Here is a 240,537-nt window from a genome sequence, read left to right on the forward strand (position 1 = left end):
CCACCCTATGGCGGCATATGGTTCTACATGGTTGTACTGGGTGTGGTAGCTTTGGCAAAATTAGGTATTTGATAGGGTTTCAGGTAAAACCAGTAACAGGTAAGTAGTTCAAATAAGATAAATATATACATGTTTCATCTGAATGTAGTTTTCTTTAAAAAATATCAAGTCTATGAAACAGCACTCAAATTTATTGACTGAACTAGTTATAGACACACACGGTATGCCTTTACTGTGTAATAAATTATTGGTGTCATATAAAGATGAATCCAAAGTTGTAATTAAACTATCAATTGGTAGTAATAAATTACAAAATTAAAACCTGAAAACCTTTGGCTGTCGTATTTATCCATTTGAAGATTCGAATGACAGAGTGAGAATGCCTACCGATAGAGTTAACTGCTGGGTTATATGGGAGTACAGTGTTAACTGCTGTGTTATATGGGAGTACAGTGTTAACTGCTGCGTTATATGGGAGTACAATGTTAACTGCTGGGTTATATGGGAGTACAGTGTTAACTGCTGTGTTATATGGGAGTACAGTGTTAACTGCTGCGTTATATGGGAGTACAATGTTAACTGCTGGGTTATATGGGAGTACAGTGTTAACTGCTGCGTTATATGGGAGTACAGTGTTAACTGCTGGGTTATATGGGAGTACAATGTTAACTGCTGGGTTATATGGGAGTACAGTGTTAACTGCTGCGTTATATGGGAGTACAGTGTTAACTGCTGCGTTATATGGGAGTAGTGTTAACTGCTGGGTTATATGGGAGTACAGTGTTAACTGCTGGGTTATATGGGAGTACAGTGTTAACTGCTGGGTTATATGGGAGTACAGTGTTAACTGCTGCGTTATATGGGAGTACAGTGTTAACTGCTGCGTTATATGGGAGTACAGTGTTAACTGCTGGGTTATATGGGAGTACAGTGTTAACTGCTGGGTTATATGGGAGTACAGTGTTAACTGCTGCGTTATATGGGAGTACAGTGTTAACTGCTGCGTTATATGGGAGTACAGTGTTAACTGCTGGGTTATATGGGAGTACAGTGTTAACTGCTGGGTTATATGGGAGTACAGTGTTAACTGCTGCGTTATATGGGAGTACAGTGTTAACTGCTGCGTTATATGGGAGTACAGTGTTAACTGCTGCGTTATATGGGAGTACAGTGTTAACTGCTGGGTTATATGGGAGTACAGTGTTAACTGCTGCGTTATATGGGAGTACAGTGTTAACTGCTGGGTTATATGGGAGTACAGTGTTAACTGCTGCGTTATATGGGAGTACAGTGTTAACTGCTGGGTTATATGGGAGTACAGTGTTAACTGCTGGGTTATATGGGAGTACAGTGTTAACTGCTGCGTTATATGGGAGTACAGTGTTAACTGCTGCGTTATATGGGAGTACAGTGTTAACTGCTGCGTTATATGGGAGTACAGTGTTAACTGCTGCGTTATATGGGAGTACAGTGTTAACTGCTGGGTTATATGGGAGTACAGTGTTAACTGCTGGGTTATATGGGAGTACAGTGTTAACTGCTGCGTTATATGGGAGTACGGTGTTAACTGCTGCGTTATATGGGAGTACAGTGTTAACTGCTGGGTTATATGGGAGTACAGTGTTAACTGCTGCGTTATATGGGAGTACAGTGTTAACTGCTGCGTTATATGGGAGTACAGTGTTAACTGCTGGGTTATATGGGAGTACAGTGTTAACTGCTGCGTTATATGGGAGTACGGTGTTAACTGCTGCGTTATATGGGAGTACAGTGTTAACTGCTGGGTTATATGGGAGTACAGTGTTAACTGCTGCGTTATATGGGAGTACAGTGTTAACTGCTGCGTTATATGGGAGTACAGTGTTAACTGCTGCGTTATATGGGAGTACAGTGTTAACTGCTGCGTTATATGGGAGTACAGTGATGATGTATCATGTCATTACCCTTTCCCTTCATTCATACCCTGGAAGTTAATATTTGCTAAAGAGTGCAGTGACCTTTTACCCTGGTAAGGGCACGCAAAGAACACGCTGGATTTCTTTGGCAAGGGTTAAAGGGTTTCTTGGCATGCAAAATGATTTTGAATGATTTATTTTCGTTTTCTCCGCATATAATTGCATTATACATATAATGTATAATGTCCCTGCACATTCTCTCCCTCGCATGCCTTGTCTCTAGGCAACCACTCATATAGAGAATCTAACTAAATAGGAACGAAACGTTTTCTCGATGAAGTGAGATGGAATTGAAATCACAGTTTTCTGTAGATCGTTTCACAGATTGTTATTTTTTTAATTGCATACTCGAATTCTATCATTAGATTTTTAGAGCGCCATGGTCGCAGGCATGACTTTCGAGCAGAATTCAAAGCAAAAACATCTAGTGCTCTCCAGCTCGTTTTTTAAACACGCCGTGGAATGAATTTTATTACTATGTTGAAAAATGCCAGTTACCTAAAGCGGAGACATGCACGTAGTTCCAGATATTGACCAGTAGGTGTCACTGCCACGGCGGGTAAAAGCATTCACACGTCTGGGCACTGTGAAGAAATTGGAGAAATTGGAGAAATAGAGGGAGGGTCAGGCCGCTTGTTCGCACTTTTAAACACGGACTGTTTCGAAGTGTTTCGCCGCTTTGCCTGTTTATGCATGGGCACAGTATACATTTTGGTTAGAGTTTTGGTTGCTTGTGGACCTTCCCCGTGGTGAGCGGGTCATGCTGTCCTGGCGAAGGTAATGAGCCGCAAAGCCCTCGGGTCTCGGCTTAGCAGCGCCCATAAACTGCACCGGAACTGGAATGATTGGCAGACCAGGTTGGTATCGCTCCGTCGTTGAGTGTTTCTACCACAGCCCGCGGTTTCAGCAGGCCTAACCTTCGCCACTTTATTTAGCTAGGCTGTTAGCATTCCCTCCACGTGAGGAAGAACAGGTGCTTATCTTAGATTATACCTTTACATTATACATCTATAATTATTTACGTCTAAAGAGCCTTAGTGTATCATTTGCAAAAATCCTATCGCGGCTGAAGCAGTAGCGCTTGCTGTAGGACTTTATAGCCCTACATTTCCCCCTATGCTAGTTAGCTAGCCAGCTTCGTTAGCTGGCAAGCTAACGCTGAAAACAACAAACGTTATTTTTGCTTCTGGGGAAAAGCTGCCGCTTCTGATGCTATAACAACAGATCATACTCCTCGGTGTTTCAGCGTGATCCGTTCAATTGTCCTTTCGTCGTAGTCGGAGAAACAAACGACGGCGATCTAGCGACGGTTAGCTGGGCTGGCTAGCATGCTATTTAAGATCGCTAACCTGGCTAGCTTGCCTGAATACCTTGGCTGTAACACAACTGGCCCACGCACTGACGAGCAGCTTTAGCTTGTGCCCAGCTATTTCAACTGTTGTTTATTTTCTGGAGGTCGACGTTTCGGACAAAATCTGACCAGCTCAGTTTTCTTTGGCGTGCTATGTTTTGTAAAGCCAGCCAGCTACAAGCTTCTCCGGACGATAACTGGTTAGCAATGCTAGCTTAGCTGTCATTTTTTCAAACGTCCTGTACTGGATTTCATGGCTTATTGGTGTAAATTCGTCAACGAGTCGTTTCTCTCTGCATTTCTAAATGCTGTTGTTTTTTTTTACACTAGCATACTAGCTAGGTATCTTAAGTCCGTTTAGTTTGTTGTTCGTATTGCTCACCGTTGCTTATACCAGCCCGTTAGCTGCATAGCCAGTAGCGCTAACGAGAGCTAGCAAGCTAGGAGAACTAAGCGTCGATGTTTAAAACTAGACAGCAGGACAGCTGACAATTGTTTGAAATGGTAGATTAGATAAATGGAAGAAGTTCCAACAAGGAGTAGATGGCTAGCTCATACACCCCTTTTGGTGGGTAGGTTAGTTAGCCTGCAAGCTAACATGTACCTGAAATCTTGTGAACGATAATGTTTACTCGTTTCTCATGAAACGTGCGCCATAGGCTGTAATGTTGTGAAACAGTATGCTTTAACAATCAGCTAGAGATGGTAACTAGATTAATGTGACATGTATGCCATGTTATTTATTACTCTAGCTACCATCTCTAGGCAGTAAGTGTCAGTCTAGTAATAGACCACTTTGTAATTACTGTGAGTCGTGAAACTGTGTCAATGTATGAGCCACCTGGTTGGCAAGTTATTTGAACTCTCAAGTTGTGCAGTCACTGGCTCTCATGCTTGGTCCTGTTTCATACAGATCACCATCTGTAGTTTTTTTTTTTTTCATATGCTTTGCAAGAGAAACCTTTCTTTATGCAGAACAAGATGCTTTGTCTTTTCATGCCTTAAAGATCCAGATTCCCATCTTAATGCAGTCAGTCCTAAATTTGTTGCTTCAGTGTTTTTAGCATAGTTGTAGGTGTCTATGAAATGTATACAAAAAAGGAAAAATCTGTCATCTTGCCCTTATTTGACTTGTAAATTATTGCGAAACTGTAAGCAAGCAATGAATGATGTCAGTAAAGCCACACTCCTTTAGAAGATTTATTGTATACCGCCTACCTGCTGGTTTCTGCTGATAGTCGTTCATTAAATGGACCAATATTAGAAGACAAAACACGAGCTGTGTGTAAACCAACTATTTTGAGCGTTGAAGTATTGTCCTTTATTGCCAAAACGTCTTTTTTTTTTTTTTTTTATCTTTGAGTAAACCATGTGCTTTGACTTGTGAGTCAATATCATAGCCTGACCCGACACATCTGAGCAGTGTGTGGGATGTTTCTGTATTTGCCTTCGTGAGACGCCCTCTCGTTGATTGGCTGCATGTCGTGTGCGTTTCAGAGGCGACAGCGTGCCAGCCAGCCAGGAAGGTGTGAAGTGTAGTGTCTCCAGAGACCACGGTTTAGCAGCTCTCTACGCCACTCCACCCTCTGATCAGCCTGCCACCGCACCACTGCACAATGCTGTCTTCACTCCCTCCACTGTGCTGGAAGAAGGAGGTGTGTTCCGCATCCCCCAGCTTGCATGGAGCCCAGCTCCTGAAATGCCTGCTCTGCGTGCGGCTCTGAAGCGGTGCCGTGGTGCCCGGCTGGCACGGCCTGATCGGGATTGCTTGATAATTGCCTTTATGTGCCCTATTGAAAGATTGCTGAGAAGAAAACGAAACTGAAAGAAAGCCCAGGAGGGTTTGTGTATATTTGGAAAGTACCGTGTTTTCATGTAGGAGCATTGAACTGTGCACCTGTGTGCAGAACCCTTGCGCTGGTTCATACTCTCCATCCTTGTTGTAGGTGGATATGATGCTGACGGAGGCCTCGGGGAAAATACTTTTGGTTGGAAGTCGTTGGGGCAAGAGTTGAGGATCAATAATGTGACCACTGATTTGACCAGTTTTCAGCATGGAAACCGTGCTTTAGCTACAAAGGACATGAGGAAATCACAGGGTAGGTGTGCTGGACACACACTTATCTTGCGCTCTGTTCACTTTTATTGCTTCATTTTAAGGTGGCATGTATGTAGAGACATGGTACACTAGTTCTGAACAAACAAATGCTAATTTCACCAGCTATGTGTGTGACGCAGGCAGTGTTTAACCTTTGAGTAAATATAAGCAGGAAGTGTGAGAGCAGCTCAGTTGGTTAAATAGCAGTGTTATTAGTGCAGACATGAGCTCGGAGAGTTGGGACTGTGGTTGGAATGCCAGTCATGCCAGCGCCATTTGTCAGGGCTGTTAATCCTCGCCTTCCAAATTTGGTAGCTATCGTGTGACGGCAGAGACCTAACATGGGTCAGAATCGCTGTCACTAAGAAAACTGTGGGTTGGATTGAGTTGGGGTTTTTTAAATTATTATTTCTGGTCCTCTCTCAGACCGACCGCAGGCTCATTCTGATGAGTCTCGGCTCGCCAATCTTCTGCGGAGGGTGTCTCGGGAGGATGACCGGGACCGTAGGTTGACCACCATGAAACAAATGAGGGAACTTATTGTGCACTCAGAAAACAAGGTGGTAAGTTCAGATGCACTGTACGCAAATCAGTACCTCAACCCTCTGAAAATGCTGAAGATGCTGTTCACGCCCGCACACACCATGAAAACTTCAAGCTTCCGGCTTCATCACGATATTATACGATTCTTTTTATGTTGGAAACACAACAATTTTGTATTCAGCCATATTTATAATTAACAATACAATATGAATCTCCAGTGACACACAGTGAAAAGCCAAATTTTACATGTCTATTTCATTGCACAATAAAGTTCTTTAACATGAGGCTGACCATTAATTAAGGTTTGCTTGATAGGAAATTCTGTGGAGGTTACTGGGCTCTTTCAGCTTTGACCACAAATCAATAGATGAAATGCATTTTACTGAAGGCATCCGTCGTATTAGATGTGATGTTGCACCTCCTAAGATTTCGTTCGTTTTATGCACACTAGCGGTGTTTTTGAATCCGGAAGTGGTTCGTTCAATGGATTTTTTTTTTGTTTTGTTTTGTTTTTTGTTGTTCTTTGACTCAGGTCCTGGTGAAACAGTTGGATACCATTTTGAGCACCCTGAATGACATTTTAAACGAAAGGTACAGTTGCAAACGTGTTCATTTTGAGCAGTGTAAGTTGCGCCCGCTCAGACGGGTGTTTTTAACCTCGCCAGTAGATTCAGGTGGTTGGGCCTCCCTGCTGAGTGTGTGGGCCACCCTGTCCTTACAGCAGTAAACTCCTCCTGGAGCTCCGGCAGGAAGCCGCGTGCTCCCTGGGTCTGCTGTGCGTTGCCCTCAGCTACGAGGCCGAGAAGATCTTCAAGTGGATGTTTGGCAAGTTCAGTGCCTGCGCCAAGGACGAGGTGAAGCTGCTCTACCTTGTGGCAGTGTACAAGGCGCTGGAGACGGCCGGGGAGAAGAAGGCCTTCTCGCCCGTTATGCAGGTACGTGTGTGATGCACTCAGAAATGCAGCAGGAAAGGGCTTGGCAGGCGCTGTCCACAGGCCAGCGGGTTAGTGAGAATGTCCGGTCACGGCCAGAAATGCCAGCATCTCTGGACTTCTCCAAGAAGGTTGTTGCCATTTACAGATTCTTTGGTGTTCGGATGTCTGTTTCTTTTGTTTACATCGGAGCAACACAAAAAGCTTGGAGGGGGGTCATGTGATATCACTCAACACAGAAGTCCAGAAATGATTGTATGCCCTTATTACCAACACAAGTGGTGCTTGATTTCAGTGATAGATATTTTTTTTAATCCCCCTGCCCAATGCACTCCATTCAATTCAGGTTTATTGTTCTGGGACATGTTTGAAGTCAGGATTTGGGGTGGGGGGTGTGGAATGACTGAGGCTCTTCAAGGACCAGCGTGAAAACCTCTGCTCTGATGGACATCGACATGTTGGAGGTCCTGAAAAGTGCCTGTGTGCTTAACAACCCCTTTCTGGACGTTGAGATGGGAGCCTTTAGATCAGAGGGCCGTACGGCACGTCCCCGTTACACCTGCACGCCACCACCAGAGCCCTTGATCCCTGTTCCACAACCACCCCATGCGTCCTGGGCTCGCAGGGCGCCTCGGTGCCGGGAGATGCAGCTCCGGCGTGTGGCTGTTGTGGGGGCCCGTCACCGAGCTCTGTGTGTCTGGTTGTTTCTGTGCAGCTGGTGATGAGCAGCCTGCAGTCCATCCTGGAGAATCTGGACACCCCGGAGCTGCTGTGTCAGAGTGTGAAGTGCATTCTGCTGGTGGCTCACTGCTACCCACACATCTTCAGCACCAACTTCAGAGTAAATATCCTCTCTCTCTCTCTCTCTCTCTCTCTCTCTCTCTCTCTCTCTCTCTCTCTCTCTCTCTCTCTCTCTCCATCCCTCTCTCTCTGTGAAGGACAGGTGCTCATGTCATGATTCGCCCTTTGTTTCAGGACACTGTGGACATTCTTGTGGGTTGGCATATAGATCACACTCAGAAGCAGTCTCTGACTCTACAGGTGTCTGGTAAGAGTGTGGGGTGTGTGTGGGGGGTGGGGGGGGGGTGTTCCAGCTGCTGAAGGGATGAAGGTAGTTTGCGTGTTTCCACCCAGGTTGGCTGCAGAGCCTGGAGCAGTTTTGGGTGGCGGACTTGGCTTTCTCTACCACTCTTCTGGGGCAGTTTCTGGAAGACATGGAAGCCTATGCAGAGGTAAAAAACCAAACAAACAAAAATCCACAACTGTTGAAAAACGGTCTTTGTATGTGTGTTTTGACGGTTCCTCTGAGCCCATGGGCTGTCCTTGTCCTCAGGACCTGAGTCAGGTGGTATCGGGGGAGGTGGTGGACGAGGATGTGCCGCCGCCCACCGTGTCTCTACCCAAGCTGGCGGCGCTCCTGAGGGTCTTCAGCACGGTGGTGCGAAGCATTGGGGAACGCTTCAATCCCATCCGCGGCCCTCCCATCACGGAGGCCTACGTCACCGATGTGAGGCTCCCACGCACACGGCTTTGGGCATGATGGTGTCACAGTTCAGTTGGCAGAATGAAGCTACTGGGCAAATTGCAATTGTTTGGCTTTTTGTGTTATGCTTTAGGCTGTAGATCAGTGACACAAAACAGCCTCAGAGGTGTCCGTGTAGGCTGTAGAACAGAGCTCGTTACATCACAGCCTGCAAGGTGCAGGTTTACGTCAGTCAGGCGTGATGACAGTGGCCAACCAGTTACATCAATCATTTAATCAACTACAAAGGTTCAGATATGAGTACTACTGCACTAGAGTAACCATCACAGGACACGTAATGATGTAATCCCTTCAGAATAAGCTCTTGATGTAGGTCATAATGCAGTAATTCTGAGTACAAGTATGTGACTACATTTATCAAATATGTTTGTGTAGTTGTGGTCAACGGGGTGTGACGAACACAAGCTGATCTCAGATGAGTGCTACCGTGCTAGTCTCTGAAGAGGCTTTTGTCCTGCAGAGGGGTGTTCCCACCCTAATCTCATACCCCATTCAGTTAAGCAAAGCTGTAACATCTGAATATTAGGGCCTGGTGTGTTAGCTGGGTAGGGAAAAAAACTACACGGAGTGAGTCCAGGAACCAGTGTCGTAGGAGTATTGTAAGGCGTAATTATACGTGTGCTATCTAAAGGGGGCGGGGTTAACGAGTTTAAATCGAAGCGCTTTTTATACTTGTCCAAATTTATTGTTGCGTTTCTGCAGCTGTGAATTAAAAAATGGTAAAATTGCGCTCGCTGTCCCGCAACAGGTCTTGAACCGCGTGTTGGCGTGCGTCAAGGCGGCCAAGCAGGTGTTCTTCTCGGAGGCCGTGCTGACAGCGGGGAACGAGTGCGTGTGCGTACTGCTGATGAGCGTGGACCCCAACAGTCTGCTGGCTGGCGCGGTGATCTCCTACGGCTTGGACCAGCTGGACAGCTGCCGATCCTGCAGCCCGGAGTATAGCGTGGCAGTCCTCAACCTGCTCACGCTGGTGAGACTCGAACCCGGGCGGGGTTATGGGGGGAGCAGAGGGACCCGGGACCCTCCTGTCACTAAAGAAGCAGGGAGACCTGCTTGTATGAGCTCATATAAGTAATGTTGGCTTACCTGCGGACAAGGGTTACGTCCCAAACTGGGTACTGTGCACTACGTACTTAATTGTACTTACTACTTTCAAACGAGCGTGGAACATTTTTGGTTACCAATACAGAGGGATGCTCCCTGACCATTGAACTTCATGGCAAAAGCCTTTGACTCGCCACATTGGTCTCATGTTAAGCACTGTACTTACACTTAAACCAATCAGTTGCATTTTTTTTCATTCTCTAAAATGGCTTTTCTGTAAAGCAGGTTACAGTGTTAGAGTTCCTCCTCCGTCTTTTGTCCCTGTAGATTGTTGAGCAGATAAACACCAAGCTCCCTGCTACGTTTGTGGAAAAGCTCCTGGCCCCGACGTCCCAGCTTCTGGAGCTGCGCTTCCACCGGGAGCGAGAGGTACGGCGTAAATGTTCCCACCTTCTTCCAAGACCTCACCATGCACGCATCTCCTTCTGTCTTGCTCTCCCCTCCATGTCCAAGCTCACGTCTTGCGGTCTTGTGGCTTGCAGGTGATGGTGGCGGCCCACGCCGTGTATCAGGCCCTGCTGAGTCTGAAGAACATCCCCATCCTGGAGGCGGCGTATAAGCTGGTTCTGGGCGAGATGGGTTGTGCCCTCAACAGCCTGCGGGACCTTCTGGGCCTGCCAGCCGTCTGTCCTCACATCCAGCACCCGGCCTTCGCCTCCCTGAGCCTCAGCCCCGAGAGAGCCGAGTTCACCCTCATCTTCAACCTCAGCGCCCTCACGACCATCGGCAACACCAAGAACTCCCTCATCGGGGTAACGACCCCATGCCTGGCGCTCTGTTTGATGTCTGCGTTTTGTTTGCTTGTTTGATTGATGTAGTTTTCGTTGAACTGACTGGGTGTGTGTTTGTGCTTGTGTGCAGATGTGGGCTCTGTCTCCCACCGTGTTTGCTCTGCTCAGTCAGAACCTGCTGGTGGTTCACAATGAGCTGGCCGTTCACCACCCTGCCATCCAGTATGCTGTTCTCTACACCCTCTACTCCCACTGTACCAGGTACTCCCACCACCTACCAGGCTTCTCACACTCACTGCTCACCTCTTGCTTGTTATCAGGATGTAATATATTGCTGTTTTTGTTGCCTTATTGTCATTCTCTCTCTCTGCCTCCACCACACATCCCACCACCAGACACGACCACTTCATCTCCAGCAGCTTGAGCTCCTCATCGCCCTCTCTGTTCGACGGGGCTGTCATCAGCACGGTTACCACAGCAACCAAGAAGCATTTCGGCACGCTGCTCAGTCTGCTGGGAATGCTGCTGAGTAAAGATCACCTGAACTCGGAGGCCAGGTATACCCAATACCACCCCCCCCCCACCCCCCCGTGGCGCTTAACGAGGCTTAACGAAGCCCAATGAGCTCTCATTCAGCACATCTCTCAATTAAAGCGCTGTGATGTCGCTCTCGCTCGGGTTGCTGTCATGTTGAATTTCCTGGAGGAGGAAGATATCAGGATGGTGAAAGTGACCCCCCCCCCCCCCCGTATCAATGTCCCTTGGTTTAATTAAAGCGTCTGTTCTTTGTACAGGAGGCTGCTGCTCACCTGGTCTCTGGAGGTCTCTCTGCTGCTGTTGAAGTCTGAAACATACTCTCCACTTCTCTCCTTGTCCTCCTTTCACAGGTTCTGTAAAGGACTTCTGGCAAATGGTGAGTGGGGGGGGGACATTTTTCAACCACTCCAGTTGCTGAAAACTATATCACAGTATACACCGTACAGCCAAAAGTGCCACCTGACGTTACACTTGCATGAGCCTGTGGGGGGGACCATGGGTGCTAATATGGATTCCCCCCCCCCCCCCCCCCCCCCCCCCCCCCCCCCCCCCCCCACTGCTCAGTTTCCACTCTTCTGAGAAGGCTTGCTACAAGTCTTTGGAGTGCATCTGTGGGAGTCTCTTTACTTTAAAAGAGCGTTTGTGAGATTAGGCCCTGATGTTGGACCGGAAGACCTGGCTCGCAATCACCATTCCATTCCACCCCAGAGGTGTTCAGTGGGATTGAGGTCAGCACAGAGCAGGCCACTGGAGTTCCTCCACACTAAAGTTGTCCAACCGTGTCATTATGGACCTTGCTTTGTGCACGAGGCCACAGCCCTGCTGGAACAGCTAAGGGCCTTCCTCAAACTTGCCATAAATTCGGAGGCATATGATTATCTAGAATGTCTTTGGGTGCTGTAGCATTAACCTTACCCTCCACTAGAGTGAAGAGGCCCAGTCAAATCCACCAGACTACCGGACACTGAAGCTTGAGCCATCAGTCCCGAGCAGGCGCATGCCTCTCACCTGTAGCTCACCCAGTTGAGCGGGTAGACCATGCTGCTAGGAAGTCCATGGTCATGCGTGCTGTCTTACTGATAGATATGCATGTAGGCCTGCCAAATGCCGTATGTGTTTACATCGCTCCAGTCAACAGAGTGACCTAGAATGTACATGGTGACTGTAAGCTAGTCTGAAGCTCCTTACACAAGTTGTTTGTGCTGATGTTGATTCCAGAAGCTGTTCCTTTTAAAAAAAATTGTTTATTTCTTTTATTATTATTATAATAAATAATAATATTATTATTATTATTATTATTATTATTATTATTATTATTTAACACTTAAGGTTGACTGGGCCAGATCTAGCAGGGTAGCAATTTCACAGACTGACTCGTGGCAAAGATGGTGTCCTGTGATGGTGCATATTTAAAGTCACTGAGTACAGCCTGTTCTACTGCAAGGGTGGTGAGGCTGTTCACATACCTTTTGGAGGTAGTTTAGTTGATGTACTGACACATTACTGTTGAATCTCCAGTGAAGGTCACCCTTTTTCTGGCAGCCACACAGAGATGAGTGTCGAGTTGGCCTTGGGGATTTTTGGTATTGACATCACTCTGCTTTTTTTCTTTTTGGTGAAGCATTAAATGAAGAACCCAGCGTGTGCCTACACACTTGCAGCAGCCTGCAAGTTCTCTGCTCTTCCCTGCCAACGGACCTGCTGCAAAGGTCAGGACATGTACACGCACGCACGCACACACACACACACAACTTTCAATACCTGAACTATACAGTACCAGTCCAAGGTTGGGTCACTCCTGGTGTTGAGTTTTCCGTTTTACAGTTTGACCTAAAAACTTCTGCTTCTGTAAGTTCCCTGCCCTGAATGTCCATTGAGCCTTTTGAGCCTGGTCCCTGACGGGAGGTCTGAGCCTGCTTCCTGTTTCCTGTGAAGGTGTGTGGACGTGTGCAGAGTTCAGCTGGTTCACTCGGCTCTTCGAGTCCGGCAGGCCTTTGGCAGGCTGCTGAGGTCCGTCCCGCTGCACGTGGCTCTGAGGTGAGTTCCCCTTCACGTCCCTCCGCCTGGAGCTGTGTACGTAAACACACTTTTGCAGGACCTTTCTGCCTCTTCCGCGGAAAGTAACTGTGTGTGTGTGTTTTTCCCCAGCACGAACTGCAGTCCCACTGAGATCCACCAGATCTCTCTGGCTATCCATCGCCACATGAGCAAAGCGCCCAGCAACACCTTCCACCCCCAGGACTTCTCTGACCTCATCAGCTTCATCCTGTACGGGACGGTTCATCGCAGCGGGTGAGAAGCGCGGGACAGCAGCTTACATTCCATCATAACAGAAACAAACTTGCTGGTCTTCCTTTGGAAAGTGTTTGTGTTTTTGTTTTGCCGATCTAGGAACAGTTACCTCTCATCACCTTTATATTGCCTGCAGTGTTTTAATTAGGCCCAAAAACTGATCTCAGATTAGGATTTTTCTTTTCATAAATGTAATTAAATGCAGTCCATTGATTTGTTTAGGTTTAATGCAAAATGTATCTTTTGTCAATCTTTAGAACAACATTTTCAGAAAGCTGTAATGTACTATTAAGCCTTCAACAACTCAGATTCATTGTGCTGTGAACAGTGTCATTCCACATAAATGCACTCTGGCTATTTTTCTTTACATGATCAAATCGGAAAAAAAATGTGTTAAATGATGCAGGTCACTCTTGAAGCAGCTAACATCAAGGGTTCCTAACTGATTTTAAACACGGATTTTTAAAAACGCGTGTGTGTGGCAGGAAGGAGCCATGGCTGGAGAGGCTGTACCACAGCTGTCAGCGGCTGGAGAAGCGCGAGGGCGGGGCTGTGTCTCGCGCCCTGGAGAAGCGTGAGGGCGGGGCGGTGTCCCACGCCCTGCTGAAGACGGAGGCCGTACTCTGGCAGTGGGCGGTGTGGGAGGCAGCCCAGTTCACTGTGCTCTCCAAACTGCGCACTCCTCTGGGACGAGCACAAGACACCTTTCAGACCATCGAAGGTCTGTGCAGGGGGCCTCTTCTCTGTGGTTTATTTGGTCACTCGTGTCAGGGGCCTCTTCTCTAGGTTTATATGGTTACACTTACAGCATCAGCGTTTTCCAGGCAGTTAGTGTAACCACTGTCTAACCACACAGAACAGAGTAGGTGGATAAGGCCTGGGAAGCCCTAGTCTGCATTAGCATTACAGAAAAGGTCAGAGACAGGACTGATTTAGGATTTGTCATGTGTAGATTAAACATAACAAATGTGGAGAATCTGAAATCAACATAAACAAACACTCAGAACTGTGCATATCTCCCCTGTGCTCACCCGCCCACCACACACATTTTGTTTTATGTTTGTTTAATCTGATTTTGAATTGGATATGGGATAAAGAGTCTTCTCTACAACTGATGAGTCCCTCATGGATTTTCTGCTGTCATCACTGAGACGTGGCAATTGGCTGCTGGGCCTTCAGTGAGACTTGGTGCGTCTCACCCCCGTGCAGGCATGATCCGCAGCCTGGCGGCCCACGGGCTGAACAGCGAGCAGGAGCTGGGCCAGTGGAGTGGGGGCGAGAGTGACGAGGGCCACCACACCAACCAGCTGCGCCTGGCCCTACTGCTGCAGTTCCTGGAGGACCTGGAGAAGCTCATGTACAACGCCTACGAAGGCTGCGCCAATGCGCTCACTGCGCCACCCAAGGTAATGCCTGGCACCTGAACACACACTGCACCAGTCTCGGTGGTGGTGGTGGTGGTTTGTTTATTAAAATGTTTATTTTACTAAAACATGGTTTTCACAGTGAAACTTGAAATTCAGTCCAGTCAGTAAGATTGGCCACTTCTAAATGAGTATTTAATGTATTGGGGGCATGTTAAAAATTAATTAATGAAAATCAGCATTTTTCTTAAACTCTGAGGTAACGTTTACAGGTTTAACATGCGGACTAACCAGCCTCCAGCTCTTCCTGAGTGACACTGACGTGTTTGTCCGTCTTCCCCACCATGTTTCACTGCTCAGGGCATCAGGACGTTTTTCTACACCAATCGTCAAACATGCCAGGACTGGCTGACCAGGATCCGTATGGCGCTGATGAGGGTGGGGCTTCTGTCCGGCCAGCCGGCTGTCACGGTCCGCCATGGCTTCGATCTGCTGGCAGAGATCAAGAACAGCAATGCGCAGGTCAGGCCCTGCCCACCGTCCCGCCCCTGCATTGTGATGCTCCGCCTCCTGCCCCAGCCATCATGCTCTGCCCCCAACCTTTTTTAAAAAATCCATTTCCTTCTGACTACTTCACGGATAACATTTTGAGAGAAATTTTTAGCTAATAAAAAAGTTCATTAAAATCTTGCAGTCGTTTTTAAACGCCTAAACCCAGAAACAGAAGTTTGGGGGTTTTGGTGGAACAAAAGACCAGGCGAATGCATTCTGTTGAAGGTTAATCAAGACTTGGTTTCTAGATTCGAAAGCGAGAAGTAAAGTGTTCATCTCAGTACCCATGCACTAATGCAGACTCTCAGCAGGGCCAGACTAGACCTGGACTCCACTCCCGCCAAATTTCTAAAAATGCTCTTCTGAAATCAGGAGAGCTGAATGCATTATGCTTGTGGCGTTGCTGGTTTAATGCCGGTTGTGCTGCTCCTGCAGGGTCCTGAGCTGGAGGTCCCTGTCACCATGCTGGTGGAGGCTCTGTGTGAGCTGCGCTGTCCCGAGGCCATCCAGGGCCTGGCTGCCTGGAGCCTGGCTAATATGGGCAAGAGTCTGGCCTGGGTGGGCTCCGTGGGACTCCAGGCAGAGGGCCGGTGAGTTAAGCAGTGCTGCTTTCACCACCTTTGAGCCATACGGGGTTGTCTCTTCTGGCCTGTGGCGGCAGGTGTGCTGGGAGCCGTCCTCAGCTCACTAATGAAGAGTTCTCCAGTGCTTTTATTGCTCAGTTGGTGCACCTGGTCCATCAGATGAAGAAGGTACTGATATTTAAAGTTCATGTGTTGAGTGAGGGTAGACCACACCGATCTCTGCGGTGCTGGTGGACTGAGATACTCCAGCTTTAAGGTTTCCCGGAACCCAACGCGCTCTGCTCAAACATGAGCTAATTACGAAGCCCTCTGTAAGGTGTGTGGGAGCGCCGGGCCGCCGGGAATAATCCAGTGGTTCACAGCTTAGATGTGGGAGGAGACGTGGCACACTGCTCTTTGCCCAGCTGTGTGTGTGGGTGTGGGTGTGTGTGGTCACAGGTTTGAGAAGGCTGCGCTGGAGTATCAGGAGCAGTTGTGTGCTGTCACAGGGGTGGACTGCTCCATCAAAGGCTTTGATGGGTCTTTACTGAAGCTCACCAACCCCAGCCCAGGAAACGGCACCAGCCCCAAGCACACATGCAGTGGTGTGTCCTCAGGAACAAAACACACACACACACACACACACACGTGTGCGCACACAAACACACGCGCCCAAACATTAAATATCTCCTCTCCCCATCTCCACATATTACTGTGTCTAGGAGACGGCAGGAAGACTGTGCTGCTGAAGTCAAGTGAGTGTTCACCGGAGGTACTCAACTTCCTGGCCAACAAGGCATGCGATTGCTATGTGGCCCTGGGCGACTGGTCCTCCGTGCAGGAGTGGCAGGCCAGTATGCAGACCCTCAAAAAGAACAGCAGCACCTCCTCCGCCCTCAGCCTCAAGACAGACTTCAACTACATCAAGTGAGCGGCGCTGGGACTGGTTTGACAGCTAGAGTTTCAGGCCAAGCCCTAGTAAAGGGGTTAAATGTGTAATTTAATCCTAAAAGGATCATAGCTAGGATTCATTTACAAAACATCACGCGTTAATCTTTAAGGTTGCAGCAAATACAATGGGCAAAAATCACTTTTTATAAAAATGGTTCTGTCGTGAAGCAGTGTTGGATTAGTTGAAACATTTGGTTGTTGAATGTCGTACCTAAGAGATGCTATTATGTAATTCTGGTGTGTGTGTGTGTGTGTGTGTGTGTGTGTGTGTGTGTGTGTGTGTGTGTGTGTGTGTGTGTGTGTGTGTGTGTGTGTGTGTGTGTGTGTGTGTGTGTGTGTGTGTGTGTGTGTGTGTGTGTGTGTGTGTGTGTGTGTGTGTGCGCGCGCGTGTGGTCTACAGGGCTCTGAGCAGGTTTGAGGATGGCGATTTCCCCGAATGCCGTGCTCAGCTGGAGCTTCTACCTGGAGAAGACTACGGCCTCCGCAACTCCACCACAAAGGACAAGCTAGGTACGTTATAGCCGCTACGTACGCCTAAGTTACAATCACTACGTTACGACTACTATGTACGTTTACGTTGAGATGTTGTGTATCAGCCTCCCTGGTATGCAAATATCGGCATTGAAAACCACTCATGTTGGCCGAGTACTAATAATAGCGTGCGTGTGTGTCTGTGTAGACCTGAAGAGACTCTTACCTGCTGTCCTGAGCCCTGATCCATCGGAACTGCAGAAGGCCATTGAGGTGCAGCTGCTGAGGGGGGCCGTGGGAGCCATCATGTCCGCCAGCCACGAGCCGGACCAGAAAGCCCAGCCTTCATCGGAGTACGTGTGCCCCGCCCGTCGCTCTGTGGAGTTTCGCCACTGAATGTGGGACTGAGGGGAAACACATTACGTAGCAGGGCATGGCTGTTTGTTTCCTGGCTGTCCGCCAATCTCCTGGCATCCACGTAAAACGGAGCCCTGCTTGTGGAATCAGCCCTTTTGTTGGGGTGAACTGGAGCCCGTCGGATGGTTTTCTTCTTTTTACCAAATCATGCTGCCATAGAGTCTTGCCAAGGCTGGAATTCACCACCTTTTCTTCAGCCAGTCTGCATTTAGCCATCTTCAACCCTGCAAAGCCTGTACTGCGTGCGTATGTCCGTGACTGTGACATTCACGGATCTTTTTCCCTCCACCCCTGGCTCAGGACTCTGATGAAGTACCTGAAGCAGACAGGACGTATTGCCCTGGGCCCTCTGCGCCTGTCCACGCTGACGCTGGCTGACACGTTGCCCACCCTCAACACCTTGCAGCTCTACTGTGCCAGCGCCCTGGAGACCTCGGTCTGCGGCCAGCAGCCCCCGGAGGTCAGCCCGCACCCACACACTGGCCGGCGGGCCCAAGCTCCGCCTGTCACCTCCTGCTCCTCCTCCTCTGCCACTCTGTGCCTAGGAGCTTTGCAGACCAGTTCAAACAGCAGGATTTTGCTCATTTACATAAAGCCAAAACAAATTGACAGACATTCTCTTAAACATCCTGCCCCAATTCGGAACTCTGCTCTTGTGGTGCAACCTGAGTACCGCTGTTGGGAGCATTAAAAAACATTTGACCACCCAAAGAGGTGGACTTGTTTAAGATTCTAAGCTTCTCAGGTTCCAGCTGAAGTTTAGAAACGTGTGTAACACATTCATTCAAACCAAACTAACTCACCATACATTCTGTCTCCCTCTCTTAGAGTTCCTAATGTTCTGTGGTATTTCTTACACATCACCCCCTCTCTGTGTCTGTCTCTGTCTAGGACTGCCTGATACCTCTCTTCAGTGAAGCTTTGACCACCTGTAAACAGCAGGACGTCCAGCCCTGGCTGCATGCTCTCCGCTACACCATCTTCCAGAGGGAGCTCTTCAAGCTCAGAGGTAGCTGGCAGATGTTCTACAGACGCACATACTCCCCAACAGGGGTCGCCTGCGTGGAGAGATGCAGTAGCTCAGCGGGGCCGAGCTTCACACCAGGACCTGTAACCAGGATGCCTGTCATTCTTGGTTCGATGCCCTGTTGGGGAGGTGTACTGGAAGGGCAGTATGTTGGCCAACAGCTGCCTTGTGCTCATAAACTGTTGCTTGTGTAGGTTCCTCAGGCACTGTGGACTCCCACTTGATGGAGCTATGTCTGACAGCGGTCAAGTTTGCCCGTAAGCAGGGCAACATCGCCCTGGCATCCCGACTGCTGGCCCAGTGCAGCAAACCCACAGTCGACGACTTGGAGACTTCTGACCTGGCACACAGCTTCAGGCAGCTGTCGCTAGAGGGCGCTGTGGGCGAGGAATGGGGACCAGAGTTGAAGATGGAGAGGGCTAAAGTTCTGTTCGCTGCAGGTGAGTCTGCTCGGCCTGGCCGTTTGTGCGGGGGGCGTGGCTTCCCCTCCCTGTCCTACGGACCCCGTGACGTGCGTGTTTTTACACCCCACTGAACTCCTCAGGTCATTCTTAAGCACCTCCCGTGTGCTTTTAAAACAAGCGTGCTGCTCTGTGATATTCCCCTCCCCGCTGTCACCAGGGCAATCGATGGCCGCCATGGAGACGCTGAGCTCGTGTGCGCTGGCGTACTGCCGCTCAGGGAAGTGCGAGCGGGCCGCGTCCCGCTCCGTGCTCACGCTCTGCAAGTGGCTGCTCGCTGACTGGAAAGAGCTCACGCCGCAGCTGAAGCAGGCGGTGAAGAAGAACACAGGCTCCGCCCCTGCCCCTGGCTCCGCCCTCTCCGCTCTCAGCAAGAACGTCGCCGGCCTGCTGGAGCTGCCGGTGGAGGAGCAGGGTCTGCCTCCCATCACCACAGAGACCACAGGTATTGGCACTGAATTACTGGAGTGTTTCACATGGCATGAATGTTTTATTTCAGACATGTAATGGTTTTATGTCCTGGCACTGGCACTTCTTTGCTGATGTTGGTGTGTTTAACTGGTACAATCCATAGTCTGTTTACATACGAGAATTCAGATATGGATTTCGGAGCATAGCCATATCCCGTCTCCTTGAGCCTATGAAATTCCATGGGGCAGTGGTAGCTCAGTGGTTAAGGTACTTGACTTGTAATTGGAAGGTTGCTGGTTCAATCTCCACCACTACCAAGTTGCCACTGTTGGGCCCCTGAGCAAGACCCTTAACCCTCAATTGCTCAAGTTGTACTCATATGTCATAATTGTAAGTCACTTTGGATAAAAGCGTCAGCTAGATGCCGTAAATGTAAATCAGATCAGCAGTGTTTTCATCGTCAGACCAGCACTGTGTGTCTATAATTTCCATTTCTTTCTTTTTGCTAGTAAGTGTAGGTGTTGGGGAGGCGGACTTTGTCCTGGGCCAGCTGTACCAGCTGTCTGCTAGCCAGGCCCCTGAGGTAGCCAAAGCCTGGGCTGCGCTAGCCAGCTGGACCTATAGATGGGGTCGGAAGGTTGTGGACAACGCCAGGTGTGTGTGTGTGTGTGTGTGTGTGTGTGTGTGTGTGTGTGTGTGTGTGTGTGTGTGTGTGTGTGTGTGTGTGTGTGTGTGTGTGTGTGTGTGTGTGTGTGTGTGTGTGTGTGTGTGTTGAAGTCCGTTATATATTGTAACATGTGATTTGGAGCATTAATGTTTTTGAACCTTCCAGTCAAGGTGAAGGGGTTCCTCTGCTCCTGGGGGAGAAGAAGGAGGTCGAGGAGTTGCTTCCATCTGGCACCAGTGAGGAGGAGAAGGAGACCATCTTCAGCATTCTGGGCCAGGCCATGTGTCGCCCAGCTGGGATCCAGGTGAGCGCTGGGGGTCGGGTGCCCAGGGAACCAGAACACTGAGGAGCTTGTTGGCACAAAATGTGGGCTATGAAACAGACGTCAGTACACGTTGGATAGGCCAGTTTCTGTTCAGTGTGTGTTTGTGACCACCTGCCCCCCAGGACGAGGACATGGCCTTGCAGAACGAAGAGGACGAGGAAGACGACATGGTGGACGTGATCTGGAGGCAGCTGCTGGGCTCGTGTGCATGGCTGGCGGAGGCCGAGGACGGCGTGATGGAGGGGCTGATCAGGGTGTGGAGGCGGGTGGTGGACCGCGTCTTCAGCCTCTACCGCGTCTCCTGCAGGGCCTACTTTACCTTCCTCAAGCTCAACGCTGGGCAGGTCAGCAGTGTTCGGCAGCGCTGAGGTACGCCTCGCTGTGTCTCGAGTGTCACTGATGTGCGTGTGCCGCGCAGGTGCCCGTCAACGAGGACGACCCCAAGCTGCTGCTTAACAGCCAGGGCCGCAAGCAGAGCAGCGATGACGTGATCGTCATGGCGACGCTGCGCCTCCTGCGCCTGCTGGTGAAGCATGCCGGCGAACTGAGGGAGGGGCTGGAGCTCGGCCTGGCGGCCACGCCCACTGCCCCCTGGAGAGGTGAGCTCTGCCCCCTCGTCTCGCATTGATCAAGTTTTTAGCTGCAAAGCCCTCAAGGGGGTGCTGTTCGCACCCTGGTAGCGTTTGCCTCCGTCCCTGAGAGAGCGTAAATGGTGAGGTGTGTGTGTGTGTGTGTGTGTGTGTGTGTGTGTGTGTGTGGCCTCTTAAGGCATCATCCCCCAGCTGTTCTCCAGGCTCAACCACCCGGAGGGATACATCCGCCAGAGTATCTGCAGCCTGCTGTGCCGTGTGGCCCAGGACTCGCCCCACCTCATCCTCTACCCTGCTATTGTAGGCTCCATCTCCCTCGGGGGAGAAGCCCAGGCTGCAGGTGCGCTACACCCGTCCCCCTCACAGAAGCTGTTCAGCATGACAACGCTGACGGTGATGATTCGGTGACTCTGATTGTTCTGATGTGGTGATTCGGTTCATTTGTCACACAATCCTTGTGCTCAGCTGGTCTGGGTCTCTGAGGACGCCGTGTGAGTTCTGCGGATAGGCTTGACCACCTTAAGTGGGCATTTTGAGCATTTGAAAAGCATTTCTGCAATATATTTTCTCCATCTGCGATGTCCGTGTGTGTGTGTTTGTGTGTGTGGAGCAGGCAGCAAGCTGCCGTCAGCTCTGCCCACCCTGCTGGGTACCATGCAAGATGAGGCGCTCTGTGGGACTGGCAGCCAGCCAGGCAGCGCGCCTGCCTCCCAGGAGAGTGGCCGTGCAGAGGAACTGGGTCCCTGCTCCAGCGAGGATCAGGCCATGATGCAGGACTGCTACAGCAAGATCGTGGACACGCTGTCCTCCGGCAACCCCACCATGGTGCTGCAGGTGGGTTCTGTGGCCGGCTGGCCGTCTGAGCACGGGGCAGAAGGCGGGGGGGTTGGGCAGGGTGGGATTGCTGCCTGTCTGATGATACTGGGGTGTGTGTGTGTGTGTGTGTGTGTGCGCGCAGGTGCAGGTACTGGTGGGGGAGCTGCGGCGCGTCACTCTCCTGTGGGACGAGCTCTGGCTGGGGGTCTTGCAGCAACAGCACATGCACGTCCTGCGCAGGATCCAACAGCTCGAGGACGAAGTCAAAAGGGTGCAGAACAACAACACACTGCGCAAGTACGACCTCCACCCGTGTAGTCACTCCATCTGTACTACACACCTCCGCAGCCTCCACCCGTGTAGTCACTCCATCTCGACTATACAACACTTTCGGGGGGGTTTTTTTGGCCATCCAGGGCCATTTTACAACTGAGCGAGAAACGTTTGTTTGTTTGTTGACTCCACACAACAGTTTTGCGCAGACTTTTTCAGCCTGTAGAAAATCAAGCCTTCCAGGCGTGGCTACGGTCTGACTGCTGTCACTCGGCTGTCCTACGTGCTGGGCCGCTCCCGAGCGGCCTCTCGTCTGACTGCGTCTCTCTGCCACCGGGTGGTGCTGTCCTAGGGAGGAGAAGGTTGCCATCATGCGGGAGAAGCATTCCGCCCTCATGCGGCCGGTGGTGTTCGCCCTGGACCACGTGCGCACAATCACGGCCGCCGCTGCGGAAACGCCACACGAGACCTGGTTCCAGGAGACATATGGGGAGGCCATCCGTAGCGCGCTGGAGAGGCTGAGGAGTCCGCTCAACCCGGCCAACCCTGCCAGCAGCTGGGTGCCTTTCAAACAGGTCGGGGCTCGTGTGTGTGTGTGTGTGTGTGTGTGTGTAGTACAGTACTGGTGGATATATTCAGACTGCCCACAGAACCTGCCCTCATTCAGTATTCATGCCCCCGGTCCCATCCTAGATCATGTTGAGTCTGCAGCAGCGAGCGCAGAAGCGTGCCAGCTACCTCCTGCGGCTGGACGAGATCAGCCCACGTCTGGCCTCCATGAGCAGCACAGAGATGGCACTCCCGGGGGAGGTGTCAGTCACCGATGCCATCACCATCCAGAACGTGGGCAACACAATCACCATCCTACCCACCAAGACCAAGCCCAAAAAGCTCTATTTCCTTGGGTCTGATGGCCGGAACTACCCTTACCTGTTCAAAGGTGAGGAGAGATGTCTGATGGTTTCAGAAATCGCCCTGGTCATTAGTTCGTCTGTAATTGGATTCTCTCTCTCTTTCTCTCTACCCCAACCCCCCCCCACCCCGCCAGGCTTGGAGGACCTACACTTGGACGAGAGAATCATGCAGTTTCTCTCCATTGTCAACACCATGTTCACCAAGGTGAACCAGCAGGAGAGTCCGCGCTTCCACGCGCGCCACTACTCCGTGACGCCACTGGGCACGCGCTCCGGCCTCATCCAGTGGGTGGATGGTGCCACGCCCCTGTTTGGCCTCTACAAGCGTTGGCAGCAGCGTGAGGCTGCGCTGCAGACGCAGAAGGTCTGTGACACGCCTGGAGATCTAAAATGCTGAATGTAGAATGTGCTGGAAAGTTTTGGCACGTCCTCCGCAACATTTGTCTCGGGCTGACAGCGTGCTGGGACGCAGCCTCTTATCTTTATAGATCTACTTCTCTTTTTCAGGCCCAGGACTCCTTTCAGCAGCCCCAGAACCTGCCTGTGGTGCCCCGCCCCAGCGAGCTCTACTACAGCAAGATTGGCCCGGCGCTGAAAGGGGTGGGGCTCAGCCTGGACGTGTCTCGCCGCGACTGGCCGCTCAGCGTCATGAGAGATGTGCTGCGTGAGCTGATGGAGGCCACGCCCCCCAACCTGCTGGCAAAGGAGCTTTGGTGCTCGTGCACAACACCCAGCGAGTGGTGGAGGGTCACTCAGGTAAGCACAGGCCTCGCACGAGTAGCACCTTGGGTGACGTGGGCGTGTGTTACACGTTTTTAGCTCACGTCTACTGATCTGGCCTGTCTGGCGGGGTCTCGGATGTTGCACACGGTACCAGTAGATTGTGTGTATCGAGAGCAAACATCCGATAGTCAGAGTAGTTTCCTCTTCTGTTATCTGCAGGGTTTTAACTTACAAAATGAAAATAATTGACTAGCACAGAGCAGCACTGCTGTCTTTTCACAAAATGTTTGACCGTAGTGGGAGGAGAAGCACTGAGGAACTGTTGGAACAGTGCCGTCCCCTGGTTCAGTTGGGCTACTTTAAAATATCCTTTTTAATTTTTAAATCTTTTTGGACAGTCGTACGCGAGGTCGACAGCTGTGATGTCAATGGTGGGCTACATCATCGGATTAGGCGATCGTCACCTGGACAACGTGCTGATCGACATGACGACAGGCGAAGTGGTGCACATAGACTACAATGTCTGCTTCGAAAAAGGTTGGTCCGAGTAGTTCCCCTTTTGAAGGCCTTGCAGTATCTCGTGTTGGTGTTTGGACAGATATATGATGCATTGTGTTGGGATTTGCAGGGAAAAGCCTCAGGGTTCCAGAGAAGGTTCCCTTCCGTATGACACACAACATCGAGACAGCTTTAGGAGTCACAGGAGTGGAGGGAATCTTCAGACTGTCCTGCGAACAGGTCAGAAAACAGCTCTGGAAAAAGTCATACAGCGATATTAACAGGATGATGAGTACTTTAAAAAATAATAATAATAATACAGTTGGTTGCTTGACCACGCAAGGTGGCGCGAACCTTCTGGGCAACGAATCCCAGAAGGTTCTGGAACAGGTATTCACTAGATACAGGAGTATAGGACTAATCTGGCCATTTAGCTATGAAGTCAGTGCATTGTCACCATAATGACAGAATTCAGTTGTTCGTGACCGCCCTGTCGAACGGCGCGGTGTGGAGAACAGCTGTGTGAACACGGGGTCTCTGTGCAGGTGGTCCAGATGATGCGCCGTGGCCGGGAGACCCTGCTCACCCTGCTGGAGGCCTTCGTGTACGACCCCCTGGTGGACTGGACGGCCGGGGGCGAGGTGGGCTTTGCCGGGGCCGTGTACGGAGGGGGTGGCCAGCAGGCGGAGAGCAAGCAGAGCAAGCGGGAGATGGAGCGGGACATCACGCGCAGCCTCTTCTCCTCCCGCGTGGCCGAGATCAAGGTGAGACTGCGCTCTGCTGGGTTTCCTCTGGGCCTGTCGGCTTGCGCTAACTGTCCGTTACACGCGTGTCGTGCCCGCAGGTGAACTGGTTTAAGAACCGCGATGAGATGCTGGCGGTTGTGCCACAGCTGGAGCTGGCTGTGGAGGAGTACCTGACTCTGCAGGAGCAGCTCAGCCAGGTGGAGAAGGCGCAAGGCAAGCTGACAGAGGAGATGGAGTTCCTGGAGGGTGCGGAAGGCCGGGCCGACCACCCCGTCCACACGCTGGAGCACAGGTCGGCACAGGCATTGGGAGTAACTCCACTGTGGTGTGATCAGAAAAGCCAATAAAGCAGTGATTTTCATCTGTATTACGACCCATTTTATAAAGAGGCAAACTACACACACACCCGCGCGCATTCTCCGTAATACTGTCTCAAAGTTTTACATTTGTCCTGAAGGCTTCCTTATTTTTAGTTAGCATTCACCCCCTTCATCTCCCTCCCCCAGGTACTCGGAGCACACCCAGCTGCAGTCGAGGCAGAGGACCGTCCAGGACGCCATCCAGAGCAAGCTGTCTGACCTGGACCAGTGGATCTCTCAATACCAAGCTGCCTTCACCAGCCTGGAGGCTACCCAGCTTGCCAGCCTGCTACAGGAGATCAGCAGTCCCATAGATTTAGGTATTATTGTCTCTAGCCATGTCCACCAAGTGAGAAATTATTATTTAACTTGATCTCTGTAAAATCTGATTTCAGGTCTTACCCATCATGGGTAGGGCACCTGCATACAGGCATCATGTGTGTACGTGCTGAATTTATTTATTTTTTGGTCCCCCCCCGGGTGTGCAGGGCCGCCCAGCTACGTCCCGGCGACGGCCTTCCTCCAGAACGCGGGCCAGTCACACCTGATCAGCCAGTGTGAGGCGCTGGAGGCGGAGGTGAGCGGTCTGCTACAGCAGCGGCGCTCGCTGCTCCGCGGCTGCCTGGAGCACCTGCACAGCTACGCCACGGTGGCTCTGCTGTACCCGCGCGCCGTGCTCCACCGACACCGCACGTACGCCTGGAAGCAGTGGATGGAGGAGCTGGTGCGCGACATGACGGCCGAGCGATGCCAGGCTGTCTATCACCAGTGAGTGGGCTCGCGCCACCCACCCCACCCCCCAAACCACACACATTCTAATACCCTCCAGGGTTTTTTGTTTGTTTGTTTGTTTGTTTGTTTGTTTAAAAGCTTTTTACAACAGTAAACAGACTCCAGAGCAATTTCTGGAGGATGGTCCAGCAGGAGAGCCAGTCAATCAATCAGATAATCAGCCTCTGCAGCGAGCGTCTGGATTAGGTCAGTATGTTGATATGAGGCTCTTCCGCACCGTGTCCAGCTACGAGATGCAGTTCGCCCCCCAGCCGCCGGCCGCCAGCGTGCAGTTCCTGTCCAGCGTGGAGATGGCCCTGCAACACCACGTGGCCGAGACCAACACGCGCCTCCTGCGGCAGGCGGAGCGGCTGAAGGCAGAGGGCGCCAGCGTGCCCGTGTGCGAGGAGCAGCTACAGGAGATCGAGCGCTGCATCAAGGTCTTCCTGCACGAGGACGTCGAACTCGCCTCCTTCAGCCTGGCTGGGATCATCGTCTCCGCACTCTGCGCCCTGACCAGGTGTGTGTGTGTGTGTGTGTGTGTGTGTGTGTGGGCACCTTTTTCCTTCTCTCGCATTCTTTCCGAGTGTGTATGAAATTATTTTATGACCTGTTTGTGACCCAGGTAGTTTAAAAAAAAAAAAAAGTCTGTCAGGGCAGTCTGGACTCTTGATGTCCTGCTGGCCGAGTTTTTGACCTGGATTTTCCGCGCCATTCTAGGCGGAACCTGGTGATGGAGGGCGCGGCGGCGAGTGCGGGCGAGCAGCTGGTGGAGCTGACGTCGCGCGACGGCTCCTGGTTCCTGGAGGAGCTGTGCAGCATGAGCGGCAACGTCACGTGCCTGGTGCAGCTGCTGAAGGAATGCCGGCTCCAGTCCTGCGACCTGGACGTGTTGGGCCCCGCCCACACCTCGCAGGCCGTCTACCTGGCCAACGGCGTCTACACCTGTCTGCAGGTGAGGGGGCAGGCGGCTTCAGGATTATGATCTGTGATGATCCTAATTTGGATCCTAATCACATTTATTTAGATTGTGTCTTTCTGAAATCTAATACCACTGCGCACAAAGCGAGAGACCCCTCATCGTCTTTTGCAGGAGCTCAACACCAACTTTCGTCAGATCATCTTCCCGGAGGCTCTGCGCTGCATGCTGAAAGGCGAGAGCACTCTGGAGACCATGCTAGCCGAGTTGGACTCCCTCATCGAGCAGTGCGCCGACGGGGTTTCCCTGCAGGGGCTGGGCGAGGCCCTGCAGACTCACCTCCGGAACGCAGCCATGGGGCTGGACGAAGACACAGACGCACACTACTTGGAGGTCACCAGGTAACGGCTGTGTTGTTCATTTCACTTGTGAAAGCCAGTCCACCAGAGCCCATCTTTTTGTTTAGAGAGGTGTGTGTGTGTGTGTGTGTGTGTGTGTGTGCGTGCGCACGCGTTTCAGGGTGTTGCGTGTCCAGTACTCTGAGCTGATCCAGCCACGGACCCTGGAGGGCGCAGTACAGGACACTCCGAAAATGAGTGCAGGCCAGATGCTGCTGGTGGCATTTGACGGGATGTTCGCCCAGCTGGAGACTGCATTCGGGCTGCTGGTTGAGAAGGTGATTCCTGCATGCACAGCAGGGCAGGAGGAAGGAAAGGAACGATAGCTTTGCTCATGTTGGATAACTGCACGTCCGCCCCCCCCCCCCCCCCCCCCGCAGCTGAACTCCATGGATGTGCCAGCCGCCTGGAGGAAGGTGGACGTTATCCGCGAGGCGCGGGCCACGCAGGTCCACTTCTTCGACCGTGTGCAGACCCGGCAGGTCCTGGAGGAGATCTTCTTCCTGAAGAGGCTCCAGACCATCCGCGACTTCTTCCGCCTGTGCGCCTCCTTCGCGCAGACGCTGTCTGGTAGGTCTGCCCCCTCTGCCTTCCCACACCCTCGCTGAGCTCCGTTTGCCTTGGCAGTCGGAAGGGAACGAGTTGAAAACGGAGTAGCGTGAGGAACACGTGATCATCTGATCTCCAGGGCGTGTTACTGAAGGTCCTGGCGTGAGGGATGCGTGCGACAGTATGCCTGACCCCGTTTGTCTTCCCCAGGCTCATGTCCCGCTCCCGCCGACGACCCGCCGCCGTCCAACGGCCCCGTCCCCCTAGCCAAGGCCGGGTATCGCGGCTCGACCGTGGTCAGCGAGGACCAGATGACGCGGCCGATCAAGGCCTTCACGGCGGACTTCGTGAGGCAGATGCTGATGGGGCTGCCCACGCAGGCCCTGGGCCTGGCCCTGTGCAGCGCCCTCAGCGCCCTCGGAGCCGACCTCGTCGCCCAGGTCGAGGCCAAGGACTTCGGCGCCGAGGGCAAAGTCTCGCTGGACGACCTGTGCAAGAAGGCGGTGGAGCAGGGAGTCCAGGCAGGCCGCCTGTCCCAGCTGCTGCTGAACAGGGCCACCGTGCTGGCCAGCTCCTACGACACGGCCTGGAAGAAGCTGGACCTTGTGCGCCGCCTAGAGGTCAGCGTAGATGCCTGCAAGGTCAGCCTGCAGAGGGCCCAGCTGCACATCGCCATGTTCCAGGTAAGAAAGAGGCCTGCAGAAGTGTTTTTAAAAGAAATGCACAAGAACAGACAGGACTCTACCCTGATACTGATTGGTTTAGTAATTGAATTTGGTAATTATGTATTAATAAATTGATGTTTAACCAAACTGTTCAAAGGAAAAAAAAAAAAAGCAAAGGAAAAAGATTTGTTTCGGCGGCATGCTGTGTTTTAATAATTAAAGTTTAGTTAAGTTTCCTCATTGGCAAATGCTACTCCGTCCTGGTGGGTTCTTGGTAGTGTGGGATCAGCTGTGAGCGCTGTAACCCTGATCTGCTGTTCCAGTGGCAACATGAGGACATCCTGGGCTCGCGGCCGCAGCCCATGACCGTCAGCCCTCCTCCCCGCTCCGTGATCCTCAGCAACATGAAGAAGAAGCTCTACAAGCTGAGCCAGGACGAAGCGGCCATCGCCGGCGTTCAGGTTCGACGCCTCGCCCCGCCCCGCCCTTCTGTTTGCGCTCCCCGGCTCACCCGCTAACGTCTTCCTGTTGCTCTGCTGTGTGGGCCTGCAGGAGAAGCTGGCGTCACTAGAGGGCAGCATAGAGCAGAGGCTCAAGTGGGCAGGCGGCGCCAACCCGGCGCTGGCGCCCGTGCTGCAAGACTTCGAGGGCACCATCACCGAGCGCCGCGCCCTGGTGGCGAAGGAGAGCCAGCGCACCAGCCAGGTCACGCTCCTCTGCAGCACGGTGCTGAACTTCGAGGGGCTCCGCACACGCACGACCGAGGCTCTGAACATGGACTCCGCCCTCTTCGACTTGGTGAAGCGCTGCCAGGCCACCTGCTCCTACGCCGCCCAGTTTAGCACCTCCGTCTCCCCACTGGAGCTGCAGCTGCTTCACAGGCTGGTCCGTCAGACCCATCCCCCCCCCCCCCCCCCCCCCCCCCGGTCTCTGTCTCTGGTCTAAGTATGTGGCTGGTGTGGTGGTGGTGTGATTTGGTGTCTGTCTCCCCAGAACCCAGCGATGGAGCTGTCTGTGGGTGGCCCCGAGTGGCTGGGTTGTGCTCAGAAGCACCTGTCTCAGGAGATGGCCAGTCAGCACAGCCTGCAGGAGGACCGCGAGCAGCAGCTGGATAGCGTGATGGAGACCCTGCAGCTCCTGGTGGACACCATCAAGGGCATCCTGTCCAATCACAACCGCCAGCTGGCTGACGTCAAGCACCTGCTCCGCGCCATGGCTAAGGTGAGTGGCGCGTGACTAACCGGGTGAAGAGAGAACGTGTGTGTTCAGTTGGATCTGTTTGTGTTTTTCCGTTTTAAGCTTTAAATGAGTTTCAAAAATCTTGAACTGCAGACATGACTGATGAGGCACTTTAGTCATTTCTGTAACGTTGAACTAAGCCCTACTTTCATGTCTGGCAGGACGAGGAGAACGCCCTCGCCGAAGGAGAGGAAGTGACCTACCAAGGGAGCGTGCGCCAGTTCCTGTCTGAGTACAAGGAGTGGCAGGACAACGTGCAGATTGTGCTGTTCACTGTTGTGCAGGCCACTGGCCAGGCCCGCGGCTTGGAGCAGGTGGAGATCCTGCAGGAGATCCCAGCCACGCTCACGGAGCTCAAAGCCCAGAGCCAGAGGTGAGGGAAACGGGCGCAGGCAGCTGACCGTGCTGGGCGTCCTGTCCTGTACTTTTGACGCGTTTGTTCTCTCTGGCCCAAGACTGATGGTGTCCTATGGACTCAAGTGGTGAAGTAGGATCGAGTTGTTCTCTTAAATCAGGGGTTCTCAGCCCAGTGACTCCCCCGGGGAAGTCTAGATTCATGTCTGTTCCAATTTCTCATCCGCATGAACCGGGTCATCAGGACTTCAGAGCTCTTGATGACGCTGGTAAGTGTTGGGAGCTGGGAACTTGAAATGAGTACAAACCTGATCTGGCTGTGAGAAAATCACAGGCTCTTGATGCATTCAGCAGTAACTGATGGACAGATGATGACGACAGTGAGTCAGACAGCAGCGAGTGACCATGGTTATCAACTTGTACTGAGCATTGGTTATGGCCGGTCCTGTTTGACCTCCCAGAGTTCTCTGCTCATGTCTCGTTCCTGTGTTCACTGCAGCATCTACAACGGGTTGGTGGCTTTTGCTTCACCGCTCGTTACCGAAAGAGGAAGTGATGGCGCGAGTCCCACGTCAACGGTGCAGACGAGCTTCGCGGCAGGTAGGGCTGGTGGTGATTTTAAAGTAGTGTTTTACTGTTTTTCAATGACTTCTGTTTGTGGTCTCATGGGTTTGGTTTGCTGTCGCTCCTCGGTGGTTGCCCGCACAGCGGTGCGTTGCGGTGCCGTGAAGACCCAGCCCGACAGTATGTCTCAGAACGCCCGCAAAGCCCTTCCTCGGAACTTTGGGACCCCTGCGGACACGCCGCCCAGCACCCTGCTTCCTGCCACCAAAGGCCTGGCCCCAAGCCCCAAAAGAGCCGTCAGGGACCCGAAAACTGGCAGGGGTTCGTCACTCTCCAGTCACCGCTAAACACAGCCTGAAAATGTATCCAAGGGGGAATTTGGATGCAGAAATATTTACAATTTTATATAGTCAGAAGTTCTATACTCAGAACTTCTTTTTTTTTTTTTTTTTTTCCCCCAAATCAAATTTTAGGGCTTCTTCAAACTTAAAAATTCATTATACTGTATATTCCACTACTGTATAAAGTTGTTTGTGTATTTATTTAAAATAATAATAGTAATGGTAACCAAAGAACAGGGTCTTGGAGTTTATGGTCCTCATTGTGTTTTAAGAGCTAACTGGTTTCAGTGCAGCAAATTTGTTTCCAGCCAGACTGCGACGGAGCTGTCTGCCTAGTCTGGTGTAGATTCTTTTGAACGAGCCCAGTAACGACAGGTTTCAGGCTGTGATTTTGTGAATGGTGTGAATGACAGCAGTTTTAGATTTAAACGTTTCTCTCCGTTCAGCTGTACAAGAGAGAAACTCTTACGCTGTGAGTGTTTGGAAGAGAGTGAAGGCGAAACTGGAAGGGAGAGATGTGGACCCTAACCGGAGGATGAGCGTCACTGAGCAGGCATTTCTCTTCTCTTTGACCGTTCCAGTTTTTATTATTATAATCTCTACCAGATTTAGACTGATGCCTTTTAAGGAGTTCTCACATCTGTCTCTCTTCAGGTGGATTATGTCATCAAGGAGGCCATGAACCTGGACAACCTGGCTCAGCTCTACGAAGGCTGGACAGCGTGGGTGTGAAAGGGATCCGTGCAGATCACTTCGGTCCAGCGAGGGTAGAAATCCACCAGAATCCACTGGGTCTGGGGCGATGGAGTCACAGAGCTCCACGCGGGAAAGGGAGGGGTGTAGAGGCCCCCCCCGCACGCCCACACGGGATCTCCGTAGCCCGGCTGCACCCGGCGATCCAGCAACCACCACCGATATGGGTCTGCATCTGTCTCCCTGAGACGTGTGGGGAGCGTACCAAGATGGGGAGGGGGGTGGGGGTTGGCGGGGGGGGACGAAGCTCCCAGCTTGACCTGCCCCCTCCAACCAACCCCTGCATAAACAACGACGATGACGACAATAAAATGTCTGTTAACTATCAACAAGGGGCTCGCTGCAGGGGAACTCTTTGCAGGAAAGTGATTTGGTCCCAGTGTTGCTCTGTTTAGAGCGGAGAGGAGCGGTGTGCCTCTGAACTTCACACAAGAGCAGCAGCAGCAGGAGGGAGACGGGAGTGTCTGGTCCTCTGCTTTTGGATGGCTTGGGGATGGCGCCCTCGTAACAGCTCAGGCTGACGTGGTTCTGGGCAGGTACGGGAGGCTGAGGGCGGAACTCCATTCAAAGCCAGATGGCCGTTGGCAGACCCAAGAGCTCTTAAATCTCTGGACACGTTTGTAATCAAGACTTTTTTTCCTCTCCCCTTTCAGACATTTATTCTAAAGTTATTTTACACGCCTCTAATGTATGTTGCGGATTTCACAGTTCAATGGAAAAAATTGTAAAATGGCAACGGCTTTACAGGGGGAGAGATCGTTTGAGTGTCTGGCAGGAATGAATGATTGCTTCAAGGTGGTAAACGCACTCTTGTGTTTCTCTGATTTGGTGGAAGTATTGAAGGACTAAATGAGGCCTAGTCATAAATCTGAATAGATGTGTTAATCCCCCTCCACCCCTGTTAGTATGCATCTTTACAATTTGTTGTGTGTTGGTATTTTTCTCCCTTTATTAGCGGTTTAGATTGCACCATTTTGACTTGTGTGGAAGTGTATCGTTTGATGCATACTCCCCCACTAAGCTTGTGTTTTACTGCTCTCTTGATCTAGTTTTACATTTTTAGTGGGAGAAATAAACAATGGAGTAATGCAGTGGTGATGGTAAAATAGCATCTTAAAGATTTTACTCTTTTGTTTGGCAAATAAACCTGGACTGAAAAATGTCATTTGTCATCTTCTTCCAAACTGTCTTAACTGGTAATCCTACACCAATATACCATTATGTATTAAACTGTTTTTGTTTTTTTCCTGATGTTTATCAAGAATGAAGCTTAGATTTAACATCCGATGTGTTGGAAAGGCTGTGTGCCTTTCTATACTAAGGGATCGCTGTCGTTTTTCCTATGATTTACCTTATGAAACACACCTATTAACCTGCCTGTTTGCGATTCTGTACCAAGACTCTTAAACACGGCTGAAAAGCCACTCTATGGAGCATCAACTGGTTCAATTGAAGACTATAAAGCAGTTTGTTTAGTCTCGTATGAGCTGCACTTCATAGAACTTGGGTAAAAATAATTTTCACAAATTTTGCTACTTTTTGATGGTTAAAGAAGCAATAAGTAACTTTTAATCCGGTTCTATTTCAGACCATGTAGACTAATGTCAGATAACTAGCTTTAAATCTTTTCAAGATGTCTTTTGACATGTACAATAATAGAATTTTTACATTGCAACTCTGTTCTTTACCTTCACACATTGAAATAGCGTTTCAAAGCATTGTAAAGGCCTTAAACACTGTTTCAGGGCAAGAGATTGTGTTTTAGACTAAATTGATAAAGAATCAGAAAATTATTTTAAGTGAAAACAATCTGTTGTATCATTTGCAATAAGTACATTGCAAGTCTGTTCTTTAACTGTCACACATTGAATCTCCACGTTAAATCTGTAGCTAAATAGTCTATGTAAGGATACGAGCGTTCCATCGCGTAAGTAAGCGGGTTTTCACAGAACGTGTCTACCGCCGTGTGAACTACAGTTCCCAGCAAGCATTGCGCACGGCCAAGTTTCACATGATAACGTCCCGCATCTAACGGTTAACGTCTTTGCATTCAGAGGCGTGTTCGGGGACTGGACCTTTCAAAAACGAAGGAAGCTGCACTTCCGACTTCTGAAAGTTCAACGACAAATTAAGATAATCAATGGCAGAGGGCGATAATAAAAGCGCAAATCTTTTGGTAAGTTTCTTGGAGCAATATTTACCAATAGTGGAGCAATCTGTTTTATGAAGCTATATACTTGAGGGAATTGGCTAATTAGCGTTAGCTATCATACGTTGCTTGAATTCTCTGCACTCACACACTAGGATGGCTAGCTACCAGACCAGAATATGCCGTTAATAATAGAAGTGTTTTTTTCATAACGTGAAATACCATCATAATGACAGGTTAACGGAGGTCGTGCTGGAATTTCAAGCTTAGAAATCTAGCTAGCTAAAGATGAGCGTTCTCATTGGCGCACTAAGCATGTATTAACTAGGCTGGCTAACCTACTATATACCGTTAACGCTATCCTATGCGTTACACCGAAGATGGCCACCTGGTTTGCTAAAATCGTACACCATTTAATGCAGCTTCGTGTCAAATTTCTGTTCGTTGCTCAGTTTCAGTCATGAGCTCGCTGAAGCTAGCATTTCTCTTGGCTAGCTAGATAACATGACAAGTTCGCTGCCTTTAGGAATTGATAACATACAACGCTAGCGTTAGCTTGCTAGATATATAGATACTGTATTGAAACGGTCTAACTTTCCCTTAGCTAACTAGCCTAGCCTAACTAACGTAGCTAAAAGGGCGTCACAGTCCAACGGTCGGTGTGTCTCAAGGCCCGTCAGCGCTATGACCAGCGCAGGTTTGTAATGGTTAGTAATGGTCTCTGTGTTTGAAGTATAACCTGATGCGTTTTATTTCTTAGCTAGGTTACAACAGCTGGCTGTAACACTGGGCATAGCTTGTTAGGTAGCAGTGGTAGCTCAGTGGTTAAGGTACCTGTAATCGAAAGGTTGCTGGTTCAAGCCCCACCACTGCCGGGCCTGAGCCTCAATTGCTCAAGTTGTACTCGTATGTCATAATTGTAAGGCGCTTTGGGTAAAGGCGTCAGCTAAATGCCATAAATATAAACGTGTGCACCCTTTTCCGTAACGCTAACATGCCCTTCCGTGTCGTTTAACGATAGCTGTGGGGCAAACGTTTCTTAACTCCAAACTGTCTGATAGGCTCAGGAAACGGCTCAACTCGAGGAGCAGCTTCAAGGATGGGGGGAGGTCATTTTAGCTGGGGACCAGTTCCTGAGGTGGGAAAAACCATGGTTCCCTGGGGCCTTGATGGGTATCACCACAGTCGTTTTCCTGTGAGTATATGGAGATGCACTCTAACCCCCCTCCTCCATCAGCTCCAGGTTGTTTTAAAATATTTAAAAATCTAAGTTCTGTTGTCAGGATTATTGCATTTTTAAATATTAGGTCTTGTTTTGCTGTTTTAAGATTTGTTACAGGAATTAAGAAGCCTGGCACTGTTATGATTATAGGATCACAGGTCATGTGATGCTGGCCATAGTTGACTCAATATAGTTCGGACACCACAGTATAAGGATGTGAAGTATTGTTTTAATTACATTAGTGACTATCGGCAACAGCCGTTTGTTCAAGTTATAGGAACAATATGCGCTTCTTTCCCACTTCACAGCCCACATGCACACTAGTCCTGTTCTCTAAGGTATTGTTTCAGTGGCTTGCCTTGATCCTTGTCATTTGGCTTTCAACCAGTTCAAATGGCATGTATTTGGATTGTTTTTCCCTTTGGCAGGCTTGTCTACTACTTGGACCCGTCTGTGCTGACTGGGCTGTCCTGTACCGTCATGATTCTGTGCCTGGCTGACTATCTGGTGCCCACCCTCGCCCCACGCATCTTTGGCTCCAATAAGTGGTGCGTGCGTTACATGGACACACTGAATGTAGAACACAACCCCCAGATCAGTTCTGCACACTGCCTGTTCCTGCCAACAGATTGGCTCCTACGTGACATGTTGGTTTACCTGTAATGCGAGCAGCATTTTGCTGTCCAGCATGATAACCAAAGTCCAAATGATCACTGGTTTTACTGTAGCCCTTTTCCCTCACGATGGGATATTTAAATATAATATTTGCGCGTGACTCTTGGATCTGTTCGGCAGAAGAGTGGCACCTTCTTGTCCTGAAGTTCTTTGTCCAACCCCCATCTCTTGTTAGTAGAGGCACCTCCCCTTTCCTCCCTTGTGGTTCCATCTACTCCAGGGCTGCGCTTTGCTGACGAGCAAAGGCTCCATTTGTGGCTGGGTGTTGAGTGTCTTGATGCAGTGCCGGACTGACTCAGCATTAGTTCTTTCTGTCTCTGTGGGCTGTGCTGTCCCACAAACGCTGCATTAGGCAGAAACCTTCCCCTGCTGTGTAGGGGCTCCAGATCACTGCACAGCAGTTTATTTTAGACCCTGGCAATGTCCTTGTGCCTCAGCCTCTTGTATATGGTCATGTTTTTATGTCCAGAAATAAAAAAACTGCACCTAAGCACATAGGCAAGCAGGTCTCCCATTGCATTTTAAGATTATCTAAGATTACGGCATCTGATTTCCAGTTTGCATTTAGAAGGGCAGGGTTGTGTGATGAGTATAGAAATAAATTGTCTGTCATTTTTATCCCTTATTTACAGTCAAAATGGTCTAAAGCTTAGATGTGGCTTGTGTAAGCAGTCCTGTAAGGCACTTAAAACAGCCATATAAATATATATCCTAGAAATACATAATACCCTACAAGAAATATTCCACTATATTAAATTCTACTACTGTTATCCTATGTTATATTACATTATTTTACTACGTATACTCTAACATGCCCATATAGTGCTCCATAGTTTTACAGAAATGCTGTTTTCATGTGAGTAGTGGAACTAGGGTTTTCTTTTTCTTTTTTGAGTATTATCCTGATCTTTCTTCCTTCCATGGCTCAGGACCACAGAGCAGCAGCAGCGTTTTCACCAAATCTGTGGGAGCCTGGTGAAAACCCAGCGCCGCGTGATTGGCTGGTGGCGACGCCTCTTCGCCCTGAAGGAGGAGAAACCCAAGATGGTAAACAGGCTTTTCATCTCCGATGCTTAGCGACTGTTGGCCACTACTTTGGAAGCGAGCGTGTGTGCACAGTATTGAATTTCTTAGTTTTTAATTTGCTTCCCAGGTTTGCAGTACACGACCATGTTAATTTTGTTTGGGTGTAACCGATAGGAAGGCCAGTGTTCATTCCAATCAGCACCACTGTACTAAATGCAGCTTAACTGTGGTCACTTTGGTCCGTCACACAATACTCCGGTTTAATTTCCCAACAGTACGTCCTGTCAGTGATCAGCAGTCTCGTGGTTGTGGCCTGGATTGGACAGCAGGTCCATAACCTCTTCCTCACCTACCTGATTGGTACGTACGCAGTGCGCATCTGTTGTGTGGGGTCAGGTTTCGCTGGGCGAAGCAGCTGTCTAAAGTCAATGGTGTCCTTTTTGTGCTTAGAATCCTTCACGGCAGGGCGTCAGCAGTGCGTTACCACCATTGCTACTGTTGAACAGCAGAAGGCATGACAGTGAAAATGTTTTCACCGACGTAGGCTTCGCAATTCCTTTAGCGCTAACTGTAACATGTCCTTCATTTAACAGCTGTGCGTGAGTAAGCACCAGTCATCTGTGTGCAAAGTCTTGAGCCACAGCCACTTGAGGGCAGAAAGGCCGGCTCACATGCAGTGTGGCAGTACTAGCAAACAGTGGGCCTATTGTAGGCTGTGAAAATGGGTCACAGTTCCAAAAATATGCTTCTGCAGCTGCAAAGGCACTGAAGAGGCTGTCGAGGTGTTTTTCCAGACACTTTGTTTTGTGATTAGTTTAAATATTTTCATTACAAACTCAGATCTCCCTGCTACTAGTAAACATTCCCGTTTTCCTTCTTTCGGCGACATTCCATTCGTTCACATGCACCTCTTCTCCATGTAGCGCATGTTTTGACAGGCATATGTGACTCACCCTGGGTTCGCCTGCGCACTTTTTCCCCTCTGCGTTTGCAGTGAGTTTCCTGCTGCTCCTGCCCGGCCTCAGTCAGCACGGCATCATCAACAAATACTGCGGCATGGCCAAGAGAGAGATCAACAAGCTCCTGAAGCAGAAGGAGAAGAAGAGCGAGTAAACGCCCTTCGGGTAACACCACAGGTGGATTCTGTAGTGTTGGGAAGTCCAAAGGAACGGCAAAGAGTGCGCTGGTGTGTGAGAGTCAGTCATGGCCACAGTCACCCCCCTACCCACCCCCCACCCCATATCTTAAATAATGGCACAGACCCATGAGCTTCTGCCTTTCTGCTTGAATAACTGGTGGAGAAAAAGCAAATATATAGGCTTGAATCACTTGTAGGCTTCAGTTCACCACTCAAGAGTTTCACCACCATGATGGGCAGAGTTTGGATAGTATTCTTTCGTGTCATTATATGCATCACATCTAAGTGTTTTGCGTGTAACGGCGCTTAATGCATTAACTATGTAAAATCATGACATCGCTTTTAAGAGCCGTTTGCTTTTATAAGCCAGTGAGGCAACTACTGAAATATATTTACTCAGTCCTTCACGACTCTTGCTCTTAAAATAGGGTGTGTTGTGTGGTTTGTGGGTTGTTGTTTTTTTTTTTGTTTTTTTTTAAATCTTTTCTAGTTGGCTTTAGAAAGTGATCATTAATCATACTTGGAGTGTCATGTATTATAAGGCATTTAGCGTTGTTTTTAAAACTGCACTGGAATCTTGAGAAACTGGAGTGTTAAGAAGCTGTGTTATTGCCCTGTGTATGCTTGCATGGGGGGGTCTTGACCCATATACTGCTGTTTATTGAGTTTCTCATCAGCACTAGCCCCTCACGCCTGCTCCTGGGTTACCCCTGTAAATATACCTCTGATGTGTGTGTGTGTGTGTGTGTGTGTGTGTGTGTGTGTGTGTGTGTGTGTGTGTGTGTGTGTGTGTGTGTGTGTCATTTTCCCTCTGGCTGGTCTAAATGTCTTTACCTATGTCTTTTCATTTCCTGTTGCTGACACCTTAATAAAGGCTGGTTTAAATGCATTTCTGCACCAAGGAGTTATTTTGGGACCTGCATGTGGTGGTTGATGATGTATATTTTTGTTTTCCCCCTTGTGATAACACGCAGTTGTATACAGTTCACATCCTGACCATGTAAAGAACACCCCTAAATTCAGTAGTCCTAACTGGATTTCATAGTATTTGAAGAGTTCTGGACGTACTGGGGGGAAAATCATTCTCATATCTCTTTATTAAGTGAATGAAGACGTGTCTGGTTCAAGATCACTACTGTACACAACACATCTGATCTCTTGCCGAAGTCCTTCAGTAGAGGCGGAAGGCAGTGCAGTCAGTCTCCCAGCAACGAGCAGCCCACTGCAACCTCTGTGTGGCTTCCTCGGGTTCACAGGACCTGAAGGGCCTCGCTGCTTTCCTGCGGGAACATTGGGATGGCATCAGATTTCAAACATATGGACGACATCGGTAGCGTATCGGTGCTCGAGCGTGTGTGGTGCGCTAAAGACTAAAGGGTTTCCGTTTGTGTTCCATCACACATTATGACCTGTCGGTTATTCATCTCTGGTGTCTGTTGGGAGTTGAGGAAGAACAAACGTTTTGGCTGGCCCAGGTCAGCCCGATGAGGCTCTGGAGCACCTGTGAGGATGTCGTGGTGGTACCAGTGTATTGGCTGGCCAGAGGCTGCCGCGGGCCGGCTGGCGGGAGCGGAGCTGCAGTGGTCTAGGAAGTAGGTGCTCTCGTATGGTGTGGTCTCGGGGGGGTTGGTGACTTCTTTCACAGCCACACCCTCTTGATTTCGAGCCCAGTTGCTGGTTCTGAGGCTACGCAGAACATTATGCTGTGCACATTGTAGTGTTTAAGGTCATAAAACGGTACAGCAGAACTGATTATGGTACGCATACGATATGCAGTCAGTTGGTGTACTTAGAAAACAATATTTAAAACAGTTTCTAAGATGCTTTATAAGCATGCTTTTACATTTTCTGCCAAATGCTGAAAATGTAACTGTGGAGAACAGACCTTGCAACATGGGTAACATGAGGCTCTGTACCGGTACTATATCTTTAGGGCTGTGGACATCCCGTGAATGTGTTGAAGTATATGAGATGGACCGCCCGGCTCACTCATCAGAAATGTCAATGGCTGCCCGTCTTCACTTCTCCCTGAGAAACTCTTTAAGAAGTAGAAAAGGGAACTAAAACGACAAACTTGGTAAAAGGAGATGGAAAGACGTCGTGTTGGGACATTCCTACTCACTTCTGCATGTGTGGTGGAGTAAACAGGTTTGGCTTCGTTGCCAAGAGAAAGCGTACTCTGATGTAATGATGGTCCGCCGGTGCGGGGAGGTTTGCTGAGCATAATAACAAACATAATCATGCATAAATGAGTCATCCTCTCCATCCTCCCATGACTTTTTGCCAACATTGCTCACGACTAACCAGTGCTTGAAGGAATTAAATTAATAAAAAATGTAGTTTAGGAAAGTTCCAATTGCTGGTGGAGGGTAATTAATCCTACCTTGGAGTCATGCTTACTCGTCTCCGTGTTCTCATGGTAACATACCAAACATACAAAACCTTAACTAACCTACAACAACACTAATGCTAAGCAACAGAGCACAGACAAAGTGTAGAGAAAAGGGGACGTAAGTGTGAAGCAATATGGTCTTTTGACAATAGAAACAATGCAATCGCTAATCCGAAACACTTTGTTAATCTCCGATCTTAATTTTGGAACACCAGTAAAAGAAAACCCTTTTCATTTGCTAACATTTTCTACAGTATCTGTAAAGACTAACAAACTGTCCCAATTCTGTTCAGTCCTAAAGTCCTCCGTGTCAGGACGTTGTTGAAGATATAATTTTAATTTAATCTCTAATAAAGCATCGCAGATCTGACGCGGGAATGAATGATGACCCAAACCATCGAAGACTGTTTCTACATTGTAAGGTCATCTGGTAGCCCGTGTCCTTATAGTGGCATAAGACAACACACATTAAAGTGAAATGAGACTGATTCTCATTTCTCATGAGATCTCTGTTATTCTGTTTAGCATTAACCAAAAACATCATAATTCTATTATTATTAATACCAAAACATTATGTACAGTCGTCCAAATGTTTTGAGACTGACACAAATTTTGGTTTTCACAGTTTCCTACCTGTTTTTAGAACCTTTTGTCAGAGGTATGGTATCGTGAAGTACAATTATTACAAGTATTTCATGAGTTTTTAAAAGCTTTAGTGACAAATACATCCAGTTTAAGTAAAGACTTTAAAAAAGTCAACACTGTTAATATTAAGACTTCTGCAATTTGCCTTTGCATGCTGGATATCAGCTTTTCAGCAAAATCTTGAGTGATGGCAACCCATTCTTGCCTGATCAATGCTTGGAGTTGATCACAGTTTCTGTGTTTTTGTTTGTCCACCCTCTTTTTGAGGTCTGACCACAGGTTGTCAATGGGATTGAGATCCTGGGAGTTTCCTGGCCTCGGACCCAACATTTCAGTGTTTTGTTCATCGAGCCACTTGGTTATCACTTTGGCCTTGTGACATGGTGCTCCATCATGCTGAATAAAGCATTGTTCATTCACCAAACGTCTCCTGGATCGTTGGGGGAAGATATGTTTTGATATCAGTCCTTATTCATGGTGGTGGTGTTAGGCAAAATTTTGAGCACTATACCATATAAACATCTGACAAAATGATCTAAAAAAACTGAGGCAGTAAACTTTGTGAAAACCAAAATTTGTCCATCTCAAAACTTTTGGCCAGGACTATAGTAAAGCTGGCAATATACATGATCAAATATAGCCGTGAACAGATGACCTAGGACTATTAGATTCCCATTTCTACAGTACCGTTCCACATTTGTCCTTTTCTTGTAGAGTATGTATTGAAATTTTATTACATTTGATAAAATTTACGTAACAGCACAATAAAATGTCCTATTCACTGAGGCTTTCATCCTTGCAGTATTCTCCCAGAAGTCTCTAAATATCGACTAGGTTACAACATTTGAGAGGTGCACGACCACACAATGAAGAGCCACAAGTCTATCATTCTTGGCGTGCGCACCTGCCATAATGAAGGCACGCCGACAACACCACACCTTCCCGACAATGTTTTGGTCCTCTTTGCTGCCATCTAGTGGGTTGTAGTGCACAGCAACATAGTTCTTAACTACTGGTTGAAATTAATGTGAAAATGTGAAACCCTACAGCCTTGCACATCTGAACCGGCCGTCTGCAGGTGCAGTTATTTGGACAGGGCCATTATTGAGACACGCCTACCCGAACATTTTGAGTCCTCATTACTGCCATCTAGTGGCTGTCAATTTCTCGTGCATATTTTATTCACTGAGCAGAGGACGATTTAAGAACATCTTTCTGTAGGCAGAGGGTGTTTAAACTCTAGAGATTATTTATGCTTATGGGCAAACTGGACACTAACGTGACAGTTGGTTTTTCTATACAAATAAAATGCAGTAACTTATATTCACTATGTAATCATCTAAAACATGATCTTTTGCTTAACAAGGATGTTTTGGAATAGATCCTAAACTGGTCAAATACTTTTTCACTGCTGCATAAAATAGGAGTTAGACTTCTCCACACCTGACAATTTTATTGAATTATAAATAGTGCAATTAAATTCAGGTAATTGTTTTAAAACACTGTGGTGCCAAGTTAAGTATTTTACACCTTTGTCAAATTTAAAATTAAAAAATGTTAGAACCATTGTGGTTTCACATATAAATTTAGTAGGTCTCAGATTCTAATGTTACATGTTATTCTAATCTGAACATTAACTATTCCTTTTAGCCCACTGTAAATCAACTGTGTGCAATTATTCCAATGGTAACATGAAATTGCATAAACGGGATTACCGTGTTCATTCCAGCCTGTTTGATTCAGTACGGTTGCGGGAAGCTCCTGCCAATGCAGTATCACTGAGCAGAGGCAGAGATCCTCAAGAAGTCGCTATACTTATAATAAAATATGTTTTCATGCGATATGGCAAGAATGCACCTCTGGCCACAGCAGTGAAGCAATGATGTGACCTCTCTGACCCATGGTCTTCCCACTCCCAGTCACGTGGTGGTTCCACATACACATCACCTTCATAACAATGTCTGTTCCTGCTGGGGAGCCTGTGGAATAAGACCAGTGTCACCCTTCAATACACACATCTGCATGAGCTCACCTGGTAGCTAGCAACACCAAGGTTTTGGTTCCCACTTTTCTTTCATATTAATGAGAGAGCTTTATGAGAGCGCATCGCTTTCATACACCAATATGTCATCCTTAAAGAAAAGGATATATCGTAAGCTACTTTTTATAAATGTAATTTGAGTCCCATGCCGTAGAGCGTGTCTGTTCTCTGTTCATTGTTAGTCTACCGTTCAGTTGTGTAACTTACTGAGTAGTGACACTCTGTGATCATCTTTAGAGATTTCAACAACCCTCTCACTTGACAGGTTGTAGTGAAACATAAAAAAAATATTTTAAAATGTAACGGGGGAAACGTTGACGTATATAACAAAGTGAAAGTACATTTTTGACTATGTACTCGAATAAGAGTAAAGTAGTTTCTTTTAAAACAACTATTAAAAGTACAAATTATTCAAAAAGGTCCTTTTTGTAATGGAGTAAATGTTATTAACCACCTCTGCCTAAAACCAAAATGATGTGAGCAAAGGTATGGAAACCGTCTGGAAACAGGGAGCACTGGAATACGGCACAAAGGTGAAGGTCCCTACGGCCCAAGGTACACGGAATAACGGAAAAACGGCAGAAAACTGGCTACTGGCTGGTTGCCTTCAGTGCTAAAGTTGACTACATTCTTAAAAGTTTTTGATGGTTTAACGGTCTACGTGGCGCTGCGATAAATTAAATGCGTGTGCGCGTGCGCGTGCGTGCGGGGCCCACGCAGTGGCATCTGGGATTGTGGAGGACCAGCACAAAGGCAGAGCGGTGTTCGCAGTGCAGGGTGGGATAGAGGAAGAGAGGAGTTCACAGAGCAATGGTGAGGGGAAAATAACCCAAAACACAGAATCTGTTTGTTTGTTTACCACTAACACACGTTTATTGGCTTATGTTTTCAAAAGTGGAGTAACTTAAGTTTACTGTGTTTTTGTATGGTGGTGTAAATGTTTAGCCCGTGAAATGTTGAGAAGCATCTTTGTTTCGTAATATTTTTAGCAAGCTAGCTAACGTCAGTGAACATGAGCTAGCTGACACTAAACTATACCTCACCTTTTCTTAAACCGATGTTTGTGGTGAGCTATATATCTATATATGTATGTCGCAAGCAGCTTTAGGGTTAGGTATCCCCCAAATATTTGTTTTTTATCTTAGCTCTGTAGCGCTAGCTAGCTGGCTAGGTTATCTAGCTTGCTAAAAGTAACCTTACACTCCACGTACGGGTACCGTTAGTGACACTTTAGTTTGGATGTCTTATTTATCGCTACAAGGCTTGACATGAATAGCCAGCTAGCTAGAAGTGGCCCTACACCACGGTGTCCATCAGTGAAAATACAGCCCGGGCCAGGAAAGCAGATGGCAAGCTAGCTTTGAAGTCGGCTATTAAATAACATTAACCAGCTAGGCTCCGCGACAGGCGGTATCTTGGCCATTTTTATCATTGGGATTGTCAAATTACAGACCTACTGAGATTGCTTTTGGCAGCCCACATGTTGTGCGTTGTGTAGCACGCAGGTGTATGTTGCTACCTACAAGCTTCGGTCAGTTTTGGAAGTAAACATTAATATGACGATGTACACTAGTCCAAAAACATTCAGTACACCTAACTTGTCAGTCAGCGACCTGCAGAGATTATGGATGGTGTAGGAAAGTGTTACCATCTCCACTGCGGGAAGTTATAGCTATGCGACTATAATTATAGATGTATTGCTGTCCTGTAGAGGTGAAATGCCCTCTCTGTACATGTCCACAGATACCAGCATTTCTACTTTCATATCTTTGTATCCAAGTTCACGACAGCCAGTTTACACAATCATGTTTGTAAAGCCAGTAATTGCAATAGATGGCTAAACTGATAATTCTGTGCAAACTACAGGAATAGCTTTAATTCTAACCTGTCATTAAATATGTGCAAGTTTGCAGTTTCCTATAAATGAGACAAACTGTGCTTCATAGTGCTCCTGTGTGTGTAACCGCTGAAGATTGTCATGGCACACGAGAAGTCATGTTTCAGTAGTTCCCACTCACGTTCCCCCTCCTCTCCCAGGACGTGTTTTTGATGATCCGACGTCACAAGACGACCATCTTCACAGATGCCAAGGAGTCGACCACAGTGTATGAGCTGAAGCGCATCGTGGAGGGCATTTTAAAGCGGCCCCCGGAGGATCAGAGACTCTACAAGGTCAGCTGAGGGGAGCCGAAGTGTGACTGTATTCTCAAGTCACTGCCTTCATTTTGGTTTATGTGAAACGTTTTGTTTTGTGGCTTTTGTGGGAAGAGCAGTGGCTCCAGCCCATCCTCATTTGAGGAATTTAAAACTATTTGTCTTTAAATGTGTCTTTTGATTTGTCACAGTGATGCAACCTCTTTGCAAGGTTTCCACTGAGTCTAAATGGGTGTCATCACTTATGAAAATGGGCTTAATGAAGCTTTACACTGTAACATTGTTTTGTTTAACACTTACCGTCATATTTCGATGTTTGTATCAAAACACACTTTTGAGCACTTCATTTGCAAAACCCTACAATGGTGGAGATTGCTAGTGTCAGTTCAGCTCTCCATTAAAAAAAAAAAAGAAAATTGGCCCTCATCCTCTGTTGGTCAATGGGTGTATTCGCATGCATCACCCGCTCTGTGTCTCCTGTGTAGGATGACATGTTGCTAGAAGACAGCAAGACCCTTGGAGATTGTGGATTCACAAACCAGACAGCAAGACCTCAGGCTCCAGCCACAGTAGGCCTGGCCTTTCGCATCAGTGGTGAGGACATGCTCTTGTTTGTCCGTCTCACATCTTTGATACCATCTTGGACCAAGGTTGCACAATATGGGGAAACTGCTATTGAGTCTTGTATTGTAGATTCATATTGCTGCAATTTGCAATTGTGGTGTGCCATTGAATAAGGGTGAAAAATGCATAACAAACTTGATAACAACTAGTTTATCAAATTTATATACTTGTTGCATCTTGTGATTTGTTTATTTCAAGAGAAAACCACCAGAACACTGATCTGGAGTGTCATTTGTGTATTGGGGCAGTGGTAGCTCAGTGGTTAAGGTACTTGACCTGTAATCAGAAGGCTGGTTCAATCACCACTGCTGCCAAGTTTCCCCTGAGCAAGGCCCTTACCCCTAAATTGCTCAAGTTGTACTCAGTCATAATTGTAAGTCACTTTGGATAAAGGTGTCAGGTAAATGTAATAAATGTCTATTGCAGTCTTCTGCACTTGAGAATGCAAAGGCCAATATTGTGGTAATGATTACCAAATGATGTATTGCCCAGTCCTGTTTTGGACTTTGGAATGCTGGATGCAAAGTCTTATTTTCATATCCATGTGACCTCAACCAATCGGACTGGCTGTTTCCTCAGATGATGCTTTTGAGCCGTTGCGAGTGGAACCTTTCTCAAGTCCTCCTGAGCTCCCTGATGTCATGAAGCCCCAGGACTCTGGCAGCACTGCCAGCGAACAGGCTGTGCAGTGAAGCTTGTGAGGACAGACAACAGAGGGTAGGGTGGGTGGGGGTGCTTAAAGCAAGGAGGGTTATGGAGTTGGGGCAACATCAGGAATGTAGAGAATATATTTGTGTGTTAAAATTACAAAGGGGAAGACTGGGGTAAGGGAGGGGGTACGGGGTGCATGAGGTAGAGTGGTTGTTTGATGGTGTGAATTTTGCTGAAAATTAGATCCATTTTCCTTGCAGTCCTTCTCTAGCTGTGCAGCTTTCTGACCATGATTTTGTCTCTTCATGTGCCGAGTCCCATCCCCAATATTCCTCCCAGCCCCCTGCATATGCTCAGGCACATTTGATTTGCTCTTGTGGGCCTGTGCACTTGGATAAATTGTTCATTGGTCAGGCTGCTGTCAGTCATCTGGAAGGCGATTAACAGACTATTTAAAAATCACACCTTTTTTTTTAATTTAATTCACGTGTTTACGTTTGGAAATTGAAGCTTTGTGGGGGTTTTTTTTTTTTTTTTTTTTTTGGTTTTTTTAATGCTTCGTGTACTTGGCGAAGGGTTGTTGTGGTGCTGGAGGGGCTGAAAGATTTCACTGTTCCCATTTGATGAAATTGTTACTAGCATATTTCATTGTTTAATAATATTGTTATTGTTTAGATCCCTCAGTTTGTGGCTTTGGGGTTGAGAGCTACTAATCTGCCATAAAATGCAGATGAGTGATTTAGAAGTCGTAATGAACATCGAGTTTATATCCCTGAAGGTTACAAAATGCAAAATTCTGTACATCTTGACAAATTTGCGAAGTGGTTGTTTATTTGTAAAAACTTGTGCTTGCTTGTTTGTTTGTTGTTGTTTTTTTCCCCTCTTTCTTAAAACTACCACAGTGTAGCTTGTTTCTGTACCTTTTTAGTGTGCATTTCATTTGAAAGATGTCCTTTTTAGTATGTTTGTTTAAACCAAAGGAGACATGATTTTTGTGTGTGTGTGTGTGTGTGTGTGTGTGTGTGTGTGTGTGTGTGTGTGTGTGTGTGTGTGTGTGTGTGTGTGTGTGTGTGTGTGTGTGTGTGTGTGTAGTGGGGGAGCGAGAGAGAATGGTATAGGTTTCATTTTGCAGTAAGTCAAGTCATCCCTTTTGGGCATAATTTCATAAACCAGTATTTTGTTTAGTTTTAACGAATGCTGACCTGGTGTTCATTCGCAAAAACAGAACTAGAGTTTTGTTTTTGAGAATTCCTGTGCTGAAACCTGTTCCTCACAATGCTCCTTCAGAAAATAAAAAGAAATCCAGATGAACAAAGCGACGCATCAGTATCTGTAAGTTTAAATTAAAACCAACCCTTTTCAGAATTTGAAATATCTAATGGTTTTTCTTCCTCGTTAATTTAAAGATTTAATCAGTAGTATATTTACTACTGTTCCTGACGTCAGATTATGAAGTAACTTTTCGCGTGTGAGAACTGACCTAATAACTGAAGTACGCATGCGCAGTAAGCAAAATTTGCACAAATTTCACCCAGCCAGCTAGCAAGTTCTCCGTGCAGGAAAGATCACACTTATGGCGAGAGTATAAGTTAAGATCTGAGTCGAAGTTCGCCAGCAGCACCACCTTAGGAGCTAGATTATAGTGCTTGGTGGCTAAAATTAAACATTGGGCCGATTAGCTAGCAAGCAATGTTGGGGGGGGGTAGGTCTATGCAGTGCTAGCCAAAGCTAGTTGCTTTGACCAGTACAAGTTAATTTGGGTTTAGATGACTATGCACTTGTGGGGACCCGGTGGCTTTAGATATTCAGTGGGTGTTGGAGTGTGCTACGTAGCTAACCCACGTTAACGTGTATAGTCGTGTAGAGATGGAGCGTTTAAAGTGCTCGCTGGAAGCCGCGGGCCGGTTAATGGTGGAGCTCGTGCAGATAGACTGGGAGCCTCTCTCACGCTGGGAGCTGGACCAGCGTTTGGACCAAGCGGTGGAAGAGCTGATGGAAGCGGACCTGGTGGCGCGTGTCCAGGCACGGTGCGGTCCCGTGCTGCTGCAGGTCTCTCGGCCGCACGAGACGGGACCCGCTGCGACCACGCACGTGTCGGACCCGCGTGCCTCCGCCGTGCACCGCGAGAGCACCGGCGATATAGAGGGAAACCCCGCCGTGCAGGTACGGTTCACGCACCTGCGGCATTTAGCGCGTGTTCAGATGAAACGGACACTTGTTGGACAATTTATTCTTTGTATTAATAGGCAACGCATTTTCTCTAAATGTTTGGCAGCCAAACTGTTTCATTAACATCGTCCATGTTTAAAATTAGACATAAAATAAAGTAGTTTTAAAACAATCAAGTTAGTTTAAAACATGATTCAGTAAGGAATCATTGTTAATGGATATAAATTGCTAAAATGACAAATGGGTGACTGGAGTTTACGTTTGGTTCTTTTAACATGACGTGGCAGCTGTGTAATTGGCACCAGGACTGTATTATGAAAGTAATTTGTAATAGAACACACAGGATCTCTAAACCTGTTTGTGACCTTAACCAGTCATGCCACATATCCTCCCCTACACCTGACCTTAACTAGTCAGGTTTTTTTTTTTTAATGCTATATATCACAATACATTGACCTCAAAATTCTTTGCATGTGACATTTTATACTTTACTGCATAACAGATTTGTGAAGGTTAAATAAAAATATATAGCATACATTTGAGTTATACAGTAATTAAACTTTGGAAGAAAGATCGCACCTGAAAAACCTTGTCTCCTAATTAATTCATTCTCTAGATGACTGAGGTAGTCTTGAGATTTCTCTCCCTGTCTCCTGGTGCTCAACAGTAACGCATGTTTATTCCTGTTTGTGCATGTCAGTACGTCGCAGCCCTTCTACAGAGCTCGCACTCGGGCCGCAGGCAGGCACGCATGGCAGGCAGGGCACGCCTGGCCCTGTCCCATACGGTCTTCCTCTCCCTCACCCTCCTGTCCAAACGGCTCAGTTACCGCACGGTCTCGTCCACCTTCCGTCTGGAGAAAGGCAACATTCACAGAATCTTCTTCTCCTTCTGTGAGAGGGTGAACGCGCTGGAAGAGCAGATGATTCAATGGCCCACTGGTACGAATGTTGGCGCACTTGTTTAATGTTGTACATGCTCAGTTTGTACCATAGTATGGCATGGTCATGTACCTGTGTACATGAGTAGATTTGATTTACTTTTAAAGCAAACATATCCACATTAGAAATATGTATGCACAATGCCCCCATCAGACAGTAATATACCGTCTGTACTGCATATAACAGGAGCGTATGCAAATTTTATTTTTTATTTTTTTTAACTTAAAATGGCATTAAAAAAAATAAAAAGGAAAGGTTTTGGATGACAAATCTCACTAATACGTTATTAAACTTGTTGTAAATGACACATTAAGAGAACAATTTTATTTATCGAGTCTAGTTCATTACCTGTTCTGTGCACTTATAGTCTAGAGATCAGTCTGTGTGGTATGTTACAACCACCAAGACAAATTTCTCATGCGTTTAACAACCTTGTGTTAAAGGAAGCCGCAGAAAAAGGAAAGGAAAATGGTTTCTGATCCTACGAGCTCCTCTGTCTGTAGGTCCAGAGGCCCTGGAGCACCTGCTTCCCTTTTCCAGCTGGCTGGGCTGGGATGAGAGACTGGAGGAGAAAGGCCTCCCGCGAGTGCTGGGAGTCTTGGGACACACCCGCATCCCCATCCGCCTTCCAATCAGCAAACAGGACTCCGAGAGCGACGTCCCAGATGTGAAGAGGCTGAAGAAGGAGCCCCACCCAGATTCCTGGCTGAACCTGGAGCTGGTGTGCAGCAGTGAAGGCCGGTTCATCCACTGTCGCATCACCAGGGGCTCTGAGAAGGATAGGGGACGTGGCCTGAGCGAGAAGCTCCGCCTGCACCCTGAGCTCATGCCTCCCCGGACCTGCCTGCTGGCCGGAGCAGGATACCCGCTCACGGCACACATACTCACCCCGTTCTTGCCAGGGCGAAGCCCACAGGAAAACCTCTACAACAGATCGGTGGAGGCCCATCTGGCTCGCTTCGACCAGGCTGTAGCAGACCTGAAAGAACGGTTCCAAAAGCTGAGGTACCTAGACATGGGGAACTTTGAGAGAGCAAGAGCTGCAGTGTTGACATCCTGCATACTGCACAACGCACTTCTGGATATGGGGTCTGTGAGCAAGGGCCAAGCAGAGAAGGAGGAGGAGGAGGAGGAGGAGGGAGGGGGAGAGGAAGGTGGCGTGAAGCTAAGAGATGCGGTTGTAAGTCTTTTGTACAGCTCCCTGGAGGCGGGGACTAATTGAAACATGGGCACAGCCTCGGTTAGCTTCACGCGTTTTCCAAACCAGTCTACTGTTTCCAAATCGCTCTGCAAAACTTACTGTTTCCATTTATTCTTTAGTCAAAGTGTTAAACTAATGCATATTTGTCACTGGTTGATGTTTTGTAGATCTATAATAACTTTCATGACAGTCTGTTTTGATCCCTTCTTGCACCAGGGCAAGTGTACTTAACATCATATGAGCCCTGCTCACAGACATGATGGTGGAACTGGGGGGATAAAGATGGTCGCACCAGCTATGCTTTAAATGCAGTGGTTTTGTTTACATAACCATGAACATTTGGAATCTCTCAATACCTGTTTCTCATAGCGCATCGTTTTGCCTGTGTGCATAACACTGTAGGAACAACTGGGATCAATAACATGCACTGGGTTTAAACTGAAAATTCAAATTCTCAGTTGAAGTAGCATTTTCTTTTCATCCAGTTAGTAAATAATTTAAATAGATCAGTTACCTGTGTATATATATTTTTTAATATAAAAACTAGCCATTTACAGCTTCTTATAACTAGTTAAATCACTCAAACCAAACAAAATAAACACCAGCTGATATCCAGTTTAACTAGTAACAAACTGGATTCCAACATGACCAGTTGTTATATTAACAAATGTTAACATTAAATAATTATCATACATAGCGGTATATTGCAGCAAAATGGAGTGAAGGCACAGAAAATTCCGCTACTTATTTCCGTGACCTATCCGAATACAAGACACGAGCGTTTTGTCTAAGGCAGAGTTATCCAGTTTCAGCCTCAAGTCTCATCAATGCAGAAGTTAGTGTTTCCTCCCACAACTCACACGCACATACTGGACCTCGCAAGACCCAGAGATGGAAACACCTGCTCTAGAAAACAAACAGGCAAACAACGTCTAGTCTGATGGGTTGGGCTAGGGCTCTAAGGGTGGTCTGCAGCCTGCCCAGTGCTGCCCTGAGCCAGACTGCTGATGGCACTGGCCAGGTTATTGATGGCCTCGATCTTCCTCTCCTCCAGCGCCTTCTGCTGCGCCCACATGTTCAGCTTCCTCTCCTGAAGCTCCAGGTACAGCTGCAGCACGTCCTGTGGGGGTCTGGCCGTCGGCGTGGGCAATATCGGCGTGTAACGCTTGCTTGCCACGGCCTTGCCCACTTTGGTGCTGCTCACCTTGGCCTTGCGCCGAGCCTCGAGCTCCTCGCAGCTGCGGCCGAGCACCTCGTGCATGGCTTTGAAGAACTCCCAGTGCACGCTCTGCACACCCAGTCGCGTGGCGCGCTCCGCGTTCTTCCTGTAGGTGGCCAGCATGTTCCTCCACTTAAGGTCGCACTCAAAGGCTTTGACCGAGACCTCGTGGTAGCCCTCTGCGCGGAGCTTGGCCGTCACTCTCCGGGCCACGGCCTCCCACAGCTGCTTCTTTTTGCATACCGGCTGGTCAAACTCTTGGTCCATGTCCAGCCGAACGCGAACCAGATGCCACGTGGCTTGCAAAGTCCATACAAACTCTTTTTGGGGGAAAGAGTAAATAAATTTTAAAAAGTTTAATTTACATTAGTGTCTATAATAAAAACGACGTAAAATGCACTGTGGTCCCGATACCTACGCATCTAACATGAGTTACGCATTTTTCAAAACTAAAACAATTATCTTTTTTAATGCACTATGATGCACATTCACAGTCGTAGACCCAAGGAGGACTATGGAGGAAAGCTCCTCTGAAAGTCCTCTGGTGTGGAGTCCACCCCGAATGACTACCTTTTCAAATGGGAAAGTTCTCAGACTACCACGTGTGCTTAAATGAACGTGAACTTGTCGCATTCGTAAGTCATTGCTGTTTTAACTTCCCAGTTAAAAACACTTCCCTCTGGATTAATGACTGAGAGTCGACAAGAACCGCGTGTGGGATATTGACGGATTTTAAAGTTGTCATATTCCGAGGACACGCGGGCGAGGGACGCTGGAAGTCCATCGGTATAACCAAGTTGTTCACCGGCACTCCTCGCATGAGGGCCGTGTAAAGCTCACACGCACTAGCACGAAAACACACTTACCTGCTTTCGCTCTTTCAGAATCCAGCGCCGAAACCGTGGAAGATGACTCCTCCACCTCAATACTGTCCGTGACTATAGAATCAATCACTTCCATCCTTTCAATTATGTTTTATGCGAAAGGATGTCAGTTTAATCGTGGATTTTAACAACGGCAAATTGGTAGCGATGACTTTTTTTTTCGAGCATCAACAACAGCGATGAATATAACAACGGCCTAACTTCACAGACGCATGTATATCTACCCCCGAAGCCCGGAATTCCTCTAGAGGATGCTGGGAAATGTAGTCATCAAAGAAATACGAATTAGCTAGTTCTTCATGAGAAAAGGCGCTGATATTTAGTTTTTATCTCAGTTGAGCAAACACTTATATTTACAATTAGGTAAAACGCTAAGAGAGTTTATTTGATGTAGTCTCATTTGAGACCTATGATAATTGTTGATTAAAACTACAACACCCAGAAACGATTGATAAAATCAAGCTGCCCAAACGCACCCCCCTTTCTCTTCGTCGTTCTGCTAAAGATGGCGTCAGTGCAAAACCGAGACGATTGCGTTTGTTTGAACATACGAAATTGGGCGTGAGGAAGGTAGAATATTGAAAAATCATTCTCATTCTTCGATCAACTATTAAGAAACACCCAGACAGAGAATTATTATTAATCGCCATTCATGTTTTTTTATGTATGTGGCCTACTTTCATGCCTGGTGTTATTTAGGGAGCTGGCAAAAGGGTTAAAAACTCCAATTCCCAACAGCCTTGTCGAGAGGTTAAGGCAGAGTTGTGTGGTTGTTCTGGTAATTGTAGTTTTTAAACCATTTCCTGCTTTCCTGTTGAGTTTTAGGGCTCATAGCATGGAGAACGTATGTAACGAAATTTTCAGAGGCATTTGTTTTGTGTTTTGTTTGATTTAAAGCTTGGAAAAATCACTGCCTGTTTTTTTTTGTTTGTTTTGTTTTTTTTAAATTACAAGCCCACCATCATGTACAGTTATTATCCATGCTGTTTATTTCAAAACAGTTCATAAAAGGTTGCTCTTAAAAAGAAACATTACAAGTGGATATTGCAGTTTGGCTTGAAACATCTGAAAGGAAAGGGTGGTGGGTGGGTCAGGAGCTTTAGGCTCACCATGGCAACACAGACAGAGGAAGGAAAAAAGCACCCAAAAGATAGCAGCAGTCCTAAAGAGACCTCCCCAGGCTCTCTGGAAATGTCGCTGTCTTGGTGCCTGGCCCAGCTGACCAAATCAAGCCCTTCACCTGGCAGCCCCAGCAGTGGGCTGACCGGGGCCGACGTTAAGGCAGTCACTGGAAGGGAGGCATATAAGAGACTGAGAGCGGGGCAGTGGAAGGCTCTGGTGGCCATCCGCACCCAGCACATCAAAGGGGGAAGCAGCAGGCTAGTGCGTTTCCGGACCCAGGGGGGGCTGCATCCCTTGCTGGATATCCTGCGCAGGCCTGAAAGCTCCAGGAAGATCCTGGACCTGGCGCTCAGCATCCTGGCCAACTGCTGCACGGAAAAACACACGCGGGCCGAGGTGAGGGGCGGCAAACCGTGGCGTCGTTGAGGAGATAAACGGTGTTTCTCTGTTTCATTCGCTTTAACATCATGGATGCTTAGCTCACTGTTCATGAAACGATATGATATTTATTTTTCCTTGCAAATAAGAATTCTTTCTTAATTGGCCAACTTGAACAGATACATCTATGTCTGACAGCATTTCTAATGCTTAACTTTGTCACATTTGCTGTGGCCCTTTTTCATTTGACAAGTACCCATGCTTCATGTTTTGAAGTGCTTCTTCTAAAACCCCTTTTAGGTGAGGAAGTTGGATGGTGTTTCTATTGTGGGTGAGTTTTACAAGTACTTTTCAAATCTTCTGTACTGATACAGTTTTAAATATTACTAAACTAAAACTACTTTGTGTTCTGTGATTGCTATGGTTCACCTTGTGCGGTTGGTTATTGCTACTGTGGTGTTTTAACGGTGATGCCATTCCCATATTCACAGTGGAGGTCCTTAAGAGACAAGTGTCTGTGGAGACGGTGGAGAACCGAGCCGCTCGTACCTTGGGGAACCTCGCCGTGGACCCCGAGGGTTCTTCCCAGGTCCACTCTGCAGGTCTGCTTTGGGCCTTTGGTACTTACTATAGCTGGTAATTTGTAATGTGCAGCTTTATTGTTTTGTAGGGTTTTTTCCCAGCCATGGCAGAATTGTTTTATTCTAACTTAAGAATCATATAGACTTAAATTCAGAAATGTTTACTCTCTTCGTGTGCTGTCACTCTGTCTGTGTTTAAAGTCTTGTGGCCTAACAGAACCTCACGTTCTATCTCTCATGCAGGTGGTGTTCCTCCGCTGCTCCTCTGCCTGTCCCTCTCGTGCTCTTCCTCACCATCCTCTCCCTCAGCCCTGGTGCCAGCCCAGGCACCCTCCTCTGCCAAACTGGAACGCGCGCAGTCAGCCGCTCGCGCCCTCTTCTACCTGTCTGACACACCTGCCAACCGCCTGGCGCTGCTCTCCCAGGGAACTCTGCCTGCTCTCACCCCCTTCCTCAGCCCCGAGTACCCACCGGGCCTGAGGCGGGCAGCCCTGCGCGCCGTCCACGAGCTGACCAGGGGCTGTGGCGCCGAGTGTGCCAGAGAGGTGTCCGCATCTGGGGCGCTGGCTCAACTCGGGGTACTGGCTTCTGGAGAGGGCGGCAGGCCTCTGGAGGAGCTAGCGTTGAAGACTCTGGCGAACCTTTGCTCTCAAGGTTGCTTGCGCCCTCTGGTGGGCTCACTTGGCGTCATCCAGAAGTTTACAGGGGAAGTTAAAAGGGATCCCTTAAGGTCAGGAGTCTTTTTCAAGGCTTTATGCCTGTGCTGCAAAGAGGCCGTGAACCGGGCCAAAGTAAAAGAGAGCGGAGGGCTTGAAGTGCTGATTGGTTTCCTGGCTGCCCATCACAATCACCCTCTCACCCGATTGGCTATTTTGGCGTGCGTTGACTTTGTCTATGACGAGTCTGCCCTGGAGCAGCTGCAGGAGCTGGGCCTGGTGCCACTCCTGGTCGCACGCCTGGTTGAACTCGCCAAAGGGGAGGAGCTCAGCGCAGGCAAGATGGACGCTAGCCTGACGTCTGGCCCCCAGTGCTCCGAGCTGATGGCTTCCTGTTTTGACTCCTTCGACTTTCCTCCTCCTGAGGGGAGCAGGAGGGAGGAGGTGGGAAAGGAGCAGGGTCCTGGCTCCTCCAGCTTCCTCAGCCTCAGGTGAGTTCCCAGAATCCCACTCTCTTCCCTCTCAGTAGAACAACTCACCAACACGGCTACAAATCTTATTTAGTGGTATCTTCTGTTCTGGCCGCTTTTCTAGAGGACAAAAACTATGACAGCTTGAATTTATGCATTTGTTTGTTTATTTATTTGTTCTTTGCCAGCGAGTTTCCCACAATAATTGTTTATACACTTTTTACACAGTTCCCCGTCCCCAACACACATTCTAACTGTAAAGTTGGATGTCTGTTGTGTTGTCTGTTTTAGGTCCTGGCTGGTGTCCGAGGGTCTGATCTCCTCAGAAGGGGAGCTGATGGATTCTCCCTGTGTGTTGGATGGAGATGGGAGCAACCCTTACTCCTTCTGCTCTCGCTCCTCCTCTTCCTCGTCGCCCTGTCCGACCCCTGTCTCTGACGCGCAGAAGCCCCTCTCCTGGCCCAAGCCCAGCTGCCTGTCCTCCTCTGCTGCTCCAGGGGCGCCTCCTCCCCCCATCCCCCCCCCTCTCTTACTCCCCTCTTGCTCTTCGACTCCCCAGCCCAAACCTCCTCCCCCCTCCCCCTCCCACCTCAAAGTGCCCTCCCCTCCCAGAAAGCGACTCCGCACATCTTCATCCTCCTCTTCCTCCTCCTCCTCCTCCTCCTCTTCCTCCGCCCCTTGCCACACGAGCCTCGTGTCCCTGCGCACCCCCCTGGCCACAGCCAAGCCCCCAGTCTACCTGCACCCGTACCACCCTGAGCCGTGGGCGCCCGAATCGCCCATCCTCCTCCTGCTGTCCCGCTTCTCGCATGCGGCCGACCCCAGCGCTGCGCTGCTTGGCGCCACCATCTTCTCGGGCCTGCTCTACTACCTCACGCACCACCCAGACCCCAGCGGGCGCTGCTTCCGCCTGCTGGCCCGGCTCAGCTGCAACCCCAACTGCCTGCAGGCGCTGGTCCGTTCCGGGGCTGTCTCGCTCCTCCGGTACCGCCTCTGCCTCGGAGACAAGCAGAGAGGCAGGACGGCCGGGACCAGGGACAGGCAGTCGGACCGCGTGAAGGCCAAGGTCCGACAGCTGGGTGCGTCCTCGCTCGGGGGAATGCGTCGTGTTGACATACGCGGGTGCTGTCTCAGCTAAAGCTTAGTTTATAGTTAATGCTGAGATTCTCAGTCTGGACGATGTGCTAGCAAATCTAATTGGGTGCATGGGAGATCTCTGTGTCTCTGTGATGCACAGCCTCTAAGACATTACGTCCAAGTCGCATTTGAACCCTCCTCCTGTCCCCGCAGGTCAGGGACTCCTGAGCAACGTGCGTGTTCAGAGCGAGACGGCCTTCGGGACGGGAGTTCTCACCCATACCATCCTGTCGGGTTCGGAAGCCGACAAGCTGTTCTGTGTCCTCTCTCTGCCTTTGATAACCAGGTATGTCCAGCTGCTTGTACTGTATTAGCCAGACCCCAACAAAAACATAGACGTTTTGGGTTTAGTTTTAACCCCAACTTTGGTCATTGCACCCACGCAATTCAACAAACTGTTGGCTTGTTTGCCTTTTTTTTTGAGCAGGCAGAATAGTAAATTAGTCTGACTTCTGAGACTGGGATTGAGAACCTCTGAGTTAATCCAACTCCTGCCCTGTCTCACTTTTGCAGTAATAGGATTCTTTTGAAGAAACTGCTGCTGGATAGTGGAGCTTTGGCCTTCGCCCTTGAACCTCTCAGCTGCCTGGAGGACAGCGAGAAGGAAATGGAGCGCGCCGATAAACGCACTACAGTCCTCTCAGCCTGGATCTGTCCACCTAAACAGGTGTCTGCCAGCCGACTGCGTTCCCTATATGTCTCCCTCCTGATTGGCTGCCTGTCCAGTCTCGTGGCGTGTTCCAAGGTCGGATTGGACAGAAGCAAGTGTGTCTCGGATATCGCAGTGGAGGCACCGTTCAATCCAGTGAGGAGTCCCCAGCTTCTTCGAGGTCCACAGATCTCCGAACCCTGCCCTTACCAAGCCTCATCCTACGACCTCAGCTTCCTACTGGACGACGGGACCTTGCTTCCGGCCAATCGGGTAGCGGTTGCTGGGGAGGAGGGCATGGAAGAGGTGGGGTCTGAGTACTTCCGTGCCCTGCTGAGGGGCGGGTTCGGTGAGGCCCGCCGGTCGTCGGGGGAGGCCGTTCCCATCGGAGACGTGAGCAGCGGGGTGCTGTTTCCCGTGCTCCATTACCTTCACGGCTGCCGGATGTCCAGCACGACCCACGTCTGTCCGCTTTTGTCCTCCTTGGTCTCGGGAGGTCTGGCAGGTCATGTGGCATTTCAGAAGAGCCCCTTGGCTGAGGTGATGATAGGGGCCAGTCGCTTTCTGGTGTCTGGATTACAGCAGGCAGCCGAGGATCATTGCAGGTCCCTGATCTCCAGTGTGGCTTTGCCTGACGACCGAGCGGGAAGCACCAGCAGGCCCGAGGCAGGGCTTGTTTCCCGAGGCCCCGCCCAGCCAGGGGCTGTGACGCCAGCCCTGGTGACTAAGAGCAGAACATCTGCGGGGCCAGGGGGCCAGAGCGCTGTGCCAAAGTGTTGTGCCCAGGGACCCGAGCGCGGCCCCGACGCTGTCTCATGGACCTCACCCTCTGCGGGGGAGGCTGCCGAGGGCGGCGGCCTGCGGGCCCTCCTGCCCCAGGTGTACTGGTTCTCCCAGCGCTACGCCTACCCCCAGCTGGGCCGCACCTGTCTCTCCGTGCTGTTGCGGCCGCAGGAGGTGCAGTACGCCCCGCTGCCCCCGTCCGTCTCCGCCGACTGCCTCCTCTGTTTGGCCAGAGGCGTGGACAGCTCGGAGAACCTGCGCCTGGACCTCCTGAGCCTGGCCTCCGCCGCTCTGAGCTAGCACCGCCGGCACGCCCCTGCAGTTATCTGGAACGTTCCACTTGAGACATAACTTGCAAACAAAGTCCAGAAAAGCGGAGTTTTCTAATGACCACATACGGCATTATGACCGACTGCCATGTCTTCATCCTAGAGATATGCCAATTAAACAAATGCGATGTTCTGTTGTTTTTTTTCCTTTCCTCAGCATGTCGTTTCATAATTCACTGTGCTAAAGACTTGGGCAGTTCAGTATGAGCTAGTGCAGAAACTGCGTTTGAGATGTCAAGACCACAAACCTTGCTTGGTCTTCAGAGAGCAGAGCAGAGCAGAGCCCGTGGTGATGTGACTAGAGGATTGTGGAGTTTCCCAGTCCAGAGTTTTCAGGAACCATCAGCCAGTGCAAGTTTTTGTTCTATTCTGGTTTTGTTTTCTTGTTTTTTTAATTCGTTCTTCGTAGGCATGACCTATTGACTACTTGAATTGTTGATTATGTGAACTATTGATTATCCGGCTTAGCAGTGCCGGGAGCTGAAGAGGGTAAACCTGTGGACCCTCTGGATGTCCCCAGGAGCCCAGACTGAGGACTCTGTAGGCGTTCAGTTTAAATTGAACCTGAATCAAAGTGGAGGCCCAAAGGGGAGCCAGGAGAGAACTGTGTCTGGAAATGATGGGAAGAGGTCAGTTTGAATTTTGGATTTGCAGTTTGGACCATGTTAGCTTTGGTCTTTATTCGTGCAGTAGTTATGAGGTGGCAGACGTTGTCAGTAGTTTTACTTTGTCATTTTTCTTCATTATTAGTACCGTTTTGGTTTTGTATATCATCATTTGTAAAATAAGACTCGTTATTTCTTCTTCTTTTTTAAGGACTTTCTGCACACTAGTATTCCTAAATTAATTTTCCATGTGGTCCAGAAGGGTACGTTATTGATGCTGCGTTCAGACGCTACTTCAGATGCTTTGCAACATAAGTGAAGTAGTTTATGACTGTACAGGTGTATTATTATGTGAATTATGAATAAGACGAGGAGAGAGTAATGTTTACGTTCAATTTTCATTTCTTAATTTTGTAAAAAAGGACAAAAGCCCAATGTATTAGGTATCAAAAGTAGATGTAAATGAGTTGGTTTATGTTTGGCTACCATGTGCTGTAAATGGAAATGATATTAAAGGCCAGAGTCAGAGGGGTTTCACCTCTTCATGAAACATCGGAATATGAAGCCTGTGTGTGTGCATGCGCGCAATGTGTGCTGGGTATGGATGGTTATGACTGTTTGAATATGTTGATCTTTCATTCATCTTGTATCTGTATTGTTTGTGTTTAGTTTGAGGTCTCTTTCCACTGCCATGTTGTAGCCTTGTATACGTTGTATACAGAAATGACAAGAACTCTCATCTAAATAGTTCCAGGTAGGAAATGACGATTTATTCATATAGTCAAACAAAAATTCAGTTTTTACTTCTGTTGCTTTTATTCAGATGCTGGAACAGGCACTGGGGCAACAGATTGGAAGGTTTAGGGTGTGCAGTTATACTTGGACACCAGGGGGCGCTGCATTCAGTGGTGTGAGTCCTCATAACCGGTGGGAAGAGGGTTGGTGTGAGGGTTGTGGAAAAGAGAATGGTTCCCATCCCCCCATGGCCAGGGCTGCAGTGGACGGGGAAATTGCACACAGTCTAAACGTTAAAAAGCTCTAACGTGCAAAGCTGCGCCTTTTAAGCAATGAGATGCTTCATTCAGCTCTGCTTTGTGAGACTGGCACACACAACCCATTTAAGAGGGCAAGCAAATGCAAATATGTTGTCTGCTGTGTGCTAACTTTAAAACGTTTGCTCTTTAGCACTCCAGGGAGGCGCGACTCACCTTGGTGCGGATGCGCAGGTGTGGGTAGGGCACGAACTCCGTGGGCACGTAGGGGTGGGACGTTTGCTTCAGGTAAGCGTTGACCATGCACACAGCCACCCCAGGCAAGGCCACGAGGAACGATAGCATCTTCCAGGTTTTCACTGTGCCTTCATCATTGACGCGGTACAGAAAACATTACAACCGTGTTAGCGGTCGCCGTCAGCCCCGCTAACGCAGCGCAGCGTGTGCCTGCTCCTCCGGGCTCCAGCGTGACGCTGGCTGCCAGGATGCGCGGCCCTCGGAAGCCCTGGTGCGGATCCACCCCCTGCCGCTCACCGTGCTCTGGCTCAGGACTGCTGCACACTGATGGGGGACACTTAATGACCCGTAAACTTCAGCTCAAGGGATTGAAAGCGCCAGGGTCAGGTGCGTTTAATGCCCTAGGGGGCCACTGACCTTGTTATAAGCTGGCACCGTGTGAAATATGTCTCCAGTGAGGTAGGAGCAGGATAAGGAGGAGCTGCACCCCCCCCCCCCCCCCCCCACACACACACACATGCATGAGTAAAGGTATAAAACTTCACACCTCCTCCCTCGTGGGATCCGTGCGCAGCAGCGGCAAGGACCCTCTGTGTCGCCCGTGCCGAGGCAGACGCTGCCATCTCACCTGCGGGGTCAGAAAGCAGCAGCACCTCCGTCCATTACCACTGCCATGTTTACAGAGCAGACAGGCGTCTCCGCAAACCAGATTGCAAGGGGACGTTTGAGAATAGTGACAACGTTTCTTTTTTTATGTTAATTTAACATTAGGTTCTGTGGTAACTGGCCTTACAATACACTTCCATATCAGATGAGGTTGATGCTGGTAAAACATCCATTTTGTGGTGGTTTGTGCATTTATTATTTAAAAAAAAAAATACAAGGAATGACTCCGAGATAAATATTTACCTTGAACTTAAAAATACTTTAGTGAAAGAACTATGGAAATGAGTTTGACTTTTCAATCATTACTTTAGTAAATAATGTCCATGATTTTGCATTAAAACTACAAGATTGAAATGTTCTTTCTTAGGCTGGGGCCTACTCCTAGACTTCTGTGTCCTTCAAAACATAACCTTAGACTTTGCCAATGTTAAACCAACGATTAGAACCATCTTTCACACGTTAATGAACCCATTGATGTGGAATTGTGACTTTGAAATATTTACCTGTCCCATGAGAGTAAACAACCACTTCTGCATGAGTAAAGTGTCATGTTGTTTCAGAAAGGACATGGTGTATACCTTAAGCTTCTGTCCAACTTTGGAAAGTAGCACAATAAACCTCCACTTAGAGTAGACGTATAAAATGCACTTACACGCGTGTCCGACAGACGATCGCTTGTCTGTTCTTTTCTTTAGTGATCGACTCCTAGTCTCCTTCCCCTTTCACTGCCTGTTTGTCCTTCAGTCTGTCCTGCTCTTTTCCGATAGACTCCTCCCCACTGAAGTCTGTCCGTCTGCCCACCCTGAAGTTTATATTTGGTCCGTTGCTTGCACAGGCGGGTAGTGCTATAATGGGAGAGCCAAGTTTCTGTAGGAGCTAGGAGCTAGTGTGTGCCCTTAACCTGACTTGTATAATGAACCAACATTGTCTCTGACCACTACGTGATCACACGTGTGTGTTGGGGGTGGGGGCGTGCGCGCGTGGTGCTTTTGTATGTGGTGTGTTGTTGTTGTTGTTGTTGTTTCTTTCTTTTCTGGCGCGTGGTAGCAAAAACATACGGATAATGCATCGCAGGAGGTGTAAGTAGCCTACATAGCGGTCTTAGTATTTAGTATACGCGTCGATTACGCATGCAGTCCAACCACATAAATGATGACGTGTGTAAGTCATAGCTGTAAAAGTATTTAAAGCGTTTACCCCTATCAGAATGAGTAGGGGAATAGGCATATATTAACTCATATTATTTATTTATTTATTTACTTCTGTAGTTTTTCAGGCCGAGGTTCACAATTATTCCAACTGTCACTCATGTTCGTGGATCAGTCCTGCACGTACGCACCCTTTGGAAGCAGTTCAGGAGGTTGTGCGTAAGATTATATTTTGTCACAAGGTGGAGCAGTGAGCTAATCATACGATGTTAGGAGTCAGTTTAATTGAGCCAGACTCCAGATGAGGTTACAGGGTAATTATTAAAGATATATACTGTATATTATTAGCTGTCACATATGAATTTTATATTATATAATTCTATACACAGTACAGTTCACTCCGGGTGAGTTGCTGAGTAGCTTTCTGAAAAAGAAAAAAGTCAAGATCATCTTGAATTTAAATAATGCCATGAATGTTATAAAATGAAGGAATGTAAGTAGGTCTACTTTATGTAACTACAGAAGCTACACAAGTACTGTCAAGTTTTGATTGTGCAACATGTGGTTCCATGTGTTCTTATGAGAGAACAAATATTATTTATTTAGTTTCTGGTCATCTGCAGTCATTCATTCAATTATTTTTCGCATATGTCAATATTAGACAACAAAATATGTTCCTGAATGTTTTGAATGGCTAGGACTCATCTCTGTACCCTTTGCAGCTCTGCTTGTGTAAAGCAGTATGCCAATGTTTACCATGACAGTACTGCAGCAAAATGTGTTTTCTATAGGAAATTCATGTCCCTGTTTTGGGCTCTTTCCCATAATACAAACCACCTCGAGCACTGCCTAGGGATGTGTACCAACCACAGGAGGTAGAACAAGGCTCAGTACAGGTTAGTGTCACGTCTTCATGAAGCTCCAACCTTAACTGTCCATTACCACGCCCACGCCGGACAGCCTGAATGCTGATCCTCTTCCTCCTCCTGTGGGCCTGAATATGGGGATGGTTCTGCTCTGCTCCTCCACAACTGGAACCAATAAATTTTGTTTGTCTTGTCTTTGACTTGATGTTATAGCACCCCAAGATACTCTGCCCCATAGTGCCCCTCTTTATGTGGGTGTATTTCTGCTCTCTCTGGCGTTCTCCTGCCCCATGGCCTGTTATGTGGGTGTATTTCTCCTTTGGCTAGAATACAAATGCATTTTCCCTACAGGGGGCGAACTTTTCATTTGGGAATTTCTTGTATTGTCTGTCCCAAGGTCATTAAAGCCGTGAAAATCCATCTAAAATTTCAGCTTCTTATTCACTTAACTTCATTACTGCACAATGTGCTGCCTTGCTAGTTTCACATTTGTCTGGGCCAAGGCCATTAAGACATTGAACATTTTCTGGAAATTCAGCTTCCTTTTCTTTAAGCTGTGACCCCATGTTTTATGCGAATCCATATACCTTCTCCTAAAATCCATACTCGTTTAAAAAGCAAACGTCTTGTTTGAACTGACAGATTTATTACAATGGCTGCGAATTTACAAAAAGTAATTTCCTATTTCCGATCTACACGATTAATGTGCCGTTTTGGAATAGTGGACTAAATATTGCATTTTAGATTTTTATTTTGACAGGTCATGCATTATGACCCGGAAGTCCTGGTGGTCCATGTACGAACAGAAGAGTGATCGGTTTGGTAGAAATGTCGAATCATGCACATAAAGAATCCAGCACTTTCGCCAAATATAAAATACGAATATTAATCAATGGATGCGTTAATACATTATATTTACTTGTTAAAATAAAGCAGAGTATATGAAAGCAAGTCGTTTTAGTTAGAAGTTAAAATACCGTAGCGGTTAGATATCTAACCTAATTTCCATTAGCGCGTCAATAAATACCCATTTACTAGCGTTCAGCCTATTAATATCACATGTTCTCCCATGACTGGTGCTCCTACCCACTAATACACAGACTGTATGTATTGTTAAAATCTTTTAGGCTATTAGGGCTGTTTTGTTTTTGTTTTCAAATATTTATCTCCCCCTGCTGGTGACCTTTTAAAATAGTTTATCATTTTATTTTCATTAAGCCATTTTGGTTTAGCATTTTTTTTTAATAACAAAACATACACAATCTAAATGAATTTATCACAAATGCTACAACATTTTTTGAAACTAACTTTTAATCATAATTTTAAAATCACAATTTATTCACAATATGCGTAGAGCGAGAAACGGTATCAATGCTTTTACTTAATAATTACATATGAATTATTAATGTTTAGGAATGCATAACTCAGCAAATTGGCGAAGGTGAACACACCCTACTGTCACTGTCGTTCGCGTAATGACAAAATACGATCTAGCAAATGTAGCTATAGCGACTAAAAAGCTCTGCGAGCCAACCACATCAAAGCTAACTTCAGCTTCGTGCAGAGTGCATAACAACCACAAAAAAATAATTCATAACAAAACGTTGTTTTACTCAACTAGAAGATAGCAGAAGGAAAATGTCAGGGAAGAGGTATGGCAGGAACCTCCCGCCCTTGCTCACGCCTGACTAGCGGCTCCCGCGGCTTCCCCTGCCTGCTGTAAGTCCCGTTTGGGTCGAGTGCACGCGTAACCGGTGACTGTCCTTCCGCGCTTTGATGGGCGCATGACGTGACGGCTTAACGCACGTGCACTGTAGCCGCGCCGCGAGCTGAGCATACCAAACTTGAGACGCAGCGAAGACAGAAAGTCCACGTGACGTCAGCAGGGCGCTGGCAAGATTCAGAATTTGTCTGATGGGCGACCGGGCAGCATAAAAAAAAAAGTGTGTGTCAGGTTTGCAGTGGGGTTATTTAAGTACTGCGTGGAGATGCATGCCTTATTAATGGAGTGGTGCTGTCTGCTCCTCACAGACAGGGCATAGTCTACAGACCTAGTCCTCTGCGCTCGATGGAAGTTTTATCTCGTATTAGACTGTGACGGATGACTTCTGCACCTTAAATATTCTACCGTCCTCTTTCTGATGGATACAATGTCCTATCTGAACCCAGCAAGTGAACTCGAACATTTTGATGGACTTTCGCTCATCTACTGGTAAGAGGAATCTTAATATAACCTAGACTACTGCATAAAGTCAGTGTGGTGTAAAAGTTGTTAGTGTTGTGTTATGGTGGGATCATTTTTAATAATAAAAATAATGAATGTTGGTCAGTGATGCCGCTGGATCTAGTTGTTACGGGGATTTCAGGTGAGGATGGAGCGTGCGGTAGGCTACTTGCTGTTCCCTGCGAGAGTCGCGTGACAGACCCGACACCTTACTGCATTACGGAAACGCAGCGTGCACCGCAATGAGCACCGGCACGTGATGTTTGTAAAATGCTGCATGAAGTAAACACAACTCAAAGACAAATGTGGCCTTTGTTCCAACTATTAGTGATGCGAAAGAGAATCGCTTTTAATGGACTTAAGCGAGTTGCTGTCATGGGTTTAAGTTTTCCTAAGGCTGCGTGCGTAAAGTTCGTGCTATATGTGCATAGTTCACTTTTTGCATTCGCATAAAGGTGTAATGAAAAGCTTACATTTATGAAATTGTCATGTTTGTTTAACAAAAGCCAAATTCTAAATGCTCTAAAGTTCGATGTAAATATGTTGCATCATTTTTTTTTAAAATCAAAGGTGATTAATACTGTTGTACTCACATGTTATAAATTCAGAGAATGATTTCTCTTCAGATCACCTCCTTTATCACCGTCAAACTGAGCTTTTCCCTTTATTACAACAGCATTATTTTAAGCTTAATATTTGTAACCGAGTTAGCAAATCTGCCCCCCCCCCCTCCAAATGGTGTGATGCTGAAACAATGCTCACAAGACCCTGCTAAAATAATATCATGTGAAGTAATAGCTGCTCTCTGTCAGAGAGGTGTTAGCAAAAAGGTGTGTGAACCTGTCAACAAGCCTAACAATTCTAACGCTTGTTGCCCAGTTTCAGCAACAATGACCAAAGCTATGGAATCAAACAGCAGCCAGATTGAGCCACATCAGGGCAAACTAAACAAAGGCGCTTAGGATCAAACATAGGAAACAAAGGGAAGGAAACACCTACATCTGCATAGTACAGCATTGCACAGAGAACAAAGACGAGCAGAGACACGACACTCGTAAGCAATACAAGAATGAGCAGGAGTGAACGCTGAGTAAAGGGAGACGTTCCACACTACAGCAGGAAAACGGGCCGTTTGGATCTGAGGAGAGCCTGTATGATGGCAATGGGGAACTACAACATGGTCTCTTGAGCAAAAAAAATGGAGCCAAAACACTTACAATACTGTAATATATATATAATCAGTCCATATTAAGGTTCCACATGTATAGCGTCAGAATTCCTGCCAATAGGAATTTTTGTCTACCAAATATTATGTATAAAAACCAGGAATATGGTGCTATTTTGAACATCAGCCAAGCATACTGTTGGGAACACATTCAGAGATGTGACTGCATATTGCTTCAGTGGTCTGAAACTGATATAAGCTGAATGGGCAGTGTTGTTACTGCAGACATCTGTAGAACTGTTTGGACCAGAAGATGTAGAGGAAAGCCAGTAAATGCACTCCATTGTCAGGAAGAATCTCTGCATGCATAGCTGCTCTATACTGCATACATCAGCATGCATAGCTGCTTTATACTGCATACATTCTCCAACTGTGTGTAGGATGATTTTATAAATTCAAATGAATGGACTTTGAATATGGAGAGTTGCGGGCCTGGTGTGTAGGGTAATATGGTGAAACGTCATCATTATTTAGTGTGCGTTGGTGTTGCTATTTCAGTGTGCCCAATCAAAACAGCTGTGCAATCGCTGCACAAATGTCACCACAACGGCTGTGCCGATGCATTCCAAGCAGAGATTTCGATACACGCCACGCGTTGACTGAAAACCTCTCTGTAGTGCATCAATAATAAGTAGAGTAGTCTATCACAGTGGTAGATATGGCCAGCATTTAGAATTCACATATTCCCTGAATCATCAGTGCCTATGTTTAAAAGTGTATGCTAAGCACACTCATTTAGGCCTGTATGTTAAAAGAAAAAACACCCCACTGCTTATGACATCAATATATAGTGATATTTAATACAGAGACATTGTAAATCGCTTCATAGATAAGCATAATGATGATAGCAGAAAAAAACACCTCTAAAGTGCAGTACAAGACCGAAGTCCTGCTCTCCCACCGTGAAATATATTATAAGGAACTACAGAGTCACTGCAGTTTTACATGTGGTGTTTCAGTTAATGTTAGGTAATGAGGGTATAAGTGCGCTATCAGGACTGATCTGCCTGTGTCCATTGACTGCATTTGGTGCAAAACTCAGCTATGTTTCTACACGTTTGGCCATGTAAACCTTTCTCCTATCTGCGCTTTTTGTTCTTGCCCAGATTACCTGACCCTGGTATTAAGTGTCCTAATTTCCTGACAGTTAGCCTCATGGAAGCCGACACTGCTCTCTTTTGTAAAGCATCTCGTCTTCTGCGCTTCTGTTTTACTCGGATGATCTCAGACACCTTAACCCCTGGTGGAGGGTTGAATGCTGATCCTGTCCTGGTCTGCTGGAGTCTCTGGCTTAGCCAGGGGCTCTTCCTTGAGGAACGTCCCTCTACACTTTTGCATTCTAGGATTAATAACTTTAGGGCAGCATAATTAGATTAATAACGTTTAGGGCAGGTTTTTAGTCTGAATTCTTTACAAAATACAAAGGAATATAATAATGTACATGCACTGCTTGTTTAGGAGTCTCATTTGTCCCGTAGAATTAAGGCTTTACTGTTCTCGCCTGTAGAGGACAGTCACGGGCATAGAAACAGCTCATGTTGGTGTCGCGGACTGGACAGAGTCAGATTAACCCACTTCCCTGGAGTGGAAACTCTGCCTGATGCTAAAGTTGTAGCGCTATGCTTTGCCACTCTGGAGTCCTCCGTTCTGAAGGCGTCCTCTGTTCTGAAGCAGTCCCAGCTCCATGGAGCAGAGGGGACACACAGAAGACAAAGCACACACTCCATGCGGCAGCTGCGTGATTTCTCATTTTGGGCTGCATCATCCCATAGTCTGATACCAACCCACGGCGCAGATTTGGTGGTCAGGGCTCTGATGCCATTGCTAGTTGAAGTGGTTATTGGAGGAGAAAAGATGGATCTCCATCAGCACTTTGCTTGCACAGTTGATGAAGGACCTTTCACCAAACTGTGTGCACTTTGTGCACTACACTGAAAAATTTGCTAACTCAATATATATGGAATTTTCTAAAAAAAAAAAAAAAATAGCCTTCTGGTGACATGATATAAGAGTAACATACATATTTATCAGTAAGGCATTGCATTCCCTCTGGAAAGCGACATCATGACCGTAGTGTTGCTAGCAACTTTCAGCTACCTGTAGGTGAGGAACACAATCATAAAGCTATTTCACTGCTATATCACAAAATCCAACTGCTCATCTTATGTTCACAGTTCATTTCTTGCACCTTGATCACAGTAACTCGCTGTGGCTTTTTTGTGTTCGTCAGCAGCAGGAAACTAATGTTTAATGTTCAGATGCATTAAGCCTTCCGTATGCAGTATGAATATTGTGCCGATGTGGCTATGTCCCCACAAAGCACTCCAGAGTACAACGTTCTTTTCCATTTAACGCTGGCTCACAAGACACGCTACCCTGATCATGCCAGTCACTACCAGTTCTGCAGTGATGTCTGGATTAGATGGAATTTCACTTGGGGAATTAAGGTGCATGCATGTCTGTTTTGATGTGCATGTCACATATGAGATTAACAAGAAGACATGACTCACCACACAAGCTCCAGCCCTTTCCATGTCTCTATAGTTGTTTGCTTCGCTAGCAGAAAATGATTGACAGGTATTTGAAATCGGTCACTCCCCCTTTCTCCAAAGCAGAAGGCTTTGTGCTGGTACTAACCCATCAGGCAAGGCTGAAGAACTGGGAACTGAAGCTTGAAAACGAGTGACTGACAGCCTGTAGATAAAAAAATGTTTTCTTGATTTAGAAACATTTAAATCACACATGCCAAATTAACCCCTAAATGGAGGACAGTATCTGATGCCACAACAGAAACTCGAATTTGTTGTAAGTTTTGCCGTTGCCTGGCCCCCAGCGTTATTAGAATGCTGTATAATGCTAAATGATGCATGCTTGATAGAGGTCAGATTTTCAATCCAGAGAAGGTTCACATGGCACTGCTGCAGCAATAAATAAAGAAGCACATATGTGATGTTACCTGGTTTACCTGCAATTGCCATCGCAGTTTTAAGATTTACAGAAATGACTATAGTAATATGAATGACATGAAGCTAATATGAATAACTATAATAATAATGTACAACGTGTAACATGTCAGGGGCAACTCTAGTGAGTCAGGGCAAACAAACAGGCCCCTCCCAATTCCCCTGTGGATTAGCCCCTCCCACTTGCCTGTGGATTACATATGAACCTCTGATTCGGTGTAAATCTAATGGCTAAAAGAATCCATGGCTGCTGACTGAGTACAGCACCGAAACACTGGCTCTGAGCCCTGAGGACGTGTGTCCACCTAAATGACTGCAAGGAGTCATTCATGCAAGGAGTTCCACAGTGACAACGTAGTTACGGCATTGTGACGCTCCGGCTCTCTCTAGGCTAGTAGTATGCAAAGAGAGTAATATCTCCTAACAGGTCGTGTCATTATGTAACATTATGCAGGTTGAATCCAAAGACAGAGTGTGATCTGTCTCTCTGCTTCTCCCTTGCATAGAAACGTTCTGAAGTCCCTTTAAACAGTCGTGTATATTTCACCTCTAGTACTGTGTGCTGTGAAGTATCCTACTTAGAACAGAAGCATTATATATGTAACGATTCCTCTACTAGTTTACAGCAACTAAATGAAGCTTACAAATATTCCACAGTGGTTAATGAGGGTGGCAGGGGTTTAGATGGATTATGCACAGACAGTATGACTAACAACAAACAAAAAAACTGCAAAAGGCTCCAGTGACTAAATTTACCTCAACAATTATCATAATTGTAATATACTTCAATATGGGTTGGCAAGGATTTTTGGACTTCTGCTTTTGTACAAAGCCCCATCTGTTGATGGTGTTACGTTGCAAAAAGCTAGCAAGTGTGGTGGTGGACTGCACTACTGGACGGGCTTCTGCCCACATTCAATGAGGGCCAGTGCCACACTGGAAACTGGCAGTTTTGAATTTTAATCTGTCTTGCGAATGCCTAATATATTGTAAATACTCTACCATTTAAAATGACGGGAGAAAAGTGTACAACAGTGTATACCTTTTCAAGAATTGTCCAATTCTGTGTGAATTTCTGCATATAATTATTGAATTGACATCAGTTGCTCGTACCTGTGTACGTTGTCTACACGTGCACCTGATCCATTGGGTTTTAAATGAAAAACAGTCCCCCATCCTCCTATAAAACGGGTATTCAATAAGGAAATGGCGCAAAAGTTCTCCCATTCAAAAACAAACTATCAAGCAAAAACCGAATCCATGTTTTTTTTATGCAGTATTGCATAATATTTAATCTGCGGTCAAAGTTAGGTGGAATTAGGGGGGTGTAGCAGTGGATCATTCGCGAGGAACGAGACGAGAACGCCAGTCGCACAGGGCTTCATTCAAGATGCCAACGTTTTCTGTTATGTTTAAAGGAGCTGTCATGATTAGCAGGTAAAATATATTTCTACTACTCTCACTGAAATCGGAACACAGAGAAGAGTGCGCATATGCCTTAATGGTGGGTTGCGGTTAATGTGACGCTCCAGCCACGGTCAGAATACACGTATTCAAATGTGGTCTATTGAGCCTCACCATTAACTCGCGTAACCTCCAAAATGGTTGGGGGTTACGCATATTTGTGGTACATTCAGTGGCTGCAGTTGTTGCAAGGAGTCACAGTAGTGCCGTTTATGTCCGTAGGATATACTTTGCAGAAAGTCTCAACCTTGTAACAACTCTCCCCAATTAAACCGAATTCTTATTTTTAAACTGTGCATTTGAGTTCCAAACCTCTCCTGTGCCAATGTGTCCCCTAACTGTTTCAGTGGCCTACATTTCCCCCACTTCTGAATTTGGGAAAACGTCAGTAACACCTGATGATGTTGTTTATTCAGAGATTCTAACTCATATGTGAGCAACATGGCAGACTATGTTTATTTCGTTTGTGGGTTTAAGTAGTTTGCAGGGGGCATTAGAAAGTTCCCCCATATTTGTGGTGTTACTGAAATCAATTGCTATGTGTGGTCCTTTTTTGGAGCAAATTTCTGCTCGTACATTCAGTGTCATTGTGTAAATTGATGAGACGTCTGATCTAATCTAGACCTGCTCTGGATCTGTTCTGGATCTATTCTGGCTCTGCTCTGGATCTGTTCTGGATCAGTTCTGGATCTCTAGCTTGACCTGGGCTGTCTCTGTGTCGCTTCATTAACTGACGTGATGCACACTCAATCTGCAGGAAGATAAATGTTTGTTTTTCTCTGTGAATAAAGTGAACTGCAGTCAACTGAGTGTTTTATGTACACCTGCTCTCTGTCTCTGTCTCATGCAGGACTCTTATGGGCCCCTATGGAATTGACCGAGCAGTCCATTCTATGGAATTTACAGACTGTGAAAATGGGTTAGGTAAGAGTGTAAGTGTGTGAGTGTGTGTGTGTGTGTGTGTGTGTGTGTGTGTTTCACTGTTTGTCAGCTAGTTTGTCTGCTTGTTAGTCAGGATTAGGGCTGACACACACACGGTGGCATTCATTACTTTTGTTCTAAAACACCATAACTATCAAAACACCATGTAGTGAGCAATTTGAAGTTAGCTCAAAGCATTCATGTCTGCTGTGCCTGGAGTGGGGGAGGGGTCCCAGTGCTGTGGCTCTAATTATGACACACGGCACGATTAATCTTACAGTACAGATCCACTCAGCACCACACACGCACACACACACACACACATACACAGATCCATAGACACACACACACACGCACATACACAGATCCATAGACACACACACACACGCACACACACAGATCCATAGACACACACACACACAGATCCATAGACATACACACACACACACACACGCACATACACAGATCCATAGACACACACACACACACACACATCCATAGATATGCACCCCCTCATACAGACACAGATCTATAAACATGCGCACACACACACACACACACATACACAGATCCATAGACACACACACACACGCACATACACAGATCCATAGACACACACACACACACACGCACATACACAGATCCATAGACACACACACACACACACGCACATACACAGCTCCATAGACACACACACACGCACACACAGATCCATAGATATGCACCCCCTCATACAGACACAGATCTATAAACATGCACACCCACACACATACACAGGTCCATTAACATGCGCGCACACACACACACACACACACAGATTAATAGATATGCGTCCCCCCCAGACACATATACAGATCCATAGTCATGCACACTCCCCACACAGACACACTTGCACTACTTTGTTGTGTTTATACCCCCGCCAGCCACCCTCCTGTGCAATACATCAAAACTTGGTTGCTAATCTTCTTAGCTCTCCTCACAGCCACACTCATGCCATCCACAGCCTACAGACAGCAGAACTCCATACGTGACAACAGAATACGTAGTGGAACTTAATCCTTTTAGTCAAGGTTTGTGTCTGCAGTTTAAATGAGCTTGAAGGTTAAATTGCAAAATCAGGACCAAAAACTGCTTATTATTATTATTATTACAGGTGAGTGAGTGCACCTTGAGAGTGCACCATCTTTATGGTAATTCAGAAATTGGAAAATACTGGAATATTTCTGGATAGTAGGTTAAAAACTGTATCAGGGTGTTTGGAGTTGTGCAAGTTTCTACAAGAGACATGCTGATGAAATAATTATTTTTCAAACGCCAGTAAGTCCCATTGTCTTGTCTGCCTAGTAACAAAACAGCAAAATGATTTCATACTTCCTGACCAGGGTTCTGATGGCAGGAGAGGAGTTCTTGAAGTACTGAAATCAGGAAGTAATGAATATTTGTTTCTAGATTTCATTCCCAGTGCCGCACCAACAGAAGCCATCCGTGATGAGGAGAGTTATCATCTCATTAACAGCAAGACTGGTGTCCCTGCACATCAGCAATCAGGAATCTTCACTAGGGCCATTTACAGCTGCTGGGAGCTGACTGCCCTGCCGCTGGTTGAGTGAACTGCATCACTGGCAGGCTCCTTTCTGCTGCTGAGCACATAAGCTCATTATGTTTTTAATTATGGTGCTTAGCGATCAGCTGCAAGCAACACTGTGTGCACGCTGCAGACATTAGGAGGCTGGGAATCGGACCACACTCCACTACAGTTAGTTAGAATTTCTTCCAGTTTCTTATGCCAAGTTTTGGAGTTCATTCTCTAGGGGTCCTCCAGTGAAGACCAACAGTCGCTGGAGATTGTATTCCCGCAACAGGAGTCTGTGCTTTGATTCTGTTTGGTTGGACTATATCTCAGTGCACATGTTAATTGGTAGCTCCTTCCATGTCATCAGCGATCCCATGCCCCCAGAACATCCAAGCAAAAAATGTAATTTCATTAAAGAAAAATTTATTTTAAAATGTAACCACTTACAAATGAGTACAGCATATTTAAAATATGATGTGGTTAGTTTTTCCCATGGCAAGTAAATATACAACAAATTATCGTGTAAATGATCATGTATGTTAGTTTAAGTGGGAGGCATTTGTATTGTGGCAAAATTAGTCATTTCTTGCTTGCAAAAAGTATGCTTCAGAGAGAACAATCTGGTATGACCACAGTGTGAAAACAGATCTGGGGACAGAACTCAGGGTCTTTATGTAAGATCTGAGGAGACCATTTTTTCAGTGCTTTACTGTACACACTCAGCATTGCACAGTCAGTGTGCCATCTAACTGAGCTTTAATGTGTAGTGGTCGAGAGCTGAAATTCTTTACTGAATTTCAGTATCCGTTACTGAAATTGTATGACACTGCGTATTTTAGATCTCCTAGGTCAGGTTCGTGTGCACTGTGTCTGTCTTTTCTGTACTTATGTGCTCAACATTTTGGTCCCCAGCTGTTATACGTTTGTCTCTGTGTCTTTCCTTTAGGCGTAAAGGTAATGGGTGGTGTGAAAGAACTAACAGGAGAGGAGTTTGGAGTTTATGTCAAAAGAATCTTACCAGGTGGCCTTGCCTCCATTGACGGTGAGCTACATTTGCTGCTTGTATACAGCCATGCAAATGCACCCCGTGTTTTTCAACACACAGATGAGATGGGTAAAAGTGATGTATTGTCACAAATATCATGCAGCACTTACATTTTGTACACTTTAAACAAACAGAAATGTAAAGACTCTGTGTGGAAAATGTGAGGTGGAATGCAGATCAGTTGTTCAGGCAGCAACCATGCCAGGCTCTTGCAACGTCGGAGCATCCTCCTTGCTTCAACTCCAAAACAACCCGCAGTGTGGAATGCTTAGTCACATCACTTTTGATCGTTCTAAAAAGCACAGAGCTACAGGGCCGGGTCGCCGTGACCCACATGCAGAGAGGAGCGTTCCTGCAGCAGGGAAGCCCCCCCGAACACCTCATCGTGGCAGGCCAACACTCGCTCATAAGCATGACTCTAGAGTGCGTGCTGGTCGTTCAATTTCAATGTCCCAGCTCAGCCCGTACTAGAATCGTCTGAGTTGTGAACCGGGTGCTCTGGCTGCCGTGTCAGAGAGCTGCCTCTCAGGTCCGGGGTTCGGAGGGCATGTTTGTCGTCTGCAAGCCCTGGGTTTGAGACCAGGTGTAGCTGCTGCCCTCAGCGTTTGTCACAGTAATATCCAAATATGTTCTATTTCTGTACTAAATTTACAGTTCCAGTTATAGTAATTGGAACTCTAAAAGTGCACTCAACTGTTTTACCTGCAGAAATGATTTAAATCCAGACGCTTTAGAAAAATAAGATGCCAGTAAACTGAGCACATTGATTTAGCTACCACACAGAGAAGCACAATGAAATCTGTTTACCTTTAAGATATTTGATCTCTATCAGAAATGCCATGACCTAACATATGACAGCAGTTATTTTATGCAATTTTTTAAACAGTTGGGGCACTAATGTTGAAGTTGAACACTGAGACCTGTAACTATCAGCTGCAATGCGTAGTTTTGGTGAGCATGACGGATGGTCTTGATTGATTCCTGGGCTATCTAAGGTCACTTCAATTTGTGAGCAAATTTAACTAGATATTCAATTGTACATTAATTCACAGATGGAGGTGGTTTCACATCTTTAGTTCCGGGCCAACTAATGTGGGTGCACACACAAGCAGTTAATGGACCTTCTGGATAAGGCCATTATGTTACATTTTCTAATAATTTGTATATGATCACTATAGAAATTGTGGAATTGTGGCGCAGGAGTCAAAATAACTGGCATATACTCTTTTCCAAAGAATTTTTCCAAGGTCTTAGCCTTTTTTTTTTTTTTAAGATGTGTGAAAAAAACTTTAAATGTGGTATTGTTTTGTTACAAACTTGTCAAATACAGAGGCCCAAACATGAGAAGGTAAAATGTTCACTTGAGTACATGGTGGAGGGTTTCTGCCATTACATCCCCTGTGTTTTTGCCTCTAAATGTTTGTGTAGGAAACCTCCAAGCAGGGGACCAGATCTTAGAGGTCAATGGAGAAAGCCTGACTGGTGTCACAAATGAAAGGTAACAGACGTATGCAGTGTTATTGTCTTTTAGGGGCTTGTTCACCATACAGCGGCTCTCACAGCGGTGTCCTGCCTGTCAGTGTTATAGTGGACTTTTAGACGGCACGTTCCCACCTGCATCAGGCAGAATGTTGTAATGCATTCCGGAGCAGAGTCTTCTTGAAGACGCGGGTTGAAACAGAACACACATCAGCTTCCCTGCTGTGTGACTGTGGCATGAATGCATAGGCCTTCCGTACCTCATACTGGACCAGCATTACGTTTTGTTTTTTTTTTGCTATCCTTCTTGTTTGTTCCCAGAGCGGTGGACATCCTGAGGGCAGCCTCCTCGACCAACCACATGCGTCTTCTGGTGGCCAGGGATGAGCAGGCAAGGTAAGTGAGTCAAAGGGGCCAGCCTCCAGAGAGAGGCGGAGAGCCGGATATGAATGGAACCTGACAGACAAATCTCCCACTTCCAGTAAAGTCAGCAGCTTCTCACACCCACAGGCTATTTTAAAAGGATCCGATGGACTCTGTTTCCCATTCCGTGCCTTCCTCTGCGACCTTGATCCGTGTGTTGCCGGAACTTCACACACCACCAGCCGTGACTCCACATTAGTGGCATAGTGTAACTCTATGTCCTTACATGGAACAGTATAGTAGTGAATTCTGCTGTTCCACGTTTGTCTCAGTAAGCAGCTAGCATCAGACTAGTGAGAGCAATTACAAATAAAAGATTAAAGCAAAAAATAAGACTTGTGTTTAAACCCTTAAGCCCTGTCTGTCTGGGTGATGGAGAACAACAACCAACTCAGGACCACGCGTTAGCGTCAGAGTGCGCGGTGTGGGCAAACACACCATCGTCTCCGTCCAGACGTTACGGGCTGATGTAGCAGTGAGTGTTTAGAGCACGGCACTCGGCGCCTCCTCCTGACCTCCTCTCCCAGATTACAGCTATTGATCTGTGGCTTCCTGACCTGCCTCTCATATGCTCTACATATCTCCCTTTTTAGCAGATCTCGTGAATAATTTAAAGAAAGGAGAATACATTTCACTTGTAAAGTAAACCCCACTGCTCCTGTACCCTCTTCACCCCGCTGCCTCTACAGTCCACCTCCTCCACACCTCACTGACTCTACACCTTACGGCTCTACACCTCACTACCTCTACATCTACCTCTACACCCCACTGCCTTTGCACCCTCTACACCTCACTGACTCTTCACCCCTCTGCCTCTAAATGTCACTGAATACAATCCACTACCTCTAAAACCCCACTGCCTCTAAATGTTACTGACTACATCTCACTGACTCTACACCTCACTATGTCTACATTCCACTACTGCTACACATCACTGACTCTACACCCCTCTGGCTCCAAACATCACTACACCCTTCCTCCTCTACACCTCACTGACTCTACACCCCTCTGGCTCCAAACATCACTACACCCCACCTCCTCTACACCTCACTGACTCTGGTGCTGAAAGTCTGGGTGATTTCCACTTCCACAAGGCCACCAGCACAGCCCTGCAGGGAGCGCTGTCACATGGCTGTTAAAGGGACCAAACGTCTGAACAGAGTTTTCTCTGTTCTGTGGACACTGTGTAAGGAAAGAAAAAAAGTGAGGGAGGAGGAGGGGGGTTAAGCTGGGATGAGATGAGTCCCTATAGGCTTTAATCTGTGTAGATTTATTCAGAGGATTAGGCTCTCTGTGTCTCTCCACACACAACCACCTGGATCCCCTCAGGGACTGGTGCTGAACACCTCTGGGCTGTGCCTGTATTTGCACACATGTGTGTAGATGCATCAGGCTGTACATAAATGTAGGTGTGTGTGTGTATAGGGGTATAGGTATATGCAGGTGTGTGTGTGTGTATAGGGGTATGGGTATATGCAGGTGTGTGTGTGTGTATAGGGGTATGGGTATATGTAGGTGTGTGTGTATGTATAGGGGTATGGGTATATGCAGGTGTGTGTGTGTATAGGGGTATGGTTATATGTAGGTGTGTGTGTATGTATAGGGGTATAGGTATATGTAGCTGTGTGTGTATAGGGGTATGGGTATATGTAGGTGTGTGTGTGTGTATAGGGGTATAGGTATATGTAGGTGTGTGTGTGTATAGGGGTATAGGTATATGTAGGTGTGTGTGTGTGTATAGGGGTATGGTATATGTAGCTGTGTGTATAGGGGTATGGTATATGTAGCTGTGTGTGTATAGGGGTATAGGTATATGTAGGTGTGTGTGTGTGTGTGTGTGTATAGGGGTATGTTATATGTAGCTGTGTGTATATAGGGGTATGGGTATATGTAGGTGTGTGTGTATATAGGGGTATGGGTATATGTAGGTGTGTGTGTATGTATAGGGGTATGGTATATGTAGGTGTGTGTGTGTATAGGGGTATGGTATATGTAGCTGTGTGTGTATAGGGGTATAGGTATATGTAGGTGTGTGTGTGTGTGTGTGTGTGTGTATAGGGGTATGGGTATATGTAGGTGTGTGTGTATGTATAGGGGTATAGGTATATGTAGCTGTGTGTGTATAGGGGTATAGGTATATGTAGGTGTGTGTGTGTGTGTGTGTGTGTGTGTGTGTGTGCGCGTGCGTGCATGTGAATGTGTGCACAATGCCGTTACTCTTATGTCATCATTACTCTAGTGAAGTTTCAAAGTAGAGACTACTCACCTAGCCAGCTCTGATTTGCCCCTTACACACACCATATCACTGAATCTGCCCCTTACACACACCATATCACTGAATCTGCCCCTTACACACACCATATCACTGAATCTGTCCTTTACACACACCATATCACTGAATCTGTCCTTTACACACACCATCTCACTGCATCTGCCCATTACGCACACACTAGCGCTGTATCTGTACCTCACACACACACCATATCTCTCTAATCTGTACTGATAATACTCCCTGTAGAGGCCCAGAGGGAGACATTTTTGATGTGTTTTGGTCTGAATAATGGAGCCTGTCTGTGTTCACACCTCGGCTCGGAACACACTGCTGTGACTTTCTCGCTGGACATCTGGGGTTTAGCTGGTGAGAACCAGGAACTGCAGTGCTGGTCCAGGCTGGTCTACGGCAGCCGCATATCCATGACAAGGAGCCTGAATCACACGGAGACGCCAGCGCATGCCGCAGTTGGCACTTCTCCGCTGAAGAGGACTCGAGGTGGAGTCCTTCAGCAAGACCTGCAGAGACACATGTTTAAAATGCAACTCCAGTGTCTCCCACTGATATTGATCCGCTCTCCCAGCAGTGTCTCACAGTCGTTCCCACTCCCATTCTGAGGATCCTGGGAATGTTTGTTTCCCTGTTGAGCAGAATGCTGGTCTAGATTACAATTCCCCCAAAAATTACTTTTAGTAAATTAAAATAATAATAATAATGTTCCTCATTTAGCCCATGCTTAATAGCTTTTTAACACTAAAATCCTGAAGGAATTTTGCCTTTTGAAAAGCCCACATAGTTTTTTCATAAATCTGACCTGGCCTTCAGATCTTAAAAGAGTTCAGTTTTAGGATGTCATTCTACAGAGCCATGTGAGCCTCTCTAAGGTCATCTGTAAGGTTTTTGAAGGTTTCTTGGATTTGGGTTGTAATGATGTCTTTTTAACACTATTTTCATTTTTTTTCCATTTTCTTTCGGAGGAGAGAATTTGCGGAACTTCTAGAAAAGTACGGGTCCCACAGCAGTACGGACTCCACGAGGAACTCCCCCATCCAGCACGGTAACAGTCCTGCTTCTCTGTCTTGCCGGCATCTGGTGTCGGCCGCGTGTGTTTGTAGAATTTCAGTTATGACTGGCTTCTGCTTCACGCCGTGACGTCAATCCTGGGACACACAGAAAGTTGTCCAAGGTGTCTGGCCTGGTGGGGACTGATGTTTGTAGGATGGTGTGTTCTGGTGTCCTTCTTTCCCGGTGCTGGGTTCTCTGATGCGGTGAAGCGTTTGTTGATCGCCTAATGAGAGGCGTGTTAAGAGCATTATTTCAAAATAAAGAAAAAAGTCAAATTAATAGGTGTTTATCTTGGTACGTGATGTAACATGAACGGTCTTCAGGGACATCAGGAGAGACTGAAAACCATTAGTAAAGGGGCTGTCGGTCTTGTCCAAAAAGACCTGGTCTGGCTGAAAGTTCATAATTCCAAGCCAGCAGCAGCAAAACCCAAAACATCTGATCAAGCAAAGAGAGAGTAGGCGTGGCCCCTGCCTGTCTGGAGCCACGTCTGCACACACAGTGGCCCCCAGGCAGAGAGGATGGCTTGCGCCTCTGGTCTGAATATAATATATAATAAAAATGGGTTCTATCAGATCCTGGTTTCAGGCTTGTTTTTATTGAGTGTGTGAGCAGTGAACAGCTTGTTGTGAATGCCCTACGATCAAACTCCCTCACGTCACCATGTGATTATTAGATATTCAGAAGAATCAGCTCACACTGTTGCTGCCCTCTGGTGGATCTCGTAGGGATACATTGCTTGTGATGAGCACTGGGTAGTTTATTTTGTGTGATTTGAAGTGTAGTGTGCGTGTAGTACTTTTAAAATTCTGATTTTACTGAATTTTTGTGCTCTCTGCAAAGTAGGCAGATACTTGGACAGCACGTCCTCGGAGTCGTCGTCCAGATCCCAGAGTCCTCTGCTGCTCAGTCCGCCAGGGTCCCAAAGCACATGCAATAACTCAGGACAATTACAGCGCTCTCTCAGGTAGCTCCATACACGCACACACACACATGCACTCACACACACACGTGCGCGCGCACACACACACACACACACATACATACACACACAAAAAATAGAATGGAAATCAGTGGAAATGCCATAAAAAGGCAGTAACTCCTGTGTGTGTGTGGTTTCAGTCACCTGGGGGAGGGTGTGATCCAGATGGTCTCTGTAGCTCACTCCTGCAGCCTGGGCGTCATCATTAGCGGAGGGTCCAACAGGCCCGATGGGCCCGCCATCATCATCCAGGACTTGCTGTCTGGAGGAGACTGTCATCGGGTGAGAAACACACCCCGTCACATGACTCTGGCAATGCAGTCACAGGGCAAGCGAACATGCACATGACAGGGCTTAGTCTTTTGTTTGTTTTTTGTTTCATTTATTTAGCGTGATAAAGAAAACACGTATGTGAGGGGGAATTAGATGATTGGATGGTGCACCTCCCCTCAATAATTCTCCCTAATTTATTCATACTCTAATCCCACCCAGCAGTTAAGTTTCCCCATAACACAACAGTGGCAAACCAGAGAGGGCGGGGCTGTGATATGATTCCTCTGTGGCACATGCAGCCAATCACTGTATCTTGTTGAGCTGTAGCTCATGCAGTGTCGTGGAGTGGAATAACACGCTCGGAGGATAGTGCTATCCACCCCTGTCTGATGCATGAGCTCACATTTACACTTATGGCATTTAGCTGACGCTTTTATCCAAAGTGACTTACAATTATGACTGAGTACAACTTGAGCAATTGAGGGTTAAGGGTCTTGCTCAGGGCCCAGCAGTGGCAACTTGGCAGTGGAGGAGCTTGAACCAGCAACCTTTCGAATACAACTACCTTAACCACTGAGCTACCACTATCAAAGAGGCCCGTGATTGGCCAGGGTCGCTGTGACAGGGGAGAAGGAGAAGGAGTGCGCCAGCCCTCCCTCCCTGACAGCCACGTCTGTCTCTCGGGCTCCTGACCACACACGGCTGCAGTATCATTGAAGATCAAACTCACGATCTGATGACGGGGCAAAAACCTTTTATGGCACCATCTGGGAGCAGCTGAATCTGAAAGCCTGTCTGAATTTATACTGTCCTCACATATTCAACCAGAGCAGTTTCAGGTGACATGTCACGTTCTGACAATAGATAACAGAGATTATGTGTCAATTTATACTAATAATAAGTGACTGATAATGTTTTTCGACATGCTTTGTTAATCCAGTGATGTGTACGGGACAGAGTTTGCCTCTGGGAGGTTTGATAACCACAGCTGTGCCTTTTTGGTGTGTTTGCTCATGGTGGAGCTGGGGCTGCCAAAGTGAGCCGTGAGTTGAGAGAGGCACCTCCCCCCCAAGGTGTGCTGCTGAGGGGGGCGGGGCCTGAAAGAGGCACATGGCTCAGACTCCGCCCACCTCCTGCTTCGCAGGATGGGCGGCTCAGACCGGGGGATCAGCTCATCGCCATCGGCAGGGAGTCCCTGGTGGGGGTGACGTTCGAGGAGGCCAAGACCACCATCAACAAAGTCAAGTTCAGGTATGTGCTGTCGCACTCTGCTCTGTGGGACTTGATTTATGGGGACATTTCTCGTGAGGATCTGGAACCCAAAGTGGCTGAAGTGAGTGTCTGGGGTAGAGTTCAAATTTATTTGGTCACTGTGGCCAGTACTGACCCTTAGGGTGACTGGTTACAGTAAGTAGTTCTGGTCCCTGGGGGTGTGACAATACCAGTGGTAATATGATACATCAGCACTGCGTTGAAAAGAGAGACGTGCTTGACACGTGTTGTGTCTTTACGTCATTAATGCTCCACAGGTGACGTCTATGCTGTGATGACTGTCTCACTGTCGCTAAGACAAACACGCCCTCCTGACTGTCTCACTGTCGCCAAGACAAACACGCCCTCCTGACTGTCGCCAAGACAAACACGCCCTCCTGACTGTCTCACTGTTGCCAAGACAAACACGCCCTCCTGACTGTCTCACTGTCGCCAAGACAAACACGCCCTCCTGACCGTCTCACTGTCACCAAGACAAACACGCCCTCCTGACCGTCTCACTGTCGCCAAGACAAACACGCCCTCCTGACCGTCTCACTGTCGCAAAGACAAACACGCCCTCCTGACCGTCTCATTGTCGCCAAGACAAACACGCCCTCCTGACTTCGTTGTTTGCCCCTGAAGCCAGGACCCGCTGGTGGAGGTCGCTTTTATCCGAGGGAAAGGCCCCACCCCCTACTGTGCATCCAGCAGAGATGGGGGGCAGCGTGCCGTCGGCAACGGCTACCCCGCCAGCCGCCCAAGAGCACAACCCCGACTTCCCGAGGTGAGCAGCGCCTCTCTGGGGGCCTCTGGGAAAACGAAGACTCCACTCAGAATCCACTGTTGCTGGTTTTCTGGGTAAGGAGAAGTAGGGGCACAGGGTTGGGGGTCATTTTCAAGACTTGAACTTGTTTGTGGTTTTGTTCTGCTGGCAGATCAAGGCAGAGGAGCCTGTGTTGGTGCGTTCATCCTCCCCTGACATCTGTCCGCCAGACGTGCACTTCTCAGGTACTGCAGTGTGTACCATTGCAACGGCAAACTAAACCTAAACACTCACCCAGAGTAGTCGAGCTCGCCACAAGGTTCTGACCTGTTCTAGGTTGTAACGAGAAACCAGAAGGCTTGGAATCTCAGGGAAACACCCTTTTGCAGCACAACTTTTGACGTTTGAAGTCATACCGAGATTTCAGAATTGTCTGGTGTCGTCTGTTTACATATCGTAGTGTAATCAGATGGAACTAAAAGACATAGGTCCTAAGAGTGCAGGATCTGGAGAGTTCTGTCAGAGCAAACCTCAACCCTGCTCTGGTTCTCCTTCTTTAACAAATTACTAGCGGTTCAGCTTTTATTTCTGGGTAAGTGCCTCAGTGTCCCACCGTGCGCCTGAGCATGTCCTTATCCTGTTACGTTACTGGACACCAGTGTGGCGGGGACGCACCACTGCCAGAGCTGCAGTGTCATACTGAAGCTGGACACCAAGCAGCCAGGTGTGGCGGGAATCGAGTCAAATACTCTATAGTTTTAAAATCTAGTGTGTAAACACCAGAATGCACACACACACACACACACACACACATACACACACACATTGTGCTTCAGTGTAAGTGAAATACATTATTTTAAATAATGAGCAGTAATACTAGGAAATTCATTAATTTTGATAGTAACAGATAGAGGAAGAGAGAGACAGAATGAATGAGAGGACGTGAGGGAGAGACAGCAACATAGCAAGAAATAAAAAAGAAGGATTGACTTGGTTGCAGTGCAGTGGTGTGTATGTGTCATGGCTCGGTGTGTACGTATCATTGTTTAGCTTATACATGGCCCCTGACACGGGTCTAACAAGGATCCAGTGTGATGGGCAGTAGTGCGTTAAACTAAATAAGTGCAATAAACTATATAAGTGCAAGCAACACCAAGGTCGTAGAACCTGAGGCTTCCCAAGGTGCACAAATTATCCGATCAAATTATTTAAGTCACTTCTGCCAAATTCTGTAAATATAAATAGGTTTCAGGAGGTGTTTGGCTCACATGGGGGTTCATTGTGGTGATCTGCAGTAAGGGTTAAGTGTTTCAGTGTTTGGCTCATGTGGGGGTTCAGTGTGCTGACCTGTTATTCTGTTCTCACTGCGTCATGCGTGAGGTCGAAGGGGTAGGGCACATGGAGCTTAAATCCCAGAGATGTCACGCATCAGCGTCAAACGATGGCACTCCTCTTCTAACGCAGAGTCCTGTTGGGAAGACCGGTGATCTGTCCGGGTGCTTTCTGAGGTGGTTGCGGTTTTGCGATGTATTCTGCGGGATGAAGGACAGGCGTGCTCTCCGCACTGTGATTCAGCACCTTACGCCTGTCCTCCAGTAGGGCGTGTTCTCATGCTGGAATGTGCTAACTATGGAATAATTCCCTGCAGTTGTAATCCTGGCTTCCACAGATGACAGGCAGGCCGTAAGAAGCAGCATTCACGGCCCGCCCTCCGGTGTCAGGACTCTCGGTTTTTAGCTTGGCTGTTAAAATGCTTTTGGCCAAAGATGATGCTGTGTCTGTCATCTGACTGCAAGCACAAAGCACTGACGTTATCGTTTCGCGCGGTGGGCCTCCACTGCAGCTGGTCTTATCTGGAGAGGAACTCCAAAAGACCTTGTGTTGCTCACACAAAATCACTCACAGGCAGGAAGGACCACTTTGCTTTAGAGACATTTCCTGAATGGTTCTTACAACCAGACTTGCCTGAAATTTAAATGACCATGACAGTAACAAACACCTCGTTCTCAGAGCAACCTTTAAAATGTTAGCTCAGGATGTCGAGATGTTTCTCCTGAACTGTTCTTAGACAAATTAGCTTGAATCAGCTTTAGGTGCATAAGTGAAGCTAACTCTCACTACTCAACTGAATTATTGTTGTGTTTTCTGTATATGAGTGTGTGTGTGTGTGTGTGTGTGTGTGTGTGTGTGTGTGTGTGTGTGTGTGTGTGTGTGTGTGTGTGTGTGTGTATTCCCTCAGTTGCCTCAGTCTCACAGAGGACTGCCAAACCGAAGGTCTCCCTGGATCCCCACATACGACTCAGATCCGAGAAGCTTGAGCTGGTGTGTCTTCTCCACTTTCAGCACACTTAACACAAACACACTGGCCCAGTGCATCCCAGAGACACCACCTATAGTGCGTGTGTGCTGTGACCAATGGTGTGTAGGTGAGATGCAGCACATAGCAAAATATCTGCTTGCTGTTCTGAATTTACAGACACAGCGTTCATTTGTACCCAGCCGGAGTCCTACACTCACCGCATCCCTTATTAGGGACTTTTCCTCATAAACGAGTGACCACTTTAATGAGCACAACTTATAGGTGAATATAATTGGTATGTAAATACTGTTCATCACTGGCCAATGTCTGAGCAGAGGACCATTATTTGCAACCTGGACAGGGGGATGGTGGTGGGTGTTTAGGTGACGTACTGTTCTCAGTCCAGAAGTTCCACAGCCTTGACAGGGGGATGGTGGTGGGTGTTGCTCTGAGTAACACACCAGTGTTTATCCCTGTGGGCGTCACTGCTGGGTTCAGTGTGGGGTCTGCCATCAGCAGTCCTGTGCTCACAAACTGACCAGCAATAAAAGGTTGGTAGTGGCATAATACCTGATTGTGTAGTTAAAATTATAGATCAAAGTTTTAATAAGGTGAGTGTATAATTACTGTAGGCAGGTGTTCAGTCACCACTTATATAGATGGTTAATCATCACTAGTGTAGGTGTTTACTCAGCACTAGTGTAGGTGTTTAATCAGCACTAGTGCTGGTGATTACTCAGAACTAGTATAAGTGTTTAATCAGTACTGATGTAGGTAGTTCCTCAGCACTGGTGTAAGTGTTTAATCAGTACTGATGTAGGTAGTTCCTCAGCACTGGTGTAAGTGTTTAATCAGAACTGATGTAGGTGGTTACTCAGCATTGGTGTTAGTGTTTAATCAGAACTGATGTAGGTGGTTACTCAGCATTGGTGTTAGTGTTTAATCAGTACTGATGTAGGTGGTTACTCAGCACTAGTGTAAATGTTAATCAGTACTGATGTAGGTGGTTACTCAGCATTGGTGTTAGTGTTTAATCAGTACTGATGTAGGTGGTTACTCAGCATCGGTGTTAGTGTTTAATCAGTACTGATGTAGGTGGTTACTCAGCACTAGTGTAAATGTTAATCAGTACTGATGTTGTGTTGATTGGTACCCTTAACATCCCTTATTGAGCTTATTTGCCATCTACGATGGTTTGTTATGATTACCAATGATCACGAGTGGCATGTGACACCATGGTGACGGGCCACTGTTGCTAACATGGCAGGCACTGGGATACCTGGGGCTGGACGTCACCGAGGAAAAGAGGCAGCGACTCAGAGAGAGTCTGTCCACAGACCCTCAGGGGACGGTGGCGTACGGAGGTGAGTGGAGCTCTTCGTCCACACCCACCTTAAAAGGAGGTGAAGAGACTTTAGAAACCATATTGAGATTATTTTAAACCGCTTAGGCACTGGCACTGGTTTGGACAGTTGTGTGCATATTTGACACGAGACCAGTCCACCTGCCTGGTCAGTCGCTGCTATCTGTGCTCGTAACACACAGCTGTCGTGTAGACAGTGGAGTCCCCTTATCTGAGCAAATGCTGTGTGAAATTTTGAAGTTTCCAAATTCAAAAATAAATTTACAAGCTTCATGCACCTATAGAGTTTAAAGGTTGTGATTTTTTTGGCTGCTACTAGCAAACGCGTGGTCAAAGGTCACGAGCAGAGGGTTTACAGTATGTCATCATGAATAAAGATGAGTTTATTAAATGATCTTATTTTGCCGACATTTATGACCTGTAATGCTCTCAGTTTAGGTGCCTGGAGCCTCGAGATAAGAATGATGTGAATCATTTAGACTGATATCTTAAGGCTTTAATAAAAAATAAACCAAAAAAGAATACGTAGATTACAGTATTAAGTTATTGAGTTTTGATACAGTTGTCATTATAAATAAAGGTATTTATTATACATTTATAAATAAATGTATTTATTATCAGTGCTGATGTATTTGTATTTGTATTTGTATTAGTATGCTGATATAACTGTGCTGATGTATTTTCCTGTTTATAACTACTTATAACTGGTCTCCCACCCTTTTATTAATTAGATTTCATAGAGGCCACGTGCAAAGTGTACCATGATAAGCTGGAGGAGGCGGGGCTGGCACAGAGACCCTTCCTGTTCTCCTATCACCAAGCAGCGAGTTTGCTGGACACGTCTGCCTTCCACTCTCCTGTGAGTTCACTGTGTAGGGAATGAGCTTTCTGGAATCCCGAACTCATCCGCTGACCCTAAAGCGCTCATTTTCCGTTGTAGAAGGGGCGGAGAGACCTGCAGTGTTTTCACTGCAGTGAGGTCAGTCTGACATAGTGTAACCTGTACTGCGCTTCTCAGCTCTCCTGAGCTCAGGAGGCGAGACGTGCGGGTCATTAGCATGCTGCGTGTCTGCATGCGCTGAGCTCTGCAGTGTGGCCCTTCCTTTCAGACATGCGATTCGGAGTACAGCTGCAGCAGTGAGGAGGTGGAGCAGTGGCAGGCCATGGTGAAGCAGCTCCACCTGCAGGTGAAACACTTGAAGGTGAGAAGCAGTAGTGAACACCAGCAGCAGTGAACACTGGCTGCCTTTTGCCCCACTCCCAGTCTGTCTCTGTTACCAGTCAACATGCTACAACAAGGGCAGCTGCTGCGCAGAGGTCCTTTGGAGAGGTTTACTCTAGAATTTTTCATATTGAAGAGGCTATTAATAGACCTCTTCAGTATGAAATGTTTGCTCTAGAATTTTCATATTGAAGAGGCTATTAATAGACCTCTTCAGTATGAAATGTTTGCTCTAGAATTTTTCATATTGAAGAGGTTTTTGTAGAATTTTCATGTTGAATAGTTTTGCTGTAGAATTTTCACATTACCCACAGGATTTACTGGAGAATGCAGAGAAGAGTAAAAAATCTCTTGAAGAGCAACTTCAGAAGACCACAGAGGTGAGCAAAATGTTTTGTTGACTTTCTGTTGCATTTCTAGACATTATACATCACGCTGTGACACACGGACTCATCTGTTAAACCTCGTCTGAGCTCACGCACGTGAATGTGGCTTTCAGAAAGTCACTTCCACCATGGAGCACAACAAGACTCTGAGGAGCTGTCTGCAGGTAGCCGAGGTCGTGCCGAGGAAGACCAGCACTGCTGAGCGGGACAATGAGGAGGCCATCTGGCTCCTGAAGGCCGAGATCAAAGACCTGAAGGACCAGCTCGCTGACAGGAAGCGAACGAACCTGGAGGGCACTAAGGTGAGTGTCTCCTGTCCCCGAGACTGCCCAAAAGGCCATCAGTCCGTTAAAGGACACAGGGAATCTTCCATCTGTCAGTTCTTGACATAGCCACCAAAGAAATGTTCCATCTTGGAATGAGATTTACTTTTAGATTAGAGTGTTTTATTTCTGCTTAAAGCATGTTCAGTGTGTCAGAGCACACACAGTCTCATTCTTAAGAGCATTACTGCCCCTGGGTGTTAAAGTCCTGCTTGTAATCATAGGAAGACATGGTGGAGCTGAAACAGAAGCTTTCTGACATCAACAGCCAGTTGAGAAAGTCTGAAACAACCAGGAAACAACTGGAAACCTCCAATAAGAAGCTGCTCAGTTTTACTCAGGTAAACTTAACACACCTGTATGCGATGGTGGACAAACATATACATTTGTGGGGGTTTTATTTTAAAGTCCTGTCGTACCAGGTGTAAGTCCTTGGTGTTTGTTGGTGGGTAAATCTGAGCACTTTCAGTCTCTAACTCACCTTTTGCTAATAGAAGGTACACCAATATCTCACCAGTGGAGGTTTCATCACAAAGGACAAAAACTGGTGAGTGACCCGAAAAAGAAAACTCCTCAGAACACTCCAGTTCATAAGCCCAGCTGATAACCAAAGTCAGACCCATTCGACGCTCCATCTCCCTCTCCACAGGACAGCCAAGTCTCCACCCTCAAAGGAGCCTCCAGACACACCCTCCCTCCGTCCAGACTCCACCTACCAGCGTCCAGACACGCCCTCCCTCCGTCCAGACTCCACCTACCAGCGTCCAGACACGCCCTCCCTCCGTCCAGACTCCACCTACCAGCTGGTAGTTGAGGCTAAGGAGCTGGTAGACACGGTCTGCTCTCTCCGAATAGACGATCACAGTGAGTAGGGAGCCATTCACCATATATAACACACACACCATCAGACCAGAGAAAAACTGAACACATTCCAGTTTTAACCCATATAGTACACATTTATAATAAAGCAGCTTATTTACTGTTTATAAATGATTGTTTATTGTTCAATTATTTATTTTTTGTTCTCCTCTGCAGCGTTACCACAGACCAGCGTCGCCGAGCCTGAGTCTGAGAGCGTGAGAGCGTGAGTTCCTCAGAGTGGGTGGTGGTGGCAGGTTGGAGCAGGGGTGGGAAAGCGCCGGGGCATTCAGAGGACTACGTGGTTGGACGTCAACCTATCTGCCTTTTACCTCAGTAGAGGACGCAGCCTTTCAGTCACTGTTACTGCCATTATACTTTAACGAGGGGTCTGCCACCACAGTTATTAGTGTCATGACTTATTTGCGTAAATGTAAGTAAACAGGATTGAAACGCACATTTCTGAATCATTCCTCTCTAATCACAGGGTATATGATTTTAGTGGGACAATAACGTTGCCTTTACCAGTTTGCTAATGTGTGTGTATCTGTGTCTTACAGAGCGAGTCATAGGCCCGAAGCCCCTCCCCCTTCCGGTCCGCCAAGAGAGAAGGAATATGTCTAGAGGATCCACATCGCTCCACTAGAGGGAGGCACTGAGTAAATGTCACACACTTTCGCTTCTTTCAGAGATAGAAATACTTGTAGAGCTGGGAACATTGGGAAATTGTTGAGGCTGGATAGGGCTTCACTGATTAAGCCCCTTGTTAGGTGTTTGTAATAAAAAGATTGCACATATATATATATATATATATAATGATCTACAGTGTAACATGATCAGTGTCCAGATGCGGAGTCAGAATGCAGAGACATGAGACACTGAGAGGCGTAAACTCTGGTCTTTGGACCAGGGCAAAACCCAGAGATTAAAACTTTACCGTTCTCCAAAACGTCATCCACCACCAAGCAAAATTTAATTAGAATGGAAAACTGGGTAACTGAAAAAGAAAAGTTCTCAAAATACTCCAATTCAAAAGCTTGGCTGAAAACCAAAGCCAGACTAATTTGAAGCAAATTAATGCTAATTCCTACATTAAATTAATCCTATGATGTGTTGGCACATAACAGTGAGGAGAACAGGGACGTGATCAAGCATTCTGACTTTGTATGTAAAGGGCAATGTTGTAGTCTAGCCTAGTCGCAGTTATCCATACAGTGCCAGTCCACTGTACATCACTATATAGAGGGTCTTACACTATGCCATAATGCAGTCGCTATGCAGAGGGTGTTACCCTACTCTACGAAGACCTTGCATGTCTCTCCATGGCTGAGCACTTCTGCTTTCATAGCTAAATGATGGTCTCAAGTATTTACCTACATCAAACGTACCCCTCAGAACACACATTTCATCATTTCATCATATATTCATTGTGATAAGTGCTGTCACCTTTTGGAGATTTTCTAGTTCCAGTCTGTTATTATTCATTGCGCCCATTTGCAGTTGTTCTTTTAAACTTTTGAGATCTTGCAGTCATCTCTCATCATTCTTTCCTGAAGATACCATCCTGTTCCTACCTTCTGCCCTGCTAGAAGTTCTGTTAGGACGCTTCCGGTCCTTAGAGGGGACTAAGACCTGTTAAGTTCTCTGACCAGTGTTCTTTAGCGCAGTGGGTTTTGGCGCCCCCTTGTGGGCACTGTGCATCCTGTGCCACTGTTTGCGCTTATGGGATTTGGGTCGTGGCGGTTCAGGAGGGTCCCGAAAGGCCATTGTGCTCCGTTCGGCAACAGCGCTACCACACACGAGCATCACGTTCTAATCCCACCCCAGAACCCATTGTGCAGTTACCGTGTTCTGCATTTCAACACACTGCTCCCCTCTGAGAGTAGAATGGTGGGAGTGTGTACAACATTGTTTCAGGTTTGTGCTGTTACTAATCTCAGCTGTACATGCTTTGAAAATGCTCATGTGTAGACCTGTAACGTTATTAGTTTGCATCATGTGTGTGGCCTAAATCCTTTCCGTTCAGTTGTTTTTAATAAAGGACAGAGAAGAACATGAGGTGTGTTGAATGCTTCCTGACCCTCCTCTGTCCTCTGGGTCCAGGAGAGAAGACACGAGCTGGACATGGAAGGGAGACACTTAGGGTATATCTGAGACAGGAGACTTATTATTATTATTATTAATAACATTTATATAGAGTCTCTCTCAAACCTAAAGATGCTTTACAGACAGAAATCAGCTTTTACACTCACTTCACACCCCACTGCTGCGATGACGCATCAGGGTGTCTGAGGGGTGATGCAGTGCCGCTAGGAGGGAGAAGTTAATCATTAAGTGATAGTTCATCAATTAGTAATTACAAGCTTATTTTATAGACTGAGAGAGACCATCAATTGAATGATAAATGCTATTATTTAAATGATTTAATCAGTTGAAATGCTATCAATTTACTTTGGAAACATCACCTGGAGCTCGTATCAAAACTAGTTATGCAAATGTTAATGACATATTCAAACTAAAGGTGGAGCACTAAGCTTGCATGGCAAGCGTGGAGTGTTTAAATGGGCAGGTTTAGAGAGGGTGTAAAGGTTCTTTACTGGCTTACTGTCTATGTTCTGTTGGCTACTGCATGACATTGAGAAGGTATACAAGTAAATGTTTAAATATTGAAATTGTAGAATTTACTCATATGTATAAAACACCATTGTTAACAAATAAACAATTGGATAATGGGGAAGTTGTCACTTAATAAGACTGTAGTTATAAATTGTCCAAATAAGTGGTCTGTACAGTTCCCACTGAGACTGGTCCATCTGTGACTGTGCAGGGGTGTGTACGGGTCACACTGAGACTGGTCCATCTGTGACTGTGCAGGGGTGTGTACGGGTCACACTGAGACTGGTCCATCTGTGACTGTGCAGGGGTGTGTACGGGTCACACTGAGACTGGTCCATCTGTGACTGTGCAGGGGTGTGTACGGGTCACACTGAGACTGGTCCATCTGTGTGCCTGTGCAGGGATGTGCGGCTTCACGCTAAAGGAAACCTCACCCATCACCACAACACCAGTCTTCCTGATTCACAAACCTGGGTTAAATTTAAAGTGAAATTTTATTCCACAGCAGCTGGAAAGGTAGTTTCCTGGAGTGGTTTAAAGAGCAGAAACCTTCCTGATAAGGACAGGGACTTGAACCAAAGACCCAATAATATTTAAGAATCGTTGTTTAGCACAATGAGCACATGTCCTGTCTGTAATAAAAAATGTTTATACAAAATGACTGACCTGGATTCATAAGTCACAGTTCATCTTTTATTTTCAAATTATTTTAATATGGAGTCTGCTTCTTGGAATTTGACAAGGAAAAGAAAAAAAATATATATATATAAGGGGGAATAAAATCTAAAAGGAAGAGAATTTATTCCAACAGCCTTTAAACTGAGTAACACTATTAGAAGCTGAGGACTAACCCGGGAACTCTCTCGGGCAATCACATATCTCCAACCATAATAAATAGAAAATATAATACAAAGATTAGCAACTCTACTCGGCTCTGAGTAGAATGCTACATTAAACACAACTCTGTCCATTTGTTTGCCTTTTTAGGGAAAGTTCGGGGCCTCTGAAAAAATGTCCCTTGCACATGGCCGAGCTTCTCCTACCTTTGTGAACTTGTTAAAATGCACAAAACCGAGCCTCCCAAAGTCTGTCTCAAATCTGTCACTTCACCTGACATTACTGTGGCTTGTGTGTAAAGTGGGAAAGCACTACATTGCCTGGTGTCTTTGAGGACACAGGACTGCCTCTGTGGAAACCCAAGGAAAGCAAATCTGCTCAGCCTGTGAGCGCCCACTGGTGGTGCTGAGATACAGTTTGTTGGTCTGGTGGATTGTGTGTGTGTGTGTTGGGGTATCAGAAACGCCGCTGGAGGAAGGCGATGGGTGGAGACCCCATGCTGCTGGGGCTTGCCAGGTGTGCCTCGTAGGAACCAGGTGTCCCGCCCATCACCATGTCCCCCTGAGGGGTTTGGCCGTGCAGGAAATCGTCCTCGTCCTCTGCAGGAGCCTGGGACAGGAGCAGAATGCGTCAGTGGGCTGGGATTCCTCCAGCGCGGCTCGGCGGACCAGGCTGGAAGGCGCCCTGGTCTCGCTGGAGCAGCAGACAACTGAGCTGTTCTGTGCTGAGGCTCTCGCCCCGTGTCCCACACCCCACACGCACCACCACACACTTCAGGTACAGAAGATGCTAAGATGTTTACCTTTCTGACGTCTTTGCTCCGTACGTCCAACGCACAGTCGGATGGCTCTTCCCACACTTGATAAATGGATTCAAAAAGCTTTCTAGACCTGAGTGGAAATGAATAAAATAGTTTGTAAAAACTTGACATAATAGAAAACAATGAAGCTGATTCTGCCACTGTCTCATCAGGAGCAGGGCGTAGACACAAGGGCTGAGCCTTACCTCTTAAGCAGGTAGGGGTCAAAGGGGAAGAAAGTGTCCAGAGGGTTGGTGTTGGTGGATAAGGAGTCTCCCCCCACGGAGCTCCTCACCACAGGTAAAACGCAGCGGTTGTTGCGCTCCATGATGGTGTAGCAGAACACCAGCTGGTACTTCCTAGCGAGAAGGGCGGTACAAGACCCGTTTAGGCTTCCGCCAGGCCCGCAAGCGCATTTACGGTGTTCGCTGAGAGACCGAGTGGTCGGGTTTACCTGGTGATGGCGGCGAACATATTGGTGACGGCGGGCAGACACACCTTCAGCGGGTTCAGCCGACACATTACTATCCGCTCTAGGTTCAGCCTCTGCAGGTAGTCCAAACCTGACACACAGCACAATGTCCTGGGACCACGGCTACGGAGCCATTCCAGTGGCAGAAAATATGCTTGCCCATAAATACTTGCACGCACGAGGAAAATTACTCGTGGAAAATTATTTTCGTGCAAGCACAAATTCCACTCTGGCCAACAAAACTCGTGCGTGAGAGAAATAAACGCAACAGTAGATGGTTATTTCTGTTACTTTGGTTAGTAGCATTCTCTGGAAGTGATTGCTAGTCTGTCAGTGATTCTCAGACCACCATGATTTACTTTTGTCTAATGCATTTAGTTTCCTGATGTACAGTTTAATACAACTCTAAACCAACTTTGTGAACATTAGTTTTATCCCATTACATCATAAAAACAAAATCAGTTTAGTCTTTTAAGGAAAAGTAAAGTTCACCCATAGTTATATTCATTTAAAATGATTGAATAACTAAAATAAAAACTAAAAACCATTTGCACTTGCTCTTTTAACATGGGTAGTTGAGCGCTCTTGTGCATGCAAATGAGTGTAGCTTGATATGCAAATAACTGCAAACGAACATGCAGATGAACGTTATGAACAGTATCTCAAGTATCTCATCCCAGGCAAGCATACAATTCGTGCACACAGGCTTAATTTAAATCCTGATTATCTTGTGTGTCTGAAAACTGTAAACTGGTCACTTGTCTGCAAAGATGTGGAACCTTTTCTATGCAGTGTAGATAAACAAGGGCCCTGGAGACAGACCTGCTTTCATGCTGCCCTCCAGGATGGCCTTGTGTCTGAAGATGAGGGTGTAGAACACAGCCTGACAGGCAGCGTAGAACGGCCCATGCAGGGAGACGTCACAGAAGGCTTTGAGGCCCGAGTCCTGGCTGTCTATGTAGAGGTGGAGCCAAGACACTAGCAAATCCAGGCAGGCCTTCACCGTGCTACACACACGTGAAAAAAGAGAATGACAGAGAAAATTGAAGATGTAATGCACTTTAGTTGATGCGATTTTGAAATAAATCACTTGTATCAGCTTTAAAAAGGCAGCGTCTGACACAAAACATTGAACTCTGCATTCTTAGGTCAAAGCATATGAAGTACAATCAATGATGTCATTTGTGAAACGTGCGACACTGTGAACGTGTTATGTGCACAACATATCCAGCGATGGCTTGTGGCACAGGCTGAGGAAATGACTCGTAAAAGCCAATTATGCACTAGAAATGTTTACGGATTGCGTTTTACGGATTGTGGTGGATGCGGTTTGTGAGCGATGCGGGCGTACGCTACGGGGAGGAACTTGGCTCTGGCCAGGAAGCTGCCCATGTAGCTGGCGGAGGCCTGTCTGGTGATGGGCGGCTGAGAGGGGTTCTGCAGAAGCTTCCACAGGTGGTCCAAGAAGGCCTCGGCCAAACCCTGGAACACGGGAGACACATGGTGACACTTCCGGCGAGCAGGTACCAAGCACGGCCTAGCGCGACGTTTTAGGATGCGCGTGCGTGGGACTCACCAGACGGAAGCTGCACAGGTAGAACATGTAGTACTGCACGTGGCAGGAGGCATGGGTCGGCAACACCAGCCGGTCAAACACGCCCACCAGGTCCCTGTACAGAGCCTTGGCCTTCTCCGTGTCCAGCGAACCTGTCGGCGACAGCAGCTCCAGTTGGCTACCAGCGCTTTGCACGACCTCTCACTTTTAACACGGCACGTGACCCGCCCCTCACCGTTAACATGGCACATGTCTTTAACGAAGGCCAGCAGCACTCCCATCAGGGTGTCCAGCCGTTCTGCCACCGGGTGCAGCATTGCTGAGCTGTGCAGGCCTGTTGGGCTGGTCACCGCGGAGTCTTCATCCTCATCCTCGGGGAGAGAGGGAGGGAGGGAGTGAAAGGAGAGAAAGGGTGAACATTGCTGCTAAAGATGGCAGAAGTGGGAAACACAGAACTAAGTGAGGCCAAGACGCACAGAGGAGGTGAAATGCCCAGCGGATACACAACACTGTCAAAGACGTATAAGATGCGTTTATGAGGAAAGAAACTTTCCTAAAGGCACAGCTGTGTTTATTCTGCTCATTCATGATGGTTCAGGTGCTTTCCTACGTACTGCTAAGGCTCGACAGCTCACCATGTCAAACAGGAAGTCATCGTGTGCCTTTCCGCCCTGGTCCTGCTCTCCCGAACTCTCCACTTCCTCAATCTCACTCCGGGGGGCGCTCACCTGCAAGCCAACGACAGTGGGATAACACCTTTCCGCTGAACCAGCCTTCCTAAAAAATGTATAACAGCCGCCTAAAGTCTCGATTAAGAAAGGGCGTGGTGGGAGCAGAGGCGATGGCCGCGAGCGGCGCGTCGTACGTCCAAAGCCAGCATCTTGCTGACGATGAGCTCAAGCACGTCCTTCCTCAGGGCAGGCACGTAGACCGTGATTCTCAGCAGGTTGTGGACGTAGCACTCCTGCACACACACACACACACACACACACACACACACACACACACACACACACACACACACACACAGCAGCCTCCATGAACACCGCACAAGAGCAATGGGAAGTGTTGAAAAGGGGGGGGGGGGGGGTTCACAAACCCCTGAGCTTACCAGCGTTCTGGGCGATTTCTGCACAAAAGGAAAGTTTTCGGTGAGGATGGGCATAAGAAAACGGCTGGTACTGCATACAGGAGGGAAAAAAGGTTCAGCTTTCAGTATGGAGCAAAGAAAGTGAACAAAAGGTGTGTGCTCCCGTGCAAACTTACGAAGGTACATATCTTGCAATCATCTGCAGGGCCTGATGACAGTGTTCAAATATCCTGGGCAGGTCTACATACATTTGAAAGGGACAAACAGTTGGAAACTGTGAAGTAGATCCAAGCTTATGGTACAACCTTGTTAAAACCAACGTACAGACATATGGATCGGCAGGCAACAGAATTATCTGTTACAAGTTCCAAACAGGACATGTGAACACACTGCGACCAGAGCACACGGTCATTACAGAGACACAAACGGGCCCAGCACGCAGGCCACGCTCGAGCGCACTGCAGACATTCAAAAGAACTTGTACGCACTCTCATCATCATCATCGTCCGAATCCGAAATATCCACGTCTCCTTCCTGTATTTTTATTCTTTCTGAAAGAAATTATGAAAAAAAAAAAAACTCTACTATTCAATATATATTACAAAAACAATAACATGGTAGCAAGCAATTAGTATGATGATACTCACTTGGTGTAAAATTGGAGACAACCATTTTGAGACATGGTCTAAGGTGAACAGTCTGGGCAGAAACAAGATTACTGAGAAAAGCCAAGTACTCGTCCACCACAGCCTGAGTCCGACCGAGCCATGGTAGCCTCTGCTCAGAGGAGAACCACAAACGTGTCGATATAATTTCCAGCGGCCGAAGTAACCGCACAAATAAACGGTGGTAGTACTTACCAAAACCACATAGATTAACTGTTCGTGATCTTTGCCAAGTTGAGTAACGCAGGTCCTGAATTCCTGCAACCAGTTAATAATCTGGGCATCCTAGAATGGGAAGGGTGAGGTAAACATCGGGTCATTAGCTAGATTATTTAGTTACGCACTTCACGTTGGTCCAATATTGCTCTACTAACCTTAATGTCCGGATCTGAGAGTTGATGTTTTATCATTTCATAATCACTCGTGTCTCCCTTGAGAAATAATCAGACATGTAGGCGAGTTCAATGACATATTAGCTCATTACAGATGTTACAGTCATGTTAGTAATCCACTACTGGGATGCTTTTTCTAGACTTTGGCATCCTATCTCACCTGTTTCAGCTTAGCCAATGTGTTGACAACGGTGTCACCAAAACGCACCGTTTTCACAGGAGGAGTATTGATGAAATCTCTTCCTACTTCCATGTCGTATCTCTGACAGCTTTCTAGCTAGCTACCTTAGCTAAGCCTGTCGGTTAACTGTAAAACAAATGCCGCAATCAGGAGAATGAATAGCAACAACCGAGCACCGATGAATTGTATCACTAGTATTCCTCGACGTGTGCGCCATGTACATGGCTTTGAGCATATCGAACCAAAAAGAACATTTTTATAAAGGTTATGAAGGTAGCAGGAGGTGTGTGTGTAGCAGGAATTTTAAATGTCGTTGATAACGGAACGTTGTCGGTTTGGTTGGATCTAGCTGGATAATGTAACGTTATAACGTTAGAATATTGTCTCGGACAAGTCTCGACATGTTCCCCTCACTACGAGCGACTGAAAAGTGTAAAGGCTGCGGTCTTCATGTTTTAATCTTATAACAGAAAGGTATCGCTACGTACCAGAGATTACAAAAACGTACATTTGAAGCTGTAATTAATCCTTTAGGTGGAAAACAAGTGCATGCGAGACCCATGCCGAACATTTCGCAACAGGAAGCACTGGCTACATATGTTTGCGTGTCGAGAAACGACGCCGTTGGACTTCGTCTTAGACAGCGCCACCTACCGTCGTGGAGTGGAAGCCTGCTTGGAATGGACGAGTATTACGGGAATCCAGTCATTTGACTCGCCTCTAGATGTAGGCGTGCATTTTCCAGTGGGCTGTATTGTGTGTTTAATCACAGAGGAAGGCATTGTTAACTATTGTTTAGGTATTGTTTACTACTATTGTTGACAGAAAAAGTGATGTTCGAGGTACACCTGCCATCGCCATGCTTCTCTCTGACCTATTCTCTGTGGTTTATTATGTGAAAACACAAGGCTAAAGTGTGCAGACCACACTATAGGTTTATAGCAGTTCTTTAAATCATGGTTGTCATCTTGAATTATCCATTTAGTTTTTTGGTTGTAATCAATAGCATAATCTACATCCTACTAAGTAATCTAAACTGTGGTTGAAATGGCCAAAGTTTGTTTTTTTTCCTCGGTGAAAATCTGAAAAGCATGCGACTAGACTACTACCTACAATTCTGGACGACTTCTGAGGTTCAAAATTTATATGAGCAAATAAAGATAAGAGCGAGTACGCTTTAAAATACCCTCTACTGTTCAAAGGTTGTGAAATGTGACTGCCACGTATCTTAGAGAAAAAATCATACAAGCAGCAGTTTCAACAGCAAGAGAAACCCCACAAATCCCCACAGTATGTCTATGAAAATACAGCTCTCTTTATTAACCAGTAGATTTTACCAAGCTTCAAGGTGTTCATTGCAGTTCTCACAATTTTGTGCAGCATCTGGAAATAAGCACATGTAGTAGGATTTTGCAGGCTGGGTTATGTCTATAAACATGAGGCTACATAAAAAAGAAACAATCAAACAAAAAAACCTGCAATTGTTTGAATTTTAAAAACAGAAACATAGCAATTAAGTATCATGTTTTGGGCACATGTAAACAATGAGACAAATAAGGCATGTGACATAGGATGAAAACTGTCCTCAACTCTCTTACAACCTGACTGTGTATCTATAACTCTAAAGGCAGCACCTGAAAAACAGTTATAGCCTACATTTTCACTAAAAAATAATTTAAAATTTAAATTGAATGAAATTTATGCAAAACATCGACATGTCCATTAGTGTAGTCCATTATGGTAATGACTGTAGTTTAAAGCTGCTCTTTGGTAGTTTGTAATACCTTCCAAGGCACAAAACAAAAATAAGAATCAAATTAGATTAAAGATCAGATTAAAGCAGGCAATTTTGAGAAAATTTACATGACATTGTAAACAAATTAATAACATGAACTACAAAAAGCATAAAGCACACAGCTTTAAACCGGCTTTTAACATTTAACTCCTCCTGAACGTTTCCTCTTCTGTTGAGTGCTGTCAAATAGAAAAAAGAAAACTGAAATGATTTTAGTGAAAATCTACACAGCTGTCAAATTCTTTTTGGACGTTTTCTTGACTATAAAACAAGTTTAGGTTTCCCTATTTTAAGTCTGTTTAGGTGAATAGTTATTTTGTATCATGTACAGGTAGAACAAATAATGAATGCCTATGTGTTTGATTAACCCTTTGAGGTCTTACTTATCACTGGCATGTCATAATATAGTAATTAAAATGCTGTGTGTACCATATGCTATATAGAACTATATAAACTATATATATATATATATATAATAACTGTAGAGGGTTAAGTTAACATCACTTCCACTTCAGGTGCAGCAGTCTGCACCTGACGTTTCAGGTAAGTGATTTTACATGCCAGACTTTGGTGATGGCGTTAATGGTTAACAGAATGATAAGTAGACTATTCCTGTTCTCATTTCTTTGTTAACCTTTCCAAATAAAATGGAAAAAAAGATAGACAATAAAGTGTAAATCTATTAAAAACTAGGTAACCTTTACAAGTTTAGCCAAACTATACTTATATATTTCTACAATTCATAATAATTCCATGGTGCCACTAAGAATAGAAGCTATTAGATAATTAACCTTAACAAATCTGTTTATGATGTAGTATTAAAGACAAAAAACAGCAGCGATCAGCTAAGGCATATTTGGACACGTGGATGCGGTAATAACCTGTAAGTGGTCATATGGCTGAGGTCTCTGCGACGCGGCTGTCTGGTACTGGGCTTTCTCCTACCACTGTGGCAGACACGGTCTTCACGTCCTCTTGAGGAGTCATTGGGAGAGTCACCGGTACCTGGCGAGCGCCATGTCGTCTATGAGCAGAGTGCCCGGGCATCGTTCCCTGACCACCTGTGGTCCCGTTTCTCCTTATAGAATTCCTAATTCCGTTGGAAAGGCGGCTGGACATTCTCCGCAAAACACCAACAAAACCTCGGTCCTTTTTCAACAAACCGACGTCGTCCTCGAGGTCTTCGGGGGGCACCGAAATGTTACCGGTGTACCAAAAAACCCACCATATAAGACTCAAGAAAATGATTATGGCGCCTGCATATATAAGAAAGTCATAGAAGAAAAGGTCTGCAAAAACACCTACTAATAGAATTATTAGGCCAAATACGTCAAACGCCACGGCCAGCCAAAATGCACAAGAACATCGCCCAAGGCTACCGAAAACTTCCTCCATAACTACTACGTGTTTTGGAACCTTTCCCTGACTATTGGCTTGTTTTCTCAAACAGTCATTGTCTTGATGGAGTGAGCATTTTTTTAAAGTTTGGAAATATCCGCGTTTCCAGGTAAAGGTGGCCAGGTGAAGCACACGCCGCTGCCTTCTACCTGTGGCTGTATGAGGGAGTGGCGATGCAGGGCGTGGGCGCCCCGTAACCAGCAGGAAGAGAAGGAAGCAGCGCTGTCTCTTAAATACACTCGGGTATTCTCACAGCGCGCCGACCATGGCATCAATAGCTCCAGTACTGTTTGGAAATCGTGCGTTATTAATTATTTATTAGTATGGAGTATTATTTTTTTATGATCTAACGTGCAATCATGTTTGAAAAAGATCCCAGGTATCATTTTACATATCAAATACACCACATTTTAATTTATATATATAAAACAAAAACAAAACAGACAAATGAGGACGCACAGTATTTCACCACCACTGCAACAATCGCAGGAACACATCTACAAACCCAATATCTGTTTAATTTTGTTTCACTGACCACGACAAACACATTATATCAAAAAGAAAGCTAAGGGGAAGGCATTTTACCTGTAATTTATTCAATTTGAAAATACAAATAAAATCAAAAGTATGAGTAGTTACATGTAGGATAAAGAGGTGAAGGATAAATTATGTAGGTCTACTTTTTAAATCATTGTCCTGGGTGTCAGAGAGCTAAAAAAAAACATGCATACATTTAAGAGATTCTTCCTTATCACATTGCAGGAAATGTTTCATTTACACTGTTGTGTTTGGTGTGTTCATGCGAGACCTTGGACCTAAAGCTTTGTTACAGTATCTAGTGTGAAACATGTTATATAAAAAACTGAAAATGTTTTCTGTCAACTTCAGTTAGGAGCAGGGAAAACACTCCAATCTGCAAAGCAGGGGTAGGCTTGTGCTATGTCCAGGACTAGGATAAAGCCAGGTGCAGCCACACACACAGCAGAACAGAATACCACTGCTGACTGCCACACCAGCAACAGGTGTGGGCCAGGATATTCCCAGGCAGCCAAAACAAGAGGCCTCGCTCAGGGGCCCAACAGCAGCAACTCAGCAGCAGCAGGGCTCCCACCAGCAACCTCCCAACCACAAGCCAAGCACCATAACCACTGAGCCCCTACTGCCCACAGAGCCAAGTGCATCCAGGACTAGGAGAGAGCTGAGTGCATCCCGAACCACATTAAAGTAGTAGTCCAAAACCAAAATGAACTCTTTAAAATAAAAAAAACAAAAAAACACTTCTAACATTCTAACATAAGGAAAGGTGTGAAATGCACTATAAAGCTATAAAAGGTAGTAATTGCCATAAGCTATTGTTTATTCTCAATGCCCGTCTGTGTTATATATATATATATATATATATATATATATATATATATATATATATATATATATATATATATATATATATATATACAGACATTGAGGATAAAACGTCTGACGCAGTAATGTCTAAATAAGGAAGTTATTTTAATATGGTATCCAGGTTCAGTAGCTGTCTAATGTAATTAAAGACATTTCAAGTGAAGAAACAGCTTTTCCTCTGTGAAATATTAACACATTAAATAAACACACGATATACACAAGGCACAAAATAGAGCTGTGAATCCCTAGGCCCACTGAAGGACAGAGATGTCGTCCTGTAACAGCACGTTGTTCATTTGCACTGTCCCGTTTTCACTTCTCGTTGGCCAAGAGCCTCATCTGGGGGGCGGGCCATTATCCTCTCCAGAGCGACAGCTACCGTGCCGTCGCCGCTCTGCTGCGTGAGGCATAAAAACGTGGCCCAGATGAACGCGGAGCAGCCCATGAACACCGCGCGCAAATACGGCGGCATCAGCATGAAATTCCAAAACTGAGAAAACAGAAATGGGCCTGTTTTAATAACGCAGTGCTAACAATACATGATTAGTTTTAAAAGAAAACACGAACAGGACAGGTGTGTGATAACATGTTTACAAAACAAAGGAGCAGGGTGTTTTACCCCGTGTATATATATCTACAGAGTGAGTAATATATTCCACATACCTGCATGAATGGCCAGTACATAAGTCCAGTCTGGAATACAGAAATATACTCCCAGTCAAACAACAGTTCATAAACACACCATTTCTAAAGAGCTCATTATGAATTAAAATATGACTTTAACTATATTTGTGATATAATACACACCGGTTTATGTCTGAACCGTTACTGTTTGCGTTCCACGTGGAGGTGGTGCAGCCTGTGCCGCAGGGGTCTGATAATGTGTAATCTAATTGTTGAAGTATGACTTCTTCCTTAATCCACTCATCCATACAGCCTACCTTGTATGTGTTAAAAAACTTTTCCCTCCAATCCTCAAATACGTCTTCTTTGCCCTCCAAAAAACTTACTCCTGTAAAAAGAACGGACATCGTACGTTAAGCAGCCTAAATCGACTTCTCTCCAATTTATACATTTCTTATTTTAACGGTGATGTGGTCTAATTAAAATGGAGAGGAAAATTCACCTGCATCCAAGACTGAATCACAATTACTTTATATATATATATATATAAATTGAAGTATGGTAGGACACTGAATTTGTTAGCCTACCTGTGTAGAAGACACTTGTCGCTAGTGGTGATGCAAAACTCTGGTCCAAGAGCAACTTGCGGGAGATCATACCAAGCGACCTTCCCGGGAATCGTCGTTCCAAAGCCCGCAACCAGAAGTAATTAAAGTTCCCCTGGAAGCTACTGGCCACAAGCGCCACATTTCTCGTGTGTCTCCAGTCAATCTCATCCCTGTGCGCGATGTACTGATGAACAAAATCTCCACCAGCGAACAAGCATCCGTACAACGTAACGTTGGTTATCCAAGGAAACACTTTTGCTGTTTTGAAAAGTGATTTTCTCATTTTAATGAGGCAGTTTCTAATTTTTAATTTATTTTGTTTTTAATGTTTTCGTTGGAGACTTGTAGCCTCCGGTAGCCTATCTTTAAACAGAGAGCCTAAAGACAGTCTACAGTCTTTGACCACTGCTTAAAAACAAGTTACACTAGAACGAGTCCTGCCGATGTTCCTTCCCTGCTACTCTGCCGGTTTAGCCGACTGTGGCTATGATTAGTGTGGTTAATTAACTGCATGACACCACGAAACTTGAAGAATGCACTAGAGAATAAAATATCCAATGCACAGCCGCTAATGGCTAAATTGGATTATACACTAACGCTTAGTGGACAGTTCATACGAACATATTACTTTTTAAAAAGACGTTGCAAGATGAAACTGTAACAGACGATTGATCCATTTAGCAATTAGATCGAAAGGTTACGCTTTTGGGTCCGGACATACAGAAGCATTTTCCTGTTGCTTCGCCCGTTGCTCGCCGGATCCCCGCTAATCTGCGCGTTTGCGCACGGCAGTGGTCGCAGATATGTGCTCCAGGTGCGCGCCGGGCCTGCGCCACGGTCCATGCGGACCTCATGGTAAAGTGACCGGGCTATGCGTGGGCTAGAGCCGCCGCACAGTCCGGGTTTAACAAGCAGGACATGATAACTGCGTTAAGCATTAAGACAGACCGATATATCCATATATAATATAGCACTACACCGGTTAGTGCAGTCATTTGTAATTTCGTAAGGCTATTGTGATGACCAGTGTTTTAGCTGGACAAACACAGGAAATGTTTGTAAAATGATTTTCAGTTGTTGTTGTTTTTTCTTCCAAATTCTAGCAAGCGGTCCACAGGAGGAGTGATTAAAGATGATATTTTATAGCGCCTGTCCCGAGCGCGGTCGGGTCACGGGGATGTATGAATATACTACGTCAGCGCTGCCAGCACACCAGGAAGTGGCGTTACCACGGACGGCACAAGTAGCTGACTGCTAAAGGTACGGAAGACGGAATATTGTCCTTTTTCACTTTACGATTTTTAAAAACAAAAAAACATTTCGACTGAGCATCCGCACGGGGATCTGGAGACTTCTTTCTTTTTAGTTATATATATTTAGAGGAGCAGCTAATTGAAAGGTATGAATGCAGAAGAACGTGACATTACATTCACCACAGGACTTACAAGGACTAGCTAGGATAGCTGATTTGGTTAAATAGCACGCAGCTAGGCGCACTTTTGCCATAGGGAGCTCTTTTAGTTTTTATTTCAAAAGTCTTGATTTGCACACAGTGAACTCGGTGATTTGCCCGAACAAGTTTCATTCTGTGCTACGTTTTTGTTACGAGCTATTAGCAGGTCCTGCAAGCTCAGTGCATTAACGCTGAAGTTTACAAACCAGATTTTGTGCCGATATGACACGTTAAATGCAACTTAATTGTTAAGGGGTTTTGCTCTGCGAAGTCAAATCGAGTGACTCGGTGACATTTCAAAGAATAAAATTCAGCTATCTCATACCTGCGCTATAATGGTGACGTTTTTTGTTATTATTCTGTCAAACGTTGGCCAACAGCGTATAACGAGGATCCGGTTTGATGGGATTTGTAGTACCGGGCCTAAGCCACGCCCACACCGTAGAACCTCGTTACACGCGCGTTTCTGGAAGGGCGCCTTTCGCTCAGCGTTAGGCTGTCGTGTCGTCATGCAAGTCAAATCAAGTCAGAGTAAAAATGGCAGTTCTACAAACATTTACGTTCAGCAAGCAGGATATTAGAGCATAGTACCGCATATAGAAGATATTAGTCAGAAAAACATGTCTGAACACCCTGTTCACATTGTCACTGAAGACTTTCTTAATACAGTGCCTAAAAGTACATTTTGTCCCTTTTCTTTATACTGTACTCGCAAAGTTTACAATCAGAATGAGGCATTGTAGACACAGTGCTTTAATAATCCTTATAATAACAGTTATGACAGTTATATTCACTAGCATTTTTTAATCCATGCATAGTCATGTACACACAGGGTTAATGTAAAGTAGATTTTTAAATATTTATTGGTATTTCCCTGTGTTAATTAACTACTAAATAAATAAGTAGTAATAAGGCAATACCAAAAACAATGCCCCAGACCAAATGACAGTCCTGTGTTGTAGCTGGTGAGTAAAATGCTTAGAATGTGTGCCTATAGATGGATCCAGTGCTTGCTGAGATGGGGGATCACCTCGCCGATGCCATGAAGATTCTGGAGAGTGACCGGACGTAAGATTTCTTCACTCTTGTGACTTCGTCTAAGTAAATTCACTGAAACAAATCTCAGCGGCGAGAACACACTTCATGCAGCCGTGACTGAAAACTGTACGCCAAGGCATGTTCAGTCATGATGGTTTGTTTCAGGTGAGGGTTTTGTGACGATGATATGCATCTTGTTTACAGTTGGACGGCACAGAACCAAGAGCAGCAGAGGTTTAGCTGGAGGGATATTCCAGGACCCTTACAGGGAAAGTAAGCTCACTGTTACCGAATATCCGGAGATTTAATTATCGTCAGTTCCTTTGCTTGATGAATATCGCTGGAGTTTATGGTTTGATGTTGCTTTCAAATATGTTGTTGTGTTCCAGCGGTCAGGACATGGTGACCATTCTCCAGCTAGTTCAGAACCTCATGCATGATGAAGAGGACAAACTAGTTCATCGGTAGGCCCAATCGTTAATTTATTTTTTCTTTCATCACTTTCACAGTGTTAGATCAGGAATAGTTAGTTAGCTGTTGAAGAGTTATTCAGCTATCAGCTCAGTTTCACTTCGCGTCCCACGGCAGGTGTGGCATTTACTGTGAGCAGTTTAATAGCACAGCCTGTCAGTAAGTTAATATTTCCGAACACCGCAAACAAGTCCTGATGCAGGAAATGCTGGCTTTGCATACTGGGAGTAAGCTGTGTTTGGAGTTATACAGTCAGTTGTAGATTCTTTATTAAGTTTGTTTTATTTAGTTCATTTTAGATACTGACACAGACAATATATTCTGGGACAATATATTCAGCTCCACAGTCAGGACAATACAGTTAAAATGGCAATGATCTAGAAAAGAATGTGTGTATGTGTGTGGGTGTGTTCCTCTTTGCCTGTTTCCTCAGCAGGATGCAGTGTGTGGGAGAGCAGGGACACATGGCTTTACTGGGACACAGTCTGGCCGCCTACATCTCGGTGCTGGACAAGGACAGACTGAGGAAGGTCACGACACGCATCCTGTCAGACACCACCCTCTGGCTCTGCCGGCTCTTCAGGTGCGTCTGCAGGCAGTCTCACAAGAGGCCTTGAAATGAGCGCTGGGAGTCTATGAAGCAGGTGGAAATAAGCGCTGCGTTAAACGCTGTTGCAGTGCTCGCTGTCCAAACCGAACCGTAACGAGCCCGCGAGCGCGTGAGCACTAAGATGTGGTGTGTTCTGCTTTAAGGTACGAAAGCGGCTCTGTGTATTTCCACGACGACGACCGCGAGGGGCTGCTCAAGGTGTGCCGTCTCATCATCAACGCTCGCTACGAGGACTACGCCACGGAGGGCTTCACCATGCTCAGCTTCAGACATCCTGTGATCTACCACAGCGCTGCCTGCAGGCCAGGCCTAGGACAGCACCTGTGCAGCCAGGTACACCTGTCAGAGCCTTTTAAATAAAGCTCAGCACAGCTCTTGTGGAATTCCAGGCTGGGCAGGTGTATGCTTTTGTTCTAAACCAACCTGAGGCAGGTAAATAAAGGCTGTAGAATGCTGATGGTTTGGTTCACATGTTTTAGCAGTCAGAGCAGAACAGAATAAAAATGCATTGGCTACAGAAGCAAATGTTCCATTATAATACTCACAAACCCACATTTACCCGACACTTTTATCCAAAGCCACTTACAAAAATGACTGAAAGCAACTTTAATCAATTGAGGGTTAAGGGCCTTGCTCAGGGGTCTAACAGTGGCAACTTGGCAGTGGTGGGACTTGAACTGGCAACCTTCCATTACAAGTCAAGTGCCTTAATAACTGAACCACCACTGCCCAGCCTTGGAATGAGATCCTTTTATTCTCTTTTTGGTGGTGGTGGTGTTTCCATGTTAGCTGATATACACTTGAGTAATTTTGAGTGTACATTTTTTTTCTTTTCAGCTTGGTCTTCCTTTGTCAACCCTTTGCTGTGTGCCATGCAACACCATGTTTGGATCTCAGCACCAAATGGTTGGAGTTAATTTTTCCTCTTTTGTATTTGAGGTGTTGCGTTACACTGTGATTTCTGTCTGTAATGTGTCCTTGAGTTCGAGAAAGGCACTATATAAATGTAAATAATAATAATAACAATAATAATAATGTGCTTTTGTTTTTGAGATGTTGCGACGTTTCGTATACGAGGTGTTGCGATGCACTGTGCCTTCAGCAGTGTCTTGTCCTCACAGGATGTCGCCTTACTAGACAAGCTGATGAGGGAGGACTTGGAGAGTGGCAAGCTTCCTTTGCTATTGATAGCAAATGCAGGTCTGCTTGCTACATCACTTCACCATGTATACAGAACCAGCCTGATTCAGTACTTTTAGGAATGTGAAAAATAATAATGCAAAAGTCAAAATGTTCTGTCGTTCCTTCAGGAACTCCCGGTGCGGGTCATACAGACAAATTAGGCCGCCTGAAAGAACTGTGTGTCCAGTATAACGTGTGGCTTCACGTGGAGGGGTGTGTATCAGTACGAACACATAGATACATACACTTCTTTCTTTTCCCATTTCAGATGTTAAAGGTTATATGTTTTTTTGTGCTCCTTATCTATAGGAAGTGCTTGTAATTCATAAAAGTTGCTAATATGATAAAATGCTAGTATGATCTTGAATGCTTCTTCTTCAGTGCTAGCGAGGTCTTGTTGAGGAAGTGTTTCTTTAAACGTGCTACTGATGTGTATTTGTTCCATAACTCATAGATTCAACTTGGCAACCCTGGCCCTCAGTCCGGTTTCCTCAATGATCATGGTATGAGTGTTATTTATTCCCACCATTATATTCACCACTTCCACACTGACCAAACAAACGGCCATCGCACACATTGGGTATGTGGATTCTCCTTTTTATAGGACCTTCTCAAGCCACCTCTGGATCTTTGGTGGGGTTTGTTAGTGGAGTTTGTCTGGTTTGTGTAGAAGAGCATTAAAAAGTGCTCAGTTCCGTGGTCCAGACTGTGCTGGAATGACTGTGTGTTTTTTCAGGCAGCCACTAAGAGTGACAGCATGACATTAACCCCAGGGCCCTGGCTGGGTCTGCCTGCAGTGCCCGCTGCTACGCTCTACAGACACGAGGATCCTGCTCTGGTCAGTGAACGTTTAAACCAGGCAAATTACAAACAAAATTGGACAAATGTGCATTCACAATCTTCCCTCAGACTGGCTATTTTCAGAGGAGACTGTATGTGTTGATGTGGAGAATGAAACGAATGATACAAAACCTCTGTACAGCATTTTGCATTAAGTCTAGTGATATCTTAGGGCCTTACCTCTTATGTGAAGTCATTGTGCTGTTTGTCCTCCTTGCCTCTGGAGGGCGCTCTCCCTTTTCATCAGTCTCTAGCAGCGGGCCTCACTTCCAGCCACCCAGTGGAGAAGCTGCGCGCCCTTCCCCTCTGGCTGTCCCTGCAGTACCTGGGACACGATGGGATCGTGGAGCGGATTAGGCACGCCTCGCAGCTGGTGAGAACGGCTCTGCGGCGCGTAAGGTGCTGGGAACGCGCTCGCCCGCACCCCTCCCCCCGCTCACCTCTGTGTGACCTGTGTCTCCCCACAGAGTCAGCAGCTCCTCCAGCAGCTGAAGACGTTGACCTCCATTAAGACCTCGGTAGGTGAACTCACGTTGACGCCGCTGAGAGTGACAGAATAACACGCGCAAAGGAGAGAGCTTCCTGTTTTCCCACACCCTCCAGGATCGCAGTTTAAGGGCAGTGGTAGTTCAGTGATTAAAGTAGTTTTCTAATAATCAGAAGGTTGCCAGTTCAAGCCTCACCACTGCCAAATTACCACTGTTGGCCCCTGAGCAAGACCCTTAACCCTCAATTGCTCAAACTATATTCACTCATAATTGTAAGTTGCTTTGGATGAAAGCGTCAGCTAAATGCTATAAATGTAAGAGAAAAGTGTTTGGGTTGTTTGTGGTCTTAGCATTTGACAGTTTAAACTTTAGTCCAGAGCCACAACACTAGCACATTTAGAGCCATGTTGCAGAACAGCATGTCTGAGTGGCTTTTTAAGCGCTCAGTATATCAGACCTTAAAAACAAGCCCTTTCTTCCTGTGTCACCGTCATCAGGATGTCCTTGACCGTGAGGTCTCTCTTCTCGAGGCATTGAGCATGGTAACGAGCAATCAGTACTGTGTGCGTGTGTGTGCGCATGCGTGCGTGTCAGTACTGTGCGGATCTACACTAGCGTGCTAGTGAGAATGGGTGCCTTGGTTTCAGGGTGTGGTGTCTCACTCCCGGGTCCCGCCCATCTCCGGTGGTTCGCTGCGGGACGTGCTGGGCTCTCTTATTCTCTCTATTGTAGGTGGGACCCACCCCTCTGTGTGCACCCCCTCGCCCCGCCCCTCGCCTGCCCTCGCCCCGCCCCTCGCCTGCTCTCACCCCGCCCTCTTCCTCACCCTGCGTCTCGTTCCGTTTCACCACCGCTACACCCCCCCTGCACCATGTCCACCTGCAGCGCTGATGCTCACGTTGAGGGCTCTCCCGCGGGCACAGACCCATCAGCAAGTGCAGCATGCGTGCAAACATTCCGGGAGAGACGTCACGTCATGAGCCATCAGCTCCGGGACTTTGGCAAACTGATGTCTCACAGTGTGGATTCATATAAGACACAGACTGATAACCCAGAACACACAGCCTGGACTTTTTTTTTGTAGGACACAAAGGCCCGTTGTAGTTTTGTCATCCAAAATTCATTTTCTGCGTGGTGCATTATTAAGAGAACCTGAATTTTCTCTTTATAATGAACTCAAAGCACAAGAGGCACCGATCTTGTTTCAAAAAAACATAAATAACACTAAGCTGTGTTTTAGAGGTCATGCCCCTTGGTCAGGGTGGGTCAGATCTATGTTTAAAAAAAAAAAAAAACGTATTGAAGCAGCTTATATGATACACAGCTGACTGATTAGCATCTGTTCTTGCCAACCTGGGTGCTGCACTGTAAAGAGCGGTACAGATATCGTATCTTCCCTCCGCCCCTGCTATTCAAGAGAGGGTTCTGGGTCGTGACCCTTTGTCACCACTGAGTCCGTTTGTCCAGGTCTGTAATTGACGTGAGAACAAGGACAAGCTTGTTGTGTTTCACTACAGTCCATAGACGCTCTTTGCTTGTTCACTCGAGCGCTCCTTTAGCACCGAGGATTGCATGGATCCAGCATCACAGACGTCCCAGCACCAGTTCCCTCCTGATCGGTGCCTCACAAGCTAAATGTCTCCATGGCATTACATTGAATGTTTGAGAGCTGAGCCTCTGTGTTCACACACGACTCACTTGGTGCTGCTTATCTGCATGACATAAAGACTTCAGGCTGCGTCTCATGGTCATATTTACATGTCCCAAGGTATGGGAGATGCTGTCTCTCCCTTCTCTCTCTCCTTCTCCCTCTGACACATTCCTGCTCCTTCGCTCTCTCTCCTCTCTTTCCAGGTGGAGGATGACTTGAGCTCTCCTGTGGTAGTGTTTAGATTCTCCCCAGACAGCAGTTCAGGTAACTTTTTTCCTTGTTATACTCTGTTAAATACTCTGTTAATGGCAGAAAAGGAATTTTAGGGTGTGTGTGTGTGTGTGTGTGTGTGTGTGTGTGTGTGTGTGTGTGTGTGTGTGTGTGTGTGTGTGTGTGTGTGTGTGTGTGTGTGTGTTCATAATAAATGAGCAATTCACTTGCATTGCTTGCGACTGTCCTTATCATTTCTTTCATTGCCATAAAGTTGAAGGGAGAAGTTGGAGACTTAAATTCCCAGACATAGTTCAGCATATGAGTTCAGTTACCTCATACAAGAGGCTTCAGTGCCTTTATTCAGATTTTATCCAAACTCATCAGTGCATTGCCGGGTTCAGTTGTTCTGTTTGAGTAGGGAAGTCACTAATCTGTGCTGTCATGTGGTCTACGGACTCCAGATGCTATGTATACTGTCATAGTTACAGTGGAATCGGGATTCAAGCTAATATGTTACAAAGTGATTTGTCACTGGACAAATTTGCCTCAAAACCTGAAGCTTTATTGTTTTGTTTTGTTTTTTCCCCACTTTTCACAGCCTCAAGCGGGGGATCTGTGGAGGGCTACTCGACAGGAGAGAGAGAGATCCAGGATGCCCTCAACCGATGGGTGAGTGTCTGTGGGGCGGGAGGATGCTGGAAAGCCTGATTTCAGTTTGGACTAAACAAGACCACAAAGGTTTTGTTCAACTGTACATCCAAAATTGTTTTAGTAGTGGAAGGACCTTTTGTTAAAAAACCTGACATAGTACATTTAATACTTCATGTTGTGCACAATAAACAGCAAATTGGACAGAATGTGTTGTACAGCTGCAGTAGAGGTGTGTGTGTGTGTGTTTGCTGTCAGCTTGGTGAGCGGCTGGCACGGCTGGTGCCCGCCAGTGGCGTGGACGTGGTGGAGCTGGAGGATGAAGGCGTGTGCGTTCGCTTCAACCCCATCATGACAGCCGCAGGTGAGACTTTCCATGGGGGCGTTGCCCTGTTCCACCACCTGTGTGTTCACGGAGCGCCTCAAACATTTGCATATGTGCCTCAACTTTACTGCATTCACTTTATAGCACACGTGTCAAAACTTTGTTCACACCAGAAAAATCAACTTTGTGCATGTATGTGCGTGCACCTCTGCGTGCACACCTGCATGTGCGCTTGTGTATGTGTGGGTGTGGGCGTGGGCGCCTGTATCTACACACCCGCGTGTGCGTGCGTTTTGTAGTGCTGGGTACTCAGGAGGCAGATGTGATGGCGCTGTCGGAGAGGCTGATGGAGCTGCTTCCCTCTCTGAGCTGCACGCTGCGCTCCAGGCAGGACTTCAGGGAGGAGGTGTTCCAGCACGCCGTCCTGTCCTACGTGGAGGACCTGAACTGGGCCGGTCTGGGTGCCCTGAGGTCAGGGAGCACCTCCCGTTCCAGCTGGAAAAAACCCAAAAGATTCTTAACATACTTGTGTTAAGCTGTTATGATGCTCTGAACATTTTGACAAAGTGTGACTGTTTAGTTTTCAGGTTTACATGTAAAATATATTTTTAGTGGTGGCAGGTCACTTTTTCTTTTGGGTTTTGAATCTTCTGGCCATGTTCTTAAATCTTAGAAGTGCTCCCCCTACTGGGCCGGAAGTGATAAAGTGACCTTTGTATTTTGTGCCTTCCAAAGTCTCACACACCTGGTGTGTATCTAGATGCATTTAATGCTCTTCTTGGGCTGGGTCAGGTGTTCATGAGCAGGGAAACGTCTAGACGTGCAGTGTGTTTAGAATATGCTCTATGGGGTGAGCTCTAAAATGACCTCTACAATATCAGACCCAACGCTCTAAAATGACCTCTACAGTATTGGACCCAACTCTCTAAAATGACCTCTACAGTATCAGACTCAGCGATCTAAAATGACCTCTACAGTATCGGACCCAGTGCTCTAAAATGACCTCTACACTATCGGACCCAGCGCTCTAAAATGACCTCTACACTATCGGACCCAGCGCTCTAAAATGACCTCTACACTATCGGACCCAGCGCTCTAAAATGACCTCTACAGTATCGGACCCAGCGCTCTAAAATGACCTCTACAGTATCGGACCCAGCGCTCTAAAATGACCTCTACAGTATCGGACCCAGCGCTCTAAAATGACCTCTACAGTATCGGACCCAGCGCTTTAAAATGACCTCTACAGTATCGGACCCAGCGCTCTAAAATGACATATAGGTTGTGAGACCCAAAGATGTTGAATGTGCTTTGTAATGGGAAACGCTTTTGAGAACTGACACTGACTAACCACAGGTACGAGCCCAGGAGGACAGACCTGGATGAAGGCAGAAGGCATCAACAGATGGAGAAGATCAACAGCGACCTGCTGAAAAAACTGAAAGAGCTCGACACAGACTTGGATTTCTCAACAGGTCTGAGTCCCTTCACCTAAATTACTGCCTCCAATTTAACCCATGTTCAATATTGTTCTGGTGTAATAAAATGTTTGTTTCTGTATGTACAGTATGTATACACAGTAAATTATTTGTATTCAGGGCCTGAGTTTGGTGAAGAGAGGAACTGTGTATTTATCGGGATGGTACCAGAGGACATAGATGTGGCAGTGTTGGTGGAAACCATCGCCTCTATTGGGAGAGAACTTGAGGAGAGTGGGAAGGTATATGGTCAGCCCTGCCACAGGCACAAAGGCATCGTTTTCCTGTAGCTCACTTGGTAGCGCAGGAAGAGTGTGGTGCTAGCAACACAAAGTTCGGTTCCCAGTGAGAACATGTAGTCTCATACTGAAATGCACGCCTGCCTCTCTGAATAAAAACACCTACCAAATGCTGAAAATGTAAATAAAATTGTCATATAGGTATTGAGATGTTTAATCATCATGCAGTTATGTAAATAAACATTTAAGAATGAAATAAAGAATGGTGAGAAGAGGCATGCTGTTATGTTAACGTACAGTGTTTCTTTCTTCCTAGTTGTTGGAGAACATGACAGAGGTGGTCAGGAAGGGAATCCTGGAGGCTGAGGAGCAGCTTCGCAGAGCTAATGAGGAAAAACTCATCGAGGAGGTGTGTGGGTGTATGTAGGGTGGGATAGGAGTGTGTGGGTGTATGTAGGGTGGGATAGGAGTGTGTGGGGTAGTAGTGTGTGGCGTGAGTATGTAGAGTCGGGTAGGTGTATGTAGGGTGGGGTTGGCGTGTGTAGGGTGGGGTAGGCATGTGTATGGAGGGTGGGGTAAGTGTGTGCAGGTTGGGTGTATGTAGGGTGGAGTAAGTGTGTGTGTGGGGTGGGTGTATGTAGGGTAGGGTTGATGTATGTAGGGTGGAGTAAGTGTGCGGGTGGGGGGTAGGCATGTGTGGGGTGGGTGTATGTGTTGAGGTGTGGGAGGTGGGTAATGGGTTCAGGTATGTATGTATGTGTGTGTCTGAAAATACACTGGACTAGAACTTGTTTTTAAATGTGGCTTGGCCTTGCACTCCTTTCTAACTACCTGCAGGGGGTGCTGCGACAGATCCCTCTTGTTGGCTCTGTGGTCAACTGGTTCTCTCCGTTCCAAAGCTCTGTGAAGGGCAGAACCTTCGACCTGGCTGCAGGTACCCAGTTTACCTAGACTACCTTCCACATGCTCTGAGCTCCACAGGCACCTTAGTGGAAGCCAATATAGCAGCTTTGACTGGTTCGCAAAAGTTGCCTGTTCTCAGCAGAAAGCCCTGCTGAACCGTTTATGATCGTGACCAAACAGACACAACTCCCTGTCTAAATCCACTCCTGATATTTTTATTACTCCTTAGTGTTTGTGGTTGACTGTGGGGGGAAAAAATGAGAGAAGCTTGAGGGATCATTTCTAAGGATTGATATCTTTGTTCTGTTAGGTTCTGTTTGCACATGCTTTATTGTGTCTTCTGGAAATTAGGCAGAACCTTCACCAGACCCTTACCGAAGCCCAGGATGATTGTAGAGCTCTCAGATGGTGCTGATATAAGACGGGTATATACTACCATTATTTTAGTGACTGGGGTTGAAAGTATTTGTTCTCTGCAGGTTCTCTGGACACTACAGAGCCCATATACTCCCTGAAGGCCCAGACAAACCGAGAGGCTTTCTCTGAATCCCCAGCTTCTACAGGCAAACGGCTGCTAGGTATCTTCCTGCACCCTGCTTAAATAATATTACAGTAAATTACAAAAGAATAAAATAAGCAGAAACCTGTCCAGGTGGCAACGGCCGGACAGTATTGAACCAAGAAGCTGCGTGTGCCTCATCCCGTTGCTCGCCGCGTGTTTCGTTCACAGGGCAGAAGGCGTTCCGGCGCCCTGCGATGTCCACAGATTCGTACAGCGAGACCAGCTCTGTCTGCCACCTAGATGAGTCTTACAGAGACACTGTACCTCAGCCTCCCGGGGAGAGGGTGGAGGGGGACGTGGCGGAGGTCCCACAGATGTCGCCACCTCCCAAGCTCGAGTTGGAGGTCTCGGAGGAAGAGGCGTCAGCCTGGACTGTCCAGCGCGTTCCGGAAGGCGAGGAGGGGGAGAGCCCAGCCTCCATCAGATAGGAGCATCCCGCCCCAAAGTGGCAGCACCCTGGGAAGGGCAGAGTGGGCTCCAGGATCGCTCCCTGCTCCTGGATCCATGACCTCAATGCCTTGACAAAGTCACTTTAGGAATTAGGGTTTATGAAGCAGCTTTAAGTGCAAGTAACGGAATGTCATCCGAGCCACATCGCATCACGTAGACCCATCCATACTAACCAACCGTACATTACTCTCACCTGATCCATGGTTCTGACTGTGGGTCCCTGTGTCACTCCTTCAGTTCATGCACTTTCCTCACTCTGTTTAGTTGACATTGTGTTTTACACTTCACAGTGCTGGCTAGCATCAAGGGCTATCACTGATCTTTACCTTTGTCACTAATAACATTTTAAACATCTTTTAACTGTTTTTGATGGCTTGTTTGCCTAAAAAAGGCAGTTTGGCTTGTATGTTCAGCTGTGGCTGACACTCGTGCAGCTCCTTCTAATGCCTTGGTGCAGTTCTTTGCACTGTCTCATAATGTAATCAGAGAAATGTTTATTTATTCTACAGGTTTTTCCCGGAAAGACAACAGACTCAATAGGGGTTTCCGATGGCTGTAACACTGTACTCGTGTACTTGTAACTGTGAAATCAAAGAAAACTATAACCTGATAGTGTCTGTCCCCCAGTTCTGTCTGTTCTGATGTTCTTGAGATGGCAGTTGTTACTTTGCGGTGGTTATAGTTGCGTTCACTAAGATTAAAGGAATGGGGTGGGGGTTGCAGCATGTGTTTTAATGTTTACTGAGGATTGCCATCGTCTGTCCAGACTGTTTATGGTAGCTGATATTGTTTACACTGTTGATTTTGGTTCTCTGCACTAAATTCACTGGTAAGGTTTCTTGTGGGATGGGGTATGTCTGGGCTGTTAGTGTGGCAGGGGCAGGCCTGTGGGTTTCTGGGATATGATGTCATGTGCAGCCAGCTCAGCGAGCTCCAGGTGACATTTACTGTATGATTTCTGCTTTGTTGTGTCCATGTGTGACATTCATGCTCATAGTCACCAATAAGGGCATCTGAACATTGTAGGAAGTATGACTGTCATATGAAGTATGGCTCTCCTTCCATGAATACATATTTGACTCATCTTGGTCACACCTTAAATATCCGTTGATTTTTAACATTAAGTGCATTTATCTTTGTTCTTCCTTGATAATTAATATTAATACTGGCTTATGTTGCACAGCGGCATCTCTGTCTTTTTGGTGCAATAAATGATTGGGATTTTTCTTATGGCAGACATTGACTGACTTAAAATATGAAATATTGCATAGTAGATTAGTTTTTATAATCACATGGGCTTTTCCAAAAAGCAAGAAGGAAAATTCTAATAAAGATGAAGTGAAAGTCTGTGGGGTGCTCTTTCTTCTCCCGTCAAATGTGCTGGTAACCAAATCATTACAGGTCAGTCACCCAGATGTGTATTAAGACTAGGACTAAATTGCAGTGCAAGTGGTACTCCAAAATTAGGTCTAATTCAGATCTGGAAAAGTAGATAGGAATGAATTAGTTTTAGACGTCCATGTAACTAGGCCCCCACCCTGGACTCTGAGTGTGTAGAGTCCAGAACCATTCCAGAAGCCCTGTCTGAAAGCTGGGGAGCCACATCCTGCCTAAGACCTGTGAATGTACATTCAAACCAGGTGACAGAATAGCACTCAGGGCAGCCAGGAACCAGCATGAGGGAGAGTCGCTTCATCTGTGCCAATCATGCTGCCCTCCTAAATGCTCTGAACACCACCCATGCCTGTTTTGAAGGTCTGTCCACAAACTTGGACAGAGCACTTCACTCAGCAACTGGGTTCTTGACTACTAGAGAAGTAGTCTTAGAACAGGTAATCCCATTCCACTACCCTGAACACTGGGTCCCTCAGGGCTGTGTGCTGAGTCCTTTACCTTAAACTCTGCCCACCCATAACTGGAGCCAGACATCTCCTCACATCATTAAGCCATCGCATCATTAAGTTTGCTGATGGGACTCATTACCAACATTAATGAGACTGCATACATAGAGGAGGTGATGCAGCTGGACTAAGTAGTGAGAAGATTACTTTAGAGAAGACTGTGGACTTAAAAAGGATGCAAGTGCTTCGGCCAGTCCTGCACATCCGTGGTACTACAGCGGCGCTCTTGGGAGTGCACATCACGAAACAGCTTCTTATGGTCCCTGATCACTCCTCAGTAATGAGACTTCCTCTATTTTCTAAGGACAGCCCACAAACCTGGCACATGCACGCCCATTCCCAACTGCATCTATGGAAGGATTCTAGAGAACACCCAGACCTTCAGAATCACTGTCTGTTACAGGAACTGCTCTGTCTCAGACAGGAAATCACTGCAGTGTTGGGGAAACTTGGCCAGCGTATTAGGGGGTTAATTTTAACTGCCATCAAGGACATTTACACCAAGTGGCACATGAGGACCGCCTGTAACATCAGAAAATATCCCTCTCAACCATCACACTGTTTACAACCCTCCCATCTGGACAAAGGCCATGTAAGATCTGAGCCAAGTCCCCTACATGTGTGAATAGTTTCTTCCCACACGGTTAGACTGTTCAACAGATCTACCAAACAGACTCTTACATATTCAAACTGAATGGCTACCTCAGATGTAGTCACTTTACACTTGAGATTACACTTTTCCATCAATATGCAAAATACCTGCAAAATAGTACACCATAGACAACCCGTTGATTAATCAAGTGTGTAGTTTATTGTATAGTTTATTATATAGTAGAACAGCTGTGCTATTTTTTATTTATTTATTTGGTGTTGTTGCTACTGTCTCAGGTCTGGGGTGAGTTCAGTTTGACAAACAGAATAGCCATAATATTGTCTGTATTTAATTAAGCAAGATAACTTTGGAACAAGTTTATGCTGTCTGACTAAACTCTATTTTAAATTAGACGACTTTTATTGTAAATAGGAACGACAAATTGCCATTTCGAGTTTAACAGTTAGTGTATTTTTTTCGTTCACGTCTACGTCACGGTCAGTTCTGCTCCACATCGTTACCCAATGAGATCCATCCTGTATCGAGCAGCGCTAAGTCACCTCCATCGAAATTTGGAAATGTAGTTTTATAACGAGAACTACTGACGCATGTGTACGGGACGTGGTTGGCAAATGTACTACAATTCCCATAATGCTCCTTGGTGTTTCTCCCCTCCGGCTGCGAGATTCGTCAGCACGCACGAGGGTTCGTTCGGAGTGCTGAGTCGCGTCTCCCTTTCTGTCGCCCCTCGCCGAGCGAGACCGGTTGTTTAATTCAGGAAAGCGGGGGAAAGGCCACACATTAGGAAGAGAAAGTTTCATCGATTTCAAGGGGAGTGACCTTAACAGCGGCTGGCGGCCGGACTAACAAAACCGAGTGCGTTGCCAAACTAACGTGTGTCTTCATCATAGTTGTGTAAATCTCTCCCCGCGATGGACCCAGCGAGAGACACTGCCCCCGATTCCTGGGAGCAAGAGGACGATGGCGAGGCCCCAGTCGACGTGCAACTTCAAGATGCTTTCACCGGCCTGAACGTGAACGCCAAGCCGTTTATCCCGAATGTGAACGCCGCCGAGTTTGTCCCAGGCTATCTCCAGAAAGGCCCCACGGAAAGCATTACCTCCACCTGTAAGTTCCCGGTCACGTTTACGTTTTGTCCGTTGCTCACTCTTACCTCCGTCGACTATCTTAGCTTAGCTTAGTTTAGCGAGCTGTCTCGCTAGCCGGCCAAGTTTTCTCACGTTAAAGCTTAGCTTGCTAATCAGCTAACCACACATTGTTAGCATCGATGCTAACCTTACTTTCGCTTGGCGCAGCTAAGCGGAAACGTGACGTTTTGTGTTAAGTCTATGCCGCTATCTAGACAGTACCTTCGAAGTAAAACAACTTTTAAATATTCTTCATTTTGCCTGCTAAAGGCTAACAGCGGTTAAAACCCCAATCACACGTGTTGATGTCAGCTACGGTTGGTTTTCGCAGTACAAGTGTGGACCACTTGCAGAAAACGATTGCCCAAAGCAACGTAATACATGTTTCGTTTTGTACACACACATTTTGGTTCCTGGTGGATACATTAAAAATAGAAACGTAAAAGTTATAGGTGTTTGTTTGCTCATGTTATCTTAGAAGCACCAAGTAGCGACGGCTGGCTAACTAGCTAATTCCAATATATGAGTGTAACGTACTTTTTGTCAGTGCATGTGGGGTTAGTACAATACGTATTCCAGCTTTATTCGCCATTAACAGGTTAAAGGGCCAAAACTGGTCAGGAGCTTTTGCTTTGCTTGCCAGTTGTGTTCAGAGGCCTCGTAACCCTGTTACCAAGTAGATAAGGGTGCTGTGTGGCTGAAAAAACAGCCATCTTCTGCTATTCCAGTTGAAACGTACAGCGCGGGTGTCGGCCCGTCAGTGAGTCTTTCAGCCCGGCCAATTGCTGCATGTGTGCACGTGCCGGAGGGTCGCGTTCACTGCCCGTGTTGTCGCGGTGGTGTGGCATGCGCGCGCGGCCTGTCCCCAGCGTTGGTCATGCAGTGGCCATGCTGGCTCCGAAGTGTTGTAGCCCAGGTCAGTCTCCTTCATTTACCCAGCCTCTTCTCGGCAAGCCAAGCCGTGAAATTGAGTCTCATGAATTTAAAGTCTGTTGTGGGTAGGCAGTTATTTTTGTTTCGGAAGGACATCTGCTAAGTTTGGATGATAAACAGCAGGGTTTTTTTTAAAACTGGTTTTACCTTTTGCTTGGGGAAGCTGAGGGCTTGTCGTCATGGCTGTGTATTTCTGAGGGGTCCAAGTTGCTTATTCCTCTACTCTGCTGTTTAAGGAAAGTCAAGATTTTGAATAGGTTGCATGTTTACAGATACTATTACATATAGAATAAACCTGTAAAGACTGTACATATTTTGCCTGAGACCAGAGGGAATTCATGCTCATTTTATTTTCATTAATGTACGCTTACATTTTTGTGTGCCCACCGAGATCCAAGCAGCGAACTCTTAATCTGCATGTTTGTCTAGTAAGTGATTTATACTTGTTGTGATGGCCTGTTTTTGTCTTTATTCACAGCTCCTGAAAAAGACGCCCGTATAGAGGTGTCAGAACCCGTTGGTAAGTCGAAGTCTTATTCAGAGAGGTTAGGTACACATCTCTGCTTGATATAAGTTGCAAAATGAAATTGCAGGTAATAATAATTGTCATTATACATACTGTTGATCCACAAGCTGATCTTACCAAAGACATATAGTTATGTGTTTACATATCAGCATCTCGAGGTAAGGTGTTTTCCAAATTACTGTTTGGGAGCACATTTAAAATAACTGTTGATGTTGTCATAGAGGTACTATTGTATTGATGGGGTAAACTCTCTTTTAAAATGTCTTTTTGAGAAAACACTTCAAAATCTCTGGTCTTCGTTATATTGTTGATCTTTCTACTTATGGTCCTCCTTAAATTTTCAAGATGGCTGATCTTTAGTTTATCTCAATCTCTCAGCCCTCTCCTTGATGCCCATTAGTTGGTCCATAATACATCTAAACTAAGCTATTAAGAATACATGGTCCAGGTATACTGGGAGCTGGGTTGGAGCGAGAAAGGACGATGTGCTTGGGTGGGTGCAGACACCTGGGTTGGCAATGCTTCATCTCGAAGCATAATCTCCCACCTGCTCTGGTTAATGGTCTTCCACCCATCGCTGTTGAGTGGAGTTTAGCCAAAAAGCTTTTCTAGAAAGACCTACTCTCGCACACACGACAGCAACAGGCTCCGGTGGATTAGGGATCAACAGCCAGGTTGTGGTTGGGCGGGTCACAAAGACAGGTGCTGTTTGTTGCCACAGCAGCTCCACCCATGGAGAATGGAGACACGGAGCTGTCGGCAGAGGACAACTGGGAGCGGAAAGGTTGTGAGGTTAGCGAGGCGGAGCCAGGAGGCGGGACTGCGGGCGACGGAGGTCCTGCCGAGGAGGACTCGCCACAGGAAGAAGGCACAGAGGAAGACGAGGAAGTGCCAACGCCGAAAATGGTACCCGCCAAGCCAGATGCTCCCAAGAAGGAGCATGTCAATGTAGTGTTCATCGGCCATGTCGGTGAGTAATGGTGAGCGGTGGACATTGTAGTGGGGCGCTGTTGGATGGTGAAGCTGCGCTGAAAGAGGGGGTCGGGAGTTTTTTGTTTTAATGCAGACACTTATTTCAGTGGCTCAGTTTGTACTGACTAGTATAATTGAATGTAACACCAGGTCTCGTCAGAAGCTTGTACACAGACCAAGATTTCACACACAGACAAAAGCCTTAAAATACATTATATGCCTGTTTCTGATTGTAGTGGTACTAGTTTAGAGATGTTTTAAACGAAAGCTTATACAAACCTGTAAAAAATACATTTCCATTTCTGGGAGGAAACAGACATGGAGAGTGCAATGGGAAGGCGTGTAGGCTAATGATAGGGTTTCCACGGTCCTTGGAAAAGTTTTAGTCTTTTTGTAATTTGGAAAAATGCAAATATGGAAGTTTGGTGTCAGAGCTGAGCATGAAATGAATGTTTGTGTTGAATCTATCTGTTTCATGGCTTATTTAAAAAAATGAAAAGAAAAAAAAAGTATCCCTCACACTTGTGTATGGTGCGTACTGTTTGTTAGCCACTGAGTTTGTAGATTTTGACTTGGTTTATATTTTCATGGTGTATTATAAGATCAGTGTTCTCCTGTGCTTGGTTTATGTGCAACATATGGAGGCATGTTATGTTTATTGAATCAAAACCATCTGCCTGCAACACCCAAAATCCTTGAAGTGGAGTGTGAATCCCATAATAAGGGCAGAACAGTGATATTTGAGAGGAGTTGTCGCCATTATCTCATGCTTGGAACTAGCGTGGTGCACAGAAGGAGACAATGACACTTGGACAGACTTCTTTCCATACTGAAACGACAGTGAAGTAACCTTGACAGGTGACGATTAACCCTATAAACCAACATAACCCATATTCAGCTGAAATCCCTTGGCATCTGTGTTGAGAGTGTTTGATTTGTTTGTTTACATACCAGCCCTGTTTGTGGTGTCTTTAGTGCGGAGAGGAGGCACGCTGTTGTCACAGATATTCAAATGCAGTCTTTGTAACGTGTGACTTGGTCAAGGGAGAGCAGGCTATAGAGGTGCTAATGAGGAGATTGGCTTGAGAATTTGGCTTGACTACAGGCCAGGAGCCATATAAGACACTGGTAGTGTACTGTGTGAAAATGGGCAGTTATTTTAGGCATCCCCTCCCAGCACCAAAAGCCCAAATTAGTGTGACGCAATTATAAGCAGTTACAGCAAAATGTCTTTATTCAACATGTTGGGGTATGATGGGATTTTTAAATGGGTTCTAAAAACATTTTTTGGCCATGATTTGCACAAGTTAAATGACGCAAGATGAGCAGTTTGTGTTTGTGTCTCTGTAGAAGCTTGTGAACCTCTTCATTAAGCTGTTTTTGCTTGACTGGCATGTTGTGTAACTAGTGTATTAAATATCATTCTGGGCCCATGACTGCACTTTCATATCTTGGTCTCCAGGCAAAAGCCCTCTTAAAGCAACACTGAGCTGTCAATCCAGCCTGGTTTATCTCGCCACACTCACTCCTTATCTCCTGTCCTTCCAGATGCTGGCAAATCAACCATAGGGGGCCAGATCATGTGAGTAGCTGTCTTTTTACTAATGCTGTGTTTCTTCTGTGACGAGGCTGTGCTCTCGTACTGGCCCCTGGCTGGGAGTTTTCTCATGACCCTGCTGTGTGCCGCTCCCTACCAGGTATTTGACAGGCATGGTGGACAAGCGCACTCTGGAAAAATACGAGCGGGAGGCCAAGGAGAAGAACAGGGAAACCTGGTAACCTCGCTGTTTGCTGCCTGGTCTCTATTAGATAGCTGCTCCACCCAGAAAAGGAGAACATGGTGTATCCTTACGGGCTAACTGGAAAATGTTAGAGATTTGAATATTGCAATACCATGAGAAAGGTAAATGGCTCAAACATATCACTATTTTAGGAGCGTTGCGTGCGGGGACGTGCCCTTGCTTGGGGGCGATGACGACGATGATGACACTTGTCTCTAAATTGCTGTGTCTTGCCCAGGTATCTCTCATGGGCCCTGGACACTAACCAGGAGGAGCGGGACAAGGGGAAGACGGTGGAGGTGGGGAGGGCGTACTTTGAGACGGAGAAGAAGCACTTCACCATCCTGGATGCCCCGGGCCACAAGAGCTTCGTGCCCAACATGATTGGTGGGGCATCGCAGGCAGACCTGGCCGTGCTGGTGAGTCAAGGGTGTGGGCAGTGGCCGACGGACATCTGGGAACTAACGTCAGCGATCACTGTGCCCTCCAACCAAAGCCCTGTTCCGCCAACCAGGAACGGGTTCCGTTCAGGGTCGCGCTTCTGAGAGCTTTAGTTCTGTTCTGAGACCCGGCCCACGTTTGCACTGGTTCTTATTGGACCCAAGGATGTGTCGTCGACGAAGGGCACAGCACAAAGGAAGTAAATACCAATAACACGGTGACTGGGTGCAGCATTTGTGCTGTTGTTATAGATGCTTGTTTTAATCCAGAAAGCAAGCACGGATCAACTATTGGTGCTAAAAAGACGGACGATAATAACAATGAAATAATAACAGATAATGAACAATGGTAGTGTAACAAATATTAGTCATGGAAATATATTAACACTACATGAAGGCTAAGTTGGATGTCATAAACCTCATGTCAGGGTCTAGATGCAGGGTCAGCTTCCAGTGTGGCTGCAGCTGAATTCAGCGCCACAGTCACCTGGTTTGCTGGTCTGTTAGCACGGCATGACACCATCCAGCTCCGTGGCGTAATGACTTCCCTCTACAGCATGACCATTCTCGCTGAGGAACCTGCTATTCTTTGTTTCCAGCTGGGAACGAACATTTCGTATTCTGGAACCTGTTTATTTTTGTGGAAAAGCACCTAACAATTCAAAATTAGTTGCGCGAACTGGAACGGAACTATCGGGGCTCTCAACTTTCTCAACTTTCTATCGGGTCTTCCCCCCAGCCCCCCTCACTTCTCATGTTGGTTTAATTGTATACCGGCCATTAGAGGGCGCTGTTTGAGCACAGATCTGTCGTTACTTTACAAGGGAGGAATGATTAAACTTTTAATAGCACTCTTTGCCACTGCAGGTGGGTGTGACTACGCTGGGTGTGGTGACACTGGATGACTGGGTGAACCTTTTCTCTTCCCCGTCCTGCACAGGTGATCTCAGCGCGGAAGGGCGAGTTCGAGACGGGCTTTGAGAAAGGAGGGCAGACGCGAGAGCACGCCATGCTGGCCAAGACCGCGGGGGTCAAACACCTCATCGTTCTGGTTAACAAGATGGATGACCCCACTGTGAACTGGAGCCTGGAGAGGTGAGGGAGGGCGGAGCTTCACCTGCCATTTGCTTTAGCCTTTATCGTGCAGAATTGGCACAAGTTGTCGTTGCTTCAAAATTTTGATCCCTGCTGGCTGTCCCGCAGATATGAGGAATGCAAAGAGAAGCTGGTGCCATTTCTGAAGAAGGTCGGCTTCAACCCCAGGAAAGACATTCACTTCATGCCTTGCTCGGGGCTCACCGGGGCCAACCTGAAGGAACCAGCAGAGCACTGCTCTTGGTACACGTAAGTGGGGTGTTTGTTCTTTAAATAGGCATGGGCACACTCGGGTTCCCAGGGTGTGGAGAGGGGTGGGGTGTCTACCTATGGTCGCACTGCCTGTGGAAGAGCCACAGGTGTTCTTCAGTTTGAATGTGTGGATTAGGGCTTCAATTTTTTAAAGCCTGAGATGTCTGCTAAGAATTTAAATCCCTCTTCCTTTATGTACAGAGGGTTACCATTCATTCCACATCTGGACAGTTTGCCAAATTTCACCAGATCCAGTGATGGCCCAGTGAGGTTACCGATTGTAGATAAATATAAGGTAAGGTTTATCTGCCCGGCGTGTACGTCTTTCACATATGGGCCTTCTTTTAATATGGTGGCTTCATGTAAATATACTGTAGCAAGTGCAGCTGATCACACGGTGACTTGTTTGATGAGGTTGGTTCTATTGGTTCACTGTTTCCAGGACATGGGAACTGTAGTTCTTGGGAAGTTGGAGTCCGGGTCCATCAGCAAAGCCCAACAGCTTGTAATGATGCCCAACAGGGTGAGATCATCTACACCTGACCACACCAACACTGCAGACACCCACTATAGAACCGCTGTGTTTAGCTGTGATGTGCTACAATCTGCTCTGCTTATTGAAGCTGTTCTATGTAATAACTGAATGTGTGTGAACCTTTCCCTTCTGTCTGTGGGTGGGACTGTGCAGCACACTGTGGAGGTGCTAAGTCTGCTTTCGGATGATGTGGAGACGGACGATGCCGGGCCTGGCGAGAACCTGAAGCTTCGGCTCAAGGGCATCGAGGAAGAGGAGATTCTGCCCGGCTTTATCCTCTGCACCCCCGAGAGTCTCTGCCACTCTGGACGCACCTTTGACGCCCAGGTGAGACTTCACTGTGTGTGTGCGCGCGTGCGTGTGTTCTATTTTTAAATGCATCTCTTTTAAGCACTTTTTTCTGTTCACTTGGTTGACTTTTCAGATAGTCATTATCGAACACAAGTCCATCATCTGCCCAGGCTACAACGCAGTTCTGCATATTCATACGTGCATCGAGGAGGTGCAGATCACGGTAAGGTTACCGTCTATCTCAGAGGCCCATGTTTCTGTTTCACGTTTATATGGTTTCCTGAAATTGATCTGTCACTCTAACATATGAAGGAAAATCCATCCAAAGATCAACTTTAGGAAGCTAATGCATCCATATTTTGAGAGCGCTGACACATTTATATCTTTGATGACATGTGTATGCTTATTTTTGAGTGGCAACATCTGTGTGTGCGCAGTCAGGTGTGGCGCAATATATTGCGAGCAGTAGTTGTAGTGATGCTGAGGCCGTGTGTGTGCGTTTCCTGCAGGCCTTAATCTGTCTGGTAGACAAGAAGACGGGTGAGAAGAGCAAGACGCGACCACGCTTTGTCAAACAAGACCAGGTGTGCATCGCTCGCCTGCGCACTGCTGGGACCATCTGCCTCGAGACCTTCAAAGATTTCCCCCAGATGGGTCGTTTCACCCTGCGGGATGAAGGTTGGTTCTCTCTGCCTCTACAGGTGCTGGGACACCACAGTATCACAAGAGGTCTCCATGTTTCAAAGTTTCATTAGCCAGCATTTTGTGAGGTCAGTTAAATTGCTGGGTGTGGAGACGTAGAACAGACAGAAGATTCAGTTCCACGCGGTAGTGGTTGATCGCGAGAGCTCTGTTCCAGAGAGCTCTGTTCTGTTGTGGCCTCTCCAAAGTATACCATGTTAGAAAGGTTCTCCTCTTGTCTCCTTTAGGGAAGACCATCGCCATTGGCAAAGTGTTGAAGCTTGTTGCTGAGAAGGACTGAAATCACTGCATGGGTGTTGTGGATCAGCTGAGCAAAGCAGGGGGAAGGGTGTTGCTGCCATAGCGACACGACCCGTGGCCTTCCTACCGTCTCTCCAACCTGCCTCCCGAAGACCAGCTCAAAAGAAAACAACAAAAAAACCTTCTTCTATAAAAAACAAACAAACAAAAAACACCCAACAAATCCGTTTTTAAGCAGATGATAGTCAAGTCCACACGTGTCGGCTTTCTCATATTGAGAGCTCAGTGAAACCATTCCCTTTAGGTTCCCCTCCTTTTCCACCAGCGTCTGACACGCACGACGGCAAGAGATGCAGCTCTTTTCTACCTTTTCTTTTCCCTTTTTAATTTTTTTTTTGTTTGTTTGTTGTTTGTCAGAGAAATATAGTGGCAGCAGATTCCATTAAAAGTGGACCAGAGTTTGCTTGTATAATGAGTATAATGAGTTGGGAACAGTAAAGTTTGAGATGATTAACCGGTTGAAACCAAACTGTTAATGTCCTGGTTCTGTGTCCCTTTGCCTCCTCTCATTCGTTTCATTTTCTCATAGCGTTCCTGCAGAGTACACGGGCGTGCTCACGTGTTATTAAAGCAACTTCTATGACAATAAAATATTGAATTGGGGAAATTATGCGATTACTGTTGAATGGACTGATATTCATTTACTGAGGATGTATAACTGCATTACTTGGTGGAGATGTTTGCTGTACATCCATTGTCAGTTGTGTTGCGATCAGGAATTTGTCAGAAATTGTATGGAAGAACGAATTCACCTTTCTGCTAAGGCATCTTAAGTGTGATGGCAAATGACCAATATGTTGATTATTGGTTATCAGCATGTCAAATATACTTGGATCAATTTGTTGTTGGAATGAGGTTGTCTAATACAGATCAGGTTTAATGCAAACCATTTCATCCCACTTTAGTGCTGGCTGTTTTTTATTCATTCAGTGACCCCAGTTGTGTTTAAAGAGGGACCTGCTGGCATTTAAACTTCAGTAAAGAAATAAAAGCATCCGCTGAATTTCAGGCCATTCCAATGCTCAGTAAAGCACGAGTGGCACATGTTGTAACCCTCTTAGGAAATAGTGTACCTGTGTCCAGCCCTGGAGAACGAGTCGTGCACCAAACCCACTCTACCCCTTAAACGCATCGGCTACATGTGACCAATCCACATTCAACAGTGTTTCTTATGTAGTAATGACAATGCAGTGCAACAATCCTTTAAAAATCCCAAAGCCTTCTAGAGCAGTGTAATCAATAATGAAAACTGCACAAGCCTTTAAAGGATGTTCAAGAAAATGCTTATCTAGGAACTGTACAACCATTCAACTGCCCTACACCTTTAATGCTTATGTATTCCAGGTATGTGGTGAAATGTACTTACCAACTCGTGTTACATGTAGAGGAATGATGTCAATCTGATCCCAACACTGAGCTATACAGCTTGATGATAAACAGGAAAAGCCAGGTTTAACACTCAGTCCACCTCCCTGAGCTCAGATGTCAGCATGGGTGTCGCAAGAGAGGAAAACGATGATCAGCACATCCCTTCTGCGGTCGAGTGGTTTTCCTGCTCCGACGTCCGACCAGATGAGTGGAGCGTTTCAGAGCAGGAGAAACATGGATCGGCAGTGCTGGTGGATGGAAGACTTGAGTTTGAGCAGCCTGCTTTGTCTGCCTGGGTGCGCCTTACCAAGCAGCATAATTGTTGCTGTTCTATTCCACATAAAGATGAGGTGAGCAGGCATCCACTGTAGCTTAAACCCACACACCCAGTGGGTGTGACTTACCCTGATGTGTTTATTAAGCAGGAAGACGTAGAAAGGCTTGAACCTAGGGCAACCCTCAATATCATCTGATGAACTACCGACATTCAAGAAGGTATGTTTCACACTTGTGTAGCTGTGAATGCAGAAATAGATTTATGATTCAACATTATAACATATAACATTAATGAATTATCAAAACACTTTAATTTTTAGCAATAAGGAATGATGATTTGTTTTAAATATGAAGAAAACAGGGGCACTAAAGAATCGCTGGAGCTACTTAGATAAGCCTCTGTTTGCTGTTGTGGTTGGTGCGCTTGTGTTTGTCACAGGTACATCAACGTGTCTGCCATACAGGTGGGCGTTGTCTCAGACTGCTGATCTTAGCTGGGGGACTGATGTTTCCGGTCACTGGGCTTGTGTGGATTAATCGAACAGATGCTGCACGCCACCATCAGCCAAACTGGCTGTGACGGACTGCTGTTTCCAGGATGAGGACGTTCTGTCCTGTGCCACCATCTCTTAAGGAACCACCCTGGGCCATGAGGAATGCCACAGGTGTTTCCATGTACACGGTTTCTCCTGGCTCTCTTGTTATTGTTGATATGCTCCAGTAAATCCTCTAAAAGCAGGATTAACTTGGCTTCAGATTCTTACTACAGTTGTCTGAATGCTGAATTATTCCAGAGATGACATCTCTCCTTCAGACCGAAAACTATCAAATAACAAAAACCTCTTGGTATCTGAGTAATTTAACCAATGCATTTTGAAGGAGAAGCAGAATACTGGCTCTACTAATTAGACCAGGTGGTTCTTGGCTAAAGTAGAATCTGTACAGTTTCAACGGCGGCCGTCTAAATTAAATATATGAAGTATTCAAAAATAATTACAACATTTTATGTTTTTATAAAACGAGCAGTCAAACGTCAAATCCCTGTCTTCAGAATGACCACACCCCCTTTTGGGTGGAAAAACGGTCTAAAAATACCAGCTCTAAATTGGACAAAAACAATAAAACAATTTTTAAAAGTTTATCGTTGTCTTCACGTCCCTAAAAAGCGAAAGACTGTGAACGAAAAGATCTACAGCTAGATATTATTTTAACTTTTGACACCACCCAACCTAACTCAGATGCGTGGTATGAACAGGAATTTATTTTTGGTGAGGGGATTTAATTTTTCTACGTAATGACAAACATTTTTTGACTGAGTGGCTGTATGATTTGGGTAGCTAACAGCCAAAATGAGCACGGTATTGCAAAGAATTCGTATTTGCCGCTAGACAAACCAAACTGGACAGCGGTATCAAGTCAAGGCAAAAATAAAGACTGCTCATGACACCGCCTACTGGGCAACTTGGACATTACATATGAAACGTCTGACCCCGATTGGCCAATAAACTGCTTTCAAGAATGATGTGTCATTACAAACTGTCCAATAGCAAGCGCTTTTGAATAATTCAGGAACGAATAAGGCGCTGTTGAGTGAAGAAAATATGCACAGATTCGCAGATCTCCAAATAATGTCTCCGTGCTGGCTGTCATTGTGCATGATTTGTATATCACGACATCACGAGGGTTCTGTTAGTTAAACGCAGTCACAGTTTTGTGAGCGAAGAGGATTTCTATTGTCTTAGCAAGGTCTTTCGCTGGCGAACATATTTCATCTTTTTCCTCAATCCGGTCAGTTCACCATCATCAAGCCCCAAAAAATTGGATCAGTAGGAGAAAGCGCTGAGGCGTGTAAGTCGGGCTTTGTTAACCGAGCTCGAGGAACAACAGAATTCTCAAAGTGAAGTTAAACTTTCGGTAAGTTGTGCGCGAGCTAACGTAGCCTACCGGCTCTCTGGCCTGACGAATAACGTCAGCTCGCGCGAGCGAGATCGCTTCAGTTATAACTGCCTTGTTATTCGGATCGTTGTGTCTTCGATTAGCCGTTGGGTTTTAACGTCGCCCCGTTGTTTGAACTAAGCGGTCCTCTGGTAAATGTGAGGTAAAAGTTTCCCCGTCTCGTTCCTCTGGGGAGCTACACCCACCGTGTCGGGGTGGTTAGCTCGCCTCGCTAACGACAACGACAACGACGCCCCTCTCAACAGAGCGAAACTTCAGGCTTCCCTCTGGTGAAGATAAAACGGAGGAGATTTTGGAACTAGACTAAACTTTGAAGTGCTATAGCCAGCTGGCTAGATTTATAAGAATTAATTTAAAGAATGTTATTCACGTTGATCACCTGCTATTACTCGACAGTGAACGAAAATGGTTACCCCAACATTCATTCTGTACCTCGATTTGTTAAGATAGTTGGATGTCTGATTGTTTGATTGCCCTTTTAAACCCTTAGAAAAAAAGACACCATTAAAGCTAGCCAGCTTGGCTAGTTAATACCAGCAACTTGACTATATTTTATGAAAGGAATCGGTTTTCATTTGCTAACCCAGGTTTTGTACAGCTGAGGTCATCCTTCGACCCGTATCTGGTCCCGGACAGCAATGAGTGACTCGGAACCACCTACGTTTTCAACAGTGGAAGAAGAGAGGGATTACTGGAAGAAACAAGCTGCCGAGCACCAGCAGAGGTACGGCAGGCGCCTGTGCCCGTGAACGCGTGCGTGTTTGTGGCCGTGGTTGTAAGGCTGGGCTCTGCGTTCCGGTACATCCAGGGCTGATGTGGCTCAGGACGATCTGCAGGAGTTCCAGCAGATGAGTCGCGACTACGAGGTGGAGCTGGAGACCGAGCTGAAGCAGTGCGAGACGCGCAACCGCGACCTGCTTACGGCCAACAACCGGCTTCGGATGGAGCTCGAGGGCTATAAGGTACCAAGACTAATCCTTTAGTCGCGTGAGTGAGTTGCAGCGCTTTACATCCAGACACGCTGTCGTTACAGTTCGGTTTGCAGTTGATTGCCTTGCTCATGCCGTGGATCCGGTCTCGTCTCCTCGTGTCTGTGTGACTCTGATTTTGATTTGAGTAAGGATCGCATAAAGGCTCGAGCATGTGGGTGTTCCCTGGTAGTCCTCTTAGATCCTCGCGTGCGTTATAGTACGGCGTGATCTCGTTGTACTGGGGCACAGCCACACACACACATTCACAGCAAGACAGCCCTGATTCAGGGACCGGGAAACAGCTGATGCCCACGTCTGCATCAGTGTTTGAAGGGAAAGCGGACTTGTACTCTGTATGTCTAGGGTTAGAATAAAAACATGACACAGGATTTTTTTAAAAACACATCTGTAGAAAGGAGCCAAATCAGAATATCAGTCTGTAGCGTGTTCTCACGTGTCTGAATCATAACATCTGTGACTAATGTTGGATAGGTCATACATTGTACTTAAAAATGTGATGCAACACAGACAGCATGAAGCAAGTTTGAGATGACAGCTGGACTGTTCGGACTTCTGAAAACACGTTCCAAGTGAAGTGAGGTACAGAGCCCCCTGCTGGCCAGTTGACCAGTTGTGTTGACTGTTGTTTAGTCCAATCACAATTGTTGACAGTATTCATTTAAAAGCAGTAGCGAGGTATGCGGCTTTTTTTTTTTTTTTTTAGTGCTATGATGAGAGTTGCTGGAGTTCTCTACATTGTATAGTGAATTATAACTTTTCCGATCCAATTTGTGGTGTCATCGTCGCAATCTTTGGTACAAAACTGCACACTATATAGGCTACTGCGTGGTGCAAATGACTATTGAGTATGTACTGTTAGCGTGAGTGCGTAGCCTGGCATGTTTCAGAAATGCTGCTGAATCAATATGTTGCACCTTTTCTGGAGTAAGCGGGGTAAGTTGACAGTCTATCGGTTACAGCAGTATGAGCTTTGGGACACAGCCTTTGTCCTCTGGTCCTCCAGGAGAAGTACGAGATGCAGCACTCTGAAGCCTGCAGACAGATTGCCTCTCTGGAGGGAGAACTGGCAGAGACCACTGCCATCAAAGACCAGCTGCAGAAGTACATCCGGGAGCTAGAGCAGGCCAATGATGACCTGGAGAGAGCCAAGAGGTGAGCGCTGACCGCAGTTCCCTGTGCGCTGTGGCTTCATGGAGATGCTCTCCTGTATCTCTGTGACGTTAATTGTCTTCAGTACGTCAGTGGTTTTGTGATTTGTGTTTTGGAGTCAGGGTTCGGGGAGCCCAGATTAGTGTCTTCAGTGGGCCAGTGCATCTGATAAAACCCATAAGCTAGTTGTCGAGCTATTCGGCAACTGGGTGAAGTATGGTGGTGTGTAGGGAAGGAGAAGCCTTGTTTAAGCGTCTGGTGTTACCAATGTGGGCTCCTTCTTGTTCCCATAGGGCCACCATTATGTCTCTTGAGGACTTTGAGCAGAGGATGAATCATGTGATCGAGAGAAATGCTTTCTTGGAGAGCGAGCTGGACGAAAAGGAAAACCTGCTGGAGTCCGTTCAGAGGCTCAAGGACGAAGCTCGGGGTGAGGCTGCCTAGGGCTGACCAATATATCGCTCTTAAATCATCATCACAATACACAGTTTGTAATACTGATGTAAGAACGGGCAACAGAACACAAATGAGCCATTTAGCAAATCGCAGCAGGTTTTGTGTGCCGTGAGCATCACGACTAATTGCACATGTTCCGAATTATCAGTCTGGGCATGTTTTGATGTGTATTGGTCAATCATGCAGTGACTTTCTTCAGCAACTTGGTGCAAAGCAGTGCCGGCCAGTCTTTATCCAGGCCCCATCAATGGCTCGCCCCTGTGTTGTTAAGACATTGCGAAGCCTGTTGTACTATATAGCAGTATAATTGCACTGTGGTATTTTGTCCAGATCATGCAAATGTTTTGAAAGCAATTTTTAGTCTTCTGCCAGTACTAGAACAGGATAAATGCATTTGGCCACTGGCTCTGTCACTAGTGCCTTTGCTTCATGTTTTTGCTTTTTTTTTTTTTTTTTTTTTTTTTTTTCCCCCCCCCCCTTTTCTTAGGAATGAAAAGGTTTTGTTGTGCAGACAGTGTGACCGTGCGCATTTGTGCTGGTATAGACATGTCTGTTTTTTCATCTAGGAGCTCGGGGTGCCATGTTTCTGCTTTTAGCAGAGCTGCTGTGTAACTGTGCCCTTCTGTCTGCCTTTTTGTTCATTGTGTGTGGGTTTGGTGGTGCGGTGTGTTCTTCTGCAGATCTGAGGCAAGAGCTGGCTGTCAAACAGAAGCAGGAGCGGAAGCCATCTCTCAGCCTCTCTGTGGATGGAGAGAAGGCAGAGACGACACCTGCACGCACCCTGCCTCCCTATCTCACTACGCCCAAAAGACCACCAGGCTCTGGGAGTGCTTTCAACACACCCCCTTCATCCTACAGCAGGAGTGAGTACACGTATGTGTGCATGCACGCACACGCGCGCACACACACACACACACACACACACACACACACACACACACACACTTTCTATCACACTGCAGTACATGGGTTTGCAACTGTGTTTCTTAGTTCCAGTCCTGTACAGTTCAGTGCGTTACTGCGCCAGCACACCTGATTAACATCACAAACGAGTTGATAGCTTAAGTGTTCACTGAGGTATGTTGGCGTACAGGAACACAGTGCTATGAATTTTTAAAATAATTTTACTTGGAGCAAATGCATACACTCATTATAATTGCACTTATTACTAATTGTAGGTAATTATTAACGTGTGCTGGTGTTTTTCCTGTTTTGGTGCGTAGTTGATGGTCTTACTGGGACTCCACTGACCACCTCTGCTCGGATATCTGCCCTCAACATTGTGGGGGAGTTGTTGAGGAAAGTGGGGGTGAGTCCAGTAACGCATGATGTAATAATTTACTTCATAAATGATCACAGTGGATTCCAAAGCGATTACCTCTAACCGTCTGGCTAATGGCACTCTGTGAATGAAGCTTTGCTAGAACTCTGCTTTCAGTAATCCTCTGTTTGATATACCCTCTAGAATAGGTGTGTGTATATATACACTTAAATGAATAGTGCAATTACGTCGACCTGGAATGCCAAATTGCGATTTGATCTCAAAACACCTTAATGATTGGATCTCTGCACCATATATCATTTTGAGGTGTGTTTTCTAAAAACAGTAGAAGCAAGCTTTTTTTTCCACCCAATGTTAACATTTTAAAGGTCTCACTTTCAGCATTAATGTGGACCCCAAAAACTCTCAAGTCATCTCTCTTCACTTTTGGGTTTGCTCATATATACCTGTTAAATTTAATTTGTTTTTGATACCATGATAAACTGGTGGAAGTGCCAGTAACTCGGCTTAGTTACGTTATTCTTATTGTCTTATTCTTGTTGCTCCTTCTCACACATGGCAATGCATGGTACAGAACTTGGAATCAAAGCTGGCATCCTGCCGGGAGCTGCACATACAGCAGAGGACACCAGGCCGTCTGATGAGTGCACAGACCACACCTAGAGAGGTGCTGGACAGCCCGTCGGCCAACACCAACGGCCTGTATGACACAGGGTGAGCTGGGGCAGAGGTGGGGCGGGCGGAGCACCAACACAGACACGGATACACATACAGTCATATCATTCCCATCTTGGAGCCAACACGTGCTTGCATGTAACCTCCAGGGTTGGTAGGTGTGGTCTGACGGGGGAAGGTTAGCTAGCTGATGGGCGGGAGTTGGCATAATGACCAAAACTGTGAAAAGGGGGGCTTGTCTCCTAAGACCTCTCTGCTGCTGTATTTCCCAGGATGGTGAAGCGCTTGGACTTTGGAAAGGGATCCAAGATGGTGGTGTGAATGGAGGTGTCTCACTTAGAGCCTGCGCTTAGCCTGGCTGTTCCCCCAGTGATCCCCCACCCCCTCCGGTTCCACAGCCTGGCCGGACTCCTGCACACAGTATTGCCGTGAATGTCTCTTAATGCACAAAAACAGGCTTTGTTTATTTTCCTTTTCTGTAACGGACTGAAGTGTGATGTGTCCGCTGTCTCTTGTCCCCTGGCGGCAGGACCAGCAGAACATCAGGTTCCGTCTGTGGACCATGTAATCCTGTGTTTGCTTTATTACAGCTGTCAGACAGCTGGACCCTTTATGTTGTGTGTGTGTGTGTGTGTGTGTGTGTGTGTGTGTGTGTGTGTGTGTGTGTGTGTGTGTGTGCTGCATCTGACTGCTACACTGGTTTCAAACGTCATGTCTTTTTAGTATGTTGGGCTGGTTTCCAGGACATGGATTAAGACCTTGATCAAGTCTTAAGACTGCCGTATAGTGCCAATGATGAATCACCACTGCAGTTTATTTCTAGTCTAAAGTTTTAGGCTTAAATTGGGTTTGGGAAACTGGCCCAGTTAGTCCAGCAGCACCCCCCCCCCTTTTGTTTTTTTTTTTGCGTATGTGCGTGTGCATCCCTGCAGGAATTTCTTCATTCTGTAAATTGACACCTTTTAATGTGTCTCCAGAGAGACAAAACTGTTGTCAAAGAACTTACCACTAAACCTCCATGAAGAATGTGCAAGAGCAGCTGACCGGCAGCTGTTTGACCAGAGCTGCTCTCCTTACAGCTGCATCAGGGTGCTTACCACAGAGATCACCTGTGTTAGAGTGCAGGGTGTAGACCTGCTCCCTGCACCACAGAAGAACTTCCCAGGCTCCACCACGCCAGCACCAGACGGAAAAGGGTAGACTGTTAGCGACCGTTTATGAACAAGCACAGTATTGTTACTAACCATTGGTGTGTTGTGTGAGCAGGGATGATGATTGTTAAAAAATGTTACAAATTTGTTGAGGCTTTGGAAAGTTAAGCGCGCGCGTGTGTGTGTGTGTGTGTACGTACGTACACTTTAAATTGGCTTTGTTGTATACTCGTAGGCTGGTCTGAGTAACCTTGTTCCATGTCTGTGACGAAGCTGACTTTGCAGGGCTGCTGGAAATGTCCTGGGTTACTGTACTGTAGGGCTGTGTGCTACATCCATTAGTAGTCATTATCGCAAATACTAGTCTCTGTACCATAACACTCTAACACATCGCAACGCTATTACTGTGGGCTTTCTGATGTCATACTCTCCTGATGAGTATTCTGTGGATTATTGATAAGTCACAGCACTTGCATAACCCGATAAACAGTAATAATTTAGGTAAAAATAATGGCAGTGTGTCATTAACATGCATCGGGGGTCCAGCAGTGTGCTTTATTACATAGCTCAGTAAAATCACACTATATAGCTGTATAAGTGTAGTAAGATTTTTATTTATTTATTTTTTTGGTCCATAAATTACAGCCCTTCTGCACAGTAATGGCACCAGAATTTCTGACCTGAGGACCGAAGTGTATGTTTTTGTTAGTTTGTTTTTCACTTCTCCATCTTATGTCATGAATGGGAACTTGTGCCTTAATTTCTGTATTCCAAACCGGTTTAGCCTGAGGCACAGTGACATGCATGTGGGGCACCTACCAGACCCGAGGAAGCGTTCGGCTACCTCTCCTACCGTTCACATGCCACCTCTCTGCTTTGACGGGGCCGTCATCGTGAGAGGAGCCAAATGATCAAATTAGAAACGGCACTTAATCAGATGCCTGCCTGTATTATCGCTGTCAAGATAGTCAAGTATTAAAAAAAATTTAAATACTTCAGTGAAGGGTACAAGTGTTTTATGTTAAAATTAGACATGTAAAGTGGAGCTAATGGTATTTTGTACTTTCCTTAGAGGTACTAATGTAGGAGTTATATTAGAGAGGTCAAGCACATAGACTAAAGTGTCTCGGTCATCTCAGGGGCTCATGAAAGCAGTAGTTTCACTAAAGACATCTGTACAGTCCGGAATGGTTTGGGGTATTTGCACGTAGATCAGGTCTGTGGAGGCGCACTGCCCTACAGGCCCTGTGTGCGCCACGGTAAATGCTGTACATGCTTCCCTACGTCCCTGCTGAACGGCAGATGTTCCATATGCAAATATGCAGAATAAACGCACCAGGAGAGATAACCGATTGTGGTCTGTTTCTTGTAGAAATATTGTGAACAGTTAAATAACAGCTTGGAGCTCTTTATTTTTGAAAATTTTAAAATCATTTTTAATTCATTGTAGTTGAAATATGATGGATTAAGTAGTATCACCTTTAACAACAACAAAAAAGTGATTGTAATAAGTATTATCATTTCTATTTAAAATGCTTACTTATGGTAAAGACAATTTACTTAAAAAGCATTAAAACACCACACCAGAAAAGCATCCCAACCCTCAGAAAATATTGTCTGGTATAAGACAGGAATGACTGATTATTTAGATTGGTGTTTTCAAACATTAAACTACCATGGCTAAGCGAACTCGAAGCATCCCTGCAGAAGAATACCGGCGTGTTGGGACTGGGATTTGTGGGAGGGCCGACTACTGCAGCTCGCCCTGGCTGCTGCGGGTTGGTTCTCCCTGCGCCTCCTCAGGTCCAGGTACTTTTCTAGTTGCAAGTCTCTCCTCCTCTGGAGCCCCCAAGCTACCAATCAGGGTCTGAAGTGCCCTGCTTCTTGCTCGTGGGAGGGAGGAGCCAAATGCGGGGTCATTCTCACGCCTGTGGACCGCAGAAACGGTAATCCGGAACAAATTGCTGAATGTTGCATCTCGACAGGCTAAACTGGTTGTGTTATTCAGAAGCACACATGCAAAAAGCTGAATAACAATTCAGGAAAAACAAATGCAATAACGTTTCACTGGAAGGTCATTTGATTCCAGTTTAGGGTTTAGTGTGGTGAATGTGGGTGTTGCATACGTCACAGAAAGGGATCACCGCAGAACAACCTGAGTTTGCTCCTGAGAAAGGACAGCTCTCTGCTCAGGGCGTCGTGGGCCTCCATGGCCTCACCCAGGTCCCGCTGCAGCTTCCTCTGTCCCACCGCGGCCCACTGGGACTCCTCGTCACTCTCCTCCACCTGCCTCTTCAGCTGCTTCACCCGCACGTTTGCCTTCTCCGCCTGCAGCGGGGAGTGGCATAGCATCAAAGAGCAGGACTCCGGAAGAGGGTTGGACCAAGAGCTTGCTAACTGGCTTCCACTAAATATTACAAACATTCTTATATCATGTTGCATTAAAACCACAAACGACACTGACGGTATTGAGCTAATTGAGCTAATGAGCACTTGACATTTTAGCAGCTTTTTTTTGGGGGGGGGGGGGGGGGGGGGTGATTCCTGATCTCACTACTCACATGTGTTAGGCTGGGTGGTGTTTCCCACCCCAAAGTGTAAGTTAAACCAACGTCATTTTAGATCTGGGTTCCCAGACGGTGGCTGTTGTTTTTTAAAATATATAAATATAAAATTCTTAGTGTAAACATTTTAGATGTTTTAGAGTTGAATCTTCGCCAGCGGCAGACTCTAGCCCTGTTAGCGAAGCCCACCCTAAACATGCACCTCCAGGTGAGGTCAAAGGCCGTGGTGAGGTTACCTGGTCCTTGTATTGCTCAGCCTGTTTTCGGTCATCCTCCATCTGAATGGTCAGGTCCTTCAGCTTCTTGTCCTTCTGACGTAGGGCTTTGGCTGCACCCTGCCTCTCCCTGCCCCAATGCACCCCCGAGGTCACAACACATTCCACGGTCATGCACATAAAATGTTGAGAATCCAAAAATTCTTTGATCCTCAAATCCAGGGGAATGCCAAATCAGAATATACCTTTTATACAGGTACAGTGGTGCTTGAACCTTTGTGAACCCTTTAGAAGTTTATTTCTGCATAAATTTGACCTAAAACTTCATCCGATTGTCACACAAGTCCTAAAAATAGATAAACCAAATCAAACAAATGAGACAAAAATATGAAACTCATTTATTTAAATGAGAAATGATCCAATATTGCATATCTGCGAATGGCAAATGTATGTGAACCTTTAGGCTTGAGTCAGGTGTCAATCAGTGGGATGACAATCAGGTGTGAGTGGGCACCCTGTTTTATGTACAGAACCTAGCAAAGTCTGGTCTTCACAATACATTTGAGGAAGTAAGAGGAGCTTTCTGAGGATCTCAGAAGAGTTGTTGATGGTCATGAGACTGGAAAAGGTTACAAAACTATCTCCACCAATCCACAGTCAGGCAGATTGTTACAAATGGAGGAAATTCAAGACCATTATTACCCTGCCCAGGGGGGGTCAACCAGCAAAGGTCACGCCAAAAACAAGGCGTATAAAACTCTGCAAGGTCATAAAGGAACCCAAGGTAACTTCTAAGTAACTAAAAGCCCCTCTCACATTGGCTAAGGTTAATGGTCATGAGTTCTGCATCAGGAGAACACCGAACAACAATGGTGTGCATGTCAGGGTTGGAAGCAGAAAGGTGCTGCTCTGCAAAAAGAACATTGCTGTCTGTCTGCAGTTTGCTAAAGATCTCATGGACAAGCCAAAAGGCTATTGGAACAATGTTTTGTGCATGCATGAGACCAAAATTGATCTTTTTGGTTTAAATGAAAAGTGTTATGGCTGGAGAAAGGAAAACACTTGTGGTAGTAGTATCAAAGTTTGGGCCTGTTCTGGTATCACAGTTTGGGTATCAGGGCCAGGATGACCATAATTGATAGAATTTGTAATTGCTCCATCAGCAAACTCTAAAGGAACATGTCAGGCCATCTGTTTTGTGAGCTGAATCTCAAGAAAACATGCAGCAAGACCCCTAAGCACACAAGTTGTTCTATCAAAGTACGGTTAAAAAATAATAAAGTTAAGGTTTTGGAATGGCCAAGTCAAAGTCCTGACCTTAATCCAGTAGATATGTCGTGGAAGGACCTGAAGCAAGCTGTTCATGGGAGGAGACTCACCTACATAACTGAGTTGAAACTGTTTGTACTGAGGAATGGGCTAAAATACCTCCAAGCTGATCTGCTGGACTAACCAACAATTACCGTAAACGTTTAATTGCCGTTATTGCTGCATAAGGGGGTCACACCAGATACCGAAAGCAAAGGTTCACATGCTTTTGCCACTGACGGATATGTAATATTGGATCATTTTCCTCAATAAATAAATGACTGAGTCTAATATTTTGTCTCATTTGTTTGATTTGATTCTGCTTATCTACTTTTAGGACATTTAGGACAATCTGTTGAAGCTTTAGCACAAATTTATTCAGAAATATAGAAACTTGGAAAGGGTTCCAAGTTTCAAGCAGTACTGTATCACAGTATGAGAAGGACATGGTGAGGTGTCATAATGGAGAAAGCGTTAATGGTGTAACATTGCCACCATTTCTCAGCCAACCCGTCTGCGGGATCTCTGCCCAGAGAGCCAAGGGACTTCCCCACCTGATCTCCTGCTCCAGCTGGTCCTCAACATGGTGCAGTTTGACCTCTAGGGTGGTGATAGAGGCCCTCAGTTTTGATTTGGCTTGTCCTTCCACCTCCTGCAACTTGGTCTTCAGGTCCTTGTTCTGCCTCTCCAGCTGTTGCCGGGCACCCTCACTCCTCTGTGACATGGCCCGCTCCACCTGCAGCTCCACACTCAGCTGGTCCACCTGCACACAGAGAAAGGAATGCTGGGATTGACTGATCAATCAGCTTGTTTGGTTGGAAGTGTATGTACATATTTCATTGATGGAGACTTGGGGCTTTTTTCTTTCTTTTTGTTTTACCAGTCCCAGAATTACCCAAGATTGTCCACAGTTCTTGGAGTTCCTTTCTCCGTGGTATTTGATTTTAAGAGTCCACACTATTGAAACATACATGAGGGGAGACCCTCAGAATACACTCTAAATACTATGGATTCTATAAAAACTATCATTTCATATACTAAACAAGAGAATTATTACATAATATTACTGCATCATGGTCATTTTTAGTTATTGTTAGTTTCTGCGTGTCAAAGCCTGATGTCTATGCTTGTGCGGCGCAGAAGTGGACGTCTGCCCTCAGGACACTGGCTTGCTTTAAGCTGTGCGCCCCACGTGAATTGTGACATGGGCCCTGACACCGCTGGCACCTGCTGGATGCTCCTCCTCAGCTTGTCGTTCAGGGACTCCACGTTGCCCTGCTCCTCCTCTAGCTCCTCCTCCAGGTGGGTGACCCGTCCCTCCTGGCGGTGCTTCTCTTCTGACAATATTGACCTGTGCGATCAAAAGCCACAACATGCACGTGGTCACTTATCAATCATATATCTGAAGAAGATTCCATGGATTAACTCCATTGTACCCTAGTCAGAGACATAGAGAAATTTGCTGTGACGTTCACAAGGTTTCCAGAGAAACAGGATGTTTTGGACAGAAGTCCATCAGCCGAGCAAACAAAGCGCTTCTTAAAGTCTAGGAGGTGAAACCATTTTGTTGCTTTTTCTAAACTGAAAGCTGAAACTTTGTGAACTTCAGTCTATACATGTTCTTCATTAATGAATTACACCAGGTGCTGTCGCAGGGAGTTACTGCTTGGGTATTAAGCACAGCATTTGACCAGTGTCAGCAGTTATGCTCTTTGGGGCGCGAACCTGAAAGAGGAGACGTTTAGGAAGTGGCTTCTTACTTCCCAGGGCTGCCAGCCAGCTCTTTTACCAGCTCATCCCTCTCCATTTCTGCTTGCTTTCGAGCTCTTTCCGCCCCTGCTAGCTCCTTCAGAAACAATCACCGGAACGTTTTGTAAAACAGACAATCTTCTGGTTTTGTGGAGTTGTGTCTGTCTTTTTTTTGGTAAGCCTATACCTCTTGTAAATGCATAATATTAGCCTCCAGGGTTTTGGTCCTCCTTTCAGTTTCTTTTGCGCTCGACAGCGCCTCCTTGTGGGCTGTGCAGAAATCCTCCAGCTCCCTCTGGGTGTCTCTAACCTGGGCCTGCAAGGCGGGAAAGCTGATCCATTAGACGCAGTCATGGAAGGAGACTAAACCCACAAGCGAGAGGTTGTGCACCTCCTGCTGGCCAACCTGAGCTTTGCGCTGCTGTTTGACCGCGTCGTCCCTGCTCCTGCTCAGAACCTCCACCTGCTCCTCCACATCCTTCACCTCACTCTCCAGCCTCTTCTTGGTAGTGAATTTCTCTGCTTGCGCTCATCTTCCAGCTGCGTCTCCATCTCGCATAACTGAGCACGGATATAACAAAACTGCTCAGTAAACTGAAATGGTTATTATGCATCATGCAGCTGAAACGTGTGGTGTACGATGCACTGTAGCTAGCATCACTCAGATGTTAAAAATGAACGTCCTATTTCTTGTTGATGGAGAATCAGACCTGCACGTGTTGTGATGCACTCACACATGGCCAAGACTTTTATGGTGATCGAGCTTTGACACACCGGCGAACAGAAAATGGCTGCCTTTAGGTGGAAAGCCGCCACGCTTTTACCTGCTTGACCAGCTGTCTCCGCTTCTCGTCTTCCTGCTCATCCCTGTCCTGGAGCTCCCTCTCAAACTGGGTCTTCAGGACCTGCACGTTCACCTCCAGCCGGAGCTTGGCGTCCTCCGCCATCTGGAGCTCATCCTCCAGCTCCTCCACCTGGGTCTTCACCTCAAGGATGTGAGTCTCCAGCAAGCGCTTGGCCTTCTCTAGCTCATGGACCTTCTCAAACCGTATGTCACACATGGAGGAAGGACGGCTGTTACATATACTGTGATGGAAAGTGAAGGGACGCAAGACACAAGTGCCTGAAGGCATTAAATACCTGAATACGTGGTTAACAAAGAACAAAACAAAACAAAACAGGGCGTGAACCAGGAGAACTAAACACAGAAATAAGGAAAGCACAACTACAAACTTCCAGCATCATTCACAGACCAGCAACGCGAGCAGGGAAACACCGATAAATATGTTAGGAAATCAAGATATAACAAGACAGGTGGAATCAACAAGAGGCAGGAAACAAGACAAAGGCAGAGACAAGGACCAAAACAAAACCTCATAGCAACATCACCATGGGAACAAGACAAAACAAAACTGCTCAGTGCTAGGGGAATCTGTACAGCATGTGCTGGAGATACCAAAGACACAGGCAGTTTTTAAACACAGCACTTTTAAACCATTATGGGAAATACCTGCATTTTCCTTCAAGTATTGAATCAGTTTGTTTTCTGCGCAACCACAGCTTATTTACCATTTACTTGACTTTGGACAAATGAAAACAAGTGCATGGTCTCACATTCTTGCCCACATCATCCTTTGAGTGGATCAGAGCATCTATCTCCATGTGCAGGCTTTTGTTGAGCTTCTTCACCTCCTCCAGGGAGAGCTTGGTCTCTTCCAGAGCTCGAGCCATGGCCAGCGCCTTGCTCTCGCCCTCTCTGACCTCAGCCTCGGCTTGGTCACGTTCTTCGGCGTTCCTGCAGGAGACGGCCTTCTCCTCCACCAGCATCTGACAGTGTTACACCGACAAACATACGCACGGTACACTTAAACCGCAAACAAAATGCCAAGGAGTTGCATTATGTAGCAATCATATTTCTGCCACAGCTGTCACTAAAATAGAAAATGAGAAAGAAAAAATGACTGTGTGACTCTCCTGCACTCGGTAATCAGCTAATGTAAAGTCCAACTGTATTGATCAGTCAGGGATCTTCTCAGTCTCCTCCCTACTAATGGTTTTGTGTGCGCACGGAACATGCAGGTGGTGAGCTAACGGCCGTCCTTCCGACAAACGCTTGTGTGGAGGATGCGAGGTTTGCCGACCTGGTCGAATTTCCTCTGCCTTTTGTCCAGGTTTGAGATCAGCTGTCTCTGGTTGTTCAGGTCCACCAGCACGTCCTCCAGCTCCAACTGCAGCTGGTTCCTGCTCTTCTCCAGCTTGTCGCAGGCGGCACCCTTCTCCTCCAGCGCCGAGCTGGCTGCCTCCAGGTCTCTCTGCAGTCGCTTCTTCGTCTCTTCTAGAAGCTCCATGCTGCTGGAGAACCTGGCCAGTTTTTTCTTCGCGTCTGCTAGCTAAGATGAGAAAAAGAGCCACACAGTCACAGGTTAAGTGATAATAGGCTTTGACTTCAGTACAGCGAGCGCATGTTCATTTTGTCTACGTTCAAATTGTCTTTCCACTCTCCCTAATAAGGTGCCCTAATAAGGGACCAAACTAATGGCCTTTGTCCCCTATATGGTGCACTGTGCGAGAGTCCACCTACAGCCTGGAGGACCAACCTGTGTGCTGAGAGTGGAGGAGTCTTTCCATGTTACGCTTGGCCTCAGCCTCCTCCTCCACCTGCCCCAGCAGATTGTTCCGGTCGTCCTCCGCCTGCCTCAGGTGGTTTAGAGCATTCAGCTTCTGACGACTCTCCTCAGCTTGCTGCTCCTGGGTGAGCACATGAGACAAGGTTCGGGCTGGATGGCCAAAACGCCACTACGTAGATTCATAAAATGTTTTTTTTTTTCTTAGACTTTAGTCTAAGACTAAAAACCTTTATTGTCACTTTAATCTGATGCTAAGGTTTTTTTTTTTTTCCACTGGTGCCTATGGTGACATTTACAGCATTTATCTGACACTTTTATCCAAAGCGACTTACAATTATGATTGAGGGGCCCAACAGTGGCAACTTGAACTGGCAACCTTCAGATTACATGTCAAGTACCTTAACCACACCACTACCTACTAGACCTTCTGTACTGAGAATCCCCATTCACTCTAGCTCAGGATTGGCCCGTTATAACACACACGGCTGCAGGAGCTCACCTGGGCATCCTGGAGCTGTGAGCTGAGACTGGATACATCTTTACTCAGTCTGCTGTTCTTATTGTCTGCGTCATTCAGGAGAACCGTGAGATTGTCAAGCTCGGACTGTGGGGAAAAGGTGTCATTACCTCTGTACAATATGTCCCTCTGAATAAGTAAATAAATGGTAAAGAATAAAAAAATGAAAATTATAGTGGAAAGAATCTGTAATGACGTTGCCAGTGTTAAAATCTTTCTAACAATGGATTTAACATCTCTGACAAAACTCTTCAGCTGACTACCAAGAACTTAATAAGTTGAACTGGATACGTTAGTGCATGATAAACACTATAGTAAAGAAAGGACAGCATGCGATGCCCACAGTGAGTTTGAAAACCCGATCTCCCAGCTCTGCTTTCTGTCTCTCGCTGTCGTTGAACCGGCCCTGCAGGTCTGCCAGCTGGCCCTCCACCTTTTTCCTCTTGTGTTCGGCATCCTGTCTGGCGTTGAACAGTGAGTGCAGCTCTGTGCTTAGATTTGCTGCCTCCTTCTCCAGGGTCTGCTTGGCCTTCTCCAGGCTAGCCTTTGCCTGCCACCAGAGACACTGAACCATGCATAGACCATGATGGGAACTGTGGTGGGTAGGGGTGGTAACTGAGGATAAACCATGATGGGAACATGGGGGGGATATTTAGGATAAACCATGATGGGAACATGGGGGGGGGTAGGTGTTCTGGGCTGCAGCTGGTGTACAGGGTGCGAATGTTGCATGGCCTTGACAGTGCGAAACACTTTACATTCTTCCTCTTTTTTTAACTTCTGAATATTGCAATCTACAGTTTGTACACACAAATCATTTGCAGGGAAAACTGGTCTATAAGAAGGGAATGTGTGTGCTGGCTGTTCACCCGTTTCGCCTGTTCCACCTGCTCGCTGAGGTCGTCCACAGCGTGAGCGTGCTTCGGCCTCATCTCCTGCAGCTGAGCCTCGCGGCTCCGCCATTCCTCCTCCATCGTCTTCCTGAACATTACCACTTCCTGTTCCCTTTTGACACTGTAGCAGAAAAATGCATGTTAACCCACAGAACACATAACGTCGGCCAGGTTTGAAAGCAAAGGAAGCGAAGCCCCCCCCCCAAAGAGGGGCCGTGGTGTTGTGCGTGTACCAGAGCTCCTGCTGAGTTGCGAGGGTGTCCTGGGAGTCCTCCAGCTCAGACCTCAGGGCTTCCAGCTCCTCTCCCAGCTCTCGCTTGGCCTTCTCGGCCTTGGTGCGGGTGGCTCGCTCATTCTCCAGGTCCTTCTGCAGCTCAGCAACCAGCCCCTCCGTCTCACGGATCTTCTTCATGGTGCTGTTCTTCTGAGCAGACTCCTCCTCCAGACTGGGTAACAACATCAAACAAGAATCATGACACGTTTGCCTGGGCCAATGTGCAGCAAGGTATTTGGGTGGGAATTTATCCATGGGGACTGGATTGGATCCTAAAAACCATTATATTATTTGTTATTATGTTGCCCACACATTCAGCCTTAATGATGTAGCTAAAAATCTGAAGATGCTTTAGAGGTGGACAGAAGCTGTGGCATTTTGATAAAAGAGAATCAGAAGAAGAGAAGAAAAAGAATAATTTCATTTCTTAAATGAGGACTTGATGAAAACTTACTCAGTGGAACATGAACAGCAAAATGAAATGATCATGTAAAAAAAAGGGGTTAATTTTGGTTGCTTTGGCCCAGTTTTGGCTTCACCCAGCCACAGGTGAAAGTGAGGAAGTGTCTGGAGAGACGGCATGTGCGGCAGGGCAGCCGGACGTTCCTCGTACCGTGTCAGCAGGGCCTGCATCTCGTCCTCCTTGGCAGCGAGCCGGGCCTTTTGCTCGGCGCACTCGGCCTGCACCACTGAGATCTGCTCCTGCAGGCTGGAGCGCTCAGCCTCCAGCTTCCGCTTTGCCTTCACCAAGTCCTGACAGAGCTTCTCCTCCTTCTTCAGTTGCACTGAATAGACATAAAAAAAACCAAACAAACCCATAGTTACACACACAAACCTGTTTTGTGGTATTATTAGGTACCACCTCTTAGAGACAGGGGTAGGCCAATTTCTAAATACTATCTTCCAAAGTTTAGTTCCAGGCTTAAACCAGTGAACAAGGCTATTCAAGTGTAACTACACCATCAAACATACCACCATGGTTCAATGTTAAAAAAGCAAATCTGCTCTCCGCAAACCTTCAAGCTCTGAAATCATGGACTCATGCTTATTCTTAAGTTTGGTGAGGTTCTTTGATTTTTCTTCCTCTTCGCTGAGGCTGGAGGTCAAGTCCGCTAGGCGCTCCTCAAGCTCCTGCTTCTCCTGAATGTGGAATGGTATACAAAGTTATGCTTAGTCTAGGACAAAAACGTAATTAGTCCAAGCTAAAAACGTTGTCGATTAACCTCAACAACAAATTAATGTTTGTCTTGAAAGACAAACCTTATGCAGCGTGTTGTTTTGGTCCTCCTTGACAAGGATATCACCCTCCAGTGTTTTAATCCTTCCATCAGCTGCAGCCTTCTCCAGCTGGAGCTTCTGCATGGACCCTTCCTGTTCTGCCAAACGTGCCTCTACGTCCTACAGGATAGAACGCGTCGTGAGCTCTCCAAAGAGCACGGTAAAGAGCTCAGAAGCTGTCTCAGCAGTGTAGCAAACCCAACCTTAATTACCAGAGTCTTTTACACTGCTCAACCTGTCAACATCAGCGACGGCACCATCACCATTCCATCAGTGCATATCTTTGACAAATGACATTATTTCCTGATCGCGTATCAGTTATCAATTATCAGCAATCATCGATCAATCTGCAGCTGCTGGTGCATTTTCTTCTTTTCCTGCTGGAGGTTCTGGCCATGCTCCTCCTCTTCCTCCAACCGCGCCTCCTTCTCACGCAGGACTTCCTCCAGTTCCTGCTTCTTGGCCCCCAGGTGTATCCTCATCTCCTCGGTCTCTGCATGCAGCTCCGCCTCCATCTGCAGCTTCTCCTGCAGCCGGTCCTGCACCTCCAGTAGCTGGCGGGAAGAAGCCCAAGCACTGATAATGAAATTCATTCTGGAACTAGGAATGATGTTTATGTGTCTGAATCAGCGGTCAAATCCTTGCAGAATTTAGTGCTGCACCCATCTCAAAAAACCTAAATCAATTTGACAGCCAACTTCCCTGTTAAGGTTGGAAAATTTCTCTAGTTCTCCAACTCCTTCTAAACGTTGCGCTTACATTCTTCCATTACTGGATACAAAGCAAATTGTGGCTTACACAAGTTAACATGCGTTATTTGCACAAGAGTAGGTGGCGATGCTGAAGATGACAAAAGGGGAGTGTGACACCCAGCCTGATTTAAAACAACTAGCTATGATTCTTAAAGAAGACACTAGTTGTGATCTGTTTCTGAGTCCAGGCTCAGAGGAGGACCTGGGGGTTTTCTCTGCTGATCCCACTCACCTAAAGCTCTGCTGTGGCTCTCCGCCAGAGGTCATACTACTGACAAACATGGATGAGCTACTATGGTATTAAAGGACAACATGATGATGATGATGTTGATGATGATGGTTTGACAGATGTTTTCACAGTACCTGTGCATGTTTCTGATTGATCTCCTTCAGCTCCGCTACAGCCTTCTGAGCCACATCTTTAGCCTTCTGAAGCTCCTCCTCCTTTTGACTCATTTTCTCTTCCTGTCGGGTCACTTGCAGCAGAGGTTTGACCTAACGCCGGATGGACGGCCTTCTCTGATGACAACGTGTCTTAAACGTCATTTGAAGTCTGATGGCTTGTAGAAGATGAAGTGTGACTTACTTTGGTCAAGAGCCTCCACCACTGCCAGTTCTTCAGTTTTAGGTAGGCGACACAGTTTCTCTGGATCACTTTCATGGCAATGAGCTGCTGCTGTGACGGATAGAAGAGATTTCAAGACCAAAAGTAGTTGGTTTTAAGGCATGTGATTTCTATGTTATTGCCAGAGTAGCGGATGCCTTCTCCAGCTGTAGCTTCTAAGATAATAGAATTACGTTTTGACTCAACAGAGGAGACTGAAAATAGCAAACAGCCTTGGGAATCTCTGTATTCTGTTTTCAGATCACAGTGAGTATTCTGTAGCCTTCTCAGATGGGTATGAAAGGAGTTCCTTCAAAAATATAAATATTGTTGGTTTGAAACGTGGGGCATTATTTTGCCCTTGCATGCCTGTTTGCATTTACCCTACACTCACTTTCTGGTGAGGAAGCCCTGCACCTTGGCCTGGAAGGCGATGATAATGACGGTGAGTTTGAGGTCTCGCTCTTCCTCCAGCTGGGCTAACACTCCCGTGCGGAGGAACATCTTGCTCTGACCGATGCGGTACAGGTTGGGGTCCAGATCCAGATGTTTGACCTGAAGAGCAAAGAGCAGAGATGCTGCAAAGGAAATTTCCCATCTCAGGCAATGGCCACTGCATTGGTGATCACAGACTGCAGAGATCCCTGCCTTCAGTGCTGCAGGTCTACCACCATGGGCCATTTAGTTCCAGCCCTACTCTACAACACCTGACCCAATTCATCTAGGTCTTCAACTAGGTGATCTAGGTAGCATCTGAATATCAGAGCCAAGTGTATTGAAGCTAAGGCATGTTGAGCTGCAGATCTCCACGACTGAAGCTGGGCACCCTTGATATAACATGTGCGTTGCAAAAAGGTTATGTCTGTTTTAACTTGCTGTACTGCATGAATAAAATGAGTTTAAATGGTTTATCTGCTATTTGCGGGATTCCACTCTTAAGTTAAGCTTCATCCCTGCGAAAATCAGACACAAGTGGATTGTGGTTTTTCAGTAGCCATGGCCTACCATGAGGGTGCATGCTTGTTTGCCGTCCATGAAGCCCTTGGGGATTGCGCTGGCAGCCAGGATCTCGTAGCTGGTGAGCAGAAGGAGAGCGTGTTTATGAAACCATGGTTATGAGGCTTTTTCAGGAGGCAGTGACCGCAGGCACGTTTCTGTGAAGGTGGCTGACCGTTGCCGGAACTCATGGAAGACGATGCGGTTGGGGAAACCCTGTCGGCAAATACGAATGCCCTCCAGTACGCCGTTACACCGCAGCTGTTCCAGAACCATGCGAGCGTCCAGCTTCCCTGACTGCTTACGCACACGCACACGCACACACACACACACACACACACACACCTGCTGACACCTGATGCTGCTCTTCAATGCTGTAGTCACTGACCTCTACATATTCAGAACCAGTGTCTCCTGACATGGACTAAGCTTAGTCTCGCCCAGAAACGGCAGTACCACTGGTCATTGGCGATCCTGTTTAGGTTAGGAATCTGGTGCTCAGGGTAGCTAGATTGTGCACTGTACTCTCAGGGCTGTATGATGAAGTGCAATTGGTGAAATTTGAACACACATTTTAGAAATGCCATTTTATGAAATTTAGGTAAGATAACCAAATAAGATGACTGCTTCACAGATGGCTCATAATCGTGCTCAGTACTGCGTAACCGCCATAGCGATATGTCAGAGAAGGGAGGGTTGGTGTGGCCTACCCTCTTTTCATGGTTTGGGATGATGCAGCGTATGAAGTTGGGTTGTGTGTTGTGGAGAGTGGTCATCAGTTTGCCCAGAGACTCCTTATACAGCTGCCCTTTTTTGACTTGGAGGCCGAGGGCATCGAGCTGTCAGACATCTTAGCCATGGTCTCCAGGCCCACCACATGATTCACTGCAGAAGCAGCGCCCATGCTTTGGTGTGAATAGCTCCCCCTTGTGGAGATTCTTTAGACATGCTAAACGTGTGAGTAAGTGAGTCCATGAGGGGCTATGCATCTTAAGAACAGGATTGCTTGGAGGGATCACTCATACACCACTCAGCAGAAAGGTTAGAGAGACATTAAGAGTTTTGCTTAAACATTAAGTGTTTAATTTTGTATTGTATATGTTTGGTGTTTAATCGAGAATTAAATTAAACTAGAATAATCAGTAATTAGAAGAATCTATAGCCAGTAAAAACTTCACCATCTTTCCAGAGTTCTTGCACAAATGGGTTGGTGGAATTGCTCAGCAGGGTGGTGACATTGTCGTTGAGTGGGTCCATGTTCTTTGTTAGCCAGGCATGGGCATTGTAATCCACCTAACCAACAATCCACATGTCATTTACTGGGACAGTGGTGACCTCTGAGGCACCACTACACAGAAGGGCGACAGATGTTTACCAACCTTCCCAGCATAGTGCTGCACAGTGAAGAAGGTCTTGTCCTTTGCGTTCTTTGGCTTGCAGAACTTGGAGTGGCTTGAGTGGTTGTTTGTGAGCTTCTCCACAAAAGAAACATCGGTGGCTTTGGGGAACCAGCACTCCTCATCCAGCAGGGCCAGGATACCAGGGGGGTTATTCTGTATGGGTAACATGGTAAGGGTTAGGTTTAGGGCCAGGATACCAGTAGGGTTATTTTATTTGGGTAACAGGGTAAGGGTTAGGGTTAGGGCCAGGATACCAGGAGGGTTATTCTATATGGGTAACAGGGTAAGGGTTAGGGTTAGGGCCAGGATACCAGGAGGGTTATTCTATTTGGGTAACACGGTAAGGGTTAGTGTTAGGGCCAGGATACCAGGAGGGTTATTCTATTTGGGTAACACGGTAAGGGTTAGGGTTAGGGCCAGGATACCAGGAGGGTTATTCTATTTGGGTAACAGGGTATGGATTAGGGTTAGGGCCAGGATACCAGGAGGGTTATTCTATATGGGTAACAGGGTAAGGGTTAGGGTTAGGGCCAGGATACCAGGAGGGTTATTCTATTTGGGTAACAGGGTATGGATTAGGGTTAGGGACAGGATACCAGGAGGGTTATTTTATATGGGTAACAGGGTAAGGGTTAGGTTTATGTTTAGAGCCTAGATACCAGGAGTGTTATTCTGTATGCATAACAGGGTAAGGGTTAGGGTTAGGGCCAGGATACCAGAAGGGTTATTCTATATGGGTAACAGGATAAGGGTTAGGTTTAGGGTTAGGTTCAGGATACCAGGAGGGTTATTCTACAAGTACATTTAACCACATTCACACTTTTCAATAATTATTTAATGTGGTGTATAGTGGTTTAAAGTAGTTTTGCAAACAGTATACATCAAACACAAACTCAGAATTGTCTCCAGTCCTTTTTACTGTTTAACAGTCGTCTCAGTATTGTCCAATGTCTGTCTGTTGCTTGCCATGCTTCTCAGTTGTAGATTACTCTTTAAATACAGTCTCATCTAAAACATGTCTCATCTAATACCACACCTCTGTTTCATTTCTGTTGTAAACACATGCACAGTAATAAAGTGTTGCTTAACTTTGAGCCCACTGTTAATTAGTGCTGGGTACTGGGAGCTAGTTACACAATACAACACATTGTTTGAGACAGATATGCCTGTCCTATAGCTTTATATATATGCTATCCATTCAATAGCCTGTTGCAATCATAGCTGTACAATAACTCATCATCATGGCGATGTCCTGGTGCGAGGGTGGGTCATTTGGCAGCATTGGCGTACCGGCCTGTCAATCAGCTCGATGCAGGGCTGCAGGTCCAGGCCAAAGTCGATGAAGCTCCACTCAATGCCCTCACGCTGGTACTCCTCCTGCTCCAGCACGAACATGGTGTGATTGAACAGCTGCTGCAGCTTCTCGTTGGTGTAATTGATACACAGCTACCCAAACGAGTTGTCCTGGAGATGACGGTCAGAGGTCAAGCCACTGCGCTCTCTGCTTTATTTCATATCAAATGCAGCATTTGTATCTTGCCATTTTTATCTATTTATTCCTCTACGTTGTTTATGTATTTTGTATTCTTTGTAGTAACACTAAATGCTCTCTGTCTTCACCTCGAAAATCTCAAAGCCCGCAATGTCTAAGATGCCTATGAAAGAAACTCCTTGGCGCATGGTCTTGTCCAGAGTCTTGTTGACATGGGCCAGGACCCAGCGAAACAGGCGGTCATACATGGCTTTGGCGAGGGCCTCAATGGCAAAGCCAGAGTGGGTAGCAGAGACACCAGCAGACCGCATTTGATTACACACCCCTTTTGTCATCTATGCAGTCTGAATGGCAGTTGTTACTTTGGTAAAAAGAAGAAGGATACGGCGACATTATAACAGAGTTGACTGGGAATCCCCCCAACCCCTGGGATCAAAAAGAGCTATCGATCTATACCAGAACAGCCCTGAATCTTTCCTAAATGTTCATTATACATGCACGCACTTCAGGACGTGTGCTTGTTTCTGCGTGTGTGACGGTACCTGCTCTTTGGTCTGAGCCTTCTGCACCATTTCCCGGCCCACCTTTATGCGAGGTGTGAGGATGGCTTTCTTGAAGTCGGTTAGGTTGATGGCCTGCAGGTGACACACTTTCTGGGCAGCTGGGAGAGAGAGTTTTTTCACTCTTCAGGTTTGTGCATTCCCGATTGGGCGTACATTGTTTTACATATGGCAGATGTGAAATTTAAGCTCAGATAGATAGGTATAAGTATGACAATTCAGGTGGCATGATTGTAGTGACCTGTGGCATGACTGTAGTGTGCTAGGTTATGCCTGGTGTTATTGTATTGAGCTAGGTTACCTGTGGTGTTACCGTAGTGTGCTATGTTACCATGACGTTACCATAGTTTGCTAGGTTACCTGTGGTGTTACTGTAGTGTGCTAGGTTACCTGTGGTGTTACCGTAGTGTGCTAGGTTACCTGTGGCGTTAAAGTAGTGTGCTAGGTTACCTGTGGCATTACCGTGGTGTGCTGGGTTACCTGTGGCGTTACCATGGTGTGCTAGGTTACCTGTGGTATCCAGCATACTGGCCTGCTCCTGGTTCTTCTCCTTTTTGAACTCTATGTTTCCCAGCTGTAGTACAGTGGAGCACACTTTCAGCATCCCTGAAGGGAGAAAGATTCCACATGTCAGACTGTGTTAAGAAAGTGTTGGCTAAAGTATCTCAGTAGGGCTTTTTTATGAGCGAGGAAAACCCACACCTGAGGGAAAAAGGGTTCCACAGAACCATATAAACTTGATCACTCAAGGAAGCACTTTAGTTTAGAACTACATCACCACTTTCTAGACAAAAACTGAATAGCGCTCAGGTCCTCACCTATTCTCTCATCTTCGCTGAAGCCCAGGACCTCCATGGCCTCGAGAGTCTCGTTAAACAACTCGTGGTCTTGCTGACCCTGAACCTTCAAGTGTCCTGCTACCAGGAAACGGTAATTACTGAACTCCTCCAGCACCAGTTCCTCTGGGAAAACAATAGGAGTTAACATATAACATATAACATATAGCATATAACTTTACGGTTAACACATATAATTATAATATACTACTTATACAACAAGAATAACTGGGGTGTGTGTGTGTGTGTGTGTGTGTAATGTACTATAGTAAATGGTGCAGATATATACTGCTCCAGAAAAAAATAAGAGATCACTTTGGAGATCACTCCAGTTTTTTCTTAAATCAGCATCTCCACGTGTACAGCAGCCATTCCATTCAAGTGCTTGTTGAATTCATTTACAGACACACCTCATTCTAATGAGATGCTGAATAGGTGATCAACTTAGGTGATAGGTGATCAACAAAATCCTATTCTAATGAGCAACAGTATAAGAACTGCTGCTGTCTTCACTATTCTCTTGTTATAGAACCAGCTGGATGGGAAAAACAGTACTAGGACTACCCAAAAAGTAAGTGTAGTCCAAATATAGCTACAGGTCATGCCAAAAGAGTTAAAAAGAAAGGCTCTTAATGAGGAAAAGAAGGGTTCCGTTGTAGCTTGACTGGCAGAGGAATACAGTGAGCGTCAGGTTGCTTCTATCTTGAAAATTTCAAATCTGTGGTTCATAAGAACAAGGTCAAGCAGCAAACACATGGGACAACAACAGCTACATACTTGTAGAGGTTGAAAACGACTCTTTACCGACCGTGATGATCCACCTCATTCAAATGTCACTTAACAACCGTAAGATGACGTCAAGTGATCTACAAAAAGAATGGCATGCAGCTGGGGTGAATTACACAGCGAGGACGGTTTAAAACAGGCTTCTGGAGGCAGGGCTGAAGTCGTACAAAAAGCCCTTCATCAATGAGAAGCAAAGAAGAGCCAGACTGAAGTTTGCAAAAGGCCATAAGGATTGGACTGTAGAAGACTGGAGTAAGGTCATCTTCTCTGATGAGTGCAATTTTCAGCTTTGTCCAACACCTGGTCATGTAATGGTTAGATGGAGACCAGCAGAGGCCTACAAGCCAGAGTGTCTCACACCCACTGTGAAATTTGGTGCAGGATTGGTGATGATGGGTGGGGTGATGATTGGTGGGGTGTTTCAGCAAGGCTGGAATCGGGCAAATTTGTCTTTGTAAAGGACACATGAATCAAGCTACTTACAAAACTGCTGGAGGAAAACTTGCTTCCTTCTGCTCTGACAATGTTCCCCAACTCGGATGATTGTTTCTTTCAACATGACAATGCTCCATGTCACAGCCACGTCAATAAAAGTGTGGATGAGGGACCACCAGATCAAGACCCTATCAAGGCCAGCCCAATCTCCAGACATGAACCCCACTGAAAACCTCTGGAATTTGATCAAGAGGAAGATGGATGGTCGCAAGCCATCAAACAAAGCTGAGCTCCTGGAATTTCTGTGCCAGGAGTGGCGTAAAGTTACCCAACAGCAATGTGAAAGACTGGTGGAAAGCATGCCAAGACACATGAAAGCTGTGATTAAAAATGCTTTATTTGTGGTCTGAAATTTCTGTAACTATTTTGTTATTTTGACCATTAGTCATTTTCATAAATAAACATGCTTTGGAATTTGGAAGAAATGTTGCCAGTAGTTTATAGAATGAAACAAATTTGCACAGTCTGGTCAAACACATACCCATCAATTGTAAAACTAGAGAAACTGATCATTTTGTAGTGGTCTCTTATTTTTTTCTGGAGCTGTGTGTGTGTGTGTGTGTGTGTGTGTGTGTGTGTGTGTGTGTGTGTGTGTGTGTGTATTACAATTCTGAATATCTCTCTCTCTTTCTATCTCTCTCTCTATATATAATGTATGTATATAGCATTTCATACACTCAACTGTAGGTCATTACCATGCATTTTGTCCTTTGCTCCAGCTAACATTTGGTAGAAGATATGGAAGGACCTCTCGACCTTGGCCTGGCGAACACACCTGGACTTCTCCAGTAGGTCTGAGACAGGGGGGTTAAGGGCGAAGGTCATGTGACAGGGAAGTGGGAGTGCTAATCAAAATGCTTTGGGTTTGGACCTGTTTGGAAACTGAGCCAAGAATCAGTATTATGAAATAGACAGCTTCTGATGGTCTCCTTAGGATACAGGTTTCAATATTGACACCAACCAGCCATGTCAAAGTTTATCTTAATGAATTTGCCCTGTGGGAAGAGCAGACAGACTGACTTGTATATGCGTAGTGAAAGACTAAACATGACGTTTAACTCAGAGATCTGTGTCCACTTACAAATCGTGAAGAATTATCATTTTTGATGGTTTTTTCGTTTCCAAAAGCTTCCAGAATGGGATTTGTCTGCAGTAGCTTCTTCTCTAGCTCCCCCTAGTGGTCCAGGAAAAGAACATCAGCCATTCTAAAGCTCACTTTCACCATGACAACAATCTACTGTCATATTTTAGGCAACCTAACTGTAAACACAAATTAAATAAAGCATGGCAAATAATGACAACATTAGCACTGTTTTGTGAGCATTATGGTCATTCTCAGGGTTTGGCATATATGTAGCGCTCTCAGTCTGAGGCTCGGTCATACCATCTAAGGTCCTTTGTCATCATTACAGGGTAACGCAGGACTGTGGATCTGCTGAAACACTGCGGTGTAAGACTCACATACTCCCGCAGGCCAGCTGTATGCAGGCAGTGATGCTGCAGTCTCTGAGTGAGTACGTGTCACGCGCAGTACTCACAAAGCTTTCAGAGTTCCAACCAGTTTTCAGGACAGATTTTGGCCATGCAGCCATTCTCAAACCTGCTGCCCCCGAGCTCCCGCACCGAGACACAAAGGGAGTCTACATTTACCGCACCCACACTGAGAGACACACGCTGAAACACACACCTAACCTGCATTGACTGCACCCACAGTGTGCAAGCAGAGAGCTGTCAAAGCATTCCTGGCACTGTAACTGTAATGTCTGTCTGCTATTACGGACTTGCTTTGGTTACATTACTGTAGATTGGCATGTTCATAACCATAAACGTCCAGTTAGGCTCTAGCTAGCCTCCCAGGAAAGCAAACCAAAACACTGTGTAGTGGTAAGATGAAAACACTGTGCAGAGTAGTTGCAGTGTGCAGTGTGTTCAACATGTACCACACTCTACCTTGTTAAGTGCTGAGGCTGGATCCTGTCACAAAAAGAAATGCATGTTTCATAGTTGTGGGCTAACTTTAAAACAGTGTGGACTAATGGCATATAAAGTCTTGAATATTGATGCATAGGCCAGTTTGCATATGATATTACGATTGTAGGAGTGAATAACTTGAAGGTTACACTGGCAGTTCCCCAGTCCTGTTTCTAGGAGCCTTTAACACCCCATTAGAGGCAGAACCACGCATGGGATGCAACACTCACTGAGCCTGCTTCCGTTTTGCTTTTGTGCGATGAAGCCACCACGGCCAGGTACTGGATGACTTTCTTGGTGTTCTCGGTCTTCCCGGCTCCAGACTCCCCGCTGAGGCACGAAGCCCCAGTCAGCCGGCACGAGGAAGACCCATGAGGAAGAGCCGTGAGGACCTGGCTGAGCGCGCTCACTGCTCAGAACCAACTGGGTTGACCCCAGATCAGCTCAATTTGCATGAGCTCTGTGACAGACTTTATTTAAAACTCGATGTAAACCTTAAAGCATGTACCTAAAGCATTCTGAAGGAGAGATGCAGTTTATGACTTGTATGGTGTTTGAGTATTCAAACTGAATATTTGCTGAGCATAGGCAATGCAACCCACTTTTGCAAATGAAGCTGATGGAATATTTTTTGATCTTCAAGAGACAAAGTAGTTTTATGTCCCTTTAAAATGGTACATGTGCACGTGCGTGTGTATCATTACTCACGTGCAAAGGACAGACTGGTCCTCACGTTCTGTGGAAAAACAGAGAGGCAGAGGGTGACGTGTGTCATGGTCATCACTGGAAGTGCACTGAGAAACTGAGCCGGATAACCGGACATTCTTGAGTCTTGAGTCTCTGGGAACCGGAGCCTCAGAAACCTCACATATGCCAGATTCAGCTAACAGAATTCACAGAATATGATTTTTAAAAATGCATTTCTCATGTTAAAATAGATCATAAATGTGTCAGAAATGTTAAGTTTTGATCTTTATTTATTTATTGATAAAATGAACCTGACATGGTCTGTTGTGCTGTTAAACTTGCCAAACGTCTCCTCCACTCTTTGTATTTAGTATCACATGGTCACTGAAGCCAGACCACATTAATGTCTCTCTCAGCAAGAAGTGGTTCTCACCCTGCATCATGGGGCGGCACCTCATGGCGTTTCTTTCCTTTGTACATCTCAATGACCTGCTCCAAGTAGATGGGGAGCATTTTGTATGGGTTGACCACCACGCAGAACAGGCCTGAGTAGGTCTGAAGAGAAAGACTCGTGTTCATGAAAACATGGCAGAGAATGGTATCAGAAAGTGGGGGTCTTATTCATTTTAAATGGTAAAATGCATGGCCTTGAACATAATCAGTGCTTATGCCATATTTATATCAATTCTTCTCAGTTGGTACATTTTAAGGTTTTAACTAAAATGTACAAATATTGTAACCTCATGAGGGATTTTTAATAAGATGATGAGGTGTCAGGTTTGCTGGGAGCAGGGAAACCACTAAGTTGCAGTGCAGGGCAACTGTAGGACCAGGACTATTAACACCACAGGACCAGGACTTTGTAACACTGCAGGACCAGGACTTTGTAACACCACAAGTCTAAGACTTGCTAACACCACAGGACCAGGACTGAGTAGTACTGCAAGACTTGAACTTGGTAACACCACAGGACCAGGATTGGGTGACATCACAGGACCAGGGCTGGGTTACACTTCAGGACCAGGACTGGGACTGGGAAAAACGACTATTTTACTCAACATTCATAAACTCACATATATGAGTCCTGAGAAGTATCTCTCCCTGAGATTGTTGAGCACAGAGGCCTGATTCAGACAGGTCAGTTCTGCCATGTCCTCTGCTTTGCTGAACTTGGGGGGGTTCATCTTCTGGATGTCATCCTTGTGGACGGTTACCTTGGAGCCATTGTCCAGCTCAACCAGGATCTCGTCAGCTTTTTCCTCCTTGATGCTGGCAGGCTGAAACCCATCTTTCTCTGACGGGACCCACACCATCCTTTTAGCGGACCAGTCTGCCGGAGCCACGCTGCTGTATTTGAAGTCGTTGTTTACGAGGAGGACCGTGTTGCTGTTGCCAGGGTCTGGTTTCTTGGACATCTTGACCTAGCTCAGGGTTGCGATTTATTCACAAGAACTTATTGTAAATATGGAATAATTTTCAAAAAGAATTAAAACTAATATACATTTATATCCATTGAAAAATTGTGCGTGTTTCATAAATAATGTGGTTGTCTTGAGAGACCTTTGAGTTTAATTAGCTGTTTTGTATATCAAGTTCCATATTCCATATTTTATGTTGTATATGTTGTATTTTAATAGGTTGTGAGTCTGCATATATACTGTCCTCTACAGGTCTCTATTGTAAGAGAGAGTACATTACATTTACACAAAGAAACTTACAATTATGACAAATGAGTACAACTTTAGCAATTGAGGGTTAAGGGTCTTGCTCGGGGGCCCAACAGTGGCAACTTGGCAGTTGAACAAGCAACCTTCCAATTTCAAGTCAAGTACCTTAACCACTGAGCTACCACTGCTGGGTAGCTACCACAATAGGGCTCCCCAATAAAAGAAAGGATATATACCTATTGAAGATATCTGAACTCTGTACATTGGGCAAGAGATACATACAACCCACACTGATGTTGTAGAGCTGTTGAAATGTGATGATCTGACTGTATCTCTTACAAAGAATACCAGCTCTGACATGATGGATAAGGCTGGAAAACTGCTCATGCTGTTCACTTCATTTGCATCACTACTGCATGCGAGATTTGACATATTTGGTTGAACAATTAGAGCAGAGAAGGTAACACCTTTCATGAATGAAACTGTCATATGTCCTCAGAGACAGCATGACACCAGTTTTAGCATTTTTGTTTAGCTACTACATTGTCTTCTCTGTTGATAAAACATATGCATAAACAACATTTAAATATTAGATATTAGACATATTAAATATTAGACCTTTAAATATTAGAAACTTTCCCATATTGATTCTTTTATGTAAGGTAGCAAAAATATGAAGGTTACAGGCATAACTACCATGGTTTGTTATTATTTTCCATTAAATAGTTGTGATATATACTATATAGTGTGGAAAAGCAACTGCTCCACAATGCAAAACTAAATAACTTAACAACTAACCAAATCTACCCTTCTGTTCAAAATAGATTTGTTACAGAATCTTTTAAGAGTATTATTTGAAATATGATATGAGAATGCAAAATCTCAGGCAATAAAGATAATATTCTTACATGGGCTAAAAATAAATAAATAAATAAATAGAATTATATATTTATATATATATATATATATATATATATATATATATATATATATATATATATATATATATATATATATATATATATATAATATATTATATATATATAATTTTATGGGATGAATATATATATATATATTCATCCCATTCCATCTTTTATTAAAAAATATACATTTTTTTTTATCCCATCTAAGAATATTATCTTTATTTCCTACGATGTTGCATTCTCATATCATATTTCAAATAATAAATAATACTCTTAAAAGGTTCTGTAACTTTTTAAAAATATATTTTTCAATAAAAGATGGAATGGGATGCAAAAAATTCTCTCTCTCTCTCTCTCTCTCTCTCTCTCTCTCTCTCTCTCTCTCTCTCTCTCTCTCTCTCTCTCTATATATATATATATATATATATATATATATATATATATATATATATATATATATATATGTATGTGTTTGTGTGTGTGTGTGTTCCACATACCTGGGTAATCTCTCCTCTTGGTTCTGGGATGTCCCCCGACTGCTTTTCTTAGTACAATATTTCACAGGTTAACTTAATTTATTTAAGAGGATCAGTTTAAATATATCCATTGCTGTTATGGGTGGAGTTAGTCTCATAGTCTCCACCCAACAGCAAATCATCACAATACACCCCTTCATCTGAATTTGCATATGTAAATCATACCTTGGTCTGCCTTACTGGTGTCATCAAATGTGGAAAGAATATTTTAATGCAGTTTTTTGTTCAAGTAAATTCAGCTGCAACAACAAATCATGTAATAATATCCTATAGTTGCTCTATTTAAGTGTAGAGAACATACTGACAGTTAGATAAAATAAGCAAGAATAAAGATATAGCTTGTTTCTGATGTCCTAGAGATTAAGAAACCCCAGGGATTATGATGTCCTAGAGATTGACACCCCAGGAATTACGATGTCCTAGAGATTGACACCCCAAGGATTACGATGTCCTAGAGATTAAGTTAAATGAAATTCCTCCTGTTCTGTCCCCTGTATAGATTGTGTAATCCTAATCACTGTGGCTATGAAGAGAATGTGATTATTGAGGAATGAAAATAAAAAATATAAGCCTATAGAAAGAAACTGGGACAAAACTTAAGGCTGATGTTCCAGAGTAGATATTTAGCTAACACTTTTATCCAAAGCAACTTTTGTAAAGTACAACTTGAGGGTCTTGCTCAGGGGCCCAGCAGTGGCAACTTGGCAGTGGTGGGGCTTGAACCAGCAACCTTCTGATTACAAATGAGCTAGCACTGCCCTTCACTACACATCTTGGTATGACACATAAAAGGTTTACTGCAAAAACACCTTCTCTGATGTTCAGGCAAATTGTAAATATTATAAATTTTAATACCAAATATAAAGCCAAATGCCACAACTAGATGCCACTTGCTGTGGGTGGCACCTCTGCACAGAGATAACCACTCCTGTCAGTTAGGTTGCCCATAAAAGGATAAAAAGCTTAACAGCTATTTGACTTTATTGCCACTGGACTGCTTTGGCTAAACTAATTTACAGTTCAGAGGGACTCTCTGATAGGCTGTGGTACATCAGGGTCTTTGCCTTTTGGTTTGCCAAATATTAATGTTAAATACTTTTTGTGCTGCAGAAACAAAAATGTTTTCTTGCTGATATAAGGTTTTGGGCTGGAGTGTATTGTTGAGTTGGATAAGTGTTACATTAAAGGCCTAATTGTGAATCATTTAACTGGGTAGGTTAAAAACAGAAACTTAACATTGTGTAAAAAAACTGAGCTCATTGTGAATGACCTCAAAACCAGCCCCTGTGATCAGTTTTGTTTCAAAACAAATATTCATTTATGTTGGGTCTTCCTGTATTTTTTTTGTTTTTGATGGTTTTATGTCATTTCTCATCTGAATCACAATAGTTTGAGGAACACCGTAAGATTATTGCAAGTCCTCTAAAGAAAATTAAATAATGTGGCCACTGAATGCTTAGAAATGCGCATTCAGCATCAAGTAGCAATATTACCCTCCCTTGTGTATTCATAAACACAACACAATCCTAGACTTGTTTCTGATAAACAGACGGTAAAGACAAAATACATGATAAACATACGGTAAATGACACATGTCTGCGCAAAAAAGCTTAGCGCGTCCTGTAATTCTATGATAAGCTTAGAGCGCCCTCTATCGCTATAATGAGGTTAGAGCGCCCTCTATCGCTATAATGAGGTTAGAGCGCCCTCTATCGCTATAACGAGGTTAGAGCGCCCCCTATCGCTATAATGAGATTAGAGCGTTCTCTACATCTACAGTAGAGGAGAGCGGCGACAGTAATGGAAACGCAACCAAGGTTCTTCAGTAAATTATAAAACCTAAAACGCAGCCAATGGGTATTGATAATTTTTGCAGCTTTAACGGCTCTGATCCTTTCTGGGTAAGTTCATTTTCTGTACGTAAACGCTAAGTACCGGTAAGGTCTTTAATTTCTTTATGTGTCCAAAATGTCCCGCTTAGCCGGTGTCAGCCGGTCTGGTAATGCTAAGCTAAGCTAACTGAACTTCACCGTGATCTGCTCGAGCGCACCTGAGAGTTGTGGCTAACGAAGGCTATTCCTGCCACACGTGGAAACATGTTTATACTCTGAAACAAGCCCTCGGGGTTCTGCTTGGTTTTCTTTTTTGTTTGTTTGTTTGTTTTTGTTGTTTTTTGCTGGCGTGCCTCCTTGTCCGTTTTTAGAACTCTATCTAGCGTTATCTATCTAGCTTTCTACTTACCCCACTAATTTTGAAGTTGCTAGGATAGCTAACCTATATTCCCCAGCTAGCGAGCCCTAACTAGCTACCTACATACACCATCCGCTTTACCTCACTATACAGACGGTTGTTGTGGCTGTACGCGCGTTGATTTTGTTATAAAACTAATAGTGTAAGCCAGCAGCAGACAATATATTCGTTAATATATTATTTTCGATGAATCAGGATTTGAGTCCTGAAGCTCACAGTAACAGTCTTTTGTGATTAGTTTTTAAGTCTTTTCACTCTGCTTTGTAATCTAACCTGCCGTCAGACACTGTTGTTGGTATCCAGAAACGGCCTATATAGGGCCATCTAGACATTCCACACAACCTTTTGATATCAGATTTCTGTTCTGCGTAAATGGTAACGTGTTTTATCAGTTTTCTTTGACGAAAATAGTTGGAGAATGTGTTATTACCATGGCCTCCAGAACAAAGGTGCTTTGCATCAAGGTGTTAAAAAGGGTTCTTGATCCTCTGTAATCACAGAGTTCACTTAACTTGCCAAACAAGAATTTTGAAAGTGCACCCCTCTCCACCACAGATCACTACTTCAATGCGCTGACATCATCGTCTGCGTTCCAGGCTCTGCTGTTGCGGTGTTCCTCTGTGCCCTTTGACTCCAGCCAAAAGATTTGTCAAAACAGGCAAAGCTGTTAAATGCTGCATTTTTCTGACTCTTCCTGCCGTGATGTTTTCAGGACTGGAATCGCACGTGGCGCACGCCCAGCCCGGACCTGACCCAGTGTTTCCAGAACACAGTGCTGATGTGGGTCCCTTGTGCCTACCTCTGGCTGTTGGCACCCTTCTACATCATATACCTCAAAAGCCATGACCGTGGATACATATGCATGACTTATCTCAGTAAAGCCAAAACGGTGGGTAAAGAAAGCTTTCGTCCAAACATTTTAATACAAGGCTTTATTTTAAGTGAAAATTTGATCCAATCCAACTCTGTCTTTTGTGAGAAAGCAATATTAAAAAATATCTAAGTGAGAGATAAGTGGAGGCATGGACAATGAGTAGTTCCTGATTCCTTCTCTCCACTGTCACAGCCAGAAACATTTGCTCATCTAGATGCAGGAGCTGAAAGGGGGAGGGAGGGTGGCTTTTTAGTTATTTATTTTCCCCCCTTTGTGAAACATCCCAGGACTGTGAACTTTGCTTTTCTTCATGTTTCATGAGGTTTGCTTTACTGCGAGGAGCGCCCCTCCTATTGTTTTGGTCACAGAGTGTTTGTTTAAGGCCTCTCTTCTTATCAGAGGGGTGCTTTGTTTCCTCCCTAAGATCGCTGGCTTCGTGCTGTGGATGGTCTGCTGGGCCGATGTTTTCTGCACGTTCTGGGAAAGAGGCCATGGGGTCTCCAGGGCGCCAGTTTACCTCATCAGTCCCACCGTGCTGGGCATCACCATGGTGAGCCTCGGCGTAAACAAATCCAGTGTCTGCCTCAGAGACATCTTGCAAATTAGTTTGAAAATATATACCCAAATCATTTCATGATCAGATTCCATGATGAGGAATACTCATTGGTTCTGGGCATTGAAGGAAGACCCAGTGAGGACTGAGAGAACACATTTGAATGTTGAAGTTATTTAGTAACTTCTCAGTTTCATTTACATTTTTATTTATGCTATTTTCATATTGCTCAACCTCTCTGTGCATCTTGTCGTGATTTGTGTGTACGTGCCAGCTGCTGGCTGCACTGTTGATCCAGTATGAACGGATAAAGGGGGTCCAGTCTTCAGGGGTGATGCTCACCTTTTGGCTTATTGCTGTGGTGTGTGGAACAATTACATTTCGATCTAAGATCCTGCAGGCAGTCTGGGAGGTGAGACTTTAACTTCTGACTGAAATCCTTCACAGATATGTAGAGAGACTCACACTGATGGACATAAATGAGACATGCATGTATTGAGCTAGATTGTTTAATACTACATAGCTGATAAATGTTTTAATGTATTATTACCATGTGTGCAGTAAAGCTACATGACTGTATACATGCGATACCTGCAGTAATATTAATGACTGCTTCCGAGCATTATTGTGATAATACATATATTTTCTCATATATGAAACCATCTCCTTTTAAAATGCTAGTTTCTGACTGAAACGTGAGGAAGTTAGGAGTGGAGAATATTTATCCCGTGTCTTCTCCTCCTTTTTTCCAGCCCGCCACAGTCAACGTTTTCAAATACGTCACATTCTACGTCTACTATGCCTTACTCCTGATCTCGCTCGTCCTGTCCTGTTTCACAGACCAGCCTCCGCTCTTCTCCAGCTCAGTCAAAGACTCCGTGAGCAGGCCGCTCTCCTCGTCTGTGTGGCAGAAGCTGGTGCAAGCTTGATTTCTGACTTTGAACTAACGCATGACGCATAACAATGACAACAAATGTAGTGTGTATGTGTGTGTGTTGCGTGCAGGAACTATGCCCAGAGTCGGGAGCTTGCTTCCTCTCCAAAATCACCTTCTGGTGGATCACAAGGTAAGTAAAATCATTGACCCTTGGTCTTGTTTTTAAAATCTAAAAACTTTTTTTTTTTCCTGTTCAATCCTCAAAACAGCAGTTCAAAGTCTCCTTCCTATTCGGAGTTTTGTTTCAACTGCAGATAAGCAATTATGATGTGATTTAAAGTAACAATTCAGACAAAAATGCTAATCCATCAAGTGATATGCAAGTGAGCATGCTATTTAGTGGCTGCTGGTGTCTTGGGTAGTTTCTGAATTGTCCAGTAGGATGTGTTGGAGTTCACATGCGGTCAGGGCCCACACAGAGAGCAGCACTCATGGCTGTGTGTGTGTGTGTGTGTGTGTGTGCGTGTGCGTGCGTGCGTGCGTGCGTGTGTGCGTGCGCGCCAGGCTGCTGATGCAGGGCTACAGAAGGCCCCTGGAGGAGAAGGATCTGTGGGTCCTCAACCCGGAGGACCAGTCCCGCACGGTGGTGCCTCAGTTGGTGCGTCGATGGGACCAAGAATGCAACAAGGTCAAAAGGTCAGACTCGAGTTTTCAGACCAATTTCTGACAGCTGTGGATGTCTCTCTCTCTCTCTTTTTCTCTCTCTTTTTTTTTTTGTTTAAGCCTGTTTATTCCAAAAAAACTCCCCACAAAACAACAAAGGAACCAAAAATGTCCATTTTTCTTTTTTATATTTATGCTGTCTTAAGCTTTAAGAACAGGTGTAGAAAAGAAAAATTTAAAAACCCTAGTAGACATGTAATGCGGTTAAATGAGTCACAAATGGTTGTAAAGGTGGGTTTAGCTGTAGAAGATCTCGCTGACATTTGACCCCTCTTTACCCTTTGCTAAGAGAAGCATGAGGTCCAGATATAAGGCGAGGTGTTTGAGTAACACATGGGAGTCAAGGATCTGATGATTAGTGTCTGCAAATATATGTGTGAAAATGGAATCGCTCAAAAAAACCAAAATCTGACCAAGAACCAATCAGAAGGCAAGAAATTTTTTTTTTTATAAACCCTTAGGGCATCTTGCATGAGAACTATTTAAACACTCTAAAGGTGTGTGAGTGTGGGTGCGGGTGTACCCACGGGTGTATGGGTGTGTGTGTGTGTGTGTGTGTATATGTATGTATGTATGTATGTATGTAAAATTAATTCCTTTTGTTTCCTGAACCAAGTCACTGTGTCTGTCCTTCAGGTTACAGGAAAAGAGCATGTACTCGCAAAAGCAGTCTGTGATGGACAACAAGGATGAGAGGAGACCTGAGGTGGAGTTTGAGGTCCTGCTGGTGAGGACGTCCCACAAATCTGGCGAGCCGTCCCTCTTCCTCGCCCTGTGTCGGACCTTCGGCCCCTACTTCTTGGTCAGCGCCGTCTACAAGATCATCCATGACATCCTGATGTTTGTGGGACCGGAAATCCTCAGGTGCTCCGTCCTCACTTGGTCCCTTATTCCTCATTAACATATCACCATGACAACAGAACTGAGTGCTTTTGCCCTCTAGGGGCTTGTTGCCCTTGGTGGAGTGATGAATTAGAGGAGGTCACGCTGTGTAGCAAGGCTACTCTTCCTAAACAGCTGTGACCTTGTGAAAAGAATCCATGCAGAGAGTTTGCATTGGCATGTTGGGAATGATCTCTCTGAGAGACCCGTACTCTCTCCACAGACCCTGGGGTCTAATTTCCTGTCAGCTTTTCATGACCCCGAGTGTAATGGAGGTGCATACTGAGGCTTCGTGTGTTAAAGTGAAGGGTGTAGGCAGGACTCGCTTCACACCCCACTGAGAAGACCGCCAAAGCGCATTGCACGAGCGACACATTGTGCTTGTTCAAAATGGACATACACTGATCCAAGACTAGCCCCCTTCTACCCAAATCATCAGATCCTCTAATTATTGACCCTCATCAGAGAAGGAGCGAGGCTGATCTTAGGTCAGTGTTTAAAGGGCAGTGTTCAAAACGTTCCCTGAGTGAAGGCCTCCCGCCCTGCAGGCTGCTGATCCAGTTTGTGAACGACTCCAGTGCCCCCTACTGGCATGGCTTCTTCTACACGGCCCTGCTGTTTGTGTGCACCTGCCTGCAGACGCTCATTCTGCAGAGGTACTTCCACGTCTGCTTCGTGACAGGGATGAGGCTGCGCTCGGCCATCGTCGGCGCCGTCTACAGGAAGGTGAGCCCAGCCGACGCAGGCGTGGCGGTCAGGAAGGCTCTGGTCGTAGCTAGCGATGCCCTTGTCTTCCAAGTGCTGACATCTGAGGGTGGAGTGGAGGCGGATGTGTTCCCGCCTTTAGACAGTCCCAACAGTGTTATTTTCTTATTATTTCATGCACAGTGTTGTGCATGAAGATTTAAAGGGTCCATTAGAACTGGCCTCTGTGGTGGCCAGGATCTTCTGGCAAGACATCAGACAGACAACTTATGTGGTTAGACATTAGATGTCTTAGTTGGACATCAAACAGAAATCTTAGCTCTTAGACAGACATGTTGGCTCTTGTACACAGACATCAGACAGACGTGTTGGCTCTTGTCTAACGTGCACGAGTGGGCCGTAATTCCACTGTCCTGTTCCTGCTTCAGGCCCTGGTCATCACCAACGCCGCCCGCCGCACCTCAACGGTGGGAGAGATCGTGAACTTGATGTCTGTGGACGCTCAGCGCTTCATGGACCTCATCACCTACATCAACATGATCTGGTCAGCCCCTCTTCAGGTCGCTCTGGCCCTCTACTTCCTCTGGCAGGTGGGTGTTCGCTCACACAGCGCCTCTTTGTTCTTGTTTCATAAAGAAAGTGTGAAGGCAGCGTACAGTCTGTCAGACGGAACCTTGCGAACGGGATGGCTGTGCAGAAACGACTTGCATTAGAACAGATCTGGAAGGTTCCAGGAAGAAGTTTGATTTTTATGACAAACTGACTGGAATTTTAACTTGCGAGTTAAGACTGATGGTGCATTCACTGGTGCTCTTTGGATCAAACATCTAGTGAGCCAAGTACACAAACTTGCTGTGTTCCTACATGTAAAGAACAGTTTTTGAAATGGAATTGGCATAGAATTGCTTCACTGGTTGCAGTTGAATTCATGCTGAACGTGGAGGTTCTGGGTCCCTCTTTGGAGAACTGAGTGTGGTCGTCATTCTTCTCGTTTGTGTGCAGAATCTGGGCCCTTCGGTGCTAGCTGGAGTGGCTGTCATGGTGCTCATGGTTCCAGTGAACGCAGTGATAGCCATGAAGACCAAAACCTACCAGGTACGACTCCTGCTTGCCTGGTTTTCGTGTGCTCTTCAAGAACAAGGTGCCAGCAACACCAAGGTCATGGGTTTGTTTCCCAGTGACTACACATCCTGTCATACATATAAATATGCAAGTTGCTTTGGGTAATACGGTTTGCTAAATGCTAGAAGTGCAATATGTTCTCCAAACAGGCTTGTGATATAAGATGAAACTCTGATCTTCGCGCCGAAACCCTTTCGGGCTGTGAAGGCTGCTTCAGAGTGCTGTTAACGTCTGCCCTCAAGGTCGCCCAGATGAAGAGCAAAGACAACAGGATCAAGCTGATGAATGAGGTGCTGAATGGCATCAAGGTGTTGAAGCTGTATGCGTGGGAGCTGGCCTTCCGCGACAAGGTGTCCGCCATCCGCGAGAGTGAGCTCGGCGTGCTGAAGAAAATGGCCTACCTGAGCGCCGTCTCCACCTTCACTTGGGTCTGCGCGCCCTTCCTGGTGAGACGCCGCGAAGTATAAAAACGTAGTGAACTCGGCGACTGCATGAAACATTTACAGTGCAGACATCACACATTCTCGCCCGCCCGCTAGGTGGCGCTGTCCACGTTCGCGGTCTACGTGCTGGTGGACGAGCACAACGTCCTGGACGCGCAGAAGGCCTTCGTCTCTCTGGCCCTCTTCAACATCCTGCGCTTCCCGCTCAACATGCTCCCCATGGTCATCAGCAGCATGGTGCAGGTTCGAATCCTGTGCGACCTCCTTGCTTTGTGGCGCCAGGCACGAGGGAGCGTGCCGGCCGGAGTGTTAGCTGTGTTAGGAGCACCAGACTGTCTGGTTCTATTCCCGCTTTCGTTGAACAGCACAGTGTAGTTTAACACGACCAGTGTGTGTTCAGCCGTATGTTAACACACTTGACCCTCACTGGTGAATTTCGGGTGTGTGGTGTGGTATAGTCTAGCGCTTGTGATATGGAGATCCTTGTAAACTGTCTCTCTGCCCATCCATCTGTCTCTGCAGGCCAGTGTGTCCATGAAACGCCTGCGCGTCTTCCTGTCCCACGAGGAGCTGGAGCAGGACAGCGTGGACCATGTGGAAATCAGTGGCTGTAGGTTCAAGGGCTGTTACCAAAACATTTGTACATGTTGTGGTGATGAACACAGCACCACCCAGCCACGCTTACACTTGCTGCCTGAATGAACACTGCAAGTCCACTTAGACTCATGTCTTCAGAAGTCTTTTTTTAAGAGGACGTTGTCCATTGCTGTGATTTACGTCCTGGAAACGAAACTGTCCATGAGCCGAAGTAAATGCTCGCATGCTCTCACGTGGGGCCGAAGGGTGGAAGCTCATGTGCGTGTCTGTTCAGATGGCCGGCGGTGATGTGAGGTGTGATTCATGCATTCCTTTTCTCTTTCTTCAGCTCCGAACAGCATCCGTATTGTAGACGGGGCTTTCAGCTGGTCGAAGAAGGACCTGCCTACCCTGAAGAGGTAACAGCCACCCTGCATGTTGTTACTGATGTAAATACAGGTGCATCTCAATAAATTAGAATATCATCAAAAAGTCATTTATGTCAGTAATTCAGTTCAGTATGTGAAACTCGTATGTTATATAGATTTATTACACACAGATCTATTTCAAGCGTTTTTCTTTTAAATGTTGATGATTATGGCCTACAGCCAATGAAAACCCAAAAGTCAGTATCTCTTTTTGAATATTGTATAAGAGCAATTAAAAAAAAAAGATTTTTAGTACATAAATATTGGCCTAATGAAAAGTATGTACGGTATATGCACTCAATACTTGGTTGGGGCTCCTTTTGCATGAATTACTGCATCAATGCGGCGTGGCATGGAGGTGATCAGCCTGTAGCACTGTTGAGGTGTTCTGGAAGTTCATGTTGCTTTGATAGCGGCCTTCAGCTCGTCTGCATTTTTGGGTCTGGTGTCTCATCTTCCTCTTGACAATACCCCATAGATTCTCTATGGGGTTTAGGTCAGGTGACTTTGCTAGCCAATCAAACACAGTGATACTGAGGTTATTAAAGCAGGTATTGGTACTTTTGGCAGTGTGGGCAGGTGCCAAGTCCTGCTGGAAAATGAAATCCGTACCTCCATAAAGCTCGTCAGCAGAGGGCAGCATGAAGCGCTCTAAATTGTCCTGGTAGACGGCTGCGCTGACTTGATGTAACACAGTGGACCAATACCAGCAGATGACATGGCTCCCCAAACCATCACTGATTGGGGAAACTGCACACTAGACCTCAAACAGCTTGGATTGTGTGCCTCTCTACTCTTCCTCCAGACTCTGGGAACTTGAGTTCCAAATGAAATGCAAAATTTACTTTAATCTGAAAACAGGACTTTGGACCACTGAGCTACAGTCTAGTCCTTTGTCTTCTTGGCCCAGGTAAGACACTTCTGACGACGTCTCTGGGTCATGAGTGGCTTAACACAAGGAATATGACCGTCTAGGCCACGTCCTGGATACGTCTGTGTGTGGTGGCTCTTGAAGCGCTGACTCAAGTAGCAGTCCACTCCTTGTGACTCTCCCCCAAATTCTTGAATCGCCTTTTCTTGACAGTCCTTTCAAGGCTTTTTTTCCACCACACTTTTTCCTTCCACTCAACTTTCCATTTTTATGCTTGGATACAGCACTGTGCACAGCCAGCTCCTTTAGCAATGACCTTTGTGGCGTTCCCTCCTTGTGGAGGGTTTCACTGACTGCCTTCTGGATAACTCAAGTCAGCAGTCTTCCCCACAATTGTGTAGCCTACTGAACCAGACTAAGGGACCATTTAATGGCTTAGAAAACCTTTGCAGGTGTTTTGTGTTGATTAGCTGATTAGAGTGTGACACCATGAGTCTACAATATTTAACTTTTTCAAAATATTCAAATTTTCTGAGAGATTGATTTTGGGGTTTTTATTGGCTGTAGGCCATAATCATCAACATTAAAAGAAATATGCTTGAAATAGATCACTCTGTGTGTAATGAATCTATATAATATACGAGTTTCACTTTTTGAATTGAATTACTGATATAAATTAACTTTTCAATGATATTCTAATTTATTGAGATGCACCTGTGTGTGTCCGGACCAAACCTTCAGATGACACTCAAAGCATGTGTTTATACAGCTTATATAGACAAAGCAGAACCCAGTCGGAGAGCGTTTACAGCTGCTACTGGTCTGACTGGTTCTGATTGCATGGCAATAAAACCGAAACAAGCCTGTCAGTACTGATGTGTGAATGTTGTGGTTACATGGTGGAAAAATCGTTCCAGCTGCTGCAACAGGATTCGCTTGGCAAGTATAGCTGGCACGCCGAGAGACAGATGGGTTAAAAACCAAATGATGATTCAAATGTGATTTCCGTGCTGTAATCCAGCAGTGTTCAGTCTCAGATCTTTGACCCCTCAGCCTCTGGTCCAGCTGTGGCTTTCCCACATCAAGTTCGAGGTCGTGACAAATGTGGAGAAGAGCAGGTTTTCACTGAGACTGAACTCTGCTGCTCTGATCCATCTGCGATCAATCAAGAAATTGAAGGATTTGTGCTTAATTCATTCATTATACTACCCAAATACCGCTTTAATCTTTAATCTCGTGTAAAGCATAATGGAAGTAGGTGAATGTACTGCACAAAATGATCAAATAATTGAAAAATGGCTCTGGTGGAAATCTCTATCCAGCATGTTTCACATTGTGCGTTCCAGCTGTTGGTTCCTTTGTGTTCTAGGTTGTAACTCTTTGTGTGTGTGTGTGTGTGTGTGTGTGTGTGTGTGTGTGTGTGTGTGTTTGTGTCCTACTCTTGGTCTGTGCAGGATTAACGTGTGTATTCCTGAGGGGGCGCTGGTGGCTGTGGTGGGACACGTAGGATCAGGGAAGTCCTCCCTACTGTCCGCGTTCTTGGGGGAGATGCACAAACAAGAGGGGTGTGTGTCTGTCAAGGTAGCCCACATGCTTTTACTCACCTCAGAACTGTGAAGTATCGCGATCCAGATTAAAAGATAATATCACAATACTTAATCATATCGCCTATCGCTCAGTTCAGTATAGAATACAGCCTTGTCTTTGCTCTGGGAACACCTGATGTCACGGGTTCACTTCTCAGAAGGCACACACACACACACACACACACACACACACACACAGGGGAAACAACATAATAATAACTAACGCACATGGATCAACATGCATAAGTCGCTGTGCTGCAAACGTAATCGCGCCGTTGCCCTTTTTCAGGGGTCGGTGGCGTACGTGCCCCAGCAGGCTTGGATCCAGAACACCACCCTGCGGGAGAACATTGTGTTTGGACAGGAGAGGAGAGAGAGCTGGTACCACAGAGTGCTGGAGGCATGTGCCCTCCTGCCAGACCTGGACGTTCTGCCCGGAGGAGACGCCACGGAGATCGGGGAGAAGGTGAGTGAGGGAGCCTTGGAAGTAGGGCTGTGCCGATACTATGATTCGATTTAATACTACGATTCAATACCAAGATTCAGTACTACGACACGATTCAATTATCCATCACATTTGCGCTTTGTTTGTTTGGATATTTGCTCGTGTTGCTATTGTTCAATCAATGTGAAAGTATCCAAGATCTATGGATAACAGTATATTCCATGTGTGTTTGTTTACTTTGTATGATAATAACACAGAAGCATCTTTGTCTAAATATATTAAAGTAGCAGCAGATGCTGTGAGTCAGTCCTGTAAACTCCGTTACTGTACTGTGCTTACAGTGATGATGCTTATTAAAAAAAAACTTGATTTGTTTACCATTAACTCTCAGGCTGTAGTTTCTTTTGGGAACGTACCAGTTACACGCAGGCTGTAGTTTGTTTTGGGAACGTACCAGTTACTCGCAGGCCAGCTGTAGCTGCTGCGTGTGGCTGAGCTGTGTCTGCGCTGTGGTCCATAGGGCGTAAACCTCTCTGGGGGGCAGAAGCAGAGGGTCAGTCTGGCCCGGGCGGTGTACTGCGACTGTGCAGTCTATCTGCTGGATGACCCCCTGTCTGCCGTCGATGCCCACGTGGGGAAGCATATCTTTGACAAGGTCATCGGCCCCGAGGGTCTGCTCCAAGGCCAGGTACACCTGCAGTTATTAGCAGCCTTTTAAAAATATTTTTGTGTGAGTGTCTGTGTGTATATATATCTATATGTGTATGCATATATGCACACACACACACGAGTTGTTACATCCTCATTAAATAACTCTTTAAATAAATGTTTATTCACGTGTTAAGGCTTTGCTGCCAGCTGCTTGGCCCAGTCCGACGTCCTACAGGACTTGTAAGAGAAACGTCAGGAGAAATGCTGCGTGGTTTGTTTACGTCCGCCTGTGTGTTTTGGTGTCGGCAGACGCGCGTGCTGGTGACCCACGCACTGAGCTTCCTGCCGCAGGTCGACCTCATCCTGGTCATGGTGGACGGAGAGATCACGGAGACGGGCTCGTACGCCGAGCTGCTGGGCCGACAGGGAGCGTTCGCCGACTTCCTTCGCACCTACGCCAACGCTGAGCAGGAAGGGGAGGAGGAGCAAGCCGCAGGTCAGAGGACAAAGCGGGGTTGCGACCTCGAGTGGGATCGTGTCCTTTGAGTTTTGGTCTGTGTTCTGCTTTCATCTGTTGTCTTCATTTTTGCTTTGAGTTGCTGAATGTGATAATGCTTTGTGTGTGTGTGTGTGTGTGTGTGTGTGTGTGTGTGTGTGTGTGTGATTTCTCTGTTTCATTCTGACATTTGTTGCTCCCACTGAACAGATAGTGGTCCTTTGTTTTGGGCCCCATTGGGTTGATGTGCTGAAGATCACATCTGGTAGAGAACAGAAACCTGAAACTCTGCAGGGCAGTGTTATACTGTGACTGGACCTCTGCCTTAAATCTTTCTCCCAAGAGATAATCACTCTTGGACTTTGAAAAAAAATTCTGTGTTTATTTCGTTAATCAAAGGCAACTGCGTACACTTCACCAATCCCTTGTCTCCCAATGTAGAGTAGCCCTCGCCATTGTCATGTCTATCAAGGGTTTGTGTGTCTGTCTCCTTTATTGGTGGTTGTGTGTGTCTGTGTGTGGGTGTGTGTGTGTGTTCTCTCCTCTCCTGCTGGTCAGAGGAGCCCGTGGATCAGAAGGAGAGTGGGCCACCTGAAGGTTGGAGGCCCCCGTGTGCGGGCTGCATGTTTCTGAGCTCTTTTTTGCAGTTTTAATGGTTTAACCAGATGTGGGGCCCTGATCTTTCTCAGCGTGTTCATTTGCCTCTATATGCTTATCGGCTCTTTTCACATTTTTATGCGGTGTGACCGAAACGTGCAAACACCTTGCGGTGCCGTGTGAGCGGTTAATGCTTGGCCCGTTGCAGCACGTGGTCAGGCTCTGCTCTGGACCATGTCCTGGGTGGAAGATTACACTGTGAGGCCCATCCAGAGCACCCGATAGGTCTCTTTACAGACCTGAGCAGCAGTCTCGTCTGTGCTACTGGCCCGCGTGGCCAACGGCTGTGACTTGGCTGTGAAAATAAACACTTATATAACTAAGTAAAAACAGGTTTGACGTGACAAGCATGCCATGTACACATCAGGAGTTTGCTTTTCCTCCCTCTCGCTTTCCCGAGGCTGACTTCCGTCTCGTGTCTGTTTCAGATGCAGCTGCACGGAAACCCCTGGAAAACCGAGACCGGGCGGCCGCGCTCGGGTGAGTCGGCTCGTATGGCAGGTTCCACCGGAGGGTGCTGTGCAGCAGTACTGCCCCAGCGCCCTGCCCACCCTGCCAGTCTTCCCTGCTGTACCACCTGACGCATCTCCTGTGGGCCTTGACTAGTGTCTGACGAGGGTTGTCAGGGCAGCACAAAGCACATGGCTAATCAGTTACCACAGCTGAGCAGTGATTTGATAACGTGCATGTTTGCTTGCTTGCAGACAAAGCCAGAGTTCCCTGAACGTGGCCGGAGCAGCCAAGTCCCTGCAGACAGCTGAGACTAAGGCCAGCCCAGCAGGCCAGAAGGACATGGTGCCCGACGCTGCCAAGCTGACAAGGGCAGACAAGGCCAACACCGGCAGGGTAGGACTCATCAGGAAACTGCAGCAGAAACGGGAGAGATGTTTAATCTGACTGGGCTTAACAAAAACATAGTCCCAGTGTTCATGGATTATACTACAGTGTGATGTTAGATATAAGGCCAGTTTCTCAGACTACAGTTGATGATGATGATGTGTTTGTTTTGTATAGCAGATTTCTCAAAACCAAGTTTTCTTTATAGTACAAGTCACACAGCTGATACCCAGAAAGTGCACAAACAACTCTCAACAGGGAGAAGATGATTGAATGATGAGAGTGTTTGTTTTGAGTTGGGTTTTGAAAGTCTAGCTTTAAACCGTCTTGGAAACTGGCCTGTAATATTTTATTGTAATAAATATACAATTAAATGGCATAAAATTAACTGGCTGTGTGTGTGTGTGTGTGTGTGTGTGTGTGTGTGTGTGTGTGTGTGTGTGTGTGTGTGTGCGGTAGGTGAAGCTGTCTGTGTTCTGGGAGTACATGAAGGCCATTGGTTTGTGCCTGTGCTTCATCAGCATAGTTTTCTTCCTAGCGCAGCACATGGCATCACTGGGTTCGAACTACTGGCTCAGCCTCTGGACTGACGACCCGGTTATTAACGGCACCCAGCCAAGCAGAAATATGCGCCTGGGGGTGTATGGAACCTTGGGCCTCTCACAAGGTTGTATTATACTTCCCCTTCTTTTTTTTTAAAATCACTGTCTTTAAAGTTGCCCAATGCTGTTTCTTTCCACTGGGGGGCACTGTTGAGCAAAAAAAGTTTCACTTTGTGCTTCAAATGCTCTTGGCAGTTCATTGTTACATTTACATTTATGGCATGTGGCAGATGCTCTTGTCCACAGCGACATATTTGCTAAGATAACAGTATGTGTGTTTCCTGGGAATCCATCATTCATATTTTATATGCATTTATTTGTTTGTTTTTAAATATATGAAGCTCTCTAGATCTGCAGTACTATCCACTGGACAGAAGCAAATTAGTGCAGCTTTTGGAATACAGCGGGTGTTTACTAATTTTGTGTGTAATGTCCTTGAAATGCATCTAGACCAGTGGAATGCTGGGAATGCCCAATCCAGTTCTGCACTGGCTCATTCTGTAGAACTCATGCTTGCTCCTGCTTTACTGTGTGTGTGTGGGTGTGTGTCTTTTCCCCAGGCATCGCTGTGTTCTGCTACTCTGTCTCCGTATCCATCGGTGGAATCCTCGCCTCACGCTACCTGCACGAGAGCATGCTGTACAACGTGCTAAGGTCGCCCATGGCCTTCTTCGAGTGCACGCCCAGCGGAAACCTGGTGAACCGCTTCTCCAAGGAGACGGACACCATCGACTCAGTCATCCCCAGCATCATCAAGATGTTCATGGGCTCCATGTTCAGCGTGCTGGGCGCCTGCACCATCATTCTGGTCGCCACGCCTCTGGTGGCCATCATCATCCCTCCTCTGGGCCTCTTCTACTTTTTTGTGCAGGTCGGTCTGCGTCCTGGGGACAGGCTTATGGGCTACATCGGCCCTGACACAAACGTGCATAGGTTAGCCAGGCTTGAGGTGACCGCTAATTGAAAAACCGCATCTGAAACGTGGAATCTGTTCCTGTGCTGTCTCAGTGTGCTGCTTTTTGCTGCTGTAGCTCATTTGAAGGAGAGAGAAGGCTTGCCTGTAAACAAAGCATGGACCTTTTCAGAAGAGATTTTTGAAGCGGTGGATTGCAGAACGGTTCAAGTAAGGGTGTGTCCGTGTGTGTGTGTGTCCTCCAGCGCTTCTACGTGGCCTCATCTCGGCAGCTGAAGCGTCTGGAGTCGGTGAGCCGCTCGCCGGTCTACAGCCACTTTAACGAGACGCTGCTGGGGACCAGTGTGATCCGTGCCTTTGGGAAGCAGCAGCGCTTCATTGGGGAGAGCGATTACCGCGTGGACCACAACCAGAGGGCCTATTACCCCAGCATCGTGGCCAACCGGTACGACTCGCCCCTCACCGCATGCCTGTTACCCCAGCATCGTGGCCAACCCCCCCTGCCACCGCAGGCCTGTTGCCTTGTGGCTACAGAATGCAGAACACCTAGAAGACAGTGTTCGTTTTAAAGAGTTGTGGAGTGCTGCTAGAGAAGGAGCAGTTAGAATGATACGAAGACGAAATAAGGAAAGATCAGTGGCTTTATTGAAATTATACTGAACTCTGCTGTTCTTCTGTCTGTGTGTGTCTGTGTCTGTGTGTGATCACTTGCCGGCAGGTGGCTGGCGGTAAGGCTGGAGTTTGTGGGGAACTGTATTGTGTCGTTTGCTGCGCTGTTTGCTGTGATGGCGAGAGACAGTCTGAGTCCAGGGCTTATGGGATTGTCCATCTCCTACGCTCTGCAGGTGCCAGACCAACACCACACCACACATGACACAGAGTGTAGTGAGTTAACAACTATTACTAAACCAGCCCACACCACACGACAGTGTAGTTAGTTAATGACTATTAGTAACTGTTTAAATAGATAAATGATTGATAAATGGGGCACCACCCTAAATATGGTGAAATTGATTGATTAATATGTAGTGATGATTCATAATGTTATCAGTCCCATTTGAAAACAGATTGTAATATGTATGCAGTTTACCCTCTGGTTAGCACACACTCCACCTCCTAACACACTCAATAAATGAAAGGTCTGTTGATTCAAATGAATAAGGCCATAAAACCAGGAACTGTGTAAACAGTTTGAACCAATACAGGAGTTTGAACCTAATGGGAGCAAGTTAATGAAAGGAAATGAGTTGAGAGAGAGAAACCTAAACCAGGACTTTCTAGCGGAGGACGTGGGTCTGTAACTAATGCCTACGTTTAACGGGATGGTTTGATCTAATTTGATGGTGAAGAAAGTGATCGGGGCAGCGGATAGCGACTGGCATCAAAGCAGATCCATGTGAATGATGAGAGGTCTTACCGGTTCCACCTGGAACGGCTCTGCACTCATGAGGAATAAGCCAGGCCTCTGATGACGGGGACCGGGCGCAACCTCTGGGACCGGGCCTGATGAGTTGGGACATTGTAAATGAAACAACTCGAACTAATGTTAAACTGGTAAGAGGTCAGACAAATAAAATGCAAGTACTTAGATTTTCTTCTCATGAGGAGAGGTTCCTTGAATTCTCCACCTTTGCGTCTTCTTCCAACAAAGCCCAAGAGGTTTTTTTTCTCTCTCCCCTCCCCCCATCCAAACATTTATCCAGGGGGGGGAAGAGTGTGTTTGAAAGAGGGAGTGATCTCATTACCCCGCATAGGCACCCGGTTCATGAATATTCATTTTCATTGTTTAGGAGGAAAGGAATCAAATTACAAATTACAGCCAGCAGGTGGCACTGTGGGTCCATTGAGCAACACGGTCAGTTTGGTAATGAGAATTCTTTGCTCAAAAAGAGGTGACTTTGTTCTCATTTTAATGCTCTTGAAGAGTTTTGTCATTCAGGGAAGGTTGTTATCAAATAGCCATTCAGGAATGTACAATTCAGAGAAACATTACAAATCTGAGCATTTTAGAATGCAGGATAAATCCACACATTCCAGCTCGACTGCACAGGTCCGAGGGTCATCGGGAGAGGCCAGGGAGCCGTAAAGTCTGGCGCCATGTGACCTTGCAGGAGTCATAAACCATCCTTAGTTTGACACTAAGGAGTAAAGCTCAGACTTGCTGGCGCATTTGGGTGTTCTGGTTCTGATAGCATGGCCATCTTTGATGGGTGTTGTGAGGGTCACTTCAAGTTGAGAGTCTGGTCTGGAGTGGGAGCTACACGTTACCAACACACCACACGTTCCACGGTCAGAGTGCAGTGAGTTAACAACTATTACTAAACCAACCCACACCAACACACCACACGTTCCACGGTCAGAGTGCAGTGAGTTAACAACTATTACTAAACCAACCCACACCAACACACCACACGTTCCACGGTCAGAGTGCAGAGAGTTAATAAGATTACTAAAGTCCCCCAACAAATCAGAGGTTCCTAATTTGACACCAAACACGGGTTTGTTTTTGTTCTGATTAATCTCCCAACACACCTGAGAACACCTTAGGCCTGTCTAATACCAATTCCCCAGTACAGACTAGTGCTTTGTAAGTTGTAGTGTTGGGAGTGAACTCAAACATAACATTATATATATATATATATATATATATATATATATATATATATATATATATATATATATATATATATATATATATATATATATATATAAAAGACATTTCTACTAGACTGTGAGTGTCTGGTCATGCTCACAGGTCACTGCGACTCTCAACTGGCTGGTGAGAATGTCGTCCGAGCTGGAGACGAACATTGTGGCAGTGGAGAGAGTGAAGGAGTACTCGGATACAGAGAAGGAGGCAAGAAAAACCTGTGTGTGTGTGTGTGTGACCAGTATTGGTTCGTTTGTGTGACCAGTGGTACTGTGTGCTTGCCAGGCCGAGTGGAAGCTAAAAGGGACCACTCTCCCTGCCGGCTGGCCCACTGCTGGACTCATCCATATCAAGAACTTTGGCCTGCGTTACCGGGACGACCTGGAGCTGGCCATCCACAATATCGACATCACCATCGAGGGGGGTGAGAAGGTGGGACGGCAGATGTGCTGCGGTTCTTCTTTGGGATGGTTTTCCTCACATGAGGAATTAAGTTTGTTACGAAGCTGCTTTAAAAAATTACCTGCATCTATAAACCCAGGGCTTTATGAAGTGTGTGCGTGTGGTGTGTGCGCGCGTGTGTGAGAGAAGGTGGGAATTGTGGGCAGGACCGGAGCTGGGAAGTCCTCTCTGACGCTGGGCCTGTTCCGTATCATCGAGGCAGCTCAGGGAGAGATCCACATAGACGGAGTGAACATCGCTGACGTGGGCCTGCACGACCTGCGCTCTAGAATCACCATCATCCCCCAGGTAGAGTACAGACACACACACACACAACCTGCCTTGCTTGCATATTTCTGAGCAGGATTTGTAACTCTCCACCTCTGCCCCGCCCTCGTGCCGCAGGACCCGGTCCTGTTCTCCGGGTCTCTGCGCATGAACCTGGACCCCTTCGACAGCTACTCCGATGAGGAGGTGTGGAGGGCTCTGGAGCTCGCGCACCTCAAGAGCTTCGTGTCGGGTCTGCCGGACAAACTGCAGCACGAGTGTTCCGAGGGAGGAGAGAACCTCAGGTATGCAGCGACGCGCGTTCCTCTCATATCTGTGTCTTTGGCCTTCTTGCCCCACCGGCGCCATGCTGATCCAGTCGCTTTTCTTCTGTCCGTTTGTGTGGGTCAGTTTGGGGCAGAGGCAGCTGGTTTGCCTGGCTCGAGCTCTCCTCAGGAAGACCAAGGTTCTGGTTCTGGATGAGGCCACGGCCGCCGTGGACCTGGAGACCGACAACCTGATCCAGTCCACCATCCGCACTCAGTTTGAGGAGTGTACAGTACTGACCATCGCTCATCGCCTCAACACCATCATGGACTACACCAGGTAACGCAGAGAAACACCATTTTAAGGGAGATTCCATACGGTAGTGAGTTCAGTTTGAACGGAACTTCCAGCTGCACCGCGTGTAGTGAATATCAGTTTACTTTGCCTCTTTTAGAAACGTTGTCAAGTTAGCTGGAAAACAAAAACCTTATTTTACGTAGATGGCAAATGATGACTATTCCAGGCTGAATTTTGGTTATGACGAGCTGTTTAGCCAACATCGGTCACGTATTCGTGGTTTTTTTTTTTTTTTTTTTTTTTTTTTTTTTTTCACAAAGCGTAGGCTCAACGTTCCATAGATACACTTTTAGTCTTCAGAGGTCTTAACAAGCCGTCTAATAGCCCACCAGTCAAGAGAAACAAAACACTCCCACAGGCGTAATGTCGCCTGTGTGACCGTGTTGCATGGCTCTGCACCTGCTGTTCCCTTGACACACGTCACATGACTGATGTGTAGGGAACTGTTTAGGGACCCTGTGCATGGGAACGCGCTCATGTTGTATCTCTCTTTTCAGGGTGCTGGTTCTGGATAAAGGCCAGATGGCTGAGTTTGGGTCTCCGTCCAGTCTCGTGGCCAAGAAAGGAATGTTCTACAAGATGGCCAAAGACTCAGGTTTGGTGTGACACCTGGAGGACGACCGAGGAGACTCCTCCTCCTCCTCCTCTTCGTCTCTCGTCCTGGAACTCATCGTTTGTCCTAGAACACTCCGCGTGTTCTGGAACACATCTTGGATCCCATTTGAGAGAGTTTCCATATCGTCTGCTTCTAAGGATCGCTTCTGATTTGCCAATGGGACGTTTGAGTTGTATTTTTGGCAAAATTAGTTTGGTTTAAGAGACTGTTTGTTTTGGGGTTTTTTTTGTTTTGTTTTGTTTTTTTTTGGTGCTTGATATTATTTGAAAGATGCCTGATCACAAGAGATGGGTCTACATTCAGACTCTAGAGTAATGCTGTGGTTTTCATTTGGAAACCTACCGAGAAGGATTAGGTTTGACCAGCTTTGTCTTTTAGGAATATATATTTCTGTCTTTTGGACATCACTGACATCACTGTACTATCGCTGAGCTCCAGCTGCAGTTGTCCACTGCCTGGCTGGCTTGCCTTAGCACCGTACAGACGGCACAGCAGTCCTGCGACGCGATCAGGGCTCGTGTCCGAACCAAAGTCCTCCACGTCTAGGTCATGTTCTCAGAAGGAATGCAGACTTGGGTTCATAGAAAAAGAATTGTCCACCTCAGGCCGTCTCTTTAAAGCTGCCATGTGTTAATGAAACTGTTGGTCCTCCTCAGTGTTCTACAACCCTCTGCTCCTCCCACACAACCACACACCTCCCCCACCCACACAGGCGCACACATCTGACGTCCTCAGGTCGCACAGCACTTTAAAATTGTTACATATGCTAAAAGCAACTGGGCTGCTAGCTCCTCACCAGCTGGGTCTGCTCCCCATCTTTGGATCTGCTGGGCACTTTGCCCTGTTCTTTAAACGCAGCCCAGTCCTCTGTTCCTCCAGCGATCATGTACGCAGCGAATATTTAGCTGTTGCACTTCCATCTTCAGCTACGGGTGTCTGCTGTGAGCCATGACAAATTTACATAGACACCAGTCTGTGAGCACTCACACTCCACGTCCAGACTGGGACCGTCTGGGTTGCGAGGGAAGTCCGATTGAGGCCTGCGCGCGTCTCTCGTGCGTACCCGTGTACCTGCGGTACAGCTGAATGGGCCGACCAGGCTATAATTGGTCTCGTCTCTCTTTCCGGCATTGTAACATGGACACTCCATCACACTCTGCTCAAGGCCAGTCATTAGGACAAGACCTGCGTTCTGAGTTTAACTTTAAAATGATTGACCGTAGATTGTTACATTTAAAATATGACACCGTATTTATATTGTTTGTATAATTATAAATTGATACTTATATACCTGTGTAAGTGTCTTTACTTTCACGAATCCAAATAAACAGTTAAAGTAAAAAAATAAATGTTTTTGTAACAAATTCTGTGTCCTTTTTTTTAATCCTGGGCAGAATAGGGATCATTTCTGTTGGTGGGAGGAGGTGGAAACATGGCAGCTAGATTCCACAGTCTGTTGGGGTTCACAGAAATGACAATTTCCCTGAGATATTTATTCAATATTTATTTAATTATTGCTTCTGTGAAAAAGGAAAAAAAAAAAACTACTTTAATAGTATTTAACGAAATTCGAAGGTAGAAGCTAAAAAAAATTATACAAATATACAAAGTACAAAAAAAACAACAACCAAAAGTAAAATAAATACTGAAAAGTTCAGTCAGGAAGCCATGCAGCTGGTATGTGAGCTGGTGCAAATGAGGATGAAGGCATGCCTGTCCCTTCCTGGCCTGTGGTGACCTGTACTCTGTTCCAGCAGATCCTGGCTGAGGAATTTTGTTAAAATACATATACACACACACATATGCACACATTTAACATGCACACATTCTTCATGTTCCATGTGAAATAAAAAAAATTTGATTTAAAGTGTCATTTGTTATTTTTCCAAATTCTCTGTGGCAGCAATTATCACTGCCTTGGCATGTGAAATGCTACATGTTGTACATTGTTTGTACAAACTGCCATTCGGATTGACGATGGTCACTGTAATTTTTTTAAAAGTTCACTTTTAATATGGCAGTGAGTTATTAAATGCATCTTCTGTTCCTGGAATGATATGATGTCACTCTTAAAACCAGGGAACTACTGTGCGTGAGAACGTGCACTTTCATGCGGAAGGCTATGTGTTCTTTGTCCTACACTTAGAAATAAAGGAATGAGAAATAAGGAAAATAAGAAGGAAGTTTTCCCTTTTTGTTCTTCACATTGTCTTTGTAAGATAAGATAATCAGTCATCTCCCTTTCAACTTCAGAGCTGGCCATACATGTACAAAGCTTCAACCATCTGCTGAACTAGGCAACGCGTACTTTGTTTTTGGTTTAAGCGGAGCACCTGTTATGAGCTGCAATGTCGTTCCTCGCTGTCCTGAATATGCCATATTCCTCTGGACAGAAGCGTCTTCCCCCTGAGCCATGTTTGGTGTTCCTTATAACAGGAAGTCTGGCATGTTTGCACACAGGAAGGTCTTTGATATTCTGCATTCTACATTTCAAACTCATCAACTTATGTTAAATCCGAAATGATGATGACTGATGGTGGTGGTGGTCTCTGGCAGTCACACCAGACCAGCCTCCACACACATCCGGTAGAAGTGGCCTCGCTTTGTGATCAAGTTTCCTGGAGAGTCCATCTCTGTAATGTAACCTCGGTCCATTACTATAACTCTATAAGCAAAAATTCAACAGATTATTACTTCTTTTCAGATGTTTTCTGTGCATCTAATATTATTAGTGCATCAATATTTTTATCTCAATCCAAACTTTTTTTGTTCTTACTGGCCGGTCCTCCCTGATGGTGTGTTACTCTGCCTTACCTGGTGTAGTCCATGATGGTGTTGAGGCGATGAGCGATGGTCAGTACTGTACACTCCTCAAACTGAGTGCGGATGGTGGACTGGATCAGGTTGTCGGTCTCCAGGTCCACGGCGGCCGTGGCCTCATCCAGAACCAGAACCTTGGTCTTCCTGAGGAGAGCTCGAGCCAGGCAAACCAGCTGCCTCTGCCCCAAACTGACCCACACAAACGGACAGAGGAAAAGCGACTGGATCAGCATGGCGCCGGTGGGGCAAGAAGGCCAAAGACACAGATATGAGAGGAACGCGCGTCGCTGCATACCTGAGGTTCTCTCCTCCCTCGGAACACTCGTGCTGCAGTTTGTCCGGCAGACCCGACACGAAGCTCTTGAGGTGCGCGAGCTCCAGAGCCCTCCACACCTCCTCATCGGAGTAGCTGTCGAAGGGGTCCAGGCTCATGCGCAGAGACCCGGAGAACAGGACCGGGTCCTGCGGCACGAGGGCGGGGCAGAGGGGAAGCATGTTACATGTTGAGAAGGATGCTTTTCTCAAGACTAGTGACAAAGCTTCTGCTACAGGATCACTTATATGTCCTACATAATACATCGGTCGGAACATCTTCTCTGTTTGAAGGACGTTCTAGTTCAGAGGCTTCCGTTGGAGCACAGGATGGACGTGTAACTTAGCCTCTTTCTCTTCACACCTGCTGGATCCAGACTTCGAGCCTTTCTGGTACCACGTACCTGCGGGATGATGGTGACGCGAGACCGCAGATCCTGCAGGCCGACCTCCGCAATGTCAATTCCGTCGATGGAAATCTTTCCCTTTGCTGCCTCAAGGATGCGGAAAATTCCCAGTGCAAGCGAAGACTTTCCTGCCCCTGTTCTCCCCACTATCCCAACCTGCTCCGAAAACGGCATACATAAAAAGAGGAATAATGCTGTTTACTAGGACGTTGAAATTGAGATGTGCAAGACAAAGGCGAAAAATTAATAATGAGAATAAGATTTTAAAATACAAGTATTGTTGAACCTTTTTTTGTAGAAGCATGCTTTACATTTCCAGCATTTAGGTGACACTTAGCCAAAGCAACTTACTAAGCCAGCATACCACCTGACAGTTAAGGGTCTTGCTCAGGGGCCCAACAGTGGCAACCTTCTTGATTGCATGTTGGCTAGATTAACCACTGCACTAGCACTGCCCTATAACAGCTGCAAAAGTTATGTATTGTTTACCTTCTCCCTCTCTTGGACACTCAGCGTGATTTCCTTCAAGGCCCAGTCTAGACCTTTCCGATACTGAAGTCCGTATTCCTGGAATTCGATAGTGCCGGTTTGCGGCCAGGCCGAAGGGAGGGGCCTGTTCTCTGTTGTCCAGGCTGCCTGTGGACAACCCCAAGGGGGACAGGGTCAGTCCCAATGTGTCTGTGCATGGCTGTGTTTTACATAAAGGTATGGCTACGGTAGACAATGGCAGGAATTGGAGAGACACCTCTTTGGGTGTTTCTGAGTACTCCTTCACCCTCTCCACGGACACGATGTTGTTTTCCACATCGGTCCACGCGCGCACAATCCAGCTCAGGATTCCTGTCACCTGCGGAGTAGTTCGCTGTGTGATTAACGGCATCCAGACCACGATCCAGCCTCAGACAATGCACCCTTTGCAGGTACAAACTCCGGCATTCGCCTTCACGGACGAGATTTGCTTACTTGCAGAGAGTGCGACACAGCCAGACCCACGATGCCCGGACTTAGTGTTGCTCGGCCCGTCACGGAGAAGATGGCAGCTGCAAGGACCAGCACATTACCCAGGAACTCCAGGTTCACAGCCAGCCACCTGCAGGAGTGGTTCAGCGTGAAGTTGGGTGGTTGGTGGTGTGTTCACAGCTACCACAACACCCCAAACATCTCAGGTTATAGCCCTGGCAGATGGGAATCTCCACACCTGGTACAATATTCACCCCGTCGTTATTTCAAAACACGGAGTTCATGTTCGTGAAATGCCCTCTGGGTGTAAGGTGCAGAAATGATATAGACGTTCACGGAAAGGGCTGTGGTGTGACTTCTCTGACCTGGTGGCCACAAATCTGGGGAAGTAGGCGGTCTGGTTATGGTCCACCCGGCTGTTGGCCTGCAGGATGAACCTGGGCTGCACTCGGAATGCCCGGATCACGCTGGCTCCCTGCACCGTCTCGTTAAAGTGCGTGTAAATGGGCGACCGACTCACCGACTCCAGACGCCGGAGCTGGCAGGATGTCGCCACGTAGAAGCTCTAACGTTCACACATAGGGGGGAGGAAGGGGGTGTCACAGAGAGATGGAGGGACTGGATCATAGAAAATATTTATTTAGCACCTTTTGATATATTTAAAATGCAGCTCTTTCCGAGGATGTGACATCTTTATTACCCTGCACACATAAAATAAGCTTATGACATGCTTACTAAGCCCTTCTTACACAACCGATGGAATCGATTTATTTTGCAAAGTATGTTACACATACAGGAATTTGTCACTGTGATTGCTAATAGAAATGTCCAACATAAAGTCAATTGTTTTACTGAAAAGTGCTTGCTAAATAAAGATCGTCATTAAAATTGTCCCGAACGTCTGTGTGCTTACCTGGATGAAGGTGTAGAACAGAGTAAGGGGCAGTATGACGAATCCAGCGAGGGGACTCGCCATCAGCACGATGGTGGCCACCTCCAGCATCTTGAAGACGTATCCCAGCATCATCTTGAATCCCTCGGGGATCATGCAGTCGATGGCATCTACCTCTTTGGAGAAGCAGTTGAGCAGGTTCCCGCTGGGCGTCCTCTCAAAGAACTGCATGGGGGAGCGCAGCACATTGTTGAGGAGGTCCAGGTGGAGGTGCCTTGATGCCATGATGCCGCCCAGCGAGATGGCCACCGTTGTCCCGAAAATGGCACTCCCTGAAACGACAGGACCACGCCCTTATTATGGCGACCCGGGAGAGGTAGTACGGTCGCGGAGACTCAGGCCCGGGGCGGTGCCGACCTTGCGCGAAGCCCAACGCGCAGAACACGGCCAGCTTTGCATCGGCGTCCGTCTGAGTGCCGTTGACAACGGGGTCGTCGGCCCACAGCCTCAGCCAATAGTTGTAGCCGAGAGAGGCAGCCTGCTGGAAGGCGTAGAGGAAGATGATTGGGACGATGAGGGCGGGGCCTATGGTCCTGAAATACTCCACATACATATCCAGCTTCACCTGGGGAGGACGTTGCGTAAAATAAGGGAAGAGCAGTTTGCTTAGGGAGGGGCGTGTGATGCTCAGAACAGTGGCAAACAGAACTCTGTAATCATGGGTTTAAATTAGGTGGTGATTGGCAGATTAAAAACATTCACCCCACCCTCGTTAAATGAAACTTGCAATAAATCTCTGATCTTTCACAATACACCTACTGTTCTGAAACCTTGGTTTTTGTGCTTTGCTCCCTCCCTGTTGAAAGTGTATGTAATGGCACATCCAGATTGGTTTGTGCAGTTGTCACGGCTGTGACCCTCACCCTGCCGGTACGGGCCTCGTCGGCCTCGGTCAGTTTGCCCAGCTCCTCTGGGTCCTGGTTCTGCTCGGAGTCCGCTAGGGTCTCCACAGTCGGGATGCTGGCACCGACCATGTCTCCGCTGCATAAGACACATGCAGGGAAGTTCAGTCTGCGTCTAATGTGACACAACACATATTTTTGTTTCCTGCTTGATGTAAGGGTATACACATGTGGTTGTGAATACGTTAATGTAAGAAGACCCAGTGCTCACAGCTTGGTTCTATGGTGTAATGGTTAGCACCCTGGACTTTGACTCCAGTGATCTGAGTTCAACTCTCAGTGGAACCTATTGAGTGCTTCTTGTTCCATTCAGCTGGAAGGTAGTTTCTTGCTGCAAGTTCTTTTATATTGCTGAAGCCTTTATCGGTGGACCAGGTTTGATTAACTTTTTGCCAGAATTTCCTGAATGACTGTTACTGTGGAAAACTGCATATATGACTTTAGGTAAGGTTCTCAATCTCAGTCCTGGGGAACTCAGACTGGGGAACACTGACATACCACTCAACCCATAAGATAATTGTGTAATTATTGCATGCTTGATTAATTAGTTAATTGACAGCATGCATTTTTTTTCTAGAATTTCCAATATAAAGGTAGTGACCAATATCAAGGCTGCTTCATTTTTAAAATTTAAGGACCTAAAATGTCACATCTTTCAAAAATATTTATTTATTGATTTATTATGCATAAACCACATATAAGTTATCATGACCAAGTTTTACTCCTTACAAACAATAAATACAACAATCCACCCACAAAACCTACCCCTGTGCTCCCCAAGAGGGGTGGAGAAATGCAAAAATGAAAATGATCCAAGAGCAGCAAATAGACAGAAGTGTGTGTGTGTGTGTGTGTTTGTGTGTGTGTGTGTGTGTGTGTGTGTGTGTGAGTGCTATTAATATTTCATCATTTCTTGCTGAAAACTGTTAATAATGTGGAAGTAACCTGTTTAGAAATGTTGCCAAGTCAGCTGAAAAACAAATGTTTATTGTGAGGTACATTTTTGCTATAGCAAGTTGCTTCTCTGATTAGTGGACTAATCAGATTTTCACTATGTGGGGTACAATGAGAACCAGTGATGTAATCCATCTGATGAATGAGGTGTTTTGTGAAAGAACACCCCTGCGGACAGGAGTCCGGCGCTCCAGATCAGACAGACATCAGGTGATGAAAGCAAACTGCCTAAAGTATGTTTATTTTCACCTGATAAGCTGCTCTCGAGACAGATCAATCGAGAAGTCCGTCATGCTAAGCCGAGAGACTGACTTCCTGGTCCCTGAAAGGAAATGGCAGTGTTTTTATTTACACTGAGGTGAAGATCTTTTTTTCTGACCTTCTTTTTTTTGTAGTAATGACCTTGAGCGCTCACCTCGGAATGTGATGCTTTCTCTGCGTTCGTTGCCAGCGAATGTTTTAACGAAGTCGGCGAACGCTCCCTGTCGGCCCAGCAGCTCGGCGTACGAGCCCGTCTCCGTGATCTCTCCGTCCACCATGACCAGGATGAGGTCGACCTGCGGCAGGAAGCTCAGTGCGTGGGTCACCAGCACGCGAGTCTGCTGGCACCAAAACACACAGGCGGACGTAAACAAACCACGCAGCTGACCGCTCCCTTCAGGTCATATTTCACAGCAAAGAGCCTTTAATTAACATGTGCCTTCGATCGAAAGGCGAGTATCATGACAGTAATTGCGATTTACAGTAGCTAGAAAGGAAAAAAAACTGTGGCCTAAATGCCACACAGCCAGAAATGGCGTGTACCTTGTCTCTAAGGATTCCTTTAGGGCCAATGACTTTGTGGAAGATGTGCTGACCCACGTGTGGATCCACGGCGGACAGGGGGTCATCCAACAGGTAGACGTCAGCCGTCCGGTACACAGCCCGTGCTAAGCTCACTCTCTGTTTCTGCCCTCCTGACAGGTTTAGCCCCTGAGACGAACACCGTGTGTAGAGGAACGTCACTCTCGGTGTGACCTCAAGTGGAGAAAAGGTAGCATGTTCCAAGTAATGATGTAAGGGGGAACCTCACCTTCTCCCCGATCTCCGTGGCGTCTCCTCCGGGCAGAACGTCCAGGTCTGGCAGGAGGGCACATGCCTCCAGCACTCTGTGGTACCAGCTCTCTCTCCTCTCCTGTCCAAACACAATGTTCTCCCGCAGGGTGGTGTTCTGGATCCAAGCCTGCTGGGGCACGTACGCCACCGACCCCTGAAAAGGGGCAACGGCGCATTTACATTTACAGGGAAGGTCATGTGTCGAGAATCATTACATCGACGCTTTGTGACCTGTTGGCTGGGAGCTCTGGGGCAGATTGTGATGTGACCTGCCCATGGGGTTGGTGTGTGACGTTACCTTCACGGTGACGTGCCCGCTCCTCTTCTCTGTCTCACCCAGCATGGCAGAGAGCAAGGAGGACTTCCCACTGCCCACGTGACCCACCACCGCAACCACAGACCCGTGTGGCACTTCCACGTTGACTCTGCTCAACAGATGACATTAGCTAGTTGGGGCTACACAATATATTGTTTGGTAATTGTTATTGCGATCTTGGCCTTGACGATACCGATATTGTGGAAGGTTCTTATTGCGTGCTTTATGGATCCTGACCGATCACACATCCTGCATGGGTGTTCTTAGTGTTATTATAATGCCAGGCTAATATATTTTAATAACCTACCAGGCCTAAAGTAGCAATATGTAGGAGTTATCATCACAATACATTACTAGTTAGAATAATCGCTCAGTGTGTCAGTACTTCCACTGATGGCATTAACTTGGCTTTAAATTTTAGATAAATTTAAGCTTGAATTGAAAATTCAGTTCAACTGAATTTAACTCAAGGTCAGTTCATTTGCAAATGCGGTTAAACTAAAATAAGCCCAGTTATGTAACTCCAACCTGCTACATCCACATCTCACCTCTTTAGGCATGGAGGCCCGTCTCTGGACCAGCTGAAAGTGCCGTTCTTGATTACAACGCTGGTGCCGTCTAATGGGAAGGCAAAAGTATGCTGGAAACATCTGTACACATCATTATTATAACAATACAACACACTTACAATACACCACCTGGAACACTTATTTTTTTATTTCTACGGAACACTAACATCGCAATGATCTCCGACGTGGCCTTCATGCACATCCTGGCATGCTTCTCCGTATCAACATAACACACGTCAACAACGTCTGTTAGTCAGGAAACCTTTCTCCCATCAGAGGTTGTGTGGGCTGATTATGGCCTGTGGGTTCTCTTTGCTCATGCTGTCATGGGCATCGACACTAATGATGGAGTCAGACACAGACGTGGGCACTCTCCCTCCGAAAACATCCTTTTTGCCGGGCACAGCTCCGCCGAGCTATCCCGATTCTAAGTATGGAGCATGATGTGTCCTGCGCCCAGCACGTGAAGTCATGTTTTGCTTTAATTGGGAAAAAAGGAGGTGTTTGTGCTGCAGGACCTCTGTCGCCTGGTGGATGAGACATGGTCACAGCACACTCACCAGGGCTGTAGGGCTCCCTCACCACGCAGTCTGGCCTCAGCTCGTCCTGCTGGAGGAACTTCCCGAGACGCCTGAGAGACACGATGGCCTGGGGAGGACGTGACGGTGATTGCAAGGCTCCAAAAAATGAAAAGTATGGCAATATGGAGAGGTGAAAATAAAACGTGTGTGTAATTGTGAGTGTTGTCTTCAACTGCTGTGGTGTAAGTGTGAGTGTGTTGTCTTCATGCCTGCATGGTGGAGCTCATGGCGAATGGAAGCTGACTCAGCGGCGTCTTCAGGATGTTGATGAGCGCCATGGAGACGAACACCTTTTGAGCATCCAGGACGTTCTTCTCGTCGGTCAGCACGTACACACCGAACATGGCGAACGCGATCTGAAGACACATAGAACCTCCACCCGGTTACGAGGTCACAAATCCAGTGTCATTACTTGGAATGCTGCTAGGTTAGTTAACTCAGTTGATTAACTGCTTGGTTAATTAGCCTTTAAGCTTATTGCTGTTTACCAGGAAAGTCGAGGAGTTGAAGGACGCGATGGATATGGAATAAAGGATCTGAGACTTCTTCAGGGCTTTGAGCTCCTCTTCCCTGTAGGCCAGAACCTTCTCCTGGAATGCTTTCTCCCAGGCATAGAACTTCAGGATCTTTATCCCATTCAGGATCTCGTTCATCAGCTTTATCCGTCCATCCATGTACTTCATCTGGACCTCCTGAGAGTGGTTAAACGCACACAAACATGGCATGGTTCGGATTTAATCAGGGAATTTTATTATGTTGTTGGTCATGTGGTTTTTCAAATGTGCTGAAGTGGAAACATGAAAAAAGTCAAACAAGAGCAAAACCAAAATCAAAACAGCAATCACAGAGGTGTGAGTTCAATAAAAAAAGGTCCGCTTTTAACACTTTTTAAAGGTGTTTTTTTTTTTTTTGTTAAATCTTGTGACCATCAAACCCGGTCCACATGGCTGTCGACACTAAGTAGAGAAACCAAGAGGTGAATTTTGTTTACAGGACCAAGGACAAGTGTGCCCTGGCAAGCAACCATGAATGTGTTTCTCAGGACAAACCAAACAGCTGCTTTGTCAGCAGCAGGAAACGCTCTGCGGCCTTCTGTGTGCACGGAATGGTGGGGATCAGGGCCTGGGTGCCATGCTGGTTGCCTGTGCCCTTCCACCCCGTGCCTGTTTGATGGAAAGCAGCTGTGGAACTGGTGGGATGCCACACGTGGTCATGGGCACGGTTGGGGGCATGGCGTTTGCTGGGCTGGGGGACCCGGTGGGGCTGCGTGGCTTACCTGGAGCTTGCTCCGCATCTTGGCAATGAGGCCGTTCAGGGGGAAGATGAGAATCACCGTGGCGATGCCGGCCAATGCCGACGGGCCTAAGCGCTGCCGGCAGGTATGGAAAAGACAAAACGTAAACACACCATGTGACACATGCAGAGGTAGCTCAGTGGTTAAGGTACTTGACTTGTAATCAGAAGGTTGCTGGTTCAAGCCACACCACTGCCAAGTTGCCACTGTTGGGCCCTTGAGCAAGGCCCTTAACCCTCAATTGCTCAAGTTGTACTCATTCATAATTGTAAGTTGCTTTGGATAAAAGCGTCAGCTAAATACTGTAAATGTATTAATTACATACATCAGAGAATGACTTAAACCACAGTGATGACCTAAGGAGTGGCTGACCTCCAGTGTGTGAAGTTGTGCCATAGATCTTACTGATATCTGTTACCTGCCACAGGAAGAAAAGGCACAGGCCGATCTCAATGGGCGCCAGCCAGACGGCGTTGAAATACACCACAAAGTCCATGAGCTTCTGAGTGTCCGCAGACACCAGGTTCACGATCTCCCCTACTGTGCATGCCCTGCGGGCGGCGCTGTTGATAATCAGAGTCTGACAGAAATTGGGGAGAGGGGAGATAACTGCTGAAATGTGCACCGCAAAGCAAACAATTCTCACATTATTCTCGCCATTGCAGAGAGGGGGTGCTACCTTTCTGTAGATGAGACCCATGATGGCAGTTTTGACCCTCATACCCACAGTAAAGCAGGTGTACATGTACTGGTGATTAAACAGGGACTGCAGACAGGAGAGCAGGAACAGGGTAACTGCAAAGAGGTGGCCCTTCCACAAGGGGGCGTCCTCGTCTCTCACGAAGCCCAGCAGCAGACTGGGGACGGAAAGAAAAGTAGTCACAACTGGCTGAAAACAACATTAATCTGTGAAACAACAAGATCAGGAGTTTCATACTTCCTCTACTGTGTATCATTTAATCTCAGCGTCCAGTAACATGTGGACACGTGGATATGAAGACGTTTCTGACGCAGCAGCTAAGCTCTAAGGGACGTGTTTGATTAGTAACCGAACCCTGCCATTATCCTCTCAGCGGCCTTGCTGGCCACCTCCCGAGAGGGGGAGTTGTGTGGGGGACCCTGCCGAGGTTCAGGGTCGGCGAGCTCGCCACCGTGGGTAGTGCCAGCTGGCCGTCTGGCTCACCTCTGCGTTTCGTGAGGTCGACCGTGCCGGCGTTACCCGTGGGCACGTGTGGGCAGTTGGCACACTGCACCGGAAAAATCCTGCTATTAGTGTCTCACCGAGAGGCCAGAGAAGGCATCGGTCCTGGGAGCGAATGCTCCTGTGCTCTTCCTCAGTAAACTCTGCTTAGGTTCTGTTCTCTACTCAGGTGTGTTGGGAGTTGAAATTGAATGAATGCATGCAATGGCTAACAAACGTTGGGATTTTGCTAAAAAGGCTGTGAGAAGCTCTTTGAGGTCTGATATGAGCAGTGAAAAATGCTCTTATATCTCACAGGCGCGTGATCAATCGATTATCAAATTGACATGCTATTACGCCCAGACCGATTTATAACGAAACACTTTCCCTGTATTCTTTTGATCCTTCACTCCTGAAGATTTTTTTGCTTCTCTTTTAATAATGGCAGTCGTCAGATGTCAGGACAGCCGTGACATACACGTTCTTCGTGTGCGCTGTCCGTGATTCCCGAGCTGAATCCCTGCCCCCTCTCACCTCAGCACCTGCGGGATGGAGAACATGAAGGCGTCCTGGACGATCAGGCACAGGGTTCCCGTCAGGAAGCATGGCCCGAAGGTCTTGGCCAGCGTCCGGAGCAGGAGGAGGCCGGATCCCTGCTCCTGACGCAGTTTCAGCAGCAGCTGGGTCTGCTCGGTGATCCTGTAGCTGAGAGCTCGGGGGGGGCTCTCACATTTGTCCTGCCTGGGCACACACCGTGCCAGGTGTTTAACTGGCAGCATTCGGAATAACTTTCCTTCTTTACGTGGCTCAAATATCCCAGAGGATATCCCAGCAGATGGCTTCTGACGCTCAGGAGCACTCCAGTGTTAAAAGGTTTTAGGGTGTTTTTTTGCCAAGTGCCTGATTATACATTTGCAGACAATACGAAAAAGAGGTCCCGTGGATGTCTGTTGAGGTTTAATGCTGGAGTAAAAATGTCATATTCAAACAATTATTCAAGTTTTAATACTTATCACTACAGTCCATGCTTGTGGCTGTGTATGTGTGTCTGTATGTATATGTGTCCTGAAAATAAAGCTAATCTTAATGGGATCTCTGCTGAACTGGTTGATGTTTTCACACTGGAGTCTCTGGGGACCATATACAAAAGAGCTGACAGTGAAGTCAGTGTAGGAGTCTTACTGCTGAGGGTTGACACCACGTGTGGTCCACTCCCTCACCAGATCACGAATGATCTTCTCCGAGGTGTCCTCTTCCCGCAGAGACCAGAGATCTTCAGCCTTCAATGGTGAGCGGAATCCCTGTGTGACCAGGCTGAAAGGTATCCACACACACACGCGTTTTTGAATAACACACCGTTGATGTTCCCGTTTACTGATATTGTCCTGACAGAATAGAACGTCCACTCACCCACTAAACCACCAGAATAATATCTTAGACAGGAAGGAGGCGTCTTCCACGGGACATGGGTTCTGTCAGAGAGATACACGTTCCTACTGGCTCTTTATTGTTATGCAATAGTAATTCTGTCATACTCGGAACAAGAAACCGAACACACAGTACCTTCACGCAGGCTGGTCTCAGAGTGGCGGGACGCTGATCAGCGAAACAGCTCAGCACGAGCTGAGCCAGCTGTAGTGAGAAGCAGGTGAAGAAGGCCAGAAATCGCGGGGCGTCTCCAGAGAAACCCTGCAGCACAGCGAGGGGACGTCAGGAAACGCCAGCGTACAAGCCCAGGCTCCTTTCAGCGGAACGTCAAGCCCGTACACAGCACAGTAACCGTGTGAGCATCACACCTGCAAACGACGGGCCGCTCTTTGTTTCCAATCCGCGTTCGTATGTGGACAGTTTTAATCTAAACAGGATTAGGTTTAATCTGAGTCGGTCTCTGTTAGTCTGCATGTGCAAGACTGAGTTAAAGTGGCAACGGGAAGAAAAAAACATTTCTAATAAAAATAAACTTTGAATTCCACAAAGAAAATTCCTCATCATTCCTATATTTAAAATAAACAGTAAACTATAAAGGAAGTTTAAGGCTGTGCAAAAAGAATCCAGTAAATAAGAAAGGAGCAGGTTGTTTACGTCTGCGGGGCCGGTGTGCGAGAGGCCCCAGGTTCCTGCAGGGTCAGGGTGGGCGGAGCAGAAGCCTGCCAGTGCACGGCCCTCCAACGGGTGGGCGAATGGCGGCAGACGGCACCGGGAGTGTTCCCATGACGACGAGCGCCCTTCCCCTCGCTCAGGCCGTCGGCGTGCTCACCACAACCCCCGTGCCAGGATTAATGACTCAATAAGTCTTTTCTGAACGCCCCTTAATCACGGCGCGACCCAAACCGCGCCGGGTGGATCCTTGTTTTCATAAACGGCTTCTGCCAGGCACAGTAATGACAGGTCTCAGTCGCAGAAGCTATAAGTAGGATAGGGCCCTGGGCCATAGAAAACAAAACAGAACGGCAAGGGCAAATATGAACTGCCGGAAGAATTCTGGGAACGACCCGCGCGCGTGCGTTGTTTTCTGGAGCTTGTGCTCCCAGCTGGTCCTCTCCTGTCCTGCGTGTAGTTGGAGGGCAGGTTAAAGCACACCAGGACACGTCCACCTGGCTGCCATGGCCCGTGGCTTCCTTGCCAGGATCTCTGAGGAGCTGCTTTGTGATCGTTTCTCTCATGAGAAACGGCTGCGCGAATAAAACTGACGTGAAGCCAGCGAGGTGCCGGACTTGCGCTCGTCCGATCTGGCCATCTGGTGTCGGGCCTGACCCGGAGACAGAACCCGGCAACGCAACGGCGTCGAAGCTTGGCTGTAAAAGAGCTTTGCTGTGGGTCTGCGGGTTGCCGAGCCAAACTGTGTCAAACGGCTGAGTTTTGAAAGAATGTAGGTCAGTTGCTGTGCGCGCCTGCCTTTAAGGTTGTGTAAACACAAACTCCGTTTACACAGGCGGCCTTGTGCGGCTCTGGGCGTCGCAGCGGTAAACAGCGCATCTAAAAACTCCCCTGAATGCTACAGATATAACACTACAAGAACTCGCCACTGGGTGCATAACTCATTTAGTCCTAGTACAGAGCAGAGTGAGAAAACAAAAGGTCATTGAGTTGTTAGTCTAGGACTTGCTGGGCACAGGCAAGCAGTTTGATCGGAGCCCAGTAAACAACGCTGAACTCAGACCTGCAGCTGCCCTTTTTCTGATACCTGATTGCACTTCTGTGGCTGATCTCAGACCTGTGCCTGCCCTGCCCTGGCTTGCGTGTGTACGAGTTGACTAGCTGGCGTGGGGTACAAATGTACAGTGCACCTGTGTTTATACTGCACGTGTGTTCTTATTTGCCACGGTTGGTTATGGATTTTGTCCTGCTGTCGTCTGTGCTGTAATCCAGATTGAGCATGTCTAGACATAATCCCACAGTGTTTATCGGCTATGGGAGAGCGCAATTCTGAAACCAGACCCTATAAACTTTTTGCACACCCACATTATTTTAGCGTGATGGTTGAGTCTATGCAGAGATGTGATGATTAGGGAGCGAGAGACCCACAGAGCTCCAGACAGGCAGGGGGGAAGGAGACACGTGTAAAGGCACCCACAGACCCGCAGATGCATGGAAATGTGGAAGCATGGGGTTCTGGTGTCTGTCTGTAGAAGGAGCAACCGAACTGGCTACTGCTCCCGGACTTCCTATGTTTAGGCACCAAGCTAACCTCAGACACGGTTCTAAATAAATGCAGTGCTGAGCTGGAGATCGAGCGCCAATCGGGTCGAGTTCCTCACAAGCATGTCGATCAAAGACGCACAGGGTTGCCGAAACTGAATGCCAGGGGCCGAGGCATAGATGAGAAACACATTTAAAGTACAAAGAATAGTGAAATAAGTGCAGCTCCAGAGTTTTATATCAAAATTTCAGAGTTTATATCCCACTAGAGGTTTGTGTTCTTATGGCATTTTTGAGACACCATATAAATAAATAAATGATAAATGAAACTTTAACGCCTCTTCCCACCACCATGTGTAAAATAGCATGTACTTCCAGTGTGTTTGGGGTGTGTTCTGGTGAAGGTGCAGTGAGGAGCATAACCAACCTGCTCAGCGATGGCCTGGACGTGGCCTCTGAGAGGGACGAGGGAGCACACAAACGCCAGTGCCCAGAAGAGGAAGAGGAAGGCCGAAGATCGGCAGCCCTTCATCCTCTCCACATGGACTATGCACACAGCCAGCACCTGAGGGCAGAGGAGCGGGTCACTGCTGTAGCCACGGACTTTTGGGCGGTGCGGTGGGAGAAATGAAACTGGGAGATGTTCATTACCGCTGTGGGCTTACGGACAATCTGTGCTTTATGTGCTTATGTGGGTAAGCCCTAAACATTATGGCCAGTGTTTGCAAGGGGTTCTGGTTCTGAGTGTTGATGTCCTGGCTGGTGCCCCTCCAACTGGGCCGACTGGGCTCCGGCTCTATAGACAGAAGAGCTGTAAGTTGCGAATGTTTAGACTGCGTCAGGCCATGGATGGAGATATCTGGTCTGGCTGGTTGTGAAGAATGGTGCTATTAATTCTGGTGACCATGGTGACCACTGGTAAGAGAGGTTTGTTTGTCTTGATCTCACTGTGAGGGGCGGGGTGTCTGTGCTGTCTCCAGACAGCCAGATCGGCTCACTCAGACCTCAGTGTGAGGACCACAGCACATTTAAACAGAAGACTCTCCTGGTCAGCTTTCTCTCATGCTATCCTACTGAATACAAGGGTGTGTAGAACATAACTTTAGGAGAACTTTTAAAATAGTTTTTGGCTTGGAATCTTTAAAGCTTCATGAGAAAAATAAAGACAGTTATTTGTAATAGAATTTCTGGTAGTTATTTGAGGATTTATGTAGCTTTTGTGGATAAAATGCAGTTATAAGGGTGGGCCTATGTGTGGAGAGAGAAACAGGTGAGTATAGTGAGGGAGTGATACAGAATGCTAATGTGCGTTACCATGGTGAGAGTGCGGATACTGGGACCAAGGAGGAAGATCATGTGATGCTCAATGTCTCTGCTCCTTTTCACGAGCAGGTAGAGTAACTCCACCAAGCCACACGAGGCCAGACACAAACCCAGAGCCTGGAGAGTGACAGAGAAAAGGGACTCACATATACGTCCTGGTGACGCGCTCCCAAAACAGTCCCCTCTGACACGTGGACATTTGCAACTAAGCCTGCATTCGTTCTGCTCAGAGCCAGGTCAGCAAGGTTAGAAATGACCACTGTATTCCACACATGCAGAATTCGTCCCCTTTCCCACGTGCGGTACGCCAGCATCTGTTTTTCCGGGCGCGGAGCGGTGGGTGCATACGGTCCCTGCAGAGGAAGCAGTCTTGTCATTTCCCTTCTGACTCACCGTCTTGGCACCACAGAGTGCGGAGACGGATATTCGGCCGTGGTCCCGGAACCGGCGGTAGACGAGGTAGAAAGGGGCGCCAAGCCAGAGGTAGAGGCAGGGGAGCCAAACCAGCACCGTGTGCTGGAAACACTGGGTCAGGTCCGGGTGAGGGGTGTACCATGTCAGGTTCCAGTCCTGAAACACACAGAACTGTAAGCCCAGCGGTTGACTGCATTGACGTGCCAGTGGCGATGACCACTGGAAATTCTTTTTAGTGTGATATAGCCTGTGCCTCGGAAATTGGCCCATAATGTGTAATCATGTAACCAGTCTCTACATTTTGTAAAAAATAAAGATAAAAAAGGTCTGTATTATTTTCTGCCTGTTTGAGTAAAGCACTCATTCTTTGATCATGTTCTCATCGCTGAACCTTTAAATGTTAGCTGGAGGCCTTCTGTGGTTGAGGGCTTCGTAGCAGTAAAATGCAAGGAGCTGTCACTCAGGTGAACAGTTTAGCTCCTGTAAGGAGGCTCCGGCATTCCCTCCGAGCTCCTGTCCCATGCCTCCTCCTTAAACGCCTGCACCATCAGGGCTTTCATGTTAATGACTGCAATCACGTGGCCAGAGGGAGGATCTGTCACTGGTATTCAGCGAATTACATAGCGTGTGTAATGTTGCATAGCAGCTTTCAGCCTGACGAGTCTGACGCGTCTGGTGTTGCCCACTGAACACCCCCAACCCCTAAACCCTCTAACCACCGCCCTCCGGATCTTAGCGAGTCCTTCTCCCCCGGACGTTCCTGTTGTGCTTTCTCACCTTCGGGCACCCGATGTGAATTTGTGCGCGTTAGTGAGGTCTGGAATGTGTAGTGTTTTCCTTGGCACTGGTCCAGCGGTTGAAGACTGTGATCATTAGTTGACTACCGCAGGTTGACACACTAAACACTAAACACTGCATGACTGCGTAAACCCTGTTAAGTGAAATGGGAATGGGAATTGTTGGGAATTATTTGCGGTGGTGTGATTACAGTAGCACTGGATACTGCGCCTGTTCTTCCGCGGTGCACCCATGGCGTGTTTTTACTCAGCATCCCACAAAGCCTTCTAGGTGCCAGCTGTGCATTCATGCCTACACAGCGCTTGAAGGCGGAGGACAATTTGAAGTCCCGCTGGGCTAAACCGCGGGTGGCTGGAGTATCTCTGTCACAGGAACAAACCTCAGGAGCCATTTCTCCTTTTACTTGAGTCATGGTGACGTTCAAAAAAAGATAAATATGCAAATTGATAATAAAAAGTCTGATTTGCACAAATGCACCTACACAGAAACAAACAAATCATGTACATGCACACACAGACTCAAAGTTCAAAGTTCAAAAGGCTTTAATGTCATTTCAGCTATATACAAGTACACAGCAAAAATGGAACAATGTTCCTCCAGGACCATGGTGCAACACAAAACAAGTGCAACAGACAGCGCACTACACGAGTGCAACTCACACATGATTCAGCTGTTCCAGGCATTGCGAGTGATGTTGAAAGTTAAATAAATAGTGGAGGGAATTGGGATTGTTTGCTACAACCTCAGCTCAGGTGAAATTTGCTGATCCAGCTACCAGAGCAGTTGGGTAACCGCAAAATTGTGTCACACGTTCCCCTGTCAGTGTGTAACCCAGAGCTTTGTTTTCTCTGTGATGTTGAAGAAGCAAAAGAGACTCAGGTGAAACCATCTATTTGACCTTCCATACCTGCCAAAGCACCTCAAGTCCAAACTTGTCCAAAAGACTTTTTGCTTTGTGAAGCTGTACGGCGTTTCTGAGAACCTGTTTGTTTGTGCTTGCGGCCTTGGCAGGATTCTGAGGAATATTGTACGCAGGCTTGAAGGGGATTTTTGTGACATGGCAGCGTGAGAGAGGAGAACAGCTGGCAGGTCTTCAGTGACTCTGTGGCATCACACTGTTATCCACACACAGAGGCTGGCACAGGGGGATGGGCTCAACAATGCCATAAGCTCCCCAAATTCCGACATAAATTCGCTCTTGTAGGTCTGCTCACACAGTGCTGTGCTCTGAGGTGAGTGAAGGCAACCACTGTGAGCCTTTCAGTTCAAATATACACTCAAATCTCCACTCAAAATACTCCCGTTAGCTCGTTCCGTTGTGTCTTGTGTTACTTTGTCATTTCGGTAACACACGAGCTGATTCTTTTCTTTCCCTGCTTTTACTCCTTCCTGTGTATGCTGAGGATGTGCAGTATACCCTTGCCAAAGCTGTCCACTTACACTTACAAGACGGCTTGTTTTTTGGGGTGTGACACTGCTGAGCCTGAGAGAGTCAGCTGTGGGGGTCCTTGGGCGGCGAGAGTCAGCCGTGGGTGTCCTTGGGCGGCGAGAGCCCGCTGTGGGGGTCCATGGGTAGAGAGAGCCAGCTGTGGGGGTTCCTGGGTGGAGAGAGCCAGCTGTGGGGGTCCCTGAGAGGAGAGAGCCAGCTGTGGGGGTCCCTGAGTGGAGATAGCCCACTGTGGGGGTCCCTGGGCAGAGAGAGCCAGTTGTGGGGGCCCTGGGTAGCTCCGGGTATGCGAGCACACCTTCAGCTCAGCTCCAGCTGAGCTTCAGATCAACAAGTTTCTGTGCAGGACTTGTTCCAGTCCCACTCTGAACACAAATTACTGTCCAGATCACAGTGAATTTCTTCTTTCTTCTGTCTTTTAAAATAATTTGCTATACAAATAAACCTCACAGATCTACTTCACTTCTTATTCCTCAGCAAACCAGGGATGAGCGTCTGGTTTCAGTTCTAACCGTGTTGTTTTGGATGTAACCATGTTTATTTATTTGTTTTGGATGTAACAGAGTTTAGCAGTTGTTTCAGATGCAGCTGTGTTTAGTTGTTGTTTTAGATGTAACCCTGTTTATTTGCTGTTTTGGATATAACTGTATTTAGTTTGCTGAGGACCTGCAGCAATAAAGTCTGGAATTTAAAGCATGTATCATTTAAATACTGACACGCTACCTCTTGACAAACTGAATAAATCCACGGGCAAGTAACAGTGAGCATCATTTTTCTGGATTATCATCGGGATTAAGGGCTTTCATTGTGTTCAGGCTAGCAGGGGGATCCATCACATCAGCATGAGTGCGGATTGCACTGAGGGGTTTGCTTCTAATTTTGTACTCAGGAATTAGGATTATTTAAGGATTTGGATTAATTAAGAATGAAAAATAATACAGTTCTTGTAATTTATTTTAGTTAAAGAGAATGTTACATCAATCCGTGGAGCACAACCTTCACCCCTCTTGACTTTTTCATGTGTCCCATTTTGCTGACCTACAGAAAACTTGGTGTCATCTACCCTTCTCAGAAAAAAATAACCCAAGCAAGAGGGTTTGATCTATGACATCATGCACTGTGCTGCCCAGGGTGTACAACCTCCACTTTTTACCCATATTGTGAAATATTCTGTGGTGCCAGACACTAAATGCTACCTCTTCATGACTTTGTGGATAATACTGTCTAAGTAGAAAACTCACTGTTAGCCTTCCATTTTTGCCATTTAGCTGACACTTTCATCCTAATCAACTTTTGACTATGACTGAGTACAACTTTGAGGATTTGCGGGTTAAGGGCCTTGCTCAGGGGCCCAACAGTAGCAAACTGGCAGCTGAGTGGCATGAACTGACAACCTTCTGATTACCACTCAAGTACTTTAACCATTGAGCTACCGCTGCCCCTAGGTTAGCCTGCTCTCTTAATCTGACCTAATGATTTTGGGTGATAAATATCCCAGTGATGAGAGTGTGGGCTAGAACGCATGTTCACAGTGTGGTCATTGTGATCCCAGCCAGCCCATATTCTTGTGCAGCTCCTGTGCACCTGAAAGGCTGTACTGTACTGATTAGCATGACCCGTTATGTTGGGTGCTGTAACACAAACAATGTAAACGAGCTGGGGTTTTTCAAGGTTTCGGCCAGATGGGGTTGGACCCTGTCATCTACACTACGGTGCATTTTTGTTTATCTTCTGGACCTCCCATCAACATGCATCTGACCGCACAGTCGACCTGTGACAAAATGTTGGCAAAGACAGTAGGCCAGGAGGCATCTGGTTTAACTCTCACAGTCACAAACCTGTAAACGTATAATCAGTGTGGTCCTAACCCCTGTGAACCTGGAAGGTTGACTGTATTCTATGTGGTCCTAACCCCTGTGAACCTGGAAGGCTGACTATATTCTATGTGGTCCTAACCCCTGTGAACCTGGAAGGCTGACTATATTCTATGTGGTCCTAACCCCTGTGAACCTGGAAGGCTGACTGTATTCTATGTGGTCCTAACCCCCCAAACCTGGAGGGCTGACTGTATTCTATGTGGTCCTAACTCCTGTGAACCTGGAGGGCTGACTGTATTCTATGTAGTCCTAACCCCCCAAACTTGGAGAGTTAATTGGTGTGGTTACAAGCGATATGGAGGGTTTTCCTGAGTCTGTGGAAGCATCTCCAGCATCTCCTACCACTACTGTAAGTTATCAAAAAGATCTAAATCTCAGGAGCAACAGGATTAAAAGGTTTCATGCTGTGAATCTTGGGCAGTGAATCACTGGAGAAGGGATGCATGACTCACTACAACAGGCTGCTAAAAGTTAACAACAATGTTCAATTCCACAAATCAGACACTTATTTTTACTCGTACACATCACAGATTTCAGGACAACGTCACCTAAACAAGTTAATGGTTATTTACGCCACATTTAACTGCTGGAATCCAGTGAGGCATGATTTTTTACAGAAGTGTTGTACAAAAAATAGAGATTCCGATATCTCTTCATCTGCCTCCTCTTCCTCACTGGCTCAGTTGTCACTCACCCACAGAGGGTCCAGTCCGCTGAGGGAGCAGAGGTCATCCATCCAGACTTGTTACCCTCCAGTCCTGTCTACTCCTCTGTCCGTGGTAAAGCTCTGCTCCTGAAGTATGCTTTCTGCTCCTCTGGGCCTGCGTCAGTGTCTCTGTGATGTGGTGCTGAGAGTTCTCACGCTGAGCTTGGTTTGAGTCCAGGTTGGCTGGACTGTCCTGTTTTAGAGTGCTAGCCTGCCCTTCTAAAGGTGGGTGGAAGATACGGTTCTATTGGCCTCTCTCTCTTACTTTCTCTCTCTCTCTCTCTCTCTCTCTCTCTCTCTCTCTCTCTCTCTCTCTCACTCCTCCCTCCCTTGCTCTCTCTCTCTCTCTCTCTCTCTCTCTCTCACTCCTCCCTCCCTTGCTCTCTCTCTCTCTCTCTCTCTCACTCCTCCCTCCCTTGCTCTCTCTCTCTCTCTCTCTCTCTCTCTCTCTCTCTCTCTCGCTTATTCCTGTCTTACTCCTCTCTCTCTCTCCGTCTCTTCTTTTTCTCTCCTACATTTGCCAGGGGCTGTTGCACCACACACACCATTCCTCTAGGAGAACAAAGCAGCTGTAACCACTCCCATACTCCTCCTCACACTCCCCCCCCCCACTCTTCTACACCCTCGTCCTGGTAGTCACATGACACGGGATACCTTTATGAAGGTGCTGTGATTTAAACATTCCAAGCAACAAGATTTTACAGAGAGCCGTGGCACTACTGATCAGTTTGGCAGGGTGTATTCAGCTGAGTGCCGGTGACACTGACGACAGAAGATTCACTGAATTGCTGCGTATTTCAGTCTTGCTACTTTATTGAGAGCGATGCCGGCTGGGATGCTGCCAGGGTCGTGGGTGTGTCTGCAACGGGGTCCGACAGCAGCGTCTGTGGGTTTGCTGGGATCTGCTGTTCCCTGCTGAAAGCCAGTGTGGCATATGGCATGCACACCTCTTGCTAATGAAAGGACAAATACTAGCACGAAGAATGTAGCATATACCTGACTATCTCCCTGTGTGTGTGTGTGTGTGTGTGTGTGTGTGTGTGTGTGTGTGTGTGCACGCGCGCATGCATGTTCATGTGTGAAGAGGAAAGTGTATGAGAACACACATAAGAATTGGCCTGTTGGGAACACGTGGGACTCTGGGAGGCCAGACAGCAGGGGAATTTATTTGTTGCATTAAGGAAATGTCCTCCTAGCCTGGTAATGACAGGTCTGGGCCGTGCTCCTGAGAGTGGCATCTTGAAGTCATCAGAACATGACCGTGTGGAAAAAATGTCAGGACACGTTGGTTTCAACGGCTGCAGGTGCACTTGTCATGACAAGCCATTTAAACTGCTTTTATGGGTTATGAACTCATTGTCTAGTTCTATTCAGGTAGGGATTTGCCCAACAGAGTACGACACTGGTGCATGGAGCAATGGAATTAATATACGGGGTGGGCAGCTGTGAGGTAAATAAGACTAGTCTAGAAATTTCTATTTGCAAAGTAATCTAAAAATGTGACATGGGTCAAGGTGTGGTTGTGTAAACATGACCGATCGGTAATGTATGACACATTTCTGCAATGATTACAGTTCAGTAGTGCAGGCTGTGTGAGATGTTTCAGCAGTGATGACAGTTCAGTAGTGCAGGCTGTGATATGTTTTAGCAGTAATAACAGTTCAGTAGTGCTGGCTGTGTGAGATGTTTCAGCAGTGATGACAGTTCAGTAGTGTAGGCTGTGATATGTTTTAGCAGTAATAACAGTTCAGTAGTGCTGGCTATGAGATGTTTCAGCAGTAATGACAGTTCAGTAGTGCAGACTGTGTGAGATGTTTCAGCAGTGATGACAGTTCAGTAGTGCAGACTGTGAGAGATGTTTCAGCAGTGATGACAGTTCAGTAGTGCAGGCTGTGTGAGATGTTTCAGCAGTGATGACAGTTCAGTAGTGCAGGCTGTGATATGTTTTAGCAGTAATAACAGTTCAGTAGTGCTGGCTGTGAGATGTTTCAGCAGTAATGACAGTTCAGTAGTGCAGACTGTGAGACGGTTCAGTTCAATGTTTTCAGAGGAGGTTTAGTTCAGTGGTTTAGCTGAATTATGGCACTGGTGCCCCAGTGTTGGTCCCTTGAGGTGTTTTTCAGAAGGGAGCTCCTAAATTAAGCATTGTCCAGGGCGGAAGCGTCTGCAGACATTCTGGGGGCCTGACTCACTGCTTGAGACTGGTGAAGCTTAGCAAGGGACAAAGGCCAGCAGATGACCTTCTCACCTTGATAAAATGCTGAGGTTTCTGGGGTTTCTGAGGTTTCTGTACTGTACAGCAGCAGAGCCAAACCACACAACAATAGAAGAGGTAATTATGCATGCAATGGTGGCTTTGTATAAGTGTATGAGAATAGGCTGTGCAATCCGGGCTTCCTTTGTGATAGAAGTAATTTTTTATCCCTGCTGAGAGCGATGGAGATGATTTTGATAGTTTTAGGCAGGCGATGGAGCCAGGGAGGTGCAGTCACGTCCGACTCCCTCTATTTGGTTTTTTTAATAGAACTAGCACGTGCTGCTCAGTAATTAGGAGGGCTTGCAGAACATGTCGATTCTTTCACAGTTTGGGGTTATGAGGCAGATTATCAGAAATTTTCAAATATGGTATAAAATGCACTGAACTTGTCTGTGAGAGACATCACCTTGTCTGCGATATTCACGATGTGTTGGAAGAGACTTTCTTTAGTAGTGGGTTATGGTTTGGAAGCCTTTCCAGACAGACGGACAGCCCGTGTTAGCAGACTTTTGTTCTAGACTATGCTTCTGAATCCCTTTGATTGGGTTCCTGGCCTGTGTGAAGCTTTGGGGTGGCTTCATTAGCCGTTCAAAGTGTTTATAAATTCCTTACTGAACCGCGGCTGTGCATTGCTGTGTTTAACAATAATCTTCCGAAAAACCCAGTTAATGAGAGCACTGTACGCTGTGGCTACATGGTGCTTTTATAGTCTGCAAAACCACTTCCTGTTATGGGCCTGCTAATGTGTATGTAGCAGGAGGGAGTTTTCAGCAATCGTGGTCCACGTAAGCAGTTTAGTGGGAGAGAAATAAATATTGCAGTCTGACACCTAAAATAAGCTGAGTGGAGTGTTAAGGCCAACCATGTGTCTATCGGCACCTCTTCTCAAGGATCAATAGGAACCTTGCTCGAGGCCAGCACGCCTACTCTTCGTGATGGTAACGCATCTCCCCCAACAAGAGCTGGCAGTGCTTTCTGTCAGAAGGTGACACACACAACCAGGGACATTCAGGTCCAAACTCCACCAAACAAAAAAAGTGTGGCCTGTATAGAATGGGAGGTGGCAGACCGTGAGGAACTTTGCTGAATCGCTGCTATCACACACACTCTCATCCGCGTGTGTGTGTGTGTGTGTGTGTGTGTGTGTGTGCGCGCGCGCGCAGACTGGCCCGTGCCTCAATCGGACCTAGCGCCAGCTGAGCGCTGGTAAACTGCAGCTTGGCAGTGTGTGTGTGACAGCCAGAAACTTAATTTTATTTTTTATGCAAATTCTAAGAATGTGACCTTCCTCTCATGAGCAGAAAGTCCTAAGTCCACAGTGACTCTGACCTCACAAAGTGGACACTGGTCTCTGGTTCCTGTCACTTTAAAGAACTGTTCTTCTAGTAAATCAACACTCCGTTTCAACATCTGGGTGAGAGCCTTGCATGACTCAACACCCTGACTGAGGTTTGAGATTATTCATATTATTATACCGCATGAAAAAGCACAAAGTAACTAAAAGATAAAAATGGTTGTGTGTGTGTGTTTGTGTGTGTGTGTGTGTGTGTGTCTGTGTGTGTGTGTCTGTGTGTGTGTGTGTGTCTTTTGTAACTATGCACCTCTGCAGAACAGAACACAATCTAATCTGTAATTATTGCCAATAAACGTTAAACTGTTATTTTGTTTTGTTTGAGGGTTTCTTCTTAGCAACAAAATAAATCTCGAATTTTTTTAATGTGGTAGCATCGTGAAGTGATGCTTTGTAGAAACAGGTAATTAGGCACATTAGTTGCCGTCAGAGAAGGTGCCCCAACGGTAAAGGCGGTTATGGAGGATTACTCGGTCAGACAGTGTATGAGCCTTTAATCGTCCTCCAGTGCGTGCTAATGCTCCCACTTCACCTTCTCATCCGCTGTTCTGCGCTCCTTTGCTTTCTCCTTGGTGAGGTCCAGGGCTTCCATCACACAGTTTAGAGAGATTAGGACGCAGGTCCAAACACCCCCCCCCCCCTCTTCTGGACATAAAATGGAGCAATCTTCTCAGACACCAGGGAGTGTGCATGCTCTGTGAACGTAAAGTATCTTGTGAAAAGAACGCGCAGAGACCACGTGAAGTTTGGCCAGTGTGCGCGACCTCAGCCGGGCGCGTATAGATCGCTCGCCTAAAGAAAGACGGCTTTATTGCCCCAGGTACAAATATCGTGGTGGGAAACAAATAACATATTGGACTACATTTAGTGACTTGGCGCTACGGAACACACAGCCGGAAGGCGAGAGCCCATTCCCTGCAGACAGAGAGGCCAGCCAAGGCGGTGCGTCTAGAATGCCACTCGGCTTTTAGTAGAGGACATTGATCGCAGACCTTGTTTAGTAAATATGAAAGCTTTCTATCTAATGTCATTATCGTTGTCTCAGCCCTACTGTCAGACTTTTCTTTTTAAATTTCTGACATTTATTTCGTTAAGATATGTATTGTATTGGTCAGCGTGACACATCGTATTCGTCTCCGAGGTGTAGTCTTTCCTTTCTGAACGCTCACTGTCGGTTTCATTTTACTGTCAGCACGCCGTAATTATGGAAACTGTGGTTTCACAATGTGGGTAATTATGATAGCAGAATGCCTGCAGACACGTTACATGTATTCACAAGTGGGTCTCCCGTGCAGTGCCACGCAAATACACTCTAATCACGTGTCCTGCGGAGTCACGAGGCCAGCTCGCGTTCTGGCCAGGCTGCTCTGAAGTTTTGGTTTCTAAAATTTTTTTTGAAAGAACATCAAGACCAACAGTACTTGTATCTGGAATTCAACCGATCGTGTTTTTTATTAACTTTGGCAAATAAAACTTTTTTTTAAATGCTTTTTAAACATTTAAACAAAACTGACAGATTTAAAAGTCCAGCTACCTGTTTATTGTCATTTCACTCAAACATCACGTCTAGTGTGGGATAGAGACGTTGTGCATCACACCGTCGCAATAAACTCTCATTCCTGGCATTCCAGTGGAAGGAATTTTCATATTTGTGGTCGTCCAGCCCCCCACCTCCAACCACTGGACGGTCACTGTGTCGGAGGAGCAGACTGGTTTCCACACAAGTCTGAAAACTCATAGCCCTGCCTGTCCAGCTGTCGGTTACCAGACTACAGTGCACATACAATCTCTTTAGAAGGGGGAAAAAGGTGACTGCTGTCAATTGTGACACACCAGGAGCGGGTTTGGTTGCCTTGACTGATCTGAACACAAACTCCCACCATCTGTGTTTTTATAGGACATGACAGTTCAAGAAAATGATTTCCATAAAATCTGAAATAGTATACCCTAAATAAATATGTAAAGTAGAAAATGTCATGAACAGGAGAAACTCAGTGGTACTCGCAATTGGAAGGTTGCCAGTTCAAGTCCCACCTCTGCCAAATTGCCACTGTTGGGCCCCTAAGCAAGACCCTTAACCCTCAATTACTCAAGGTGTATTCAGTCATAATTGTAAGTCGCTTTGGATAAAAGCATCAGCTAAATGCCATAATTGTAATTGCCACATTCCAACTTGTCACGAATACTGCATAGCCCTCTAGAATTGTCACACCCAGATTTTCCCATTCCAGGGACTCTCCCAGATGAACCAGATTGCCATCACCGGAGTATTGATGTTCCTAACCTGTTTCCTTCCTATTACGTACTCTCTCTCCTCATGTATATACTCCCCTCTCACTGACTTCTTTGGGAAGTGTTGCCATTTCATGATGGGTAAGTGCGGGTTTTATCCTCCTTCAGTTGGCCTTCCTGGTTAACGACCTCCGATTCTCCCTCATACGACGCCTTGCTCCTAGTCTCTTGGTTCCTTCAGGATTCTGCCTATTCATCCTGGATTGGAGCCCACATTTGGAGCCCAACTAACATGTTTCCTAACGTTCATTACACAACTAATTTATGTGGGCAACAGAAGCACTAATCCAGGTGTATCATGACTCAGAATGACCCTTTGAAGTATAGTAATATGTATTATGTATCTTACCTGGATCTCATCCATGTAAATCTCCTATGCGGAGGGTTTTTTTCTCGACAATGAATCATAATTTTTTGTTGGTCACATTTCTAGTCTTGCACCGTGCAACACACCTGTGTTGTGCTCCTGAAGAGTTTATTTGGAATGCATTAGTAATGCACTTTGCACTCATGTAAAATATCAAAGACACGCACCTTTGTGGGACAGATTTTAACAGTTCTATTCCAACAGGTGATAAAAATGACACAGACCTCCTTGGGGACACTGATGTTTACTCTGCAGTTGTCTCGTGACTGCCTGGGACGAGCGAAAATGACGTGCAGTCATGATGTCTGGTAATAAACAGTTGTGGAATAGTTCTTCTCTGTGTGCCTGTACAGTGATTCAAATTATTACATTTAAATAACTATTTTCACGAACGGGATTTGATTAAAAACTGACAATGTGGTAATTTGAATACCTGTGCTAAGTATATTTGCTGATAATTTCATTTATAAATGTTTCTAATACAACTGTACTATTTCTCTATATAACACTTATCCCAGAGGTTTGTTTTTTTAATATAACACTTATCCCAGAGGTTTTTTTTTTAATATAACACTTATCCCAGAGGTTTGTTTTTTTTAATATAACACTTATCCCAGAGGTTTTTTTTTAATATAACACTTATCCCAGAGTTTTTTTTTTTAATATAACACTTATCCCAGAGGTTTGTTTTTTTTAATATAACACTTATCCCAGAGGTTTGTTTTTTTAATATAACACGTATCCCAGAGGTTTGTTTTTTTAATATAACACTTATCCCAGAGGTTTGTTTTTTTAATATAACACTCTTATCCCAGAGGTTTGTTTTTTTAATATAACACTTATCCCAGAGGTTTGGTTTTTTTTAATATAACACTTATCCCAGAGGGCTACACAAATGGCTCTACAATTAGCTGCCAAACAGAGCTTTGCACGTTGGTACAGCATGAAAAAAGAGATCACGGATGATTTTATTTTACTATTGATTTGTTCTATGAACACTGGAACATCTAAAAGGCCGATTCTGCAATATGAACGCACAAACCATCCAGGACTGGGTGGCATATTTTTCCCAGCAGGTGGCAGCAGTTTGCTAGTTGATTCACAGAGAATAGACGCCCCTCCAGCTGTTTAGCAGAAAAGGCCTGGTATCTCTTCAAAGTACAATTTTTGTCTAATTTCATAAAGAATGTTTAACTTCTGACACAATAACCAACGAGAAAAGTGGGGGAAAGTTTTTTGTTTTTTCCCCCAAATATTTTATTTGGCACAGGTGAGTTACAGGATGCTTCACGAGAGATCCTAGGTGTGTCCCAACGGCCTAGAAGTTTCCTTTAAAAAGTAGAGACTACACAAGGATTTCTGCCACTTTAAATGAGATTCCAAACCATATGGAATGAACACAGTTCGTATGAAGCAATGAATAATAAGTAGTGAAGATGAAACGAAAGTTCACTTATCAGTCATGGTGTGCCTGTCAAGATATGGCGACTGTCTGATGGAATATCGCTGAGCGCAAATAATAAGCAGAAAATGTCACGTGTGTGTGTGTCTGTGTGTGTGTTTTATTATAACCTATTCAAAAATGTTGCCAAATCAGTCAAAAAAATAATAATGATGTTAACTTTTCCTTAGTTGTCAAGAGAAACAAGCAAACGGGGCATTTTGCGTGATGTCGTTTGTTTTGTCCGCCTGGGTGTCTGCATTCCGTGTTCCAGGTTCTGCCTCTGCCTCTCCGGTATCCCCCATCCCGATCCATACCAGGTGTTCCGGTGAGCAGCGGACAATATAAAAGGAAGAGGAAGAGACAAAGAGTTTGACGTTGGTTGGGACTTGTTGCTATATTTTGAGCTTGTGTATGCTAGACTTTGTGTATGTCTTTGGGTTTGCCCCTTGACTGATTGCTGGATAATATGTTTCTTGTATGTATATTGTCCTGTATATAGCTACACACTGGTGGTAAGGAGTGGGTGCCATTTTGTTTGGGTGTGGGTTTATCTTTGTTTCTAACAGTGTAGTCATTGTAAATTTCTTTTTGCTAGCTTAGTCAGTCGGCGTTTTGTTTCTAGTGTAGTTTTGTTTGTTGTGTTGGCCTTGGTCACACATGACGCGATTGCACCAGTTTCTTGTCTTTAAACACCAAAAACTTGTAAATACACTTGCTCTTTGTCTGGTTGTTCATCCCATTACTCATTTCTACTGTTGTAATACTCAAAAGCCTATGTTACGGCCTCCCAGCCTAGCCAGGGTCGCAGCACGTTACATTCAAAAGTGAAGAGGTGTTTTAATCAGGCTCATTTGCCCTAGTATGTAGGCAGTACAACGGCACCGCGTATCCCTGCGCAACGGAACGCACGCGTCTCTGACTCGTGCCCCTTACGGAAGAGAACGAGCTACGTCAGTGATGAGATGGTTGCGCGTGTAGACCGACGCAGTGTCCATATAAGGAACGAATTCCCTTTTAGAATAATCGACTTAGAGATATAGGAGTAGAATAAAATTAGTATTACATAGACTGTGTATATGTAGCCTATGAGCTATATCTATGGCCTTTAGGTCAAGTTAAAATTAGATCGCGATAATAATATTAAGCAAAAAAAAAATTTGCAGATACCCGGCATTGCTCCTCCTTAAGAATTCTCATTTGTGGTCGTAAACTAGGTGAACAGACGAGAGCATATTGCTGCACGTATAACGCGGTCAGTATTAGAATGGTGGGATAATGAAGTCCCTTTCGTGCATGTAGCCTACACTGAGTCATTATAAACCACCCCATTGTCTAAATGATTGACTGATTCAGTCTTTGTTCTGTACCTTAAATCATCACAATACGCCGCAAATACCTTAACACGATTTTAATAGGAAAAGCAGCTTTGTGGCTTGCCCTCGCACAAGCCCCGAGTGCAACGCTTGCGCGCAGCTGCCAGCACGCCCCGGAACTGTCACTCACGCTTGTAGAAAGCGCAGCCTCGCGCGGAGAGAGTCACGGCAGCCTGAGGCGGTTCACCCCCCGGTCGTCTGACACCTTCTGTGGTGGTGGTCCGACAAACTAAACAAGGGCTGGACGTTGGATCCTGTTTACTCTGAAGTGGGGCTACAGCACCCGCGGAGAAATAGCCGCTAAGATAGCCAGCTAACGGCCAGCCCAGAGACCGAAGACAACCGGCCAAGAAATTCGGAGGGGACGTGTTTTTGTACCCGTTTTGAAGGCACGGTATTTTATTTGGCCTGCTGACCGCTGAAAAGGCCCATTCAAAGAAGAAGGGCGCCTCGTTAACCGAAGCAGTGGGGGGGGGGACCGTTAAGACCCCCTGGACGTCCAGGCGGACTGCGGGTGAGTTTATCGTGTAATAGGCGTAAATTTGGGCCGAGGACCCCGTTGAGGCCTGTTAAGAAGTCGGACCAAGCTAGCTCGCTTGCTAGCCAACTAACAGGCCAGGTTAGCACTTTAGGAATTTAGCTGCTTAGCTAGGATGGCTGAGCTTGCCAGCTACCTAACTGGAGGCTGCAAATGTCCCAGTCTGTCAACTACTACTCCTTGTTAAATTAAGTATAACACAGTACCGGGCCCTGCCCTGTGTGGTGAGCAGCTACAATAAGACATGTTTAGTCACAGTTAGCGGTTCTGGCTAAACGCCCGTTTTCAGCTCTGGCTAGATAAATGCCCAGAAGCGGTGTAAAACGCTACGATGTGTCAGTATTTGTCCCGTATCGCTCTGGTTCTTGCTTTCGCCGTTTTTCCGTGTTGGATGTGATGTTTAGCAACAAACGGGACAAATCCACGCTGACGGTACAAGCTGTCACCTACGGATTGCCTTACAGTCGGCTAGGCAGGCTGTCCATCCTTCAGACCTAGCCGGCCTAACCGCCTGTGTGGCGCTGAATGACATGTCTCGCTTATGGGCATCGCGTTGGATGTCGCAGTGTTAAGTACATGCCACGAGAAGACTTTTTTTAGGATTCTGTTCCAATCTATACTTCATTTCATTTGATATCCCGATATGTCAATACTATTACTTTACTAGCCATCTCTGATTCCGCGATAATAATCTCCAGACTGTTTGGGTGGAGTCACACGCGAAATTACTGCATCGTCCCTGACAAGACGCAACACTTAAACTCACCAGGGCTGATGTATTGCTTTACACTTCAAGAACGTTTAGTAATGTGTTTTATTTTCCATCCACAACAACAGAGTAGCCAACTCAAAAGTCTCAAGGAGCTACTTCCTCTTTAACCTCTTGCAGGCTGTCACAGGGAGCTTTAGGAGACAGATGTTAAAGGGGAAATAATAGTAAAAAAGAAGTGTTTCCCGTTTCTTTTTACAGTACAGTAAGTGTTGTTTTTTTTTTTTTTTTTTAAACGAGCTTACTCTCAACTTTATAGTAATAAGATCACCCTGCCTTTGTAGCTGTGTAATGGCCAATAAATACAAATGAACTTTTTTTTTTTTTTTTTTTTTAAACTTCAGTGTTTTTAGCTCACAGCAGTTTGAGGATGAATTGTGTGCTGCTTCAGTAGATGAAAAACGTTACACGCAGACGTTAGACTTCCTCTGCCATGCCATCTCAGCTTTAGGCAACCTATTGTAGTAACTGATATTGCCTTTTTTTCCTGGCATTGCTTTGCACAACAAATCAGTGTGTTGTTTTGAAACCCTCTACGTACAAATTTACGAGTGTGAGAACATGCAAAGCAGATGCCCAGACCAGTCGCGGACGACATGAGCGCACATTGACTGATGCCACAGCACTAGTGACGTTAGTATCCCGCTTTGTCTGGGTCTCTGGGCCTTTGTGGGCGGTCTGAGCAGTCAGGTTTTACAGCGGAGCCTGCAAATATATAAAGCGTACGCATGTGATTGTAATGCATAATGAGCTTGGTTTATGTCTCATACTGAGAGGAGTTTACTATAGGATCATGAAATAAAAACCATGTCTATGTCAAAGAAAGAAATTCACAATCTTGAATTGTTTGTACACACTTACCATAGTCTTGACTAAGTAGTCTTAATGCTTGTGCTTTAAATACACTTGTGTTTGTGTAAACATTATTGCGTTTATAAAGATTGTGTTAAAAACATCTAGTCTTTGCAAATATCTACCTTTCAGGGACAGTCTGAGAGCAAACCCAGACTTCTGAAGGAGCCAATAAAGACTGTGGCAAGACTTGAGTTACATGAGTCTGTTAGAAGGCATCTGTGATAAAGTGGTGGCAAAAATGCATTTCCAACTTAAAGTTAACAGTAATAGATGTGGACTCCTGGAGCAGGCGTGTGCAGCCGAATTTTAAATTTCCAATGTTGACCTCTTGTGATGTGGGCGTGCGTCGTGCACTTTGTGTATAATCAGAGGAAGTGATTTCTAACTGGTACAGTGATGCACTGTTCCCCGGGCACCATGCTGAAATCATGTAATACTGAAAATCACTGCAGTGAAACATTAGTGGAGCTTCTCTGTAGAGATGGTGTTGGTACCAGTAGATTTCTGCATGTACGTTTCAGAGGGTTTCAGTGTGAGAATTTGAGATCTTGATTGGTACTCAGTGCCTGTCTGATGACGAAGGCAAAAAGTTTGCTTATAGAAACTGGGGGTGCTGTAGTGGCTATCACCACATTAAGACTGCGGAATCTCCCCGTGACCCCGTTTTTCTGTACATGTACCACTTATGTAACGATTATACTGGAAGGCTGAGACATCGAAACATGGTTACCTGCAGCACAGAGTCTTAACCACGTCTGGTGAATCCTCGGGGTCTGTGATTGGTTGGCGGGCACAGACGCTCAACAGTACGTGCCTTTGGCCTTTCTGCAGAAGCTTTGGTTGTTGCTGAAGACGTCTCACTTCCCTCTCCACTTATATGTCTCTTATCACTCAGTGTTTCCGTCATTTTAAAATATTAGGCTGCGTCTTAATTTTGGCTTTCTGTGGCGGTTCGTGGATTTATTTACTGGTGAAATGGGAAGTGTTGCATTCCTGTGACGCCACCCGGCAGCAGTCAGACTGGCTGGGACTCCGGGGTTGGAGGACGTGTGCTGCTGCTGTTATTTGGATGATCTTGTCTTCAAATGCCAGCTATGACTTCCTCTTTCACTAAAAATTATAGTTGTAGAAGCACTTTTCCTACAGCTGATGGACTCTAGTAGTAGCAGTAACCTAATATATTTTTCCTCCAAATGAGAGAAACCTCTGTGCAGTGATAACTATCTCAGAGTTATTGTACTCGTTACTTAAACTAAGAAGATAATCTCTTAATTTTATGTATCTGTTCATTTCTCTGATTATCACCCTCTCTCTTTCTCTCTTTCCAGACTGCAGTAGCAGAGAGGAGTGATGGCTGAGGTCTCTGCCCTCAGCCCCTCTCCTCCAGGCGGGCCAGAGCAATTGGTGCCCGCTGCCCCCGGCTCTGGTTCACACGCTCTGCCTTCAGAGTCGTCCAGAAGCATGCCCATCCCCAGATCTGCCCTCTATGGCGACAGGGCTGTGATGGGCAGCACGGTGCAGGGGCAGAACCCGGAGCAACTGCCCTCTCCTGCCCTCGCCCCGAACAACGCCTCTTCGCAAGCAGAGTCGAAGGAAGGCTGTGGTCTGCGGGTGGAGGTAGATGTAGGAACAGAGGGTGGTACACCTGCACACGGGGATTTACCGGCTGCTTCCGAGTCTTTAGAACAGCACACTGTTGAAGAAGGACCACTACGATCGACAGTAGCAGAAGAGATGTCCTCTTCCCCAGGGAATAATCCTAAAGCTAATATAAACCCCATCTCGCAGGATAACCAGACGCCTAATCACATCTCCTCATCAGACATCCTGCAGTGTCCCTCCCCCACTGTCTCCGCCCTATCAGGACATGCCGTGGGCCCAAACCCCTCCCTCTCGCACCCTCCATTCGATGGTGACCTGAAAGCACCACCTTCCCAAGCAGAGACAGCCACTCAGTCACTGAATCCCATCACTAGCTGCTCCGTCGTCGCCAACCCCGACACCCCCGAATCTCCCGTCGCCTCCAAGATGACACCTCCATCTCTCATAGTGCAGGAGGCAGCTCCTCTGCCCTCCGTGGTGCACACCCACCCTCGCCCGGCCCCAGACACCCTCAGCTACCTGGAGTCTGCCAGCATGTTCTCGGGCACGCTGGAGTCACTCTCGGGCCTGGGTGACGATGCCAGCTCCCTGGGCTCGGACTCTGAGATCAACGGGCAGGCAATGAGGCGCACGGACAAGTACGGCTTTCTCGGAGGAGCGCAGTACAGCGAGAGCAAGTGGGTGGAGCCTCTGTTTGACACGCTCACACACACCACTTCCTGTACCTCAGCCTGGGCTTCCATTATTATTATTATTGTTGTTGTTATTAATATTTTACATGTTGTAATCATCAGAAATGATGCTCTGCTATCTTAGGGCATTTATGGAATCATATCAGACTTCGTTGTTTGTGATGACGGTGGAGGAGCTGGTGAGGTTCAGGTCGGGATGTTCAGGCGCGGTGAGATGGTTCTCCACCGTTTGTGCTGAGTGCTTTGTTTTTGCCCTTCTGACCGCTCGGATGCTTTCGGTCAGAGTGGTGGGTACTGGCTCTGAACTGGACCTGAGGGTTTGGACTCAGGCTTGGGTCTCAGAGCCGTCTGTGCACTAGCAGTGCATTCCTGTGGCCATGCGCCGTGTGCTTGGCGTTTGGCCTCACTGCTGAGATGGCTCACAGGGCCCTGTGGTTGGGTAGCCAGGTTGTAACTCTGCGCCTACACTGACCCGGAATTAACGTGTGGAGCTACACAGCATGGTTAGGTCCTCTCCCAGGGATCCGAGTGATCCAACTGCCTTGTATTAGAGGCTGTTAATAATTAACACAGGCAGTGTGTGTGCGCACAGTGGGCCAGTAGACACCCACGTCGAACTGATGTGCCTTATCTCAGTCTTTTCCCAGCATGCAGATTGCTTCTTCTATCTATCCCCTTCCTGACTCTATTTTCTCTCTCTCTCTCTCTCTCTCTCTCTCTCTCTCTGACATGACTATATCCACTCCAACCTCTCTGTGTCCTTTATTTCTCTTTGCTGTGACTCAGACAGTGCTGAGAACACTGCTGTGACTCAGACAGTGCTGAGACGGTCTCTGTCCTTGCTACTCTTCCAGCCCGTCGTCCCTCTCAAACTGCTCCTAGTGCGAAGAGCCAAAAAGGAGTGCGTGGAGGCCCCCACATGGAGGATGGAGCTCTCGCTCGGCAGACTAACGCCATGCTCGCTTCAGATTGGCAATGCTGATGTTTTGAACTTCGCAGAGATTTTTGGCTAGAGGGGAAACATGTGGTTTTATTTCAGTCATGGTTTCACTTTAGTGTTACTTCAGTTCAGTGCACTTTGTTTGGTTCGGCACGTGATTAGTACGTCCTAGCGCAGAGAGACGGTCTCTTACATCTCAAGATCTCAAATGCCCTTTATTTTTAATCATGCTCTTCCTCTTGCTCCTCCTAGTGAGAAGGAGACCAGCGTAGAGGTGGCGCGACACAGAGAGACGAAGTGGTTGGAAATGTTCAAAAACTGGGACAAATGGATCGCTCGCCGCTTCCCCAAGGTCAGTCGTTGCCCAGAGAGAAAGCAGAGCGACTGCGGCCCGGCCTTGGTAAGACGGCATGAGTCCGACACGAGTCCAGTCCAGAATGTATATAATGACAAGACAGAGGGAACGAAGGTTAGATGAAGCTGGGACCAGCTGCGGTGTTCCATGCCTCCTGGCCGGCAGTCGCCCTGCTTTAGGAGCTCACTCACAATTCCACAAGTCAGTGTGGGTCTCACTCTACATGAACATGCATGGCATGGGTTTACAGACAAATGGATATTGTTCAGTGGTTTCACACAAAGCTCATTTCTATGCACATTTCATTAATTCAAGAGAGAAAAAAGGACCAGATCACACAGCACCACCGCATGATGTGTCCTGCATGGAGACATGAGTTATCTCCTAATTTTTATCACAGGACCCTACACGGGGGTGTGTGTGTGTGTGTGCTTGCGTGCGTGTATAATCGTGCACATGACCGCCCAAGCTGTTATATGGCATTTCTAGTTTCTACATATTGCTGTTACATTATCTGTATTTATGTACATTATGCTCCATTACACAGTGTTTGTTTATATTCTGTTATGTAAAAACAAAACCCCAGAAACTCATGGGTTGTATGCAACCATGTCTGTCCAACCATGCATCCGAGTGCATCCACCTGTGTGTGTGTGTGTGTGTGTGTGAGACTGTTATATATGAGAAGGTATATAAACATGTTTGAGAGGGTAGATAAGTGTGTGTGTGAGAGAGACTCAGTATATAACGGTGTAGATGTGTGTGTGTGTGTTTGTGTGTGTGTGTGTGTGTGTGTGTGTGAGTGAGTTAGTAGTTAAGCTAAGTATGACTATTTTTGAGAGTATATAAAGGTGTCTATGAAGGAGTAAATGCATGTGAGAGACTGTTTATAAATATTTATAAATGTTTAAGAGAGTAGATAAGAGTGTCAGAGAGAGAGAGAGAGAGTGTAACCTGAGAGTGAGACTATTTGAGAGTATATAAAGGTGTGTATGAGAGTGTGAGTGACGGTGTATAAAGGTATGTATGAGAGTAAATGTACGTGTGAGAGAGAGACTGAGGGTATAGAAACATGTTTGAAAGAATAGATAAGTGTGTGTGTCAGAGAGAGAGAGAGTGTGTGTGTGTGTGTGTGTAAGATGAGAGTGTGTGAGACTATTCGAGAGTATATAAAGGTGTGTATGAGTTTGTGTGTGTGTGTGTAACGGTGTGCGCCGGTCTCCTGCAGGTGAAGCTTCGCTGTAGGAAGGGCATCCCGTCCTCTCTGAGGGCAAGGGCATGGCAGCTGCTCTCCAACAGTGAAGAGCTCCTCAAGACCAACCTCGGCAAGTTTGAGGTCTGGTCCGCGTCTCTGTCACTGTCTTTCTCCCGCTCTCTCTCTCCCTCCCATACAGTCATACATTATGACTGTATGACTCATACAGTGGACACATAGTCATGTAGCATGTAATGTTGGCAGATATTGCATATATTATTATTAGTTTTGAATGAAATCTTAAAGATCCAGGGAACACTTTTTAATAGTATTATCAAGTAAACATTTTAATAGTATTATCAAGTAAAATTGTTTGTGTGATAACTGCATTAGTTGTATATATGAAACATTCAGGGCATTTTAGTTAAAAACAAAATATGATAACACCTTTTGATATGTTTATGATGAACCCATGATTGTACAAGTGCAGTCCTTGTGTTGGGGGTTCTCTGATTTGTGTGAGACCTTGTGCTTTATTAAATCAAATTTAGGTCTGTGTAGAATGTTTCTCGAGAAGTCCCGTATATTTGTCCATGTGTATGTTACAGTGCATCTGCACATTTGGCTGAGGCTTTTGTTCTTTAGCCAAGTTGTTCAGAGTCGATGAGGGCGTGAAAGTAGGAACACGGACTGTGTGGGAGGGGCCTCAGCTTTTGGGCTTTTGAGAATAACGTTTACGTAAGGACTGCCCATTTTTCATCAGAGGGGAGAAATTCAGGTGAAATAAATTAGTCATTTAAGAGTGTTGGTAGGATGCACTTTACATAAGTTCATACCTTGTTTCATTGTATAAAATATGTACAACTTCCTTGCGCATGTACAATGACAGTAAAGATTCTGTTCTGTTCTGTGTGTCCAGTGTGTCCTGGTTTAGACTCTCTGGGTCTTGGGGAGTCCAGTCCCCGGCTCTGCCCGTTTGGCTCACTGCATCCTCTTCTCTGTCCTGCAGGAGCTGGAGAGAGAGCAAGGAGACCCAAAATGGTTGGACATCATCGAGAAAGACCTTCACAGACAGTTTCCCTTCCACGAGATGTTTGCTGCGCGAGGAGGTTACGGGTGAGCATCGCTGATATCTTTGGTCTGTCTCATCCCTTTGTCAATGTACTGGTTTGTGGTAGTGGACTGAAATGTTTTTATGTTTGTGGAGGTTTTCTATCTTGACACGCTTTCTCGGTCTCACATTATTTTGTGGTGCGTGTGTATGTGTATTTGGGTGCTTGTTTGGGTGCTTATATATATATATATATATATATATATATATATATATATATATATATATATATATATATATATGTATATGTGTATATATGTATATATGTATATATATATATATATATATATATATATATATATATATACACACACATATATATATATATATATATATATATATATATATATATATATATATATATATATACATATATACACATATATATATATATATATATATATATATATATATGTATATATGTGTGTGTGTGTGTATGTATATGTGTATATGTATATATATGTATATATGTGTGTGTGTGCTTGTATGTGTGTTTGGGTGCGTGTGCTTGTGTGCTTGTATTTGTGTGTGTTTGGATGGGTGTGTGTGGGTGCTTGTATTTGTGTGTGTGTATATGTGGGTGCTTGTATTTGGGTGTGTGTGTGGGTGCTTGTATTTGGGTGTGTGTATATGTGGGTGCTTGTATTTGTGTGTGTTTGGGTGTGTGTGTGGGTGTGGGTGTGTGTGGGTGCTTGTATTTGTGTGGGTGTGTGCGTGTTTGGATGCTTGTGCGTGTGGTGTGTGTGTGTGGGTGCAGGCAGCAGGATCTGTACCGCATACTGAAGGCCTACACTGTCTACCGGCCGGAGGAGGGCTACTGCCAGGCCCAGGCCCCAGTGGCTGCTGTGCTGCTCATGCACATGCCTGCAGAGGTGAGGGGGACGTGCACTGGGGCTAGCAGCTGTACAGAGGACACACAGTACAGAGGTGGCTGATCAAGTGTGTGTGTGTGCGTGTGAGAGAGGGACTTTAGAAATTGCTGTGTGGTAATGAATGCTGCACTGATGCATGTGTTTGAACAGTTTGTCTTCTCTTTGTGTGTACCAGCAAGCCTTCTGGTGCCTAGTGCAGATTTGTGAGAAATACCTGCCCGGCTACTACAGTGCTGGCCTGGTGAGTGCGTTATAGCCTTGTTACTGCAGTAACCCCTCCGCTTGCCTTTCTGAGCTAGTCGTAGTTGTCAGTCACATGACACCAGTGGGCAAAGTGCTGCAGCAGTAAATGTTTCAGCTACCACGGTGGGCTGGGCCTCTCCCTGCGGAGGCTGTGATGTCACTCTTCTCCGTTACTGTGCTACTGCTGCATCTCCTGTTACTCGAGTCTGTTGTTTATTACTGTAACTTCCTCTAGTATAGTGCTTGTTTACTGTTATAACATAACAGTAGAACTGCTTGCTGTGATGCACACCTGTGTATTTGTCTGAAAGCAGCTGGATCGAAAGCCAGAGGTCGTCAGTAAAACGCGTGCCATCTTTGTGTGTCCTGATTATGGTTTCTCCCCCCACCCGACCCCTGTCAGGAGGCCATCCAGCTGGACGGAGAGATCTTCTTCTCCCTGCTTAGGCGCGTGTGCCCCATGGCCTATCGTCACCTGAAAAAGTTCAAGATTGACCCCATCCTATACATGACCGAGTGGTTCATGTGCATCTTCTCCCGCACGCTGCCCTGGGCCTGTGTACTCCGCGTCTGGGACATGTTCTTCTGCGAGGGTGAGGGCGCAGCTGAGCACAGATGTCCATGGGAGGTCAGGGTTCAGAGTGCAGCACAGCCTAGCGGTTTCCATTCTCTGGTTCAGAGGGCGTGTTGGGCGTGAACTCGACACCCTGCGCTGGACTCTGACCCGTGCCCTGCCGCCTCTCAGCTGGTGGATTTAGTTGGCTCACTTTGTGAACTTAAACCAAGCAAACTCAGATCTGAACTTTAACTTCTGCAGGGGTGTTCTGATCTGGTGCCAGTTAGCTGGAATAAGAGGAACTATACACATGCGATACAGTAGCGTACGTTCTATTTAGTGACTGCTGACCCACAGGGTGCTCAGGGTGCCCTCATAAGAACATGGATTGTTTCTAATCCATTTCTAGTCTGTTTTGTTTCTGTTTACACTGTATGTCAGTGTGTCCAGATGATCAGTTGCAGTAGATGGTCAGCTTCTCTCATCAGTCATCTTGTGTGTTCATGAGTGTTTTTAAAGCCAGAACACTTTTACCTTTAGTGATGTGATAGTGAAGGTTTTCTCTTGTTCCAGCATCATTAGTGTCAGATTAAGACCTCACATGTGTGGTTCTGGCTGCACTTGTTTATTTCTTTATGTGCGTGTGCGTGCGTGCATGTAGGGGTGAAGATTGTGTTCCGCGTGGGTCTGGTGCTGCTAAAGCAGATGCTGGGCTCTGTGGATAAACTGCGGGAGCTGCAGGGCATGTATGAGACTATGGAGCGTCTGAGGAACATCCCCCCAGACGCCATCAGAGAGGATGCACTGGTGCTGGAGGTACACACACACACACACACACATATATATGAGACTATAGAGCGTCTGAGGAACACCCCCCCCCCCCCCCCCAGACGCTCTCAGAGAGGATGCGCTGGTGCTGGTGGTACACACACACACACACACACACACACACACACACACACACTTTCTCTCCCTCTGTCCGCAGGTCACCTCCCTGCCCGTGACGGAGGCTCTCATCGATCGCGAGTGCAGTGTGCAGGTGCGGAAGTGGCGGGAGTCTCGTGGTGAGCTCACCCACCAGCTCTCGCCCAGGCTGCACGGCACTCGCGCCATCCACGAACAGAAACGCCGCGCTGCCGCCATCAGCTCCGGGGGCAGCCTGTCCTTCCTGGGTGGCCCCGCCCCCCAGCCCGGACCCCTGCGCGCCTCCTCCAGCCTCCTCTCCCTCACCGGCTTCCGCAAATCCAAGATGTCCTTCCTCCCTGCTAAGAAGAGCCATGAGGCTGGCCTGCAGGGTTTCGGGGGCGGGGTGGTCGCTATGGAAATGGCAGCATCTGCAGGGTCGTCCCGGCCGCTGCTTCTCACCGGGGGGGCTGCAGGAGGGAGAGCTGAAGCCCCACACGGGCCAAGCCCGCTAGCGACCAAACCCGCGGCAGAACCAGAACCGGACACAGAGGCAGCCACGTCTGCTCCCGTCCTGAACGCCCTCTACCCCTCCCCGAAGGTGGTCTCGGAGCAGGTCACGCCCACCATCCCCTCGCCCACTGCCAACAACTCCCCACTGCTGCCCTGCGCGGAGCCGCCCCGAGCTTCCCCGGCGCCCGAGCCAGCGCCCGAGCCAGGGCCCGCTCTGGAACCGGCGAACGAGGATGGCAAGAAGAAGAAAAAGAGCAAAGAGGACAAGAAGAAGGAGAAGGTGGAGGAGAAACACAAACTCCGGGAGAGGAAGGAACGCGACAAGGCGGACAAGGAGAGGGAGAAGGCTGAGAAAGAGAAGGTGAAGAAGGAGAAGAAAAAAGGAGGGAGGAAAAAGGACAAAGCAGCCGGCGGCTCGGAGTCAGAGGAGAAGGGCGAAGGCACGGCAGCGAAGTCCTTGCCTTAGCTCGGAGCTGGTGGAGCTCCCCGGCTCGGGGATGGGAGGCCGCAGACGAGCTCCGCTAACGGGCCTTCCGTCTCCAGGACTCGTCGTTGTGTCCGGATCACGTTTTTGTGGACTAGCCCTCCTCCTCTGACTGTCCCCTGCACTCTGTCCATGTCAGTGCTGTGTGTGTTGGGCTGGGGGGGTGTTGAACCGTACATGCAGAGCTACACCTCTGCTGTGAGCTGGGGTTTGCCATCAGCATCGTCACGGACAGGTCAGCGGTGGCTGTGTGTTGGTTTAGGTCTGTTGGTCTGGGTGCTGTAGTGGTACACATAAGAAACCCATTTCCCTGTCCCCGATACACCGGCCTGCCGCAAAAAGAAATTTCAAACCTAAAGAGCTAAAGTCATTACCGTACTAAAGCAGACACAGACTATAGCGATTGTACTAGTAGTAGTAATGTTATTAATGGATGTCAAGAAGGTTGTATTTATTGTAAAGTGTTCCTAGTTAGTGTGTTTTTGTTTGTTTTTTTATTTTAATTTTATTTAATTTTATTTTTTTTGTGTGTTTGTGCCTTGGTAGCTAGCGAAACGTGTTGCAGTCCCATTGCTACCTGCTCTCGCTTCTCATCTCTCATGCTCCGCGGAGTCTTGCCCATGACTCGGGCCTTCGTTAAGAGAGGAACATGTGTGCTTTGTCCCCTAGGGGGTGCAGAGGAGTTATGGAGCAGAGCGAAATTCACTAGGATGATATGAAGTCTATTAGAAATGGTACTTTGGTCGAAATAGTCTGTATTTGGTTCCTGCCCTACAGAAAATCGTACAAACGTGCAACAGTACTAAATCTGACATGCGTTTCAACTTAAAATGGGTTTAGATGTTTCTGTAACTACCTTTATGAATGTCTTAAGTTTACAGTTGTTATGAAGAGATTTCTTTTGCTTTCTGATGATCTTTAGCATGGCGTGGTTCCACCCAAACATCCCTTACCTTCTTTTCCCCCCATGAGGGTCTGACGACCTTTTTGGGGTTTTTTTTTTTGTTTGTTTGTTTGCTTGTTTTTACCGCGGAGTAAACTGGAATCGGTGGGAAACTTAAATGAGAACGTGAGATCTGAACACAGAAGGAAACACCGCACTGGGCCTTCTGTCTGTCTGTCCCTGTCTGCAGCGCACCACGTGAGGGAGAGGCTTCGCTTTACCTGACTGGGTGGGCCTATGTCAAACTAAATATGTATTGGCTTGTTTATGAAGGATTTACTCTGATATTGCACTGATCCCTTTTGACGGTGTTATTTTTCCTCCCACTTGTCCTAAGCACACCACTAATTTTGACTGCTGCGATGTTCTGATGTCCAGCAGTGGTCTCTAGTGTGTCTCTCCGTGAAATCTCTTCATCTGTCATGACATTGTAGCTTTAACTTCTCTGGCCTTCACCTTTGGACTGTAATATATTAATGTACAAAGTTTTGTTAATTTAACCAGATGAACCATATATTGTGAATTATTCCTGTTCATTCTCTTATTTTAGATTTGATTGTTATTATTTTTCTATGCAAGAATACAGTGGCCTAGTTGACTGGAATACCTTGGGCTGCTGGAAAGAGGATGCCTGTCAATTCTGAAAGTGTTTTAAATTAATCTTTGTTTTATATGTTTTTGTTTTGGTTTTTTTGCACGTTTTCTACCTACATCCCTGAGAACAAAGCCAAGCAGTAGTTATTTATTTTAGTCTCAGTTTTAAAATCACTTTTTTTTTCCCTTCCAAGTTAAAACAGTATTTCTTGTCTGACAGAGCTAGTTTACTTTCTGACGTGTTCAGATTGCGCTATAGTTATTACTCATCTCTGTTTGAAATGTAACTATTTGGATTAATCAGTGTTGGTGGGGATAAAGAAGTTTAGGTCCAAAACGGTACTGTAAAATATCTGGGTGTGAAGAAGGGGGCATGGCCTAACGCCTCTCGGGAAGCCACTGGAACCAGTATCTTTCTAGTGTGATTTATTAAAGATACTGTAGTGAACTGTAAACTAATTTTACACTAGTGCGCCTCACTCCTCAGTATTGTGTAACCTACACACCTCTCAGCACTTTGGAACTTGGCCGCGCCGGAAGTCGGACAGCGCCGTCACATTCCCATAGAGATCTGTGACCCTAATGCTGATTCACCGTAATGTTGGTGGGTCTTTGGTGAAGAGTGACTTGATGTGCTGGCTGATGCTGATGCTGATGTGGTTAAGCTATGCGTGAGTGTCCCCCTCCCGTCGGCTTGATGTTTTATACTGGCCTGGTCTTAACTAGGGTTCCTCATACCTCGTCCTCACCTATAGGTGTCGGTTCCTCTGCTGGTGCCACCTTTCAGGTAGAATATGAATAAAGAACGTCTATGCAAACCCTGAAGTCATGACTAACAGGATGTCAATGTTGTATCCACTGCTGTCTTCTGTTCTTCTCACGTATCTCTTGAAGCCCTGAAACTACAGTTCAGGATCCTCTGAGCATGTCACCTCCTGTGCTGCAAAGCACAAGACTACCACCCAGCGGCATGGGGGCCCAGGGTAGAATGGGGCATCTCGCCGACGGCGAGCAGCTCTGAAGTCTTGCTGGAATGTCCTTCCGGGCTTGTACTTGACCATCCACTTCTGCTAACACACAACGGTTGTGGGACACCAAGTCTGATCGCTCAAACTTTCCTGGCCAGCAATTTGAGCAGTCATTGATCCCACCATGCACCTGCCTGGCAAAAGCATCTGAGTTTCGAGTTTGGGGGCAGGGCCACACAGTCTGCTTGGCTTATGCATCTCTGCTTCTCTTTCTGTATCTGACAGTTTTTTTGTTGGGTTCTTGTTTGCAATAATCATCACATTTTATTTTAGTTTCTCTCAGCTCATCCTGTTATGCATTTTTGTTTCTTTTTTTAAGTTAAACCATGTAAAACCATGAAAATGAAGTAAACTCATACATAACCATCATTCCTTTGATGCTGTAGAGCAAAATGTACACATTGTATTTAATTAATGATTAATATAACGATAACAGTTGTGATGAATAATAAACCGTAATATATTAAATCACTCTCGCCTGTGTGGTGTGTGTGTCCATGTATGTGCATGCATGCATCAGTTTTTCATGAAATAATTTAATACAGAACTGCAGGACCTTTCTTGGTGGAGGTGGAGTTTCCATGTCGTGTCCCCCCTTGGCGTGAGGTGTCTGGTTTCCACATTTCATTCAGGTCCTTCATCAGCTGTGCAAGCAAACTGCATCACACTGTTCACGGCTTCACAAGCTGTGCTTCACTATGATGAAGGACCTCTGTCCGAAACATTCTGTTACTCTGGAAACTACTTCACTACGGATAATCAAATTTGTCTCTATCTATCTGGCTATCTATCTATCTATATACACAGACACACACACACAGATACACGTGTTCAGAGATGCGCTTCTGAATAACTTGCTCACAATGTACACTGCCTGGCCCAAAAAAAAAGGTTGCACACACTAATATTTTGTTGGACCACCTTTAGCTTTGATTATGGCATGCATTCGCTGTTTCCACAAGCGAACATCGTTTCCACAAGCTTCTGCAATGTGACAACATTTATTTCTGTCTAGAGATACATTAATTCTTTCCCAAAGATCTTGTATTGATGATGGGAGATTTGGACCACTGTGCAAAGTCTTTTACAGCACATCCTAAAAATTCTCAACGGGGTTCAGATTTGGCCTCTGTGGTGGCCTATCCATGTGTGAAAATGATGTCTCGTGCTCCTCACATTTTGAGCCCGATGAATCCTGGCATTGTCATCTTGGAATATGCCCGTGCCATCAGGGAAGAAAAAATCCATTGATGGAATAACCTGGTCGTTCAGTATATTCGGGTAGTCAGCCGACCTCATTCTTTGGGCACATAACGTTGCTGAACCTACACCTGACCAACTGCAGCAACCCCAGATCATAGCACTACCCCCACAGGCTTGTACGGTAGGCACTAGGCATGATGGGTGCATCACTCCAGCCGCCTCTCTTCTTACCCTGATGAGCCCATCACTCTGGAACAGGGTAAATCTGGACTCATCAGACCACATGATCTTCTTCCATTGCTCCAGAGTCCAATCTTTATGCTCCCTAGCAACTGAAGCCGTTTTTGCCAGTTAGCCTCACTGACAAGTGGTTTTCTTAAGGCTACACAGCTGTTTAGTCCCAATCCCTTGAGTTCCCTTTGCATTGTGTGTGTGGAAAGGCTCTTACTTTCACTATTAAACATATCCCTGAGTTTATATGCCAACCCCAGATACTGTTGTTTTTCTACGATTTGATTTCACCACTCGTTTTAAGTGATCGCCGATCATGATCATTCAAGATTTTTTTCTGACCACATTCCTTCCTCGAAGATGATGTTCCCCCACTGTACTTCCACTGTTTATTAATGTGTTGGACAGTTCTTACCCTGATTTTAATAATTTCAGCAATCTCCTTAGATGTTTTCTCTGCTTGATGCATGCTAATGATTTGACCCTTCTGAAACAGATTAACATCTTTTCCACAACCACAGGATGTGTCTTTCGACATGGTTGTTTAACAAATGAGAAGCTACTCACTGCATCAGTTATGGTTAAATAACTTGTTGCCAGCTGAAACATAATGCAGTAATTATCCAATGGGAGGCTCTTACCTACTTGCTTAGTTAAATCCAGGTGGTGACCTCTTTGTTGGCCAGGCTGTGTGTATGTATATATATTGCATTAAGCTTTAAATGGGTTCTACAGCCAGACATGTATTAATTTTAAGTTTATATATAACTTTTTGTTAATTTTATGACCATTGATTTGTTATGGCCATATGGTTTGTGGCCCATATTTTTTTTTTTGCTCAGCAGTCTAGTAAATTTGTCAGTAGTGTAGTGCAATTATTCTCACTGGAGTCTGGGTTTTTTTTAATCATTTTTTTCCTTTTTTTTTTTTATTAATAGAGGACAAATATAGAGTCACGATGAGCGTAAAGTTTTATGCATGTATGAACACACTGCCTCTTCGGCCTTTAAGTCAGCACTAACATTATTTTACTACCTGACACGTAGTTTACAGTCCACTTCCCCAAGTTCCCCTTTATCAACCATTCCATGTCATGTTACTGTTGTGCGCTCGCAGTAGGTCTGTACGGCCAGTTTTGGGTTAAGCCAGTATGGACAGACGCAGAGGTACGAAAGATAAGGTTGCTTTATTCACAGTTTCTCTCTTTTTATTGGTTACAGAAGGATTGGGGACAAAGCAAATGCAAGCCCACGTGAAGAAGGGCAAGGCGTGGGTGGATTACGAAAGCGAGAGAGGAGGGGGGGGAGTGGGAGAGAAGAAGTTGATGGTTTCTTTCTTTCCCTGCTCTCTGCTCCTCTTTCAACTCCTTTTTCTGTTTCTCTCCCTCGTCAACAGCCCAGCCATCGCTTTTAGGAGACCGGCCTTCTCATCACTCTTCCGTTTGTTCTCCTCTCACTAATCAAGACAGTCGACTGGGTCAAAAACAAGTTGGCTGATGCTGGATTCCCTCGTCGTAAAAAAGAGAAAGAGGTCCCTTGTTTTTAGGTGCCCAGAGTGGATTCCTGAAGCTCTTTCGGATCGAGCCAATCAGCTGTTGCAGCCGAGGCCTGAAAGAGCCCTGCATGACGGTATGACAGGCAGGCTCCGTGACCCTAGTGAGGACAGTGGTAGGACAACCGTGGGTTTCCTACACACTAACACACATGGCAAGGGACGATGTTTGGTGACGAGACGGTTGTAAGACACGTGAAAGATAGAAAAGAGAGGAAGGAGGAATGAGTGAGAGAGAGAGAGAGAGAGAGAGAGATTGAGATGATGGTAAAGGATGGTTTTATTGACAATCACCCCGTTTCCCCACTGACGGACACCACGGACGCGGTCCTCTCCGTTCTTCTGTGCCGGAGTCTCTCGGAGACGAGTCCCTGGCATGAAATGGATGCATGAAGAGGAGAGATGGAGGGAGGGAAGGGCTTGAGTAAGAAAAGAAAGGGACGAAGGACAGGACAGGGAGGAGCGGCGAGGGACGCAGTTTCGGCTTCGTTTCTCTGTTCGCCGAGCTTCTTCTCTTACTCCTCCTTCTCCTCGCCGTGTGTGATGACGTAGCAGATGTTCTTGTAGTCGACGTTGCCAGCCACATCTGGGGGGAAGGCGGCCCACAGGTTCTTCATCTGATGGACAGCAGGAGGGAGATGTTTCAGGGGGAGGAACCAGACAGAAGAGCAGCTTCTCCAGTCACACACGGTTACACGCAGACAAAGCCAGATGTATAGAGTTCAGGTTCAGAGTGCAACAACACTTGGTCAGGATTTGCCTGTTTCCTGGCAAATTCCAGCAGGCGGAACGAATTAGTGAAGCCACACGGGCAATGCCGTGTCATGGCAGGACTTTTACTGTACGAACCAAAACTTTCATGCCTCTGACTGGAGCTCACCTCCTCTTTGGAGAACCTGTCACACTGAGTGGTCAACAGCTCCTCAAGGCTGTGGAGTTAAGAAAAGAGAGTCAAGACACATGCATGACGCACGCGTGACACGTCAAGTCCCTACTGGCAAGATTGGGGAGGGAAAGTGAAACGTAGGCAGCTGTACAGACTTACAATTGCTTCTTAATGGTTCCTGTGCCTTCTGGATCCAGCACCTTGAAAGAGGCCAGGATGACATCCTCGGGATCAGCACCTGGACGTGAGAGAATAATTACACCTGCAATCACCCCTGCGCCAGACGACACTGCAGGGGAGAGATTAAGGGAGGTGGGGGTGTTTGTATACCCTTCAGCTTCTCTCCGAACATAGTGAGGAAGACGGTGAAGTTGATGGGACCGCTAGCCTCCTTAATCATGGCCTCCAGCTCCTCATTCTTCACATTCAGCTGACCTACAGGCCGAGGGAGGGGGGAGGGGGGGATAGAGGGAGAGGGAGATGCACTCAGCTCCAGTGCAGAGAGATGAAGATGAAGATGAAGATGAAGATGGACTCATGAGCAGGAAGGAAAAGGGGGCATACCCATTGAAGCCAACACATCCCTGAGGTCATCCTTGCTGATGATACCATCTCTGTTCTGGTCAATGATTGTGAAAGCCTGTGAGCATGAGATGGAGGGACACTGTAACTCATGTGATAATAATAATAATAATAATAATAATAATAATAATAATAATAATAATAATGGGAAAAATTAAGTTCCTCTTTCTTTTTTTTTTTTTACATTTTTGTTTTCAAGGTAAAAATCAGACACCTTTAGAATTAGAGCCCATTAAAATCTGTCACTACTGCTCTGTTCTTAGAAGCTGGTTCTGCTGATGACACAACCAGGCTGACCCTCAGGATGTGGAAACACATGCTTCTGCTATCTTCTTCACACACGCAAACACCTGCACGCAAGTACCATTCCTTTTCTCTGTCAGATATAAGGCCCTGTGAGACCAGCCTATCATCCATGCATTCTCATGTCTCTGTTTGTGTGTGTGTGTGTGTGTGTGTGTGTGTGTGTGCGTGTGTGTGTCTGTCTGTCTGTCTCTGCGCCTGTTTCTCCCTTCGTTCCATCCCAGTCATGCACCGAAGCCCACCCGCTACTGCCCTTTGTGGCTGGGCGGAGTAAGAACAGGGAGTAGTGCTGAACAGCTGAGGCCCTGCATGTGAGTAGGTGAGTGAAACTCCAGAACACTTCACTAAGGACATTCCTGTGTTCATTAACACAGATGTAAGAGAGTGCGCTGGAGCCCTGGATGTTGACTGAGTGTGCTCTGGCCTAACCCTGCCTGTGGTAATGCCACTCCACTGGCATCTAAACATAGACACGGACTCCCCTTTTCCTGGGAGACGCTCATCCAGACTGCCTCGACAGAGGGTAATGAACCTGCTGCCACACACCATGCGTCACACGTGTGCCGTGAAGTAGCCTGTAGTCTGGCTCCCAGCCTTCCATTCACTTAATAGTAAACTACCCAATTTCCTTTAAAGTGGCAGCTGTTAACGCACATGCGGTGATTTAGCCGACAGCTAAACAGCTAAAGCCCAACTAAAACACCTTTGATCTCCTGTAATTAAACCCAATAAGCAATATCATATCAACAGGGTACATATTAGGTATGAAGTCTTTGGTGAAGACCTACAAATCCTCACCTCTTTGTACTCCTGAATCTGGCTCTGCTCAAACATGGAGAAGACGTTGGAGGAACCTTCTCCTCCGCCTGCTCTCCTCTTGGCCTTCTTGGGTGCCTGCAGGTGTGCAGAGAGAGAGCACTTCAGAGTTGTTAGTCAAGCGGTCCTGCAATATGCCCTACGCTCACTGTACCTCTCTCTCAAAGCCGTGGAACCTCCAAATTTGGGATGTTTCCTTGAGTGGTTGCCCTTGGCAACAGCATTAGCTACAAACGGAGTTCCTCTGCACAGTTTTTCGGGTGAACATTCATAGTTCTCTACTTTGTAATATTCTGACAGAAATATTCTCCTTGGCACACAGCCAATATAGTTTGGATGAGTACACAGTCTTGCCAGCCTTATAATTCAAGTCCTGAAGAGACGCACACATATTAAAGCATTCCTTTAAGAAAGAAAATGATCATTCACTTTGATCTATTAGGCTACCTTAAAAGCCACTGGACATTTCCAGAGATAATAATAATTGGGTGTAAACTGTAAGAAAAAACTTTCATAGTGCTAAAAATATGGGGTTTACGTCATCAGATCATTCTGCATTACGTGCTGGTTTGAGTTTGATCAAATTAATCGAGTGGAATTTGATCAAAGTCAACATCCAAAAAATGTTAAAAGTTAAAACTTCAATACAATTTGTTTTGTCATTTATGTCTTTTTAATAACAGCTTTCAAATGGTTGATCTCATTATAAAAAATAAAACTTTATTTTCATTAAATGAGCAAAAAAAAAAAAAAAAAAAAAAAAAAAGGTCTTAGAAAAGTATTAGAAGACATTTCATCAGGTCCTGGATAAGGTAGCGTATATCCAGAGGTGTGAGAGGAATCCAAAACTGTAGCGCACCAAAAATCCCATTAACCCAGTAATGAGCACAAGAGCTTCAGGTGTGTGCCAGTGTTCCTCGGCCTCTACTCCGTGTGCCCACCTAGCGCAGGTGAGCTGCAGGTAACAGTACTCACCATTCTGAGACGGTATGTGTGAAGCTTAAGAAGCTCGAAGAAGAGAAGACTGTGTGAAGCCGCGCTTTGGCGTGAGCCCCAGGGGGCTTATATACCCCACAGAACTCTCTAATTATAGACCCAGCCTTAAGTTTGGCTTGGGGGGAGAAAGACAGACACTGAGGAAGAGAAAGATGGGGCAATTGAAGGGGGGGTAGTAATGGGGGGGCGGCTGGAGGGGCGCTATCACCTTACGGCCGTTCCGAAATAGTAATAAGTCTTGGAATGGAGGCTGAATCTGATACTCTGGAGATACAGTGACTGTCTCCAAGTCCCACGTGGACTAATATGGACAGAACAAGATAGGGGGCTGTTCGGCTGCTACGGAAACTACTCAATGCCCCCCCCCAATCTCATCAACTCTCACACCGTCTATTGCCATACGCTACAACATATCAGCATAACCCTTCACCTGTATTTTTGGGCTATGATGTACACATTACCTTTTAATGATGCATTCTATGTCCTCTACAGCTGATGTATGCAGGTATCTATATTCACCCTGAAAGGGCTGCACAGTCAATTCATTTGTGCACACACTTATTCAGAGATTCCTGAGGACATGATATATGGATGACATATAGCAATAGTGTTCAAATAAATAAATAAATAAATAAATAAATATATACACACACACACACACACACACACACACACCTGAATCAGGTGTGTTTTGCCAATCAGGTGTTGTATTTGGCCAGCACATTCCTGAATCAGGTGTGTTTTGCCAGGACATTCCTGAATCACGTGTGTTTTGCCAGGACATACTCAAACTTGGGCAGAGCAGAAGTTTCCAGTGTTGGCCGCTGTCTTATGGCACCTTAACAGAATGTCGTGACATACCACAGAAGGGTTAACGCTACATTCAGCACATTACACATACCTTTACACCTACTGAGTAATAGTCATAAATACCAAAAAAATGACATGTTTTAAATGCCTCTCCACTCTCAGCTCTGATGCTGTTCTAGGTCCACTCACAACACAACTCTGTTCCACTCCCTCGCACTCTTCTGTGTCTTCATCGGGTCCAAGTGACGCCCTCCGACCGCTGGGGCAGGTGTGTGAGGGCTGAAGGGAAGCACTGGTTGGCGCCAAGCAGGTGAGGTTCTGGTCAAGGGGTGGCAGGATTTGATTTACTATAATTCATTCATTTATTCATATATGCATTTATTCACTTGAGAACCCGAAGCACTGTTATTTGCCAGGACTTGTCAGGTATGAGAAAACCTACTCAAGAGAGCATAATGCTGACACAAAAAGGATGTACTGACATCACTGACAATATACACATGAGGCACAGGGCACAACAGCAAAATGTGCAGTATGTACATATACAACAGCAGTATGTACATATTAACATTTGGGTTAAATATACAAGGAGGGGGTGGGGTACACAATACACAATATACATTGTTGTTGTTGTTGTTGTTGTTGTTGTTGTTGTTGCTGCTGCTGCTGTTCCTGTTGTCATTGTTGTTATGTCTACATTATATTACCTAGTTCTCCCAGAGTGAGAAGCCATTAATGGAATCTGAACATACAAGATATACATATTAAGAATAGAATAGCATCTTTATCGTCGTTATACTCCGGTACAGTGAAATTTCATTATTGGGTGTTATTAATAAATATTAAAATTATTAATGAATATTAATAATATAATGAATATTAATAAATATTCCTAAATAATATTATAAACGTATGGAGGCCAAACCTTAAATAAACATGTGACGCATGAAATTCTTTCATTTAACATTCCTGCCCAGACGCCTTATCACTTACAATACCAGCTGAATACACATCAACCATGGAGCAGTTCATTCAGGACCTAAATCAGCACAGGTGTCTTTACTGTGTAGGCTTCTGTTGTCATTTCCCTTCTGGGTTTGTGAAATTTTGGACGTGTCCCATATGCGTATGGTTATCCAATTATAAGCTCTGGCCTTTCACAATTTGCGAGAAAATAAAAATGTTTCTTCTATCATTCAAAAATCGAAATTCCAAGGTTATGGTTTTATAGAGTTGTTGGGGTATTCCCCCATTAGCCCCTTTAGTGCCTGCATTCATTTCTTCTCTTAGTCCCAATCAAAAATAGTTTTTAATACCCTTCCCAGTATAGAGGCGCTCGGCGATCCAAAGGCTGCTCCATGACCGTGCCCATATTCAGATCCCCCCCATCTCCGAGTGAAAAGTGATCTGCCTGTGATTCCGAGCTGCATGCAACCACAGTGCGCTCCATTTTTTCTCTGCCCGGGGGGCGGGAGGGAGACCTAGCATCCCACACTACACAGCCAGCTGGAAAGGCTATGGGCCCCTAGAGCAGTCCTCAGGGGTGGTGCTGAAGTGGTGGAGGTAGGCGGAGGTCTGTGATGGTCTGTGGTCGTCAGTGGTGGTCTGTGGTTCAGTTGTGATTGGTTGTGGTTGGTGCTGGCGGGGTATTCATACTTTGGAGAGACAGCTGAGGAGACTGAAATAACGACAAGCTTTTCTCCCCCTCTGTCGCTAAGTCTGTCACTCCTCTCCTTCTCTGTTGTTTGAAACTGCTGCTTTGTTTGCATTCCCTTGCTGCTTCTGGGTCATTTGATATCCTGTCGGGCATCTTCAGACCGGGTGCCATACATGCTTCCTGGTGTCTCTAGTCATCTTCTCCTGAAAGGCGAGTCTGAAAGGTGGCTCAGTCTGCTTACGAAACGATTGCTTCTTTCTTCTCATCTTGGTTATCGAAGCATCGTTGTGTCTTGCATAAACCAGACGAGAAGAATGCCTCACTCTCGTCCTTCCATTGGGATCTGCTTCACACTGCCTGTGACACCTGACCGCTGAGTTTAACCTATGACCCCTTAGCACCGAACTGTTGAACCCTAAATCCCACAGCACTGTATAGGAGGGTTTTGGTTGAAGGCCATTATATTGTCATGTGTCCAGTAAATATCAGCATTTTACAGAGATCTATGGATGTTCTGCAATGTGCACATTTTGTACAAATGTAGTATGTTGTTCCTGACCTAATAAAAAATGACCCCTGTGTAATACTCTAATATCCATAACGTGAGATTATTGAGGATTGATCCATTTAAAATTGTTTAGTTCACAAAAGCTAAAACCATTGTTAATATGTCCACTTATAACAGGTAATAGATCATAAAATCACCTATACATCAGAAATAAGTATAAGATTTAATTAAAATGACAAAGAAAACATTTTTGTTTATTTAAAACCTGATGAAAAGCCAAAAGTCTAGAAAGGTGTTACAGGTAACGTACTCTCCAGCACTAATGTTACAGATTAGGAATAAAACAAAAATGATCATCACCATGGCTGACCTCACTTGACCTTACTGACCCATAGATCAATGCGCCTTCCTTTTGTAGATCTGCCTTTGCAGATGTGTACACCCGAACCAACATGTCTGGTGAGTCTATGTGTATGGTGTGTGGTAATATGACCTGCTGCGTCACATAGCCAGACTATCCATTTATCAGTTAAGAGATGATTGGTATGCACACCAAGCTTACAGGATTAGAGTACACCTCTGCAGCGTACCCTGGGAAAGGTTAGGGCTGAACAGAGCAGCTGCATGATGGGTCCCGGGCACTGGATGGCACTGTTGCTCTTGTTAAATCTCCAACACATGTTACACGTTGCCCCATAAATCTGAGGCCCAACCCTCGGGCCACTGTGTTTGCGGTTATGACCTTATTGTTGCAGAAATGGTTGCTGCATTAAGGTGTGAATATTACTTCATTAAGCACATCATTTCTGTGTCAGAGACGAATATGGTACTCCAGGCGCCTATCCATTGCACACGCAAGCAGACCCCGCCTCCATCCAAACAGACTCCGCCCGCTTCCAAATAAACCCCGCCCACATCCAAACAGAGACTGTCCACATCCATACGAACTACACACATAAACAAACTTTGCACACAAGCATCTACCACCAAAAAACCCCAAAAACTCCTATGGGCACGTCAAACAAACTTTAAAACAAGAGTAAGTTTTAGTAACAAACTGCTGTGAAATTGTGCTCAGGGGTATCATTATCTCTCCCTAGCACAGGGTGAATCTTCAGGGGTGTGTAGGGAAGTCAAGACCTCACAGTTCTCCTTCATGCGTTATGGTGAAGAACAGTTCTGGAAATTGAAATGGCGCAGTTGCACTGCAGACTTGGTGGTGATGGGAGCAATGTGCTGCCCTGGGAATAGGCTATAGTTAAAGAATATTATTTAAGAAAACTCCGTATCAAAAAAAT

At 46.3% G+C, this 240,537-nt stretch overlaps 19 protein-coding genes, 4 long non-coding RNA genes and 1 other non-coding gene across 39 annotated transcripts; 15 read left to right on the forward strand and 9 right to left on the reverse strand.

The window, feature by feature from the left end:
* Nucleotides 1-2,525: 2,525 nt before the first annotated feature.
* Nucleotides 2,526-31,997, forward strand: smg1 (SMG1 nonsense mediated mRNA decay associated PI3K related kinase). The gene is made up of 62 exons (XM_035533824.1): nucleotides 2,526-2,812; nucleotides 4,804-4,961; nucleotides 5,253-5,405; nucleotides 5,831-5,967; nucleotides 6,480-6,538; nucleotides 6,669-6,882; nucleotides 7,595-7,720; nucleotides 7,855-7,927; nucleotides 8,014-8,111; nucleotides 8,213-8,386; nucleotides 9,171-9,392; nucleotides 9,794-9,895; nucleotides 10,009-10,278; nucleotides 10,388-10,518; nucleotides 10,653-10,814; nucleotides 11,052-11,170; nucleotides 12,416-12,503; nucleotides 12,730-12,831; nucleotides 12,943-13,086; nucleotides 13,572-13,807; nucleotides 14,296-14,492; nucleotides 14,811-14,972; nucleotides 15,438-15,592; nucleotides 16,025-16,170; nucleotides 16,288-16,492; nucleotides 16,917-17,026; nucleotides 17,196-17,340; nucleotides 17,705-17,864; nucleotides 18,296-18,413; nucleotides 18,626-18,871; nucleotides 19,053-19,337; nucleotides 19,813-19,957; nucleotides 20,136-20,274; nucleotides 20,418-20,639; nucleotides 20,714-20,894; nucleotides 21,064-21,225; nucleotides 21,499-21,719; nucleotides 21,844-21,998; nucleotides 22,327-22,549; nucleotides 22,668-22,914; nucleotides 23,023-23,252; nucleotides 23,396-23,644; nucleotides 24,010-24,148; nucleotides 24,240-24,349; nucleotides 24,655-24,873; nucleotides 24,954-25,147; nucleotides 25,362-25,534; nucleotides 25,703-25,982; nucleotides 26,233-26,505; nucleotides 26,706-26,940; nucleotides 27,079-27,305; nucleotides 27,424-27,580; nucleotides 27,683-27,872; nucleotides 28,062-28,534; nucleotides 28,840-28,977; nucleotides 29,069-29,401; nucleotides 29,510-29,737; nucleotides 29,917-30,128; nucleotides 30,609-30,709; nucleotides 30,818-30,994; nucleotides 31,461-31,567; nucleotides 31,669-31,997. Exons 1-62 carry the CDS (start codon nucleotides 2,736-2,738, stop codon nucleotides 31,744-31,746), a joined length of 10,992 nt encoding a protein of 3,663 aa, XP_035389717.1. The 5' UTR covers nucleotides 2,526-2,735; the 3' UTR covers nucleotides 31,747-31,997.
* A 1,800-nt stretch (nucleotides 31,998-33,797) lies between these two features.
* Nucleotides 33,798-38,866, forward strand: arl6ip1 (ADP-ribosylation factor-like 6 interacting protein 1). The gene is made up of 6 exons (XM_027015732.2): nucleotides 33,798-33,943; nucleotides 34,978-35,111; nucleotides 35,567-35,686; nucleotides 36,743-36,860; nucleotides 37,115-37,199; nucleotides 37,834-38,866. The coding sequence occupies exons 1-6, from the start codon at nucleotides 33,908-33,910 to the stop codon at nucleotides 37,950-37,952; spliced, it is 612 nt and encodes a 203-aa protein (XP_026871533.2). The 5' UTR covers nucleotides 33,798-33,907; the 3' UTR covers nucleotides 37,953-38,866.
* Nucleotides 38,867-39,065: 199 nt separating this feature from the next.
* Nucleotides 39,066-43,737, reverse strand: LOC118240083. 2 transcript variants are annotated; one of them, XR_004775262.1, is made up of 5 exons: nucleotides 43,510-43,737; nucleotides 43,263-43,312; nucleotides 42,730-42,993; nucleotides 40,100-40,193; nucleotides 39,066-40,015 (listed from the first exon to the last, which is right to left on the reverse strand). It is a non-coding gene; the product is annotated as an uncharacterized LOC118240083 (long non-coding RNA). The 2 variants fall into 2 exon arrangements; XR_004775258.1 differs by having other exon boundaries at nucleotides 42,872-42,993; nucleotides 43,263-43,737.
* A 54-nt stretch (nucleotides 43,738-43,791) lies between these two features.
* Nucleotides 43,792-47,849, forward strand: elob (elongin B). The gene is made up of 4 exons (XM_027015645.2): nucleotides 43,792-43,868; nucleotides 45,093-45,227; nucleotides 45,695-45,803; nucleotides 46,413-47,849. The coding sequence occupies exons 1-4, from the start codon at nucleotides 43,866-43,868 to the stop codon at nucleotides 46,523-46,525; spliced, it is 360 nt and encodes a 119-aa protein (XP_026871446.1). The 5' UTR covers nucleotides 43,792-43,865; the 3' UTR covers nucleotides 46,526-47,849.
* A 160-nt stretch (nucleotides 47,850-48,009) lies between these two features.
* Nucleotides 48,010-51,091, forward strand: LOC113580895. The gene is made up of 3 exons (XM_027015730.2): nucleotides 48,010-48,647; nucleotides 49,354-49,594; nucleotides 50,098-51,091. The coding sequence occupies exons 1-3, from the start codon at nucleotides 48,351-48,353 to the stop codon at nucleotides 50,814-50,816; spliced, it is 1,257 nt and encodes a 418-aa protein (XP_026871531.2). The 5' UTR covers nucleotides 48,010-48,350; the 3' UTR covers nucleotides 50,817-51,091.
* Nucleotides 51,092-51,313: 222 nt separating this feature from the next.
* On the reverse strand, nucleotides 51,314-53,117 carry si:dkey-66i24.7. The gene is made up of 2 exons (XM_027015731.2): nucleotides 52,881-53,117; nucleotides 51,314-52,334 (listed from the first exon to the last, which is right to left on the reverse strand). The coding sequence occupies exons 1-2, from the start codon at nucleotides 52,972-52,974 to the stop codon at nucleotides 51,754-51,756; spliced, it is 675 nt and encodes a 224-aa protein (XP_026871532.2). The 5' UTR covers nucleotides 52,975-53,117; the 3' UTR covers nucleotides 51,314-51,753.
* Nucleotides 53,118-53,403: 286 nt separating this feature from the next.
* armc5 (armadillo repeat containing 5) lies at nucleotides 53,404-60,158 on the forward strand. The gene is made up of 7 exons (XM_027015679.2): nucleotides 53,404-54,416; nucleotides 54,699-54,729; nucleotides 54,890-55,000; nucleotides 55,223-56,126; nucleotides 56,397-57,184; nucleotides 57,396-57,528; nucleotides 57,756-60,158. The coding sequence occupies exons 1-7, from the start codon at nucleotides 54,009-54,011 to the stop codon at nucleotides 58,972-58,974; spliced, it is 3,594 nt and encodes a 1,197-aa protein (XP_026871480.2). The 5' UTR covers nucleotides 53,404-54,008; the 3' UTR covers nucleotides 58,975-60,158.
* A 191-nt stretch (nucleotides 60,159-60,349) lies between these two features.
* On the reverse strand, nucleotides 60,350-62,367 carry LOC113580862 (cytochrome c oxidase subunit 6A, mitochondrial). The gene is made up of 4 exons (XM_027015680.2): nucleotides 62,156-62,367; nucleotides 61,385-61,465; nucleotides 60,817-60,965; nucleotides 60,350-60,600 (listed from the first exon to the last, which is right to left on the reverse strand). Exons 2-4 carry the CDS (start codon nucleotides 61,458-61,460, stop codon nucleotides 60,511-60,513), a joined length of 315 nt encoding a protein of 104 aa, XP_026871481.2. The 5' UTR covers nucleotides 61,461-61,465; nucleotides 62,156-62,367; the 3' UTR covers nucleotides 60,350-60,510.
* A 2,489-nt stretch (nucleotides 62,368-64,856) lies between these two features.
* On the forward strand, nucleotides 64,857-92,627 carry si:dkeyp-72e1.9 (syntaxin-binding protein 4). Of its 2 annotated transcripts, XM_035531829.1 has the most exons (23): nucleotides 64,857-65,460; nucleotides 65,549-65,729; nucleotides 72,244-72,317; nucleotides 74,834-74,929; nucleotides 76,361-76,430; nucleotides 76,733-76,807; nucleotides 80,084-80,163; nucleotides 81,015-81,138; nucleotides 81,294-81,435; nucleotides 82,571-82,677; nucleotides 83,323-83,464; nucleotides 83,616-83,688; nucleotides 85,683-85,765; nucleotides 87,010-87,106; nucleotides 87,837-87,964; nucleotides 88,215-88,307; nucleotides 88,642-88,707; nucleotides 88,827-89,015; nucleotides 89,261-89,377; nucleotides 89,531-89,583; nucleotides 89,686-89,900; nucleotides 90,072-90,120; nucleotides 90,455-92,627. In XM_035531829.1, the coding sequence occupies exons 2-23, from the start codon at nucleotides 65,659-65,661 to the stop codon at nucleotides 90,516-90,518; spliced, it is 2,208 nt and encodes a 735-aa protein (XP_035387722.1). In that variant the 5' UTR covers nucleotides 64,857-65,460; nucleotides 65,549-65,658; the 3' UTR covers nucleotides 90,519-92,627. The 2 variants fall into 2 exon arrangements, with proteins under 2 accessions (XP_035387722.1, XP_035387724.1); XM_035531831.1 differs by having other exon boundaries at nucleotides 64,857-65,729; nucleotides 81,018-81,138.
* Nucleotides 92,628-93,189: 562 nt separating this feature from the next.
* On the reverse strand, nucleotides 93,190-99,113 carry rrn3 (RRN3 homolog, RNA polymerase I transcription factor). 2 transcript variants are annotated; one of them, XM_027015660.2, is made up of 18 exons: nucleotides 99,010-99,113; nucleotides 98,481-98,627; nucleotides 98,303-98,359; nucleotides 98,124-98,213; nucleotides 97,911-98,040; nucleotides 97,752-97,814; nucleotides 97,440-97,503; nucleotides 97,285-97,354; nucleotides 97,039-97,137; nucleotides 96,809-96,901; nucleotides 96,409-96,544; nucleotides 96,195-96,325; nucleotides 95,970-96,100; nucleotides 95,441-95,625; nucleotides 94,601-94,709; nucleotides 94,353-94,505; nucleotides 94,150-94,237; nucleotides 93,190-93,956 (listed from the first exon to the last, which is right to left on the reverse strand). In XM_027015660.2, exons 2-18 carry the CDS (start codon nucleotides 98,571-98,573, stop codon nucleotides 93,804-93,806), a joined length of 1,845 nt encoding a protein of 614 aa, XP_026871461.2. In that variant the 5' UTR covers nucleotides 98,574-98,627; nucleotides 99,010-99,113; the 3' UTR covers nucleotides 93,190-93,803. The 2 variants fall into 2 exon arrangements, with proteins under 2 accessions (XP_026871461.2, XP_026871460.2); XM_027015659.2 differs by having other exon boundaries at nucleotides 98,990-99,113.
* Nucleotides 99,114-99,821: 708 nt separating this feature from the next.
* si:dkeyp-72e1.6 (transmembrane protein 238) lies at nucleotides 99,822-101,882 on the reverse strand. 2 transcript variants are annotated; one of them, XM_027015728.2, is made up of 2 exons: nucleotides 101,178-101,882; nucleotides 99,822-100,475 (listed from the first exon to the last, which is right to left on the reverse strand). In XM_027015728.2, exon 1 carries the CDS (start codon nucleotides 101,689-101,691, stop codon nucleotides 101,188-101,190), a length of 504 nt encoding a protein of 167 aa, XP_026871529.1. In that variant the 5' UTR covers nucleotides 101,692-101,882; the 3' UTR covers nucleotides 99,822-100,475; nucleotides 101,178-101,187. The 2 variants fall into 2 exon arrangements, with proteins under 2 accessions (XP_026871529.1, XP_035387037.1); XM_035531144.1 differs by having other exon boundaries at nucleotides 99,829-99,884.
* A 1,263-nt stretch (nucleotides 101,883-103,145) lies between these two features.
* Nucleotides 103,146-105,234, reverse strand: mpv17l (MPV17 mitochondrial membrane protein like). The gene is made up of 4 exons (XM_027015702.2): nucleotides 104,310-105,234; nucleotides 104,040-104,110; nucleotides 103,762-103,791; nucleotides 103,146-103,588 (listed from the first exon to the last, which is right to left on the reverse strand). Exons 1-4 carry the CDS (start codon nucleotides 104,611-104,613, stop codon nucleotides 103,391-103,393), a joined length of 603 nt encoding a protein of 200 aa, XP_026871503.1. The 5' UTR covers nucleotides 104,614-105,234; the 3' UTR covers nucleotides 103,146-103,390.
* A 306-nt stretch (nucleotides 105,235-105,540) lies between these two features.
* Nucleotides 105,541-118,228, forward strand: pdxdc1 (pyridoxal-dependent decarboxylase domain containing 1). Of its 5 annotated transcripts, none has more exons than XM_035527852.1 (24): nucleotides 105,541-105,590; nucleotides 106,781-106,851; nucleotides 107,026-107,094; nucleotides 107,211-107,285; nucleotides 107,726-107,875; nucleotides 108,046-108,235; nucleotides 108,740-108,808; nucleotides 109,024-109,102; nucleotides 109,213-109,297; nucleotides 109,539-109,587; nucleotides 109,821-109,922; nucleotides 110,172-110,297; nucleotides 110,392-110,442; nucleotides 111,060-111,140; nucleotides 112,267-112,327; nucleotides 112,875-112,945; nucleotides 113,183-113,288; nucleotides 113,549-113,720; nucleotides 114,606-114,724; nucleotides 114,848-114,969; nucleotides 115,283-115,375; nucleotides 115,804-115,900; nucleotides 116,349-116,447; nucleotides 116,600-118,228. In XM_035527852.1, the coding sequence occupies exons 2-24, from the start codon at nucleotides 106,781-106,783 to the stop codon at nucleotides 116,857-116,859; spliced, it is 2,397 nt and encodes a 798-aa protein (XP_035383745.1). In that variant the 5' UTR covers nucleotides 105,541-105,590; the 3' UTR covers nucleotides 116,860-118,228. The 5 variants fall into 5 exon arrangements, with proteins under 5 accessions (XP_035383745.1, XP_035383740.1, XP_035383749.1 ...); XM_035527847.1 differs by having other exon boundaries at nucleotides 105,550-105,729; XM_035527856.1 differs by having other exon boundaries at nucleotides 105,550-105,729; nucleotides 107,729-107,875.
* Nucleotides 118,229-120,080: 1,852 nt separating this feature from the next.
* Nucleotides 120,081-129,248, forward strand: gspt1l (G1 to S phase transition 1, like). 3 transcript variants are annotated; one of them, XM_027015662.2, is made up of 14 exons: nucleotides 120,081-120,502; nucleotides 121,934-121,975; nucleotides 122,706-122,951; nucleotides 124,502-124,535; nucleotides 124,651-124,728; nucleotides 124,973-125,153; nucleotides 126,115-126,269; nucleotides 126,378-126,518; nucleotides 126,723-126,816; nucleotides 126,964-127,044; nucleotides 127,210-127,383; nucleotides 127,481-127,570; nucleotides 127,857-128,025; nucleotides 128,277-129,248. In XM_027015662.2, the coding sequence occupies exons 1-14, from the start codon at nucleotides 120,307-120,309 to the stop codon at nucleotides 128,327-128,329; spliced, it is 1,734 nt and encodes a 577-aa protein (XP_026871463.2). In that variant the 5' UTR covers nucleotides 120,081-120,306; the 3' UTR covers nucleotides 128,330-129,248. The 3 variants fall into 3 exon arrangements, with proteins under 3 accessions (XP_026871463.2, XP_026871462.2, XP_035382280.1); XM_027015661.2 differs by having other exon boundaries at nucleotides 120,082-120,502; nucleotides 122,703-122,951; XM_035526387.1 differs by lacking the exon at nucleotides 120,081-120,502 and adding an exon at nucleotides 121,668-121,691 and having other exon boundaries at nucleotides 122,703-122,951.
* A 308-nt stretch (nucleotides 129,249-129,556) lies between these two features.
* Nucleotides 129,557-131,132, forward strand: LOC113580886. 2 transcript variants are annotated; one of them, XR_004776529.1, is made up of 3 exons: nucleotides 129,557-130,067; nucleotides 130,140-130,212; nucleotides 130,433-131,132. It is a non-coding gene; the product is annotated as an uncharacterized LOC113580886 (long non-coding RNA). The 2 variants fall into 2 exon arrangements; XR_004776530.1 differs by having other exon boundaries at nucleotides 130,458-131,132.
* Nucleotides 131,133-131,613: 481 nt separating this feature from the next.
* On the forward strand, nucleotides 131,614-139,002 carry nde1 (nudE neurodevelopment protein 1). Of its 2 annotated transcripts, none has more exons than XM_027015715.2 (9): nucleotides 131,614-131,907; nucleotides 132,537-132,673; nucleotides 132,758-132,911; nucleotides 133,945-134,093; nucleotides 134,384-134,520; nucleotides 135,227-135,409; nucleotides 135,770-135,855; nucleotides 136,403-136,542; nucleotides 136,776-139,002. In XM_027015715.2, the coding sequence occupies exons 2-9, from the start codon at nucleotides 132,588-132,590 to the stop codon at nucleotides 136,822-136,824; spliced, it is 984 nt and encodes a 327-aa protein (XP_026871516.2). In that variant the 5' UTR covers nucleotides 131,614-131,907; nucleotides 132,537-132,587; the 3' UTR covers nucleotides 136,825-139,002. The 2 variants fall into 2 exon arrangements, with proteins under 2 accessions (XP_026871516.2, XP_026871517.2); XM_027015716.2 differs by having other exon boundaries at nucleotides 132,548-132,673.
* A 779-nt stretch (nucleotides 139,003-139,781) lies between these two features.
* On the reverse strand, nucleotides 139,782-161,084 carry myh11b (myosin, heavy chain 11b, smooth muscle). Its single transcript, XM_035525485.1, is given in 42 exon segments — nucleotides 139,782-139,982; nucleotides 140,455-140,563; nucleotides 142,296-142,504; nucleotides 142,969-143,092; nucleotides 143,502-143,587; nucleotides 143,678-143,806; nucleotides 143,897-144,003; nucleotides 144,006-144,051; nucleotides 144,315-144,527; nucleotides 145,105-145,317; nucleotides 145,632-145,873; nucleotides 146,088-146,238; nucleotides 146,617-146,721; nucleotides 146,978-147,184; nucleotides 147,504-147,648; nucleotides 147,761-147,973; nucleotides 148,415-148,586; nucleotides 148,818-148,941; nucleotides 149,062-149,201; nucleotides 149,429-149,633; nucleotides 150,195-150,326; nucleotides 150,418-150,523; nucleotides 150,827-150,990; nucleotides 151,441-151,510; nucleotides 151,607-151,728; nucleotides 152,142-152,242; nucleotides 152,245-152,316; nucleotides 152,610-152,724; nucleotides 152,811-152,984; nucleotides 154,122-154,295; nucleotides 154,452-154,603; nucleotides 154,865-154,984; nucleotides 155,394-155,489; nucleotides 155,702-155,845; nucleotides 157,696-157,794; nucleotides 157,940-157,968; nucleotides 157,970-157,995; nucleotides 158,082-158,168; nucleotides 159,202-159,301; nucleotides 159,680-159,707; nucleotides 160,006-160,213; nucleotides 160,732-161,084. Coding segments are annotated over 42 exon segments (5,802 nt in total). The 5' UTR covers nucleotides 161,074-161,084.
* Nucleotides 155,728-160,084, forward strand: LOC113580881. The gene is made up of 4 exons (XR_003411012.2): nucleotides 155,728-155,813; nucleotides 157,720-157,788; nucleotides 158,413-158,510; nucleotides 159,294-160,084. It is a non-coding gene; the product is annotated as an uncharacterized LOC113580881 (long non-coding RNA).
* Nucleotides 161,085-164,557: 3,473 nt separating the features above from the next.
* Nucleotides 164,558-185,237, forward strand: abcc1 (ATP-binding cassette, sub-family C (CFTR/MRP), member 1). Of its 4 annotated transcripts, XM_027015723.2 has the most exons (32): nucleotides 164,558-164,685; nucleotides 165,747-165,923; nucleotides 166,333-166,458; nucleotides 166,736-166,873; nucleotides 167,214-167,339; nucleotides 167,467-167,528; nucleotides 167,903-168,034; nucleotides 168,698-168,925; nucleotides 169,492-169,669; nucleotides 170,077-170,238; nucleotides 170,651-170,743; nucleotides 171,013-171,216; nucleotides 171,310-171,456; nucleotides 171,736-171,823; nucleotides 172,139-172,208; nucleotides 174,543-174,669; nucleotides 174,964-175,140; nucleotides 175,640-175,807; nucleotides 176,080-176,266; nucleotides 176,825-176,863; nucleotides 177,352-177,403; nucleotides 177,628-177,769; nucleotides 178,220-178,427; nucleotides 178,923-179,233; nucleotides 179,521-179,720; nucleotides 179,994-180,120; nucleotides 182,031-182,132; nucleotides 182,211-182,357; nucleotides 182,517-182,675; nucleotides 182,772-182,938; nucleotides 183,045-183,239; nucleotides 183,755-185,237. In XM_027015723.2, the coding sequence occupies exons 1-32, from the start codon at nucleotides 164,638-164,640 to the stop codon at nucleotides 183,861-183,863; spliced, it is 4,596 nt and encodes a 1,531-aa protein (XP_026871524.2). In that variant the 5' UTR covers nucleotides 164,558-164,637; the 3' UTR covers nucleotides 183,864-185,237. The 4 variants fall into 4 exon arrangements, 3 of the variants coding, with proteins under 3 accessions (XP_026871524.2, XP_026871525.2, XP_026871526.2); XM_027015724.2 differs by lacking the exon at nucleotides 176,825-176,863; XR_004776812.1 differs by lacking the exons at nucleotides 177,628-177,769; nucleotides 178,220-178,427; nucleotides 178,923-179,233; ... (6 more) ...; nucleotides 183,045-183,239; nucleotides 183,755-185,237 and having other exon boundaries at nucleotides 176,477-176,863.
* An 898-nt stretch (nucleotides 185,238-186,135) lies between these two features.
* LOC113580891 (multidrug resistance-associated protein 1-like) lies at nucleotides 186,136-206,449 on the reverse strand. The gene is made up of 31 exons (XM_027015726.2): nucleotides 206,408-206,449; nucleotides 201,571-201,747; nucleotides 201,169-201,294; nucleotides 200,282-200,419; nucleotides 197,779-197,904; nucleotides 197,626-197,687; nucleotides 197,398-197,529; nucleotides 196,750-196,956; nucleotides 195,715-195,892; nucleotides 195,454-195,615; nucleotides 195,018-195,110; nucleotides 194,230-194,433; nucleotides 193,951-194,097; nucleotides 193,721-193,808; nucleotides 193,140-193,209; nucleotides 192,574-192,700; nucleotides 192,253-192,429; nucleotides 191,985-192,152; nucleotides 191,596-191,779; nucleotides 191,430-191,502; nucleotides 190,188-190,305; nucleotides 189,682-189,889; nucleotides 189,286-189,596; nucleotides 188,738-188,937; nucleotides 188,376-188,502; nucleotides 188,158-188,259; nucleotides 187,902-188,048; nucleotides 187,410-187,568; nucleotides 186,989-187,155; nucleotides 186,688-186,882; nucleotides 186,136-186,538 (listed from the first exon to the last, which is right to left on the reverse strand). The coding sequence occupies exons 1-31, from the start codon at nucleotides 206,447-206,449 to the stop codon at nucleotides 186,430-186,432; spliced, it is 4,524 nt and encodes a 1,507-aa protein (XP_026871527.2). The 3' UTR covers nucleotides 186,136-186,429.
* On the forward strand, nucleotides 190,443-190,514 carry trnaq-uug. The gene has a single exon. It is a non-coding gene; the product is annotated as a tRNA-Gln (tRNA).
* A 4,253-nt stretch (nucleotides 206,450-210,702) lies between the features above and the next one.
* Nucleotides 210,703-214,864, forward strand: LOC113580834. Its single transcript, XR_003411006.2, has 4 exons — nucleotides 210,703-210,969; nucleotides 212,259-212,400; nucleotides 212,891-212,994; nucleotides 214,402-214,864. It is a non-coding gene; the product is annotated as an uncharacterized LOC113580834 (long non-coding RNA).
* A 737-nt stretch (nucleotides 214,865-215,601) lies between these two features.
* LOC113580847 (TBC1 domain family member 10A) lies at nucleotides 215,602-230,167 on the forward strand. The gene is made up of 10 exons (XM_027015664.2): nucleotides 215,602-216,017; nucleotides 218,994-219,944; nucleotides 221,152-221,251; nucleotides 222,483-222,590; nucleotides 223,459-223,565; nucleotides 224,318-224,432; nucleotides 224,608-224,673; nucleotides 225,079-225,268; nucleotides 225,893-226,047; nucleotides 226,217-230,167. The coding sequence occupies exons 2-10, from the start codon at nucleotides 219,016-219,018 to the stop codon at nucleotides 227,111-227,113; spliced, it is 2,667 nt and encodes an 888-aa protein (XP_026871465.2). The 5' UTR covers nucleotides 215,602-216,017; nucleotides 218,994-219,015; the 3' UTR covers nucleotides 227,114-230,167.
* Nucleotides 230,168-232,297: 2,130 nt separating this feature from the next.
* Nucleotides 232,298-236,350, reverse strand: mylpfa (myosin light chain, phosphorylatable, fast skeletal muscle a). Its single transcript, XM_027015685.2, has 7 exons — nucleotides 236,244-236,350; nucleotides 235,251-235,346; nucleotides 234,132-234,207; nucleotides 233,898-234,002; nucleotides 233,727-233,805; nucleotides 233,562-233,610; nucleotides 232,298-233,298 (listed from the first exon to the last, which is right to left on the reverse strand). The coding sequence occupies exons 1-7, from the start codon at nucleotides 236,244-236,246 to the stop codon at nucleotides 233,197-233,199; spliced, it is 510 nt and encodes a 169-aa protein (XP_026871486.1). The 5' UTR covers nucleotides 236,247-236,350; the 3' UTR covers nucleotides 232,298-233,196.
* Between the last annotated feature and the right edge of the window lie 4,187 nt (nucleotides 236,351-240,537).

This window comes from Electrophorus electricus, chromosome 1 (genome assembly GCF_013358815.1).
Source record: "Electrophorus electricus isolate fEleEle1 chromosome 1, fEleEle1.pri, whole genome shotgun sequence".
Taxonomy (NCBI): Eukaryota; Metazoa; Chordata; class Actinopteri; order Gymnotiformes; family Gymnotidae; genus Electrophorus; species Electrophorus electricus.

What these genes read in the sequence shown, in the direction of transcription:
- smg1 (XM_035533824.1), top strand. Translation starts at nt 2,736, where the DNA reads ATGAGCCGCAAAGCCCTCGGGTCTCGGCTTAGCAGCGCCCATAAACTG. An exon ending in TCTGACTCTACAGGTGTCTG is followed by an intron (nt 7,928 to 8,013) that starts GTAAGAGTGTGG and finishes GTTTCCACCCAG; the next exon opens with GTTGGCTGCAGAGCCTGGAG. An exon ending in GGAGCTCTTCAAGCTCAGAG is followed by an intron (nt 18,414 to 18,625) that starts GTAGCTGGCAGA and finishes TTGCTTGTGTAG; the next exon opens with GTTCCTCAGGCACTGTGGAC.
- arl6ip1 (XM_027015732.2), top strand. Translation starts at nt 33,908, where the DNA reads ATGGCAGAGGGCGATAATAAAAGCGCAAATCTTTTG. An exon ending in ATAAAAGCGCAAATCTTTTG is followed by an intron (nt 33,944 to 34,977) that starts GTAAGTTTCTTG and finishes ACTGTCTGATAG; the next exon opens with GCTCAGGAAACGGCTCAACT. An exon ending in CTTCCTCACCTACCTGATTG is followed by an intron (nt 37,200 to 37,833) that starts GTACGTACGCAG and finishes CTGCGTTTGCAG; the next exon opens with TGAGTTTCCTGCTGCTCCTG.
- elob (XM_027015645.2), top strand. An exon ending in AGGATCAGAGACTCTACAAG is followed by an intron (nt 45,228 to 45,694) that starts GTCAGCTGAGGG and finishes TCTCCTGTGTAG; the next exon opens with GATGACATGTTGCTAGAAGA. An exon ending in CCTGGCCTTTCGCATCAGTG is followed by an intron (nt 45,804 to 46,412) that starts GTGAGGACATGC and finishes CTGTTTCCTCAG; the next exon opens with ATGATGCTTTTGAGCCGTTG.
- LOC113580895 (XM_027015730.2), top strand. Translation starts at nt 48,351, where the DNA reads ATGGAGCGTTTAAAGTGCTCGCTGGAAGCCGCGGGCCGGTTAATGGTG. An exon ending in AGGGAAACCCCGCCGTGCAG is followed by an intron (nt 48,648 to 49,353) that starts GTACGGTTCACG and finishes TGTGCATGTCAG; the next exon opens with TACGTCGCAGCCCTTCTACA. An exon ending in GATGATTCAATGGCCCACTG is followed by an intron (nt 49,595 to 50,097) that starts GTACGAATGTTG and finishes CTCTGTCTGTAG; the next exon opens with GTCCAGAGGCCCTGGAGCAC.
- si:dkey-66i24.7 (XM_027015731.2), bottom strand. Translation starts at nt 52,974, where the DNA reads ATGGAAGTGATTGATTCTATAGTCACGGACAGTATTGAGGTGGAGGAG. An exon ending in TTCTGAAAGAGCGAAAGCAG is followed by an intron (nt 52,335 to 52,880) that starts GTAAGTGTGTTT and finishes TCCCCCAAAAAG; the next exon opens with AGTTTGTATGGACTTTGCAA.
- armc5 (XM_027015679.2), top strand. Translation starts at nt 54,009, where the DNA reads ATGGCAACACAGACAGAGGAAGGAAAAAAGCACCCAAAAGATAGCAGC. An exon ending in TCCAGCTTCCTCAGCCTCAG is followed by an intron (nt 56,127 to 56,396) that starts GTGAGTTCCCAG and finishes TGTCTGTTTTAG; the next exon opens with GTCCTGGCTGGTGTCCGAGG. An exon ending in TCTCTGCCTTTGATAACCAG is followed by an intron (nt 57,529 to 57,755) that starts GTATGTCCAGCT and finishes TCACTTTTGCAG; the next exon opens with TAATAGGATTCTTTTGAAGA.
- LOC113580862 (XM_027015680.2), bottom strand. Translation starts at nt 61,460, where the DNA reads ATGGCAGCGTCTGCCTCGGCACGGGCGACACAGAGGGTCCTTGCCGCT. An exon ending in CGGATCCCACGAGGGAGGAG is followed by an intron (nt 60,966 to 61,384) that starts GTGTGAAGTTTT and finishes TCAATGATGAAG; the next exon opens with GCACAGTGAAAACCTGGAAG. An exon ending in ACCTGCGCATCCGCACCAAG is followed by an intron (nt 60,601 to 60,816) that starts GTGAGTCGCGCC and finishes CGTCCACTGCAG; the next exon opens with CCCTGGCCATGGGGGGATGG.
- si:dkeyp-72e1.9 (XM_035531829.1), top strand. Translation starts at nt 65,659, where the DNA reads ATGGATACAATGTCCTATCTGAACCCAGCAAGTGAACTCGAACATTTT. An exon ending in GGGGACGGTGGCGTACGGAG is followed by an intron (nt 87,107 to 87,836) that starts GTGAGTGGAGCT and finishes TTTATTAATTAG; the next exon opens with ATTTCATAGAGGCCACGTGC. An exon ending in ATCACAAAGGACAAAAACTG is followed by an intron (nt 89,584 to 89,685) that starts GTGAGTGACCCG and finishes CCCTCTCCACAG; the next exon opens with GACAGCCAAGTCTCCACCCT.
- rrn3 (XM_027015660.2), bottom strand. Translation starts at nt 98,573, where the DNA reads ATGGAAGTAGGAAGAGATTTCATCAATACTCCTCCTGTGAAAACGGTG. An exon ending in GCAAGATGCTGGCTTTGGAC is followed by an intron (nt 96,902 to 97,038) that starts GTACGACGCGCC and finishes GTTGGCTTGCAG; the next exon opens with GTGAGCGCCCCCCGGAGTGA. An exon ending in ATGACTTCCTGTTTGACATG is followed by an intron (nt 96,545 to 96,808) that starts GTGAGCTGTCGA and finishes TCTCTCCCCGAG; the next exon opens with GATGAGGATGAAGACTCCGC.
- si:dkeyp-72e1.6 (XM_027015728.2), bottom strand. Translation starts at nt 101,691, where the DNA reads ATGGAGGAAGTTTTCGGTAGCCTTGGGCGATGTTCTTGTGCATTTTGG.
- mpv17l (XM_027015702.2), bottom strand. Translation starts at nt 104,613, where the DNA reads ATGAGAAAATCACTTTTCAAAACAGCAAAAGTGTTTCCTTGGATAACC. An exon ending in AGTTTTTTAACACATACAAG is followed by an intron (nt 103,792 to 104,039) that starts GTAGGCTGTATG and finishes TCTGTATTCCAG; the next exon opens with ACTGGACTTATGTACTGGCC. An exon ending in TGTACTGGCCATTCATGCAG is followed by an intron (nt 103,589 to 103,761) that starts GTATGTGGAATA and finishes CTGTTTTCTCAG; the next exon opens with TTTTGGAATTTCATGCTGAT.
- pdxdc1 (XM_035527852.1), top strand. Translation starts at nt 106,781, where the DNA reads ATGGATCCAGTGCTTGCTGAGATGGGGGATCACCTCGCCGATGCCATG. An exon ending in GCTATTGATAGCAAATGCAG is followed by an intron (nt 109,103 to 109,212) that starts GTCTGCTTGCTA and finishes TCGTTCCTTCAG; the next exon opens with GAACTCCCGGTGCGGGTCAT. An exon ending in GCCGGTCTGGGTGCCCTGAG is followed by an intron (nt 113,721 to 114,605) that starts GTCAGGGAGCAC and finishes GACTAACCACAG; the next exon opens with GTACGAGCCCAGGAGGACAG.
- gspt1l (XM_027015661.2), top strand. Translation starts at nt 120,307, where the DNA reads ATGGACCCAGCGAGAGACACTGCCCCCGATTCCTGGGAGCAAGAGGAC. An exon ending in AGGCAGACCTGGCCGTGCTG is followed by an intron (nt 125,154 to 126,114) that starts GTGAGTCAAGGG and finishes CGTCCTGCACAG; the next exon opens with GTGATCTCAGCGCGGAAGGG. An exon ending in GACGCACCTTTGACGCCCAG is followed by an intron (nt 127,384 to 127,480) that starts GTGAGACTTCAC and finishes TTGACTTTTCAG; the next exon opens with ATAGTCATTATCGAACACAA.
- nde1 (XM_027015715.2), top strand. Translation starts at nt 132,588, where the DNA reads ATGAGTGACTCGGAACCACCTACGTTTTCAACAGTGGAAGAAGAGAGG. An exon ending in GCTGCCGAGCACCAGCAGAG is followed by an intron (nt 132,674 to 132,757) that starts GTACGGCAGGCG and finishes CGGTACATCCAG; the next exon opens with GGCTGATGTGGCTCAGGACG. An exon ending in GCTCAAGGACGAAGCTCGGG is followed by an intron (nt 134,521 to 135,226) that starts GTGAGGCTGCCT and finishes GTTCTTCTGCAG; the next exon opens with ATCTGAGGCAAGAGCTGGCT.
- abcc1 (XM_027015723.2), top strand. Translation starts at nt 164,638, where the DNA reads ATGGGTATTGATAATTTTTGCAGCTTTAACGGCTCTGATCCTTTCTGG. An exon ending in ACGGCTCTGATCCTTTCTGG is followed by an intron (nt 164,686 to 165,746) that starts GTAAGTTCATTT and finishes TGATGTTTTCAG; the next exon opens with GACTGGAATCGCACGTGGCG. An exon ending in CCATCGAGGGGGGTGAGAAG is followed by an intron (nt 182,358 to 182,516) that starts GTGGGACGGCAG and finishes GTGTGAGAGAAG; the next exon opens with GTGGGAATTGTGGGCAGGAC.
- LOC113580891 (XM_027015726.2), bottom strand. Translation starts at nt 206,449, where the DNA reads ATGGATGACCTCTGCTCCCTCAGCGGACTGGACCCTCTGTGG. An exon ending in CGTGGTGTCAACCCTCAGCA is followed by an intron (nt 196,957 to 197,397) that starts GTAAGACTCCTA and finishes GTGTGTGCCCAG; the next exon opens with GCAGGACAAATGTGAGAGCC. An exon ending in GTGTCCAAGAGAGGGAGAAG is followed by an intron (nt 187,569 to 187,901) that starts GTAAACAATACA and finishes TTTTCGGAGCAG; the next exon opens with GTTGGGATAGTGGGGAGAAC.
- LOC113580847 (XM_027015664.2), top strand. Translation starts at nt 219,016, where the DNA reads ATGGCTGAGGTCTCTGCCCTCAGCCCCTCTCCTCCAGGCGGGCCAGAG. An exon ending in GCTGCGCGAGGAGGTTACGG is followed by an intron (nt 223,566 to 224,317) that starts GTGAGCATCGCT and finishes GTGTGGGTGCAG; the next exon opens with GCAGCAGGATCTGTACCGCA. An exon ending in GCTACTACAGTGCTGGCCTG is followed by an intron (nt 224,674 to 225,078) that starts GTGAGTGCGTTA and finishes GACCCCTGTCAG; the next exon opens with GAGGCCATCCAGCTGGACGG.
- mylpfa (XM_027015685.2), bottom strand. An exon ending in AGATTCAGGAGTACAAAGAG is followed by an intron (nt 234,208 to 235,250) that starts GTGAGGATTTGT and finishes TCATGCTCACAG; the next exon opens with GCTTTCACAATCATTGACCA. An exon ending in ACAGGTTCTCCAAAGAGGAG is followed by an intron (nt 233,299 to 233,561) that starts GTGAGCTCCAGT and finishes GCTGTCCATCAG; the next exon opens with ATGAAGAACCTGTGGGCCGC.